The sequence below is a fragment of the Rhineura floridana genome, chromosome 2 (genome assembly GCF_030035675.1).
Source record: "Rhineura floridana isolate rRhiFlo1 chromosome 2, rRhiFlo1.hap2, whole genome shotgun sequence".
NCBI classification, from domain to species: Eukaryota; Metazoa; Chordata; class Lepidosauria; order Squamata; family Rhineuridae; genus Rhineura; species Rhineura floridana.
The window spans coordinates 9,507,890-9,796,247 of record NC_084481.1 but is presented as its reverse complement, the minus strand read 5'-3'; the positions used below and the strand labels follow the sequence as shown (position 1 = coordinate 9,796,247).

At 42.3% G+C, this 288,358-nt stretch overlaps 3 protein-coding genes and 1 non-coding gene across 13 annotated transcripts; 2 read left to right on the top strand and 2 right to left on the bottom strand.

The window, feature by feature from the left end:
- The first annotated feature begins 134,582 nt into the window (after positions 1 to 134,582).
- FN1 (fibronectin 1) lies at positions 134,583 to 222,480 on the top strand. 8 transcript variants are annotated; one of them, XM_061607704.1, is made up of 46 exons: positions 134,583 to 134,943; positions 137,477 to 137,605; positions 139,903 to 140,040; positions 141,067 to 141,198; positions 142,464 to 142,601; positions 147,285 to 147,443; positions 149,272 to 149,463; positions 150,023 to 150,202; positions 154,207 to 154,383; positions 155,199 to 155,351; positions 158,424 to 158,552; positions 163,289 to 163,432; positions 168,109 to 168,230; positions 171,310 to 171,487; positions 172,794 to 172,970; positions 174,042 to 174,170; positions 174,291 to 174,380; positions 174,756 to 174,950; positions 175,271 to 175,543; positions 177,850 to 178,113; positions 181,038 to 181,132; positions 182,357 to 182,525; positions 184,980 to 185,066; positions 186,145 to 186,336; positions 189,644 to 189,916; positions 191,232 to 191,414; positions 193,849 to 193,938; positions 194,748 to 195,017; positions 196,063 to 196,179; positions 197,663 to 197,827; positions 198,419 to 198,574; positions 199,851 to 199,964; positions 202,394 to 202,663; positions 204,324 to 204,511; positions 205,656 to 205,743; positions 206,262 to 206,438; positions 207,086 to 207,175; positions 207,426 to 207,605; positions 211,584 to 211,673; positions 213,842 to 214,299; positions 216,545 to 216,683; positions 217,194 to 217,346; positions 218,135 to 218,260; positions 218,895 to 219,001; positions 220,969 to 221,079; positions 221,726 to 222,480. In XM_061607704.1, exons 1-46 carry the CDS (start codon positions 134,793 to 134,795, stop codon positions 221,798 to 221,800), a joined length of 7,413 nt encoding a protein of 2,470 aa, XP_061463688.1. In that variant the 5' UTR covers positions 134,583 to 134,792; the 3' UTR covers positions 221,801 to 222,480. The 8 variants fall into 8 exon arrangements, with proteins under 8 accessions (XP_061463688.1, XP_061463689.1, XP_061463691.1 ...); XM_061607705.1 differs by having other exon boundaries at positions 134,584 to 134,943; positions 221,729 to 222,480; XM_061607707.1 differs by lacking the exon at positions 189,644 to 189,916 and having other exon boundaries at positions 134,586 to 134,943.
- A 3,449-nt stretch (positions 222,481 to 225,929) lies between these two features.
- ATIC (5-aminoimidazole-4-carboxamide ribonucleotide formyltransferase/IMP cyclohydrolase) lies at positions 225,930 to 276,989 on the bottom strand. 3 transcript variants are annotated; one of them, XM_061607712.1, is made up of 16 exons: positions 276,968 to 276,989; positions 274,501 to 274,627; positions 261,517 to 261,593; positions 258,745 to 258,811; positions 256,621 to 256,709; positions 253,549 to 253,700; positions 253,300 to 253,456; positions 251,792 to 251,917; positions 249,648 to 249,755; positions 248,827 to 248,912; positions 243,846 to 243,935; positions 241,055 to 241,183; positions 239,743 to 239,835; positions 228,632 to 228,814; positions 226,753 to 226,908; positions 225,930 to 226,272 (listed from the first exon to the last, which is right to left on the bottom strand). In XM_061607712.1, exons 1-16 carry the CDS (start codon positions 276,972 to 276,974, stop codon positions 226,153 to 226,155), a joined length of 1,767 nt encoding a protein of 588 aa, XP_061463696.1. In that variant the 5' UTR covers positions 276,975 to 276,989; the 3' UTR covers positions 225,930 to 226,152. The 3 variants fall into 3 exon arrangements, with proteins under 3 accessions (XP_061463696.1, XP_061463697.1, XP_061463698.1); XM_061607713.1 differs by lacking the exon at positions 276,968 to 276,989 and adding an exon at positions 276,364 to 276,471; XM_061607714.1 differs by lacking the exon at positions 276,968 to 276,989 and adding an exon at positions 276,065 to 276,084.
- Positions 233,796 to 234,182, top strand: LOC133376174 (cytochrome c oxidase assembly protein COX19-like). The gene has a single exon (XM_061607715.1). The coding sequence runs from the start codon at positions 233,796 to 233,798 to the stop codon at positions 234,075 to 234,077; it is 282 nt and encodes a 93-aa protein (XP_061463699.1). The 3' UTR covers positions 234,078 to 234,182.
- Positions 276,990 to 282,150: 5,161 nt separating the features above from the next.
- Positions 282,151 to 282,225, bottom strand: TRNAE-UUC (transfer RNA glutamic acid (anticodon UUC)). Its single transcript has one exon. It is a non-coding gene; the product is annotated as a tRNA-Glu (tRNA).
- Between the last annotated feature and the right edge of the window lie 6,133 nt (positions 282,226 to 288,358).

Here is a 288,358-nt window from a genome sequence, read left to right as displayed (position 1 = left end):
ATAAGGCCAGCTGGTTGCCTTGGATACTTGTCCTTGAGATCTGCACGGACTCTGTGCTTCTTGGCCTTGTAACTCTGCTGTGGAAAAATACATTCAGGCACTCTTTCTTTGCCAACACCCCCCACCTATTTTTCCATAGCATAAACCTTTATCATTTACATTACATCTTTCATGTTTCTTCTAACTTTTGTTATCACAATTACAGTTACATTTCTTGCAGTCACTTAAATTACATTTCTCCACATGATACATTTCTTTTCTTCAGTTTACATCAGCAACATTTGTAATACAGTTACTCCATTGCAATCTCAGCATCATTTTCATTATATTTCTTTCAGCAATTATTTTTCATGATTCCCATCATCCCACTTTTTCCAGTTACTGAAGTCTATATGCTTAATGGAATTTATTTTAAATCTAACAGGTGGAATACCTTTGGTTGTTCTCTTTGATCTGCGTGGTTGTATTTCTGCCTTAGTATCTGTGTCTGTGTCAGGCGATTCCTCAGTTTCTCTCTCAGAGCTAGAACTTGATTCACTACTGCTGCCTGTTTCTTCTTGTTTTATTGGTACTGTATCTGCCTGTTCTTGTTCATTACTAACTTCAGTGTTTCCCAACTCCACATATGTTTTCTCTTCCCAATCCTGCTCTATTGCTTGCACGCTTCTGCTTAACACCACAGACCTTTGTTTTGGCATCCAAATTCTGTAATACATGTTTTCAAATCCCAGCATGTACCCTTTGTCTGCTCTCCTTTGCAGCTTCCCTGTCCTTTTATTTTTGGGAACATGTACCCAGCATTCTGCTCCAAACCTAATCAAATGTTTTAATCTGGGTTTTCTGTCATACAATTTCTGATAAGGAGACATTCCAGTGGCCTTATGGAATATTCTGTTTTGAATGTAAGCTGAATACAGAACACACTCTCCCCAGAAACCTTGTGTTAAAGAGGAGTCACATAGCATTGATCTTATTGAGTCCTGAAGCAACCTGTTCCAGCGTTCAGCTAACCCGTTCTGATGAGGACTATAAGGGGCTGTTAACTCCTGTTTTATTCCTCTTTTATCCAAGTATTCAGTAAAAGAGTGTCCTAAGAACTCTCCTCCTTGATCTGATCTTATTCTCTGTATTTTGACACCAAACTGCACTTCAATTTTTGTAATAAATCTTTTCAGTTTCTCTGCAGCTTCACTTTTAGCTTTTAGTAAATAAACAGTGCAGAATTTTGAAAAATCATCAACTATTGTCAGGAAATATCTTGCACCCCCCTGAGTAGGTTGAAATGGCCCCACTAAGTCCACGTGTATTAATTGATAAGGTGCATTTGTACTGGGCATGGCTTCTTTGTTCTTTGCAGCCACAACTGCCCTAGTTTGTTTACACACGTGGCAGTCTACATATTTTTCACAGTTTCTCAATGTCACATCATTACTGTTCTCTGTTGTTTTCACCACATTTTCATATCCTATATGGCCTAGTTTTCTGTGCCATAAATGAACACAATTATTATGGGGTTTCTTATTAGCACACATGAATACATGATTTGTTTGTTTCACGTGTAAGAAGAACAATGAGTTCCTCACTATTCCTTTCATGAATATTTTTCCTCCTCTCATTACATGCACTGAACCCCTTTTGAACATTACATTGAACCCCATTTCATTGAGTTTCGACACAGCCATAATGTTGCATTCAATATCAGGAACAAACAGCACATCAGTCATAATGGTATTGAAACCTGCTAATTTCACTGTTCCCCTACTTTTGATCTGTTTCTTAGATCTATCAGCCATTATTACATGATCCTCTACGTCACAAAATGTATGAAACATGGATTTATCTTTGATTATACTATTTGTTGCCCCATTGTCAATTGCCCATAAATCTTTACAGTTATTTCCCTGCTCATTGTTAATACATTGCTTATTCTTACTAGCATAGATCACCTGTACACATGGTTTTCTTCCTCTTTCTCTTCTTCTTGCTTCACAATTCCTTTGAAGATGTTGCTTGGAACCACAAAAATAACATGCCTTTTGTCCATACAGTCTCTCTTGCGCTGCTTTGTTGTTCTGCTTTTCCACGTGTTTAGACTCAGTCCTTTCTTGCTTTGCCATTTCTTGCCTTCTTTGAAATTCTTGTAAAAGTTTTCCTTCTATGTAATCCATATTGAGATTTGCATCGTCCATTGCTTCCAAAGAGCTCACCAGACTATCATAACATGAATCTAGTGAAGATAATGTGATATACACTTTTTGCGTTTGAGAATGTTCAATTTCACGTTCTGACAACTCAGTAAACAGTCTGTTTATTTCCAACAAATGCTCTGACATGGTTGTATCTCCAGATAAGCGCATCTGATACAATCTTCTGGCAAGATATATTTTAGAACTGGCAGTCTTTTTCACATGAATATTTCTTAAAGTTTCCCAGGTTTCCTTAGCCGTTGTTGCATCACGCACGTGCAGTAATTGAGAATCATCAATAGCAAGAACAATTAACACCTTTGCCCTCTCATCCAGCCTTCTCCAATCTGCTGGAATAGGCACCCCGGCGGGTGGGTCTTCTGCGATAGCTTTCCACAGGTCTTCTTTCACTAGAAAAGCCTGCATTCTCTGTTTCCAAGTGCCATAATTTTTCCCTGTCAGCCTTTCCAAGGGAATCCCGGCCGATAACGTAATAGACATACTTTCACTTTTCACAGTTCACCGCCTTTGTAATTAGAGCTTCTCACCTCTGTCCTTCAGTCAGTTATTCCCACGGCTCTCTCACAGCTTTCAGCTCAGCTTTCGGTTTCTCCGTCTTTCTGCTGTTTTACTCGCTGGTCTGCAGTTCTGGCTTTTCTCTGCCGCTTTTCTGCAATCCTCAGCACCAGGTAACCATCAGCACCAGGTAACCATCCTCTGCTACCACTTGTTGGATGTTGTATCTGGCGCAAGCAGATGCCCAGGATGCAGAACAGTATAGTGACAGGCTAGATGCCAGTTGAAGCAATGAGCCAGACAAGTAATAAGTTTTAAGAGTCACTTTACTGACAATAGAATATATCACAAGCTCTCTCTCTGTACAAACTCCTCGACCCCCACACCGACTGGCCAGATCTGCTAAGTCTTATAGATAAGGCCAGCTGGTTGCCTTGGATACTTGTCCTTGAGATCTGCACGGACTCTGTGCTTCTTGGCCTTGTAACTCTGCTGTGGAAAAATACATTCAGGCACTCTTTCTTTGCCAACAATTTAGTGGCTGTGCCCAAATATCTCCATAAGGCTGCTGAAAATCCTTTGTTACAAGATCTCTACCCACTCACAGAATTGTAGCGGCAGGTGCCATGGCAGTTAAACAAGTATGACATGCCATTAAAGTACTTTCATCTTTTGAAAGAAGGAAAAAATGTGTTAGACCATGTCAAGCAGATCTAGGCTATCACTTAAAACAGTGAGCGCTAGTATTCATGCATCACTTCCCAACTGTCCTGGGATACTTTGGAGACATTTATTTTAGATCTTATCTCCTCACATCCCAGGGCAAACATTATTCTCGGGGATTTTAACCCGAGAATTGATCCAAATAACAATGCCCTTTTAAGCTCGCCCCTATGGGGCGTTCTTGACTCTTATAATTATACACCCAGCTATCAAAGGTCCTCTAAAGATCTTAGAGTAAATTATGCCGGAATTGTTTGACTCAGTTTGTTGCTAGACTTAATCTCCTGATTTTAAACGGTCATGTAGAATTAGGTAGTGCAGAATTCACATTCACCTCCCCCCTTGGCTGCAATGTGATTGATTATATTCTAATTTCTTACCCCCTGATTTCTTGGACCTCTGATTTTACAATAGCAGATAAATTTGATAGTGATCATTTTCCCTTAAACTTTACATTGTCATTGGCCGAACCCGGCCATTTTGCTGCCTACCCGCATTTTGCAACTAAGGCCCTTTGCCCCAGGTACAAGAAGACACACTGGTCTATTGCTTCCTCACATAAGGTAGCCTGCTTCCTTACGTCCCCCATTGCCGCTGTTTTTAGATCTCAAATTTTGAATGTTACCTTCGGTGCTTCCTTTGATGCCTCCACTGTTTTAGCCGATTACTCATCATTATCTTCTGCCTTATATGAGGTTCTAATGTCTAACTCTAACCTTTCTAATGCTGATGTTAGACCTGCTACTTTCCATTGGTTTGACAAGGATTGTTTTGAGGCAAAAAACCAACTCAGATTGATCTATAAGTACTATAGATTAGAGAATCTTCCCACACTTCCACCTCAATATTTTACTACTAAAAGGAAATACAAGCAATTACTTGCCTCTAAGAAGAGATTAGCTCTCTATAACAGCTGGAAATCCCTAATTAGTGCTTCCCTCAATAATAATACCCAACTATTTTGGTCTTTAGTGACCGATGCTCTCGGTTCCCATTCATTTTCTCACTGCAATATTCCCCCTGCTATTTGGGAACGGCACTTTTCTGCCTTGTTCTCTGACGATGATGGTCCCCTAATGTGTCCCTTGTCATCTGCGGACTTCGCCTCTTTTCCCTCTTGGCCTCCTGTGTCATGGTCGGAGATTATCTCCTTGATTAACAACCTTAAGACAGGTAAAGCGCCGGGGATTGATGCCTTCCCTTCTGAAATGTTAAAAACGCACATTGATTGGTGGGCTCTCCTATTAGCCAACTTATTTTCTCACATTAACCACTCCGGCTGAATTCCCTCCAAGTAGCTTAAGGCTGTAATTATCCCTGTCTATAAGAAAGGCGACAGGAGCGAACCCACTAATTATAGGCCTATTAGTCTTTTATCTATTGTGGGTAAATTATATGCTAGCTTTCTTAATCTCAGGCTCCTAGCATGGATTGAGGAAGAAAACATATTGGGCAATGAGCAGGCTGGGTTTAGAAAGGGTAAATCTCCGACTGATCACTGTTTAATATTATCACATGTAGCTGAGAAGTATTCTTCCTCTTTCGGCAACGGTTTATCAGTCGCCTTTATGGACCTTAAAGCGGCCTTTGATTCTGTTCTGAGAACAAAACTTTGGTCCAAATTATATCATTCCACCAGATTGCTCTTTCTTATCAGTTGCCTATATCATCGTACCTCTGTCCGCATTCGTTGAGGCGCTGACGGAAGTCTGACTAACCCCATTCTGGCCTCCAGGGGGGTACGTCAGGGATGTATCCTGGCTCCAACACTTTTTAACCTCTTTCTTAATGATTTGAGTAGTTTGTCTGATAATTTTCACCCTCCCAAATTAACCGGAATTTTATGTCCCTTGCTACTATATGCCGACAATGCCATTTTAATGTCTTTATCGAATATCGGCTTAAAACGGCTTCTACGTGCTTTCATGAGCTATTGCTCCGAAAATTCTTTAACTATCAATTTTCTTAAATCTAAGATCATGGTATTTTCTGGCCAGACCTCTATACACCCTTGGATTATTAAGGGCCATTCTATTGATCAAGTCAGGCAGTTTAAATATGTGGGAGTTATATTTCAGGCAACACTTTCTTGGACTGCCCATATTTCCTCTGCGGTTCAAATTGCCTTGAACATCTCCAAGGCTATACTCCGTTTTTTTTTACCACTGGTGGGCAATACATCCCTGCTGCAATTCAAGTTTTTAAATATAAAATCTTTTCTCAAATTTATACGGAGTTCCGATCTGTGCCCCGGGCTTTAATCCCATGGTGGAATCAGTTTTATCTCGCTTTCTGAGATCTATTTTTGGTATGCCCCACTGTGCATCTGTTGCTGCTCTCCGTCTTGAGGCTGGGCTCCACTCCACTGAATGCACAGCGTGGCTTATGGCCTTTAGGTATTGGATTAAAGTAATTTATGCTGATCCCTCAAAGGGTTATTTACATCTTCTATGGAAAGACCCTTTTACCAGTTCTTGGTCAAAGAACTTTCAGAATAAATTAAAGATGCTTGGCCTTTCAATAGACTTTCTATCTGTTATGGATCCGTCCTTAGCCAAGCACACCATAGAACAGTGTATCAAAGATATTGATCTCCAATACTCTAGATCGAGGGCCAACACCACTTGTTCTCCTTTGTTGTTAGGCTTGAATTTCGCTTTTCCCAACCATGCTGCCTATTTGGCAAACTTAACTACCTCCACATATCGTCTGGGATTCTCTAGAGCAAGATTTAATTGTTTCCCGTCTGCTATCCTTGAAGGTCGCTTTCAAGGTATTCCATTGGCGAAGCGCCTTTGTCCTTGTACTTTTACTGAGATTTAATCCCTTGCCCACACTTTGCTCCGTTGTAACTTGTATGACGCAGAACGATCTAGACTTATCTTTCCTATTATTAACCGCTTCCCCGGTAGGTCCTCCAACTGGTATTTGCATTACCTCATGTCAGACGTTGATAAGATATTGACACAATCTGTTGCCAAGTTTTTTAATCTAGTGCAGAGGCTAAGAAAATCTTCCCCGTTTTAAAGTGTATATGTGTACTAATAACTTATGATGTTTTTATAGTTGCTGTATTACTGGTGAACTTTTATATTTCTTGGGTCTTTGACCGCAATAAACCAATACAATACAATACTTCCCAATGAGATGTGGTGTAATATTAACAGGATTTATAATGTTGAAGGAACACGTGCGACATTCTGCCCTTTGCACATTAAGACCCTTTAGTGCTGCTAAGACATTGCTCTTCCACTATCAGGTGAAAATGGAATTATAATTGTGGTCCTACGTGGCACCTAATGCAGAGCCATACTCTTCACTGCAATCATCACCAAGCAGAAGATCGTAAAATGTTTGTTCAGAAGAACATTCTATATGTTCTTTACATATATCTACCTGTGTGAGTTTCTGCAAGACCTGCTCCCTGCATTTCTGGCTGATTTCCACCTGGCCTGGAAGGGCGGGGCCCTGTCTCTCTCCAGCTACAAAAGCAGCAACTGCTGAAGGGGTCAGAGACCATCTACCTGTGTGAGTTTCTGCAAGACCTGCTCCCTGCATTTCTGGCTGATTTCCACCTGGCCTGGAAGGGTGGGGCCCTGTCTCTCTCCAGCTACAAAAGCAGCAACTGCTGAAGGGGCCAGAGACCATCTACCTGTGTGAGTTTCTGCAAGACCTGCTCCCTGCATTTCTGGCTGATTTCCACCTGGCCTGGAAGGGTGGGGCCCTGTCTCTCTCCAGCTACAAAAGCAGCAACTGCTGAAGGGGCCAGAGACCATCTACCTGTGTGAGTTTCTGCAAGACCTGCTCCCTGCATTTCTGGCTGATTTCCACCTGGCCTGGAAGGGTGGGGCCCTGTCTCTCTCCAGCTACAAAAGCAGCAACTGCTGAAGGGGCCAGAGACCGTGTGTGTGTATGTGTGCGTGAACCTGCTGCTCGGGATGTCTATAGACTACTGGGGTTTTGTTTAGTATTATGTTATATTTTACTCTATGTTATATTTTAGTCTATGTACGCCGCCTAGAGTGGCCGTTAATTCGGCCAGATAGGCAGCCTAGAAATAAAATTTTATTATTATTATTATTATTAACATTCTATATGGTACAGTGGGATTTACTTTCTTGAAAGTCTTTAGCATTGCAGCTTTCAATCAGCAAAGATCTCCCTATTTTCTATGGTCTACAGCAGCTCCTGATTCTCCTGCCCTTATTGTAGTTGCCCTTCCTGAACTGTTTTCTTCCCAGCCATCAGCACACAGTCCTCTAACTGCTCATCTCCTCAACTCAGATTCCACCAATTCTTCCTTTTTAATTTTTGGGGGGCTTTATTATTGTATTTATGCAAACCCAGAATGAATTATAATCATCATCATTATAATAAACATCATTATCAATATGATTTGGATTCCTGCATTGAGTAGGGGGTTGGACTTGATGGCCTTATAGGCCCCTTCCAACTCTACTATTCTATGATCAATATTAAAACCAAGCCTTCACAAGTAGAAGCCTAAGCGACAGAAGGGTCAAAAACTTCAAAGCCCTGGAATGGAAGCCCAAAAGCCTCTGAGGAAGGGGAGGAGGAAATGCTGGAAGGAAGTAGAAGAGTGACCTTTCCAGTCCTGGCTGCTGATGGTCCAGTATTTCCCCAACTCGTATTGCACACATGGCTGTCCTAAAGAACCTGGGTGGGGCATGGGTGTGTAAACAGCTTCAGTGTCTAAAGCAGGGGTCACCAACCTTTTTGGACCAGTGGGCACATTTCAGATTTTGAGAAAGTGCTGTGGGCCCTAATCACAAAATGACTGTCATGGGGGCATGGCATGTTAAAAACCGAGACAGTACAGTAATTGTTGCTCCACTCCCCGCTGTAAAACTAAAACAGCTATGTTTTTCTGGTCTTGATTGTGTTAAAGGCATAAGAACCCTGTTTCCCCCAATGCCAATCCCAAACCAAAGCCTAGGCTGACATCCTGTACCCACTTACCAGGAGTTATGCCCCATTAAACACAAAGAGACTTCCTTCTAGTTCTAAAGCAGACTTGTATACCATTGTACTATGAGTTAAATATACAGTGAATTCTTAATAAGTGCATGGACTGGAGATATGCCAAAGTCTTTTTGCAAAATTTTCATATTTTGCAATTTTTTTCCATTTTGGGAGTCAAGTTTTAACATCCACCCATACTTACTGTGTAGTAGTATTTGCAAACCACCACCACCACCTTATGGGGGTACCTGATCTCAGACAAACCCACCACAGGAACGATGCATAGAATCATAGAATTCATAGAGTTGGGCCTATAAGGCCATCAAGTCCAACCCCCTGCTCAATGCAGGAATCCAAATCAACTCATTCTTGACAGATGGCTGTCCAGCTGCCTCTTGAATGCCTTCAGCATTGGAGAGCCCACTACCTCTCTAGGTAATTGATTCCATTGTTATATGGCTCTAACAGTTACAAAGTTTTTCCTGATGTTCAGTAAGAAATCTTGCTTCCTGCAACTTGAGCCCATTATTCAGTGTCCTGCACTCTGGAACGATCGAGAAGAGATCCCAGCCCTCCTCTATGTGACAACCTTTCATGTACTTGAAGAGTGCTATCATATCTCCCCTTAGTCTTCTCTTCTCCAGGCTAAACATGCCCAGTTCTTTCAGTCTCTCCTCACAGGGCTTTGTTTCCAGTCCCCTGATCATCCTTGTTGCCCTCCTCTGAACCTGTTCCAGTTTGTCTGCATCCTTCTTGAAGTGTGGAGACCAGAACTGGAAGCAGTACTCAAGATGAGGCCTAACCAGTGCTGAATAGAGGGGAACTAATACTTCACATGATTTGGAAACTATACTTCTGTTAATGCAGCCTGATATAGCATTTGCCCAGAGCTTGGAAGTAACTAGTTACAAGTAAAGAATTACTTGTAATTCGTTACTTTTTTGAGTAACGAATGGGTAATTCCTTTACATTTTGATTGTAATAGAACTAGGAGTAATTTTACTACTGTTGTGGAGTAATTGTGACATTTCCAGAATTACTTTTGGGCATTACTTGGGGAGGAGCAGGGGAAGTCTTCTGCTCCTCTGATTTGTGGATGAAAATCATGCCCCTCAAACTGGGTTTCTGTGCAGTGTCGCTCTTTCCTCATGCTCTGTGGATGGGTAAGAGGCGACGAGGGAGGAGGCGGAGAGTGAGACGGGGTGGAGTGGAGAAAACAATTATTTTAAAAAATGGATAGTGGTGGTGAAGAATGGAGTGGAGGGGGAAAGGATCCGGAGGTCAAGAACATGGATAAAGGAGGAGAAGGAGGCAGCAGCAGAATGGAGATAAAGAACTGTGGAGGTGAAAGATGATAACGTGTGTGTGTGTGTGTGTGTGTGTATACTGTGTTTGCACTTGGCACACAAAGTGGCCTCCACCACCCTCTCTGGCTACTGTGCTGCATTTGCAGTGTTTTAACTTTTTTGCATCTCAGGGGGAAATGTTTGCTTGAGTGAGTGTCCCTTAGTTGGTGGCAGGGCAGGGTCTCGGAGGTAGTTAAGTGAGAGAGATTATGTTGGCTGGCTGAGTGGGGAGGATTGCACTTGGTTTGACGTGCAAAGATCTGAGCAGTGGCCTCAGCCCCTCCCCACCACCCTTACCAGCGGAGAGACTACCATTGCTCTCTTATGAATAAAAATAATTATTCTACTACCTCTGTATGTGTTTGTTTATTTTTAATGTTGTTTTAGGCTACTTAGATGTGCAGCAGCCAAGGCCAGCACCTTGTAGGTGTTTTTTTAAAGTAACTGAAATGTAATTGTAGCGATTACTTTGGAGGAAAAGTGAAGTAATCAGTTACTTTCAGAGCAATTGTAATTGTAATGGCAATTACTACTTTTTTGGGGGCCATGTAACTGTAACTGTAATTTATTACTCTTTAAACGTAATCTTCCAAGCTCTGCATTTGCCTTTTTTGCAGCCACATCACACTGTTGGCTCATATTCAGCTTGTGATCAATGACAATTCCAAGATCCTTCTCACATGTCGTACTGCTGAGCCAAGTATCCCCCATCTTATAACTGTGCATTTGGTTTCTTTTTCCTAAGTGTAGAACTTTACATTTATCCCTGTTGAATTTCATTCTGTTGTTTTCAGCCCAATGCTCCAGCCTATCAAGGTCCCGTTGAATCTTGTTTCTGTCTTCCACAGTATTAGCTATGCCCCCCAATTTTTGTATCATCTGCAAATTTGATAAGCATGCTCTGTACCTCCTCATCCAAGTCGTTAATAAAAATGTTAAAGAGCACTGGGCCCAGGACCGAGCCCTGCGGTACCCCACTCGTTACTTCTGCCCAGTTTGAGAAAGAACTATTGATAAGCACTCTTTGAGTATGATTCTGGAGCCAACTGTGGATCCACCTGATAGTTTTTCCATCCAGCCCACATTTAGCTCTCTTGCTAATGAGAATATCATGGGGCATCCTGGTTACTAGGAAAAAGGAAGGGTAAACTATGGAGATTCTGAGGACTACTAGAAAATAAGACAGAAGCAGGAAAAGTTCACTAAAGGAGAGAGGGAAACAGCAGCTGTTTAAGACCCCAAGGATTCCTATGGCCTGGTGTGAAACAACTCACTTATTAGTCACAGCTTTGACATCGCTCATTGACTAAAAACACTGGAAAATGAAAGCTCAGAGTCTGAGGGCCCTGCCTGCGGGCACTAATGAAAGCCTCAGCAGGAGCCATGGCACCTGAAGGTGCCGGGCTGGTGATCCCTGGTTTAAAACCACATAGAGGGGGAGGGAGGGAGGACCAATATGGCACACAGTGATCTGGTCCCTAGCCACCAGCATTTCAGCCATGCCATCCATCAGCAGCATTTCAGGAGTCAGCTGACTTAATGGTGGGGAGATGGGGTTGCTGCTGCAGGTGGACAGTGAGGTCAAGACACCCAGGTGACTGAAACATGCCCTTTGCTGCAGCCAGGTTTAGAACCCTATTGAAGGTCCCAAGTCCTCTTGCCTTCCTCCTTCATTCGCACTCCCTATCTCCATTCCTGGGAATCAATAGTGCTTTGCCAGCTCACTCTGTACAAGATGGCACTGCAATTGTGTTTCAAGTTAGTGGGTGGGAAATGCCACAAACCAGATCTTGAAAAAATATTGAAGGATGACATGAAAAACACTGTAATGCAATCATTTAAAAGCAGCATTGTCTGGATTCTCCATAGTAACTTAGGGAACAAATAATGTCAGTTCCAGAGAAAACAGCCAATGTGGAAGCAACCTCAGCCTCAAGCAGCTAGATGATGATGAAGGCATATTTATTTCTTTGGTATCCCTGGATTGGCTGATGGGTTAATTCTGATTTTGGATCGTGCTGAATCTCCTAAAAATTGCTTTTAAAAATAGGACTGTGAGGTGGTTTGATGGGATCAATGAGCAGAATTTATTTGGCAGTTGGTTTTTATTTTTATAGCAAGGAAACTGCGTCATTATGGAGAAAAGTTTGAAAACTTCATAGTCAGAATATTCTTATCACCCCATCACCTAATACCATCTGTGCTTCTTGAACACAGCATGTTCCACAAAACTGTGCACGTCTTTGTCTGTTCCTTTTTACCACAGTATCTGATGGGGAAATAAAATAAAACTTGGACAAAGGTATTTCCACAATAGCAGTAAGCAGAGCCTATAAAAATTATGTCACTGATTATGTTAGTGTGCTTTGCATTATGCTGGCCGTATGATTTGTTGCCCATGGTACTTTAGAGTCTTACTGCCTTGTGCATTCTTCCACCAATAATGTGAAATAATGTTCACCAATAATGTGAACACACAATCTTGACAGAAAAAGGCTTTGATCCAATGGCATGGATACCACGACAATTGGAAGTCTTTTATCTGCTGCAGCCTTCATCCGCCTTCACAGCCGTTGTAACATACACATTGTTATCCTCTGCCTGTTCTGCCGTTATTATTTATACAACCAACAAAGATATTTATAGTGCAACCTATGCATGTTTACTTAGAAGCAAGTCCCAATGTATTCAGTAGGGCTTACTCAAACAGGGAAGCGTGCACAGAACTGCAACCTTCAGTGATAAGGAACTTCACCCAGCCCAAAATTCAGAATCATGCCACTTTAAGCTGTTTTGCAACTGGTTTATACGTGTTTTTATTGGATTCTAAATGGCTTTATTTCTTGTTGTGAGCTGCCTTGGTTTCCAGTCGGCAATTCTACCTCACAGGGTTGTTGGAAAGACACCATATACGCACACACTAGTGATGTAAAAATATATACACCCTGTATAATAGTTTGTTGTCAACATCAGTTGGTCATTGCAGAACATTTAAAAAAAATTAAAATAAAATCAGTATTAGTTTCCTTCTAAATAAAAGCAGTGACATCTAAGTAAACCCTGCCTCATTGCTTTAAAAATAGGAGTGGAGGGAAATAGAAAGATTTAAAACACAAAGACAATCCTTTGCTATGTTCACATAAAAGTCCTATTGAGTTACAGCACAATCCTAACTATGACTACTCAAAAGTAAATCTATTGAATTCAGTGTGGTTTACTCCCAGGTATGTGGGATTAGATTGCAGTTTTACTCCCAGAAAACTGAGTATGGAATGAAAGCTTCATATTGAGAAGGTTTTCAAAACAGGCTATGGATTACACAAGTAAATTGCCCTCTTCAACAGCCCAGAAAATGTAAACTTGTTTGACTCCTTATAATTAGAGAAGTATAACATTGTAGTGGCATCATAAGCTGCATGTATACTCTTATTTCTGTTCAAAAATTATTTGAAAGATAAAATGTATATTTTTGGCGTGTACATTATTAAAAAAAATACACATAACACAGGGTTTCACATACAATCTGAGTTTCAAAAGCCAGTCAAAAATCCATATATAGGGATCATAAAGGGGGCTAGTTAAAGATTGTACAGAAAATCAAGAAAGGATAATAAAATAAATATAAGACTACATTTTCATTTTCAAATCAGTATTTTGGAAGATGATCAGACCTAAAAGGCATGTGGATATTTTGAGGTCTACTAGTACAGTCAGGACGAGTAAGATAAATCAAGAAGGATCACCAAGTGATTTCAAATGAAGCAGACTTGATTAAGTGTCTACTACAGGGGTTCCCAAACTGTGGTGTATGGACCACCAGTGGTCCTTGAGATTCGTTCAGGTGGTCCATGGCTTTTCTGTAAAAATAATTTTAAAATTATGCAGCACCTAGCCTAGCACATTAGAATTGCTACAAGCAGAAAAATCAAGTGATTTATGGAAAAAAGGTTTGGGGACCACCGGTCTAAGTCTGCTTTGTTGGGTCAATTTTTCTTGCAGTGCAAGTATCCAAACTTTACTCCACCAGCCATCAAACTGTGATTGCAGTGCTGGGTTATTTCCATTTTGGCTGCTGCTGGAAGGAACAGAATCAAATACTTATAGGATATCTAGCTTATGTCCTCTGGGAAGATAGAAAATACGACTAGACAGGGACTCAATTGAATTATTTGGCATACTTTTGAAGACGGTTCATGAAAAAAATATATCCAGAAGGACTGTATTACTGGACAAGACCACCACGTGTGGTAATAAGTGCCTACCGCCTGACAACACCTCCAACATGTATTAGAAAAATCAGCATTCATTCTAGTAAGTTTGACAGGGATAAAATACCAGCGTAACTCTACTTTCATCACAGATCCTTAACTCTGACAGCAGTATTGTAGTGGGAAATTCAGAAGTGCAGGGTCCTTTCATGATAGTCATAGCCATGCCCCTCCCTCTTTTTTGCTGCTGGTTGAGAATGAGATCCTCGTTAATACCTTCTCACACAACAACAGATGTCGCTAGGAGCCAATAAGCATGAAAGAGGAGAGTGTTAGCTACTGAAAAGAATCTTCTCAGTGGCTGACTCATCTCCTATCATTCTTATTGGTTCCAATCAGCAGGAAAGGACAAGGAAGCATGCAAGAAGACTCTTCTCAGTGGCTAACACCCTTTTCATGATGATTGGCTCATAGGATGCTGGAGACATAGGGACCCTGCTGGGACCCTGCTCCCCAAAAAAGAAAGTGGTCTAAGACTTCCTGAGACCCTGGACGACTACACCACTGTCTGACAGATATAACTCTAATTGGAGGCTTTCGCTACAGAGCTTGCCAAGTTTTGTCTTTTATTGTTAAACCAATATCAGCGTCCCACAACGCTTTCATTACACAGAATAAAAGGCCACTGTAAATAATAGAGACACAGCCTTTTAAGTTACCTACAGAAGCTTTGCGAGAAGCTTTCATAGAAAGTTAGGGGGCTCAATTGGCCGTTAGTCCTGAGAATGAATATAGCAAAAGTTTGTATTTCCAATAGCTGGAACCAGTGTGTTTTAACATCTCCTAGTTTCTCTTTTAGTTGAGCCCTATTCAAAGGTACGTAATTATTAAACAAGTCATGTAATCTGTAATAGATCTTTGGATTTCCATTACTCATATTGAATGTATTTGGTAGGGTCCACAAAGTGGGGATGCTCTAAGAATGGCAACAAAGGAGACAATGGAGGAGCAAGGACTGATCCTTAAAAGGAGTTATCTAGGCCTGTAACCACTGGAGGAATGGGAGAGTGATCTGCTTTCATCTGTCTATGTGTGTTTATATATATATATATATATTACTATTTTACTTTTACAGGTAAAATAGTAAAGAAAAGATTTTAGTCAGTATTTTTCCTAAATTGCTCAATAAAACAAGTAAAACCTGCCCCCACTTTCCAATGTTCTTCCTCAATGGTAAAACAAATGAGATAACTAACAGGATTTTAATATGTTATATCATGTTTTGTTTTATTAATAATTTAATTGTTAAAATTATTATTTGCTTTTATATACCTCTTTTATAAAATAACTTTAAACATAGAGGGATGTCTGTATTAAAATTCTGTGTAGTAGTATCTGCACAAAATAACTTCTAGGTCAGGTGTGCGGGATCTGTCTGTCTTTCTTTCTGCTTGCTCTGTAAAGCCCTATGTTCAATGAAATAATTACAACACAGGAACATAATAGCTTTAGGACAGGGTTAGGGAACCTTTGGCCCTCCAGATGTTGCTGAACTAAAACTCCCATAAATCCCTGGCCATTGGCCATATTTGCAGGGACCGATGGGAGTTGAAAGCTCAGAGTCTGGGCTCCCTGGTGGCATGGGCCCTGGTGTAATTGCTCCAAATGCACCATTATAATCTGGCCATGGCTGTGACGACATTTGTACACCGATCTTCTGCATCCAAATCTAATAATCTGTTTACAGGATGGCATTGTGCTTTATTTAAGTAATGAAAATGAGGCAGTCGCTCCCCTAGAAATAGTTTCACAGAGTTGCTGCTCTCTGTACAAGAGGCTTTCTATTACTTTCTTAGCTTACATTTGGCTATACATCTGACAAGCCTCACTAGCATAAATTGTCCCAGCTGAGTCCAACCATAAGCTTGCATTCAGCAAATTGGCTCCATATTTGTTTCCAATGACAACACAAGCAAAGAATGTATGAATCTTGATAAACCCACCCATATGGATACGGACCGAACACCCCTTTTGGGAAAGAGCCATTCCTGGAGAGCTGAACTCTAGTAAAAAGTCTACATTATGCTGGAGCAGCATTCAAGCTTGAAAAGTGGCTAGTTAATAGGCCTCTGCTCTGATGACTGGAAAGCTATTTATTTTGCAGTTTTAAAAGAATAGCTTTGGTAAGCAAGGTTCATTTCCTTTGCATTAGTGCTGGCCTTCAATATTTCTTGCCTAACTGGTGGGAAGCCACAATGGAGCCCAGTGAATGATTTGAGGCTGCCTGCTCCTGTAGCATTCTTGAAGTGCGTGTGGAGGACCTGATTTGTGTCTGGATGGGAGATCATTGGGACTCCTATGTCTTTGAGCTGTTATGGTAATCAGGAGTCCATGTCTCGCTCTGGTCTTTAAGAAGGAGTCACATAGCAGTTTATAAGAAAAATATAAAAATATTTATTAAAAAATACACTCACACAAACGGCAAGCAGCGTGGGTGGGTCGACCACAACTAACTTCGTTCCCTGATTTTTATACCCTTCAGTGAACGTACAGGAAGCTTACAGTAGGAACTCCAAATAAGGTAACAGTGCAAACTCCAAATGAGGTAATACTACAGTGTGTTACATTTAAACTGGCTCTCCCAGAGTATTCCCTGAGTCATGCTTCCGGCCACAGTGCATGATCAGCTTATATTTCTAAGATGGCGGATGCAGGACATCCATTATGGAATGGAGGTGCTAAGTCATAACAGAACAGATGCCACCCTGGAGGCGGTACTATATAACAGAAGAAAATTAACCCTTAACATAGCTTTCTATTTTTTTAAAAAAAAGGGAAGGACAGGATATATGATGAATTGAATAAATATTCAGTTCTGTAGAGTCTGATAAAGCAGAGGGTCTGATCATGCAGAACATTCTGCAAAACCAAAAAGAAAAGAAAGAAAAGAAAATCAGTTCCCTTCATATGAACACAAACATGCAGTATTAGCCATTTTTGCAGAAGTTATTTAGGAGAAGATTTACTGTGTGCATACTCTATATTTATTTACCACTTTTCCCTTTGGGAGAATCATATTCAGTAAAGTCACACTCACATGAGGATATGCCTTTATGTGCAGGCAGGCAGCATCTGCAGGCAGGAGCCACAAGCCTACCATTGCAGATGTTGCTACCCCATGGGCTCTCTTCTCTGGCAGTCTTTTCTGGGGAGCTTGCTGGCATGAGCTATCGCTGTTTATGTGACTTGTACTCTTTAGAAAGCAGCCCTCCCTTCTCTTTTTAAATCCTTTGGTGTACAGTTAAATTGACATACCATTTCCTGTGCTGTGGACATAACCTAAATGAAGAAGCATTATTGTAAGCAGTTACAATCATAAACCGAAAGTCTGGCTTAGTTTGTGTTGGTGAAAGGAGCTAAATACATCCTATTTGTAAGTAGCAACCAGATGCCTCCACGAAGCCCACAAGCATGGTATGAAAGCAACCCTCCTCCTTTGCTACTTGCCCTTCAGCAACTGGTCTTCAGAGATACACTATTTATGAACATGAAGTTTCCATTTAGCTATCATGGCTAATAGTGGTTCATAGAATCTGTGAGTTGGAAAGGGAAGTAGTTAGGGCTGGAGAGACCCCTGCCTGAAACCATGGAGAGCCACTGCTAGTCAATGTAGACAATACTGAGCTAGACAGACCAATGGCCTGACTTCATACTAACACAGCTTCCTATTTTCCTATGAGTTTGTCTAAGATAGTGGCCATCACCACATCCTGTGACTTTGAAATGACATGCTTTAAATCTTGAATACTGTACTCACAGCCAGTACATGACTCTGCCAGATATTGGGTTCAAGTGGTTCAGCAACAGAATGTCTCACCAGCAAGTTGGGTTGATCTGAGATTATATGTGTTGGCCCAAGCTGACAGGTTAGGTAGGCAAACTTAACATCTCCCAACCTTGGTTCTCCATATGGAGCATGAAGATAGGAATGTACAGATTGTAATGCAGTAAAATGCTATTGAAATAATTAACAACTGAATATTAGTGTTAGGGGGTTGTGTCAGATTTGGACAAATCCCAACTCCCAAACGAGCAGCTTTGGAAAGATTTGGCACTTCTTCGAACTCAAGCAGGATCCCTTCAAACCATCCTGAACTGAAACGGACCTCTGAAGGGATTCAGAGCGCTTTGGAGATTTGGATACTGAAGAAGCACTGCAGACAGTGTGCCTGCCCAAAGTGAACCTTTTCTTCCCAACCTTGTCATATAAGGAAAACGCCAGGGTGGGGAGAGGGTGAGCATTTTTTGTGATTGGCATGTCTCCCTTCTAATCAGAGGGAATTGTTTTACCATTCATAGTATTGTGGGGGAGGGATGTTGAAGTAATATATACCCTTGCTCTTCTTTGCTTTTTCTTTGCTAAGCAGCTTATGTTCCAGACCCCTGCCTAAAAGCAAAACCCGCCAAAAAGCAGAACTCAGTCAATAAAATGGCACCCGACGCCCAAAAAACACTGTAAAAGTGGAACAAGCACCGTATGAGTGGGGCCTTACTCTAATTGAAAACCGCCATATTAGCGGAACGCTGAAAAGTGAGCTGCCGAAAAGCGGGGCCCTACTGTAGTTACTCTTCCAAGCTACTACATTCATTTTGCTTTCTCCATGTCACTGTCAGGACTGTATGCAGCCATTCTTTGAAGCTTTTTGCCATTAAACTGAGAATGGCCATTTTGGCAGGTCACCATGTATATTGCATGACAAAGTGTTTGCAAAATGTTATACTTTTGCCAAGAACATCTCACCAAATCAGAGCTAAGGCTCCTGGCCAAACTCTTTCAATTCCTTCAAAATTTATGCTATAAAATGTTCCTTTTTTTTCTTTTGAAGGTTACATGACTCGGCTATAAAAAAATGCATTCAGGTGAAAGGAGCACAGAGATGTCCACCAAATTTGGTACTTTTGCCTTGGTACTTTAAAAAACTCCAACCCAGATAATTTCCAGGCCCATTGGAGGAAATGAGAAGTTTCCATGACTTTTAGATACTGATAGATCTTGATTTATTTTATTATTTATTTTATATCCCACCCTTCCTCCAAGGGACTCAGAATGGCATACAAGGCATTACCCTATTTTATCCTCATGATAATCCTCAACATAGGCTTGGCTGAGAAAATGTGACTGGCCAAGGATCACCAAATGCACTTCATGGTGAACAGGGATTCAGTCCTAGGTCTCCATGATCCCAGTCCAACATGTGGGCTACTGTGCTACACTGACTCAGCCTAGTTGCATGCCTTTGTGTAAGATTCGATTCAGGACAACTGTGGTCTTCAATATGACTTCCTAAACTTGTCCCCAAAATGCATCTGGAAATATGGCTTTCTTTCAGTCACTACCAATGTGTTGCTTCCTGTATCTCATCAACTTGTTGGAGCGAAAAGATACTAACATATGGCCAGTAGGCTAAAATGCTTTACATTTTAGTGCCCTTCAGAGTCTGCTGCCTGTTTGCTTTCCAGACCATGGCCCCTTTAACATACACATACAGCATTGTGTGCATAGTAGGTTTGATGTTTTCTTCAAAAGGCAGCACAAACAGCAATAATGAGTAAAGAGCTTAGAGAGCAGAGCTGTGCATAAAGAACAGTAAGCACCCCATTCCCCAAACTTGGAACTGCTGTATCCCAGAGACACTAAAGCCCTCTTCAGGCATTACAAATGTGTGTGTCGGGGGAGGTAGTGGGGACAAGCATGCCACCCTCCTCTGTTGCCATTCACATTGCCTTCCAACTCATGGAAGGAGGCTGTGTGTAGTGAGGAACTTTTCATATCCATGGAGGTTTCCTTGTGTTTTGGAATCCAGGAAAATCAGGGTTCCAAAATGTGTGAAGAGCTTCCACAAATAGGAAAAGCTCCTTTTTTCACACAGTGACAAAAATGGTGATGGGGGAGGGATGGAACTAGCATGGTCACCATTCATTACTCTCACTTGTAACGTCTGAAGAGCGCTCAGCTCTTGTTGGTCCCAGGAGCCAATAGGGAGCCAGCAGTAGTACTTTCATTGAAGATGTGATGGAAACTATGACCATGTAATGTGATATAATGTAATGTATGCAGTATAATGATTCTCTGGGAATTCTGCAGCTTAGATCTCTGAGCTCTTACTCATTCTCTGCTACATCAGCCCATAATTTAATACTAGGCACTGAGCCAAATGGTGTCCAGCATATATAGAATGTTGTGAGTGTAACGTTTCCCAAAAGAACCATCTTTGGAAGATCATGCTTCATTTATTTATTTATTTAGGATGTTTATAAACCACCCTTCCTCTAAAGGAGTTCAGAACAATGTACAAAAATATACTGTATATAAGCAAAGAAATGCTGGCAACAATAAAAATATTACACTAAAAGAAAAATATTAACAGATCATTAAAACACTAATTCAAATATCCTGCTGAGGATAAAAATCATACTGCTTCAAAGGCATGGGTGATGAAAAATATATTCCGTTAACATCTGAAGACCAACAATGAGGGTGACAGGTGCATCTCTAGGGGTAGATTATTCTAGAGTCAGAGGCCTCACAATGGAGAAAGCCCTTTGACATGTTCCCTACCCCTAGATCCCAATAAGGACCTCAAACAGGAACCAATCATAAGGATTGAGTTGTTTCATGGTGGAGGAGGCACTCCTGCAAATATTTGGGTCCTGAGCTGTTTAGGGCTATGTAAAATATCAGTAAGAGGGTTGTGTTCAATGTAGGGAATGCGGATCCCATAAAATTTATTATACAGCCACAAGAGTGGCTGTATACTATAGTCAACATGGATTTTTTGCATTCCGCAATGTTAAATTGAAAATGCCCCCATGCCATTCTGATGCTTCCCATAAGCTTATTTCAAAACAAAACCTTACAAAACTTATAGTCCTGAACTCAGAAATGCTTGCTTAACAACCCTCTCAATTTTCATGGCAATACACAAAACAGTCAGAGAGAATCGAGAGTTCAAAGTGTAAAAAGAGAGAGAGAAAAAACAAACCCCTTTTGGACTTTTTTCTGTCAGAGTTCTCATAATTTGTTGAAATTCATTAAAAATCAGGCATGTTCACAAAGTACCTGTAATCCTATTACTTGCCCCATACTCTGACCTTCTGCAGTTTAAACGTTTAAAAAATGCCTGGCTGATTTTCAATTAATTTAAGAAATTTAACATGGAACTCAATGATAAGACCAGGCATGTTCAGTAAGAACCAACAGTCAGTGTTCTAAAAGCCAGACTCACAGCTGCTGGGGTTGCCTAATCAGGGGGTCACATCCACACCAGACCTTTATTTCACTTGAGATAGCCATGACTTCCTGCAAAGAAACCTGGGAAGTGTAGTTTGTGAAGGGTGTTGAGAGAAGACTCCTATTCCCCTGACAGAGCTCCAGTGGCCAGAGTACACTTCCCAGCATTCTTTGAGACAAGCCATGACTTTCTAAAGTGAAATAAAGGTCTGGTGTGGATGTGGCTAGGGACAGCTTTGGTTTAAATTTGGGTGGGAGGCTACATGTGCCTGCTGTAGAATAAAAAGGTGGGGCAAATGCTGAAAAGCAATGATACTGTTCATGATGTTTTCCTTTTGGCAAGGAAAGGGGATGCCCACCCATCCAATTTCCTTCCCCCCCTCTCCTTCCTGTCCTCCTCCTCCCCTCTCTGCCCTTCTCCCAGGTCAGTTTCACTTCTCCTAAGCATGAATGCACAGGAGTAAATCCCACTGAACTCAAAAAGCACGTAAATGGATCAAACCTGCCCTCCCTCCCTCCTCCCTCCTGTCCCTTCCCTCTTGCCCCTTTCCTCCCCTTCCTTCACTCCTCCCTTCCTCTCCCCCATCCCCTTCCAATCCCCTCCTCCTCCATCCCATCTCCTCTGCCCTGCCCTTCCTCCTCCCCCATGGTCAGTTTTATTGTAGTGAATGCACCAGGGGAGCAGGAGACCTGACCTCTCTGAGATATTGTACTGCCCTACAAATTTGTCAAATTTGGGTTGGTCTTTCACAATCCAGTCCACTTCCTGTGTAGCTTGGAAGAATTTGGTAACATGTGCCTCTGAGCATATGGTGAGTGATGGCAACACTGGCTATCAGCCCAAAGAACAGAAACAAGACATGTGCTGTGTTGATCTTGTTTTAGCAGTTTTGATGTTGATCTTGTTTTAGCAGGAAGCAACAATATTAAAACAGTTGATATAGTCCAGATAGTCACTTTAAATATGTTTGATTTACTCTGCAATTTTAGTGAAGTTTCCTATAGGAAATCATTCTCTTTTGCTTCTGTTTCTGTGAATATATGAAGTACAGCAACACTTTGCAACACTAAAAAAAAGCTCCAGAAACAATTGTGGAATAATGGCACTGACTGTTCTGCAGAATAGTTTCCATGAGGAGTGTTTCAGTTTGCACAAGATAAAACAGTGGGAGGTGAAAAATATTCTAGCAAAATTCTAGATGGGCGCTATGTTTTTAATTCACCATGCCCACCTTTCCTTAAGTGGAGTAGTTTAAACATAGCAGGCTCAAAACATACATCTTGGGCAGGCCACATGTGTTTTTTCCAACAGCTAGAGTCATTCCTGAAGCAGCAACATATTATAATCCGTCTGATTTTACATCAAACTGCAGTTTCAGATTCAACTGTTAATGCGCCCAAAATAGCAATAGAGCATTGCCTCCAGTTTGAAACACAAAAGGATGTCTTCATATTCATATGACATTGAGCAATAAAAAGGCTTTGAAATTAATAAAAATAAATTTGACACAGATTTCTAGGATGAATAATGAGAGAAATATAATTGTCTAGGTTAGATTCTCTGTAGAAACAGTAGTAACATAAAAAAATAAGCAAAGTAAGAAGAACACCAACAAACATACAAAAATGTAATTCTCCATCTTTGGAAATGGCAGGTGTTGCCACCACTCACCATATGCTCAGAGGCACATGTTACCAAATTCTTCCAAGCTACATAGGAAGTGGACTGGATTGTGAAAGACCAACCCAAATTGTGTTTGCATTTTGACCAATTTGTAGGGCAGTCCAATATCTCAGAGAGGAGGTCAGGTCTCCTGCTCCCCTGGTGCATTCACTATAGCTGCCCAATGTCCCTGCTTTTTAAAGTTTAATAGAAATATCTGTGGGCTATAGGTACATTCTTAAATCGCAAGTTTTTTTGCCTATTAGTGAATATCATCAGTACATGCATAGAGCTCCACCAGATAAGTGAGGTCCTGGCCCAGTCAAGATTGCCCTCAGGACCTCTACATGAGTACTAATATATGCACCTAGAGACTCTTCATTACAGATGGGGGAGAAATTCATTTGGTTTGTATTTTAATATGAAACTACCTAATTCACCCTTTCTGACACAGTCAAAACAGAGCTATCCTACAAAACGTGCGCTTCTCTGAATTTTGCAGTGTTGTTCTCTAACCAAATAATGTGTACAAAAATGTGTATATATGGGGAAAGTATGTATGAAAATGTACATTTTGTGAAGATAGCATACAAAAATGCATTATACTAGGAAAAATTGCTCACAGAAATGTGTATATTAGGCAAAATGGCATGAAAGGGGAGAAATAAAGAGAAATGCACACTAAAATGATGACAAATTCTCATGAGGATTTTTTGAAAAGAAATCACAAACTGAGGTAGAATTGTGGAGAACTCGACTTTTGAGAAGAGAAATTGAGAGAAACCAAAACTGACAACTTTGTCCCTCACAACTCATCACATACCAGCTGAATGTGCAGAAGATGGCAGGGTGTGGCTATGGCAAAGGTTGCTGGTGGGGGGGCAAGCCTTTGTGCCCTGAGACCCCTCTCCTGGGTCTTTTACTATCTGGGGAGGGTCCTGTGAAAACCCCTTTATAACAAAGAAAAGATTTTCAAATTCAATCTTCTTTGTGAAAACTTCTTTAATCACTGATTGGACAGACTAAAATTATTACCAATTGAGATCTGACAAACTGGCCCAATGGGGAGAGAATATGAAATCCCCAATCACAGTTATGAAAACATACACCTTACCACCCCCAGTACATGACCTAACCTGTAGACATGACCTGTGAATCCACTGTGCACACATCCACATAAATAGGCAGAGAGAACATGTCACTATCCATTCCTTAGATATGTGGAATTTGGCTAAGTTTGCTAGCCAAACCTGAAGAATCCAGACACTCACACACCCTCAAAGCTTATTTGTCCACTAATCTACAGCTGCTTGCAGCCCTAGTCCTCCATTTAGGGAGGCACTGTATGCCCTGAGGGCTTCTTTGGTCGCTGGCTGAACACATAGTAGCGGTGGTGGTGGGCATGGCTATCCATACATGAGGTGTTTTTGGAGTGGTTTCAAAATTATTTCACTTTTGTGGCTCCCAGCATTATAGTTCTATGAGGGGCAAGAGAGCTTGCAATAGGGTTTTCCAGCAGTTTACAGTTTTATAGCTGATTGGATCTGCAAAGAGGCTTAGAATGGAGTGTGGCCATCCAACAACAGGCCATCTAAATGGGGAAATTGTGCAACTGTTTTATTGTGTAAAGAAAAAAAGTCAGATTTTTCTGAGTTTGGGTGTAGGGACAGAAGCTGAGCAGGGAAGACATGAGAGGAGGCTCTTTTGATCATGCCATTAATTACTGTCTGGACCCATACAGTTAAACCTCCCTAGCTTTAAGCAGCCAAAATAGGCAAGGGTCAAGAGCTCATGTGGATGGATGCACACTAACAAGTATCTTGTCCATGTCCTTAGGCTGCATCAAATGAAACTGATCCCATAATACTCAGTAAGACTGAATATTGGACACCTCATCTGGATTTACTTAATAACAGTGAAAATGTCATTTTGAAGTTTGTTGAGTGATTTTACCGTCAGAATGCATTGCAAAAGGTTCAGAGCAGGCAATCGAAGGTTCTAGTCCTTCACTGACTAAGGCAGATGTCAAAAGACCTTGGACAAAAGCTCCACTGGATGGCTACTCAAGAATCTGATGGCTGCAGTGAAATATACCTTCTCTTCCCTTACCAGTACGGTGTAGGCTCAATTATGTGCTTGTACTTCCTCTTCGGATGCACACCTTAACGTGGTGAGGGGGTTTGAGTGTGTTGAAGAAGCTGAGAGCAATGCCGTCAGGAGTCTAGACCAAGAGGCTAAACTCCTAGCAGGGGCACCCAAGGCGGAATGCTCAAAGCTGAGACACCAGACTAAGATGCATCCAAACTCAGAGGAAGGCAATGGTAAACCACCTCTGAATATCTCTCACCACAAAAACCCTATGAACAGAGCATCCAAAATGCAACATGAGATAGTGCTGGAAGATGAGACCCCCAGGTCAAAAGGCACTCACCGAACTACTGGGGAAGAACAAAGGACAAGTACGAGTAGCGCTGTGACTAATGATGCAGCTGGGTCAAAGCCAAAAGGAAACCCAGAGGCTGATGCGCACAGATGTGAAAGGAGAGTCTGGAGTTGTACAGCACACACAATAGGAACATGGAATGTGAGAAGCATGAACCAGGGAAAGTTAGAAATTGTCAAGCAAGAAATGGAACGCATGAACATTACAATACTTGGTGTGAGCGAACTAAAATGGACAGGAATGGGCCATTTTCAATCAGGCAACTACAAAATATTTTATGCAGGAAATGAGAAATTAAGAAGAAATGGGGTTGCTTTAATAGTGAGAAGTGATGTAGCAAGAGCAATTAGGAGCTCCAATGCAAGGTCTGAGCGAGTGATATCAATAAAATTAAATGGGAAACCTATCAACATAACCATCATCCAAGTCTATGCTCCGACGGCAAATGCAGAAGAAGAGGAATTGGAGAGATTTTACGCAGAAGTACAGGAAGAAATTGATCACACACCAAAGCAAGATGTGCTGATAATCATGGGGGACTGGAATGCAAAAGTAGGGAACAGAGAAGAATTAGGAATTGTGGGGAAATGGGGCATAGGAGACAGAAACAAAGCAGGAGAAGGACTTACTGAATTCTGTGAAGCCAATAATTTGTTTCTTGCGAACACATTTTTTGAACAACCGAAAAGACAACTATACACGTGGACATCACCAAATGATCAATATAGGAATCAAATTGATTATATAATTGGTAGCAGAAGGTGGAGAAGTTCCATACTTTCTGCAAAAACAAGACCAGGAGCAGACTGCGGTACAGATGATAAAATGGTCGTATTGAAAACCAGAGTAAAGCTAAAGAAGACCAACAAAGCAATCATAACGCCAAAATACAATTTAAATAACATCCCAGAAGCATATAAAGATCAAATAAGGAACAGGTTTGAGGCTTTAAACGTAGTTGACAGTATAATGTGTTTTATTTTTATAATAAAAATATCTCGATTCTTTGACATAAGAATTGTATACTTTTTAATTACTATTCCACAGAGGACAGTCTTTTTCCATTTACATGCTATGCCCAACCCTTTTCAACTGACTCCACTCTAACCGCACTTAACTGACAATTCCAAGATCTTAAAGAGATATTACATCACATCTTCGTTTCATAACAATGAATTAATACAATAACATTTTTTTTAACATACATAATCCTTATATTTCAATGGAGGACTAATAGTCCTACCTCTAGATGTTACATATGCATTAGGTCTATCTAAACAAACACTGACATCTTTATTTGTTACATTATCCCCTACAACAGAATCATTATCATAGAATTGATTTATTTGTTCACCAGACATTGACTCATCTTGTCTTATATCATCTATCTTATCACTAATGTCAGATTATTGTTGTTGACACCTCAAATGGCGCCTATTCCGACGATACTTTTGACCATTTGATGCTATTACTTGGTATGAACGTGGCTGTGCACACTTTTCCATGACTGTGGCTGGAAACCAGCCTTCATTAGACTGGATAAATACTGAATCACCTTTATATAGATCACTTAGTGGCTTTGCTGTACGATCATAAAAATATTTTTGTTTCTTTTGTATTTCTTTCAGATCTCTATGCACACCAGTTGGTATCTTAGGACACAATAAAGCATTTGTTACTGGAAGTTTACTTCTAAGCATTCTGCCCATTAGCATTTGAGCAGGTGAATATAACATTCCCGTAACTGGGGTATTACGATATTCTAATAACGCTAAGTGTGCATCTACACATGAATTCTCAGCTTTTCTAATAAGTTGTTTAATTGACTGAATTGCTCTTTCAACCATTCCATTAGATTGTGGATATCCTGGACTGCTAAAACATTGCTCAAATCCCCAGTCATAAGCAAATTGCTGAAATTCTCTACTAGAAAAAGGCATGTTATCACTCACAACTATGCTCGGAATTCCATGACGAGCAAAAATATTTTTTAGTTTAACAATCACAGTACTAGCCGTTTTGTCAGATAAATTTAACACTTCTGGATACTTTGAAAAATAATCCACTACGAGAAGAAAAGAAGAAGAATTATACTCAAAAATATCCACACCCACTTTCTGCCATGGTAACTCAGGAATTTCATGTGGCCTCAGTGGCTCCTTTTGATTACATGGAGCATAACGAGCACACACTAAACAATTTCCAACCTCTTTTTCAATATCATTACACATACCAGGCCAATACATCAAAGATGTTGCTCTAGCTCTAGTCCTGTGAATACCTTGATGAGACACATGAAGCTGCGAAATAACACCTCGCCTTTGAGATATAGGAATGACCACTTTGTTCCCCAAGTAAATAATGCCATCATGACAGCGTAAAGAATCTTTTACATGCCAAAAAGACTTTGCAGCACTAGGAACATCCTTCAAATACTGAGGCCATCCTTTCTTTATAAAAACAGCTACTTCTTGAAGTTGAGAGTCATGCTTTGTAGCCTCTTTTATAGTAGCTGCCCCCTTTGGATGGATAACAAGTGTGCCCAATCCATGTACTACTCTCTCTCCCACCATAGAATCCTCAACATCTGTAGATATATCTACAGCAGCCCTAGATAGTGTATCAGCAATATACATATACTTACCTGGGATATACATCACATTAAGATCATACCTTTGAAGCTGTAACAACATACGCTGTAACCGAGCAGGAGCATTACCAATTGGTTTTTTAAAAATTATTTCTAAAGGTTTATGATCAGTATGAACTGAAATAACTTTACCAAACACATACTGATGAAACTTTCTCATTGCATATAGCACCGCCAGTAATTCTTTCTCTATTTGAGCATAATTTTGCTCTGCTGAAGTAAGTGACCTTGATGCATAGGATACAGGTTTATTTTCTTGAAGCAAACATGCTCCAAGACCATCTTTTGATGCATCTGCTTGCACAGTAACTGGTTTGGTAATATCAAAATATTGCAGTACAGGTGCCTGACATAGCTGCATTTTAAGCAACTCAAAAGCCTTTTGATGTTCAGGCAACCACTTAAACAAGATATCTTTTCTTAATAAATTACGTAAAGGTGCTGTCAGCTCTGCTTCACCCGGAATATATTTGGATAAATACTGCACAGACCCTAAAAATCTAAGAACACCTTGTTTATCTTGTGGACATTTCATTTCAAAAATAGCTTTCACTTTATCAGGATCCGGACATACTCTTTGGGCAGTAACTATTTGACCCATGTACTTTACAGAGTCAACCTTAAATTGAATCTTATCCATATTAAACTTGATATTTTTCATACGTGCAATATCCATAACTTGACACAGAATCTGATCATGTTGTTCCGATGTTGCTGCTGCAATAATCATATCATCAGCTATCATATAAACCCCTTTTATATGACCAAAAACTTCCTCATTTTTCTGCTGAAACACCTCACTAGAAGACTTAAGCCCAAATGGCAAACGATTAAAACAATATCGCCCCCAAGGTGTATTAAATGTACATAGCCGTGAAGAATGTGCATCTAACTTGACTTGCCAATAACCATCTTTTTCGTCTAAAATGGTAAAAAAATTCATTCCTGCTAGACGACTCAAAACATCCTATGGAATGGTCTCCCTGATGAGGTGCGCCTGGTGCCGACGCTGCTATCTTTTCGGCACCAGGTGAAAACCTTTTTATACTCCCAGGCATTTTAAAGTGTATTTTACAGTATTTTAGCATTATTTTGTATTTTGACGTTGTTTGGTTCTTGTATTGTTTGTCTGGTTTTGGTTTTTGATTTATTGTACTTATTGTATTTATATATTGTACTTGTTTTTATTTTATGTACACCGCCCAGAGAGCCTTCGGGCTTAGGGCGGTATATAAATTAAATAAAATAAATAAATAAATAAAAAATCCTCTGTCGTAGGAATTGTATAATGTTGTCGACGAACTGCTTTATTCAAATCACGAGGATCAAGACATATACGTAACTTTCCATTCTTCTTCTCTGTAATAACAAGACTGATGACCCACTCTGTAGGACCTATAACTCTGGATATCACTCCAGCACTTCTCATTTGTCCCAAAGCGTCCTTTAGTTTATTCAATATGGTAAACGGAATTTTCCGACATCCATGAATAACAGGAGCCACAGCAGGATCAATATGTATATGGTGCACACCCTCAAACTCACCAAGCCCTTCAAACACATCGGAATATTTATTAAGGAACTGTTCTTGCGTTAATGATTGAATCGCAGTCACATTATCAATTCGACGAACTAAATCCAAAGTCTCACAAGCTGCTCGTCCAAGCAACGGAAGAGAGGAGCCCTCTGTTACGTAAAACATCAATGTTGCCGCTCCTTTTGAAGTATGGCAATCAAGAACAATAGCTCCCACAGGCTTTATACGAGTTCCACCATAGGACACAAGACAAACATCAGTTTTGAACAACACCTTCTTGTCTGATAGTTCATGAAATATTTGCAGAGGCAACACATTTGCCTCAGCTCCTGTATCCAGTTTAAATCTTACTGACAGCCCTTGCACAAACATATCAACATACCACCCATTCACCAAATCTTCACCAGCTTCAGTTAATTCTCCTATAAACAGACTATTTAAATCCAGCTCATGCATCAAATAACCCTGTTGCCCCTTGTTGGCACCAACTACATTTACTTTGCATACTCTAGCAAAATGATTCTTCATTTGACATTTATAACAAGTTTTCCCAAATGCTGGACAATCTTGAGGTTTATGCACAATACCACAACAGGAGCACTTATTATATTTAATTTGCTCATATTTATTTTTGAACTTATCAGATCTAACAGCTTGTACTGGAACTCTTTCATGGGTTTTATCAATCACAGATACTGTATGCAACTCTTGACTTTCTTTTGAGGACGTTGACATAGCCTGCAGTTGAACTCTTGTTATTTCCTCTAAACGACATACTTCAATCGCTTTCTCCAAAGTAAGCTCGGGCTCCGCAAGCAATCTCTTCTTCAACTTTTCATCTTTGACACTGAACACAATCTTATCTCGTATCATACAATTAACTGTTGAACCAAATTCACAACTACTAGCCTTAAGTTTAAGCTCAGTCACAAATTGTTCACTGGTTTCTTGATATCTCTGAGAGTGATTCCAGAAAGCATGATGTTCAAATATCACATTCTTACGAGGAGTACAATATCTCCTAAATTGTTCAAGTACTTCTTCTATGTCTTGTGGCCCCACTTCCGACAAATCAAACGTATTGTAAACTGCCAACGCTTCCTCTCCAATACAATGTAACAAAATAGCAATTTGTCGGCTCTTAGCAACATTATCAACTCCAGCCACAGAAAGATATAAAATAAAAGCTTGTTCCCATCGTTTCCATGTCTCAGCCAGATTACCTCATAGCACTAGAGGAGGTGGAGGTGGAGGTCGAAATGAGTCCATTTTATTTTTCTTATTTTTAACTTCTGACACCATATAATGTGTTTTATTTTTATAATAAAAACATCTCGATTCTTTGACATAAGAATTGTATACTTTTTAATTACTATTCCACAGAGGACAGTCTTTTTCCATTTACATGCTATGCCCAACCCTTTTCAACTGACTCCACTCTAACCGCACTTAACTGACAATTCCAAGATCTTAAAGAGATATTACATCACAGACAGAGAACCAGAAGAACTATGGAATGAAGTCAGAGACGTTATCAGAGAAGAATGCAAAAAGACAATACCTCTAGTTAAAAAGAGAGAAAAGACCCCAATGGATGACTGAAGAAACTCTTCAAATGGTTAAAGAGAGAAGGAAACCAAAAGCAAAAGGAGATAGAAACACCGTCAGAACCCTAAATGCAACAATACAGTGACTAGTACGTAGGGACAAAGAGAACTATTACAATAGTTACTGTACAGAAATAGAAGAGGACAACAAAAAGGGTAGAACAAGAGCCCTGTTCCAAAAGATTAGAGAAATGAAAGGGAAATTTAAACCAAGAGTAGGGATGTTGAAAAATCAACAGGGGAACACACTGAATGACCGAGATGAAATAAAAGGAAGATGGAAGCAATACACTGAAGAACTCTATAAAAGAGATGCCAGGATGACAGATTCATTCACGGAGGAACCATATGATGAAGAACCAGAAATTTTAGAATGTGAGGTGAAAGCTGCTCTTAAAATACTTGGAAGAAACAAATCACCAGGAATAGATGGCATACCAACAGAGTTGCTACAAGCTACTGGGACTGAATTAGTCCAAATTTTGACAAAAATCTGTCAAGAAATATGGAAAACTAAACAATGGCCCACAGACTGGAAGCGTTCCATATAGATCCCAATTCCAAAGAAAGGGGATCCCAGGGAATGCAGTAATTATCAAACTATTCCCTTAATATCCCATGCAAGTAAAATAATGCTCAAGATTCTACAACAAAGGCTCTTGCCATATATGGAGCAAGAGATGCCAGACGTCCAAGCTGGATTTAGAAAGGGAAGAGGTACCAGAGATCATATCGCAAACATACGTTGGATAATGGAACGGACCAAGGAATTTCAGAAGAAAATCACGCTGTGCTTTATAGATTACAGCAAAGCCTTTGACTGTGTAGATCATGAAAAACGATGGAATGCTTTAAAAGAAATGGGGGTGCCACAGCATCTGATGCACAACCTATACTCTGGACAAGAGGCTACTGTAAGGACAGAATATGGAGAAACCGATTGGTTCCCCATCGGAAAGGGTGTGAGACAGGGGTGTATTTTATCACCCTATTTATTTAATCTGTACGCAGAACATATCATACGGAAAGCAGGATTGGATCACGATGAAGGTGTGAAAATTGGAGGAAGAAATATCAATAATTTAAGATATGCAGATGATACCATACTCTTAGCAGAAACCAGTGATGATTTGAAACGAATGCTGATGAAAGTTCAAGAGGAAAGCACAAAAGCAGGACTACAGCTGAACGTCAAGAAGACTAAAGTAATGAGAACAAAAGATTTATGTAACTTTAAAGTTGACAATGAGGACATTGAACTTGTCAAGGATTATCAATCATTAACCAAAATGGAGGGAATAGTCAAGAAATCAGAAGAAAGCTAGGACTGGGTAGGGCAGCTGTGAGAGAACTAGAAAAGGTCCTCAAATGTAAAGATGTATCACTGAACACTAAAGTCAGGATCATTCAGACCATGGTCTTTCCGATCTCTATGTATGGATAAGAGAACAAACAACGCATTTGAAATGTGGTGTTGGAGGAGAGCTTTGCGGATACCATGGACCGCAAAAAAGAGAAATAGTTGAGTGTCAGAACAAATTAAACCAGAACTGTCACTAGAAGCTAAAATGATGAAACTGAGGTTATCATACTTTGGACACATCATGAGAAGACATGATTCATTAGAAAAGATAATAATGCTTGGAAAAACAGAAGGAAGTAGAAAAAGAGGAAGACCAAACAAGAGATGGATTGCTTTCACAAAGGAAGCCACAGACCTGAACTTACAAGATCTGAACAGGGTGGTTCATGACAGATACTCTTGGAGGTCACTGATTCATAGGGTTGCCATAAGTCGTAGTCGACTTGGAGGCACATAACAACAACAAACCTTTGTTTAGTGAGCAGTTGTTTTCCGGGCCCAATTCAAGGTGTTGGTGTTAACCTTTAAATCCCTATACGGTCTCGGCCCAGTTTACCTAAAGGAGCACCTCCAGTACCACCAACTAAGCCACCTGACTAGATCAGCCACGCAGGGCCTTCTCTCAGTCCCACCGACGAAAACAGCTAGGTTGGTGGGGACTAGAGAGAGGGCCTTCTCAGTGGCAGCCCCCACTCTGTGGAACTCCCTCCCGTTCGATCTTCGCCATGCCCCTTCCCTGGATATATTTCGCCGAGCCTTAAAAACTTGGCTCTTTGGACAGGCCTTTGGGATCTCCGGGATGGGCTAAAATTGTTTAAAATTGTCTATTGATTGCCCTACATTGTTTTATACTGCTGCTATTTAAAATGGTTATTGTTGACTGCATTGTATTTTATGCTGTATTTATATTGTATTTTATTGTATTTTAACGTGTACGTCGCCTAGAGTGGCTTCGGCCAGATAGGCGACACAAAAATTAAATTTATTATTATTATTATTATTATTATTATTCACTCCAGCACTTCCTCCACTTGTACTCTAGCTGTCATCTAAACTGTTTCATAGCCTTGGAATACCTTGAACAGACTCCACAACGTTGGAGAAGGTGTTCATGAGTGATCATGTAAATAGCCCACCTCAACTCCCCGTTCCAGAATGAGATTAGAGTTTCAACAGGATCACCAGCAAGTTACCCAGAGCATTCAAGAATCCATCAGATTCCATCAGTCAATGATGAACCATCAAAATACGTTCTCCACCCCTGCAACAGTGTGTGTGTGTTAGAAACTGTTGTTCCAAACTTCACCAGGAAGTGATCAGACTATGACAATAGGATAGCATCCACCCCACCTCCATTTTCAGAACATCCTCCTCAGTTCTTGAGACAAAGACCAAATTGAGGGTATGCTCTGTTCTATGTGTTGGACAGATGACTACCTGAGTCAACTCCATGACTGCCGTGAAATCCAAAGCTGGTCCATCAGAGACAGCCTCAGCATGAATTTTGAAATCACCCAGGACTACAGTCCCAGGCTCTTCTAATGCCACTGCTGAGATTACCTTAGCCAGCTCATCACCACAGCAAGGTCCCAAGTCTGTCTCCATGTCCCAAACACTATATGCAGGTCCTCTAGGCTTATCCCAAGACAAGGGAGGTTTCCTGGTGGGTGGAATGGCCATCCTATGGACCACAACAACTCTGCCCTGCCCCCTCCCACTGCCTATGTTGATGCTACATACACTACCAATGCTCTATGCCCCTCTCACCGATTGGCTCATCCTTATTAAATACCACCTGGTACATATCAAGCATTATGTTATTACTTACATGCAGAGCACTTCCTTCCAAACAACAGTTGTTTCTTTTGATTGTATGTATTAAGTAAATAATTTCAGTGAGTTTCAATCATCAACTTAGCCATAAAGATAATTTGTAAGCATGAGAGGGGATCCAAGAGATGTCTCTTGGTTATCTCCATGAACATAATTGTGAACAAACCTCTTCCATACCTGATGTTCTATGGTTTGTGGAACGTCACGTGCTGTTTGTCTCAAACTTCCTTTGGCTCTTGAAATTTCAGTGGAATCTGCTTTCCAATAGTTGCACACCATATATTTTTTAAGTGAATCATTCCTCATGCATCCATGATCAGCTGTTTTCCATGGTTTTTAGCGGTGCTTTGAGAATCTATCCTCATATCCATATCCCCTTCCAAGCAAATTTTCCATACAAAGAGGCCAAGAGCAGAGAATCATGTTTTGGAAACTAAATTATAAAAAGATCAGTCCTTAAGTTTGCAAAAGAAAAGAAAGGAAGAGATACTTTCAGCACAGAATAAGCCCCAATGCAGGGCTTTATTTGTGTGTCAAAAGAACGGACGACAGAGACAAAATACACACACACGTATATGCTTCCTTACAGCCTTGCTAGGCAAATGGCTATCCCCCCCCCCTAAACAAATGTGGATGTCCTGGCCTGGGTGAAGTACTGTAGTGATGATGTCTGCTTTCCCAAATCATCACTTTACTAAACTAATAGAACTAGACATGTTCTTCTGCCAAGTTCTCCATCAGAAGAGTCCTTGTTTATCCTAGCAGAGCTTGGCAGTGGGAAATGACAGCATCTGAGTACTCATCATAACCATTTTTTATGTCTTTGAGTAGCCATGTCTTCAGTCACAAAATACCTCCAGATGGGATGCTCATTAAATGAAACAAGGCAGGAGAGTGCAATTCTCCCTTTTACAAGTTTGCCATCATAACCTGGACTCACCACGGAAAAATAAAACGTGTTGAAATCCAACTCCCATGCAGCCAGTAGAAATATTTCAATTAATGTCTATCTGATAGGAAATGGCTCAGATCTGGACTTCCGGGAAGGGTGACTTAGCCTGTGCCTGCTTTTGAGACGGGCTCCTGCCTCAAAAGAAGCTTATTCAGATATATCAGTCAGTTTTTTCTTTTTTTTTTGACTGATTAAACTTCTCCCGGGTAGGGAGAAACGAAGAGATTAACCTCAAAGCCTATTTTTGTTGGGACGACCAGATCTCATTAATTTATGGGACGAGGTCCAGCCGACGAAGGTGGGACGGATTTTTAACAGCAAGCTCTATCTGTTAAAGCGAACGTTCACCTTATCTTCTAAGAGAGAACGCACTAACAGGCAAGCACCCTTCTTTCTATATTTTTCTTTTACTTGACTTAAATTGTTGCTGTTTAAAAGAGATTTGCCAGATTGATCAGTTTTTGACATCTCACTGGGGAGCCATAACTTCTCTCTGCTACGCACTAATTAATAGCTTATCTCTGTTTTTGTTGCAAAAAGCTGTCCTGGATTTGCATTCTAAAGATATACACAGAAGAGGGATTTCTATTCCAGATTTTTATTTTGAAAAATATTATACTGTTTTGAGACTACTCTCTTTTTGGTCTATTTTATTTTGACGAATCTGTTTCTTGACGATTGCCATTAATTGTTTCGATCCTGGGAACTGCATTTTGTTTACTTAACTATTGGAGAGATAAGGCTGTCTGCTCTGTTTATACTGTGATGTCACCAAGTTTGGAGTATTAACCCAATTGTTGCTGAAATAAGAAGTGGTTTTCCTATATTTTTCTTTTAAAATGGCAATTAAGAAAGTGGCTGAAAATCTGGAAATAACTATGTTTCAGAAAATAATGGATGAGATTGAGATAATGAAAATTGAATTGAGTAAAATGAAGCAGGAGATTAAAGATATAAGGGTCCCTGTGAGAGAGGTGACCCTGGAAGGGGTCCCTGTGAGAGAGGAGACCCCGGAGATTGGAACAGGGGTCCCTGTGAGAGAGGTGACCCTGGAGACTGGAATAGGGGTCCCTGTGAGAGAGGAGATCCCGGAGATTGGAACCAACGTGGAACAGGAACAAGATTTGGAGTCTATGGACTTTAGAAATAAAATCTATTGTTTGGAACTCAATGTTATCTCTGAAGAAATGAATGAAGATTCTAGAGATAAAGTTATCAATGGCATGGATAATCTTCTGGACTGGAATGATGTGATGGAGCCCAATATAGAGAAAATCTATGGAATTAACTGCAGCCATGTGACAATGGAAAAACTTTTAAGAGATGACCCAGTGTATTTTGAAAAAAAGAACAGAGATATGATTTTACAGCAGTATTTCAGCAACCTATTCAGAATGGATGGCAAGAAAATATTTGGGATAGAGGTAATCCCCATCAGACTCTTACTATATGACTATGGCTTTGACAGCAAGATTATTATGGAATACTGATAATGGAAGATTGGATATTGAAATTACTGGACTTAACAAGACTACTGAAGATGGAAGATGGAAAATGGAACTAATAGAGATAATAGAACAATGGCTACTGAAATTATTGAACCTAACAGATTCTGATGTGATGGATTAATTGAAATGTTTATTTTGACTATGGTTATGACAATAAGATTATCATAATTAGTAATGAGATGGATTAATCGATATGCTTATCTGGAAAAAAAAATTGATAGATATATTTCTTAAAGAATTGAAACCTCTCTTTGACTTTTTGTGGAAAGAATAAAGTAATGTTTATGAGATTTGATGATTAAGTAAGATAACTACTGGAGGAAAGTGATTTTATAATATGACTTAAGAGACAGGATTGTTATATATTATAGACTTATAACTGATTTGATCTTTGACAAATGGGAAGTCAATATTTTACTCTTTATTTTTTATTTTTGTTTTTTTTTTTCTTTTTTTCTTTTTGTTTAACTATTTTTGATTTTGTTTTTTGTCTTTGAATGTTTTATGATTTTGTCTTGTATGTTTTATGAAAATCTGAATAAAAATTATTGAAAAAAAAAAAAAAAAAAAGGAAATGGCTCAGATCTCATACTTTAATAGAAGCTTTCTTGTACTCTAATAAGCCTTACAAACATCTCTGTATAGAAATTTGCACTTCTCCATCCAAGCCCAGCTCTTTTAGCCCATTGCAAGGAGTGCCCCCAATTCAGTCCTAACTAATAAACATAAAGTCAGTGCAGGTTCTGTAGTTTCTTCATTGCATCAGTTGGATGGAGAGTTCACAACTCTAATGATACTTTGCCAGCATGTTACTATTTAACAGAAGCAACTTAATCCCGAAGCACCTCTAGCATATCTGCTTTATGCCATATGTTCACAAACGTTCCTTGCGTAGGTATTCCATGCAATCTATTGCATATCTCAGGAACCTGAATACCTCAGCTTTAAAATTAAAGGCAAGTTTCTAGGTCTCATTTTAAAAAGCAAAGGGCCAAAAACCAGAGATGGTATAGGTTGGGCTCCAGGGATCAAGGATGGAAAGTATATGTTCATGTTTTTGTAACTCCCTATTTTCAGTAATATATCTTAGGATCCATGCCTGATATAGTATCCAGAAATATTGTTGAAAATAACATTTTACTCACTTGGATGTCAGCCTGTCAGCATGTTGGGGAGCACTATATAACAGATGAAACTAAGCTCCAAGCTTCAGATGCAAAGCTGTCCTTGGACATGCTTCAAACTTTTTGTTCCATAGGATAACCTATGTACTTTGCCAGGAACATAACACATTCTGCCAGTGACATGAAAGACTAGTGTCACGTAGGCATCCAGTGTTGCATCTGGATGTGGGAAGCAGTTCAAATCCCCACTCAGCCATAAATCTCACTGGGTGGCCTAGGCAAGGCACCATATTTCCTTTTAACCCTACTCATTGGGTTGTTGTGGCAATAAATGAGGCCAGAGTTATAAAGCATTTTATACAATGAAAGCCTGTATAGAATTTATTATCACTCAAAAATATCATTTGGACTATAGGCATTTTATACTGTCCTCTCTCTGTATGAAACAGTATGCAAAGCCAGAAGTGATAAACTTGCTGATTAACTGTGGAGAGGGTGGGAAGACTAGATCTCTTTTCATGAAATGTCACTCCTTCTTGTCTGTCCAGGGAAAAAAGGACCCTACTCAGTTAAGACCTGGTGCATTTGACTGGTGATGAAGCAAATGAGTATCATGTGCAGCTACCTAGCTCAGAATCAGTGTTCATCATGACAAATTCATGAAGATGTGAATGACTTGCAAATCTAAAAAAAGACCTCAACTGGCCTATTATAGAGCAGAAGGTGACTTTTCTAAAGTGTGTTGACTACTCTAAAAGTGTTGTAAAAAATGTTGTCGTTATTCCTCCACAGAAGCACTCACACAAAAACACTTGGACAAAGGGAGGTTTTGGGCCCTTCTCTTCAACTGCAACTCTCTGTATGTTCCCCAAAACCTCTTTCTTGTTGGGGGACCCTCATGAAAGGCCTTGGATACAGAGCACATGGCTGCAGGGAAAGAGGAAAATCCAAGAAGCTTTTCTGTGGGCAGGGCACTGCCACGAGCTCTTAGTCTCCTCTGGCAGGGCTCTCCTTTTATGTTCTTATGGCTAACTGCTTACTACTTGGGCTTTGGATTGTAACCCTAAAGGAATCCAATGTGGGATGCAAGCTAAGCACATTACTGAGCTGGTACTTACTCTGTTGACCCAAATATAGGCAGCAGCATCCCCAACTGGCTTGTATAAAACCTGAGTACAGCCTGTATTCAAGGGGCAGCCTATATTCAGGTCAATATGGTAACTTTCTCATGATGCAGTTCCTAGCATGGCCCAGTGCCTACATGTGCCTGCCCTGAACCTAATGGTTAATCTAGGCATGGGTTTCACAAAGGGCTTGGTGAAAGCACAAGATAATTGTAGAACTGTCTAATGGCTGTAGATACTAATAGATTTAAGTATTTGACAGCAGCATCCTACGCTACACTTATTTTTCATTAGTTCTTCCATATAGCAGTGTTCCTAAATCCATAAAATAAACTGTTTAGAAAATGTAGCAGGCAATTGGTAGGTAAAGCGGAAATATTTTCCGCCAATAGTTGCTGTTCTTCCTTGACTACTGACATCTGTTTGCTAAAGCCTGAAACCTTCCTCCAAGCTTTGAGGTTTGTAAACATGACTTAATGATGAGGTACAAAAAATTACAAAAATGTGCCTGGCAATATCCACCCAAAGAAGAGCATTCCCTATTTTCAGACTTAGAGTCTTTTTTCCTCACTTTCATTCCCCCCCCCTTATACTGGTTTGAGGTCATGAAATGACAGCTGGCTAAGCCCTTTGATCAAATGCATTCATGCAGCACAGCCTGGAAGTGACCAAACAACCACAAACCCACAAGCCCTAAGTATAACTAGGTGATGAGGAGATGGGGTGGTGACGGTGGTAGAGTTTATTTCTGATGAAGCCCTACTGGGATTAAGATGTTTGAGAAGGGCTCTTTCAATTGCCTCAGTGTCCTGATTTATAATAGGCATTTCTATTACATATTAGGGAGGTGAAGTCTAATGAGGAAGCAACCACACAGACCATACAGCTATGGGCAGAGCTTGGAAAAGTTACTTTTTTGAACTACAACTCCCATCAGCCCAATCCAGTAGCCATGCTGGCTGGGGCTGATGGGAGTTGTAGTTTAAAAGAGTAACTTTTCCAAGCTCTGGCTACAGGACACTATTAAAGAAAACATCTTCTGACTGTTTAAGCTTTCTCTGCACTGAGGTCCTCAATACGAAAGGGGCTCAGTGCCTCAAGTCTAATCACCCAAGGCTTCCACTCTGGGAAAACAGCTCCCTGTTGGTCATGTACAGACACATCTTCATTAAGGATGGAGAGAGCAGATGGAAAAGCACCCATGGAGCTGAGGAAGGTGAAAAAGCTGTGGGTTGTCGGAAGGTTCAGCACTCCCTCCCACACACACCCTTCCAGTCCTAAAATCACTTCCCCCAACCTCTGCTTCACATATAGATATGGCAGACCTATGTTTAAAGATTCAGGTCTGTCATTATGTGTAGTTTGAGCCTTATGTTCTTAAGCAAGAATACACATTCAGGATCCCTTAACACAGAGGAGTTATATCAAGAGTTACAAGGTCCTGAGTAAGCATTCTTCCTTTGTGAACTTGAAACACCTTGGTGGGACCATGGAAATATAAACCAAACCAAACCAAACCAGGACATGACATGAGACTGAAGTCAGCCCATTCCATGCTATGGTACTGAAGGAGACACTCATCAGGAGACCCAGGTTGTAAACACACTAGTTGACAGATCAAAGCATTTCCATTAACCACACCTGGAGGGGGAACAGGTTGATATGCCGATCAGTTGCAAAATCTCTTTGAAGCTGAAATTAAAAAAATTACACTCAAGCTGCTCCCACCAGGTTTTATAGTAAAAAGGGGCGGGGTTTTACTAGCATTGTGTGCCCTTATTTTTGGAAGAGAGAGGTGGAGATACACTGGAACTGACAGAACAGTGAGTGTGTTTATACCCCCTGTATAACTGTCCCAGAGGAGTTGCATATTGAAAAATGGAAATGGACTGCCTTCAAGTTGATCCCAACTTATGGCGACCCTATGAATAGGGATTTCATGGTAAGCAGTATTCAGAGAGGGTTTACCATTGCCTCCCTCTGAAGCTAGTCCTCCCCAGCTGGCTAGGGCCTGCTCAGGTTGCCACAGCTGCACAAGCCCGCCCCTCCCTCGTTCGCAACTGCCAGCTGGGGGGCAACTGGGCTCCTTGGGACTGTGCAGCTTGCCCACGGCTGCACAGGTGGCAGGGCACGTAACCCCTGAGCCACTCCCTGTGGGGGTGATCTTTAGCTGGCCCTTGACACCCAGGAGACACGAGCAGGGATTTGAACTTGCAGACTCTGGACTCCCAGCCAGGCTCTCCTCCCCACTGTGCTATACCAGCTAGTACACTCTATATTAGCCAGAGCTAAAAATAAGCAACAGAGTTCCTGCTGTTTCTCAGGCTGCTGCTGCCACCATCTTTAGGCTACTGTGGTTCCACCTGCTACTCATGCTACTGTAGTAGGTCAAGTTGATCCATGGAATCAGGGTGCAAGAAACTTCTTGGAATACATTGAAAATATTTATATTTTGGAATAAATACCAACTGGAGAATAAAAAGCCAGCCCAAGACTAAAAAAAAAAAAAAGTTCCATCCAGGGCACTTTCATCCAACTGACCAATGGTCAAGAATGAGGGATTCTGTTCTTCAAATTGTCTGCAGTGGCAATTGTTTTAATTACAGTATAAAGTTGGATAGCTTTCTAAAGAAATATGCAAGATGAATGGATTTTCTTAGCAATGAGCCAGCTGTGCAGATTTACAACAGCTGGAGTCTGGGATACTAATGAACCTAATTCCATTAAATTGGTTGCACAACCCCATATTTTGGTGCCAGCCACTCCCACAATATTAACTAGCCATGAAAGAGTTCTTGAGTATTGGAAGCTTACTGTACAATTACAAAACAGGAAAAGACTATTAAATGTAAATGCATCTGACCCCAAAGCTGTGTTTCACATTCAACTCAAATGTATAGACTTTCACCAGAGTTAGTTGTTGTGATATATTTCAGTGTTACTAAAATCAGAATCATGAATATCTGCCTGACTTTAATGTTGCCTACGGCCCATATTTTTAATAATTTGCATAGCACTTTTACTGTACAATATGTTTTACAGTCTTCACATTTGCCCTTGCAAAGTCCCTTTTAAGATTGTTTTCCAATTATTTTTCCTATTTTTCTGGTAAGGTTACCCAGTACATTTTTTTGCTTGGGATGGAATTAACATTCTATCTACTTTGTCACACTGGTTTATTGATCTTATTAAGCTATTACCTTGATTTAAATCCTGACTTCACTATAGATTCTTTGGAGGCTTACAGAAATCTGTTTTGCATGAGGTCATCAATCTAATTCACAGAGAGCTGAGGAGCCATTATCTCAGGGCTTGAATAATGGTAGCATACTTCTGCAGTGCAAACGAGCCATATTGCCCTTAATTTTGGTCCAACCACAACAGATCCCATTATAGACATACCTCACTGATGTGCAGTAGAAGACCTGCCTGAATGATATTCCAGCTTTTAATAGAAGTAGCAGGTTATATTTTGGTCTGCTTATACCAGGCAGAAAATGGTGTTTGAATGCATCCTTTCTTTTCTCATCCTCTCCTTGCCTAAACACTTGATCTGCAGAAACAGAAATTATTTATGATGTATCTACAGTCACTTGACTTTTGGACACGATTATTGATGACTGCTGCTGAATGAGTTGAATGATGTATGATGTTGAAAAACACTGTCACGTCAGGGTGCTGTGAGGCACATGTTACCAAATTCTTCCAAGCTACACAGGAAGTGGATCGGACTGTGAAGACCAACCCAAGTGGTGTTTGCATTTTGACCAATTTGTAGGGCAGTACAATATCTCAGAGAGGAGTTCAGGTCTCCTGCTCCCCTGGTGCATTCACTATAGCTGCCCAATTTCCCTGCTTTTTAAAGTTTGATAGAATAGCTGTGGGCTATAGGTGTGTTCTTAAACCACAAGGTTTTTTGCCTCTTAGTGAATTTCCCTGCTTTTTAATCCGGGAGGTAAGAAATGGGATCCTGTCCAAGTTTGCTGAGAATGGATGGATCATTTGCATGCTTTTTGAGTTCAATGGGATTTACTCCCCTGCAATCATGCTTAGGATAGGTGAAACTGACCACAGAGGATGGGGAGGGGAGGAGGAGGAGGAGGGAGGGGAGGAAATGCAGAGGGGAGGAAATGCAGAGAGGAGGACTGGGAGGGGAGCTGCCAGGGGAGGGGAGGAGAAGGACAGGTTTGATCATTTGCATGTTTATTAAATTCAGTGCGATTTACTCCCATGCAATCATGCTTAGGATAGGTAAAACTGACCGGGGGGGAGGGAGGGAGGGCTGGAGTGGGCAGGGGAGGAGGAAGGGAAAGGAGACGAGAGGGGAAAAGCAGGTCTGATCATTCACATGCTTATTTTCAATGGGATTTACTCCTATGCAATCTTGGTTAGGATAGGAAACACTGACCATGGGGGAGAGGGGGAGTGGGAAGAGGGAGGGAAGGGGCAAGAGGGGGGATAGGAGGAAGGAGAAGGGAGGGTGGGTTTGATCATTTGCATATTTTTTGAGTTCAATGGGATTTATTTCTATGCAACCATGTTTGAAAATGGACTGCCTTCAAGTCAATCCTCACCTTTTGCGACCCTTTGAATAGGGTTTTCATGGTAAACGGTATTCAGAGGTGATTTCACCATTGTCTTCCTCAGGCTAAGAGGCAGTGACTGGCCCAAGGTCACCCAGTCAGCTTCGTCCTACACTGGTGCCTGGAGGCTGTGAAGGGCTGGATGTGGGTGAACAAATTGAAACTTAATCCAGACAAGACGGAAGTGTTGCTGGCCAAGGGAAAAACTGCCCCAGGGATAGGATTGCAACCTGTTCTGGATGGGGTTGCACTCTCCTTGAAAGAGCAGGTCCGCAGTCTGGGAGTTCTTCTGGATCCTGCCCTGCTGCTGGAATATCAGGTGGCTGCAGTAGTCAGGGGTGCTTTTGGCCATCTCAAAATGGTCTACCAGCTGCGTCCATTCCTGGAAGCAGCGGACTTGACCATGGTGACACATGCATGGGTGACATTGAGGCTTGATTACTGTAACACACTCTACTTGGGGCTGCCTTTGAAAATGATTCGGAAACTACAGTTGGTCCAAAATGCAGCAGCCAGAATGTTAACTGGAGCATGACGCAGGGAGCATATCACCCCTGTGCTTTATCGACTCCACTGGCTCCCAATTTGTTTCTGAGCCCAATTCAAAGTGCTGGTTTTGACCTTTAAAGCCCTAAATAGCCTTGGACCAGTGTACTTAAGGGACCGCTTACGCCCATATTTTCCTAGCCTGGATTTAAGATCATCTACCTCTTGTCTCCTCTGTGTGCCTGGAATGAAAGAAGTTAGATTGTCAGGCACGTGGGAGAGAGCCTTTTCAATTGTGGCTCCCAGACTTTGGAATTCCCTGCCCCAAGAAGCCTGCTTTGCTCCCTCCCTGATGGTCTTCCGGAAACTTGTAAAAACTATTTTGTTCCGGAGAGCCTTTTGTTGGGACTGACGGGTCAGCCTGACACTGTTTTAAGCTTTTTATCTTTTATTTGGATCTTTTAAGTTCTTTTATTCTCACCTTCTTATATGTGTATGCACATATATACATGTTTTATGTTTGTATGTGTATGCATAATGCATCTTATGTATGTATGTATGTGCATAATGCATTTTATGTATTTTAATAGTATTTTATGCATTTTAATTTACTGTAATGTTTTGTGTTTTTATTGTGTATTTTATTATATATGTGTGCGATTTTATTGTAGCCACCCTGAGTGCTCTATTGTAGGGTAGAAGGGCGGGATGGAAATAATTTAAATAAATAAATAAACTTCCTGGTCCACAGCACTAAGGCTGCTTCCATACCAGGCATTTACTGTTGAACAGCCACACTTAGTTCACTCACTTTTTATCGGGCATCTGCATGATGCCATGATTAAAAGAGCCACATTTCCCCTCTTCAGCTTATGTCCCCTCTCCCCCCCCAAAACTCAGAAAATCTGACTTTTTTCTTTACACAATAGAACAGCTGCACTATTTAGCTGGCCTGCTCTTCTAGCCAGTTATGGCTTGTGTAGATAGTGCTAGCCATTTTCTAGGTCGCTGTAGGCATTTCCTTCTCTATCGTCTGTCCATATTTCCTCTGTAGGAATCAACCAACCTTTCATTTTCAAATAGTGTTTTCTTTTTATCTGTTTACGCCCCCTCCCCCCGATTTGCAGGGGAGATCATGATTAGACGTGCAGTGAGGTGGTGATGGAGTATTTAAATGCTTCTCTCACACATGCACACACAAACATGCACATACACACACACACAGAGAGGTCCAAATAAAAAACGTCATTTCTCCCTCCTCCTAACATTTGGGGTTGGAAAAAGGGAGACTGATCACTTGACTATAGGATATTGTTTGGATTGCAGAAGCCTGGAAGCCTAGTTGTTATTCCACTTGCAGCTTAAAGCAGAACAGCAATCACTGGGTGCTGCTAAGTTTCCACATCTAGGAAAACCCTAAGAAACAAAACGTCTGGATCACGAACCATTTTTTACTCAATATATGTTATTATTCATAAATCATATTTAAAATACAAATCTTTCAACACAATAAAGAAATAAAACACTTTGTTATGAAACAGAGAGAACTATGATTCTTCTCCTGCTGTCTTTGTATGACAAAATAGGACAACCCATACTCATTCCTAGCATTTCCTAAAGATGCACATATGTAAAATAACCCTTCAGTGTCTTGCCTTGAATATGCTGAGTATGCGCACCTTAATTGAAAGCTGCATTGTAATGGCTTAGCATTTAATTAGAGAGTCCAGATCAGACCATAAAATGTGTGTGGCAGGGGATATAAGGTGCCAGACTTTTACACATGTGTATGGTGGTGTATACACACCAGTTACTTTTGCTTCAGTTGCTTAAAAAAATTCAAAGAACTTTCTGAGAGCTATGATATTTTTGTACACAGCTGGAGGAAAGTATTCCATTTTCAGACTGGTAGTGACAAGAAAAAACTTTACCAAGCATCACGGTTTAGAAATCTAACACAAAAGGTGATAAATACGCACCCTTCACAAATTCTGCAGCACTGAGTCCGTCTAGACAGGAAGGAATGAGTAATTAAGTAGACCATTCCAATTGCACTGGTTTTAAAGGATGTTTCATTTCCCATCAGTTTACTCTTCTTAGGGATCTTTCATTCTAATACCCCAGTATTTCTCTTTTGCATACCCCCCAATCTTTTAAGGAGTAAGGTCCCCTCAGAGTCACAATCCCATTTGCTTCATTTTGCTTCTTTTCTATTTCAGAACATGCACAGCCCAATCCATAGGTCCACAGCTGGAAGTCCTACAGTGATCTATCTGATTAGCTTCTGTCTTTCAATGTTTGGTTTGAACATTGCACCAAATTGTCAGGAGAGGGTTCCCCAGTCAGCGAGTAGAAAGCAGAAGAAGCAGGAGAGATATGTCTGCAGAAACATGGAAGGAGCCTTGGTGGATCAAGCCAAAGCACAATCAAGTATGTTCCAATATCCCTGTTTCCCACAGTTTGTTGTTATGTGCCTTGAGGTCGATTACCACTTATGGCGACCCTATGAATCAGCGACCTCCAAGAGCATCTGTCGTGAACTACCCTGTTCAGATCTTGTAAGTTCAGGTCTGTGGCTTCCTTTATGGAATCAATCCATCTCTTGTTTGGCCTTCCTCTTTTGCTACTCTCTTCTGTTTTTCCCAGCATTATGGTCTTTTCTAGTGAATCCTGTCTTCTCATTATGTATCCAAAATATGATAACCTCAGTTTCATCATTTTAGCTTCTAGTGATAGCTCTGGTTTAATTTGTTCTAACACCCAGTTATTTGTCTTTTTCGCAGTACATGGTATGCCCAAAGCTCTCCTTCAGCACCACATTTCAAATGAGTTGATTTTTCTCTTATCTGCTTTTTTCACTGTCCAACTTTCACATCCATACATAGAGATCGGGAATACCAAGGTGTGAACGATCTTGAATTTAGTATTCAGTACTACAGTTTCGCATTGGAGGACTTTTTCTAGTTCTGTCATAGCTGCCCTCACCACTCCTAGCCTTCTTCTGATTTCTTAACTGTTGTCTCCATTTTCGTTAATGACTGTGCCAAGGTATTGATAATCCTTGACAAGTTCAATGTCATCATTGCCAACTTTAAAGTGACATAACTCTTCTGTTGTCATTACTTTAGTTTTCTTGATGTTCAACTGTAGTCCTGCTTTTGTGCTTTCCTCTTTAACTTTTATCAGCATTTGTTTCTGCTAAGAGTATAGTATTGTCTTCATATCTTAAATTATTGATATTTCTCCCTCCAATTTTCACTCCTTCTTCATCTTACTCCAATCCTGCTTTCCATATGATATGTTCTGCATACAGATACAATCAGATGCTGTGGAACCCCCATTTCTTTTAAAGCATTCCATAGTTTTTCATGATCTACACAATCAAAGGCTTTGCTGTAATCTATAAAGCACAGGGTGATTTCCTTCTGAAATTCCTTGGTCCATTCCATTATCCAACGTATGTTTGCGATATGATCTCTGGTGCCTCTTCCCTTTCTAAATCCAGCATGGGTGTCTGGAATTTCTCGCTCCAAATATAGTAAGAGCCTTTGTTGTAGGATCTTGAGCATTACTTTATTTGTATGGGATATTAAGGCAATAGTTCAATAATTATTGCATTCCCTGGGATCCCCTTTCTCTGGAATTGGGATCTATATGGAACGCTTCCAGTCTGTGGGCCATTGTTTAGTTTTCCATATTTGTTGACAATTTTTTGTCAAAATTTGGACTAATTCAGTCTCAGTAGCTTGTAACAACTCTATGGTATGCCATCTGTTCCTGGTGATTTGTTTCTTCCAAGTATTTTAAGAGCATCTTTCATCTCACATTCTAAAATTTCTGGTTCTTCATCATACGGTTCTTCCATGAATCTGTCATCCTGGCATCTCTTTTATAGAGTTCTTCAGTGCATTGCTTCCATCTTCCTTTAATTTAATCTCAGTCAGTGTGTTCCCGTTGATTATTCAACATCCCTACTCTTGGTTTAAATTTCCCTTTAATTCCTCTAATCTTTTGGAACAGGGCTCTTGTTCTACCCTTTTTGTTGTCCTCTTCTATTTCTATACAATAACCATTGTAATAGTTCTCTTTGTCCTTACTTACTAGTCGCTGTATTGTTGCATTTAGAGTTCTGACTGTGTTTCTATCTCCTTTTGCTTTTGGTTTCCTTCTCTCTTTAACCATTTGAAGAGTTTCTTCAGTCATCCACTGAGGCCTTTCTCTCTTTTTAACTAGATGTATTGTCTTTTTGCATTCTTCCCTGAGAGCCAAGCAGATACTTAAGGGAAGCCCTCAAGCAGTAAAGACAATTTATTGTTTCCCAGCATCTCATATTCAGCATACTGAATCACTGGAGACACCTTATAGCCATCATGACTCATCTTGTTTCAAATGTTTTTAGATGCTCTAAAATGTCTTGATTTTTTTAAGATGGTTTTTAAATTGTTTCAAAATGTTTTAAATAGTATTGTTTAAACTTTTTGATGTTTGCCACCCTGGGCACCCTGGGGAGAAGGATGGGATACAAATTTAACAAACAAACAAATGGGCATTGATAGAACAGCCATCCACAAGGTGGACTGTCTCCTTTCTAACGCCTTCTAGGCCAGTTGCCATCATCTGGGCTTGCGGCAGTGTACTCCACAAACCAACTGTGCACTGGGTAAAGAAGTACTTCCTTTTGCCTCTCCTTAATCTACTGTCAATTAGTTCCATTGGTTGACCCCACGTTCTAGTATTTTGAGAGATGGAATGGGAGGCAAAAAAACCTCATCCATTTTATCTGTGGCATGTATCATAATTATAAACCTCAATCATCACATCGCCTTTATTCTGGACTAAAAAGCTCCAAACAAAGGCTCATGAAATAGCTTTTTCTCAAGGAGAAGGTGCTCCAGAAACCAGAACTGTACAAAGTTTTCTATGTGGCCACACCATAGATTTGTATTAGGAGCATTATGAAACTGACAGTTTTATTTTCAGTACTTTTTCTTAATAATACCTAGCTTGGAATTTTTCACATGTAACAGCTGCACACACTGGGTCAATGTTTTTGTTGAGCTATTCCTCACAACCCCAAGATCTTTCCTCATTAGTCATCATTATCAGTGTGCATGTGAACATTGAATTCTATTTTTATTTTTGCCTTAATGTGTATCACTTTCCACTTACTTAAATCAAACCGTGTCTCCTATTCGCTGGGAATCACAAATTGGGGAGAATGCTGTTAAGCACAGATCCTTCCCATTGGCATCTGGTTGGCCACTGTGAGAACAGGATGCTGGACTAGATGGGCCATTGGTCTGATCCAGCAGCCTCTTCTTATGTTCTTATGCTTATATTGAGTCAGTCCGTTCATCTAGCTCAGTATTGTGGATGCTGACTGGCAGTGGCTGCAGGGTTTCAGGAGAGACATCTTTCCCAGCCCTACTTGGAGATGCTGGGCATTGAACCTGGGATCTGCTGCAAGCAAAGCAGATGCTGTACTACTGAGCTATGCCCCTTCCCTTTGCATGACTAAGCAGCCAAACTCTGTCATATTTGCATGAGCTCAGATGTTGCTTACTTGACCCTTTTAGTTGTTTTGTGGAATATTTTTAAAAAGACTGAAACTTTGGAATATTGCTCTATAGGGAAAAAAAAGACTGGCCTACCAATCTGCACTCCTGCCACTGCATCCAGACTGCCCCGACCTCACCCCCACCCCATCCCAATAATTGGCAGTGATGCTGACAGGATGGGGCCATGGCACCACCATACCATGTTGGCCACTCCTGCACCTTGAGAGCTTACCATCTCATGTTGCTAAATGGGTCAACCACACCCTTGAACCTAATTTTAAAAAAGAATGAATCTTTATTGCTGTCATATCACACTTTCAAAAGCCAACCGCAGCAAGGAAGCTGAAGCTTTTAACTTAAGAACAACTTTTTTGAGATGCTTATCTGCCGGCTCTTCTCTGACTCTTATCTTATCTTGTTTACATTTTAAAGAACTGCTCAGACAGGGCTTTGGTTCTGCTCTTTCCAGGAAAGCTGAGTAGTGGGGAGAGAGAGAGAAGTCCCGTGCAACTTCTCCTGTTGTGTGTGTCCATGCACATAGAATTATTTGAAGGGAGAAGGAAAAAAATGATTAGAGCATTAATTCTGAGGAACAGTACATTTCTGATTTGCTGTACATAAACAGCACTCATAAGATTCAATTAGGCAGGATATATATTTAAAGACTCAGCAAATAACTGCTCTTGGACATGATTTCCAAACACACAAATAAGACAGTTTTATCAAAGACTTTTTTAACATAGATGATTTTTTAAAAAATTCAGTGACCCATTTCCACTCTGCTGGGTGTTTAATGTTAAATATTTTAGTGCTTTGCGGTCAAATATTCTGCTGCCTTACAATTGTGGGCAAGGGTGCTGGAATACAGCTATTGCATTGAGAATCAAAGCAAAATCTGGTAGCACTTGTGAAATCTTGATGCTTTGAAATTTATCTTTTAAACTCATGTTTCTAGTTCTCAGGTTCACTGAGGAAATCTGGGAGGGTGAGTTTTACAACAGAAAGTTAGAATAGGTTTTCTAATATTCGGTAGTTGTGAACTCTCCCCTGGTTCCCCCTCCTTTTCCTGCTGCCTTTGCACAATTATCCCCAGTTTAAACATTCTTAGCGGCTGCAGATGTTTTGTCTGGCTGGGAAAACAGATGTCCTCTTCCATGATACTGAGGTAACATCTGCTGAGGATATTTCCTCATAGTAGCCTGGTTCAAACTTTCTTATATTTCACAGAGATAATGTCTAGGTGGAAAGCCGATTTTGAAGCTGAGCTTATATACCAAATGTAGTCATATCTTTTTCTAAGAGTTATCTATTTAAGGATTAGTTGTTTAATCTGCTTGGATTTTGAGCATGTTTATCTCCAAGAGTTCAAGGCAGTTGTACTTATCATTAAATTAAAGTGAATTTGACTCAACCACGACAGTCATGGTAAACATAGAAACAAGTAAGTAATCAAGAAAAAACTTTTTTTAAAAAAATACCATCCTCTGATATACTGTAGCTTTCTTCTCATCCCTAATAGATCCAGCTTCTGTTTTAAGGGTGGGGCAAGGCATGATAAAGCAAAGATAGAGTGGAAGTTAGGCAAAGGCGGACTGTAGTCTGCCCAGAGTTAGCAAAAGGAGAGTCACCCAATTATTCAAGCCGGTAAGCAAGCCTAACCTGGAAACCTTTCAGGAATAGCATCCAATTATTTCTTGCTGATGGATCTGGTTTCCTTGCAGTTCCCTTCTTTGGCCACAGTGGGATGGTGGCACATAGGCTGAATATCCACCTGACAACCATCATGTAGCCATTTCAAGAAAGACTCTGAACTCATAGAAAGCTGGTATGAAAAAGTCATAAATCTCTTCTAGAATATCCTGAAGTAGGACTTTCTTGGACCTTGGAAGAAGGAAAATACTGTGGGGGGAAAATGCATCTGAGTATCAATCGAGCTTAGTTGATGGAGGCTACAGCCATAGAGTTTGTTATAGGACTCAGGACAGAGAAGTCTCAAATGTTCTTTAGGGCTTTATCAGTAATATTGTCCTTCAAAAAAGTGTCAGAAGCCTGGTTCCAGTCAGGAACATTCTGCACTAGCTGAAGCTCCTGAACAGTATTCAACATCAAATTCACACTGAGCAGTAATCTTGTCTCAAGATTACATGAATGATGGCTTTAGATTATGGTATGCCTATGTCCAGAATGAGGACTATTATTCTGGCAAAAATGCCCTATAAGAGCAGGTCGTAATTTCACATTCTGATAGTACTTTGCCAGTAGAGATAGGCCAAATTCCCTGAAGATTAGATGAATGAATTGGGGCTTGCAGTTCCAGCCTTTCCAGAGCCCTTCAAGACTTTGACTTAATTCCCATCTTTTACTCTTGCATTTGACCTGAAAGCCAGTTGAAGTTGTCAGCATACAAGGGCACCATCATTTTGGGTGGATGTCATACATACAGTATGATGAGTACAATACAATACAATAGCATTCACACTACCAGTGAGCACCACTACTTTGGATCATATTGCTTGCGTGTGGTATGGCTGGTGTTGGTATTGGGCTTCTGCTGGGAGGAAGGGCGGAATATAAATGTAATAAATAAAAATAATAATAAATAAATATTATGGTCCAGATGTTGTTTTGGAAGACCCCATATATTTTCACCTTCAGAACACAGGCGAACCAGATTTCACTCATCCCCAGCAATTGTCATCATCCAATGTCTTATACCACCCAGGTTTTCTGATTTTCTGTAAAAGGCTAGGAGTTAACATGGCACTAAGCACCTCTTTGTTATTTAATTTACAAGACTTTCTAATCTACAGCCTTCATCTGACATATCAAACACAGAGTGTTTTGAGAACTGGGACAGAGCCTTTGTTTTATACTTGAAAACATAACACAATTTTACGTATGTTAAAACAACAACATTTTAGCTAATTGTTACTCCAGTTCCCTCTAGATGATTAACAAGTCACTGATGTTCCTATCCTAAATGCTACATAACCATAATTATCTGAATCATGCTTTGAGAGCCAGAGGAAGCCTTCTACCCAGTTTGTGAGAGTTTGTTGGAAGCGTTGTATGCATGGATAAATTTGGTCAGTTAAGATGATAGCAGTGACCATCTGTCAACTCAGAATTGGAGAAGAGTTCCTATGAAAATCACAACACCTTGTATCTTCATTCTTATGAAATTCTACCAACCAATGGACATTTAAACGATCTAAACACTGAGGAAAAGGAAATTACATTTTAGGAACCTATTATAATTCATATGTGTTGGCTACACAGATAGGTCTGCAAGGGAGGCTCGGATCTTTAAGAGAAGGAAAAGTAAAGTGAGATTGGCAAGCTTGTGTCATGTGTAAAATCCATGATAATTCCTTCTCACCCTTTATTTGACCCAAGGATACCCAACAGCCTCTTCCATGACAACATTGCTTAATTGTGGACCCAAAACTAAAGTTTTGACCATTCTTATCACAATGCCCCCTGAGAGGGGGAAATGGCATTTACAGGTGATGGAGAGTAAGTAAACCATGAGAGCTGTAGTTAATGGTAGAACACATGTTTGTCTGAAGAAGGCCCCAGGTTCAATCCTTGGCATCTCCAGGTAGGGCTGGGAAAGACCTCTGCTTCAGATCCTGGAGAGCGGCTGCCAGTCAGCACAGATAATTTCAAGCTAGATGGACCAGTAGTGGTCTGGTTCAACATTAGACAGATTCCCGTTCCGTGCCCGGTACTTCCGGGCAAAGGGGCATGTTTGCGGCCACAGCCGAAGCCCTGGCCGCCATTGGGTGGGCGTGTGTGCACGCGGCGCGCCGGCGCGCCATCGTGACACACAGGAAGGAGGCAGGGCGGCTGAAGGCCATTTAAGGCCACTCCACCAGCCTCCCGCCCTCCTTTGAATTTTGGCGGCTGAGGCTTTGTGGCGGCGGCTGCTGCGTGGCGCGGGGAGCCTCCCGGTGTGGGCGAGGGCTTCCGGCCGTGGCGGGGCCTTTGGTAAGCCGGCCTTGCGGGGGCAGCGGCGGCGGCGGGACGCGGGGGGCCTTCTGGCCGCGATGGGCCGGCCTTGCGGCTGCGACGAAACACATGAGGACTTCCAGTGGCGAGGCGCGGGAGGACTTTCAGCCGCGGCGAGGTGGTGTAAGTAAGGTTTATGGTTGCATTCCTAAGCACACTTAGAGAATAAATAAGGCCCACTGAATACAGGGAGAATTACTTCTAAGTAGCATAGAAAGGATCAGCCTGCTTATGCTATTCTTCTCAGTTGCCATCAAGAGGTCTTTTTCAGCCCTTGCACTCGGTAGAATAAGATCTAAACTAGTGCTTTGTTGTTTGATTGTTAATCATGCAATGAGTGCCAGCCAGGGACCTTTACCAGCTTCTTTTTAATTACTTGGTTGGCTTCTTGGTTTATCTTCCCAGTTGCCATCAAGAGGTCTTTTTCAGCCCTTGCACTCAGTAAAATAAGATCTAAACTAGTGCTTTGTTGTTTGATTGTTAATCATGCAATGAGTGCCAGCCAGAGACATTTACCAGCTTCTTTTTAATTACTTGGTTGGCTTCTTGGTTTATCTTGAAAGCACCATCCTGTGCATCAGTGAGAATTTCAAGCTTGGCAATGAGGTTAATAAAGATTTTGGCCCCCAAACTACTTGATTAGTCCTGTTGATTCTCTGTGGCTGTTCATAAAAAGGCAGCTGCTTCATTATCCCGATCTACCCATGGAACTATAAAGAGCAAGCTAGCATTTAATCCATGTTTTTCAAAATATCCTAGCAGGAGGATATGTTAATATGCAGTGGAGATGGAAAATGCATCTGAAGTTTAAATGAGTCAGAACTGCAGATCTCTGGATAGTGGGAATTCAGGTGGTTGATTTTTTGTTTGAACATCAAAACCATTCAGTACAATTTAGTTGAGTGTTTTTGTTTTTGTTTAAAAAACAGCTGCTTATTTTTGTTGTCAATCATTTAATTCCTATTTAATTCACTGCACAGAATGGTGAATCAATGTGATACAATGGGTGACAATACTGTTTAAAAAGGGATTCAGCTGAAGAACCAAACTGAGGTATCACAACAGTTTATGAAAATGAAAAGCTAGGTGATCTTATGATTATAAGTCAGCCTTCCCTAACCTGGTTTCCTCCAGAGCTTAGCAGCCATGGGTTAAGAACATAAGAAGAACCTGCTGGATCAGGCCAGTGGCCCATCTAGTCCAGCATCCTGTTCTCACAGTGGCCAACCAGGTTCCTGGGGGAAGCCCGCAAGCAGGACCCGAGTGCAGGAACACTCTCCTCTCCTGAGGCTTCCGGCAGCTGGTTTTCAGAAGCATACTGCGTCTGACTAGGGTGGCAGAGCACAGCCATCATGGCTAGTAGCCATTGATAGCCCTGTCCTCCATGAATTTGTCTAATCCTCTTTTAAATTTAATTCTCCTTTAAATTTCAGCCTCCTGCTGCCTGTGGCCGCCACTTCTTTTGCAGAATAACCTAGAAAGATGCTCTGTCATAACGTAGCGGCCATTTGGATTGGAGCAATGCAATGTAATTACAAAGAGCAGAGGCTTTTTGAGGAGGGTGGGGGGCAGCTGGAGACAGAAGGAAGGCGGCAGGAGCCAGTAGGGACCCCAGTTAGTGCTGCAACCTCACCTCCAAAACTACCTCAACTCCAAAATGCAAAGGGAACTCATCCCCCCTTTTTTCAGTGTTAAGCTTCTCCCCCCCCCCAAATACGTTCTTCAAAACCCAGGTAAAAATATATGAACCTTTCCATCAGTTAAGTCCCATAAACCTCTGTCCTAAAACCCATTTAATCTGTGATATTCTGAGTAAACACACATAGGATTCTGCTGTATGTGTGCAATCACATGCACCCTTCCAGGGGAAGAAGTAACGAGACACTTGGGGATTTTCTCATAAGTAAGTATGCATAGAATTGGTCCAATTCATATTTCTCTGAGTAAATTATTTAAACATAATGGAATTAATCACGTGCAGGCTGCACATTTGCTTGCATCTTCTCTTTAGCTAGTTTACAAACTGGTCTGTAGATAAGGTGCCCACCTTTTTACAGGCCTCTAGTCCTGTGCTTTTAAGGGTCATTTGATCTGCAGACATTAGAAGATGACATTGCTTAACTCCATGCCATCTAATAACTGCTGAATACGAACCTGCTATTAAAGGCACAACAACAAGCCAGAAGGATATGTGGGGCCAGGGCCCCTCAAAAGAGTGGGAAGCAGCCCCCAGCAGAGGCTGCTCGGAAAAAGTGTCCCTTCCCAGCTACGCTCGAGGGCTATGGACCTTGCTTGCAGACTGCCCAGTTATGGGGGGACTCATTTTATGATCTGGTTTTTCTTTATTATGCGGTTTTCCGGATCCTATGGACGCACTGGTCCAGGGGACAATTGATGAAGACATACAGTTGGGCAGGGTTATTGGCCCCTTCCCATCATCCCCTACCTCTGCTCTCTCAGCGCCCCCCCCATAGTGCCCAAAGTGGCAGTGGGCAAAGTCTACCTGATTCACCATCCGTCATACAAGTAGGGTCACTCAGTGATGCCTTATGGGCAAGTGTGGCAACTAATCTGCCTGCATTGCCGGCCGTTACACATGGTGGATTTTGAGCTGCTGAGTTTTGCCTGTTAAGTCAACTATGCAGCAGAGCATTACCTAGGGGCTGCTGTATTCTTGCATGGAGCACTTCAGCCCCTTCTTGGAGACGAGAGGGCTCAGAAGCAGTGGGGCACTACTTTCATGATTTACAGTTTACGGGTAGGGCAGACTTTGGGTGCATATTAGCACCTGATGGCACAGTTTATAGCGTAGCTATGAGCTGGGGGGTTTCTTTGGCAGCTGGGGAAAGGGAAGATCCTGCCCCAGTGTTCACCTTCCAGGGTATGAAGACTGACTTTTGGACCCAGGGCTGCAGGCTCCCCTGGAAAAGCTTGAACTGTTGCAGATCAAGATCCTGCAGTTTTCAGGGGCTGGGGAAGGTGTTTGCTTCCTCCCCTTCAGGTGTTGGGGGCCTTCTACGGTGGGGGTGATGGTGCCATAACAGGGATTTCACAGCCTTACCACAAGTTCAAAGTTTTTGGCTGCCTTGTGCGCCAACCTGTGGTGGCCCCCTCCTTTCCTGCAGCGCGTCAATGGTGTTTCAGTTAGAGGAAGGACCGACTCAGCTAGTCCCATACCGCATACTGGGAGATGGGGGAAGGGAGTCAGAGATGGCCATATGCCTATCTGCTGCCCCAGCATGCTCACCAGCTATCAGAGGGCAGGAGGGGATTCCTGGGAGTTAGGGGCTGGCAGGGGCTATGCAAAGTGTGGCCTATTGCTATGAATCACGTGCTGGAATTCATCACAGATGGTAGGAGTGTAGCTTGTCTGTCAGTGTGTCGCAAGGTAGGCTGGCAGGGGGCCTTTAGGACCATTCAGATGTCTTGGGATATGTCATGTGCTGGCCAGCTGGCCCATGCACACCCCCATACCCCTTATCCTCATCCTCCATGTTCACCTGACCCGCCAGGGATGGTTGATCAGGGAGGTGCCCTGAGACCATCATGCTTCAAAGCTCAGCAGTTGCATGTAGCGGCCCTCACACTTAATTTGGAGCCTTCCGGATGGGGGGCGAGGGTGTTTGGGGGCCAGGTCAGACTTCCAGGCAGACCAGGGGTGCAAGAGTTAGTCCACATTATTTTACCCTCCTCCTGGACTGGACATTTCCCCATGACGGCGTCATAGTGTTTTTGGCCTGAAGCTACAGGCCTGGTTGCCTGATATTCAGGGGGAGGGATCTTCCCTTATAAAGTTTCAGTCTAGTGTCGCAGTGCCTGGGAGCAGACCCATGGGGGTTTGAGGGACATGCTCCTCCAGAATGGGGGTTGCCTACCCGGCAGTGGAATTGCCTACCTGGGACGGTCCATTTGGTTTTGGTATATGCAGGTGCACGCCATCAGGAGGTGGAAGTAGGGGACACATGGAATACATTCACCCTGGGGGTGAGTCTGAAGGTCCGCGACACAACTGTTCACGATTGTTTCTGTTTTGGCAGGTTGCTGGATGGGGATGGAGCAGACGCGCAGCCTACTCTGCAGCCATGGCATGATCTCATAGGCTGGCCTTGGGGCCGCAAACGCACATTGGTTCACAGCTGGGCCTCAGATGGTGGGCCACAGTTTGGTGGCTGGGTCGACAGAGTATGCACTGGAATGGTCTCCTACCCATGTTGTTCCAGCAGGGTTCAGGGCGGAAGGTTCTGCAGGTGGTGGTCATTCCCCTGGGTGGGAATTACCTTGGTTACTGAAGGGCAAGACATGTGAGGACATGCAGTTGAGGCCACAATAGCATCTGTTCGTCTGCTGTGGTCAGACAGGAAGGGCAAGGCCCTCAGTGGCAGGCATGTGAGGACATGCAGTTGAGGCCTCGGTAGCCTTGGGTCGTCTGCTGTGGTCAGACATGGAGGGCAAGGCCCTCAGTAGCAGGCATGCGTGGACATGCAGTTCGTGGGGCAACGATGGCATCTTCCAGATGGACCTGCAGAGGGGTCTGCACGAGATTCTTATCAGGTGTGGGGTAAAGGGAGACTAAGCAGAGGCTTGTCCCCCTTTTGTGGCAAAGAAGTGCGGGAAAGGGTTTAAAGGGAAAGGGCAGCTGGGTGACACCTTTAGGCACCTTTGGGGGTGATTGGCGGTCCGGGGGCCTGCAGCTCAGGGCTATACGGCCCAGGGGGCAGAACACGGGCCGCCTTTGGGGCCAACGTGCCTCATCCGCTCGGAGTTTCACGGCTCCGGGGGGCGGTGATGCGGGTTGGACCCCCTACACATCTTCAGGGTGTGGCTTGAGCTGGGGTCTGGCACAGGGCAGCCCCGGGCTCAGGCAAGGTTTAGTCGCCCTATGGCTGCAAGCAGGCTTTGCCTGGATCATCAGAATGCTCCCGCACTTGATTTCCCCTCTGCAGGTTCATTATTCTAATTGATTCCGTTTAATAAAGTGGCCCATGATTTAACCCAATGAATGGTGTTTGTGTTTTATTTTGGCAATAGGCCGCAATCCTATGTTCTTACAGATGGACATGATGAGTTTTGGGAGATGGTCTTCTTCCCAAAGAATTTGCTCCTGAGGCTACTCAAGTTTCTGAATATTCTTTAGAGAACTCTTGAAGTTTTCTGTGTATTATGGCTGGTTTTAATATATCTTTGACCTTTCAAGTCTGTCAAGTGTCAAGTCCTACAATGAGCAAAGTAGTGGACAATGGGAAATAGCAAGAAGAAAGTGGATCCCACGAGGCTGGTGCTCAGATTAGCTATTTCTCCCATGATCTTTTCTCACGCCGGTTCAGACTTCTTGAGTTAAATATATTATCATTAGTGACTCATTGCATGGCTGATTTTAAGCAAGGCTGTGGCCTTTTGTACAGAGCTGCAATTCATGTTGAGTCTTCTACACCACAGGGGAGGAAGATCCCATGGCAACTGCAATATATCAACTAACCAAAGAGATACAGCCACTAAAATGTGTTAACAAAACCTCATTTAAAATGTGCCTTTTAAAAAGCCAGATCACTCAGCTGTTTCCCTCAGGAAGAAGCACGATGGAATAGAATATAATATTTGCAGGGAACATAACACCATACAGTACTTACCTTGCTCTAAGGCTTGTTATCATATGCAGCTCAAATTAATTTCATCAGGCAATTGCTGGGTAGTTCACAACATGTCATGGTGAACGATGACTACAGAAGATTATTTGGCACTTGGATCTCTAGATTTTGCAGATCTCCTAAATGATACAAGGCCAATGAAGCAATAATGCTCCTTTGCAAAATCTGAGGATTTTGAAGGTAGTATATAATCATCTATATATCTCAATCTGGGTTCAGGGCCAGGCATGGGTCCAGCATGGAAACAGCCTTAGTTATCCTGATGGATGCTCTGTGTCAGGAGAGGGACAGTGGGAATGCATCCCTCTTGATTCTACTTGTCTCTCAGTGGCTTTTGATACCATTGACCATGGTATTTTGCTGGATTGGTTCTATGGATTAGCTCTGAGTTTAGATATTGCCTTGTATCTGTTGCACAGCTGCACACAGTTAATTTTTTTAATATGGGGTTCACTGGATCAGGAACATGACTAGTCATGGTCTGTTTTGTTGATTTTTCCATTTTCATTTTTTTTAAATCTTCATACTATTTTAAATTCTCTTTCTATCATTGCTTTCAGCAATTTGATTTTATTGTACTGTATCGTGATTATTGTGAGTATTGTAAAGCATATTGAGTACCAACATCTGGGTAATATTTGATGCCTGATTTGGAATTTCTCATGAACATTTGAAAGCTGTGATTCAAAATTCTTGGAATTTAAATTCTAATGATGTTAATTTATTTATTTATTTGCTTGCTTGCTTGCTCACATAATGTATATGCCACACGTTCAACCACCATTCATTATCAAAGTGTTTTAGAAATCAAATTAATCTCTTAAAATGTAAAGCTTATAATGAATACCCCCTTTAGGATGCACACCTTAACGTGGTGAGGGGGTTTGATAATGTTGAAGAAGCTAAGAGCAATGCTGTTAGGAGTCTAGACCAAGAGGCTAAACTCCTAGCAGGGGCACCCAAGGCAGAATGCTCAAAGCTGAGACACCAGACTAAGATGCATCCAAACTCAGAGGAAGGCAATTGTAAACCACTTCTGAATATCTCTCACCACGAAAACCTTAGGAACAGAGTATCCAAAATGCAACACGAGATAGTGCTGGAAGATGAGACCCCCAGGTCAGAAGGCACTCAACGAGCTACTGGGGAAGAACAAAGGACAAGTATGAGTAGCGCTGTGACTAATGGCGCAGCTGGGTCAAAGCCGAAAGGAAGCCCAGAGGCTGATGCGCACAGATGCGAAAGGAGAGTCCGGAGTTGTACAATGCACACAATAGAAACATGGAATGTGAGAAACATGAACCAGGGAAAGTTAGACATTGTCAACCAAGAAATGGAGCGTATCAACATTACAATACTTGGCGTGAGTGAATTAAAATGGACGGGAATGGGACATTTTCAATCAGGCAACTACAAAATATTTTATGCAGGAAATGAGAAATTAAGAAGAAATGGGGTTGCTTTAATAGTGATGTAGTAAAAGCAATTAGGAGCTACAATGCAAGGTCTGAGCAAGTGATATCAATGAGATTAAACAGGAAACCTATTAATATAACCATCATCCAAGTCTATGCTCCAACGGCAACTGCAGAAGAAGAGGAATGGGAGAGATTTTACGCAGAAGTACAGGAGGAAATTGATTACACACCCAAACAAGATGCACTCATAATCATGGGGGACTGGAATGCAAAAGTAGGGAACAGAAAAACTAGGAATTGTGGGGAAATGGGGCTTAGGAGACAGAAATGAAGCAGGAGAAAGACTTATTGAATTTTGTGAAGCCAATGATTTGTTTCTTGCGAAAACATTTTTTGAACAACCGAAAAGAAGACTGTAGACGTGGACATCACCAAATGGTCAATATAGGAATCAAATTGATTATATAATTGGTAGCAGAAGATAGAGAAGTTCCATACTTTCTGCGAAAACAAGACCAGGAGCAGACGTCCTTTGTTGAAAATATGGAATAAATACAAAACAAGGTTTTTTTCGAAAATACCACTATGTGTTTCAAGTCAAGAAGCATTTTATAGAAGAGAAATGGCTGGAAAAGAGAAATGGTTAACTTACCAAGAATTATTAGAAAATGTGCATGGAGAATATATAATGAAAGAGAGAGAACAATTAACAAAGGAAGGATATAGTTCTCAATGGTTTGCCTATTTACAATTGTTAGAAAGATACAAAATGGATAAGAAAATGTATGGGTTTGAAATAAATAAATCTGATTTTGAAATAGGTTTGTGTACAAATGATGAATGTATAATTGCAAAAATGTATAATTTTTATTGAAAATGGACATGGAAGAAGAACAAGTAAAAGAGTGTATGGTCAAGTGGGCAAAAAATTTTGGTTATAATATACAAATGGATCAATGGGAAAATATGTGGAAAAAAGGTTTGAAATTTACATTATGCTATAATCTTAAAGAAAATTTTTATAAAATGATGTATCGTTGGTACATGACTCCAGAAAAGTTGTCAAAAATGTATAGTAATGTTTCTAATGTATGTTGGAAATGTAAACAACAAGAAGGATCTTTTTATCATATGTGGTGGTCGTGTAAACAGGCAAAATTATTTTGGGCACAGATAGGTAGGATGATGCAAAAAATCTTAAAGATAAATATTCAGTCAAAGCCAGAATTTTTTTTATTGGGTTTTATGGATAAACAAAAGGAAAAGAAATATGGAAGAATAATATTATATATGATTACAGCAGCAAGATTATTATATGCACAAAAGTGGAAAATGGAATTAATACCAACAACGGAAGAATGGCTATTGAAATTAATGGACTTAGTAGAGATGGACAAATTGACATGCCTTCTCAGAGAAAAAACGACAGATACATTTCTTAAGGAATGGAAGCCTCTTTTGGACTTTTTGTTGAAAGAAAAAAATGAAATGATGATAATGGGATTTGACGATTAATTAAGATAGACCATGGAAAAAAGTGAATTTCGTATGTTTTAGGGGACAGGTTTGATATATATTATATACTTATAGCTGATCTGTGACAAATCGGAAGTCAAGTTTTTATTTTTATTTTTGTTGTATTGTTTTTGTTGTTTGATTTTGTTGTGTTTGTTTTATGAAAATTTGAATAATAAAAATTATTATTAAAAAAAAAGAAAACAAGACCAGGAGCAGACTGCAGTACAGATCATGAACTGGTCGTATTGAAAATCAGAGTAAACTAAAGAAGAACAACAAAGCACTCATAATGCCAAAATACAATTTAAATAACATCCCAAAAGAATATAAAGATCAAATAAGGAACAGATTTGAGGCTTTAAACTTAGTTGACAGAGAACCAGAAGAACCGTGGAGGCTTTAAACATTTGAAAGCTGTGATTCAAAATTCTTGGAATTTAAATTCTAATGATGTTATTTTATTTATTTATTTATTTACTTACTTATTTGCTTGCTTGCTTACATAATGTATATTCCACACCTTCAACCAAATCTGGACAAGAGGCTACTGTAAGGACAGAATATGGAGAAACTGATTGGTTCCCAATCAGAAAGAGTGTGAGAGAGGGGTGTATTTTATTACCCTATTAGTTTAATCTATACGCAGAACATATATGAAAAGCAGGATTGGACCAAGATGAAGGAGGTGTGAAAATTGGAGGGAGAAATATCAATAATTTAAGATATGCAGAGGATACCATACTCTTAGCAGAAGCCAGTAATGATTTGAAACAAATGCTGATGAAAGTTAAAGAAGAAAGAGCAAAAGGAGGACTACAGCTGAACTTCAAAAAGACTAAAGTAATGACAACAGAAGATTACTTCTGTTAAACTTTAAAATTACATAAAAGTTGACAATGAGGACTTTGAACTTTTCAAGGATTACCAATACCTTGGCACAGTCATTAACCAAAATGGAGACAATAATCAAGAAATCAGTAGAAGGCTAGGATTGGGGAGGGCAGCTATGAGAGAACTAGAAAAGGTCCTCAAATGCAAAGATGTATCACTGAACACTAAAGTCAGGATCATTCAGACCATGGTATTTCTGTTCTCTGTGTATGGATGTGAAAGTTGGACAGTGAAAAAAGTGGATAAGAGAAAAACCAACTCATTTGAAATGTGGTGTTGGAGGAGAGCTTTGCGCATACCATGGACTGCAAAAAAGACAAATAATTGGATGTTAGAACTGTCACTAGAAGCTAAAATGATGGAACTGAGGTTATCGTACTTTGGACACATAATGAGAAGACCTGATTCACTAGAAAAGACAATCATGCTGGGGAAAACAGAAGGGAGTATAAAAAGAGGAAGGCCAAACAAGAGATGGGTTGATTCCATAAAAGAAGCCACAGACCTGAACTTACAAGATCTGAACAGGGTGGTCCATGACAGATGCTATTGGAGGTCGCTGATTCATAGGGTCGCCAGAAGTCGTAATTGACTTGAAGGCACATAACAACAACAACAATCATGAATAAGAAGAATTTCTTAAGAGATTTTTGTGAGTGATTGTTTTGCCTATAGGAGAGGCAAACACAATGAGACAGGCTAAGCTTGGTTGCTTGTTATCTTAACATTTATCCAAAAGAAAGTGTGCACCCTAGGGCAGTGTATCAGGATGTGTTTAAACTAGCAACTGTTTCTGTAAACACTTCCGGAAATCACATCTGCCATCTAGTATGGTCTTTGCAGGCATAGTATTAGATTTACTAAGGCATCCAAGACTATGATGTTAACCAATGTCCTTGTGGCTGTAATCATCCTGAGATCTGAAGAATCCTGTTTGAAGAGTGAGAGTCATGGAAAAAGCTCTTCAGAAGAAATTTTAGTCCATTTCAAAGGAGAGGATGGGTTTATGATTTACAAACAGGTTGGAGCATAGACATTGCTACAAAATAGGAAATCTCAGATCATTGTAAGGTGCTTTAGTGGTCCAGTCAATTGTGGACAGCTTTAATCAAAACCTATTGCATTATGTATGTCAGATGTAATGAAGGGTGTTATTTGATGCTACCCCTACTCAGAGTAGATCCACTGAAATTACTAACTTAGATTCATTAATTTCCATGGGTCTACTACAAGCCTTTTAAGTAGAAACCTTATCCCAGTCTGCATCTGTGTTTAGGGTTGCCAGGTCAGAAGCATCCCAAACCCTGAGATTTTGGGGGTGGGCCCTAGTGATGTCATAGGGACATGTCAAAGTTATGTCATGGGGCGGGCCCAAGTTATGTCATGGGGTGGGCCCAAGTGATGTCATTAAGCATGACACATTAAGCATCAACCACAGTTGCTTGGAGTATATAATTCAAATAAAAACATTTCTCTGATTGGAAATTAAGATAGAAATCTTAGCTAAAAGATGGAGCCTGGGTAGGGAACATTTAATCTAGCCAACTTGCTTCTTGCAAAAAGGGTTTAAGTGACCTCAGGCCAGGCCAGTCACCAGAAGGCCATTGTAGGAAGAAAGGAGCCTAGTGTTGTGGAGATGTTAGATGGAACAGTCGGGAGTAAAGATGGATGTCCCCGAAAGCTGCAATTCTAAACACACTTACTAGGGGACTAAGCCCTGTAGAAATCAAAAGGACTTACTTGTGAGTAGAAATGGTTTGGATTGTGTTGTTGTGTTGGTAAAGCTTGACCAGAGATCCTCTGCAAAGATATCCATATCCAAGCAGAGTTGGCAACCCCCCTGTCTGGAGTGCCTTACCCTTACATTTTAACATGGCTGCTCCAAATTTCTTTACAGATTTGACTCTTCAGAAAGAGGTCTGAGAAATGAGTAAGAGTAAGAAGATTCTATATTCTTTTCTGTCTCCCCTGTGGGCTGCTATAAACTCACTTTGACAGCCAACCCAATTCCACTGAATAATAATTGACAGAGAGAAAACACACATGGTTTGGTCTACCTTCATAGGCAGCAGCTTAAGAACAACAACAGTGACAGCCATGCTGCCCAGTATGTGAATTCTCTTTATCACTATTGGGCAAGAAACAAATCATCATGCAAACAACAAGGTGCATCACCAGTGGGTTTAAGGTGGTTGAGCGGAGCACATGGAGCCACTGTTGTTGCTTCTATGGATGAAAGCGAGTGAGGATAAAGGTAAATGAAATGCAAACAGAAAAACAAAAACAAAAGACAGTGATGATTTCCTAAATGCAGTACCATACCAACCACAACAAGATTCCTGTGAGTAAGGAAGAAAACTCAGCATCCCACAAGTAATCAGGATTCCTCACCAAAACTGAAAAAATTCTGGCAGCCAGTTAGTCAAGATCACAGAAATCCCCATGCAGAACCACCTGACCCAGGGGCTGCAGTTAGTACAGAATGCTGTGGTATGATTGCTGACATGAGTGAGACCCAATCAGCACATAATACCTCTGCTCTGAAATCTGCACTGGTTGCTGATTTGCTACCAAGTCAAGTTCAAGGTGTGCTTTCCATGTTAAGGGTGCCACATAGTATTTGTTCTGCTCTTGAAAGAAATCAGTCCTTTAGTGTGGCAGCACCTACTTTTTGGAACTCCCTGCCTATTGACATTAGCAGGTGCCTTCATTATACTCTTTTTGCACCTGCAAAACATTTTTGATTAGGCAAGCCTACCCAGGCATGTAGAAGCTATTATGTTTTTATCTATTTTAATTCATTGTTGGTTTTATTATTTTGAATATTTTTAAATACCTGTTTTTGCCAATAATTATATTGTTTTAATTCTAATTTAATTTTACAGTAAAGTGGTATATAAATGTTGTAATTAAAATACATAAATAAAGTTTAGAGTGACTGTGGCCCTTGGGTCTCTTTCCATGTTTAGGAACAAAGGAATCTGACTTATACTGATTCAGGCCATTTGGTGCCATCTAGCTGAGTACTGATGACATGGACTAGCATTGGCTCTCCAGGATTCCAGGCAATAGTCTTTTCCAGAAATTGAATTTTGGACCTTTGCATGCGAAGCATATGCCCTATCACTGAGCTACTACCCTTCCCCTGTTTAAAAAATATATCTTTTAGAATTGTTCTTTTTAATTCACTAATGAATGCAAATCATACCTAGTGCTGATCCACACCATTCATTTAAAGCACATTCAACACATATTTGAAGCACATGACTCAGTGGGGCTTACTCAAACAGGGAAGTGTGCAGAGAAAGAGGAATGCCCAGTAAGGCTACTGGGAAAAACACAGTCCATTCACCTTACCAGCACTAAAACTGCCAGGTAAAAAATGATGCAATTTCATATTTTGCATACATCACTGAAACATCGCAACAGTTGCACTCTGAAGGAGAAAAACGTTTTTAAGAGAGCAAAAACACTAATCAGTCATGTTTTTAACAATTTAATTGCTTGTTTCCAGCGTAAACCCGAAGTTTTTAGCAAAGAACTGATCTGATCTTCCCATCTAGATGCCCAATCATGATTCATATAAATTCTCTATTTAGATTCTAGATCTATGATTTTATTTTATTTTTTCAGACAGAAGATGCAAGTAAATTGCCAATGAGGAATTTCTCAATAGGTACCACATATGCTCATTCTTTTTAAAAAAACTGGATAAATATAGTTTGCATGAAGACTGTGGAGAACAAACTAAGTAGGTATCGCGAACAGCACACTGATATTCTTATTCACCAAATGTGTTCTTTGATCAGAGCCAGATGCAGACAAAACCAGCTTGGGGCTTGTCAAAAAGTTGTGTTTAAACAGAAAGGTGAACCCAATGCGAATTAAAACTCCCATTAACCATTGCTGCACTTCAGTATTTTCTTCATATTCATTTCATTGATCCACTGTGAATACCGTCTCAATCCCTACATAGGCAATTCTGTGCTGGATCTCAGCTGCATTAATTCACATAACTGTTTTTGATATACAGAAGCCATTGAAAGATACATTTTCCATGCAATGGCCCATCAAAAGTTTATTCCACAATACAGTAGTAGCACTTCCCTATGCATATGAAAGTCACTTTGAGTTCAGTGGGAATTCCTTCTAGACTAATACTGCAATGCTATCCATATCTAGTCAGAAAAAAGTCCTATTGAATTCAATGGGGAATTCAAGCGAGGACAGGATTGCAGCCTTAGTATGCCGCAAGAATCTCTTGTTTTTGCAGCCAACTTGGGCTACCCCTCTGGAATCTGTCACCATCTGGCACAGAGGATCCAACACAATAGTTACAGAGCAAACTGAAGAGAACAGTTTTAGCTTACAGAGACCGCATGTCATGTCAACACAGCATTTAGCACTCAGAGGAGGACAAATGGGCAAAATCAACTCCCCACTGAGGGTGACCTTTATTTCAGAGTTATCATCAAACAGTACATTGCATGAGGGTTTTTTTCCTACATACAGATTGTGACAATCATTATCTCCTGATGAAATTCAATCTCTTATTTTCCATGCATTCCCTACCCACACAGGTACAAGAAAAATCATTGTTATAAAATGTCTTTACTTAATATGCTATTTTTTATTATTATCTGTTTCTGTGCAAAAAAAAAAAGGACTATAGGATAGGGTGCTTCAGCGACTGGTTCAGTATAACATTTGTTTTGGTTTTTTAAAAAAACCTACACTGTGTGTGCCACAACTTTTAAACTTATCTGAATTATTTTTATAGAAAAGCCACATGAGATCTGTATTACTGTTAACATATTTCAGCTTTATAGGAGAAATTTAGTGTTCAGGCAATGACATTTTAAAGGTGTCTTGTGAATACATCCACATGGAAGATGCATCAGTAGAATTTGCCCTTTGTGTATTTCCTGGGGTGATAAGAGGAGAAGAATATAATTGGTATGCTTGCATAGGAATCATACAAATTCTGTTGGAAATAATCTCAGATTATTGTTAATTTGGCAGTGAGCAGACATATAAATTATGGCAAGAAATGGATTGCAGTTACAAACCATGTAAGTATGTATGGAGTAACTATGACTCCGTTCAGGGTCAAACTTGGAGGAACAATCTATCCCCACTCAGGCACTGCCATCCGTGTGCAGAGAGACGGCTAGCACCCTGCTGAAGCTAAGCAGGGTCAGGTCTGGTCAGTGCCTGGATGGGAGACTGCCTGGGAACCATATGTAAGCCACCTTGGGTTTCTATCATGAAAAGAAAGGTGGGGTATAAATGAAATAAATAAATAAATAACATTTATACTAAAAACTATGGCAGATTCCGTTGATGCCTCATCCCTCAGCACCACCTCCTGGGCATTTGCCAGGAATGGGAGACCTGTGTGCACCTCCCATATCTCCAACCTAGTGCAAGTCAGATGAGATCCGGGCTCAAGAACCTTAAAGTTACTCTTTGTGCAATTTGCAGCAGACAAGAGGGAGGGCAGGATGGGACAGTATATGAAATGTAAGCATGTACCTCCTGTGGCGTGCTGTAGTTCACACGTAACAACGGGGCTCTCTCCATTCAGCAACATGCCAATCCAAGATGTGTGGATGGCTGCATCCAAATGGGCATGGGCTGTGTCCTTCATTTGTATTAAACCTTTTGAGAGATGCATCCAATGTGGATATAAATTCTGTTTAATATCAGCTTCATTATATCTACACAAAGTTCTCTTTCAGAAATGTGTTTTTGGGATGCAGCCAAACTGAAGATATAACTCATTGTTTATTATTTTGCCCGTTATATACTAATCCGGGGTGGGAGGATCTAGTTACATATTCTGTCTCCCTATTTAGATAAAATACCACAAGATACTGTGACTGAACTCTGAGTGGATAATCAGTTTTGTATTACTTATGCAGGGGGTTTCATTGGCTCTGCACGTATACACCAAGTTACGAGGCGAATTGGGATAACTCAGACAAGGTTCTCACGCTTCTGAGTTGGCTGTGTGGGGATTTGAATCCCGGACTCCCAGGCCCTAGTCCAACACTGTAACCACTACACCACACTGGCTCTCCCCTCTGAACTTCGCATGTTCACCTGCTACCCCATCCCACTCATTCAAGTGAACTGGGGAAGGAATGCTCAGGCAACATATAGTTTACAAACCTTCCCCTGAAAATTGAATTCATAGCTAAAGAGAAAAATATTTTGTTTCAGTGCTCCATTTCAACCCTAAACCAGTTCTTGTCTCACAATATAAGAAGAAAAAATCTTCCCATGGCATCCTGCAGTGTTGCTGTTTTCTTTACTTTCGGCTAAATATTTTGCAAACAGATGTTATTATGAGAATTAGATCTATGGAAGCCAAAGGAGTTTATCAAATCTCATTGCTGCACTAGAGCTGTCATCTTCTTCCTGTTCCTGTTCCTCTTCTTCCTTCTCCTTCTTTTTCTTCTCAGATTCTTCCAAATATGGGAGGATAGAATTAAAAGGTAGAAAGAGCTATCTGAGAGCTGTCTTTGAATATAGTTTTGTGTGCAGATATCTACAAAACTTTGAGCAGCTGACAGTTTAGGACATTCAGCCCTTGCTGGTAGATGACTGCCATCAATGGCCGGTGTCCAAAAACATTATTTTCTACTGATGGGATGATCCCACAGGGAATCGTATTCACTCAACCTGGGTAGCGTTCCACAAGGATCCACTGGCAGAGGTGAACTAAAACTGGTCACCTGTTTTCATCGCCTTGAACATTGTTGTGGCTTCTGTTGGGAGTTTCAACATTTTTGTCTCTGCTTCTTTGAAATGAATTTGTGACTCAGCAGTAAAATAATGTGCTAGCTATAAGAACATAATATTATATCTGCATTTTCCTGATTCACACTCTTGGCCCATTTCACCATGGTATTTCAAGTAATTCCACGATGGGATTTTTGGACCGCATGAAATTAGTTATGCTTGTCACTGGCAGCCATGGAGACCTTAGAGGTGACAGCAAATTGTGGTAGCTCCTCCTCCTCAGTGTGTAATCTCACACAGTTTCACCACAATGGCACAAAACAGGTGACAAAATACCTTTGCACAATTTGCTTGCAAGTACTTGTTGAGAAAATTCAACTGGAAATACAAAAAGGTAACATAAGAAGTGTCTGGCAGTGACATCTGTTCACCCATACATTGTCTTGTACACACACACACTGACTTCCTGGTTGTCCTATACAATGTAGGCCACAACAAAGAACAGGTTACTGGGGGAAAAAAGCTGTAGGCAAGTCAAACAAGCTAGCCAAGCCAACACTTCAGGAGCAAAAAATGGAAGTCATTATCAATCTGATCTGAGAGATTCTCTCCTGACATGCTAAAACTCATCCACCAGGTCACACTAAGATAAATTTAAATGGATGTGTCCTCAGAACTAATCTCCACGAGTACATGCCCATTTTCCCATATAGCTACCTACCTACCCCATTAGTACACAAGTAAACCCTAAATGTGAAGCACTAATCTTACTTTAGGAATACAATTTTCATTTTAATAAACTGCATGCCTAATAAAAATTTCAAAGCAAAGTTTACTTTTCATTGTAATTCTTTTGCTTTGCTAAACTGTAGATGTTGTTTATACTGTATAGAGTTTGATTTATAAATGTCTTAGACTTATGGAAAGCAGCAGACTAAGGAATGACTGGCACTCATCCAAGCTTAAAAAACAATTACGCTTCTTGAATCACTTGGGTCTTGTTTCCTCCACTTTGGTTTCAAACTATTTATTAAATATGGCTGGTTCCTAGAAGCCAAAGTGTGCTCATAAGGTGTTTGGGTAAGAATGGTATTGATATTGTGATCATACCACTGCATAGTCCCAAGGAACACACTTGCCCCCCAGCTGGCAGTTGCGAACAAGGGAGGGGCTGGCTTGTGCAGCTGTGGCAAGCTGAGCAGGCCCTAGCCAGCTGGGGAGGACTAGCCTCAGAGGGAGGCAATGGTAAACCCCCTCTGAATACCGCTTACCATGAAAACCCTATTCATAGGGTAGCCATAAGTCGGGATTGACTTGAAGGCAGTCCATTTCCATTTTACCACTAGTGGATTAACCAATTTGAAATGAGAGCCTTTACCATTATTATTTGAGGAAAATAATGCTACCCATGTTTGTGGAAAACACATCTCCAAGAAGCCTCTTTACTCCAGTGCAAAGCGTTCCCAAAGAGACCTTCCTGCTTCAGCCATAGCAGAGCCAGAGTCCTCTGGGAGAAATCTGGAACCCCAGCTTCTGAGGCTGAAATTCCATCCTGGATTCTGAGGAGAATAAATGTTCTCAGCATTTATTAATTTTAGTAGGTGTGGACAAAATCTGCAGTTTTGTGCAATTCCAAGACCCAGAAACTAACATTTGCACGTGTGTCCCAGAAAATTATTTCTGATCCCAAACTATTCAGCTCCTAAGTTTTAGAACATGGATATACTGGTCTGCAGCAAATACTGTCAAGAGTTTAACTGGAGACACAGAGTTGTCTTCAGAATGCTAGGCTAGCCATGAAACATCTGATATAATAACAAATGAGAAACACCTCTAAACCTGTATGGAATGCATTCAGTCACACTACAATGCTAGTCATTGCACAGCTGAGATAAAGCAACATCCTGAGCTCTGCCAACGTTATCCATTTATAATTCCCCCCAATCACATATTTGATGAGGTTTGGGACTGTATTAAGGTTTTTTCCCCTAAGAACTATGCCAAGACCATACCATGACTCTTGGCCTCCATTCAAGCCTAATTAACATACTGCTAGACAGCACCACTTCAGACTCTAAGTAGGGGCTCATGTGATTAAATACTCATCCATACCGCCAAAATAAATCAATTACTCTCCGCTTAGAAAACTGGCATGTCAAAGACTAGCCTAGTTCTCTTGCTGACATGCCAGTTTTCTATATGCAAGGAATGTACTTCTGTTGCTTTTGATGTGGAAGTGTATTTACCCGGGTCATCTCCTCCAATTGTAGTGTGAAGTGGCACCTCCCACACAAAAGTTTATCATCTTATTGAGAACTAGGCCACAATTAATATTCAGGGTGAATTCAGAAAACTTTTCAAACACTATAGGGAATTTTAACAAATGCAGGTGGTGAGGGAGCAGCATGTCAGCTCTACACTGCATCATCAGTGTCAGGGGGGGCTGGAAATTCCTGGGTCTTTGGCAGGGAAGGAAAGTCCTTAGCCAGCAGTCGGGTTGTAAATCTGCCAGGCCTATCCAAAGCGTACTTGCCGAGTCAGAAGTCCAGAAGCGAGGTCAGTGGAGGTCCGGGATCAATTGCCAAGGAGGTCAGTCAAAGAGATGCTGCAGGGAAACTAGGTCTCCACAAGCCACACCTGACATTGCAGTCAGCAACAAGCTGCAGCCAAGGTGTGCCTTATAAAGAGCAAGGTTGACAGCAGGTGTGAGTCCTCAGCGTTTGGGCCTTAAGGAGACAGGCCTGCCTCTCTTCTGCCTGACCTTCTGCTGTCTACGTTCTGCAGGTGAGGGGGGAGTATCCTGTTCACTGTCTGTGTCTGGCTGCAGGGCCTCTGCTGTCCCTGGGGTGCTCTGCAGCTGAGGGGGAGAAGGAGCTGGATTCTCAGGAGGCTCCTCCGTGTCTCCTGCTGCTCCTGGGTCTGCTGCTGTTACTCCCGAGTCGTCCTCATCTGAGGAGTCCTCTGACGGGGCCATGACACAGCATTACATATATTACATATAGTGAGCCTTCTTTGTGTGCAGTGGTATGTTGTTCATTTTATGCATGTTCATTTTAATTCTTAATGGTCAGCAGATTTTAGAGCTATTTACCACTAATAATTCTATGAAGAGAGAAGTGAAGACGAAGAGAGGGTTATCATCAATATTTATATATAAATAATGAATAATTAAATATTATAATAATTAAGTATTAAATATTAAATAATAATTATTATTCATTTATACCCGGCCTTTTGGCCAAAGGCCCTCAAGGCGGCTTACAAAGAGAAATAAACACAAGTATAACAATACAACAATGAAAGCAATACAATTTACAAAAATTAAGCTAAGTAACAAATAACATTATTAAGAAAAAAAAATGTCCAGGAAAGAAACTCAGAATTGAAGAGCTTGTCTTAAAAATGCATCCATCCTTTTTCCTGCAGTGTTTTGCATCTCAGTGTTTTGCATCTCAATGTCACAATTCCCTGAAGCCAAATATTGTTATATATTACATTATGCATACAGTTGCAGGGAGGTTGTGTAGTATGCACAAGTGTTTGTCCCTAGATGTGGAGGAAGAAGTGAAACCAGACCAATCAGTTGGGTTGAACTGTGCCACAACTTTATTGGTAACCGGACGTATGCGGGGTTGGCATGGCACAGGGCAGGGATTCATATTTGAACAACCCGTTTGTTGTTTAAAATAATGCCCAGCGTAACAGTCCCCACTGTGTCACAGGCCAAGTATATGGGAACCAGCTGACAACCTGAGACAGGTGACATCAGCCTGGGCCCCCCAAGCTAGGACTGTGGTCATTTGTGCCATGTCCTGCAAAACCCCATATGTGGACTGCCCTTAAGTAGATGATCCCACCCAATGCCATTTTCCACCATAGTTATTCACAAAATATGTAATGCCTAACAATAACATTTTTTTCTTTTTCTGAGGGAAAGATGAAAACCTTTCAGCCAAGAGCCAATTGAGATTAGGAGTAAAATTCCTTCCTGGTCTCATCAACCAGCAGCCAACAAAGTCCACACTAAGGATCTAATACTGAAGGAGGGAGAGTGACAAGAGGCTTTGCTTGCTGGGTGGCCAGTGCTTTTAAGCACGCTGCCCCCCTGCCCCCTCCAGAGACCACGGTTGCTCCTGCTGGGTCCCATGAGACCCCTGGAAACTCCCAAGGGCTCCCAGAAAGTCCTGGGGTGAGATTATTATTATAATTATTATTAAATTTATTTATACCCCGCTTTTGGCCAAAGGGCCTCAAGGCGGCTTACAAAGAAAAATAAACACAAGTATAAAAATACATCAATAAAAGCAATACAATTTACAAAAATTAAACTAAATAACAACATTATTAAGAAAAACATGTCTTTTTTGTTCTGTGCAAGCCTCACAAGGGCCTGTCCTATCCTTTTGACCCTCCAGCAAGAGCTTGTTGCCACATTCCAAAGTGGGTGAAGTTGACTTGGCATTTGGACTTCTTGGTCATGGAGCACCCACTTGCCCAAGATGTACTCCATGTTGTTGTGCACTGTGTTGTCATCACGCCCCTGGTATGGCTGGATATGAAACACGACCTTGATAGCATATCTCTTTGCTCTGGGCTCGCTCCTTGGCAGCGGCTGTGGCAGCTGCTGCGGCTTCCCCTCTGGCTCCTGCTCCTCCCGCCCCAGTGGTGGCGGCTTCAGCAGGCCTGGTGTGGGCCTTGAGGGCCTCGTAGAACTGCTCAAGGCTGGTGTTGTGCTCTCCGCGGCCCAGGCGGGCCTCCAGCCAGTGCACCAGGGCAGTGTGGTGCCAGGAGAGGAGCAGCTCAGCTGGGGGCACTTCGTGCAGATGGGCCACCACCTCCTTCCGCCACCTGGCCTGGCCCAGTAGCACCGGCGCCGGAGATGACACTGCCTCCACCACAAGACAGTCCTGCCACAGAGAAAAAGGTGGCAAAGAAACTAGGAGTTTTATCCTTCTAGGTACAAGTCTCTCTTTGCCCTTCCTTTCATTAATAGATCCTTTAAAAAGAAAATGTACCATTGCACTTGTGCATGTGCACTCATTTACCCTAAATATCTTGTTAATGTACCTTGCTATTGTCTGTGAGGAGAAACAAAATCTGTCTATAGTTCCATCTCATAATTTCTCCCTTGTAATTTTTAACAAACTCACAAAGATTAGCACGATGGCAGTGAAGAACAAACTGAAATACAATGAAGACTGCTGGTCTGGTCACACTTTTGTTTTGAGCTGCTAGGGTGCCTTAGTGTGGCTAAAGATCTAATTTAATAATTGGATGTTTCCTATTGGAGATCATGATTCAAACACTCAGATTTTACATGTCAGGAACCTCATAAGTAAAGTGAACTAGAAAGGCAGCAATAACTTGAGATTCCCTTATGCTAGAGCTCAAGGAATTGGTAAAACTCTCCATTCTTTAGCAACTGGGACCTAGAGGCACATTAAGCAGCTGATCTCTTTAGCAGCAGGATATTTTAAAAAACAGCATATATTTTAGACAGCAGAAATTAAGTAGGCATGACAATTCCAGGGGTAGTATCCAGCTAAGTCATGGTAGAGCAATGCATGGCCACAGTAGAGCAATACTCAAGAGTAGAAATAACTCCTTTGTTTTGAGTGATTTCCCTCAGACATAACGTTCAATATCACCCCATTAAAAGACTTTTTTAAAAAAATGCTTATAGGAAAAATGATGAGATTATGAGTTTCTAGAAAGGCTGGGTTTCAGTCTACGTACAAAAAGTGTGGCAGGAATATTTCCAAACTTTGCAGTTTGGAGCTCCATCTTCTAAAAAACAAACCAAAAACATTTTTTACATGTTTTTGCACATTATTCCAATACGGATTATCCAAATGAGGCCTGCACCACTCTTTTCTGGATGTTGAAAGGATCAGCTTCACTGTCAGTGCTCAAAGGATCTGTAGAAAACACGGAGGCTCCTTCTGTTTGCAGTATGCATGGGCTTGATAACCAAACAGCTACCAGGGACCTCTTTGCCTGACACATTTTATATTTAGGTACAGATGCCTGAGTATAAGACACATATATATTAATTATCAGCCACTTTCCACATTGTCCAGTAGCAAATGGATGGTGTAATTGTGTTTCTAACTTGACTGCAAACGGTTGAGTTCTCCGCAGTGCCAAAGGATGCTAGCACAGGAAGAGGTTGGCACAGTGTACATGCAGTAGTGAGCAGAAGCCAATCCCCGTGGCTCCCGGCTCCCTGGCATGTGTAAGTCTTTAGAACATACAGCTGGGAACACACATTTATTTATTAAATTTATTAGTCGCCCATCTGGCTGGCTGTCCAGCCACTCTGGTCAACGTGCAAAATAAAAACATACAAATACATTAAAACATTAAAAATCTCAACAATAATAATAAAACCTAACCCACCCCAAAAGCCTGCCTGAAGAGCCAGGTCTTCAAGGCCCGGCGGAAGCTCATCATAGAGGGGGCATGGCAGAGATCATTTGGGAGGCAATTCCACCAAGTGGGGGCCACAATTGAAAAAGCCCTCTCCCTAGTCCTCACCAGTCTAGCTGTTTTAACTGGTGGGATAGAGAGAAGGCCTTTTGAGGCTGATCTTGTTGAGCGGCATCCCTGATGATGTTGGAGGCGCTCCTTCAGATAGACTGGGCCGAAACCGTACAGGGTTGTAAAGGTCAGAATCAACACCTTGAATTGGGCCCGGAAAACAACCGGTAACCAGTGCAACTCCTTCAGCATTGGAGTGATGTGATCTTGCCGGTGGCTGCCTTTAATCAGGCGAGCTGTGGCATTCTGTACCAGTTGCAGCTTCCAGACCGTTTTCAAGGGTAACCCCACATACAACACATTACAGTAGTCTAGGCAAGAGGAGACCAGGGCATGTACCACGGATGGGAGGAGATGGTTGGGAAGGTAGGGGCACAGCCTCCGTATCAGATGGAGTTGATACAGCGCTGCCCAGCTCACAGCCGAGGCCTGAGCCTCCATGGACAGCTGGGAGTCAAGAATGACCCCCAGGCCGCGGACCTGGTCTTTCAGGGCAATTGTACCCCATTGAGCACCAGGTCAACATCCCCCAACCTTCCCTTGTCTCCCACGAGCAGTACCTCGGTTTTGTCAGGGTTCAGCTTCAGCTTATTCCTTCCCATCCAGCCACTCACCGACTCCAGGCACTTGGACAGGGTTTCTACAGCCAACCTCGGTGAAGATTTGAATGAGAGATAGAGCGGCGTGTCATCCGCATACTGGTGACACTGCAGCCCAAATCTTCTGATGATAGCCCCCAGCGGCTTTATATAGATGTTGAACAGCATCAGGGAGAGGATGGAGCCCTGTGGCACCCCACAAGTGAGAGGCCAAGGATCCGAAACCTCATCCCCCAATGCCACTCTCTTGTACCTATCAGAGAGGAAGGAACGGAACCACTGCAATACAGTGCCCCCTATGCCTAACCTCTTCAGGCGGTCCAGAAGGATACCGTGATCAACGGTATCAAAAGCCGCTGAGAGATCCAGGAGGACGAGGAAGGTGCATTCGCCCCTATCCAACGCCCTCCTCATATCATCCACCAAGGCGACCAAGGACGTTTCAGTCCCATGTCCAGGCCTGAAGCCTGATTGAAATGGATCCAGATAATCCGCTTCCTGCAAATGCACTTGCAACTGCTTCACCACCACCCGCTCAACCGCCTTGCCCAGGAATGGCAAATTTGAGACTGGGCGAAAGTTGTTCAGATCTTGGGGATCCAAGGAGGGCTTCTTTAGAATTGGTTTTATTACTGCCTCCTTGAGAACTGATGGCATTACTCCCTCTTCCAGGGACGTATTTACCACCATCTTGATCCCCTCGCTCAGTCTATCCTTACAGCTCATAATGAGCCATGACGGGCAATGGTCAAGTAAGCAAGTGGTTGGCTTTAAGGTTGAAAGCACCTTGTCCACTTCATCAGAGGGAAGAAGCTGGAACCGATCCCACACCACCGGAGCACCACTGGCCACCTCTGGCTCGCTCACTGTGTCCACAGCGCACGGAATAGCACTCTTAATACGATCGATTTTCTCCATAAAATCACTGACTGCACATTTTACAGTTTAACAAGGGTGGGTATAGACTTCTATGTGCCTGTAAGCAATGTAATGGTGAAGTAGCCTTATGAAGGGCACTTGCGTGTTTTAAATTAAAGATGATTTCCCTCCTCCTTAGAATACATGAAAGTGAGGCTTGGTTCCTTTCTGATTGCTGCTTTTATGTATTTTCAAGGGGAAAGTTTCACTAGAGATGTGAATATGACTTTCACATTTAACACCTCTGTATGTGTGTTTTTTGTTTCTAGGTAGTCATAAAATACACAAAGAATCTAAGTTTTTTTTAAAAAAATGGGAAAATGCAGTCAAGCAAAGGAAGGAAGAAGGTAGAGGTTTGGGAAATGGGCATACGTTATGTTTCATTACTAAGAAACCCCTAAGGGTCACATACAGATATAATAATCTATCTTTAAACCATTAAATATGGAACTGCTCAGATGGTGGATGTTCATCCTGTTCTTGATGGGGTTACACTCCCCTTGAAGGAACAGGTTCGTAGCTTGGGAGTTCTTTTCGATCCTTCCTTGTCTCTTGAGGCCCAGGTGGCCTCGGTGGCACGGAATGCTTTCTACCATCTTCGATTGGTAGCCCAGCTACGTCCCTATCTGGACAGTGACGACCTCGCCTCAGTTGTTCATGCTCTGGTAACTTCTAGATTGGACTACTGCAACGCGCTCTACGTTGGGCTGCCCTTGAAGACTGTTCGGAAACTACAGCTAGTCCAGAATGCAGCGGCCAGATTGTTGACGCGGACCAGAAGGTCCGCTCATATAACACCTGTTCTGGCCCGTCTGCACTGGCTTCCTATTTGTTTCCGGGCTAGATTCAAAGTGCTGGTTTTGACCTATAAAGCCCTACACGGCATGGGACTGCAATACCTGGTGGAACGCCTCTCCCAATATGAACCTACCCGTACACTGCGCTCAACATCTAAGGCCCTCCTCCGAGTACCATCCCATCGAGAAGCTCGGAGGGTGGTGACTAGAGCTAGGGCCTTTTCAGTGGTGGCCCCCGAACTGTGGAACAGTCTTCCCGATGAGGTGCGCCTGGCGCCGACGCTACTATCTTTTCGGCGCCAGGTGAAAACCTTTTTATACTCCCAGGCATTTTAAAGTGTATTTTAACAGCATTTCTGTATTTTGGACGTTGTTTGGTTCTTTTGTTGTTTGTTTGTTTTGTTTCTTGATTTATTGTATTTATTGTATTGATATATTGTGCTTGTTTTTATCTTTTTGTACACCGCCCAGAGAGCCTTCGGGCTTAGGGCGGTATATAAATTAAATAAAATAAATAAATAAATAAACCTGTTCCAAAAAAGGCAGTGCAGCAAATAAGGCACTTAATTTGCAGAGTTCCCGCACCTGCCAGAACCCAAATCAAATCACATTGTCCTCATTAAGCACAAAAGACAGAATACCCAAAAGTAGGATGTGGGCAGAGAAGCTCAAACCCCAACAGAGACCATTGGAGTAACAGGTTCCTTCCTGGGGGTGTGATCCCCCCCCAGCTGTTTCTACAGGTGCACCATTTTGTCTTCTCTTCCCACCTCATACAAGTTAACATGAGAATGCTCTCTTCATTAACTTGTACAGGGGAGAAAATAGACTGAATTCCAAAAAATGGCTGAGGGAGGGAGAGAGTCCACCACCAGACCATAGCTTGGAAGATTACTTTTAAAAAGTAATAAATTACAGTTACAGTTACATGGCCCCAAAAAAGTAGTAATTACCGTTACAACTGCAACTGCTCTGAAAGTAACTGATTACTTTACTTTTCCTCCAAAGTAATCACTACAATTAGATTTCAGTTACTTTTTAAAAAATGTCTACAAGGTGCTGGCCTTGACTGCTGCACCTCTAAGTAGCCTAAAACAACATTAAAAATAAACAGGTAGTAGAATAATTATTTTTATTCATAAGATAGCAATGGTGGTCTCTCCGCTGGTAAGGGTGGTGGGGAGGGAGGCAGAGGCCACTACTCAGATCTTGGCACGTCAAACCAAGTGCAACCGCCCCCCACTCAGCCAGCCAGCATAATCTCTCTCACTTAACCACCTCCCAGACCCTGCCCTGCCCTGCCCCCAACTAAGGGACACTCACTCAAGCAAACATTTTTCCCTGAGATGCAAAAAAGTTAAAATACTACAAATGCAGCACAGTAGCCAGAGAGGGTGGTGGAGGCCACTTTGTGTACCAAGTGCAAACACAGTATTCTCTCTCTCTCTCTCTCTCTCTCTCTCATGCACTCACACATGCATGCACGTCATCTTTCACCTCCACAGTTCTTTCTCTCCATTCTGCTGCTGCCTCCTTCTCCTTTATCCATGTTCTTGACCTCCAGATCCTTTTCCGCTCCACTCCATTCTTCACCACCACTATCCATTTTTTTAAATAATTGTTTTCTCCACTCCACCCCGTCTCACTCTCCGCCTCCTCCCTCGTTGCCTCCTGCCCATCCACAGAGCATGAGGAAAGAGCGACGCTGCACAGAAGCCCAGTTTGAGGCACATGATTTTCATCCACAAATCAGAGGAGCAGAAGACTTCCCCTGCTCCCCCCCAAGTAATGCCCAAAAGTAATTCTGGAAATGTTACAGTTATTCCACAAAAGTAGTAAAATCATTCCTAGTTCTATTACAATCAAAATGTAAAGGAATTACCAGCTCATTACTTTAAAAAGTAATGAATTACAAGTAATTCATTACTTGTAACTAGTTACTTCCAAGCTCTGCACCAGACACCCTTGGGGTAACAGGCAGCGGAGGCCGGCCCATTGGGGCTACTGGGGCACAGCCCTCCCAATGAGAATGTCAAGCAATTTTTAAAATCCCCCCCACCAAAATCTCAAAGCCACACACACTTTCTTATTCAACACACATTTTAGACTTCTGTTTGAACTCCAAGAAGCTCTACAAACATTTCTGTCAATCTACAGTTCTCTGGCCAATTGGCTTCTTGTTCTTTGGCCAATCAGCTCTCTTACCACTCAGCCAATCCTAATACAAGAGCGTACCTATGGCAAAGAGGTCCCTCCCCATGGCCTGCCTGCTTGTCAGCCCTCTTAGAAGGCTACTCCATCAGTTGTTAAGAGGCCCATCTAACACAGACACTACAGCAAATTAGGGAGGAGTCTGGACTCTTCAAGAGCAGCCCACTTGGTAGTCCTAGCAGCCTATGTCAGAATCATACATTGGTTCTGGGCATGCTGAGATATATCTAGGCGTATCAGTGAGTGGTAGGGTTGCCAGGTTCTTGGCCTGAGACTGATCCTGTATCTTTAAGAGAAGAGAAAGTCAGCCAAGTGCAGGTGTTCTTGCAACTCTGTAATGGGAAAAACTGCAAGGTGGAATTCTCCCTTTCCCCAGCACAACTTTTAAAGATACAGAAGACCTCGTGGAGGCCGGGCCCGACAACCAAGAGGTCTTCTGTATCTTTAAAAGTTGTGCAGAGGGAAGGGAGAATTCCACCTTGTGGTTTTTCCCATTACAGAGTTGGCAAGAACACCTGCACTTGGCTGACTTTCTCTTCTCCTAAAGATACAGGATCAGTCTCAGGCCAAGAACCTGGCAACCCTAGTGAGCGGAGTGGTGGTAAGCAACTCTAAAACTAAGCTTGATTTCTTCATAGGCCACACTGAGCCTTATTTATTGTACAGGATTGGGAATGGAGAGGAGATTGTTCTTGGTAGCAAACTGACCCTAAAAATGTTTGACTGGCATCATAAGGAGGTGGGGGGGGGAAATCTGGTTTCTTCATGCACCAAATAACATTTTTATTGTCAGGGTGGAGGGAAGAGGAGATTCTTGGTGGCAAACTACCCCCCCCCATGTGTGCCTGGCATCATAAGTGTGTGCTGTGTTTTTTTACGGACATTTTTATTGTCAGGGTGGGAGGGAAAAGAGATTCTTGGTAGCAAACTGCCCCAAGAATGTACTGTATTGAGCTGGACTAGACCTTTATTATTATTATTATTATTATTTTATTTTATTTTATTTTATTTTATTTTATTTAAAGTATCTGAAAATTTGGTATGGGTTTATACAAGCTAATTAATCCTCATAGGGATATAATAACTTACTATGATGAATTAAAACAAAAAACTTAGGAGTACTTTGAAGAAGACCAGATGTTTCTTTTCTTTCTGAATCCTGGACTGTGTCGTTCATGATGGGGGCTGGGGGAAAAGACAGCAGGAGAGTAGTTGATAACACAGATATCCTGGCATTGGTAATCCAATTAGCAGGGCATGTGTGGGGTTGTTGCACACTTCCAGCCCCAAGGTCACCTTGAGTGGGGAGGTGGAACCTGTGTAAATGTGGTTGATCAAAGGGAGAAGGAATGTTAAGTTAGCAAATCCCAGCTTTTAAGAAAACCAAAAGACAAATATACTTTGTGTGAATGTCTGAGTCCCCACACCAGTGGAATATTGGAGGAACTTGTGGAATGTCCTGCTACAGTATTCCTATGGTGAATATCATATGGTGTGAAAGACTCCTTTTTCTAACATTTTGGCTTCTTGTTTTTCCCCACCTGTCGTATCTTTTTCTCTGAGCAATAGGAACTTAACAGTTTACAGGATTGGTTTTATTTTTAAAAAAAGAAACTCTGGAGATCTTTAGGCAATAACTGTTATCCATTATACTGCTGTGACAGCAGCCAGAATCCTTTCTGAACCAAAGCAAGACATTTTACAGTTTAGTTAGGTGCTACATGTAAAACTGGAATGTTTAACTATCCACAGCATGTTTGGAAGGGAGGAGGGTGGGAAGAAAACCAAAACTTGACCACTCCCCCATGTCCTCATCGGCCACACTCCCATAGTGGCCCTACCAGGTCTAGTGGGCACCAGCTGCCACTGCATAATAGGATCCTTGCTGGGTGGTAAGATCACCCCTCCGCTGTTTATGGGGATCCAGAGTAATCTTTTCCTATATGTAAGTTAATAAGAGATCACACTCTCCCTTAGCTTGCATTAACTAAGTAGGTGCAGAAGTGTACATGCCTGTATGTGATTTTTAAAAAGATTCTTTTTCAAGCACCAGCCACTTTCCATATGACTTAACCCTCCCACTTTTATTGCATTTTGCAGTGGCATGTAGCACTGAATGGCAGCTGCAGCATTGTAGTCCATACAGTGATGCCCCATGAGCGGCAATTGCATTAGCAAAAAATACCACTGCAACAATGCCTCGCAAATGAAAGGGGCTTGAATGTGGATTGGAACCTGGTGATCCCTGACCTGGTGCTGGGCTTGGCAGGTAACATTTTTATTTCTCACAATGCCCCTGATGTAGCACTGATACGGACCATTTAAATGGGGGTAGCCATTTGAATTTCCCACAATGCCCAGAGCAATGCTAGGAGCCATGAAGCTTGCTGGGTGACTTTGAGCTAGTCACATTCTCTCAGCCTAAACTGCCTCACAGGGTTGTTGTGAGGATAAAATGGAGAGGGAGGAGAACCATGTACGCCACTTTGAGCTCCTTGAAGGAAAGGTGGGAGATAAATGTAATAATAAAATAAATAAAATGGTGGGAAATCAGAATGGTCACTTGCTGCTATCAAGCCTGGGGCCAGGCAGACAGGTCAGGAGTCAGCACCAGTGAACCCTACAGGGCTCCAAGAACGGTCGAGGGTGTCATGCTTGGCTTGGTAACAAAATATCATGCTACTACTTAATTAAAGAGCAGCTTGGCATACAAAAATTAAGCTGGTGATCTTTATTTTTCTAGCCCAGAGAAAAAGTGATTGGAAAAGCTTCATCTCCTTAATTTCTGACTATATGCTCCTGGTTGAGTAACAGTAGTAGGGCCAGTTAAAAAGAAGTTGTTCTGGGAATTGTAGCTCTGTAAGGAGTAAACTACAGTTCCCAGGAATCTTTGAGCAAGAAAATGTGCTTTGAATGTGCTTTAGTGACTGTGCACAAAAAGGATCCTTTTCTTCTCTCTTAAGAATGACGGCATTTTGATTTCTGTGATATCTAGAACCTGTACTTTCCAAGGGACACAGAATAAAAAACAGAAAAGGACATGCTGGCTGTCAGGTCAGGGGAGCCTCCAGCTTTCTTGTTTGATAGTAAGAAAAAAATGTAGCTATTCTCCTTGCCCATTCTTGCAAATCCCCCCCACCTCCATTGCATATCTTCTGTCTGAGCAGCAGGGAGCGGCAGCTGATATAACAAATGTTCTGCCAATTCCACACACCTTGTGCAAGTGGAGAATTTCTTTACATCTGGGGAATAGTCTAGTTTTCAGCTTCATATGGAATCTATCCACTTTGTTTCACCTGGGCATCATTGCACTGTGGATGGATGGTATGAACCACAGTATCCAACGCCAGAACCTTTATACTGTGAAGAAGGGTCTTGTTAGTACCTCAAACTGAACAAATGTTAATATATCACATTCATTTATTTAATTTTGTCATCCTGGCAGATTTGTTTTCACTCTCATAGGTTTAACAGCTCATTTGCTGATTATGCCATTAAAATATTCACGCCTTTCTGCCTCCACAGGGTCGTTACTCTTGCAAAAGCATCATAAATTTAATTCATTGGAAGATTACCAACACAATTAAATTCATATTTAAGGCTTTATGCAAGCATCCACTGGTTGAGAGATGGCTCTTTGAAAGAAGTGTGAGTCTCTCTGTCCGTCCTTTAGTAAGTGCATAGCTTAGGGGCAAATATTTTATCCCATGGTAATTTCATCATTGGCTACTTCACTTGCATATGCTATTCAATAAGTTGTTGCTACTAGTGTTTTTGTCTGGTTTTGTCTCTAATGTACAGCTCATGTGGTACAAAACTGTGGCTATCCCACATTTCCTTACCTGTATCTTCCTGATGCATCTATACTTCCCTTCATGTTTAGCTCCTAACGCTTACCTGAGAGACTACATGCTTCCAAAATCTCAATGCGACCAGAGATTATCTACCGCCTCCCTGGATCGTCTGCTTTCCTAGGGCCTGAAGGCTAAATGGCTGTAGTACTGAAAACAACAGATGCTAATTGATCCACAGTCAAAAAGGATGGCATGGTAATAGATTCTGGCTCTGCTCTGACCTTGTAGGTAAGGGGAGAGAGAGGGAGGGAGGTACTAGCAGAAAGGTTGAAGGCAAGCCAGCGGATGCAAATCCGTTCTCAAGCTATGGGATGTCTGCTCTCAGTGCTCTGGCAAGTCACATAAATACTTAAGGCAGTCTGGAATTACTACAGATGTTTCTGTGTTCATGTAATGTAGATTTAGAATGATGGGATATTGTGGCAGAGACAGTTTCTCTGGGTTAAGTCCAATAGAAGTAAACAGCCAATGCAAATGTACTCTTTTGTTTTACTGACTGCTAAATTCAGCTGTTTACATTTATGATATCTTTACAATGACACCCAAGACAATGCCTGCTAGTGATTTCAACTGATCCTTCTGGAGATGAAAGAAATGCAAGCATGCATTTGTATTGTAGATCCCTGAGGGAGTGTTTACCCTGGTATGCTAAGTGACATGGTAGCAAAACATACACTTTAACAAAGGTGTCACATGTGGGATGAAAAGGCTTCTGCATTCACTAGTGTAAAATGCAGTCAAAGAAGATAGCAAAGGATGCTGCTTTTCCTCTTTGTGGAAAACATCTCACTTCTCTGCATTTTTATAAGCACCTATTTTATAATCTTATATTCTTGAACATGGTGGGCATTTAGCATGCACTGTGATCACTTCAGGTTCAGAAGCATCTCGGGGTTCAGAATTATGCTAGGAAGAAGCTAGTAAGAAATGAAAGGTTTGTATCTGTGTCAATGAGGGACAGTAGGAGCAGAGTGGGGGCAAGATGGGCCACGAAGGAATCCTCTGACACTTAAGTGTTAGCAGCTGTTTGCATCCAGCCAGAGAGGCTTTGTAAACAGGATGTGCTTTGTTCTGCATCCAGAGAACAAAACTGCTGAACTGACCTGGGACAGATACCTCTTCTGGAAAAAAAAAATGTCCTAGGACGTAGGTCATCCAGTCTTTACATTGCTGCGTGCGGATGTAACTATAAACCACCAACCCTGCTGGAGGATTAGGCGTTTTCTCACTGGCCCTCAGCACAGCATGAAAAGATGAAGAGCAAACAGCTCATGAAGACTCAAACTTACTAGAGTAGATGTTACACATCAGATATGTGAACAGTCTACCAGGTTTGTTTGTTTGACTGAAAAGTAGCCTTAGAGGCTGTGATCTGGAGTGCAAGAGCAGCAGTTGCACAGACAGTGCCCCTCCTGCTCTTTCACTGTTCAAAATCACCCTTCCAAACGGTAACAACCACACAATACTGCAGTGGAGGGAACATAGGGACCTCCCCTAGGATCTTGCCTTCCTTCTTAAGGCACAGCTCTCTGTCCTGTGGGCAGAAGCATCAGCTGCCTTCTCATCTCCCAGCAGGAATGAGGGGGAAATGTAAAGCCTGCAGTATGTTGATGGTTCTTGTTGCCATCCTTTTCTTCTTCCCAACAGTATGCAATGGGTAGCTTCATATGCTCATAAGTATGCATTGTATGGATGCCCTATTCCTAGTGATTCATTTGTATGGCAGGGCTAGGGTTAGTTCATTTCCAAAGAACTGCATGAACTACAAGGGAAAATATGAATTGTTACGAGCGTCAGATGTTTAGGTTAGTGTCTCTGGACAGTGAATCACATTCAGAGGTGCCAAGGTTTGCTTTGATGGACTAGTGTACATGTTCTTTTTTGGCTCCCGCTTAGTCTCTCCTTCCCAGGAGCCTGTGCTGCTGCTGTTGCCTCAGATTCCCTTTCTTGGGTCCTTCAGCTAGCCTTCCCTCAGCTTCTCATTCCTTTGGCCTTTCTCCCCTTCCCCCACCTTTCCTTCAGCCCCTTTGTTTCTGTCTGCACTGCTGCCACCTCTCCTATGACCCTCCCCATTTACCATCTTCTCTTCAGCACCATGAAGTCATATAGTCCACCCTTATGTCCGTGTTCTTCATTGGAATGTGCATATGCAGCATAAGGACAAGGGGGCGTTTACATATTAAGCAGATTTCTTTTTTGGTGAAGCTCCAGTAGAACACATTGCTCTTTCTTAAAGGTATCCAATGTCACTGAGTTGCATGGTCAAGGTTTGGGTTTTGCTTGCATTTGTTCGGCCACAATGGTTCCAGACCTTTACTCCTGTGTCTATTTATCATAGCGGCCCCCCAGCTCAGTGATTTATTTCCTGTTCAAAATATTGATAATAGCTGCTTCTTCCTTCAGCACATGTGAGTAGGCCTTGTTGGTTGCTAGGCAACCTTTCCATTCATTGGCCCTGGAATGTGTATCACTACTGGGATATGCCTGGAAAGGTGCGAATAGCTGTATTTGTTCATTATTTGGAAGATGTATACCATACCTTTCAATCAAATTATCCTCCTAGCAGCATAGAACAGACTACAATAATACAAAAACAGTTGTGAGAAGTACAGTGTATTATCTAATGCCTGAATACCTGGCTAAGTAGACTCCTCCAGAGACTTGCAGCTTCTAAGTGGCACAGACATTTGGAGGGTGGGATTCTCTGAAGTAGAAGGGATGACAATCCAGTCAGTCACCATCCTCTTTCTCTGAGTATCCCAATGGTACTTCTCCCACCTGGGGTGAGCAAGCTGTTCTGGATGAGAAGATGGCAGTGAAGGCTGGTCCATAGGGCAAATTGGGCATTTCCCACTAACCTTAGTCTGCCCTCAGCCAGCCCCCACTTTTCTGCATCCTTCCTTACAATTCATCCAAGGGGTGGCACTGCCTACCATCTTCCTCCTCCTTAGAACTCAGCAGGTGAGAGGATGAGGGCAAAACGAGAATGGGTTGGCTCTACCTGCTATTGGCTCTGGCTCCACCTACAGTTGGCCTTCTGCCCTACCAGTCTTGATGGGCACCATTCACCACTAGACGATGACCATTTATGCATATTCCATCCGTGAGTACGCATTATATGAGTACATCGCTAAATGATTATAGCAAAACTAACTTCTGAAGTAAGACAGGATTATATTATAGTGTTGCCAGCTCCACCTGGTCCAGAAAGCTATGGTCTAGGCCTCAAAAAGCTGTAAGGTCTCTTTCCACATTTTTTCAATCAATAGATTTAGTTGTCTTGTACTGACGTTTATAGTGCAAAAGAGAGGCATGGCTCCCAGGTGCTCAGTGGACTCAAGAAACAGGAGCTGGAAGAATAACATCAAATCACAAGAGCAAGCTCCAACTGAATAAACCTGCCAGTTGAAATAGGAAACTAGGACAAACAAAATGGTGTAGTTGGCTTGCCAGATCAATTGGTTTGCTTTTTGCACCTGAGAATTTCACACTAAAGAAATTCTCTCAAGTGTTTGTCTGCTTTTCAGTGTTAACAATAATCAGGGAGAATGAAGTGTTATATATTTTATCACAGAATAAAGAGAATTCCATATAGTGAGATGACTATGTGGCTTACACTTAAGGCTCCTATCTCTTGACCCAGCAGACAAAAGATCTTGTAAGTCTGCATGGCTGTTCTTTCTTCAAAAGACACCTTATCTGACTATCTACAATAATGTAAGAAAATAATAGAAACAAGGAAAAAAAGAAAACCAAAGTCTTCTCCAGAGAAAGAGCTGAAATTCAAAGCGTGACCTCAGGGGTTGTTAACTCTAGTTATTTGACCTCACTGTAACTGAAATTAAATGGGTTTTTCAAGAGATCATTTCTCATGTGTCTCCAACTTTCATGCTGTTCCTTATTTGGTATTGTTTCAGTCAAACGCTACAAAGCAGATTAGAAGTTTATCTTAGGGAAAGTCAGAGGTGTACCACATTTAACTGCCATTTGTTATAATTTACAAATCCCCAGCCCTGACAATAGACAGACATTCTGGAGCCCTTGACTCTTTGCACCAGAGCTTTAGTAGTCCATCATATCTTTCTTATCCGTTACTCAATTGCTAGCTTTATTAACATTCAGATCTGGCATTTTTTCTGGATTTTGATTTAGTTTTAAGTTACAAGTAACAAGTACTTCAGGAAGTAATCAGGTATGTGGCCATCCCCAACTGAGTGCCCTCGATTTTTGGACTACAACCCCTATCAGCCCTTGCCAGCACAGAGGGCACCAGGCTATGCAAGAGGCTGCATTACAGCAGTGGTTTCCAAACAGTGTACCAGGATCCTTGGAAGCTTATCAGTAATGACACAAAAGCTTCCCTGAAAGGCAGCTTGCCCCACGGCCCTACCCATCATCTGTACCCCTGCAGTCTTTACCCCAAGGAAAGGCTTTAGCATATTCTTGTATGCATTTTGGGGGTGCAACTAGGTGAAGCACAGGAGAGCTGTGCCCTTGTGTACTTTTTAGAAAGTTAAAAGCAGCTGTGAGGTGGATTGAATTTAGGCCAGGATGCTGTGGGAAGAGGTTTAATCCTTTTCCACCTTCCCCATCTTACCCTCTCACTGGAACAGCTGTTTGCTGTATGAGGGAAAACAAATGTATACCCACATGGTAAAGACCACCTTTGAGAGATGGTTTAGACTGGGGGGAAAAGATTGGCGGGGGCAGGGGGGTGATTAAACTTCACTTCCCCAGCACCATGGCCCTGATCTGATCTCCCACGCTTATACATATTTGCTTTTAATGTAAAAAAGAAAAATAGGCAAGATTCTGATCAAGAATTTCCTGCATCTCATCTAAGTTTGACCCTCAGTTCTCAGAGTATTGGTGATGCCCAAGAGACTGGGCAAGTGAAGTACCTCATGTGAACAGTGTGTACCATGCCAAATTGGAATCCACGACCAGCTTTGACATTGGCCCCATTTCAGACATTCATGTTGTGCTAAACTGTAGCATAGTATGACATCAAAACACAGCTATTGTGGCCCCGTGTCTCCTGAGAATGTCTAGCTCCCTACAGAAAATAATTGCTCCCCCCACCCCATGACCTGCTTTTCTTTTTTCTTTTTGGTAAAACTATTGATTTAGCGATGCCTATTTGTCACCAGTTGATATTCATTAGGCATGGGTCTTACCCATGTTGGCTAGATCTTGCATTCATTTCTGGATTTGATACTCATTTGTGCTCAGAATATGCATCTGTGACAATCCTATTGCTGTCTGTTTATTGCCTGACCTATAGGGCTCACTTTGTGAAACAGCAATTTAAAATAGGGAATACAAAACAGAACAAAAACCTCCCACGCATGGAGAACAATTCATAGGGAGGGAAACTGCAACAGTCTGTTGCAAATCTTTGTTTTTGCTCCAGCAGACTAACTTAGGGTAGAGACATGCTTACTGTTCTGCTGGTTCCAGTGGATCTCTGCCTCTCTTTACTGAAAACTGGGGCACATGATGCTAGTCAGAACCTGCTCTTTCCTACTGTAAAACCTGGTGGGATCAGCTCAAGCGCATTTTTAAAAATTCAGCTTCAAAGAGATTTTCAGCTGATCAGCAGATCAACCCATTGAGCCTCCAGGTGTGCTCATGGAAACACTTTGCTGTAGGTGACTAGTGTGCTCACAGCCTTGGCCTTAGAAGCATGTCCAGAGCAAAGAGTGCTTTGGAGTAATTAAACTGAGGGTCAAACTACATTAACACATGTAGTTCCATAATATATTTTACCTGGGTTAAGTTCAGGTGAGCAGAAGATTGGTAGATGAGGGCTGGAAGTGGATGTTTCACCCTTTCCTTGCTAGCCATTTGTCCACTCATTTGCTCCCTTCCTCCAAGCAACTTTCCCACCTGAGAAAAAAGCAGCTTGAGGGGAAGTGATTCTGAGTGGACAAATGGCTGGCAAGATGAATGTTAAATAGTGCCTTCCTCACCCACCGTTCAATCTGAAGCCACCTGCAACAGTTTTGCTTTTTTTAAAAAGAAGTTTGGAAAAACAATAATGGAACTGCACATAAGTTATAATCAGGGCCCAAGTCTGCATGGTGTATTTTGGGTAACAAATATTACAGTAGGATTTTGGGTCCATTCAGAATGACTTCCCATTTCATCCCCCTCCTATTACCCACCAAAAGCCCCAAATGTTGTAACCTTTCCTTGTAGGTAGGGTCAGGTGAGAAATCCAATTCAGTTTGCATTTCAAGCCAAATCTATCAAATTCGCACTTTCTGAAACAATATGAGACCCGAAACACAGCCCTCCTTCACAATTCACACTTATTTGCAATTTTCCAATGCAGTTCTTTAATCAAACAATGTTTACAGAAATGCATCTGTAAGGGGCAAGTGTGCATAAAAATGAATATATCAGTGAAAACAACATATAAAAATGCACTATATGATTAGAAATTTCTTGCAAAAATGTATACATTAATCAAAACTGCCTACAAAAATGTGTTTTATTAGGAGAAATTCACTTAGAAAGGTGGAGAATTTTCATGAGAATTTAAAAAAAATAAAATTTATTTATTTATTGCATTTATATACCACCCCATAGCCTAAGCTCTCTGGGCGGTTTACAACAAAAAAACATTAAAAACAAATACACAAATTTAAAAACACATTTTTTAAAAGCAATTTAAAAATACATGCTAAAATGGTTGGGAGAAGAGGAAAGACTTGACCTGGCGCCAAAAATTAGCAGATTGTTGTAGAAATGCAGAGAACTCAATTTAAGACTGGAAAAATGAGAAACTAACAGATCTTTCCATCCCTTCTGGTAAGGTAGTTGCTCCAGTCGATCATTTTCATCACCCTTTTCCAGCTCTACAATATCGTTTTTGAGATGTGGCAAGCAGACTTGTCCATAACATTCTAAGCATGGCTGCCCTAGGGATGAGGGAGGAATCTGATTCAGTTTGCAATTGAATCTGAATTTATCTAATTTGCACTTTCTGAAACAATATGAGAACTGAACCATCGTCATCCTTTGAAATTGACACTTATCTGAATTTTGGGATGCAGTTCTCCAAACAATGTTTACAAAAATGCATATATTAGGGAAAAGTGTGCATAATAATGAATATTTTAGTGAAAATAACATATAAAATGCATTATTTTAGGATAAATTGCTTGCAAAAATGTGTAACTAGTCAAAACTACATACAAAAATGTGTTTATTAGGAGAAATTTGCACTAAAATGCTAAAGAAATCATGAGGATTTTTTAAAAAAAAAATGCAGATTGCTACAGAAATGTAAACTGATTGGAAAAATGAGGATCCGAGAGACCCGAAACTGACAGACTTTTCATCCCTAGGCCTCCTAATAGACTCGTATAACAGCATTATGATATTGCAGTTTTATTTTCATTCCCTTTCCTAAAGAACTGTAACACGGATTGTGCCCTTTTTCACAGGTACCACACTGGGTTGACAGTTTTATTGAGTTATCCACCACAACCCCACAACCTCTTCACTGGTCAGTCACTGTCAGTTCAGACACCATTTGCGTCCATGTGGATTGTTTTGCCCCAGGACGCGTCATTTTACAATTGCTTACATTAAACTATGTGTGCCATTTCAAGTGCAGTTTATTTATTTTATTTTTATTTATTTATATAATATTTATACCCCGCCCTACTTCCGGAGAACTCAGGGCGGCTTACAATTAAGAACCATAAACAATTAAAACAGTAATCATACAAATTAAGACGTTTAAAATGATTAAAAATCAAGAGAAAATAAAAATATTTGTCAATTTCAGTTAAAAGCTTGTCTAAATAAAACAGTCTTCACCTGGGCACGAAAAGACAAAAGCGAAGGGGCCAATTGAACCTCACTGGGGAGGGAGTTCCACAATCTGTGTTTTAGCAAGAAGAACTTGCGGAAAAGATGGAATAGTGAGTAAGGTCTCATCAGATGATCTTAAAGTCCAGATAGGTTCATAGAGAGTTGTAGATATGTGGGCTGGGTTCCTGTTCCTATGGTCAAGGCAGTGGTGTACCTAGCGTATTTGACACCCGGAGCGGATCATTTTTTAACACCCCCCTCCTCTATACGACCTTGCGTGGGGCCCTGGTGAGGTGGGACCAACTGCTTCCTATAGACATCTTTTGCCTCCATGTCTTCTCGCGTGGCAGTTGCTGTGTCAATGGGGGGAAATGGGGACTTGTCTCTGGCGGGCGGGGGAAGCCAAAAACGCAAAAACGAAACACTGTGCATTGTATGATCCCCTCACAGTCGCAACAGTCTGATCTACCACCGCCGTCACCTCGACTAAGAAGATGGACGGTGGAGAGAAAGAGCCTCAGTGGATGAGTAGCATCCGCTGCTCGACCTTCTTTCTTGCCGCGAGTGAGGGAAGCAGCGAGGGGAAGGAGGGGGAAAGGAGCTGCTGAGGGAGCTTGGCCACTCTCACCATGGGCTCCGCACTGTGCACTCTCAGGCTGAGAGGGAACCAGGCAGAGTCACCTTATGCCAACGGCACAGCCCGCCAAGTCAGTGGGGCTTGGGGGTTTCTTTAAATTAAGGTGGGGGAGGGGACATAGAGGTAAAATGGAATTGGGCAAATAGGTGTGGAGAGAAAAGAGGCTGAGGGAGAAAAGTGAGGGGAGACGCAAAATGGGAGGAGATGAGGCGAAGCTGAGATAAAAAGTGGAGGAGGAGGCAAGCAAGGGTGTATAAATGGGTGGAGGCTGAGGTAAAAAAAGTGGAGGAGAGTAGTTTAGTGGGGGAGAGGCTGAAAAGTGGAGGAGAGAGTGGCTTAATGGAGGGAGAGGCTGAACCAATACAAACAATAAGAATCCTATTAAGAATCCAGGCACTACTGACAGAACTTACTTTTTCAGTAAACCTGGTTGGGATTGGATTGCTAGGATGTAATCCTAAACATATTGCCTTGGAAATAAATAAGATTCACTTCCACTGGTCTTGGTTGGGATCCGGCTGTAGAAGATTTTTTACTTTTGTAAGGGAGTTGCAGTTCTAAAACAGCCATTTCAGGAACATTCAGAAACACACTCCCTGTTCTGCCAGTTCCAGTGTGTCTCCACCTCTCTTTTCTGAAAATGGGGGTCACGATGTGAGTCAAACGCTGCCCCTTTTTACTGTTAAACCTCCTGGGAGCAGCTTGAGCATGTTTTTTTTTTTAAAAAAAAATAGCTTCAAAGAGATTTTGCAGCTGATCGGCAGATCAATCTGTTCCCCTTCAGGTGTGGTGAATGGAAACGTTTTGATCTGGCGACTAGTGTGTTTACAACCACATGGCAGATCTATATTCCAATTAGGGTTGCCAGGTTCAGAGCCTGAGACTGATCCTGTATCTTTAGGAGAAGAGAAAGCCAGCCAAGTGCAGGTGTTCTTGCAACTCTGTAATGGGAAAAACCACAAGGTAGAATTCTCCCTTCCCCTTGCACAACTTTTAAAGATACAGAAGACCTCTTGGAGTCTGGGCCTGGCAACCAAGAGGTCTTCTGTATCTTTAAAAGTTGTGCAGGGGGAAGGGAGAATTCCACCTTGTGGTTTTTCTCATTACACTGTTGCAAGAAGACTTGCACTCGGCTAACTTTCTCTTCTCCTAAAGATACAGGCTTCAGGCTCAGGCCCTGAACCTGGCAACCCTAGTTCCGATCCCCAGTCAGTTGTAAATCTGGCTGAGTGGCCTTGGGCCTCACTATCTCTCAGTCTAATTTACCGCCGCCGGTAGGCTAAAATACTACTTTGGATTCTGTAGAAAAAGAATGGCATTAAAAGGTGATGAATAAATTTAAAACTCTGTGGTTAGCAGATTACACTTAGCAGACTGCCAGGAAAGGGGTAAATCACTCTGCCAGAGGTCTGAACCCATCACTTGCATACAGCTTTTCCCCCCCTTCTCCTTCCATCACTCCATCCACTCAGCTTTACCCCCTCCAGCTCTTACTCTCTCTCCCTCTCCAAGCTTTCCCCACCTGCAATAAATAATAAGTCCCACATGCTGCCCAACCCTGCTCTAAAAGCACTATGGCAGGCAAGAATGAAGCTCTTTTTCCAACATCTGTGATGGGGAAAGCATTGCCTGTGTTTAAAAAGAAGGCAGCAGCACTATAAAGCAGGAATGGCTAACCTGTGGCCCTACAGGTGCTGCTGGACTACAGCTCCCATCATTCCTGACCATTGGCTATGTTGACTGGGAATAATGGGAGTTGGCGTCCAACAGCGTCTAGAGGATGGCATGGCCCCTATCCCTGTTATAGAGAATTCCTTGTTGCAGAGTCCACTGCTGGAAGTACTCTTCCCTTTCTCTAAGGCAGGGCTGGGGAATCTTTTTCAGCCCAAGGGACTCATTCTCCCTGGGGACCACTTTATTTATTTATTATATTCTACCCCACATTTTCTCTAACAAGCTCAAGGAGGCAAACAAACGTGGTTCTCCCCCCCCCAATTTTATCCTTGCAACACCCCTGTGAGGTAGGTTAGGATGAGAAACAGCGGATGGTTCAAGATCAAGTGAGCTTTATGGCCAAGTGGGGATTCAACCCTGGTCTCCTAGGTCGAAGTCCAACACTCTAATCACTACACTATTATTATTATTATTATTATTATTAATTTCAAACAGTAGTGTAGTGGCAAATTTAGAAGTGCAGGGTCCCTTCATCAGTCATGTCATGCCCCCTTACAGCTTCTTTCTCTCTCTCTGTGTGTGTGTCTCTCTCTCTCTCTCTCACACACACACTACTTGAGCAACCCCCCCTTCAGTGAGTAAGCACACCTGCACACATACCTCTCCCCCCCTCTACTTGAGCACACACACCCTTCAGCAAAGTTCCTCCCTGGGGCAAGGGAGCACCTGCCACCAGCTCCACCTTGCTAGCAACGAACAGCATTCTGAGCATGCCGGGACCCACCCATTGCTCCATCCCTCCATAACTTTTTTCAAAAGCAAGCCCCCATCTCACCAAAAGTTTGCTGCTGGCTGGTAGCCTGAGCTTGCAGTGATATCCCTTCCCACCCTCCCAGCTAGCCCCAGCCAGCCCCAGCCCCCAGTACAGTTTTTTTTAAAAGTAATTCCAAGCCACAGGGCAAAGGAGGCGAAGACCACCGTTTGAGAACCTCTGCCTAAAGAATTAAAGTAAATACCTGGCCTTAACTGTCCACCCTCCTTGCCTCTCTTTAAACCTCTTACTCTCAACTCCTCCTGACTGTCTCCTTCCTGACTGTCTCCTTCCCGCAACAGATGGTGGGAGCCACTCAGCATGCAAGGGGATTGTAGGGATGAGATTGGCAGCCACTATGGATTTGCCACCAATCTGCTACCACAGAGAAGGAGGAGGCAGGAGAGAAGCCCCCCCCCCAACCAAACAACAGAGTGGAAGCCTTGGCAATAACTTCCCCAACAGGGCCATACTGTGGAGGAGAAAGAGAAACAGGAAGAGGAGGCGTCACACAGTGGGGCAAGACACAGGCTACCTGCTTGGGTGGGGAAATACCCACTGAATTCCACCCCTCCCCAATTTTTTCGCACATCCCAGCCTTCCCCTCAGTATGGTCCTCCTCTTCCTCTTCTGTGATCTGGCCCTGCTTGGTGAGGCTGTTGCTGAGGCCTCTGCTCCAGTCGTTTAGCCCAGGGGACCCACCTCTCCTGCATTCTGGCGGCTACCGCAGGCAAGGGGTGACAACATGGCAGACTGAGCAGCGGCTGTAGCGGCACCCCCTTATTGCCTGCACCTGGGTCGGATCGCTCTCCCGCCCTTGGTACGCCACTGGGTCAGAGAATATGGACTTGAAAATCTTCAAGAAGCCTCTTCTGTCCCTAGGTTGCATGTTTCTACCAGGACATGAGCATCAATCACATTCGATTAATACAGTCTAAGCAATGTGGTCTAATTTATTTTCTTTTAGTGAACTAATACAGGTGTGACTTACTTTTCCCCCTCTTGCAACAGAGCATAAACCTACTGACTCACATTAGAAAAAGAGCACTGGGAATATGTCAGCGCATAGAAGCCCAAATTGCATTGCTTGAGCTAGCTGTTACACTAATACAACTGATTAGAAATAAAAACTGCATATTTTTTATTGTATGCAATCTGTATAATTGAGCGGGAAGGAGAAACAATCACAAAAAGGAGGGAACTACCCTGTGGCTTCATCTTCATCAAAGAAGGTGGGGGGGGTGCCTTTGCCACCTGACCTTTCCTTTCTTCCTACTAGGCCTCTCCTTCTTTCTGCCCCCTGAAGCAGCATGCAGGACTGAATCCTCCTGCTTGCCAGCTGGTATGTGGGAGGAGTCCATCCTGCGCAAAGCCGGTTGCTGCTCCTTTACAAGCAGCTTTCCTGCGTGCAGAGAAGCCACTTGCAAAGCAGCAGCACCCTCCAGGATCAAATCCACCTGCTCTTGCTTGCAGCTTCTCCTCCTTCCCCTACCCTTCCTGATCGTATGTTAAACATAGGGTTTAAAAAAAAACCCTTAGCCCCATCTCCCCAAATTGCTTTGGAGATGGATCCAAGGCGTGATGGATGGTCCCTGGGTTGGCTCGGGGCATGTTGGTGTTTTTGGAGAGCCACAGGGTGGATTGAGGAGGCTGTACACGGCCCTGATTATTTTATTAGGGCTTCCGCAATAAGAACAACTCAAAGACAGCTACTCCAACCCTACTGCTCTTCCTCTGCAAATTGCAGCGACAGGACAAGCTTGAACGTATTCAAGAGTACCATCTCAATTCACAGTGGATAATGCTGCAGCCTAAGAGTGCAGGAGTTTACTGAGTGTGCATCCTGCCACTGCAAATAAGACTCATGGGATTCAGTTGATACCATCACCTCCAAAGCAGATGGTATTCCTGACATAGATCCAATAAGCCATTATGTAGCACTTGCTGTGACTGTCAGAGTAGTAAACGCCAGCGTTGGTGCTCTCTCCTGCTTTTCAACCTGTCCCTGAAAGAGGAGAAACTTTTTAATTCTGGAAGGCTGCAAACAGCACCCCGCTCCTGCCATCCAGAGTTTTCCTTTTGATGAACACAGTAATCTCAAATTGATGCAGCCACTGCAGGGAAGGCTGGCCTCTACTGCCAGCAGTAGCAGTGGCTGAAAGGCAGCAGTTTTGCTTGTTTTTGAGGCCGAGGTCAGTAAATATTGTTACCTGAGTCCATCATGGTGGTGGAGCCAGCTTTGAAATGGCTGCAAATGCACATAATTTCTCCTCACTAGAATCCAGTCAATTTATATAAGTTCTATTGGCTTGACCAAAACTTTGATCTATTCATAGATTAAGTCCCTCACCTTGGAGGCAACTGATATCTTAATGGTTGTAGATCCAGACAGTGGTTATTAATAATGAGAGCAGCTCACCAATCACACCCAGAGTCTATATACTAACACCAGCCATTTCCAAGAATGTGCAGTGCTAGCATGGACATTTCTCCATATGATCATTACGATCCACATCTGGATCTACAACCATTCATAGCATTTTCAGTGCTGTATCATGTGGTGAGTGTAATGATTTCCACGTAATATGCTTAGATTCAAGTATTTCCCATAGTGTATGAACCAGTATAAGAAAACAATTTGAAAAGTAAACCAAAAGAAATAGCTATTTGCAGAACTATGTCACTGTTGTAAGCTATGACCAGTTTAAAGGATAGCAATGTAATGTTTTTTTAGTCAAAATTGAAAAGAGCTAAGAGATGGGAGAAATTCCCCAGGAGGAGACAAAACACTTCATAGCTGCTCTGTCACTAGACATAGATGAAATATAAGTTTGACCCAGAATGGTGGGCCATGTTTTACATTCTCAGAATCTAGCATAACTCAAAATAGCTTCAAGTCTGGCAGAAGAATTCAGATGCAGTCACAGTATAACTATAGCTGCAAACTTATGCTGTGATTCAGAACATTAACAATCCAGTCCATCACAATATGGTAGGAAATCTGGAAAACAGGTGAGAGAGAAAGTAACTTACATCTGGTGAGAACATCTGCTAAGTGCCATACAAATTTCATGTGTATGTTCCCTATTCCCACAGAATAAACATTCCTTGTTTCATTGGCTGTAAAGGACCTTCCATTGCTGTCAAAGCTGCATTTGTTATCCCTAGCCTTGTTTACATGACCAGTGACAATCAATCCGCTTGTAATGCGGATTCAGGATTGCTACAGTAAACCAAATACCCTTGTTTATGCTTCCAGGGAATCTCCCAGGTATTTTAGCCACAAGCTTTCCATGTCGTCTTAGCTCAGTATATGATTGCAACAGATTCTGACCCAAAACAATATAACCATGCCATTTACACATAAACTTACTTAAAAAGTGAAGTAGATATGAATCAGTTTCCCCCATTTACCTGAGAACTCTTTTCTTCAACTGACTTTGGCTTCTGATTAGCTAAACAATAGTGAAAATTGAAAAGGAACTGCAGCATTGTGTAGAGAAAGTGGTTTTTTTTCACTCTCTCATACTACTAGAACTTGTGGACATCCACTGAAGCTAAATGTTGGAAGATTCAGGGCAGACGGAAGGCAGTGCTTCTTCACACAGTGCATAGTTCAGTTATACAGTTTGCTACCGCAGGATGAAGTGATGGCCACCAACTTGGATATCTTTAAAAGATTATTATTCGTGGAGGATAAGACTACCAATGGCTACTGGTCTTGATGGTTATGTTCTGCCTCCACTGTTGGAGGCACCATGCCTCAGAATGCCAGTTGCTGGGAATCACAAGTGGGGAAGGTGCCGCTTGCAGTCTTTCCGTAAGCATCTGGCTGGCCTCTGTGAGAACCGAATCCTGGACTCAATGGGCCTTTAGCCTAACCCAGTATGTCTCTTTGTATGTTCTTAAATGACTTCTTCTTGCAGTTTTGGTTTTCAAATTATGTAGTATTGGAACCTTCATAACATATGCTCATTTATCCTTCTACTTGTCCATTGTGATGAAATCTCCAGGATTTTGTATTGATAATTTTAACGTTTCTTGTAAATCACTTAAGAGGTTTTTCACAATCAAGTGCTATATACATTTTGTGGGGAAAAACCAAATTAATATTTTTTTCTTTTCCTAATGTTTTCCTCTTTGGAACCATGTGCATCTCTGAATATAATAATAATAATAATAATAATAATAATAATTTAATTTGTGGGTCGCCTATCTGGCCAATGGCCACTCTAGGCGACGTACAATTTAACAACAATACATTACATCATAATAAAATACATCATAAAATACAATATAACAATAAAACAGTTCCAGTACAGAGTAGTAGGCTATTGGTTGTAAAAATTTAACCCTCCCCGTAAGTCCCAAAGGCCTGTCTGAAGAGCCAGGTCTTCAAAGCTTGGCGGAATACATTCAGGGAAGGGGCATGTCGAAGGTCATACGGGAGGGAGTTCCAGAGAGTGGGGGCCGCCACTGAAAATGCCCTCTCTCTTGTCCCCGCCAACCTAGCTGTTTTAGTTGGCGGGATTGAGAGAAGGTCCTGTGTGGCTGATCTTGTTGGGCGGCATGGTTGGTGGCGCTGGAGGCGCTCCATCAGATAAACTGGGCCGAGACCGTATAGGGATTTAAAAGTTAATACCAACACCTTGAATTGGGCCCGGAAAATAACTGGAAGCCAGTGTAGGTCGAACAACACTGGGGTGATGTGTTCCCGGCGGCGACAGTTTGTAAGTAGTCGAGCCGCAGCATTTTGTATAAGTTGTAATTTCCGGACCGTTTTCAAGGGTAACCCCACGTACAGCGCATTACAGTAATCCAACCGAGAGGTGACCAGGGCATGTACCACCAGTGGGAGCTGATGAGCAGGAAGGTAGGGCTGCAGTCTACGAATGAGGTGTAATTGATACCAAGCTGCCCGGCTCACTGCTGAAATCTGAGCCTCCATGGACAGCTTGGAATCAAGAACAACCCCAAGGCTGCGGACCTGGTCATTCAGGGGCAATTTCACCCCGTCGAACACCAGGTCAACATCTCCCAGCCTTCCCTTGTCTCCCACGAGTAGCACCTCAGTCTTATCAGGATTCAGCTTCAGCCTGTTCCTTCCCATCCATCCACTCACAGATTCCAGGCACTTGGACATGGTCTCCACAGCCGACTCTGGTGAAGATTTAAACGAGAGATAGAGCTGAGTGTCATCCGCATATTGGTGACACTGCAGCCCAAATCTCCTGATGATTATCCCCAGCGGCTTCATATAGATATTAAATAGCATGGGAGAGAGGATAGAGCCCTGTGGCACACCACAATTGAGAGGCCAAGGGTCTGAAACCTCCTCCCCCAATGCTACCTGTTGATGCCTGTCGGAACGAAAGGAATGGAACCACCGTAGTACAGTGCCTCCTATTCCCGATTCCTCCAGGCAATGTAAAAGGATACTGTGGTCGACAGTATCAAAAGCCGCTGAGAGATCGAGGAGGACAAGAAAGGTGAATTCTCCCCTATCTAATGCCCTCCTCATATCATCAACTAGAGCGACCAATGCTGTTTCAGTTCCATGTCCAGTCCTGAAACCCGATTGGTATGGATCCAAATAATCCGTTTCATCCAAGTGTGTCGACAACTGATTAGCCACCACTCGCTCAATGATCTTGCCCAGGAATGGTAGGTTCGAAATTGGGCGAAAGTTATTCAAAAGTTGGGGATCCAAGGAGGACTTCTTTAAGATGGGCTTTACAATTGCCTCCTTGAGTGCTAATGGCATTACACCCTCCTCCAAGGATGCATTGACCACTGCCTTAATCCCCTCGCCCAATTTCTCTTTGCAGCTCACAAGGAGCCACGATGGGCAAGGATCAGTTAGACAGGTGGTAGGCTTCACAGTCGAGAGCACCTTGTCCACATCCTCAGAAGGAAGAGGTCGAAACCTATCCCATTTGACCGGATTGCAACTGGCCAACTCTGTTTCATTTACTGTGTCCACGGCGTACGGAATTGAGCTCCGTAAATGTTCGATTTTGTCGGCAAAGTGCTTTGCTAATTTGTCACAGGAGGCCTTAGACTGTTCCAAGGGTTCCTGAGCAACTGGACCGACCAGGCTTCGGACCACTTGGAACAACCTCCTGGGACATCACTCTGCGGACGCAATAGAGGCAGCAAAGAACCTCTTCTTTTCTGCCTTTATTGCCACTTGGTAGGCAGTTACTGCTGCTCTAACCTGTGTCCGGACATCTTCGGAACGGGATTTCCGCCACCGGCGTTCTAGTCGTCTCACCTCCTGTCTCAGATTTCGCAACCATGGAGTATACCAAGGTGCTAACTGAGTTCTGTTCAGGGGGAGAGGACGTTTCGGCGCCACGCGGTCCAGAGCCCTGGTGATCCCCTCATTCCACTCCATCACCAGGGTATCGACCGTGCGGCCTTCAGCAGGTTCCAATTCCCCAAGCGCAGTCAGGAATCCTTCTGGATCCATTAGGCGTCTGGGGCGGACCATTCTAATAGGTCCTTTTCCCCTACGGAGGGTGTGTGGTATTACCAGATAGTGGTCTGACCATGACACAGGGGTGGAAGAAGCCACCCCCAACTTCAGAACATTTCCCTCCCCTCCCAGGACATATATAAGGTCGAGAGCATGACCGGCTACATGGGTGGGCCCAATATTACTAAGGTGCAGTTCCCAGGAAGCCATGGTTTCCAGGAAATCCCGAGGGGCTCCTACGAGAGTGGCCTCAGCATGTACATTGAAGTCCCCGAGAATTAACAGCTCTGGGGACAACGCACGTACAGCCGAGACCATCTCTAGCACCTCGGCCAGGGAGTCTGCTGTGCAGCGGGGTGGGCGGTACACAAGCAGGATCCCCAAACTGCCCTTCGGGCCCAACCTCCAGTACATGCAGTCAACAAACTTAGTCCTATGAAGAGGAGGTCTGGTAAAAACTAGAGACTCCCGATAGATGACTGCCACACCCCCTCCCCGCCTTCCCACCCTCGGTTGTTGTGCATAACGGAAACCCGGCGGACACATGGCCTCAAGAATGGGAGCTGAGGCCTCATCCAGCCAGGTCTTCGTAATACATGCCAGGTCTGCTTGCCCATCCAAGATTATATCATGGATATGCGATGTTTTTTGTACTACAGACCTGGCATTACACAACAACAATCGATAATGTGTCCTATCCTGGCTATTCTGTAAACCCAGAAGACCCCAGAGAGATTGCCCTGTGGCATGAGCCCAGCATCAAGGAGCAGGTATCAATGCTACAGGTAAAGAAGCTTGGATCAGGCTGGGTCAGAGAGGGCAGGACTTGGGACAGCTCCCGGTGTGAACTTCTAGAAGTAAGAGAAGATGCTTCAACAAAGCTCTGAGAGCAAACGAACACTATCCTAAGCAGTGCAGCAATCCTATTGCGTCAGTGGTCACATCACCCCTGGTTGCAAGTCTGTAAGAAGGGTTGGGATCTGGGATGGCACTTGTCATTCTGGTGTCACACTGTGGCCTCCCATTGCACCCTCTCTTCTCTGCCAGGAGATTACAGAGGGTTGCCCTTCCTTCTTATTTTAAAAAAGCCATTTATAGCCAAGGAGTTGCCAGCCACATTATAGATACTCTACTACACTTTTTACTTTAAAAACTTATATTATCCTTTTCTATAAAATATGATAAATGTGTTTAGCAAATTCTCCAATTTATTCCAATAGTCATGGTGGTGTGATGATTTAAGTGAACTTAAAATGCAAAACTACACATGTTCAGAGTATTTTTTTTATTTTTATTAGGATTGGCAAAGAGTTTTTTGTTTGTTTGCTCTAACATAATTAGGAATGAAGAAGCAGTTGTAAAGCAGAAATGGAATGTTAACTGTGTGTTTCCAAACAGTTATAGGCAGAGTTTGGAAAAGTTACTTTTTTGAACTACAACTCCCATTAGTTCAATCCAGTGGCCATGCTGGCTGGGGCTGATGGGAGTTGTAGTTCAAAAAAGTAACTTTTCCAAGCTCTGGTTATAGGATCCAAATAGATAATAGATATGGTGTCTAGAGGTACCCCCCCCAATTAAGACCATTATGTCTGTGATCTAAATTATCTAGCTGATTTACACTTTCAGGGAAAGCACATGGTACAGTGTTCCTGGACTATGCTATTTCAGAAAGGAAGTGGAGGGATTGTATGTTTGAATGCTCCAACATATTTTTTAAAACATACCTATAGAAACCTACATATCAGGCAGAATAACTCTAGTGTAGCCATCTTTCTGGCATAAGTGCAGAGTGGTTTTTTTTCCACACAGGGAAATATTTTTTTATTTACTTATTTAAAATATTTCTGTCCCCCCCCCCACCCTAAAATAGGGCAGTCAGGGAGGCTCACAATAAAGTCATACACAATGAAAAACATTAAAATAGATAAATATACATATTTAAACATGCCATCCCCACTTGCATGCCCAATTCTGTAGTTTCTGAATATAAGCACATCCCACCTCACACAGAAGTCTAGGAAAAATTCTTGCACACCAGGTGGAGTAGGCAGGGAATAAAAGTTCTAAATGCTCCTTACTCATTTGGATTTTCCCAATAAATCCATGTCAGTTGGTCACATCAACCTATTCTATAATCATATTTCCTATTTTTATGTGTGGCAGCTATAGACAGGCCATTATAGAGAGTAAATGGCCTTTACTGATAAGACTGAGCCACAGTTTTTGCTGCTGTGCATTCCATGCATGTTTAAACGGCATTTATTTGCTGTTGCAGAGGATTTAGGCAAGGGATATGGGCCATGTGGTCCTCCAGATATTGTTGGACTACACTCCCATTGTCCCTAATTATTGGCCATGCTGGCAGGGGCTGTTGGGAGTTGGAGTCCGTAGGGGTCCCATCCCTGATGTACTCCTCTATGCAGTTGGCTTTGGAGGAAAGTGGGAGGATGAAAAAGATATTGGCACCCACTTACGGTGTGGTTAGGGAAAAGGCTCACTCAGAACCTCTTCATGTCTTCATATAATAATCGCAGCCAAAACAGCATTATGTCAACAGATGACTCAGACAGATGAGGAAAGGGGAAATAGCCCAAAAAAAGAAGGCAGCACCACTGGAAACAGACCAAACAAAAAACAGCAGCCAAAATAAACCAGCCATGGCTCTGCAGCAAACATGCAGCCACAGTCAGGAAAAGGTTGCAAGTGAGTTAAAATAAAGTACAATTAGCTATGCACTTTTCCCAGAACACAGCTATATTTCTTAGTTAGAAAGAAGAGCATTCTGTACCTTATGATGGCTGAGATAAAACTGAAGATTGGTTTAAATTTTAAAGGTGAATTAGTTATTCTAGGTGCTTTATCATTTTGGAAGCCATCAACTGGTCTTTTATGAGAGCCCAAGCTTAAAGGTGATTCATTTATAAATACCCACCCTGAGATTATTTGTGATGAAGGGTGGGATATAAATTCTATAAACAAATACCAAAAAACCCTGTTGGTCTTTAAGGTGCTAGTACTCTTCTTTTTATTATTTTGTTAAAATTACACTATGATCTACCTTACAGGGTTGTTGTGAGGATTAAAAGATGATAAACCACTTTGGCAAATTTTAAATGTTACTACAAAAAGTAGGATGGTACAGAGGATGGTTCAGAGGAGAACTCAGGCTGAGAGGTCACATAGCAGGTTTCATGGCTGAGTGGTGATTATAACTGTAGTCTCCAAGGTCCTAGTCCATTTAATTTCCTGTCATTTTATTCCACATTCTGGGAAAAAGACGTGGAAATGAATAAACTGTGGGAGGGGGGAGATAATATTTTCCCATAGATCTGGAAATGTATGGGATCCCTTGTTAACAGTCTTGCGTGGCACCTTTAAGACTAACCAATTCGGGCTGCAATCCTGTTACTTACAGGTAGCAATCCCTATGGAATTCAGTGGGGGCTTACTTCTGAGTAGTGTATAGTTATTCTGGCATAAATCCAAGCTAGAAATTGTGACAGTGCTCAATGTAAATAAAATTTCAGTGTTTAAGTTCCACTGTTTCTTTGCAAAGGAGAAGGACAGGAAGAGAACTGGAAAGGTTCTGTCAGTGTTCTCATAATCTGTTGAAATTACAGAGTACCTGTATCCTATGACTGTATCACAGAGTACCTGTATCCTATTACTGACTTTGCCCCATACTCTGACCTTCACCTTCTGCAGTTTAAAAGTTAAAAAAATGCCTACCTGATTTTTAATTAATTTAAGAAATTTAACATTTCTTAAATTTAACAGGGGCTTTCGATACCATTGACCATGGTATCCTTCTGGGAAGACTGGCTGAGTTAGGAGTGGGAGGGACTGCATGGTGGTGGTTCCGCTCCTACTTGGTGGGTCAGCCCCAGAAGGTGGTGCTTGGGGAACATTGCTCGGCACCCTGGACTCTCCAGTATGGGGTTCTTCAGGGGTCAGTTCTGTCCCCCATGCTGTTCAACATCTACATGAAACCATTGGGTGTGGTCATCCAGAGCTTTGGAGTGTGTTGCCATCAGTATGCTGATGACACGCAGCTCTATTTCTCCTTTTCATCTTCTTCAGGTGAGGCTGTCAATGTGCTGAACCAGTGCCTGGCTGCGACAATGGACTGGATGAGGGCTAATAAACTGAGGCTCAATCCAGACAAGAGTGAGATGCTGCTAGTGGGTGGTTCTTCTGACCAGATGGTGGATGACCAACCTGTCCTGGATGGGGTCGCACTCCCCCTGAAGGAGCAGGTTCGTAGCTTGGGGTTCTCCTAGAACCATCTCTGTCACTTGAGGCTCAGGTAGCCTCAGTGGCATGGAGTGCCTTCTACCAACTCCGGTTGGTGGCCCAGCTACGCCCCTATCTGGACAGGGATAACCTGGCTTCAGTTGTCCATGCTCTGGTAACCTCCAAGTTAGATTACTGCAATGCGCTCTATGTGGGGCTGCCTTTGAAGACGGTTTGGAAGCTGTAGGTTGTGCAAAATGCAGCGGCCAGATTGGTAACAGGGACCAGACAGTTCGAACATATAAAACCGATTCTGAGCCGCTTACATTGGCTGCCTGCATGTTTCCAAGCTCGATTTAAGGTGCTGGTTTTAACTTATAAAGCCTTACACAGCTTAGGCCCACAATACCTGATGAAACACCTCTGCTGACACGAACCTAACCCGTACACTACGCTCAACATCAAAGGCCCTCCTCTGGGAGCTTAGCTTACTCTGAGGGAAGCTCGGAGGGTGGCAACAAGGGGGAGGGCCTTCTCAGTGGTGGCCCCCAAATTATGGAATGATCTCCCTGACGATGTGTGCCTGGCGCCAACACTGTTATCTTTTTGGCTCCAGGTCAAGACTTTCCTCTTCTCCCAGGCATTTTAGCATGTGTTTTAAATTGCTTTTTTAAAAAATGTGTTTTTAAATGTGTATATTTGTTTTTAATGTTTTTAATTGTTGTAAACCGCCCAGAGAGCTTTAGCTATGGGGTGGTATACAAATGCAATAAATAAATAAATAAATAAATAAATTAAAGTCAATGATAATGTCAGGCATGCTCAGTAAGAACCAACTGTGTTCTAAAAGCCAGACTCACAGCTGCTTGGCTTGGCTAATCAGGGGGCCACACCCACACCAGACCTTTATTTCACTTTAGACAATCATGGCTTCCCCCAAAGAATTCTGGAAACTGTAGTTTGTGAAGGGTGCTGAGAGACAGTCCTATTTCCATGACAGAGGTCCAGTGGCCAGAGTGGTTTAAGAGTCAGTCACTCTGACTAAAGTTCTGTGAGCGGAACAGGGTGCCTCCTAGCAACTCCCAGCACCCTTCACTAACTACACTTCCCAGGATCCTCTGGGAGAAGCCATTACTGTCTAAAGTGAAATAAAGGTCTGGTATGGATGTGCGCAGTGACAACTTTGGTTTAAATTTGGGTGGGAGACATGTGCCTGCTGTAGAAAAAAAAGGTGGGAGAAACCCTGAAAAAGAATGATACTGTTCACAATGTTTTCCTTTTGGAAAGGAAAGGGGCATCCCCCCACTGCCATCTGCCCACCCACCCAATCTCCTTCCTCTGTCCCTTCCTCCCCCCTCCCCTTTCTGCTGTCCTCCTCGCCTCCCTTCCTCTTCTCCCCTCCCTGCCCCTCCCCCAGGTCAGCTTCACCTATCCTAAGCATGATTGCACAGGAGTAAATCCCATTGAACTCAAAAAGCATGCAAATGATCGAACCTACCCTACTCTCCTTCTCCCTCCTATCCCCTCCCTCTTGCCCCTTCCCACCCCCTTCCTTTGCCCCCCTCCCCTTCCAATTCCCTCCTTCCACCTTCTCCTCCTTCCCCTCCCCTCTCCTCTCTCCTTCCTCTCCTCCTCCCCCATGGTCAGTTTTACCTACCCTAACCATGATTGCATGGGAGTCAATTCCATTGAACTCAATAAGCATGCGAATGATCAGAACTGCCTTTCCCCTCCTCTTCCTCCTCCCTTCTTCCTCCCCTCCCCACTCCAGCCCTCCCTCCCTTTTCTCCCCCTCCCCCCAGTCAGTTTTACTCAATGAACTCAATAAACATGCAAATTATCAAAGCTTCCCTCCTCCTACCTCCTCCTCCTGCCTGCTCCCATCCCCCTTCTCCCCTCTGCACTTCCTCCCCTCCCTCCTTCCCCTACTGCTGTCCTTCCTCCTCTCCTCCCCATCCCCTGTGGTCAGTTTCACCTATCCTAAGCATGATTGCAGGAGAGTAAATCCCACTGAGCTCAATAAGCATGCAAATGATGAATAATCCATTCTCAGCAAACTTGCACAGGATCCCATTTCTTACCTCCCAGATTAAAAAACAGAGAAATTCACTTAGGCAGAAAAACAATGTGCGGTTTAAGAACATACCTATACCCCACAGATATTTCTATCAAACTTTAAAAAGCAGGGAAATTGGGCAGCTATAGTGAATGCACCAGGGTAGCAGGAGACCTGAACTCCTCTCTGAGATATTGTACTGCCCTACAATTGTCAAAATGCAAACACCATTTGGGTTGGTCTTTCACAGTCCAATCCACTTCCTGTAGCTTGGAAGAATTTGGTAACATGTCTCTGAGCATATGGAGAGTGGTTCTTAAACCGCAAGGGTTTTTTTTGCCTATTAGTGAATTATTATTTATTACCTGCCCTTCACCCAGAGGTCCCAGGGCAGGTTACAAAAATTTTAAACCACATAATTAAAACAGCCAAAGACAACCTCAACAACATCTTAGCAGCCTAACCATGTCTGGTAGGCAGCAGCCAACACTGCCATCTTCTATCCATACAGGGTGTATGCCTGCAAGAACAGCTTCATTCTGTGATTCATTGACGGCAAATCTAAGAGATTCATTTTCAAAATAAGAAAACAAGTCTAGCTTTGCTTTGGAGGGGGGTGCTTAAAAAATTCTCTTTTCACTGACTAGCAGTGGGGTTTTTTCCATGAGACTGTTAGTTTGGAATAGGTTGTAATAGCATGGGACTGTGAAGCCTTTGCTATGTGCTCTGTTTTTTCAAAACAAACAGACTTAAAATGAATGCTGCTGAAGCATGTATATGCAATTCATTTTTAGGGCAGAACAGCTATTTTTATGTGATTCTATGAAGCAGAAAGAATGTTATGTTGATTTGCTAGTTCTTTTGCAGGGAAGGAGAGTTTCTAAGGAGACTTGCAACCTAGTCTTATGTATAATTACTGCGAAGTAATCCCTACTGAGTTCAGCGGGATGTCTACCCAAGTAAGGGAGATTGCTGGGATCCAAAGGAGTGTGAACCCTAGGGGGGCTTATTTTCGTTTCTTTCAAATGCCAGCCTTCCTTTCCATGCCATCTAAACAGCCTGATATAGCATGGAGGAGAGATTAGCAGTTCAAAGACACAAAGCTAAGAGTCCCACAGGCTTAGCACAAACCTAGCATGAGCCTAAGCAGCTCTCTGGGTCCTGGACTGAATGGGTGTGTGTGTGTGTGTGTGTGTGTGTTGTGGAAATGGACATGTGCAGGAGGCTCAAATGGGATTGCACTTGGTGATCTCTCCCTCAGCCTTCATGCGTTGATTAGAACGTCTGCTCAGGGACCCAGGCATTTCTCCTCTAATGCGCATAAGTTCTAAATGCACTATCAAAATGCGCTACCCTGCAAGAATGAAGGAGACAGTCAGCATGTTCTCAGAGCCTAGGCACATTTGAAGTGTATGTACATAGGCCCAAGACAGAACTTCCAGCTTCCAGTGTATGGAGGTCGGGGCAGAGAGAGTAAGTACAATCCCATTTTTCCTCTCTACTCATTCATCCCTACATTGTTTGACCATCTGTACAGGGAGGGGATATTTGCAATAAGTTTCTATATCAGCATCTTTACTGATATTCAGTAGAATTGCAATCTGATAAAAACTCTGAATGTCAGCAGGTAGAATGGGCCACATCAGACCAACAGAAACTTTACAAGTGGCTCCTTTGCTCTTTCTCCTTCTCCTGTTATCAGTCTGCTTCCACCTTTTCCTCCCGTTTTATAAGAAGGGCCAATACTTTATACCCTTCACATAAATATACCCATGTACATTAGACAGCACCATAACTTGAACTAGGTTCTGGGTGCCAGTGAAGGGGCAGGAGCGGTCTAACATATAATTCAGTTCAGCACTTGCTTCAAAGAACCAAGAAAAGATACATTTAATTGTGACTTATTAACATACGAATTCTTTTTCTGAAGATAGAAATCAAGGTGTGTGTGTGTGTGTGTGTGTACATGCATGTACACACACACTCATCTTTCAATGAGCCTTTTAAGTAAAGACCTTATCCCAGTCTGCACCTGTTTTGGAATTGCTTTTTAAGATGCTTTTAAAGCTTTTTTGAAAATATGTTTTTAAAGATGTTTTGTTTTAATATGTTTTAAAGTCTGTTTTTAAGATGTTTTAGAGTGTTTTTAGTGTTTTGTTTGCTGCCCTGGGCTCCTACTGGGAGAAAGGGCGGGATAATAATAATAATAATAATAATAATAATAATAATAATAATAATAATAATAATAATAATAATACAGATTTGAAATGGGAAGAGTCAGTTTTAATAATGGTGTTTATAATTTTAATATATAAATAGAGTGGACACAATCCAATCAAAAGCAAAGTTTCGTTAATTAATTTATGAATGTAAAGAATTTCAGGTTTTCTCTTTACTTTTTTAAGGAGAAACATGAATCAAGCACTGAGGTTGTTCTGTGCTTACAGAAGGAGGAGAGTGCATGCGTATGCTGCTGTTGAACCCTGAGTATCATGAACTTGACATCCCTTCTAACTCAGTCCACTCTGCAGCACCTTTTCCAGTCAATGATTGCCACTGACACGTAGTGCCATTAATGCTGGAGAAGAGCAACATTCCAGGACCAGAGAATGAAGGTCTGTCCACCTCCTTGGACAAAATCCCACAGACACCCTCATCAGCACACCTGGACTGAGCTCTGCTTGCCATCCCACCCCGCTTTGCAGAACCTTTTTAACAAATTAGGCACTTAGCAGGTTGCTGCTTATAGAAACCACTGCCTTTTTAAAATCACTACTGGGACTGGTTGTGTATGATACGAAGTTTGTAGTTTTCTGAGTAAAAACAGTAGATATTCATGTCTTCAAAATGTTATTTTTATTTCATTTGACTTTTATCCCCCAAATTATTTAAGTACTTAGAAGAATGTGAGCCCCTTGGAGACAGAAGTGCATGTGTTTGGAAAAACAGTTGTAAGCCACTCGCTGAGAGTCCAATGGATAGAGCAGGGTGTAATAAAAATGATTCAAATCATGGTAACAAAGTAAATCTAATTTATTTTAATTTTGTGTCACTTTCTTTTCTGTATTTATAGCCTTTGCCAAAACTTTTGAACATGGATATCAACCAAATCTGATCTTCTCTACTCCTTTTGTACAACACATCCAAGATCGTTGAATGCAGGGAGGGAAGAAGCAGGATCCCAGCTACTGCCCTCTCACTCAGCCTCTCCATATTCAGCTGAAGATGTGAACAGAGCCTACTCGCACACAAGCTGTGCATGCATGTGTCTTCTCTGACTCATGGATAAGGAACCTGTGGCCCCCCAGATGTTGCCAGAGCCAAACTGTCATCATCCCCAACTATTGGCCATGCTGGCTGGGGCTGATGCGAGATGGAGTCCAACCAACATCTGGAGGACTACAGGCTCCTCATCCCTGTTCTGTGTGATCAGGACCTCTGTAAGAGGCAGGTTCCTGATTAGTTGTACAGAGCTCACCTATGTGTAGTTGTCTGCAAATAGATTCTGTTTTGACCTTTGGGGCAAGGTCCACTGACCTGATCCTGCTCTCTCCTCCATACAAATGCAGATTGGCCATCTGAAAAGAGCTTTAGTCCTTCATTTATTATAGCTTGTTTTATGACTGGAAGAGACCTTTGAATTTTTGACTAGTAAGTATAGTATAATCTATACCCGGGGTAACTAATGTGGAGTCCAGATGTTTTTGGATTCCTTATCCCAGCCTTTCCCAACTAGTGGGCCACCAGATGTTGTTGGATCACAATTCCCATATTTCCTGACCATTGGCAATGCTGGCTGAGGCTGATGGGAATTGTGGTCCAACAACATCTGGTAGCCCATTAGTTGGAAAAGGCTGCCTTATCCTGTCATCCCCAGCCAGCATGGCCAATAGTTGTAAATGGGAGTTGTAGTCCAACAAAACCTGGAGGACACCATGTTGGCTACCCCTATCCTATACAGAAAAAAACTCTGAGTGCTCTCTACTTGAATGTGCTTCATTCGCCACAGTTCTCATTAAAGAGATGTACCTGCAGTTAATAACAAATAAGCAGAGGAAGCAAACAATCTGTTTCCTTTAAAAAAATTTTTTTCTGAAACCTGTATACATATAAGAGAAAAGTGGCTATAAATAAATAAAGCAACAACAAAGGCTGTCTACAATTTAAACACTATATAACATTTAAGATAAACATAAATCAAACTGTCCTCTTTGGAATGTTTTGTGTTGCAGCAGGTATCTGCAATTAGCATGGGCACTCTAATGAGTTTATTCTGCTTATGCATTCACTGTTGGAGCTGTTGGACAGAGTGCACGATCTCTTTGCTCGGTGTGAAAGTCTACAGATATTTGCAGTGTAGCAAGAGTTCCATAGCTACATGTTTCAAACAGTGGGCACAAGACAGCTGTTGCTCCCACATGGAGAACTGAGAACAGAGGCCTCCACATATGCAAATGGATCCTGGGGTTCGGGCATGTAGTGCTGTTGGCAACCCACCTCCAGTGACGTAGTGGCAAATTCAGAAGTTCAGGGTCCCTTCATGATAGCTTCATTATATCCCCTCAGAGCTAAATGGCAGGCTCTCTGCCCCTCCCAACAGGGCACCCAGCAGGCTGACCTCAAACTATATAAAGGGTGTGGACAGAGCCAGGGTGTCATGTGAGGTGGGGGACCAGGACATTTTTAAGGGGCAACTCTGGGTCTTTTGCACCAGGCCTTAGTTCTCCTGCCCATAATAGTTGTTGCTATTATGTGCCTTCAAGTCAATCACGACTTATGGCGACTCCAGGGCCAACTTATCCATTAGGCACAGTGCCTAGGGCCCACTATACTTTTAGGGGCCCATGAAAATGTTTTAATTTCTTTTAAAATCAGAAGAAAAAAAATGAACTTTTAGGGTCGAAGAAAATCTTTTAATTTTTTTCTCACATCAGAAAAAAATGAAATTTTTAGGGGCCACGAAAATCTATTAAATTTTGCCTCAAACAGAAAAAAAAATGTTGAAGTATTTAAAATTATATCAAAAATAATTTTTAATATTGATATTATTATGGTGGGAGGGGCCCAATAAGGCAAAGGTGCCTAGGGCCCACGAAAGTCATCATGTGGCCCTGGGCGACCCTATGAATCAGCGACCTCCAAGAGCATCTGTGATAAACCACCCTGTTCAGATCTTGTAAGTTCAGGTCTGTGGCTTCCTTTATGGAATCAATCCGTCTCTTGTTTGGCCTTCCTCTTTTTCTACTCCCTGCTGTTTTCCAGAGCATGATTGTCTTTTCTAGGGAATCATGTCTTCTCATTATGTGTTCAAAGTATGATAACCTCAATTTCATCATTTCAGCTTCTTGTGATAGTTCTGGTTTAATTTGTTCTAACACCCAGTTATTTGTCTTTTTTGCGGTCCATGGTATGCGCAAAGCTCTGCTCTAACACCACATTTCAAATAAGTTGATTTTTCTCTTATCTGCTTTTTTCACTGTCCAACTTTCATATCCATACATAGAGATCGGGAATACCATGGTCTGAATGATCATGACTTTGGTGTTCAGTGATACATCTTTGCATTTGAGGACCTTTTCTAGTTCTCTCATAGCTGCCCTCACCAGTCCTAGCCTTCTTCTGATTTCTTGACTATTGTCTCCATTTTGGTTAATGACTGTGCCAAGCAATGTCCCTGGGGGACACTCCAGTGTGTGGAGTTTTTCAGTCATTTTTAAGTGTTGCCAGTTTGCCTGGCTATATTTTCTGGATTGGCAAACAGACTGAAAAGTTTGGAGAGGTTGGCTACCTTGAACAAGGGTTTATTGCGTCACTCACTGACTATTCACATTGTCAGATAGATCTCCACTATAGCGAATATTAGAAACTTGCATTTTAAAAAGCTGAGATTCTTAGGCATCACCCAATTATTGAATGGCAATATGCAGATAGGACATTCAGAATGAATGCATGTATAAAACAAGAGAGGCACAATCTAGTTAAGCACTTTCAAGTCCCATTGGCCTGAATGGAAGAGTGTGATATAAGCTAAAATCTCTGAATTGTTTAAATGTAGCTGGGTGATGCTGTAGCTGTTTATGTTTGCTGACTGTTATCCATCAATGCCTGTAGTCCAGCATCAGTCAGGATGAGCTATCATCACAAGAAAACAACCACACTGTGTGTGGAAATGCATCTGACAGATGCTCACAAGAATACAGATGGCTTCTTCTTGCAGCCTGGATGTTGATTCCAGGTTCTTCAAAGGAGATGAGGAATTCAGGAAGCTGAGGAGGAATTTCACAATACTTTTGGGAAGTAGCAAAACTTTGCATTTCAGACCAACATTTGAAATCAGTAAATTTCACAATCCCTCAGAATTATATTTCTAGGCCAATAGTAGAAGAGGGCACTATTGATTATGTCAATGCAAGAATCCAATGAACTGACTTTGAAATCTTGGAAGTAAAATGGCAGACAGGAGAATTTGGCTAAATTCATATGGTGTGGCAATGCAGTTAAACACGCTTTTCCCACTGTGAGAGTGAGACATTCAGTGCTATCACCATGCAATTTTAAAAATGTTGCTTATGGCACAGAAATTTCCTTTTCAGTATGTTAAATTATATTGTGTAACATTATGCTACTTTATACAAAAAACAAAATCTGCCATAAAATAATTCAATACCCATTTCCAACTCTTGGCATAACAGGGCAGCCCGTGCTGTTGTCAACATTCCGCCAGCTTCAAACACCAATTCATGCAGTAACTACTTATGTGTAGGAGTCCTAAGCTTGAAATCTAACAGTATTGAAAGCTACTATGCTACATTTGATGAGGCATCCAAGAATAATTGAATTTGAGTTTATCCTCAAAATTAATGACTCAAAGATGTATTTTTTTCTTGTCCATGAAATTGATGGGAAGATTCTGTGCTTAATATTTTTTAGAAAGTTTACAACATACAATGGGGTTGAGCCTTCTAGTATCTAATAGTTAATTGAGACAGTAGATATTTATGTGAGAGGCGAGTGTGTATTTCTAAAGTAGGCACTGGAAATTGAAGCCAGCAATCTACATGCTTCAGATAAGAATCTAGAACTTCTCTTCTATCTTAATAAGAGACCTGAGTTCCATTTAATGGTAATCCAATAAAGATTTTCTCAAACAAAGAGATAAATGTGAATGTAATTAAGACAGTCATTACAGCTTTTGATAATCCTAAAGTCACAATGAATTATTAACCATGCAATTCTACGCATGTTTCCTTGAAAGCAAGTCCCACAATATTCAGTGAGGCTTACTCCCAGGTAAGTGGCTAGAATTCTAGCCTGTTCTATAAGATCACACAGTGGGAGTCCCTGGTCATATCCACACCAAACATTTAAAGCACATTGCTTCCCACAAAGAATCCTGGGGACACTGTGAATGAGCTATATTACCATATTACAGATGGTGCAAAACAGACCCATGGGTTTATTTATTTATTTATTTATTTATAGAATTTATTAGTCGCCCATCTGGCAGGCTGTCCAGCCACTCTGGGCGACATACAACATAGGCATATAATACCTAGACATTGAAAATCTAAAAACAATGAAGATAAAATCTAGACCACCCCAAAAGCCTGCCTGAAGAGCCAGGTCTTCAAGGCCCGGCGGAAACTCATCATAGAAGGGGCATGGCGGAGATCACTTGGGAGGGAGTTCCACGGGGGGGGCACAATTGAAAAAGCCCTCTCTCTAGTCCTCACCCGTTTGGCTGTTTTGACTGATGGGATGGAGGGAAGGTCTTTTGAGGCTGATATTATTGGGCGGCATAGCTGATGATACTGGAGGCGCTCCTTTAGATAGACTGGGCCGAAACCGTATAGGGTTTTAAAGGTCAAAACCAACACCTTGAATTGGGTCTGGTAAGCAACTGGTAACCAGTGCAGCTCTTTTAGCACTGGAGTGATATGACCTTGCCAGCGGCTGCCTTTAATCAGGCGTGCCGCCACGTTCTGTACCAGTTGCAGCTTCTGGACCGTTTTCAAGGGTAGCCCCACATACAGCGCATTACAGTAGTCTAGGCGAGAGGAGACCAGGGCATGTACCACCGATGGGAGCAGATGATTGGGAAGGTAGGGGCGTAGCCTCCATATCAGATGGAGTTGATACAGTGCTGCCCGGCTCACAGCCGAAACTTGAGCTTCTATGGACAGTTGGGAGTCAAGAATGACCCCGAGGCTACAGACCTGGTCTTTTAGGGGCAATTGTACCCCATTGAGCACCAGGTCCAAATCCCCTAACCTTCCCTTGTCTCCCACGAACAGTACCTCGGTTTTGTCAGGGTTCAGCTTCAGCTTATTCCTTCCCATCTAGCCACTCACCGATTCCAGGCACTTGGATAGGGTTTCTACAGCCAACCTCGGTGAAGATTTGAATGAGAGATAGAGCTGCGTGTCATCCGCATATTGGTGACACTGCAGCCCAAATCTCCTGATCATAGTCCCCAGCGGCTTTATATAGATGTTAAATAGCATCGGGGAGAGGATAGAGCCCTGTGGCACCCCACAAGTGAGAGGCCAAGGGTCCAAAACCTCATCCCCTAATGCTACTCTTTGGTGCCTATCAGAGAGGAAGGAATGGAACCACTGCAATACAGTGCCCCCTATGCCTAACCTCTTCAGGCGATCCAGAAGGATACAGTGTTCAACGGTATCAAAAGCTGCTGAGAGGTCCAAGAGGACGAGGAAGGTGCACTCACCCCTATCCAACGCTCTCCTCATATCATCCACCAAGGCAACCAAGGCTGTTTCAGTCCCATATCCAGGCCTGAAGCCCGACTGAAATGGATCCAGATAATCCTCTTCCAAATGCACTTGCAACTTGCAACAATTTCTCTATCATAGCTTTTGAGTTCCTTCTGAAGTCTTCCAATATAGAGATTAAGCATTTCCACACAATGTGACTCATCTATATTTTGTTTTGATCGGTACAATGCTCCTGCATGTTCAGTTCCAGTGTCACTAGCAAAACATTGCTCCATCCAAGAGCAATCGAGTGGGGTGTGTGTGTTGCTTTGCTGTAGGGAATAGGCATAACACTGTCCCCCTTTGAAGAAATCTGACTAGATATATGCTAAATAGGTCATACACAACTTCCAGAGCATTAAAAAAACCTAGCACAATGTTGGAAAGATGCTACCACATGCAAGGGCAAGAATTGTCTTGTTTGTATAGTGTTATAGGATTGGGGGGTTGGTCTGGATAATGTCTGTGAGTCCCCTTTCCAGCCTCTAATTTTGAATCTGTGTAGATGGGGTTAGCAGAGAAACCTGCTCAACTAATTAAGTCAGTTTCTTTATTCACTTGATGGGCTGCTCTGCATGCCAAAGGATGTGGCTAAGAGAAGATCTGTTGCCATAGTAATAATGGCATCCCTCCCCCTCATCTGGCTGGAGGCCTCCCTCATCCTGGAGCCAGGAAGTGGCCTAAATGTTTCTTTATTTTGAGGAACTGGAAAGACACACAGAGAGGCCTTGCTCTCCATGCTGAATCCCAAGCCATAGCTTTGGGGTGTTTCTTTGGGTCTGATGGGAAAGGTAGATCTGTTGAACTGTCAATGCTGTACTGTCATATTGTGCTCAGGTTGTATATATGTGTAAATAAACTATATATCATAAAGACAACCACAATCTCCGCTGACTTTCATTCCAAGGAAACCAAACCCTGGTAAGCACAGGAATCACTGCAACAATAAGAATGCTTGGAAAAGTTTTACAGTAGTGAAACACAAATCTTCCAATAATCATCAACATCATCTGAAACTAAAGATGCACAAATCAAGATGCAAACAGTATCCAGTAGCGGCTTGTGTAGCCACATTCCACTCAGCCTTTGCAAAGTGAGTAAGTGGAAAATAACCCATTTTCCAGATACAAAACATTGTGATTGGAATATCTCAAAACTGCAATAAACCTGCAACAGGAGCACACTCTCAAGGAATTAGAACACTTCACCGCCAAATCATAAGCAATTCTGCCTGTACTGAACAACAAAACAACAAATACAAAACAATAACAACCCTATAGAGACTCAATTCTGAGAGCTTTCCTTGTACAGATCAAGAAGATCAACCCAAGGGAACTGGGAAGGAATAAAGAAAACCAGTCAGATTGGTAAGCATATCTGCTATGCTTCTGCTTCTGGTTATGAAGATGTAAGTCCCATTGTCCTGCTGGCTTCAAACATGTGCTGAGAACATCATATTTTTTTTGTGAACGTTGTCAGCACAGGTTAGCAACTGGAAGGTAGTCAGTTTTCAATTTAATGTACATTCTAGTCCATGCAAGTTTTACATTTGAATTACGTATGTGGTAAATTGCGACATTATTCCAGCTAGGGGAATAATGTTGTTTAGTTATTTTTATTCATTGCATTTATTACTTAGATATTTATCCAACCCTTTGTCCAAAGAGCTCAAGGCAGCTATCATTCATCCTTGGACTAGGCAAAAGAGACACTGACTGTCCCAAGGTAATCTTTGTGGCTGGGTGAAAATAGGTGCTGGCTGGGGCTGATGGGAGCCAGCGTGGTGTAGCAGTTAGAGTGCTGAACTGGGATCTGGGCTACTAGGGTTCAAATCCCCGGTCCGCCATGAAGCTCACTGGGTGACCTTGGGCCAGTTACTGTCTCTCAAGCTAACCTAGAGTTGTTGTGAGGATAAAATTGGGAGGGGGAGAACCATGTGCATATGCCACCTTGAGCTCTTTGGAGGACAGGTGGGGTATAAATGTAATAACTACATAAATTGTAGACTAAGACATCTGGAGGATAACCAGGTAGATGAGGGCTGGTTTAAAAGAAACAGCTGCTGAGGTTTTATTAGGTATGTTGCTATGTAACATAAAATTTAGCACTATAAGTTTGGATTTTTTAAATATCATGATAACTGTACAATAATTACTGGATTAAAATTTTGAACTCAGGACATATGGGTTGCCATTGTGTCCACAATTAGGCTGCTAAAATTCCATCCAAATGAATGGGATTTAAACCTCTTAATTGTGTGTAGGATTACAGCTATGACCTGAAAGTATTCATGGGGTTGGTAAATTCTCTTTGGTCTCATTGCAACACCCCCAAAGAGATTCAATGTTTCTCTGCCGGAATATAAATAAGACCTAAATATTACACTCACATATATTACCAATCTATTTTTCATACATAGCAGGCTACCTTTTAATACACACAGGCAGAGAGACATGTAAGATACACTGCAACTTTTTTTTACATAGCATGTCCATGATATTACTGTACAGTAACAGACTTGATGGAAAATATGAGTCTGGACTGGAGAGTATAATTTTTTGCTGTCTTTCCAAATTGTGTATTTTCAAAGCTTAATTCAAAGCAGAAGTACTGTATGTATTCAGGCTCCAAAGCTCTTACCCCGTTCTACAAATTTTTCAAACATGTAACAGACAGCAAAAAGGGATTAAACTAATCTAGCCAGATGAATTGCCAAATGCATCTGACAAGTTGTATTTGGTAAGTCTTATTTTCCTGTTGCCTTATTGGGCCACATAAAACGATGTGCTACAATAAATAGTGTTAACTCAGGAGTTCTCTTGAAAGCAGAACAACAGATTAATCACTGGGGGAATGTTGTCTTTAACATAATGAGATTGGGGTTGGACTAAATAGGTTTTTGGGGTCCCCCAACCCTGTAATTCTGGCCATAAAAAAGAGAGTGCTAAAGAGATCAGACAGGATAGACAAGCTTAATCTTATAAATTCCCTTTAGTTTGCATAACTAAAGAGATGGCCAAGTACAGGTAATGTGTTGCCACAGAATCCAAATAGCTGGCAATCCTTCTAGACGGTTCTCCTCCTTTCCACTGGCGGGAGGTGATGATATGAAGGTGTCTGTTTTTGAAAGGGAACAATAGACTGTCAGTCCTGCTACTGGAGTATGAGAGACACAGAGGTCTGATTTGCTTTCTGTGATTAATCTTATGCTATGGTGTTTGGAGTTCCCCTAGCCGAACATGCCAAGCTATTGATAGTACCTACTTCTGGCATGCCAAACTGCCAAGACATTTAGTTTAGTGAACACAGAAATGAGTTATGAGTTGATATGTTCTGCAGAACAGTCCAAAAGAGTGCTGCAATGATTATAACAGAGCACATGTAAGCAATTATCAGCCTTCAATGCCAACAAAAGAAAACTCTCCATAAGGAATATCTGGAAGTACAGGACTATTTCAATGCACATATCACAGAGCAGGCTGGGGTTACTGTTAAAAAGCCTTCTTACGGGAAGATGTAGCTAGAAATAGACTTTATTTTGACTACATTGTGAATCCAGCCCAGGTAGAATTGTGTAGTGGCATGGGTGAGGGGTGTGCCCTATTAGCTCTGCCCTCAGCCTCTCCATGTTCAAGGAGTTATTTGCACAGAATCCTATAACAGTACCAACCCTGGAATGGGTGTAGGCTCTCTGTGCATGATCTGTACCCTGCAAAAATGAACAAATCACATGCCTGTAGGAAGCTTCTGCATGTCCAGTTGTATACAGGACCTTGAACACATGAAGGTCAGGTGCGGTGGCAGTGGGTTTCATCACTCCACGCTGCATGTAGATGAATGTTTGCTCAGGACTTATGTCTCTTAAGACATTGTTTTCTCTATTATTTTTGGGGAACCGAACGAGAGAGATAATGGTTCATACGGATGCACTTCTGCAAACTCCTTCAGCTGGCTTGAACCACAAGGTGTCTAAACAAGATAGCATTCAAAAACTGCTACTCAAAATGAAGATTGTTTTCTCTCCCTATTCCAGGAAGCAGGATTCATAACGGTGAAATGGGCATGATCTTTGCCTAACTCAGAGGGTCAAGTTGCTTGTCATGCTGATTTTTGAAATTTGTATGAATTTCATGAGTGGTTTGTGATGCAACTGGAAGAGCAGCTGCAGCTAGACAAAAAGACAGTCCACAGCTACGGCTCTTATTAAAAGGTTTGAGCTTTGTGACCTGTATCCCTGCCTACAGAAAGACCACCTTCGCTCGGTGTTCCCTAGGTCACAGGTCCCCCAATTTGTTCTCCTACAGAGCATATGGAAAGTGCTGGGGGTCTTGGCACATCATTTTATGATTTTTCAACCTCTTGTTGCCATTGGAGTGTGCTGTGCTAGGTGCTGTATGATTTTTAATTGTTATTTTACAATAAAAGCCATAAATAGAATAGAATAGTAACAATAAAATACAACTAAAAATAGAATAGAAATAGAAAAACAGAATGAAAATGAAAAATGGAAATGGGCTGCCTTCAAGTCAATTCCGACTTATGGCGACCCTATGAAGAGGGTTTTCATGGTAAGCGGTATTCAGAGGGGGCTTACCATAGCCTTCCTCTGAGGCTGAGAGGCAGCGACTGCCCCAAGGGCACCCAGTCAGCTTCGTGGCTATGTGGGGATTCGAGCCCTGGTCTCCCAGGTCATAGTCCAACACTCTAACCCAGCCTTTCCCAACCAGTGTGCCTCCAGATCAGAGCTTGGACAAGTTACTTCTTTGAACTACAACTCCCATCAGCCCAATCCAGTGGCCATGCAGGCTGGGGCTGATGGGAGCTGTAGTTCAAAAAAGTAACTTTTCCAAGCTCTGCTCCAGATGTTGTTGGACCACAACCCCCATCTTTCCTGGCCATTGGCAATGCTGGCTGAGGCTGATGGGAGTTGTGGTCCAACAACATCTGGAGGCACACTGGTTGAGAAAGGCTGCTCTAACCACTACAAATAGAAGCAATAAAATACAATTGAAAATCAATGTTAATATTCATTGTGACAGATGTGCCTTCTTCTGATTTCAATCACAAATCCAAACAGACATGCTGTGGACCACCTGAATGAAGTTCACAGACCACAGTTTGGGAACCTCTTCCCTGTGTAATCAACAAGCAACAAATATGAGTAAAGGTGCATAGAAGACTCCAGTCATGGTTCTTACACTGTAAGCTACAAGTGGAATTGCAACAGATCAGCTACACGTCAAGGGTATCTTGCTATGTTTCATCTTCATGGGGGGCATGGCGTAACAGGGTGGGCAGAGTTGTCCCCTCCTCTTTTCCACCATTGGTTGCCAATCACATAGACCTTTCTCCAGACATTGTGGTGCTGCTCCATGTATGCTTGTGTGTCTGTTTCTAAATTTTTGAAGCAATGCAATTGCATTTTTAAAATTTGTTTTTTAAACGAGTGCCTGCAGAACAGGGTAACAGTTAGGATTGCAGTTAAGCTTACTTCCAAATAAACTTGGTTACAAATTGGGCTGTAAATCCCATAAGTTTCACTTGAGAATGTCCAAACTTATTTATTTCATTTATGAATCACTTCCCATGAGGTATCCTGAAGGGCAATTTACGATGTAATAAAAGCATTTATAAAACAGTTACACATATAAAAACAGTCAAAACATTTACACACACACACACACCCAACAGATACATACAATCAATTCAAATCCAGTACATGGGATAAATATTTCCATTTCAAAGTCTTGTTGAAAAGGGGAGTCTTTAGCTGGGGCCAAAAAGGCAGCAGAGAAGGTGCCTGGCTGATATATAATGAGAGGAAATTCCAAAGGGTATGTAGCCACACTGGTTGTCAGATTCTGACATTCTTGTATTAGCTGGTCAATGGTACAACTAGAACTAATCAGATCTAGTCAGTTTCACAACCCAGCTAGAAAACTTGACAGCTTTATTTTTCTGTTGTTGTTAAATGTGCTGTTCTACCATAGCACAACTGTGTGTGGGGAAAGGGGGATAAAAATGAAAAATAACATCTTCAGCCCAGAGTTACTGAATTGTAGCCATACAGGATTACACAGAGAACGTACACAAATCTACTCAGAAGGAAGCAGCACAGGGCTATCTAAAAGATACAACTTACAGAGTTAACAGCCAGATTCTACCTGTAAGTAAAAGGTAAAGGTGTCCCCGCACTCATAGTGCGAGTCATTTCCAACTCTTAGGGTGACATCTTGCGACGTTTACTAGGCAGACCGTATATATGGGGTGGGATTGCCAGTTCCTTCCCCGGCCTTTCTTTACCCCCCAGCATATGCCGGGTACTCATTTTACCGACCACGGATGGATGGAAGGCTGAGTGGACCTCGACCCCTTTTACCGGAGATTCGACTTCCTCCTTCCGTTGGAATCGAACTCCGGCCATCGGCAGAGCTTTGGCTGCATTACCGCTGCTTACCACTCTGCGCCACGGAGTAAGTGTTGCTATTTTCAATGCAATCAACTAATTAAATAGCTAATTGAAACATGGGGGCTGAAGAAACCTAATTTCAGGAAGCAATTGATTAAGACAGAGAGTTAGCACACAAGGGGGAAGGACTTGTGTGGTAGCAGCATGTTGCGCCCCCTTTAGCAATGGGAATAACACAGCCAGACACAGGTTTATGGGTGAAGTAAGGCCACAACTTTATTGATAAGAGCAAGTAAAGTGGGGTCGGCATGGCAGTAGGGTAAGGATCCGCTTCATTCCGGCAGCCCATGCTGGAGGAATGCTGAATCAACCAACAATCAGTTGGGAACTACCCTTGGGAGTTGGCCCGCTTTAGACCCAAGTGGGGTGTGAACCCAAGGCACTTGTGGTCCTGCTGACCAACCAGTGGGAGGGGTTGTGAGCTGGATGAGGCGGCGCCCCTCCTGAGCTAGGAGCGTGGCCATCGTGTACCCCCACTGGACTCCTTATGGGAGTCCCCCTTATGACTGATCCTGCCCAATGCCATTTCCACCTAAAGTTGCGACAGAAGTGAGTGAACGCCTAACAACTGCACAGCGAACCACTGAGGGATAGGCAAAAAAACCTGCTCAACCATGGGGCCTGATTCATTGAGAGGAAAAATTCCTATCCAGCCCTGTCAACCAGTGACCCAGTTAAACACAGCTCAGTGACGCCCTAAGACCGAGGGAGGGTAGGTGGGTGGGAAAGCTGGCACATGAAGAAAGAGGCCAACTCACAGGAGACTGTGGCCTTTAAAGGCCAGGGTCTGTCTCTACCCTTTGGCTGCTCTCGCAAGACTGCCCAGGATTGTGGGTAATCTAGCAAGAGCCGGCTCATAGATGGAAGGATTCCAACTCCTCCCTCCCGTCGCTGCCTTGGGTTGCTCTCCACCCTACAATTAGGGCCCCATGCGGAGCATCGAGGCTTGTCTTGCAGTGCAAGACATGATATGGCTCTGAAACCAGGAATGCATGCCTAGCAAGTAACAGAGAAAGGGGGGCATCTGCAACATGTCATCCACCTTGCCTAGAGACAGCTCCTCCCACTGTGCCTCCACTGGGCCTTTTCCTATCCACACCTGCAAAGAGAATGCACAGCTGTTCTGCTGTATCCCTGTTTAACAGATTTTCTCTGAGAAGAAAAAAAGATGGAAGAGGTTGTGGAAAAACATGGAAGGATTACAACTGGCTTACAATGTCATCTGGGCCTCTGGTAAAATTGCATGTAGGAGGCATGGCAAGTGCACATTAAAAGTATCATCTGGAAACAGTCTTGGAAAATAATTCTTGGTGGTTGTCCCACACTTTTGGATCTCTCCAATGGAGGGCTGTTAACTCTAAATCTGAGCATTGTTTATACATTTGTATGCAATCATCTATGTTTTGGTGGCCAAGGATCTATTTTTTGCCATACATCTTTATAGGGTTTTATTTTTTGGTGAGCATATTTACTTACATGTAATTTCCACTGTGCTCAATAGGACTGCAGCTTCCGTACATATAACTGTGTGTGATCTTTCTTTAAAAGTACATGAAGCACCCTAGAAATAAGGCGAAGTAGACATATTTTCAAAAGGAGCTAAGATATTACACAAATGGAGACTTAGGCTAGCCCCAGATATAGTGGTACAAGTTAAAAAAGATGAAATGTTTGGCAACTAATGTCTGGGCTGCAGCTGACTCAAGATTACCAGGCAGCAGAACTGAGAAAACATCCTGAACCATTTGAACTCCCAGAATGTTTAAGTGCTACAGAAAAAGCCAACACTTTGTATATTAATCATTTCGTTCAAGTGGAACTGCCAAGATTTAACTCAACAGTAGCACTGCAATAGCTGGGTTTCAAACATCACCAGTACTGACATCTAACAGGGTCACTTGTGATTCTGGGTAAGCTGCTTTTTAAAACAACAACAACACAGACCTTGCTTATTGGTTGGCACTGAACAAGCAAAACTCTGCTGCATTGCACTTCTGTTAAGTACACAGTAACAGATAATTTCCTTTAATTGTCCTTAACCTAAGTTTTAGGGAACAATCCAGCTCCTGTTGAAATTGACTGGAGAAATCCAATTTATTTTAAAGGTACAAGACTGCAGCACTAGCTGAGTTTTACTTCCACGCAGTTCACCAATGTACAAATAAGTGAGCGCATACTTGGGAGATGGAATGGGCTGTTACAATAACTAAATATGTTTATGTATGTTTGTATTTATTTATTAAAATAATTACCTGCCCTTCACCAGCAGGTTCCAGGATGGCTTAACAAGAGTTTAAAATTCAATATTAAAAACAATTAAATTACAACTGCAGGAATAAGGTGGGTACTGAAAACATACATTTCAGGTGTGAAAGGCCAGGGTAAAGAGGTGGGCCTTTAGCATTTGCCAAAAACTGTATAGTGAAGGTGCCAGACAAACCTCTGTGAGGAGGGAATTCCACAACTTAGGGGCTGCCACAGAGAATGCCCTCTCCCAGCCCACCATCCCCCTAACTCCCACGGGTGGCAGAACTACCAAGGAGGCCCCTTCTGCTGATCTTAACACCCGAGAGGGTCTCTAGGGAAAGAAGCAGTCTCTCAGCTATTTGGGGCCTAACGCGTGTTACTTCTTGCAACCTATTGTTAACTCAAAAGTCAGTTGTTGTTTTTAAAGGCATTTTGGATGTCACATAGAAAATCAGATTTTACCACAGTGATCTTGATGAATAATTCAAAATGCTCAAATGTAACTAGCATTTGGTCCTTAAAAGTTATGAGGAAGTAAGACCCATTGTAACTAACAAGACTTGCTTTCAAATAATGTGCCTAGGACTGTTGTCTCGCACTGTTCCAATTCATGTCAACAGGCTTGCAGGGGAGAACTTGACCTGAGGGTTTCAGATCAATGTGTAAAACTTTAGATAATTGCAGTTGCATTTTTAGATAAAAGGAAAGTTTAGTAACTAATGTTTGTTGTCTTGGCATGAGGTCCCACTGGGGGGGGGGATATCCCCAGAGAATGCTGTACAAAAAGGAGAACAGCCCAATTAATCAAGCTTATGTATATCCCAAAGAGGCATCAGCAATGTGCTGGTTGTGAGTGCTGGGAAGTCAGAATTCTTCTAGGCTCAATCAAGACACAACACAGAAATATGATCATCAGAGGTCAAGCTCTAGAGAGGTAGTGTAATGTAGTAGATAATAGACCAAGATATGTATCGGGAAGTCTCTGCTTCAAATCTCATCCCTGCCATGATGAACTTACTAACTGGTCTTAAGCAGCAAGCCTCTCTTTCTGCTTCAACCCCTCAGTTTTAATATTATGATAATTATTCTTACTTAAATAGCAGGATTGCAGGATGTTAACAGGATCGTGTATGTGAAACACTCTGAATAAGGTGAAGATGTTACTATAAATGCTTATTTTTCCCTTCTCTCAGGAACAAATATTACATTGTTCCAAATATTACATAGTACATAAAAACATTTAATACTAACTGCAAAACAAATGTCGCAAGGAACACACAAGGCTTGGATGGAGTTAAAAGAAGATTAGACCAATTCATGGAGGAAAAGGGTATCAATGTCTGCTAGCCAGGAGGGCTGTACTCTGCCACCATAGTCAGATGCAGTATGTTTCTGAAAACCGGTTGCCGAAAGCTGCAGAAGGGGAGAGTGCTCTTGCACTCAGGCCCTGCTTGCTGGCTTCCCATGGGCATCAGGTTGACCACTGTGAGAACAGGATGCTGGACTAGATGGGCCATTGGCTTCATCTAGCAGGCTTCTTATCTTCTTATAAGGTTACTTCCAAAACATGTCCTAAGGTCAATCCACTGTGCATTGCCATGCCTCTGCTCAGCTTAATTGGCTGTCACTGGTGGCATACACTGGAACGATGTCAGGGCATGGGGTATTAGATATTCTAGAATGGGAGGTGGGAACTTAACATGAGGCTGGTGTTTTGGGCAACAGGCCTGTCTTCCTTGTAACATTTAGTTTGGTCTTGAGTTTAGAGTTCTGGTATAGTAGAACCAGAAAAACATATGATCTACTTACCTTACTGAGTACAATAAATCTTAGATTCAACATAGCCTACTAGTGAAATTAATTGGAGAGAGGTTTTAACTTATAACTCCAAGGGTTATAAATTCTGCATGCAGAAAGTCCAGTATCCAGTCCTTGGCATCTTCCATTGGAGGATCTTGGACAGGAAGGTTGGGAGAGACTTCTGCACAAGATCGTAGAGGGCTGTTGCTCATCAGAGATGGATGGTCTAGATGGATCAAGGGTCTGACTTGGCAGAAGGCAGCTGCATATGTTGAATTAGCCTGGGCCAGGTGCCAGAAAATGCAGCGACTTTAACTACTGGCCTGACGGAGTTTCACTTCCAGCTCACAACAGGGGCTCTTGCAAAACATCTGATAACTCCAGGCATCATTGCTGGGTCATGGGAAGAAATCCTGTTTTAGTGAGATTTGTATATGGAGGGGAGAAGAAAGAGATGCCAGATAAACTGGCAATTGCACAATCATTGCATGTTGCAAAATGATTTCCTGTGGCTTTTTCAGTTCAGACATAAGTTGCCCCCAGTCTCAGGTTTAAATTTGTCATTTGCCTAGTGTTGAGGATGAACAGCAAAGAAAGATCATGCAACCTTAAAACTTGCCTGGCTAGCAATGCAAGGCTTCTGTTGTCTTAAGGTATGGCCATGGTGCTCCAGGCAGAGCTTGGAAAAGTTACTTTTTTGAACTACAACTCCCATCAGCCCAATCCAGTGGCCATGCTGGCTGGGGCTGATGGGAGTTGTAGTTTAAAAAAAGTAACTTTTCCAAGCTCTGGCTCCAGGTGTAGAATCTCAAGTCTTGGGGGAGGGGCTCTTATCTCCAGGATCTACAACTTATTTATTTGAGCAACATAAACAAAAAATGATTCGTGCTAGAATCATAACTATCCAGCCATTCCCAGGCTGTAATGTATATACCACGGTTCTATCAAAACTTTTCCGTTAAAAGTGTTATTTTTATTATTTTTATTCTGTCACCAGAGAATGATTCGGCATCAGTTCCAAGCAGTTTAGGAGAATCAGCGCTATGGCAATCATCACCAGGTTCACTCACTATGAGAGAGCCAATTCCCTGCATCAAGAGGAGGGCTGCCAATGGGGAGTGACTGAAGAGATGCTTGATGAAACGGAAGCAAAGTAGATTCCCTGAGGGTATAAAGAGATATTATCTCTGAAGGAAACCATAAGTGGGAGTTCACTCATACTCGGTTGGTCCAAAATATCGGAATGCCTGGAACTGATGCAAGCCTGAGTAGCTTAATCAATGGAACAAATTGTGCTACCAGTCACCCACACATGGAATCCCAAGTAAATAAGACTGTCCACTGTGAGTAAGAGAGAAGAATTTCTCTCACTGTGTGTGAGTTTTATTGGCAGACAATCCTATTCGGTAAGGCAAGTCAGGAGAATATCTTACGCATGCCTGGAGTGGCCTCTAGAATAAACACAGAATCTTAAAGGACAAGGAGAATGTTTTTAAGAGTGTATCTGTCCATCCATCTAAAGCCTGAGAATTCTAACCGAATTACGAGGGCATTTTTGACCCCATTAAGGGTCAGGAAATATCACTAAAAGTAGTTAAATATTTAGGTTAAACATTACCATCAAGTAAAGATACAGGTGGTTACTTATTTTGGATCTCCATAGGCTCAAGAAAAAGATTGGTCATATTAAAATCCCAAGAGAAAACCAAAGCAGACACCATTAACTTCCTGAAACAGGAAGGAGAGAAAGCTGATGTTTAACACCACACAGTATTCTTCCAATTACAGCTGTTGGTGTGGTGTAATGATTAATGTGGTCAATTTCCTTTGGGAGAGGCAGCTGTAAAATCGGCAGGCTAAGCTACTGCCTTGATTGAGTAGTGCAGAGCCAAAATGGTTGTTTGTGAATGTTTAAATATGGCATTAGCTTTAAACCTAATTACAGCAACCCTGCAGTCCTAAGCTTGCTAGGTCCCACTGAACTCAGAAGCATTACTTCTGAGCACTGCATTGCATGCAGCTAATTTTACAGTATCTGTAAAATAATGCAACAGCCAGGTTATTGATATGATTTTTAAAGGGCAAAGATGCATTATTTCTAGCTGAACCCATATCTATGTGAAAAAGTAATGTAAGAGTCAGAATGCTATTAATAATCTCTACAATACGTTTGTCTGTGCAAGGGCTTTCCAACTCCAGTTTCATTCATTTATTTCTCCATTCAGTTTTTGCTAGACATTTGCCAAAGCTCACCCACTGAGCATCATTGCTGAGCAGGGATATGAACTTGTTACCACTGTGGGTGGACCCATTTTTTATTCATTGCATCATATCTGTCTTACACAAGATGATCAAAATGTTCAGTGGCATTCACAGAGCAGGCTAGGAACCATGGCTCATCTCTCAAATTAGCCACAAACTCACACAGTGGCTATAGGCAACCCACTGTCTCTCAGCTACACACCTCTCACAACATGAATAATATTGACTTGCCTTGCAAGGTCAGTCCTTGGGTGGGCCTGTAAAATATGATTTATGTGCTAAGTATTGTACCCAATCTGGATGCAGATACGTATGAAATGTGAGGACCACTGCATTGTTTCCTTTCAAATTTACCTTTGCGCCTTTCAGATCTAACTTTTAATTTGAGGTCCCTGCCTTCTTGGTAATGGGTTGGATCCCAAGATTCCCTTCCTCTGGTAGAAGGACTCTTTCTTTGATGGAAGAAGTCCATCCACTGAAGAAAGATGCCTGTTGGAGAAAGTGGACTGTTTGATCCAACCCAATTTAACAATGGCAGTGAAATAGGGTAAATGCTACTTTTCGTGTTGCTTGGGGAAAAACCCAAGCTATTACTGTGCCCTTCCCACTCAGTTGGGAATTATTTTATCGTGTGTGTGTGTGTGTGTGTGTGTGTTTAAATAATGTATCTGTCATTGTGGCAAGGACTTCTTTACACGCCTGTTGCAAGTATCTGTTTTTGAGTATGAATGACACCCCCCCTTAACACCTGACAGCGTATATTTCACTTCATTTCAGCTACATAGTGAGAAGACACGGTATACTTGAGAAATGCAGAACTCACATTTGGAAATAGCTGAAAATACCAACAGAAGCCAACAAAAGCACAAGTTACATTGGGAAGCAAATCCAGTGAATTTGGAAAGGGGAATCTGCTTTTATGTGAGGAATGCAATACCCCCATTGTTTTCTGAGATCCTTAATTGATGTATAGCTGGGCATTTTGAAAACGGAGGCCCCTTAACATCTTTCAAATTCAGCCAATGATATGAATTTATCAGCATTCATGAATGCTGCTTAAAGACTCCTATTTACTGGACACTGAAATTTAATTATTTGGCTGTTTCAATATTTAGATTAGGAATGAAATTGTGTTACTGTTACTGAGTAGTTTGCAGGAAAAGTCTTCAGAGTGGTAAGCCCCCAATGAAATCAATAGGACTTACTTCTAAGTAGACATTGTTAGAATTGCACTGTTAGACTCACAAGCTACACATGAAGTATTAAGCCAGTTCATATCAGAAATCTCTCTGAATCAAATGGGCTTGCATATTATGAGACATGTGTGGAAAACCAAGACAAATCCAGATTCTTAGACAGCTGAGAGTCCAGCTCCAGGGGCTCTTTTCCTTTGATATTTTTTTAATTCATTTCAGTATGCTTCCATTACTTTAAAAACTTCTAAACTTCAAGCACGTGACTTTCCTCTGAGTGTCATTGGTTCTTTAAAAAATATTTCAATATTGCTAATCTCTATGCTTCCTTTTGGGGTAATTCATGGGTTCTAAATCTCCTTAGCCATCTGAGATCCCAGTATATAGTCTGATATATACACGAGCCAATCAGTCTGCTGTTTACTGTGTTTATGAATGGAGCACCATTGTCTGCTGGCCAATCCACCAGAACATTTTTTCAAGAGCAGTCCTGAGGGGAAAGTGGCTGCATGAGCAGACTGTAACATCACCTCTTCCTTTAGGGCTATGATTCACATATTCAGGTGTGTCGTCTGCTAGCCTTCCCACATGCCATAGACAAATAAGGCAGGTGATGTTTTTATTTGGAATTTGTAGATGCCACTAACCACATGTCTTAAATAAGTTGTATAAGCAGCATTTCCTTACACGAGCAGATCTTCACAAACAAAGATTTCACTTTGCAAATGAACATTTCATTCTGAATGTGAAGATGTGAGTATTTTCAGTTTATGATTATTTTGCATGTGTTTTTGCAGATATTTTGAATTAGAGCATATTTGGCAAAAAGAACTGTAATTTTTTTTGTTAGAATAAAATATTGGAAAGGATTCTCCGATTCTGACAATTATTTTATAACCAGATATTGAGATTCAGCTCTTACTTAGTCATTCACACTGACATGAGCTGGGACAAATAAAATTTGCAGTTCTCTGATGCATTATATGAAAATAAAAATGACCTGAGGGTTGTATTGATTGACAATCAGAGAAGGCTCATGTCAAACTGAATGACATCCTAGAAAATACATCTAAATGTGTATTAGGCAGGCGTCCTGCTATCTTTTTGGCGCCTTTTGAAGACTTTCCTCTTTCAACGAGCCTTTTAAGTTGAGACCTATCCCAGTCTGCATCTGTGTCAGAATTGCTTAATATGTTTTTTAATAATGTTTTTAACCCTTTTTTAAGGTTGTTTTTAAAAAAATGTTTTTAATGCTGTTTTGTTTTAATGTATTTTAAGATCTGTTTTTATGATGTTTTAAAGTGTTTTAGTGCTTTGTTTGCTGCCCTGGGCTCCTGCTGGGAGGAAGGGCGGGATATAAATTAAATATATAAATAAATAAACAATGAATTAATTACTACCTAAAGCAATTAATTATGAATGTGTCGTAGGTATTACCTGGGTGGTAGCTTTTTCAACAATCTTTTTCAAAGTACTCAATGAAGTTTTGAAGTTGATCTGGATTTGAGTTTATTATGGGAATGCCAGTAATGCAGAAATGCTTGTTGGTTTGTAGCACAATCAGGGTATTCTACCTGATAAAGACTTCTGTACAACTCATAAGCTTGTATTACTTTTAAAGCCATTTGGGTCAGTAAAAGCTGCCTTACATATTTCATGCTTATCCATTAGCAGCAATGCGATAAGGATTTTCATAAAAGTGCATTATGATGGCATTTTGTCAGAAATTATCACTGGGGCTTCCAGTCACATTTATTCCAAACCAGTTAGGACCTAATATGCATGGCCATGTTTTTCTATTACATTGATTGATCAAACCAATTAACTTATTTGAAGTTTAAGCTTAAATCTCATGTTCGAAGATAAAATTAAACAGAGTGAAGAGGTGTAATAATATTACTGCAAACAGAATTTTTTACATTGCCTGCAGTAATGTAACCAATATTTTATCAGGAATAGTATTTTCTTATTATCTGCTCAAGAAGGAAAAAGATTCGAGATTCTTCAAAGAAGTTAGAAAACCTTTTCTTGATTCATAACATTCGACCTAGGTGCAAAATAATACAAGATGCTTTACTTTCGATTGTGTAATTGATTTCAACAAAGTTTAGTCCTAAATACGACTGCAAAGGATTATATCCTAAGTAAAGTTTTCTGGTTTTGGAGCCTAGTTTTATTGTTTGGCAAATATGATTTGATTTTGAAAAACTCTCCTTTTATTTTATTTTATGTAAAAAAAGTTCTTGGATGAGCCATGAGACATAAAACAGGCATGGTTAAACTCTTGTCAGAGCCTTTTCAAATGTATAATTTATGGATTTTTGTGCAAACAATAAAAAAAGTTGTTTGAAATATTTTCATATGGATGGTTTTTAAAATCCCTATTTTAATCCCCAACTTTCCCTTTAACATTGCCCTGACCATTTTTCTCTTCCTTAAACATTTTGGATCTTGTGGGCCTTTTATTCCCCCGCACCCTCACAGCCATTCAGAACTCTATATCCACAACAGAAGACAAAATCAAGAGAGATGAAGGCTCTGTGTGTGTGTGTGTGTGTGTGAGAGAGAGAGAGAGAGAGAGAGAAGCAGATGGTCATCGACTGAGCTTTGAGTGAATAAATTCCGTAACGGGGACGGGGAGGGGATCACTTCAGGCGCTATCCAGCCAAGATTCAGCACGTTTAATCCTATACAGACACTTCCTTGGCAGTAAATTCTGGAAGCCGCCGTGAGTTCCAGTTTTGGAAAAAGGGCGGGGTAAAAATAATGATAATAATAAATAATAATAATAAATTCCAGAGAATTCACTAGATGTGTATAGGGTCGAGTTGCATGTCCCACGGACTTCAGGAAGAAACAAACCATGCCGTATTTAACCCCCTCGCCACCGAAACAGCTCGGACTTGGGACTGTGCACGTCAGGTTTGGTTCTTAGGAGCTGTAAGGAAACGATTAAGTTTTCGCTGCCCCCCATGACTCCAAGCCTCGGAGGCTTTTCTTGACATTCCTCCGCCTTTCCTGGGTGAAGGGGCGGTTGGCGGGCGCTCACTGGGGCTTTCCTCTTCCTCGCGCCCTCCCCCCGCTCACCTCCTCTCGAAGTTTGCCCCGGGTAAACTCCGCGCGATCAGCATCTTTTGTTTGCCGCGGAATGCAACTCCCCATGACGTCACCAGCCGCCCGGGCCAATCGGAGAGCGGCTGCCCGTTCCAAAGGGGTGTCCCCGGCGAGTCCCTCCTCCTCTTCGCTGTCCTCCCCCTCGATTAGCATTGGCCTCCGCGGGGGGTCTCTGGCGCCAGGACCTCGATATAAGCCCACTTTGACCCAGCGAGCTGCCCTTCTCGCAGGCTGGAAGGCTGGGTGCGCATTCGGGAGAGCGCGAAGGGGGGAATCCACGCGTTGGGCTGTATCCCGCTTTGCAAGAGATCAGCCCCTGCGCAACTGACGCGCCTCGAACCGCATCCTTTTAAGCCCCGTTTGTTTCCCTCGCCGCTTTCGAAGATGCCCGCCAGCCCGGCCAGGCGGCCGCTGCTCTTGCTGCTGACCCTTTGCGTGGGAGCGGGAGTGCGGGGCGCCCCACCCCAGGCGGAGAACAGTCGAAGGCAAGCCCAACATATCGTCCAGCCCGCCCTGCCAGCCAGCCAGAGCAAATGTGGGTAGCCCTGGGCGACGCGATGGAGGGGGGAGGCGGAGGGAAGCCGCGATCGACGTGGGCTCTGTGGTGACACAGCCGAGTCGAACTTTAAGCAAGAGGGACAAAAGCTGCAGCAGTGATGGGTTCTCCCACATGAATCTGCTAGCGGATCCCAGCAGGTCTAGACAGGGAATCCCGGGACTTCTTGCATTTTTTTTCCTAGGGAAGGGGGAGTGAAAAAAAGAAGCGCTTCCAAGGGTCTAGCTGTTTCTTCCTAAAGGGTTAAGCCATTCAGGAGCGCATCTTAAGCAAGTTTGCCTGTGCCTGTTGCATTCCAAAGGCGTGCCCAATGTTCCTTCAACGGATCCTCCTGTTTAGTGCTGGTAGACTGCAATCCTGTGCCCATTTGCCTGGGAGTAAGCTCCGTTGAACTCAGCGGGGCTGACTTCCGAGTAGGTAGGCATAGAACTACGCTATAAGTGTTCGTACTAATTAAATCCTGATGCTTTAAGTAAGGCGCAGCCATTATTCTGCGTGGAGCTCTGATAATCTTTTATATTAGTCGTGACCGAGATGTTCCTAAGAGGTTCTCTCAGAGAAGAGAGATCTGGCGATCCTATTGCTTTTTGGGCTGAGGTGTGAATTGATCTGGAAGCAGTTCTCCTCGCCCTTTTCCAACCTGGTGCTCTCCAGATGTTTTGGCCTTAAGTTCCATCAGCCGCAGCAAGTCTGCTGTGGGTGATGTGAATTGTAGTCTCAAACTTCTGGAGGGCACCAGCAGGTTGGGAATGGCTGCTCCACTATCTGTTTTCTTAAGAACTTAAAAAGAACTGTGCAGTGGATCTGTTGTTGTTGTTGATCTGTCCTATTGCTGTTTAACACATGGGGAGTTCTGGGCTCTTATCACAGATGAAACGAATGCTTCCCGTTTACTTGATGTGGGGGAGAGAGAGAAAAATCAATCATTAACTTAGGTTTATAAAAGGAAGCACCCGCCCCCCGAAATACTTGCTTCTATCTAAAGAATGTGTGGAAATATTTGCTAAGGCACTTGTACTTAAACCATTCAAAGTTAGAGGGAAAAACTTTTGATGAGGTGGATGTGAGGAGAACCTTTCCTGGTACCCAAACTGATCTGTTAAATGTGAAAAATCTTTCTAAGGGAAGTTGTGGTGTGAACTGGTTTTACTCATAATTTCTTGATTGGGGCAGGAGAAACCCATTTATGTATGTATGAATTTATTATATCTACATTTCACCTTTCTGCGAAGGAACTCAAGGTGGTATAAACAGGGTTTGCAGGCAGTGTTCCATCAGAGGCACTGACCAGACCCAGACCCACTTAAGGCTGAAATCTAGAGTGTAAATCTCATTGAACTCAACAGGACTTGCCCCTGAGTAAACATGCTTAGAATTGCACTGTACTGATTTCACTCGAGTTTCCCGTTGTGTAATTCACACACTTCCTGAACACAGAGTGCATGCTAATTGTTTGCAACGGCAATTAAACGTGGCAGTTGATGACTAAACAAAGGCTTTATGCTATCCAGGGTTTTGCACTGCATAAGCCTTTTGTGCTACATAGTTAGATCTGCTTACAGAGAAGAGAGGCAACTGTTGTCTCATGGAAGGACAGTAGGCAAGTTCACTTACTTAAACAAGAGCCCGCTGCAGAGTTAGATGTATTGGTCTGTGGGCCAAGTGCCCAGAACCTTCGAGAAGCAAAGGTAGCAATTGCTCAGCCAAACTGTGTTTCTCCATAAAGTGGGAAGCAATTGTCCATGTTGTTTGGTTGATCATCATAAATACCCATAATTTGCCACAATTATAAATTCATAGCCTACTGTTCTCATATTTAGAATGTTTCTCTCAAATGCCAAATAAGTCTCTCTTATGGTTTTATTCCTTTTTGCATGGAAAAGCTTCTGTTAATTCAGTGTGTTTGATAGAACAATGAATTAAGTTTTGAGGGTTAAGTTCAGAATATAATATTTGTATTTCATTTTAATCCAAGTTATTTGAGGGGGAAAGTGACACTCCACCCTTGGAAGTGGCAGCACTTTGCATGTAAAGCTAAAAATGAAGAAATGCTTGGAAATCAAAACCGGAGAGCTCTGCTGTGTCTTGGCAAGGATAGGCCCACCTGGCAGAGAGTGCCAAAGTTTCTCTCAGATCCACTGGGGTCTGGCCCTTGACTTGCACTAACCTTTGGATCAGGCCTCCAGCTGAGCAATAAACCCGTTGCTTCAGAATTAGAAACTTTCTGTGGTTCAATTCCTGTTCATTTCAAACATGGTGGGAAAGAGACGGACAGAACTATTTTGAAGTCAAGCCCGGTGCTGATTTTCATGCACCTAAAAACCTCCATTCTCTCGCTGTGGTTTTGGGATGCCAAAGGAATGCAGACTCTGGAGCTAATGTATATTCCATGCATTCCTAAGTTAACATCTCCTCCCCTCTCCTACCCCCCCCCAATCCCTCTCCTTTGCTTGGAGAACCGTTTATGGTCCAGACAAATGAATGTAATTCAAGACTCCTGTTTCTTTCTCAGCCGGCTGCTATGATAATGGGCAACACTATCAGATAAACCAGCAGTGGGAGCGCATTTACCTGGGGAACACTCTGATCTGTACCTGCTATGGAGGGAGCAGAGGGTTTAACTGTGAAAGCAAGCCTGAAGGTAAGCTGAAGACAACATCAGCATCACTTTCCTTTCTGGAGAAACCAGACTCTTTTTTTTATGCCTTATTAGACACTGAGATGTATAGAACTACTATACACGGCGAAGGGCTGGAGCTCTGTGGGAGAGCATCTGCCTTGCATGCGGAAAGCCCCAGGTTCGATCCCCAATGGCATCTCCAGGTAGGGTTGGGAGAGACTTCCTGCCTGAAAGCCTGGAGAGCCGCTGTCAGTCAGCGTAGGCAGCACTGAGCTAGATGGACCAATGGTCTGACTCTGTACAAGGCAGCTTCCTATGTGCCTATTTGGTGCATAAGTCTCAGTAAGGGGAGCCTTCTTGCCTTAGTTCATTTGTACTGCTTTCTGCACTTGTACAGTTGTCCTCCCCACAGCCTCGCGTTCCTTTGTTAGCCTCTGACCTTTTTATTTATTTATTATTTAATTTGTATCCCGCCCTTCCTCCCAGCAGGAGCCCAGGGTGGCAAACAAAGCTCCAAAAACACTTTAAAAACAGATCTTAAAATACATTAAACAAAACAGCATTAAAAACATTTAAATAAAAAAAACTTTTTAAAAGGGTTAAAACATTATTAGAAACATATTAAGCAATTCTGACACAGACGCAGACTGGGATAGGTCTCAACCTAAACGGCTTGTTGAAAGAGGAAAGTCTTCAAAAGGTGCCGAAAAGATATCAGAGATGGCGCCTGCCTAATATTCAAAGCCTTTTCTTTCCTTTTCCCGTCTCTTGTAGAATGGAATGTTTTGTGCTCTGCGCTACCCCTAATGAAATGGTTTTCAAAGTAACCACAGTCAACAAACCCTGTCCTTTAATGTCTGGGGGCCCGCTATGTGTCTGATAGGGATCCTCCCCCAGCAAGTGCACACAGACAGTTCACATGGAGTGTTTTGGGGCCGTGTTGTCTGATGAGAACTGGGAGGGTACCCTGGAAATGCTTGACAACTCCCCTTGTCCATTGAGAGTTCTGTAGCGACAGGCAAACTCTCTCAGGGAAACTTTGTCCTCCGACTCTCTAAGGTGTTGCCGCTGAATGTGTGGATTGGCTTAGATGGCTTTAAAAGGGAATGGGAGGATAGGTCTGTCAATGGCTATTAGCTGTGATCACTAAATCAAGCCTCCAGGTTCAGAAGCACTTTACCTCTGCAGACCAAGTGCTGGGGCAGGCAATGGGAATGGGGCTTAGTGGGCCTTTGTGCCTTTGTGCCTTTCTTTGGGGCTCCTTGGAAGCTTCTCTGGTCACCGACAGAAACAGGGTTTTGGACCAGACAAACCCTTGGGCTTCCTCTTATGACAGCAGGAACCAGATGCTTTGACTATATTATGTGTAAAATGATGAAAGTAAACTAGAAGGAATTTGGGGGACAGGGGAAGTATATGGAATGTATGGCAAAAGAGCAAAAGCTAACAGAGTGAAGCTTGTTTATTATGGAGAAAAGATTAGAAAGAAGGGGTATAAGAATAAGATTTGCAAAAAGCCAGTTGAGAAGGAGAATGCCTACTAGTACCACTGAAGGAAGCTGAGCACCACTGGATATGAGCTACAGCCAGAAAGCAGGATTTAACTGGATATCAGTTAAATATCCTAGCAGTAGAATTGGCAGGAAAATGACACAAAGAAATACAAGAAAGTTATAAAAAAAAAGAAACTGGTGTGCACTTTTTAAAGAGCAAACAGGACAGTACAAACCAGGGCTTTAAAGAATGAACGACTGCTCTTGCAAGATAACCTAGGAAACGTTACTAATAAAGCAGGAGTAGTGGCCCCTGTGTGCCGTTCTAATGCCACGAGGGGCCTGAGGCTAAAAGGAATTGGGTGATTCAGTCAGATCAAGACATGAACTTCCCTCACCTCCACATCTGGATGTACCTGACATCTATCTGCCCATTCTCTCCCCATTTTCCTCCCCTTTCAAGGCTCTACCCTCTTCCTTTTGCTTCTCGATGCAATTCCAACCCTTCCCCTGCCACCCCCCTTTCTGTTTTGCCTAGGATCGCCTCTGCTTCCCTCAGCCGCCTGTGTTCTTCTCAGACCCCTGGCTCCTGCTTTTCTCAGACCCATACTTCTTCTGTTTATGTCCTAGGCCCTCTAGGAGCTAAGAAGCTAAGCCAAGGGCAGCCCAGAGACCTTTCTGTCCACCCCACCTTCTAGTTCAGCCTGTTGCTGCCCCAGGCACCCAATCCTTTTGTGCATGACAGTATGAATGATTGAGGAAGGGGGTTAGGATCTGCACGCCGCATATTCTGCTGTGGTGATGTACTCTTTCCTCCCCACCCAGAGGAAGAAACCTGCTTTGACAAATACACTGGAGCTACTTACAGTGTTGGGAAAACCTATGAGCGATCGAAGGACTCCATGATCTGGGACTGTACCTGCATCGGGGCTGGCCGTGGTAGAATCAGCTGCACGATTGCAAGTATGTATTGGAGACGGGCTGTAGAGAGATGCTTAGATGATGTGATGAAAGGCAAACGTTGATATCCATGCTCAGACATTTGCCTACATGGCTGGAGAATTACACAGGTCAATCATTTCCTATCACCAAATTGCAGCACTAGTAAATAATGCCGCAAGATTGTAAGGCATTTGTCAGTGGCAAAGTTCACTTTGTGGATAACAGTTTTTCTTTCTGTTAGAATATCTGAATAAGCCACATTATTCATGATTATAACTACTGTGTAAAGAGTAGTGAAAGGAGTATCTCATGATGTTACCAAAGTTGATTCATTCTTTTTATTGAATGCTTATAAGCAGTCCTTCTATCAAATTATTGATAGAATAATAATTTCCATACATTTCCTATATTTCCATACAGTGAAAAGAATTTGAACTATAAACTTCACTGCAAAGCAACTTGCTTATAAAAACAAGGGCAGAGAGGCCAATCATTATGGTGATCTCTACCACAAATGTAATGTGGGCCAGATTAACCGAGTTGGCAGAGGATCTATACAAAGGACGCTTCGGATGTTACCGGAATTTGCTCTGTTGTAGCCATTAGACACATCTCTGATTCAAGTGATGCTTATTTCTATTGTCCATTATGGAAAAGGCTCAGACTGGTTCTGGGAAGGGACCCTTTCATAGGACTTTAGGAAAATGTCTGCTTTACATAGCCACTTAGCACTGTGAAGAAGTATCTCTTCTTGACAGCAGCTGTATCGGATAAGGGAATCTAGGAAGTTGTGGATGTGTATAATCTTCATTGGGGAGGAGCCATAGTTCATTGGTAGGGCATGCGTTTTGCATGCCAAAGGTTCCAGATTTAGTCTCTAGTTAGAAAGATCTCAGGTAGCAGGACTGGGGAATACCTTTGCCTAAAACCTTGGAGAGCTGCTGCCAGTCAGAGTAGGCAATACTGGGACAATAACTGGGCTGGATGGACCAATGGTGTCTCTCTGTATAAAGGAGTTTCCTATGATCATATGCGCTATTTTTACAGATCGCTGTCATGAAGGAGGCCAATCCTACAAGATTGGTGATACCTGGAGAAGACCTCATGAGACCGGTGGCTACATGTTAGAATGTGTGTGTCTTGGCAATGGAAAGGGTGAATGGACTTGCAAACCAGTTGGTATGTATTTGTTTTGGTTTATGTATCTGAGAGATCAAACTTGAAGTGCAAGATTCTTTAGATTGAGTTCTTTATGATAATTGTTTGGACCAGCCTTTCTCAACCTTTGAGTCCCCAGATGTTGCTGGACTACAATTCCCATCATTCCTGACCATTGGCCATGCTGACTGGGGCTGATGGGAGTTGTAGTCCAAAACCTCTGAGTTCTCTCACATATGATTATTTGCTATCTGAAATATAACTGTGTATATGTGTGTATATGTCCTTACTCACTCACACCACTATACAGTAATACCTTAATTAAAGTAGATACGTTCCTGGACATTATTTCTTTAACAAAAACTTTGGTACCAGAGGTAGGGATAACATGGAAAGAATAGGGATAGGTTCCTACGCCCACTCATAGATGGTTGGGCAGCTTCAACAGGGGCTTTAAAGGGTGTCTACCCGGCACCCACCTACTCGTCCTCCCTCCCTTCTCTTCTGAATGATATTGTATCCTTCCCTCCCCAGCTCTGGGAGAAAGCAAGAGATCTCTTTAATGCAAAGCAAACAAACGGGCTTGTCAGTTGCACCCTAGCAAAGCAAAGGGGCAAGTTTATCAGTTTGTTGATAGCAAAGGCACAGGCTTGAAAGTTTATCCATAGCAAAGCAAAGCTGGTCAGTTTCACCATTAAAAAAGCCTTCCTGGAAAGAAGCTTGGTTCCTGGAGGATTCATTAGCTGAGTTATTACTGTATTTATTCTTCTTTTCTTTGAGTCTGCTCTAATGTTCTTAGACTGTTATATACGGGAACAATCTGGTGTGTAGCTTGTATGACAGTTATGCCTATTTCTCACTGAGGTGGTCAACCTGTGTCTGGTTGGGTGACTGAATGCTTCCCCATGCAAAAACAATTCCCTCCACACAGAAAACTAATATGACAGGGAGAAGTATACTGGCTAAACCTCCCTGCTATCTAGTTTTTTTGCTTTTACATGGTGATCATCTTTTTTTATATGATTCATGTGATTCTTACACCTGCAGTCTGAAGTGGTACCTCTTCTATAGAGGTTGACCATCTCAGTGAGATCTAGGTTTTTTACTTAGTGTACTCACTAGATTGTCACATGCTGCATTTTGACTCATCCTGTCGTTTACTACAGTTTGGAAGTGGTTTATGGAAGCAATTTCTCTTTCCCTTCCCTGATGAAGAAATATCTTTTTTCATCTTTCTTTAATGAACCCTTAGAAATAAAGCATCTTTCAAAATTAATTTTCTGTAGCTGAGCGGTGCTATGATAATACTGCTGGGACTTCCTATGTTGTTGGAGAGATCTGGGAGAAACCCTATCAGGGCTGGATGATGGTGGACTGTACTTGCTTAGGAGAAGGCAGCGGGCGCATCACCTGCACCTCCAGAAGTAAGTATCAGCTGAAAGCAGAGCAGTAGTCTTGCACCAGCATGAATTGCGTGTTTTGTTCTTGTCAGTGGTGGAGAACTTGTGGCCTTCCTGATGTTGTTGGACTCCCAACACCCATCAGTCCTGGCCAGCATGGCCAGTAGCTAGCGATTATGGGAGCTATAGTCCAGCAACATCTGTAGGTGTGGAGGTTCCCTACTCCTGCCATAAAATATAAAGTGGAACACAAAGGCTGTGGTTAGAGTGTTGGACTACAACCTGGAAGACCAGGGTTCGAATCCCCACCCAGCCACGAAGCTCACTGGGTGACCTTGGGCCAGTCACTGCCTCTCAGCCTCAGAGGAAGGCCATGGTAAACCCCCTCTGAATACCCCTTACCATGAAAACCCTATTCATAGGGTCGCCATAAGTCGGAATTGATTGGGATCGGAGTCCATTCCCATTTTTTCAAAGGCTGCAATACTATGCACACACTCAGGTGGGAGGAAGCCATATTGAACATATTGGGAATTGCTTCTAAGTAAATATGTGTAGGATTGTGCTATCCCAACCCAATCCTATGCATGTTTTCTTGGAAGTGTGAACTGCTGTGTCCTGTGGATCTAAGTGTACATAGGACTGCAGGTTAAGTGACATTTATGCTTCTTCTTTGGATGTAATATCCAAATGCCGCCCTGGGCTCCTGCTGGGAGGAAGGGCGGGATATAAATCACATAATTAAATAAATAAATATATTTTATCCCACTCCTGCAATAACTGTTTTGATTCTATGATGGGGCAGCCGTCCTGAGTGTAATGGCTCTCTCCATTTGTCCTGCTTGTTTCATTCTTGGTCTTTATTTTGGGAACAGTTATTCCCATTCTCTCTTGCAGCCCGTCGAGGGATATAAAAAAGGTTGCATGTGATCAAGGAGGCTGTTAGCAGCCTCTGCCCTTTTTGAAAAGATGGAAACGCACCTGTGAATTTCAGAAGCGACTAGAGTTCTTTTCTATGCTGGTTCCCAGATACACTCAGGTCTAGTGCCGCATCAAATAGTTGTACAATCAATCTAAAACAAAGTGCCTACAGGAAACCAGTGGAAGGAGATTGTGATTTTGATACCATTGGGATTTATTTAATTAATTTACTGAAGGAAGTTCACAGGAGGAAAGTTTCCTGACCTTTTCCCTTCTGTGACTACACCCCAAATTGCTCCATGTAGTTGGAAGGAGGAAGGAACAGGAACATTTCCTTCTGTGGACTTCCTTAAATTAATTTAGGACAGATTGTGATTAAGACTGGGATTTAAAAGATTACTGAAACCAAAACAGTCTATTTGAAATGTTCATTGTTGCTTGCTACCCAGTATGTAGCTATGCAATTCTCAGTTTGTATGAACTATTCTGCAGTGAAGTAGCGACTACGGGAGGAATCCGAGAAATAGATAATGGAGTCATTGGCATACATAGAAATCATTTTATTCTGAAGTTTGAATCAATGAAATATTACAGGAAAGGCTTCCTTTCTTAAAAAAAAGCCACTTAAAAATGGGATCACTGAATAAATATAAAACTTGTATAATCTTACTTGGGAAACATCTGGTCTCTTAAACCAGGTTGTTAGGTAGGTTTTGAGATCATGTCCTTGATGGTGTTGCCTTCAGATACAAAGCCAGTGGCTTTTTACTAACATCAACAATAGGTTTGTGTAGACTAAATCCTCAAAGTAGATTTGAGATTAAACTTTAAAACCTTAGACAACCATTTGTTTATAATTTCAGTCTGACTTGAAAAAACTGTAGTGGAAACATATATGTCAAATGGGAAAGATTAAGCGGTGTGATGTTTACAGTGCCAGGGAAAAGATATGATCAGATGTTGACAAAATGTCCAGGACTCTATAGTAGGACAGAGCAGAAAATTCCACTAGCTTTCTAAATGTTAATGAAGCATATTTGGTGAATCCAAAATGAAATGATAGGCCTAATACAAATGGTAGATAAATCCTTGCTAACAATCAGTGATACACTGAGTGCGCAGGTTTTACAGTGTTATCCCATACATCATCTCAGTAGCCCTGTGAATTAGGCAATTACTGTTCCCCTTACATAGGCCAATGCTTACGCAGCAGGGATGGCGGACCTCAGCCCCAGAGGCCAAATGTGGCCCATAGGACTCTCCCAAACGCCACACCCCTCAGTGGCCTGACTTTCTGTTCTCCTTGAGTGCTTTTGCCTGACTGGAATGTATCCCTGAACTGTGATAAAATGCCTCTTGCTTGTCTGGAGGGAGCCTGGAAATAGGTGTGTTTGTGGAGGAAGTGTAGAAACCATTGGCTTCATGTGACTGGCAGGTAGCCTATTGTACAAAGGTGAGGAGTCACATTTGTTGTTCTGCCCATTTTTGCCTCTTGGTCCTCCCACGTCTTGCCTCTTGCCCAACCCACCACTGGAATATAGGCCCCAGAAGGCTGCTGATGAGGGAATGTGGCCCTCAGACTGGAAAAGGTTATCCACTCTACTTATACAGCATGTGAGAGAACCACTTGCTGATGGCATTTGTAGCTGCTTTAATTCACTCTGGATACAAATTGGTCTGAACTGACCTAATTTGGTTTGTGATTTGTACAAATCCGGTGCACAGGCCTAGTGGACGGATTGGTATTTTGATTCCTCATCTATGTCAGTAGCCATATCTGTGGACTGTATTTTATTATGGAGTTGATCCACCACCCAAGTGCCTTAACATAATTCTGACTGCTCTAGGGGCAGGCTGACATAACAGCTTCTGTCGTCATTTTCCCACATGTAATAGTAATATTTTTTGGGGGGGGCCCTCCAAATTCAGGCTGCAATCCCAGGGAGTGAGCCCCATTGAACTCAGTGTAACATACTTCTGATTGAATGTGCTTATGATTGCACTGTTAGAAAGTTTACAGTTTTATCAAAAGTTTCCTGACCTGTCTACCAAGTATACAGTTGCTGGCCGCACAAGGATGATCATCTTGTGAATATGAGCAAGTCTTTTAACCCGCCAGAAGAACAAGCCATATTAGGTTTTATTCCCACACAGGCCTTCCTGGTTTCTCATCTCTGAATATTTTGAAAAGTGTTTTCCCAGCATGCTCATTCACACATATGGACTTAGTGTATAAAGCCACAGACCAGCTTCCTGGCCAACCCATGGTATACCATCCATTTGATCTCTTGGCTTTCTCAAGCATTTCCCACATGTTAGTTTTTGTGGCTAAAGTGCAACCACTGAGTAACCATTTGGAGTGATTCAGAGGTTTCCTTCTCCTCAGGTCCAGTGTCTCCTGGGGGTGCTGCCCTCCCCATGAGCCTGTATTTCTCAGGATGGGTTTCAGCTGTTAGGCACAGGAAGGGATTTCCTCATGCCACTTCCTTTCAGGGAAGGCTGTTTGAATGGCAATGTGTGGAGATGAATTGTGATGTGTGGTTGCATGAAGAGCTGCCATAAGGATGATAATGTTTGCGTGAGAAAGTCTTGGGGCTCCCACCTGGGGGAGAGAATAGAGGCCTGTGTGTAAAGTATTCATCAAAAATCCTAATTTCTCTCAGTAGACCTCCTAGCTGCATCATGTTGAACAGCAGTAGGTGAAACCACCTTGAGCTGGTGGTTGTACTTACGCCAAGGCCAAGTTTCCATCCAGTTGTTGCTGTATAATGCAATTTATAATATAATTTCTGCTATTTTGTTCACCGCCCAGAGAGCTATTCGCTATGGGCGGTTTAAAAATGAAATAAATAAATAAATAAATAAATAAATAAATAAATAAATAAAATAACAGAAGAATCAACAAAAGCCTGTCTCTGTGCATGCTTCCTCTGAAAAATGTTCCACTGATCGTCCTGGAGTGTAGTCTCAGGTTTACATGCATAAGATTACAGTCTTATCTAGTTGATCCTGAATTTAGTTAGATGTTATGATTATTCTGCCTCCGTGCCTAATTAATCCATTTATTAATTAGATTATGATTATTTACTTCTAAGGTTCCTAAAACTTTAAGCTGTACATAGAAAGCAAGCACTGGAGAAGAGTGTTCCTTCTCTTGGCAATGGATGGGGCCAGCTTGGTCCCCTCCTTGCCACGATGGTGTTTTTTCCTGGGTGGCAGGGGGTACACCCTCCCAGGGACCCTTTGTATCTGGTTGGTGGTAGAGTATGCCTCCCTTTGATCCTACCACAATATTTTTAATAGCCGTGTTTATACATGTTGCCATTTCTGGTAGTGTTGCCCGAATATCTAGAAGGAAAGATCTCTCCCCCTAGTATTGTTTATACTGCAGCAGGGTATTGAAGTAGCTCACGTGTAAGATTTCAGCTGGGAGGTCTGTGATCACAGTTTCATTTCTGCCATTGGACAACTGACTCATCTCTCAGATTTAATTCTCTAAGTGCAAAATCAGAATAGAAAAGTATCTCACTCAGCTGTTGTGACGGCAAGTATGTGAAGATTTTAAAACACTACCCTATGTGTTGAAAAATAAATTCAGTGTGATTTTTTGAAACTAAAATTATCCCTGGTATTTTATAAGACTACATTGTATGAGAGATCGATGGCTGTATAAAAGATCAAGTGCTTTTACCAGCCCAAGTAGATCAAGGTATCTATAGCACACAAGCTGCTGAGATGACAAGGGCTTGATTCCCCTCTGGTGTGGTTTTTTTCCTTCCTCTACAGACAGGTGCAATGATCAGGACACGAAGACATCCTACAGAATTGGAGATACCTGGAGTAAGAAAGACAACAGAGGAAATCTGCTTCAGTGCATCTGCACAGGGAATGGCAGAGGGGAATGGAAATGTGAGAGGCATTCATCTCTCCAAACCACAGGCATAGGTAGGTAATACACCTGGATATGATCATGAAATCTTAATGCATCACTTTGATGCTGTAGCTGGTTAGCTTGTTCCTGCCTCCTCCCTACCCCCTTTCCTCAGAGTTCCACCCCTGGAATTATGGGAGCTTGCCACATGGAATTATCATCATTGAACAACTGCAAATTATCTAATGGTAGGGTGCTGAATATAATACTTTGTGCTTAATGCTTTCCATTTTAAGCATAACCTTTATTTGACTTAATAAAATTTCATGTCCATTGATTTTTGTATGCAACTCATAGAGGCAGTGTAGGGAAATTCCTATGAAATCTCCAGTTTTAAGAAGCCATTTTAAAATACTCACTAGTCTCATTGCTTTCAGTGATACTAGCAGTGCAATCCTGTGCTTGTCTACTCATCTGAGTTCAGTTGCAGTCTTACAGTGCAGTCCTATCCCTGCTCATCTTTACTGCTAGAGTGGGCTAGGAATGATCTACACTGTAGAGGCCCCTGCTATGCCTAGCTGGGCAGGCAACTACCACTGTCAGTTTTCATGCTGACAGTAACTCTCAGAAAGCCTCCACATGGATCCCTTGAGGGACTCCTCAGTTGCACCAACCTGAAGCAAGTGTATTAAAAAAAAAGAGCACCCTCCCCTCTTCTGTCCTGGCCAGTGCAAGCCAGCAGGGCTTTGGATGTGGTGGTTGCTCTGCCACTGTCCTCCGCCCTGCTGGTGATTAGGATTGCTCTTACTATCCTGGCTAATTTCAGCTGGATTGGGGTCACAGTCTTGAGTTATTCCAGTGTCTAGGCCAGCCTTTCCCAACCAGTGTGCCTCCAGATGTTGTTGGACCACAATTCCCATCTTTCCTGACCATTGGCAATGCTGAGGCTGATGGGAGTTGTGGTCCAACAACATCAGGAGGCACACTGGTTGGGAAAGGCTGGTCTAGGCAATAAGCATGTAATGGGTGGGAAGAATGCCTGAAACTGCGGCAGTAGAATTTCACTAAGTGATGTATAACTTGGGTGTGATTAATGGATGAATAAGTCACTCTTTCTACCTTCTCTTTCTTTCTTTTTTCTTTTTTTCCCCTCATGGAAAGAAATAAAGCAACTGTTTAAAAATCTGCTAGACATATGTTAGGCTATTATTATTATTATTGCACCCTATTGGGGGGAGCCAAGGGGGCACCTTTTAACTTTGAAAATCAAGGATGGAAATGATGCCGCAGGATTCACTAAAAATATTGCTATGGACATCCACGGAGTCCTGGTTCTGCTCATGGAAAAGAATCTGTTCGGAATGGGCTGTGCATAGAAGGGAGGCGGCAGCGGCACCTGTGCATTTAGCTGGGAGCGGTGATGGCTGCAGCTCTGCTCCTTCAGTGCCAGAGAAATGATGTTTCTCGCTCCCCTCCCCAACCTGGCAATCTTAAGGGGAAATACTTGTAGGCTGCATATAGAAGGTGAATACCCATTGCATTTCAAGGAAGCTTCTCAGAAGCAATGGCTGGCCACTGTTAGGCCATATATAAACTATATGAACCCTTGGTCTGTTCCAGCAAGGCAGCTCCTAGAGATGACACAGGAACTGAAACAAATATGCCTCCTGCTGGGGAGAAGAATCGCCTTCTTTTTCTTTAATATCATGTTCTAAAAACAAAACAGACTACACAGTTATTTCCGCACTTGAAATCTTGCAGATTGAATGCAAGTTTAATTGGTTGATTAAATGATCCAAAGGAGGCGATGAATTGGCTGAGATTTTATTTTATTCAAACAAAGCTCTAGTATTATTTAATGTTGACTGCAGGGTTTAATTGCTGTCCTGCTTTCCTCTGTAGGAACTGGATCTGCTACCATCACAGATGTACAAACTGCACTCTACCAACCTCAGCCCCAGCCTGCTCCATATGGGCACTGTGTGACCGACAATGGCATGGTATATTCTTTGGGGATGCAGTGGCTTAAGACACAGGGCAGCCAGCATATGCTGTGTACCTGTTTAGGCAATGGAGTCAGCTGCCAGGAAACAGGTATGGGTCATTTTGAATGTTCATTGGTACATAAACGATCCTTACTTAGCAAGAGACATTATAATGGAGGATACTTAAGACTACTCGAAGGGTCTACGATTGCCTAAGAAGAAATGGATCACATTTCTACCATGGCAGAACTCATTGCTACCATGGCAGAACTCAACTGGCTAGTATAAAGGTACTGAAGTACATGGCCTATTTCTGTGATCAAACTGGCCTCCTCTGACTACTGTGCCTGAGTCACTATGTATGTCACCATATATCTAAAGTGGCTCCGTTTGCCACTTGTATGATCCAATGTGACTGGAGGATGGAGAAGCCAAGGTATCTTTTGTAAGTCCCTCTACCCTAGCGCCTCTTTCATTGAGAAAGGTAATCCCAAGGAGGCAGCACTCTAATAGTAAATATCATTGTTAGATGATGCTCTAGAGGAAGTTATGATGGTTCAAAGCTGTAGTTAGGAACAAAAAAAGAGCTCCTTCATAAGGAATAAGTTGTCTTGCAGTCATGATTAGATGACAGAATCACACTACAATGTTTTATCTTGTCTTCAAAGCTGTGACACAAACCTACGGTGGCAATTCCAACGGGGAGCCCTGTGTCTTCCCGTTCACCTATAATGGGAGGACTTTCTACTCATGCACTGCTGAAGGCCGTAATGATGGGACTCTCTGGTGCAGCACAACCTCAAACTTTGATCAAGAAAAGAGATACTCTTTCTGCACAGAACAAAATGGTAATCTTTTTTTAAAAGAAATGCACATTTTTGGAGAAATAGGGTGCAACTTTTGGCAGGGTGGGGGAACTATCAAAGGAGACACAGATCTATTAACCGTAGTTTGCCATTGCTCCACTGAATAGAGTAGCTGACATTTCTATAAATATATATGCATGAGATGTGAGGATTGGGGAGAAGAAGCTGCAAGAAATAAAAGAATGAGAAGTCTGCCAGGTTTGGGATGGGCAAAAGGATGAAGAGTGGGTTTTGGAGACCCAGTTCAATGCAACAGAGCAAATATTTTTCAACATAAGAAACCTAGGCTCATATCTCTTGTCCTTGCTGGACAGCTATAGGCAAGTTATTTGTTCCACATTTTAAAATTAGGAGAGCAGTAACCAGTGAGGTGTGGGTGTTTTGGGATAAAAAATGAGTTGCTGGTACTTATACCTTGATAAAAGTGCTATGGGTGGCAGCAAAAAGTAGTTGCTATGGGCAGCCCAAAAAGAGGTGCTGGTACTTCATGACAGTCATGTGACACAACAGTTTACTGGCACTCAGACCATGAATTGAGTAGGATCAAGGTAAATGAATACCCTGCCTCTTTCAAGTTCACAAATGGTTTCTCTTTGGCTTCTTCCTGTCCTATATTGGTGCAAAGCCCTTCCAGGGATCAGTTTTGAAAATGCTTCTACTAAAGGCATCCCTTGTTGGCTAAGGAATAGTAGGATATTACTCTTCAGTTCCACTCGTGTGTTTCGGCACTGTGTCTCATCAGCTGGTTCCAGGAAATGCACATGGAAAAAGTAGTATAAGTTTAATATGTATCTATAAGTGCAATTATTTAAATGTAGTGCACACCTCCTACTGTTGTGGTGGAAGGGGACTAGTTAAAAGTGGAGTTGGTAGCTAGGACAAAGCTCTGCATCTTTGATCCAGAGCACTTTCTCTGTATGTGTCTGACTGTTTTCTTTTTCTTTCTAAAGTCCTGTAAGGCCTAAGTCCATATTAGGCCTGGGGGAAAGATGCCTCCCGAGTATGATCAGCACAATGTTCTGATGTCACTCCCTGAATCCCCAGCCAGGTTGCCATATATAGCAGCAATCAGAACCTGTTTCTGAGAATGGTCTTGTGTGGCCTTCCCCACCAAAGCATTTTGCCTCAGTTAGAAGTGGGGAGAGAGATTTGCATTTGAACAGGGATCTGCCTGTGTAGTTAAATAGCCCAGCGGGGAATGCAGCGCCTGGCTTATTATATCTTATCAAGGCAGATGTTGCCTATGCAAATCATGTAAATGCTTTTTGTTCATTATATGAAAGAAACACATCCAGTGCTGCAGTGGCTCAGATAAAGGATGCTTGCAAAATTCTCCTTGTCTGAACCTCTCCCTGTATTTTAGAATGCTGAATTATCTTGATTCTGGAGCAGCATTTGCTGCTGCTTACTTTTGTTGACCTGAGATGTTGATATTGGGGAATGATTGGCATTTATTTATTTAAAATATTTCAACACCGCCTTATATCCTGAAAAAATGTCTGGATGATTTACAAAAATTAAAACCACAGAACAAACGTGTCACAAAGAGGTAGGAATACTCAAAATCAAGCTTTTGGATTGACACGGTCTGTGCAAAACATGGTTTTCAGGATATTATCTGAGATCTGCTTTGGATCTCTAAAAATCTGCCTTCTTCCTACTTCTCATGAGTATGTTCCTAGCTCTTTTAGTTTCAGGCCACAGGCTAGGAGCATTTGGGTACTTTTTGCAAACTGATGAGAAACTAGACAAGGTTCTGATGATGCCTCTTCTAGGAGTGAGGGTTGCAGTAGTGGAGGGTGAGGTCAGCCGGTGATACTCACTGGACCCCCAGACAATTATGTTGCTGCTATTTACCGGGAGATATAGGGGAAGTGGTGAGGTTGGCACAGTGAAAATGCACTGGTGGAGCCAATCTGGTGTTTGCACCTTGCTGGCCTCCCCGCCACCTTGCCTCTCTACCTCCTGGAAAGCAGCAGCGACACAACCGTCCAGAGGTCAGGTGAATGCTGCCACCCCAATGCACCATCTGCTACTGGAGGGTTGATGGTACTTCACTCAGCACAGTAGAGGCTGTCATCCTTTCCCATGGTCCCTATTTCTTTCTCTCCTGTCTCTGCTTCATTTCGGAGTTCTTCTTTTAATGTTGGTTCCCCACTTTTACTACCAAAAGAAAAATCCAGAGCAGCTAACAACATACCACAACCAATATAATTGAATTCTATGCTCCAAATGTGCCTACCTAGTCTGTGGCCAGAAATCTGAGCATTTCTTTTATGCTGCACCTGCTTTTATCCCACTTTGATCTTTTTAAAGAATGTGCTTCCTTTAGCAACTGGGAGTGGCATTGATTATATTGTTGCAGTGTGAAGGGCCTCATGGAAGAGGGGGGAAATCCTTAAAATAGCATCTGCCTCATTCTTACTGACTATTTAGAACCATTAGGTTGTAATTAGGGATGTAAGTTAAGGTCTTATTTAAAGTCTTAGAGAGTTCTTCTGCTCTCAGGCAATCTGCCCACCACCCCACTGATTTTCCAGACTTTGAGTAAATTTGTTTCTACCCTGCCCTTGACTAGCAACTACTTTGCCCTAGGGTGAAGAAGCTGTAAAGCCAGTGAGCAAGACCTTCCAGGTCTCCCCTTAAATGGGTCATGTGGAACAAGTTAGCTATTGCCTCCAACCTAAAACAGATCAATCTCTCTGTTACTTTAAGTGATCAGGAACAGAGAGATGTGTCATAGCGCACATCTGCTGCTTTGGTTTTGCAGTGGTGCAGCCGTCCCTATATCGTTCTCATCCACTGTCCAGATTAGAGCACAGAAGGGGGGTTTCTCCCTGTTGAAAGCATGAATGAGGATAAGCTGCATTTCTGAGGCATCAGAGAAGGAAAAGAACTGCTGTGGTTTTGCAATGGTCCAACTGTTCTCTGTCTTTCTCAGAGAGTTTTACTTTTAGGGCTTTTACTTTGTGAAAAGCAGAAATGAGGATGAGCTGCATTTTTGAAGCATCAGAAAATGAAAAGAATGACTTGGAATCCTTGAATGTGCAGGAGCCACCTCTGGCTTAAACTTTTGAGCAGAGTTTGTTTTTTCACATTTGCCAATGAACTTTTTTTGTAATGCCTTTAATGTACAAATGAAGAGCTGCTTTTGTTTTTGCAAGTAATATGTGAATAGTGGACCATATTTGTTAGATATATAAAAAGCTTTTCAATCTTATTCCATTCACCCTTACAACAACGCTGTGTGATAGATTGTTATGAAGCTGTGGGCCATTCTGCATAGGTCCAAGTGCTCCTATGTGATGCATCTCAGCCACCCCTGGGGATGTGGCAGCACTGAGAACAGAATGTGCCCTGTCCTTATAGTCAACTTTCAGCAGTAATTTCCATGAATGCAGCACGTTGGAAAAAAGATCGTAGAAATGACTGCAGGAAGATAAGGTTGTGTCTAGAGATTCACCATGTCTCCATGCAATTTATTTTTAATTTTTTATTTACTTTATTCAGAAAGATTTATGGACTGCTTAATCACAAAACTCTCTAAGCAGTGTACATAATAATTGGAGGTGTGAACTTGGTTGAAGATGGCTTAATCTATGCAGGTGCTTTGAACTGTGTGTGAACTTGCCCTGAGATTAGGATTGTGGAGGGGGTACATTGCTAAAATGGAATTCAAAACAAGGGATTGTATTCAGCTAAATCCTACTCTGAGAAGATCCATTGAAATTAAGGTAGTCATGTCTATTAACATAAATGGGTCTTCTCTGAATAGGACTAGCATGATAGACCACCCAAGATTCCTTAAATTCTAGACGAGCCATCTATATTGTACTGGACTACATGCTCTGAAGATATTTATCAAACATGTCATTGTCTTGGATGTTATGATGGATATTACGGAAATGGGACTGTGATTGGCAGCTTTTATAAGAATCCAGGCCTAGTGATGTCCCCTTCTTTGAATGACTATTGCTTTCTTGCAGTCTTAGTTCAAACACGTGGTGGTAACTCCAATGGTGCCCTGTGCCACTTCCCTTTCCTCTTCAACAACCGGAATTACACTGACTGTACTTCTGAGGGGCGAAGAGATAATATGAAGTGGTGTGGCACCACCTCAAACTATGATGCTGATCAAAAATTTGGATTTTGTCCCATGGCAGGTATGTTGAACATATGGTTAGTGAGAGTCGAGTGCTCAGACATTTGACTGGGTTGTTGCTCTATGATTCTTTAGGGATTATGAAGTTATATTTTGTCTGTGTGATGTGGTATGAACATTAATTGAGCTTCAAAAAAAGGTAAAGGTGTCCCCGCACTTGTAGTGCGAGTCGTTTCCGACTCTTAGGGTGACGTCTTGCGACGTTTACTAGGCAGACCGTATATATGGGGTGGGATTGCCAGTTCCTTCCCCGGCCTTTCTTTACCCCCCAGCATATGCCGGGTACTCATTTTACCGACCACAGATGGATGGAAGGCTGAGTGGACCTCAACCCCTTTTACCGGAGATTCGACTTCCTCCTTTCATTGGAATCAAACTCCGGCCATGAGCAGAGCTTCGGCTGCATTACCGCCGCTTACCACTCTGCGCCACGGAGGAGCTTCAAAAGCCGTCTGTAAAGTTAGACACTTATAAAGATTAACCTCAATCGTATTCAGCCACGATCTCATTCTGGAATCAAACCTTCCAGGAGTTCATCTTTTCCTTACTTCAAAATAAGAATGCAAGGTTCAACAGTAGCGGCAAATTCCAAATTGAATTTTCTCCCGAAATAAATGGAAATTCATCTCATTCAATACGCTCTGGTGAAATAGCTTTTCATTACAACTGTAGCAAATGCATTGCTATCAAAACTCTTGTGGAATCAGTCATGCAGAATGAAAAATGTTCAAAATTGCCTTATTACATTGCCTAATACAAAACACACACACACACACACCGCAAAATAAACCTCACTGTTAATTATTCCTTGAACAGCTCATGAGGAAATCTGCACAACCAATGAAGGAGTCATGTACCGTGTGGGAGACCAGTGGGACAAGCAGCATGAGATGGGCCATATGATGAAGTGCACTTGTGTGGGAAATGGGCGTGGAGAGTGGACCTGCATTGCTTATTCCCAGCTCAGAGGTATTTGTTTGTTTCTGCTTCTGTCCTCAATTTGATTAAATTTGTAGAGTGGTCAGGGTATGCTGTGGGTGCAAGCTAGTACATGGCAAAAGGGGTTATAGTAGACCATCTTCAGAAAAAGCCCTTTTAATTAGTAATCTCCTGATTGAGTTATTACTTTGGGTTTATTGGGAATTGAGGGACGTCCCTGCAAAAATTAGGAAATTTAGTACAGCTGTGAGTAATAATGGCCAAGGTTCCTGTGATCTTCTACAGGTTCTGTGATCTTCTACAGGTGGAATTCATGAGGAACATAGTTTTAGGTGGAAAATTCCTGTTCCTGAAAACCTCAGAGAATCATAGAGTCTCTGAGGCAAAATGTCACACACACACCCCTCTTGAATCCTTCACTTTTGTGTATTGACCATTTTGGTCTCCACATGGGTGCATGACGCTGGGCTGCCAGTAGCTTGGAATCCAATTGTGATCACAAGGTGGTGCCAAACTGGCTCCACTGAAGGTGTGGGAACGTAGGCATTGCGATTTGAGTGATGGTGATGGTTCTTTTCCAGTCTGTCATGATGGTGTCCATGGCAGGAGCTCCCCATCCAGAGGATGGTCAATGCAGTTGGTGCCTCTCTGGCAGGGCATCAAGCCCACAGGCAGTGACGTGAGCATGTGAACCAAGCCTGAAACTTCCAATATTCCCATATTACAAAGGCAATGGGTTTGCCCGAATTTCTTGTCTGCTTCCCTGTACACATTTTCAAAACACTGTAAGCTATTCAAGATCTCAGGCTGATCTCCTGGCTCCTGACTTCTCTCAAACGTTGCTGTGCACCCTTTGGATGATGCCCAATGTCAGCATTCAGCTCTCCCTGCTGCCACTTATGATCTTGAAGAAAAAAGGAACTGCTGAGTTCTTGGTGCCTGACGCCTAGAAAATAAATAGAATACTTTCCCTTTGAAATAGAAGAAAGTGTGTGCAAATGAAGAAAATGCACACTAATTGGTGCAGGCAGAGTCTTTTGTATGGGGTACTAAAGTACCCCGTAGTAGATGCTTTAGTACGGGGTCCCTTGTTTTATTCTTTGGGTAACATGTAAACAAAGCCTCCACATTAGTTTGTGCTGAAGAGCAAGTGTGGTAGAGCCTTATATGGCTAGTTTGCTCTTCTTTAGTGATATCTTAAAGTCTACAGAAGGAGGAATAACTAATCTGCAGGAAAACTAGGTAGGAGGTTGTATTCCTGGGAGTATGAATAGAGAAGCGCTTTGACAGCACGAAAGAAAAAATAAAACTTCAAAGGAAAGAGTACAGGCATTTGATCATCCTGCATCTGGCTTACACCAGTGGATTCATGTTTGGATGAAATAGGGGGTGGAGAAAACACTCCACAGCAGCTGCTGAAACTGAACATAATTTATGAGGGCAGTCTGCCCCTAGTTTTCCTCAGGCACGTTATGTAGCTCAGTGACTGCCCAAGTCCTTGCTTTAGTGTTGCCAAAGTGTAGGTAGCCTTAGAGTGATCTCTAGTTGTGTTTGCTCTGCTATATCACTGCCAGCTTACCACTGGGACCTTCACTGTTACAATTACAATTGCTCTGAAAGTGACTGATCACTTGGCTTTTATTCAAAAGTAATCACTACAGTTACATTTCAGTTCCTTTTTTAAAAAAACTGCCTACAAGGTGCTGGCCTTGGCTTGCTGCACATCTAAGTAGCCTAAAACAACATTAAAAATAAGCATGCACACACACATGGTAATGTTTATCCTGGATGAAATTTCAGGAGTAGTTCATTATACTTTTTGAAATAAAAAAATAGGAACACAATCAAAAGATTAAACCAAAAAAATATATTAAACATCAGAAAAGAAGCTGGGACTTTCTTCCACTGGGCTCTTCTCGGGAACACAGAAGGTTGCCTTGTAGTGAGACCATCTAGGTTTTGTCAACACTGATTGGCAGCAGCTCTCCTGGAAATGGGAGAGACACCCGGGGGATCAAACCTGTAGCCTTCTGCATTGCAAAGCACGTGGTTTACCACCAAGCTGCCTTCCATGGCCCCTCCTCGCCTCAATTTCCCTCATGTTCTGGGCAAAGTAAGGCAAGGTAAGGGCAAGAGGCTTGGCTGGCACGGCTTGAGACACATGCGCCCTGCGCAAGCCGGACCCCTTCTGAGCACATGCATGCTCACTCAAGGAGGACCCCCTTCCCTCTCTCTCCCTCCCTCATAGCTCAGGCACTCCTCTCCCCCACCTTGTTCTTTAAAGTGCCCAGGAGATGAGCACAGCAGCAGGAGGTGCCTCCCAGAAGGCAGTGGAGCCAAGGCAGTCAGTTGAAAGAGCCCTGGAAAGGGAAGAGAGACCTAGCGCCTGCTTTGCCACAGGGTCCAGGCCGGTGGGATTAGGAGCCGCAGGGGAGGAGCGCGCCGGCCTCTCCATCCTCCGCTTCTGCAGCCTGGGGCGAGAGGACATGCCAAGCGAGGCTCTTGTAAGCTGCCTGCCCCCGCCTTTTCCCGACAGCCTTTTGCAGCTCCCTGGCTTGCAGAGAGACCACACCAAAAAAGAAGCCCATGCTGATCCAGATGAACCCAGCGCCTGATGGCTCTGCCATCAATGGGACCACCTTGGCCGAGTGAGTCCGGCGTCGTAGGGGAGGGGAGAAGGATGTTGCAGCCCTGGGAGGGTGGCTGACCGGCCAGCTGGCTGACCCTAGATGTCCTCTAGGTCGGCCCGAGTTGCACCTTCATCTCCTTGGAGCACCTTGGAGGGTTTATTTACCTGGACTTTTGTGTTGTGGGAACTTGGAGCTGTACAAACCCGCACACCAAAGATCAAGATTTCCCCTGCTTCCCCCCCCAAGTAATGCCCAAAAGTAACACTGGAAACATTAAAGTTGCAGCTCAAAAGTAATGAAATGACTACTCGTTCTATTATCAACAAAATGTAACTAAGTTACCCACTTGTTACTCAAAAAAGTAATAAATTACAAGTAACTTGTTATTTGTAATGAGTTACTTCTAAGCTCTGAGCCTGTATTGGTTCAAAATAATCAATGGGACAAATATTGTGCTTGTTTCTTAAAACAGACCAGTGTATAGTTGACGGGATCACCTACGACGTAAACCAGACATTCCACAAACGCCATGAAGAAGGACACATGCTGAACTGTACGTGCTTCGGCCAAGGGCGGGGGAGATGGAAGTGTGACCCTATTGGTAAGTCCATTGCAAGCTAAAGTTCCTGAGATATATCACATATAAATATTGCCAAACTGTGGCAGGCATGATAATAAGTTAATGGAGCTATATTTGATGTTAGAAATGGGATTACTCCATCCTCTAAAGGCTGCCTTCTGTTAAGAGCCTGTTACAAAAGTCTGTTACCAAATATTGTATATTAGAGGCTCCACCCCGCTCACTTTGCTTGCCAACCCAGCCTACTGTCACCAGCGCTCCTCCCTCCCTCTCCCACCCATGGTTGCCAGTGCTCCCCCTCTCTCTCCCTGCACACAGGTCACCAGCTCTCCTTCCCCTATGGATCAGTAGAGCTCCCACCTCCCTCCCTGCACATGGATCACCAGCCCTCCTCCCCCTCTCTCCCCCATGTCACCAGCATTCCCCTCCCTTCCTCCATGGGTCACCAGCTCCCTCCCTTCCTCTATGGGTCACCAGCACTCCCCTTCCCTCTTCCCATGGGTCACCAGCCAGCCCTCTTTCTGCTCCGTCCCAGTAACCATCCCTCTCCCCTCCCTTCCCACAGGCCACCCCCAGCCATATGTCTTCCTCCTTCCTGAACCCTCCAATGGGTCTCCCTTCCTCCTGAACCTGCTGTCCGACCAACCAACTGAGGGCCAGGGCCAGCCAATACAACTATTGCAGCCACTGGGCACCATGCTTGCTGCTGCCACCACATCCACTCTTGCTCGTTCACCAATAGGCGCCTCCTTCACTGCTGCCACCATCAGGCAACTTGTGTGCTGCTTCTGCCGCCGCCACCGGGCAACTTGCACGCCATCTCCACCACTGCCCTGCCTCCTCTTGCCTAGCAGCACCCCACTACTCGTGAACGCTTCTGTGCAGGTGTGCACCTTAGAAAAATATTATATAGCAAGACATAGAGCTGTGCTAATGTAAGCACTATATGCCACCGCTTCACAGCATTTAAATGTAGATGTTACAAGTGCTGTGTATAGAGAACTCCCTGGTTGCCTGTGAATTGAGACCATAATATTTAATGGTGAAACATCCAAATTTGGATAATGTATTGCTAAACATGCTCCCATGAACTTTTGATGTGGCTTTGATCTCTGCTTGCCCCCACTCATCCCCTTACTTTCCTTTCTTTAAACTTAAAAGCCCCCAACGTTGTAACCTTTCCTGATAGTTGAGCTAAAACACAGTTTGGAACTTTTATCGTGAAGTTTTTTGTTCCCTTGAACTACAAGAGCTTCAAAGTCAGCTCTAACAAATATTACCTTACCTGAGGCTAAGCCTGTTTTATTTGCCTGGCTTTTACTGTGCTTTGCTAGGACTAATGGAGAAGATTTGAGCTATGTTAACAGCACTCTTGAACTTGGCCTTAACTAAGGCTAGTTCTTTCTAAGACTGAACAGATTACTCTTTTCTGACCAAAGAAGTTCTCATTCTGACTGAGTGATAAGGCCTACGTGCAGGGCTGTGGAGTCTGTACACCAGACCTCTGACTCCGACTCCTTTATTTTTCTACTGTCCGACTCCAACTCTGACTCCTTCATAAATGGCAAATGTATATTAACTAGTAATAACAAATTTACTGTAGTAAAATGGTAGCACAAGGCATTTCATCACCACCACGTGAATCCAGAGCTAGCCCAATCCCTGGGGCTGATAGTTTAAAAAAGTAACTTTTCCAAGCTCTGGATTCACGTGGTGGTGATGAAATGCCTTGTGCTACCATTTTACTACAGTAAATTTGTTATTACTAGTTAATATACATTTGCCATTTATGAAGGAGTCGGAATCGGAGTCGGTACATTTCTACCGACTCCGACTCCACCCAAAATTGCTACCGACTCCGACTCCACGACTCTGACTCCACAGCCCTGCCTACGTGTTTGATCTCTAATTGTTTAATTCCTGAGGAGCTTTAATGTGTTTTTCCTGGCAAGAATTCACAAGCTGAAGTGGTTAAGTTCTATATTTAAAATATATCTGCACAGGTTTACTGAAGTGTGTACTACAGATCGGTTTATGTGAGGAGGTTGCAAATGGCTCCTTAGGAGGGAGGGAGTTTTGTTTGAAAATAAATTAGAAAATTCTGTACAATGAGCTCTTTCCATTTTTGCCATATATTTTCCAGACTAAACAGGCTTCAGTTAGCTTCCAGTTAAATTGGTTAATAAAGCTCCCATGTGAAATGCACTAAGGCAAATTTGAAAGGCTCGTTCCACTATTCCTGAATTTGAGAATCTATTCTTTACTTGAAACTCTGCTCCTATTAGCATAGATTGGAATTACAGATGAATAAGAGAACCCAAAGATCTTAATAGTGAAATGGCGCGATTCACCAACACTAAAATAAATGAAAATTTTGCTGTTAATTGACATCAGTGGAAGAACTGAGATTTTTAAAAAGTGACTTTTGCCCATTGAGTGAGGTAGCAATGGAATTTTACCAACAGGGCTTAGCTTGAGGAAAATTCTGGACATCAAAATACTTAGATACAGATTTTTCCAAAACATGTTTCTCTGATGTTATTTTGCAGCTTACATTTTACACCATGCAAACAATAGGAAACAAAACCACAGCATGAATGTTATATCACTTTAATTAAATCTTAATCATGCACGTGCCATAGCTCAAGTCATTCTGGGTTGAAGTCCATTCTGTATATTTCTTTGAGAGCTACTCCTTTAGTATCGGATGAGACATTCCTCAGTGTGGACAGTACAGGAGCTAAAGAACATTAAGTCACAGCTTACGTGAGTCGTTGCGTGCAATCTGGTCAACATAGCTAGTGAGGGCAAGAGTTGATTCTCAGTATTAAACATAATCTTGGGTTGAATATAGCCATCGGTTCTTATGGCCCTTGCTCACATGTGTAAATCTGAAAGCTTGGAAAAGTTTCCAGTCTCCCTGCTCCCAAAACATTCTTATCTGCCAGGTATTTGTGCTATCAAGCTGTCCTTCCTAAGGTCTACAAATCCGCTACAACAGTATATATTCTTTTTTTAAAGCAAGGCTGAGATCTTTTTAGTTCAGGGGAGGAGGGCAGATTGCCAGATATAAATAGGCCACACCAAATAATGCATATGCATAGTGTTAATGCATACATTTTTTCTCTTGTCCATTCAGAGCTGATTGCATGTTCAGAAAAAGCACTTGATACCGTTAGTGAAGGCTCCTGCCACAGTTCATGGTTTTCCTGAATTCCTGCTCACAGCTCTGGCAGAAAAATTAAAAAAAGGAAATGATGCTTACAAAATATTCATTTTTCCTCATTGTACGTGTCTGTAAAAAGCTGCCTTCATATGTGGAAAGAAGTTATGTTCAGAAATCAAACTAGGATTAGCTTTCCAGAAAGGGGGCTAGTCACTTATGATTGATGCCCAGATATGAATGTGTGCAATCAGCACTGAGACCCATTGAGTGGTCGTTCACTGGGACCTCTATGGAACTCCCAGCAGCCCTTTCTTCCAGCTTCAAAGTCATTGATTTTTCTGACCTTAGTTTCCAAGGGCAGGCAGAGCTCTGAATATCCTATAGAACAGGAATAGGGAACCTGTAGATAAACAGATGTTGATTGTGATTACTTAGCAGTGAGGGAAGTAAGTTATCACATACCCAGAGGACACTCTTCTGTTTACTCATTTCCATAGTAGACTTCTAGAGTTAATAAAAGTAAATCCTCTCCCACCAAAACGATCATTTCTACACTACTATTTAAGGCACAGATGTCCCTTTTGACATTACATCAGACAGCCAGACTCATGGCCTTAGCTAAATCTTTTCCCCTCAGCTTGTACTTCCCAGAAAGGCATAGAATGACCGTGGTGAAGAATCTTCTGTGCCTTGGGCATGTGACTTTCCCTAAACCTCTGCTAAGGTGGGAAGGGTGTCAGGACGAGGCTCTTAAGAGGAATGAGGTACATGTAGGCTAGGAGTGAAGGTGTGGAGTGAATAAGGAAGGGCTGGGGTGGCGTTTTGAGCACTAATACCTTGGTGGGCACCAGTTATCCTTGGATATAATCCTCCTGGGGATGTATCTTTATAGATTGCAGGTGTGGAAAATGCCTGTTGGAATGTTTTCTGTCTCCGTGTGTGTTTAATATTGCAAAAAAGGTCAGGGCTAGGCTTTTCTCAGCTGAGTTGGCTTTAAACTGTCTGAACGGGCACAGATCCACTTTGCCATCATATGCAGGTAACAGTGGAATGAATTCCTTTCTCTTCTCACCAAGAGGGAGAAGCTGTGCAGAAGCACAGAGGGAGGAGGAGCCTCTTCAGCAGGAAAGTAAATTGCTTGCAGAAGCTCTAGCTGGTTCCCATGCAAGGCAAATGGAACAGCATTGCACTAATGAGGAAGGTTTTGAATGGAATTTGTTCCATTCAAGCTGCTGTGAGAGGCTCAGGAAACAGCTGGTGATAAGGTTGCAACCTTGGGCCAGTGCCTGTAGTGAGAAATGGGTATTGATTGGCTGCACCCCAACAGAAGTGGCATCCCAGCAGCCTTTGAGGCAAGATGTATAGCTAAGACTATGCTACTTGGAGTGGAGGGGGAAACTCCTTAAGCCCACTTAGAAACCCCATCCCTTGTGAAGATCAAAGGTAGGTTGGGGTCAAATTAGTATGGGAATGTCAAGGGGGCACATGGAAATATGAAGAGGGACTTGTTTAGACTGTAAGGCTGAAGGACCCCACACTTGAAATGACCTTGGAATAACCATGCCTTTCCTACTTGGTTTTCTGCTTTTAGACCAGTGCCAAGATTCTGAAAGCCAGACCTTTTACCAGATTGGGGATTCATGGGAGAAGCATGTTCATGGTGTCAGATATCAGTGCTATTGTTACGGTCGTGGTATTGGGGAATGGCACTGCCAGCCTTTGACTGCATACCCAGGTAAGAGAAATCTGGAATATAAACAGGCTATTTTACCAAAAAAATGACCAGTGCATATCTTTGAGCAGGTTTTCTTGTTTTCAGTGATTCTGTGTGAGCACAGTTCTGTGTGGACCCTTGTCTCTTGGCACAGAATCATGTTTCCCAAGAACCTTATCTTTTATGGCTTTGATCACATTTTTAACATAAGGGAGAGAAACTAGGAGGTAATCAAATCCAACACCCCCCCCATGACAGCCCTTACATGAAGCAACCTTCATGTAATTATTTCCATTGAATTGTGCTTTTGGGTCCCTATACCATGGTCATGATGATATTCCTTTACATGAGAGTCATTCCAGGTGGAGCTTAGCCGTATCAATTTTCAGGTGAATACTCAGCCCTTGCCTGAACACACTTTCTTTTAACTTCCCAGTCTAGATATTTTTATTTAATTGGTTTTTGAACCTCACTCCCAGAGTTGCTTTGCCCATGGCCACCTAATGAGCAGAGACAGAGGTGACATTCAAACTAGGGACTTCCTAATTTGTAGGTCAGTCTCTTAGCCACTGTGCTACAAAAGGTCTTGGTCTGCTTTAGCAGCTGATACAAATTTTGATCCCAGACCTTGTACCTAGAGCTATTGATAGTATTTAGTACCTGGCATGATCAGATCTCTGAACAAAATGTTTGAACTGTCCTGATCATCCAGTTCCAGGAATTTTCCATAGATGGGGTTGATATGAGCTTGTTTGTTCTGCTTCAGCTTTATGCATATACATTGATAAGGGAAGCTGTTGGGTTAACCTTTGGGCTTGAAAACTGCATTTGCAGCTGTGTTTTTACTAGCTGGTAAGCTTTACAAATGAGTATAACGGTGCCTAAAGGTAGCTGGTGGCCCAGTTGTCCCATAAAATAAATGACTTGTGAGTAAACAAGCGGCATTGTTTCAGGATAATGATTCTGGGATTACAACCCTGAAATAGCAAGTCCTATTTGGGAGGTGTGACTTTTTTCCTTACCAGCTTTTTGCTGATATAGGAATGTCCTGGGTTTGAGGTTAAAACTGAGCTGAAGAGTTGTGTGTAATTAAAATGTACTTGTCTATCCTATACCAATGAAGATACAGCAACAAAAGATCTCTGTTCCAGGCTGAATCAGCAATGAATATATAGTATTTTGTTAGGGGGAGATAGACAGTTTTACTTTCTTGCTCCAATTCGGATCAGTGAATCTGGATATAGGATTATAAGGCCAGAAAGTTCTGAAAGGCAGTTAAATCCACTTACTCCAAGGCCGGGTTATCCATTTATCAGCCTTTCATGTGCCAAATTATCCAGAACTAGAGTGAACTACAAGCAAAAAGGTGCCTGCTTAGCAGATGGCACCTGTCAAGAATAGCTAACTTTGGTCAAGCTAAAATGGTGCAACCACAGAGAATTCTGGGAGCCTTGTGGATCCCTGGGACACCCTGTTGAGAAAGATCCGTGGCTCAGTGCCAGACAGGCAATTTGCAAAAGTCAAGAAGATGCAGCTGGACCTTATTTGTTATCTCTTGTTTGCTTCCTGAGATCAAAAATCAGGAAAAGGGGGTATTGCACATCAGGACCCCTGGGGGGGACTGTCTAGCCCCCCTTATCTTCAAAGGAGGGGATCATGGAAGGGGCACCTAGGATGTCTAGCCCCCCTTATCTTCAAAGGAACATAAGAAGAGCCTGCTGGATCAGGCCAGTGGCCCATCTAGTCCGGCATCCTGTTCTCACAGTGGCCAACCAGGTGCCTGGGGCCCGGCTGGGGTGAATAACTTTGAGGAAACAAATGCTGCTCTCTTTTTATATATACCTTTCTTTTCTTTTAAATAAACTTCCCTTTTTTAACTGGTGTGTATTGCTTGAGAGCTAGTGATTCTAAATCCAGTCTTTGATTGCTGGACGCTACTGATTACTGTTGACTAGTGTGGGTTAAAGCCCTAGGAACTCAGTTAGTTCTCTGAGGTCCCCTTTTTCAGAGACAAGTGCTAAGGAAGAGGGGCAGTGGCAGTTTCTACCGGGAATGTAATTCTGAAGGAGGCAGGGTTTGCCTGGGAAGCAGAGACCCAAAGGAGTTGGGACTGTTCTCAGAAAGCAAAGAACCCCCTTGGGGTGCTGAGGGCAAGGGACCCCAGAGGGGCAATCTTTGACAGCGCCCTTCCTTGAGGGATATGGAATAAGTTACATACCTCAACAGAATGCAAAATCTGTTGAGCAAAGGGGGAAAATAACCTGAGTCACTAGCTAATCTGTCATGGACCAAAATTCCAAGCGTAAACGTGAAATGTAGCAACCTGACTCTGGTCCTGAAACAAACCCATGCTCTAAGTCTCCATGGAAGATCATATTATTGGGATACAAATCCACCCTAATCAGTATCATAACTTGAAACTGCGGCAGTTTCTCAAGTCCCTTGGATGCCACCAGGTCAGCACAGCGCATGGACTGGTTCTGGACTTTGCTTCTGCTGTGAATCTCCTGCCTCCAGTTTTATGGAAGCAGCTTTCCTAGCTCTGTAAAGTTGTTACCATCTTGCTTTCCTTCCTCAATAGTCCATTACAATTTGGGATTGTTTTATATTCATTCTTCTGGGATAATTGTCCTTGATCTCATTTCAGCTTCTCATTTGTTTACATATTTCAAGGGGATGAATATATTCCAAATAGAAGAAGAGAGCTATTTTGCTCTGTACGTTTTGTACTTGAGTATAGATAACTGAGTACACATATCTTGCATCAGCTGAGAATGGCATAATAACGTTGAAACGTATCAGGAAAGGATTGGTCCAGTCTTATGAATTGGGAGAAAAGTGGTGTGCATTTAAACATGCATGCACTATGCTTAAGTGATGCAATATGTGTGTGTTTTGTACTGAGATTATTTATTTGTTGTGTTAACATCCTGCTTTTTCATTGGCATGTTCAATGTGGTCACCAGCATTACCATTGCACAAAACGATTCCTACAACAGTTCAGTAGAAAATCATGGAAAGCACAAACATCATTGCATGGAAAATGGTTCTCGAGAGGAAGTTGGAAAGCTGGATTTGGCTCTTCCAATGACTGCTGTCAGTTAATGCTCTTCCAGTGGTGGCAATAGTGATGGAAAATGAAGGACTTGCTTTCTTAGATGAGGCCTGCATTGTGATAACATTAGCAAAGTTGTTTTCTTTGGTGTGTGGGGTTCACAGTTCAGCAGAGGAACGACACTGATGACTCCAGAGAGTTAGCAAGCATGTAGGACTGAAACCCATTGGGATTCTTTGCGTCTCTAGGCAAGGGTTTATTACCTCAGGATAACTATTCTGAGAGAGCAAGCCTGAAAGAGCAAATCTTATTTTGGGATGGCAATGAGATTCAGTACATGGACTATGAGGTTGAGTGTGGCCTGCATGAATTCCATTACTCCAGAGTATAATATTACGCTGATAGAAACAGCACATCTTGGGGCATGTGGAAGGAAAAGAGTGTGAGCCGCACTCTTGGATTTCTTTGGTTAGCTTTTGAAACGATTCGTTTTGAGTCACAGTGGCTCTTGTCCAACTGTTATGTGTATCCCCAGTAGCCAAGCCTTTTCTTAGATACAAGACTGATGGAAAATGTGTAGGTAAATCAAATAAATGTGTTCCTGAATGTCTCTTTGGGAGTTAGGCTAGCTTTGAAATGGTCTCAGCATGGGGAGGGGGTTGTTTTTCTGGAAGTTTTTAAAAGTTTCCACAGGTATATATATTATACAGTTGTCCAAACAAGTTTGTAAAGGGAAACTTTTTTAAAAGAAAGAATTTAATTGCTGAAATAACAGAGGTGTCCATAGAGGCAGACAGTTCATTGCTGATGTGCTGTGCAAATTTCAGTCTTGCTCTCAAATCACGATAAGCTCATTCAGTAGATGGACTGAATCAGCATTTAAGTGGAAATTTTATGCCAGTGGTTAAAATAAAATGATGGTCAAAATGAACAGAGCATCAATAAAATGAAAAACGGGCTGTTAATTTAGTGACTCCTGATGTTCATGGATGACCTCAGCCAGTCGCTAACTCTCAGTTTAGCTTACCTCACCTAGTTATTGTGAGCATAAAAAATTCTGATGGTGAGAGGGGAACCATGTACATTTCCCCAAGATCCTTGGAGATGGGGTGGTGGTGGAAGGAGAGAACACAAAAAAGTTACAAAAAATTAGGGGAACACACTTGAGTAGTTAGTTCTGACCACCAGCTGGAAAGCTCTTGCATGCAAATTTATGTGGCAGCCATATTGCACTCCTGTTTAAAGTACAAGTGTCACAAGAATTTATTTATTTATTTATTGCATTTGTATACCGCCCCATAGCTGAAGCTCTGGGCGGTTTGCAGCAATCAAAAACATTAAAACAAATATACAATTTAAAACACATATTTTAAAAACAATTTAAAACACAATTTTAAAATTTAAAACAATATAAAAACAATGCTTCAACATTCCATTTGTTTGTAGATGTGGTCACAGCAATAACTGTGAGGATAATTTTGTGTTTTGTGGAAAATATTACATTAACACAGTTCTCGTATTTTTGTAAGATGTTGGTGGATTAAGTTTATTGGAGCAGTAGGGGATTATAAAAGCAATTTTGCTTGGGAAAAAAGTATAGGTAAATCCCTAAGTAAACTAATGGAGAAAATTTATATTTTAGGTTCCACTGGTCCTGTGCAAGTTATTATTACAGATGTCCCAATTCATCCTGATTCTCATCCTGTCCAGTGGGTTGCACCTGAATCCTCTCACATTTCCAAGTACATTCTCCGATGGAGACCAGTAAGCACTTTTGTCATTTATGGATCAACTTTTTGTTATGGCATCACATTTGAATAATTGGCCTGGGTCATGAAGTGAAGAGAGATGGTGGCTTTAATGGGGGGGGCACACTTGGGGGGGGGAATCTTGTACAGAATCCTGCCTGCCTCCTTAATAGACAGTCAGTGTCAATCTGCCTTGTTAACCCAACAGCACTGCAGGCAAGCAAGTCCCTCCCTATAAAAACATAGGCAGAGGGCCTTTCTCTCCTTAAGCCAGGCCTATCTACATCAGTAGTACACTAGTTCCTTGACTGGGAGCTGTCCTTATGTGTGTGTTTTTTCCTGCACCTGCCCAATTTCCCAGTTCAATCAGAACTTCAGGAGGAGGCAGCAGCCATTTTATTTTGGTAAGAGGGGGAAGCAGAACAGAATCACAATTTCACAGTTACGTTTTGTAATGAAATATCAGCAGAAAGGAGAAAATATTGTCCTTCAGCATTTTCTGCTGGCTCTGACTAGCAGCTGAAGAAGAAGGGGAAGGTGACACTGGAAGCTAACTCAGTTGTTGAACAGCACTTTACATTATTCTCACTGTATCGGTGACTGTTGTGTCTGGTTAGAGGTCATTTTCAAAGTTGAAATTGATGAAAAATTGCCTGTGCTCTTCTGTGTTGCAATAATGTCTAGTAGGATTAGCATTTACTTCAGTTGAACATAAAATTGGGAGAGATTTGATAAAGGACTTTGTTTCCAAGAAGACTTGAAAAAGTTCATTTAGTTGAATAGGGTACTAGAGAATTGATTCTTAAATGATTAATTGCTATACCTTTAGCTACCAGAGAACTGGCTGTCACCAATTCAGCATATTTCCCTCCTATGGTGGTATCATAAAATATACTTTTTTAGGGTTTTGTTGTTGTTGGCTGTGTCTGTTTATGTAAGAGCATCACATATGGAGGTAACGGCTTGTTTTTTTAATTATCACTTGTATTTATGCGTTTCCAGTGTAGTGTTGAGATAATGTATTGGGTAATATCCTCCACTCCAGTTAAAAATTCACCACAGTGAAGATATATATTTATCCATACCTTTATAAACACGTTTGTGATGAGTGGCTCAGATGAGGGAGCTAGGCCAGACCTAGCAGCTTTACAGGGCCAGAAAGTGGGTGAGTTGTTCCCTTTGAGTGCAAGCTGCCCTGGTAGTGCAAGAAATAAGGTGGCTGAGCCCTGCTGCCAGAGTGAGGCCTTGCTTGCCTTGCATACTGGCAGTTCAAAAGAGCCAGCCTTCTATTCTATTCTCAACTGAGTTTTACTGTTCAGTGTGCTGCTTGGGGACCAGGTGCAAAAGACAGTAAGACTCCTACCCTTTTAACAGTTTCAGCAGGTATTGCTTGTCACATAAGCTAAGGCTCCTGAAATGCCCTCTTCTGCACCCAACCGTTAAAGGTGCAGGCGCCTTGTCCTCTTTTGCATTTGGCCAATCTGGGGACTGAAAATGCACCGTACAAATCAAACACCTCAGAGAAAAATATGTCATACATGATCTGCCATTTCCAGATGTTCTGTCTGGGCCATGTTCTAGGTTTTGTTTCGTCTTTGCTTAGTAGATTTATATTCTGCCTTTTGATTGAGGTCCTCAGAGCAACTCACATGATATTTATGAGCTACAATGGATACATCACAAACCATGCATTGAAACAAAACAAAGCTAGAGTAGGTGCCAGGTGACATCTTCATCTCCCTCCCTCCCCCTTTGAATTGTGGATTGGTCTATGAGACAGAAGTGCTAAGAGAGTACAGTAGGGCCCCACTCATACAACGGGTTAGGTTCCAGACCCCTGCCGAAAAGCAAAAATCACAGAAAAGTGGAACATAGCATTAATGCATATAAAAGCCTCCACTGCCTCCCTCGCTCGTCCTCCACCTCGCTCGCTCACCCTCTCCTCCCAGCCCCCTGCTCACTCGCTCACTCGCCCCCGTTATGGTGGGGGAGTAGTGCTCCCCTTCTGTGGCAGGCTCCCTGCTGTGGATTGCAGGGAGGGAGCTGCCTGCTTACAGGCCCTCCTGCACCCACGTGCTCGTCCTCTGCTAGCTCCCTCGCCCACTCGCCCTCTCTCACTTGCCTTCCCCCCTCCCCCTCCACTCACTTGCTCACTCACCCTTGTTATGGTGGGGGAGTAGTGCTCCAGAGGCTGTCAGAAGTGCCGCAAGCCCCGCCTGGACCGTAGGAAGGAAGAGAGCGGACAGCCACCTTCCCCCCACAGTCAAATGTAGCCGCAGTTACAAGCTCCAGTAAGGATCCTAAGGCCGCAGTAGCAAGCCCCAAGGGCAGCTGGATAAGGACAAAGCCTCCCCCCCCCCAGCCAACCGGAGCCGCAGCTGCGAGCTCCGGTAAAGGACTTCAGGCTGCAGATGCGAGCCTCAAGACAGGAGAGGAAGGGCAAAGGCAGTCGCCTCCACGGACTCCCGACACCCACCAAAACAAGTGCTGCCACCCACAGTTCCACACACACACCGCATCGGCAAGAAGAGCCACCTCAGCAAGCTCCCGGCAGCTGCGACAGCCTGCCCGCCCACACCTACTCGCTCTCCCCCTGCTCGATCGCTCGTTCACACCCCCCCGCAATCTCACCCCCCCACCTGCCTGGTAGGTAGGCAGATAGGTGGGGTGTGCGTGTGGGTGCCAGGGCCCAGGCAGGCTGGTGTACACACATTGCTTACCTTTAAATTGCTTACCTCCATGAGTGAGGAGGGAGTCATTCTTTCCGGAAACAAGTGCACCCTTTGCGTTGGCCCGTCCACCCGGTGGCTGTCCCTCCCTCAGTCCACACGCATGCCGGCGGCCCCCCTTCCCCTGACGAAAATGGCCGTATTAGCGGAATGCCAAGAAGCGGAACGCCAAAATGCAGGGCCCTACTTTAATTTGTTCTGCTTTCCTTTAGGCAATCTCTGTTGCTTCCAAAACATTGTCCCATAAGAGAAAGATGCCCATTTGCTTCTGTTTCTACATATTCTCTATCTCCCTCAAAGGATACACAGAGGCTCTGTCTATTGTGGCACTCTTGTCCTGATATCTATTGTGGTTTTTTCTTTCAGAAAAACTCAAAGGTGAAGTGGAAAGAGGCCACAATCCCAGGCTATTTGAATTCCTACACTATCTCAGGCCTGAAACCTGGTGTTCTTTATGAGGGTCAACTTATTAGTGTTCAGCATTATGGCCAGAAAGAAGTCACCCGTTTTGAATTTACCACCTCTAGTACCACAGCTATTTCAAGTAAGTGTTGTTCTGAAAGAAGAATTTGTCCTGCAGTGCCTCCTTTTCTGTTGCTTCTTTGTGTCTTTCGATAGGCCGTATAACATGAGCCCAGTGTGTTCTGAAGAGATTTAGGGTTTTTGTTTGTTTGCTAAAAGCAGAGACAAGTAGGCTTTTAAAATGAAACTCTTAACTTTTTTTTTGGAAAAAAATCCTCCACTGCTATGCTTTAACAAACAACAACAACACAATCCAGAGCTCTTCAGTGTTCCATGTACAACATCTTGGACAACTTCACTTCTTGCAAAACCCATTAACCTAGAGAAAAATACAAGAAAACCTCCCTGAGTTGTGGGGGCCCATATCCAACTCAGAGGGGCTTATTGACATCACACTTTGATTTGGGAGAAAAGACCCTCCCAAATCCCCCCACTTTACCTCATTATTCAGCCCTCACACAGAGCTGATGCACATCCCTAGTCTTAACTGTTAACAGTACAAATGATAAATACAAATATAATTTAGCTCCTTATCCAGGAACAATATTATTCATCTGAATCTTTTGAAAATTGGAGTGCAGTCCTAACTCCCTCGGTCAACAGGGCTTTGTGAAGCAACAGGACTGCTTCCGCATCTGCAGCCCTGCCGCTCATGGTGGCCATTGGCTGTGGATGCAGGAAATGGGCTTGATGCTCTCATGTGACACCAACTAGGGATCCAGTTGATCCTGGGCTGGCTCAGCCCTGCTCCCTCCCCTTCCTCAGGATGCCTCCGTCCCGTCCATTCGTTAGCCAGCGGGAGGCCAGCTGAGCCAGCAGAGCTGGGCAGAGGGACACCTCCACCTAATCCCCCTGCTTGGATTGCTCTGCTTGAGTTCTGTCTTAATGCATTTGCACAACCAGTAATAAATTTCCATCATGATTCTCTGCGTATCTACTCAGAAGTGAGTCCCATTGAGTTCAGGGAGGTTTAAGTGGCTGCAGATTGCACACTTAATGTTTCTAATGCATCTGCCTCCAAACATACAGATTTTAATTACTGTTGTGTGCCTTTGAGTTGCCTCCCCAAACATTGCTACTATTTATCTTTCTTCCTTCCATTTTAGATATTTATTGTATTCCCCTCTGAGTAATTTGGTTTGTTGAATGTGCTGTGTTCTTTTTTGGCTATCAATTTTAACTGTATAATTTTAACTTACAAAATATGAGAAGTCTGTACTAAAATGAACTTTTGCATAAACTCAAAACTTGGCTGAGGAAATATCTCTTGATATCTTGTAGCTTTCCTTCAGTGAAAATATTACTTATACCTTGCGCTTGCTTTGCAGATACTCGTGTGACAGGAGAAACAACAGCACTTCCTTCTGTGGTTTCTATCTCGGAATCCATCACAGAAATTACAGCCAATAGTTTTGTGGTCTCCTGGGTTTCTGCTTCTGACACTGTCTCAGGATTCCGTGTGGAGTATGAACTGAGTGAAGATGGTGATGAGCCCAAGTATTTGGGTAAGATAGCTGCCTGATCTAATGAGCAACAGTCTCCGATGGCATAAATAGGGTTAATTCCATTTTAATCTCTAAAGCTTATCTAGTATGATTAAGACTACAATCCTAACCATGTGAATTCAAAAGCAAGTAACTTCTTTTCTGCTAAATCAAAGTCTCATAATTATAGATAGTGGATTATTCAGAATTTTCTGAAATTACATATAATTGTGTATGAGGGCTGCATGCAGGCAAACTATGCCTCTAGTTTCTTGCCAAGCATGTTTTACTCAGAGTGTCTAGAGAGTTGTCAGAAGCGCTTTGTCCTATTCAATTTGATACATGTCTACTTCAAAATAATTCTCACTATTGGGATTTACACACAAGTACGTGTGCATAGGATTGGAGCTTTAGAAATCCGGGTTACTTGGTTGTTTGCATCTTGGATTTATTTGGAATATGTTGGTTTTGTGCACCAGATTTTCAAACAAACCTGAGCTAGTACAGTAGGGCCCCACTTAAACGGCAGGTTAGGTTCCAGACCCCCGCTGGAAAGCAAAAACCGCCGAAAAGCGGATCAGCTGTAGTGCAGGGGTCTGGAACCTAACCCGCTGATCGCACCAGAGGAGGAGAAGATCAGATCTTCCCCTCATCCGGCTCGATCAGCTCAAGAGGGGGAGTCTGATTGTGCCAGAAGAGAAAAAGATCAGCTGAAGCACGCTACAGCTGATCTCCTCCTCCGGCACGATCAGCTGGCATCACATAAGCGGGGCACCAAAAAGCGGGGCCCTACTGTGGTATAAATCCAGGCACCATGTCAGAAGAGATGTGACAGGGCCTTGTCACAAACTGACCAGGTAGGCTGTCAAATTCAGGCAAAAATATCTGCCCCAAATTATACATGCTGAAGCCATTGTTTGACACAAAATGGGTTGGATTTTATTTGGTTAAAGTAAACAGGATGATCTCCAATGACATACCAGATTCTTCACTATTGTAATCACTTCATGAAGTGAATGAGATTCGTGTCTTTGAAGAACTTTTAAGAACACATAACAAGCCTTCCGTATTTTTCATTTCCTCTTTTTAAAGATCTTCCAAGCACAGTCAATTCAGTTAGTATCTCCAACTTGCTTCCGGGTCGCAATTACATTGTCAAAGTCTATGAGGTTTCAGAAGAAGGAGAGCATGATCTGATTTTGTCAACTACACAGACAACAGGTATGTTTCATCACACTCTTTGGTAAGGAAAGACATAATGCTGCCATTTTTTTCTCTTTTAATCTCATCATTTCCTTGTGTGTGATTTGACTTTCATCTATTTTCTCTTTTCTTAAACAGCACCTGATGCCCCTCCTGAGCACGTTGTACAAAAGGTTGATGACACTTCAATCATCGTGAGTTGGAGCAGACCAGAAGCTCCCATCACAGGTTTGGCTCATTTTACCTGCGTTGTTCTTCAAACCTTGGTGGGTTTTGTTTTTCTTCATTTGTAAGAGAGGCAAACATGGTGGTATAGCTGAGGACAAAACTGTTTGTATTCAGGTTCTGGGCAAACAGGAGGTAAAGAGTGATCTTGCTGCCTGCCTCATAAAGGCAGGACTATGCAGTATTTGGTTTATGATGTTATATTCCTCCTAAGTTGTACTTTATGCAAGCTAACCAGTCCTCCATTCCTAAAATGTGTAGGACCAAATAAAGACTTGGAAAATAACAGTGGTCAGTTCAGCATGGGGATGAGCAGGTGTCTCCCACTCTGTTTTATTACTGTGCCATGGGTTGATCAAGCATTTTTGGCTGCACTAGGTTACCGAATTGTTTATACTCCATCCATGGAAGGCAGCAGTACAGAACTCAACCTACCAGAATCTGCTACCTCTGTGACACTCAGTGATTTGTTGCCTGGTGTTCAGTACAATATTAGCATATATGCTGTGGAAGAGAACCAGGAGAGCACTCCCATCTTCATTCAGAAGACAACCACAGGCGTGCTACAGGCAGGTAATGCCTGATACGTTTCCTCCATTCTTCTCTATCCCTCCAAATCAACCACTTGGGTCACACAATGAACAGGGCCTGCTCCAGAGTTTCCAGGGACATTGAAAAAGGGAATATAATATAGTGGGGTGTAACATGCATTCTGTTTAATTATCATAATTTCACTTACATTTTAACAATTCCTACCAGGAAGTTAATTTTGAAATGTGGCAGTATAAAGACGGCAGTTGTGATAATATGGTGCCAGGATTTCCCTCTTCCTTGTCCTTCCACCCACTTTTGCAATTCAGTAAGGGATGTCCCTTGCACATCTTTTTGGTCAGGTGAGATTCCTTCTCCAAAGGATCTGCAATTTGTGGAAGTCACTGATGTCAAAATCACCATCATGTGGAAACCCCCTGACAGTGCAGTGACTGGCTATCGTGTAGAAGTGATCCCAGTGAACCGCCCTGGTGAACATGGGCAGAGGTTGCCTGTTACTAAGTATTCCTTTGCTGAGGTCACAGAGCTTTTGCCTGGAACAACCTATCTTTTCAAGATCTATGCCTTAGGACAAGGCACAGAAAGCGAGCCATTGACTGGAGAACAGATAACCAGTAAGTAAATTTTCTTTCACTCTGTTTATACCTTCGATGCAACTTCATTTGCCAGAAATTTCACCATTTCACATTTTTTTAATTTATAATTGGAAATGTGGAAGTTAGTGTCTTGGATATTCCAGCAAGAGAATCAGTATATCTTTGTGTAAGGCATATGCAACTGCTTTTCTGGTTCAGAAGTTTCTCCTATTGAACTTCAAACTTGGTTTTTGAGATCATGGCCCCATCTACACTATACATTTAAGAATCCTGGAATCTGTAATTTGTTAGGGTGCTGAGAGTTGTTAGGAGACCCCTATTCCTCTCATAGAGCTACAGTTCTCAGTTTTGTGGGAAGAGAGATTGATTGTTAAACCACTCTGGAAATTGAGTTCTCTCAGGAGAACAGGGGTCTCCTAACACAGCCTTTCCCAACCAGTGTGCCTTCGGATGTTGTTGGACCACAATTCCCATCTTTCCTAACCATTGGCAATGCTGGCTGAGGCTGATGGGAGTTGTGGTCCAACAACATCTGGAGGCACACTGGTTGGGAAAGGCTATCCTAACAACTCTCGGCACGCTTAATAAACTACAGTTCTCAGGATACTTTGGGGGAAGCCATGGTGTTTAAAGTAGTATGCGTGTGTTATGTGCCTTCAAGTCGATTACTATTTATGGTGGCCCTATCAATCAGCGACCTCCGTTAGCATTTGTTATAAACCATCCTGTTCAGATCTTGTAAGTTCAGGTCTGTGGCTTCCTTTGTGAAATCCATCTCTTGTTTGGCCTTCCTCTTTATCTGCTCCTTTCTGTTTTTCCCAGCATTATTGTCATTTCTAGTGAATCATATCTTCTCATTATGTGTCCAAAGTATGATAACCTCCGTTTCTGGTTTAATTTGTTCTAATAGCTAATTATTTGCCTTTCTCGCTGTCCATGGTATCCACAAAGCTCTCCTCCAACACCACACTTCAAATGAGTTGATTTTTCTCTTATCCACTTTTTTCATTATCCAACTTTCACATCCATACATAGAGATCAGGTACTGCATTAAATATATAGTGCAGATGAGGGAAGAGTTTAAAATAGTTCGGTGGAGGGGGCTGTTGAATCAAAGCTTGTGTGTATGTGCGTAGGCACTCGCACAGACCTCTTTTGTGAAGGATTCTTCACTACTATAAAACTGCAAAATGCTTATTAATACAGAATGTCAACATGATCTCATAAGGGTAAAGCAAAATAGCAGTCTACTGTGTTATTGTGTGGTACTATTTTAAAATTGTATATTTGATGGCAAAATGCACCAGGCAGTGATGAATCAGATCCCAAATGTTACTTTTAAAAGAATGTAGTGCTGACTATAGCTATTCTTAATATGCTTGGCTAGAGCTGGTAACAGATGTCTGCAACTGTGTTTTCCATGCGTTATGATCATGACCATAATTGCTTCGTCTAAACCACAATTTGAAAAACATTCACATAAATCCTGTGCTGTAATTGAAATATCTGGGAAAAGAGAACAGACAAGATTTCTCAAGGAGCGATCCTCCTCCAGTAATTTTCTTCCCACGATTCTAGTCTTTGTCTCAGGTTTTGGTCCTTCAGCTTATGAAATCTACAACTTATTCTAAAGGTCTTGGAAACAAGGAAGGAGTGTGTCTGCTTGTTGTGCAATGCAGGAATTGATCCACAAGTTTTATGAGCATTATTATTATTTGTGGTAACTAAAGACATTGTGCATAAGGGAACAGTATAATAGTTAGTATGTGTTTATGTAAGAAACAAGCGTAAGGAAGAAAAAAACTCTTGGGAGATAAGTAAGAATGATTTTGTATCTCACCTGCTCCCCTTTAAAGTCTTCTCAGTCTGCAGGGCCAGTACAGGGCACTGTTGCCATCTTGGAGATCAATGGGGAGCTTTTGGTTTAATTTACGTGTAAGGTGCCACATCTCACTATAAGTCTTAGGCAAGGCCTGTGGTTTGTGCCCTGTATTGGATCTATCGAGCGCCTGATACTAAATAAACACTTAAGTAGTGGCATCAGCAGCAGGAGCAATAATCACGTGAAGTTCCTGCTCCATATATTCTGAAAGAATGATGGTTTCCTATGAAGATAATTATTATTATATTATGATGATGGTGATTTATTACATTTATACCCAGCCTTTCTCTTTATGGTAGAAACCCAAGGCGGCTTACATATGGTTCCTATGCGGTCTCCCATTCAAGCACTGACCTGACCTGACCCTGGTCCTTGCCTCATGTGCCTTCAGACCATAGCCTGGGACCAAGATGTAAAAGGATTGTTTGGCTTTTCCTTCTAGGACTTGATGGCCCAACCAACCTGCGCCTTGTCAATGAGACGGACTCTACTGTGCTGGTGACATGGAGGCCCCCTCGTGCCCGTATTACAGGATATCTACTTACTGTGGGCCTCACAACAGGAGAACCAAAGCAGTACACTGTGGTGCCATCATCCACTCGATACCTGGTGAGGAACTTGCAGCCTGGCTCTGAGTACACTGTGTCCCTAGTGGCTGTCAAGGATAACCAGCAGAGTAACCCAGAAACAGGAATCTTCACAACTTGTAAGTAAGAGGCAGCTCTGAATATTGTTTTGGTGATCCTGATATTTCCCAGACTTGTGATGAAGTCATACCTTCTTTTTAAAAAAAGGGGAAAAAATCAGAATAGAACACGAAGCTTTGGCTAGAGAGGTTTATAGATTACATACTAAGTCACATGCTGTCATCAGTGAAGTTTAAAAAAAAACTTTAGGAAATTTCTGCCAGTTAAATCCTGTGTCCTAAAAGCCCCTTTTTGTCTAATGCTGCCAAACCACCTTCAGCTGGCAGTCAAATGCAGAAATTGTTACCTACGTCTGACTCCTCCCCAGTGTTCCAGTTACTGGGGGGGGAGAGGGTTAGTCGGGGTTCCCTTACTGAAATTGACATACTTCACCCCACTTTCCTTCATTTTTGCCCCCCTCAGTAGCCTTCTAAAGAACAGCAGCTAAGGGGGGGCAGTACAAAAGGGGGGCAGGGTCCCTCTGCCATCTCCCGCCTCCTTTATTAGAGCACTGCTTCTGCCTTTTGGATATTACTGACCTATCAGTTAAAGAGAGAGTTATGGTTTCATAACATACCCTGTAGTAATCTGATGACTGCATGCTCAGCAAAATCAAACTTGCTGGATACATATGGCCAGCTTGCATGATGAAATGCAGATTTCTACTACAAGACAGCTATCCAAATGCCATCTTAAAGTAGAAAAATGGTTCTGCTAATTGGCTGTGATGCCTTTGTGAACGATAGAATTAGTGCTGCATTTCTTTAAGGGAAATTGTGCCTCACTGAAACTGTCACTCAGTACTTATACTTCTGTTGCCTGATGAGCAAGGGGAGATTGTATTTCCCCCCCTCAAAGAATCCATGCATTTTTGCAGAGAAGTCATTATTTTTAATGTGGTGCGGTGTGAACTATTTGATAGTACAACTTCAGGTGACACTTAATGCCCAGTCCTAATGTTTGTAGTGACTTTGTAGGCCTGCACAACGTGTGACTCACCAAGATGAACAATGTACACTACTCATGCACAGCAGCCCACTAGGGGCTCAGTAAGTGTTCTGGTTTTGTTGCCTTCCTGCCACTGCAAAAACAAGGTGTGGGAGTGGGTTTTTTTCAGTAGCTGGGGCATAGCAGCACTGCCATCCTCTCAGCACCAGCATTGTTGCAGCTTACATGGATCAGGGTGCTGTGGGTAGGTCAGTGTGGTGGGGATGCATTGGTGGAGCCAATCCAGCATGCCACAATATGTGGCTGGGGGGCTGCATTCTTCTTGGTGGGTCACAAGTCATGTAGACCTAAGTAGACACCAGTAGTCAGCTGTAGACTGTTGATCTGCAGTGCAGACAACCCGTTTGTTTTGTGCATGTTTTGGAATGAGACTAAAACTGCAGTCTGCTTCTAAAGCTCAATAGACCAGTGACTGAGTGCTTATATAAAAGAGCCATATTTGGTTCACAGACTTTTAGAATATTTGGTTTACAAACTTTCTGATTTTAAAACTGCTGGCTCATATCAAGATTGCCTTGGCTTTTTATTAGCTGTCTCCTGGCTTGTATCTGTTCCAAGTTAAATGTGCCTGGTGACTAGGATCCAAGTTACATACCTATTAATATTCCAGGATTCCTTCCAGCTTTTTTTCAATAGAGTCATTCTGGTCTGGCACTGGTGGAAGTGATAGCAGGCTGTGACTCAGATGCTGTGTGGAACTTTCACCAGAAGGAACCAGGAACACATGAAATCTCTATTGTAAAAGTTGTCACCCTGTCATCTCTGTGAGAGGGACAGACATACTTAACATCTAGGTGTTTTTTAATGTAGCTTTTAATTCCTAAATGGATAATTGCATTTTTCCACTACCTCAGCTGTAGTGCAGCTATATCATCAGCATATTTAATTAGGTACATTTGGGTGTATATTTAAAGCTGCTGCTGCACAATAGGTGGGGTGTTTTACAAACATTCCTTCAGAAGCAATTAATTAAGGATTTTTTATCCCATTTTGGCAACATTTAACTTATTTACAGAAGCAGGAACCCTTTGTTCTGGTAGTTCTGTCATGTTGTTTGCCGTGTTGGGTAGTACTTTCACTTCAACTTCAAAGTGAGTTCAATGATGAGATCTCTCTACTTTGCAAATGAAAAGTAATGGACAGTGTTATGGCCTTATTGCAGTGAGAATTGGAAGGCCACTTTCAATTTTGCATCCAGGAGCTGGCTTGGGGTTCTCATGGATTCATAGTTGTAAACGTGTTTTGTTGGAATGAACTGCTGTGGTTCACCTGTGACCTCAAGACCAGGAGGCAAAAATAAGGGTAGCCCAGTTGCCATGGCAATGGCTGAACCTGCTCTGACAGGCAAGAGTTGGGGTGAAATTGGCCGATCATCAGCATCTGTACCCTAGGAATAAATAGCTGTGCCTGACCTGTTGAGGAGGCTCAACTGCCGTGGTAACTGCCTTCCTGCCCTGCCACAAGAACACTCATTCTCATGGGAAGGAAAGACAGCAAGCATGGTAATAATGCCACCAAAACAAAGCGGAATGCCTCTGCCACGGAGAAGACATCTCAGGGCTCTCGGAGAAGCTTGGCGAAGAGCCAAGGACTATCGGAGCAGGACTTTGGAGCAGAAGGATAGGCCCCACTCAGCAAAACGTGAAGGAGGAGAGCTCCTAAATGTAACAGGCCTGGCTTCCCGTGTTTTGCAATAAGTGAAGCAGTACACATTTGCATCTAAAGAGCTGACTCCATGAGACCATTAAACCCAGAGTCTTGGATTACCTGACTGAACCAGCATGAAAGGGCTTGCGGAGGAGCGTGAGGGAGAGCTACACTTCACTGAACCTTCATGATATGAGTCAAGATATAAAACACAGTCTATGATAAGTTGGTATATTTAAGTGTCTTGATATTGTTAAATGAGAGCCCTGTTTGTGGTTTCATTTCACAGTGCAGCCCACAGGCACAGTTCCTCACTATACCACTGAAGTGACAGGAACATCCATTGTTATTACCTGGACACCTGCGCCAAGAATTGGTTTTAAGGTAGGAAAACAGTCACCGGTTCCATGTCCACCACCCTACTAACACTTCATATATCATTAAATCACAACAGCCATGAAAGCCAAACTACCTCAGCAGGGGGAGAGATCCCTGGCCCCATAGAGGTTATGACAACTAATAGCAACTGAATGCCATGTGTGTGAAGCCTGATTAGAAGTTAAGGGAGGTAGTTTTCACAAAGAGACCACTGAATTCAAAGCAAACTCTGGTGGTGTCTTACTAATTTAAGATTTGTTAAATTTATTTTTTAATTTTTTTTTATCCTGTTTCTCAGTTTAAAAGGTTCCTGAAACAGCTTCAGTATCTATTAACTTTATTTATAAAAGATAAAATCCACAGTTAAAACTGGAAGTTTAACTACAGTTTCCTAAATGACAACACTCTCTCTCTCTCTCTCTCTCTCAGCACCCTTTGAAATGCTGTTGTGAAAATGTTGTCCTGTTCACGTGGCCTTGTAGCAAGAGGGGAACTTTGCTTCAGCATGCATAAGATTACCCTCTTGTTGTTAATCATTTGTAGATCTGGCAGTGCTTGTGCCAGACAAGAAAAAAAGTCCAGACTCTGTTCTAAGAAACATTCCAAATGAAACATTCCAAAATTTGGTATTTCATAGGCTTTGGAATATTCTGGTTGGAGTTAGAGTGGTTAAGAAGGCAAGGGAGAGAGATGGGATGAAAAGCAACAGAGGCAATACCTTAGGAACTGAGAGCTGAGCAGCGGACCATGAACCTAGGCAGAGGATAGAGAAAGCCCATCTAATTGCTGTGGTTTCCAAGCCTTTATCACATATTCCATGCAAGGACTTCCAACCTTCCAGCTTAACCAAAAGGAACATCAGTATTCTTCATACATGTCAGGATGGTGTCCTGATGGAGCAGTTCTTAATATTTCAGTGCTGCAATTTTAGGAGAAGTTGAATTTATGTAATTCATCCCATATGTACTACTGTTAAAGCCACAATATTCTTTCCCCCTTTCCTCTGCGTCACTGGCAAATTTAATTGCCTGCAAATTTCAAAATGTTTTCTACATTAATGAGGACTAGATACCTGTTTTTGTAAAACGCAAGATGCTTTCAGTTTCATCATGCATGTCCCTGTGCAGAATACAACTCTTACTAGTTAGAACTGGCCAACAAACCTATGCTGGCGTTCATCAAAGGAGGATATACTATATTGAATCATTATTCATTTTTTTCTTACTATAGCTGGGTGTGAGACCAAGCCAAGGTGGAGAAGCTCCAAGGGAAGTCATCTCTGAGTCTGGGAGCATTGTTATATCGGGTCTGACTCCTGGTGTGGAATACATCTACAGCATCACAGTCCTCACTGACGGCCAAGAGAGGGACTCTCCTATCATCAGAACAGTAGTTACACGTATGACTTGTTTAACTATTGCATAATGGTCAATAATATTTTCAGGCCAAAGCTCTCAAAGTCATAATCCCCACAGAAGTTGATGGAATTATTTTGAAGTACAGAGGCTTCTTAGTGAAATAAATCAAGCAGATTTGATCCAGGAGATGTGGAAGTGGGAGTAGGGCAGGTATATTCCTATCACTGGTAAGACATGTTCTCTGTTAGAATGGGCCTGGCGCATTCTGACACTCCAGGGGACCAGTCCATAAGGACCAGACTACTATGAGGTGGTGCTGGGTTTTGGCAGCCCAAAGGACACAGAAGTCAATATGCATAGACAACAGGGTTTAGTTAACTCTCAGTGACCCAGAGAGACATTGCAAGTTGGAAGAGCAACTCTTGAAGAACCTTTCCAAGTTCAGCTTTTATATTTTTAAAAGACAGTATAGATATAGATCTGTATCATGTTGCCAAATTCTTCCAAGCTCCACAAGAAGTGAATTGGACTGTGAAAGACGAACCCAAATTGTGTTTGCATTTTGCCAAATTTGTGGGGCAGTACAATATCTCAGAGAGAAGGTCAGGTCTCCTGCTCCCCTGGTGCATTCACTATAGCTGCCCAATTTCTCTGCTTTTTAAAGTTTGATAGAACTATCTGTTGGCTGTAGGTGCGTTCTTAAACCACAAGGTTTTTTGACTATTAGTGAATTCTCTGCTTTTTAGTCTGGGAGGTAAAAAATGGGATCCTGTGCAAGCTTGCTGAGAATGGATTGATCATTTACATGCTTATTGAGTTCAGTGGGATTTACTCCCCTGCAATCATGCTTAGGATAGGTGAAACTGACCATAGGGGAGGGGGAGGGGGAGGGGAGGAGGGGGAGGGAGGGTGGAGGGGAGAGGAGGAGGGGGAGGGGAGCAGGCAGGAGGGGGAGTGGAAGAGAAGGACAGGTTTGATCATTTGCATGTTTGTTGAGTTCAGTGAGATTTACTCCCATGCAATCATGGTTAGGATAGGTAAAACTGACCGGAGGGGAGGGAGGGACGGATGGCTGGAGTGGGCAGGGAAGGAAGAAGGAGGAAGAGGGGAAGGGAGGATGAATGGAGAGGAGAGGGGAAGGAGGAGAAAGCCTGGTCTGATCATTGTCATGCTTATTGAGTTCAATGGGATTTACTCCTATGTAATCATGGTTAGAATAGGTAAACCTGACCATGGGGAGGAGCGGGAGCAGCGGAAAGGAGAGAGAAGGAGAAAGGGAGGGGAGAGGGGAGCAGAAGGAGGGGATGGGAAGGGGAGGGGCAAAGGAAGGGGCAGGGGAGGGCAGGTTTGATCATTTGCATGCTTATTGAGTTCTGTGGTATTTACTCCTGTGCAATCATGCTTAAGATAGGTAAAACTGACCATGGGGAGGGGGAGGGGATTGGAGAGGGAGGGAAGGGGCAAGAGGGAGGGGATAGGAGGGAGGAGAAGGGAGGGTGGGTTTGATCAGTTGGATACTTTTTGAGTTCAGTGGGATTTATTTCTATGCAGTCATGTTTGAAAATGGAAATGGACTGCCTTCAAGTTGATCCCGACTTATGGCGACCCTATGGATAGGGTTTTCATGGTAAACGGTATTCAGAGGTGGTTTTACCATTGCCTTCCTCTGAGGCTGAGAGGCAGTGACTGGCCCAAGGTTGCCCAATGAGCTTCATGGCTGTGTGGGGATTCAAACCCTGGTCTCCCAGGTCATAGTCCAAGGTTGCTAGGAGATGCCCTGTTCCCCTCACAGAGCTTCAATCACAACGACTGACTGTTAAACCACTCTTGCCACTGGAGCACTGTCAGGGAAATAGGAGTCTCCTCTCAGTACCCTTCACAAACTACACTTCCCAGGATTCTCTGGGGGTAGCCATGACTGTCTCACGTGAAATCAAAGTCTGGTGTGGGTGTGGCCCCAATTAGGCAAGCCCAGCAGCTGTGAGTCTGGCTTTTAGAACATTGACAGTTGGTTCTTACTGAGCATGCCCAACATTATCATCCAATTCAATGCAAAATTTCTTAAATTAATTAAAAATCAGCCAGGCATTTTTTAAACTTTTAAACTGCAGAAGATGAAGGTCAAAGTATTGTACAAGGTCAGTATCAGGATTACAGGTCTCTGTGAACATGGCTGATTTTTAATGAATTTCAACAGATTAAGAGAACTCTGACAAAAAAGTCCAAAAGGGGTCTGGGTTTTTTCTCTCTTTTTAGACTGAACTCTCAATTCTTTCTGACTCTTTTGTTTATTGCCATGAAAATTTACAGGGTTGTTAAGGAAGTGTTTCCAAGTTCAGGACTATAAGTTTTGTAAGGTTTTGTTTTGAAATGAGCTTATGGGAAGCATCAGGATGGCATTGTGGAATGTGAAAAATCCACGCTGGCTGTATAATATATAGATACCTTTTTCATTTTCTACAGAAATCTCAAGACAATGATTTTATTTCTTACAGCACTGTCACCGCCAACCAACTTGCAACTTGATTCCAACCCTGACACAGGAATCCTCACAGTTTCTTGGGAAAGAAGCACCTCTCCAGGTATTTTCCATTTGGACCCCACCACTGAATCACATCCATTTTAAGAAGACAAAGAGAAAAATGTTTTGGTATCTCTTATGCATGTGATTGGAGCTTTTTAATTTCTTACTTCCTACAAACAAAGACTTCAAATACCTATAAACATTGTCTTTCACAAGATTTTTAATTTTTTATTTCTTATGCAAGTCAATGGAAATTAATTAACATTAACATAGATCCGTGTCTTAGTATGTTTATGAAAACCATTGTGTACATCTTTTAGATTATAGCAAAAATACATTTTCCTACAATTTCTATAATTCTAGAAGATACAGAAATATGCTTAATGCTCACTCTGCATTCCATGAAAACAATGTCTCACAGGAAATCAGAGGTGACCTTCAGCCCACCTGAAATGTCCCATTGCGTTTTAGGCATTTATAGCAAAATCACTTAAATGAAAACATTAGACGAGATTGCGGCAGGATAAAAATAAAGTGGTCTTTGACAGTGAGAGTAATTGTCTTACTCAAAGCCAAAAATAACCTAACAAACAGTGGTACGCTAACGGTGCAATCCTATACGTTTCTTCTCAGAAATAAGCTACATTGGGTTCAGTGGAGCCTACTCTCAGGCAAGAGGGTATAGATCGCAACTTTAGTCTCATGTCTTCAACACTAACCAGAACAGGGAGGCTCAAAATGAGCATTGTAAGAAATATGAACAGTTATGGACTATTGGAATTAACCCCCTTGCTTTATCTCCAGGTCCTCACAGCTGAACATGTAGGAACATAGACATGGGCGTGCCCATGTGCATGCACACACATGGAATTAAAGGTTGCATTTCAAGCTACCTTGACTAATAACTCACAGTGGGATGTGTGTTTTTCAATGAATTGGTCTAAATTAATCTTTGATTCATTTACATTGTCTGCATTTGCAACCTTCTGTGCTATCTTTGGTAGAGATAATTCTTGCTGTCAGATTTCCATTATTAGTATTAAAATCATTTAATATCTCTAAATGTTTGTGTTCGTGTGTAGCTTTAACAGAGTACAGTATATATGCCAACTTAACCCTTTATTGTTGTGGTTTAGATATCACTGGGTACAGAATTACTACTGTCCCTACAAATGGCCAGCAAGGCTACACCCTTGAGGAACAAGTCGAAGCTGAGCACACAACCTGCATCTTTGAAAATCTGAGTCCTGGAGTGGAGTACAATGTCAGTGTTTACACAGTCAAAGATGACCAGGAGAGCTTTCCCATCTCTGAAACCATCACCCAAGGTAAAATTTTAAAACTGAGCAGCAGATCTGACAAATTTCACAGGGAGTAGTCCTACAAACTCCTATGTATGTTTAATAATAGATCCTCTTTATTTCAGTGAGATTTACTTCCAAGTAATTATACTTAGGATCACAGCCCTGTGCATGAATTATTTATTACATATATATACCACCCCATATCCGAAGCTCTCTGAGCTGTTTACAGCAATTAAAAACATTAAAAACAAATACACAAATTTTAGAACACAAAAAACAATTTGAAAACACAGTTTAAAAAGACAAACATACTTGCTCATTCTTTATACTTTCTGTATTATTGCCTTACTTTGCTTAGGTATACAACGGCGGTGATCAGATCAGCCTCTGATTCAGTGGAAATGAATTGCTAATCATTATTGCTTGTTAATAAGTCATATTTTATGTGGGTTTCAGTCTACCTGTATCAAATCTAGACAAACCAGATCAGGCAGCAGTTAATCGTGGTCAGAGGCGGGAAGAATATCCAGAAAATAAGAGTTTTAGCTGTCACTGCTCATTGCTATTGAAAATCAACAGTGGTTGATGTTTAGTGGCAGCCTGTGTGTTAGACCAATGTTCTCTGCTGCTGAAGAAACTCACTGAAGAATCATCAGGTGTACTATCTGTCCACTGAGCCATTTTGATCCCAGAGGTGATGAAATACAAAATGAGCAAATTGATCCCTAGTAAAGCATTCAACCTTAACTTATCTATGTTTACTCAGAAGTCCTGTTGTATTAACAGTGAGCCTTGATCCTAAGTAAATGTGCATATGATTGCAGGTATAATCCAAACAAGGTATCTCCTTGCTCTTATTGTATGCCCAGAGGGATATGTTGGAGCCAAAGAGCCGCTCCATGCCGTTCTTGTGTTGTAGAAGAAGATGGTCTGGGATGTCTCAGTCTAGCCCTGTATTTGTAGTGCTGTAAAACCCCAAACCTATCATTATGGGATTTTGTCTTATTTTTGCTAAACCACAAAATGGCTTCCACCCTCCTGCATTTGACGTAGGCTTGCTGTAACACTGCTTGACATTTCTGTGTGCTCACTGAGCCTCTCTTCGCTCCCACGGGCAACTAACACACTGGTTTGAGTTAATTCAAACAATCCAGGCCTTAACCCAATGCCACTTACTAAAGCAAAGAAGTACTGCCATCTTTTTGTATGTCTTTTAGTGCTTTCTTACAGGTGATATGGTAAACACATCCCACAGAGATAAGTGGTTATTTGGTGGATGCTTTCTCCTTCAGTTCTGCTTCGGTGGCTTTTCATAACAGAATGAAAAGGATTCTTTATTATTAAAACAGTGTTTTGCACTAGATTTAGACCATATTTGATATGTTGAGAATGGTGTTTTGCACCCACTCAGAGCAACATAAAATACACACTTTTCTTGCAGCCCTAAAATGGTCTGTGCCCCTTTCCCCAATGCTTTCTACCCATCTGCAGTGTAGGCCCACATAACATATTTTCCCCGAGTGCCTAAAAGTTGGTGCCTGCTTGCAAGAGACAAGGAGAAGGAAGATTGTATTCCCAGAGTGATTTACCCAATTGGTTTTGTAGCCTTTAATTGTTATTTGGTCTTAGAAATTTCCTGTTGAATATCACTGGTCTGTAAGGTTTGAAATATGCATCAATATTTGAGCCTATATGTACAAAATGTGTATCCTGCTTCAGGATGATTAGTCTATGAAAAGAAAATGATGTCATGGACCTTTGCCATTTATTACATAGACTACAATCCCATGGCATCCTTAAATTCAGAATTAAACCTTGCAAATTATAGCAGGGACATAAAGTCAAATTTACAAAAGATGAATTTGTAGGGATGGCCTGTTCTGTGTTTAACACAGCAGTCCTGTACATACCTTCCTGGGTGTAAGCCTCATTGGACTCAGTGGGACTTACTTCTAAGTAGACAAGTATAGGGTTACTCAGTAAGGCTTAGGAAAGTTTACACTTGAGAAAGAATGGTTTTGTTAAATACTGAAGTTAATAGGAATGAATGTCTATAGTGTAGGTCAAAGAAGCAGACATTTGAAAGAAGCAGTATTAGTCTGTTACATTAATTTATTTAAAACAGAGGCTAAGGATGGTGATCAAGTAGCACAGACACTTTTTTGTGGGTTTACATTAGGGTTGCCAGGTTCATGGCCTGTGACTGATCCTGTATCTTTAGGAGAAGAGAAAGTCAGCCAAGTGCAGGTGTTTTTGCAATGCTGTAATGAGAAAAACCACAAGGTGGAATTCTCCCTTCCCCCTGCACAACCTTTAAAGATACAGAAGACCTCTTGGTTGCCAGGCCCAGCCTCCAAGAGGTCTTCTGTATCTTTAAAAGTTGTGCAGGGGGAAGGGAGAATTCCACCTTGTGGTTTTTCCCATTACACTGTTGCAAGAACATCTGCATTTGGCTGACTTTCTCTTCTCCTAAAGATACAGGATCAGTCTCAGGCCATGAACCTGGCAACCCTGGTTTACATCCTTACTTGGTTGTGTTCTGGATGGCCACCTCCCCTGCCTATATGCAGACCAGCCATATCACTTTCTTGTGCTCTGTAGCCCATAGAAACTGCTTTTTCCTTTCTAGTGTGATGAGCCAGAAACTACTGCAGGATACGTGAGGTGCTATTAGAATATTCTGAATTCAAAGACTTGAATATAGCAGAATATTTCAGCAAGACAGTTGCTTTGAGTAATAGTAGTGCTGTATCTGGCAAAACATGTTGAACCTGATGATCCTGTGTGTTCCATATGGAAAATGAAAAACCCAAGGCAAGCTGTCTTTAACCACTAATGACTTGTACAAGGAAACTTTGGTACTGGCAAGCACATGTGCTGCAGCTGAAGAAGTAGGCTTTTAAGAATATGGGGCCTAAGGGTTAGTTGACTGGGACTCAAGTGCTTTTGCTGTGGTGTTGTCTCATGTACACTGGGGTAGTTGCCATTTTTACTCTACCCTAAATACTTACTTGTTGGCAGATTGTTTCATACGATTGGACTTTAAATCCTGAAAAACATCCCTAATGATATTTAAAGAGAAGTTTTTGCAGAGACAGTGTTGTAAGAGAGGATGGATATGTAACCAGCTGCTGTGACTTATAAATGGTGGACTTGATTTTCATAGGGAAATATATCACATATCACCATAATTACTTTAGTAGTGCCTACACTTTCAATTCATATAGCCTGATAATCACTGCTTTTTCTCTCTCCCCCTTTCTGTTCCTTCTTGTTATTGTGTTTCGCCTCTGTTTGTCTTTGCCTTCCTGTTTTGCTGTGTAACTCATAGAGGTGCCCCCCCTCACTGACTTAAGCTTTGTTGACGTAACTGATACAAGCATCGGCCTGAGGTGGACCCCACTAAATGCCTCCACTATTATTGGCTACCGCATCACAGTAGTTGCAGCTGGAGAAAGTGTCCCCATTTTTGAAGATTTTGTGGACTCTTCAGAGGGACATTATACAGTCAGAGGCCTGGAGCCGGGCATTGATTATGAGATCAGCGTAATCACACTCATTAATGGCGGAGAGAGTGCCCCTACTACGCTGACTCAGCAAACTGGTGATTGTTAGACCTACTGTATTAAGAGTGCTGTTTCATCCTGTCACTAGCTGCTTGGATGACTCTGTGATTTTCTCAGTGAAGAAATGGGCCACTTGCTATGTTTAGGGAGAAGTGGCTGGGAGATGGTTTTATGTTGCAAGTTCAAATGGAATATATATGCAGCTGTATACACATAGTTTTCTTTTAGTATTTCCAACAATCGGCAGTTGGATTATTTAGCTTGCATCTCCATTGCCAGTCTAAGCTTCTCATCTAATTTTCGGCAGATCCTAATTTATTTGGCTTTTGCAGTTCTATCCCAAATGTAGAAACATTTCCTTTATCTATTGTTCTCACAGCATCCTTGTGAGGTTAGGCCACTGTTATTATCACTATTACTATTATCACTATTATTACTGTTATTATACAGCTGGACTTGAACTCGCATCTCAAAAAGTTTCAGATCCTATAGGATGTACCCATTCGGCCCACACTGGCTCTCTCAGCTGTATCACAACTGAGATAAATGAAATAATTCAAGTATGAATGCCAGCTCTTGGTCTATTATCCTGATCCTCATTTAGTGTTCCGTTACTGCAGTGGCTCAAGTGATTCCCCAGTATGGTGAGGGGAAGAAAATAGCCTCCAAAATCACGCTAGTGACAGGCATGGCAGTCCATGAAGATTCTCTCTAGTGCATGTACAGAAAATGACCTTATAGTTTGTTCTGCATGGAACGATTAGATGGGTAAGGCTTTATAACCTTTTACTATATAAGTAGTTGTAGAGTCCTGGAGACTTCACAACTACTGATCATCCTCTATCTGTGTGCATGTCAATGTTATAGAAGAGGTTACTTTTTCATCTTTGAGCTACTGTAGAGTGCTTTGAGCCTCTTATTTCAGACAGATTGCAAAATGCAAAATACAACAATACAGGAACTTACTGCTTATCTTTTTTATATGATATCTATGGGTGGAATTCAGTGCTAGTCCTACTTAGAACAGACCCCTTAAAGTTAATAAACTTGACTAACTTAGGTTCATTAATTTCAGTGGGTCTACTCTGTGTAGGACTTAGCTGAATATAACCCCATGCTGATTGAGCTGAGAGGTTAAAGGTACTTTACAACAGCTTTAACTGTGAAATGAAAGATTGCCGCAGGTTACTTTAGTGGAATGAAACATAGTTTAGTAGTATGTTTGCATGGGTCTGACTTGGTAATGGATTCTTCTTTTTTTTCATTTGCATGGGATTGTTTTATGTGTCTATTTTTGAACCACTATTGAGTCAAACTCTAAAATTACTAAAAAGTATTATCCTTCAATCTCAGCTGTCCCTCCCCCCACTGATCTGCGTTTTACCAATGTGGGACCTGACACTATAAGAGTAACTTGGACTCCACCTACATCTATTGAGCTGACCAGCTTTCTTGTTCGTTTCTCACCTGTGAAGAAAGAAGAGGATGTTGCAGAGCTGACCATCTCACCATCTGACAATGTGGTGGTTTTAACAAGTAAGAGTCTGACTGTTTAATACAACTGTGCATGAGATTTTTCTCTAGTCATCAAACTGAAGTGATTTGATCTTGGAAGTGGTGGACTTTTGGGAAGTGTGTGGGAAGATGGTTGGCTAGGCTTCTATTTTGGACTCCATCTCTTAACCTTTTACGCAATTTCCCGTGGCCATTTTTTGTTTGCCGACATTCTTCTTTCTGTCCTGGAACAAATGGATGGATTTCTCCATAATTCACCAAGTGTCATTTTGATATTGATGGTCTATTTTATTCTTCCTGTAGCTAGCATCAGAATTACTGCTTTAAACTCTGTACAAAAGCATTCCTTAAGGAAACGTGTAACTCTGTGACCCTGAAAAATTATGTTTCTATTAGTTGACAGAGTTTGTCATCTCATGCCAGAACATGAGGTCTATCATAAATACCTTACAAGTTTCACTTCTCCTGATAGGCAACAGTGGATGGCACATATGCTGCAGCTTCAACCCTTTGAGATTCTCTTTGAGATCTCATCTAACTTAAACACTTTTCATTAACAGCATTTCTCATCTCCAGACAGTGCTAGAGATTCCTCAGCCACTGCAATCCCTATTACAGTGGTACATGAATCTTGGGTCTGTCATTCTGTCTCTTGACATAGAAAAGAGTGGTAGATGAGATTTTGTAGTTGAGAGGAAAAATAATTTCAGAACTGAAACTGGCAGGATTTGTTGACCATTTTTCACTTTCTGTAAGAAATGGGAAAAAAAATAATTTCCTATTTAAGAATATATTAATTCTAGTAAAGTCATAGTCTGGTGCTCTTAAAACACAGTCATACAATGTAAAATGTTTCACAGATTTCACTGTGTGGAAGGCAGAATCAGGGTGGGGGTAGGCAATTGCACTGGGTGGAAAACAGGGAGCATCATCTAAGAGAGGCCATTTCATAGGCCAGGAAACAAAGAACAACATGACTAGCTTCATGAGTCCCAGGAGGTTTTGGAGTTATGTCTCTGGAACAGCACAGGCATCTGCCACCTATGCCACATGTCAAATCACTTTGGAAACTTGAAGGCAATTCAAAAACAGTTTGTCATGGCAATAGGTTGGGTGACCAGGTCTTTACTGTTCCTCCCCCGCCAATCAAAAAAGTAAACCTTCCCATTGGGTAAGCCTAAAGTAGCTCTTTGGTTCATAGTCATAGTTTAGTTTAACATGTTAAGTATTAGGAGAAAGTACTGGATTGTCATGTCTGTTTTAACAGTGAGCCACAGTGCATACATAATTCAAAATGAAGGTCAAAATTAAACCACTGTAGAAGGTTTGGAAAAACAATTGTACCTGTTCCAGTTTAGCTGTTATATGCATTTTTAACAAGTTTTGACACAATTAGTCTAGGCCTTGGTAGAAAAAATTGTTGCTAGAGGTCAATACAGAAAAAGTACAAGTATTAACACAGTTTCTCAATAAAGAATATGGAATTTCTAGCTAGAAACACTTATTGGAGAATAAATGACAAAACCCTGAGAGACAGAGAAACATGTTTTGCAGCTTGAAAGAGCCTCTTAAAAAGAGAGAGAGAGCCATTTCTGCAGCATATAACTCTAGGGCTGCTTTCACACTGCACTTTATTCCGTTATTCTGACAATATCTTAGCTGGCAATCTCCACATTTTGTTTGATATTTCACACGATGTAAAAGCTACTTCTGGAAATCTAGTGGAAGTTTAGCATTCACTTCCATGACAAATTATTCCAGAAATAATCCTTTTGCAAGCTTGGGAACCTGGAAAATTGTGGGAGTTTTGCACTAGCTGCAGCTGTTCATGTGATAGGCATCCTGGGATGCAATGTGTTCCCATCCTTTATGTGCATGTCTTTTTTTCTCTCTTTTTTTGCCAGATGAAAATTGTACCAGTATTCTGGCATAGACATGGGCAGCGGCTTCTCCTTCTGCCTCCCCCCCCCCAATGTTCAGACACTCCAGAAAATTAACTTCAGGTGCTATAAAGGGACAGGGGGTCTCATGGTGACAGGATGAGATCTTAGACCTCCTACCCAGTGGAGAACTGCAGTGCGCATGTAGTGAGGGACAAAAACAAGACATTGTTCGTTGCAGCAGTGTGAAAGACATTTGCGCAAACTGCTAGTATATCAGCCGAAAAAGCCACTGTTTCTTAATGCAACAGGTACTGCAGTGTGAAAGGAATTTTAGAAATCAGGACAGAAGTGCTACCATTTTAATCTGCAAAACTGATGCAGTAAGCCCCATGTGTGAAAGCAGCCTAGATGTTCAGCTGGAATAACATTTGGAACTCTGTAGGCAAACATATATTTGCTAAACAAAAATGGCAAATTCCAGCTAAGAAACTCTACCAGGGAAAAATCTGAGATTTGCAGTTTGTAGAATCCTGTAACTGAAAGATCCTAAATCATTTGTTTTAAACCTTCAGATCTTCTCCCTGGTACTGTGTATTTGATCAGGGTCTACAGTGTATATGAACAACATGAGAGTAAACCTCTGACTGGAGAGCAGAAAACAGGTAAGTAGAATGGCAAATACTGAAAATATTTTCACTTCCCTTCTACTAGTTTTAAGACCCTCCGTGGCGCAGAGTGGTAAGCGGCGGTAACGCAGCCGAAGCTCTGCTCACGGCCGGAGTTTGATTCCAACAGAAGGAGGAAGTCGAATCTCCGGTAAAAGGGCTTGAGGTCCACTCAGCCTTCCATCCATCCATGGTCGGTAAAATGAGTACCCGGCATACGCTGGGGGGTAAAGAAAGGCCAGGGAAGGAACTGGCAATCCCACCCCATATATACGGTCTGCCTAGTAAACGTTGCAAGACGTCACCCTAAAAGTCGGAAACGACTCGCACTACAAGTGCGGGGACACCTTTACCTTTTCCACTAGTTTTACACTGAAAAAAGAGAGTTTTGCATGGGATGTTTGTATATCTTTTCTGAGTGTTCTTTCTTTTCAATTGTTGAAAAATATTAAATAACATTTTACCTTCTGTATATATTTTACTTTACAAATATTCTTGCCATCTTAGTGCCAAGATGGCTATGTTGATTCTGTTCCAATGCAATTTCTTAACTTCATAGCCCTCTTTTTTCACTGTAAAAAGTACAGTACAGACATTATTCTTCCCCCATCCCCAAATGGAGGAAGGGTTTGATGTTTGGACAAGCTTGTATGGCCCGTATCCTTAACAGCTGTGGCTGATGGGACTTTGGCTTGTCCTAATGACTTCTAACTGTTGTAATGTCTATGCATGCTTTTCTTGTGCAAAAAAGACATTGACTAATTGTTCAACTGGTTTAAATCCACTTTATTTTCTTACACAAATAGACCTTGATTCCCCAACTGGATTTGACGTCTCAGAAATAACAGCCCACTCTTTCACTGTCTATTGGATTGCTCCTCGCGCCCCCATCACTGGCTATAAAATACGCCATTACCTTGAGCAAGGTGGAAGAGGACCCAAAGAAGTCCGCATTGCACCATCTCGCAATTCCTTTACTCTCACTGACCTGGTTCCAGGGTCAGAGTACATAGTTAGCATTTCTGCATTCAATGGCAAAGAGGAGAGCTTGCCTTTGATTGGACAGCAAAGTACAGGTAAGAGCTGGACAAGTAAAATAAAATACAGTGATAAGTTCTTGCCTTTCTTGAAACCAATTGGATATGGCCAACTCCTGTAACGACTAAAAGAAAGGAACTGAGTCAAGAAATTTCACAGAGCATTGGAGTGAGTCATTGGCCATATACCAGTCAGAACCTTTAGGTTCATTTGATAGTTTTGAATGATAGCTTGAAAGGAGAGGTTTTACTCTCAGTTTTATTCTATTTCTGCTCTTCATGGAAGAGCGCTAGGAGTGGTACAAGGAATTACAGCCAGCCACTAGGAATCCTGTTGAACTCTGTTTTCATCCTTTCTGAAATTTCATCAGGCATTGGCTGCCCATATTCAAGCCTATCAGCATACCCTCAAGAACGAGGAAGTTTGTTTGCTTTTTAAGAACAGAAACCAAGAGTAAACAATATGGAGACTTTGCACCTGGTAACTGAAAACAGCAGCCCCGTGTCTCTTCCTCCACCCAGTAACATTTAATAAGGCAAAAGATGTGGCATTATTGTATTGTGAGTTTCCCCATCCCTGCAAGCGTGGACAGGGAAACTTGCAACATAGCGGTGTCTGTGTGAGCAGCACTTCGAGGAAGCACTAAGCAGTAGTAAGCGGGCAGCCAAGTATTCCCTTTATATTTTCTGCTTCGGGCCATAGATTTTCCGGGTGCTGAATACTGTGCCCAGGACCAAATTCCATGGAAGCTTGGTAATCGTAGAATCAAAACATATACAGAGATTTGGGTATGGGTTTAAATGACAGTTTTCTAGTAGGCTTGCTGGATAGACCTAGGCTATAGCTCAGAACTGTTTCCTCACCAGGAAGATGATGTCTCTCAGAGGGATCTTGTGAGGGTGAATACAATGAGGAAACATCGCCTGTCCTAGTACAGGATATAGTTCTAAAATACTATTTTGGCTATAAGGATGCCTGCAAAAGTGGTCTAAAGGCTTTGCACTGCAGAGCATGGCAGGTGAAGTGTGACCTGAGTGGATGTGGAATATTCCTAATATTTTGTTTATAAACCCCTCTGTCTAGTTTCTGATGTTCCAAGAGATCTACACGTCACTGCCACTAGCCCCACCAGCCTGGTCATCTCCTGGGATGCTCCTGCCGTGACAGTTAGATACTACAGGATCACATATGGCGAGACAGGTTAGCACTATGTGATGCATTAGAAGTTAAAGCGAGAAATACAGAGAAACTCAAGTCATTGACATCAGGATGCTGCATCAGTTTGAATGATTACTGTGGCTCTGATATACACAGGATACTTACCAGTGGAGTACGAGTTAGAAGGACAATGAAGGGAACTGCATGTTCAAGAGTTAGTGTGAAAGGAATTCCTGATGACATGGAGGTCCCTATGTGCACAGAGCTCATTTCACACTAATGCTAAACCTATGAATGTCAGTAGTGGGGCCACTAGGTGCCATTCTGCTCTGTACATTCAATATATGTGTGGGGAGAACATCTGTGCACTCCTTAATTTGTTCAAATATCCAAAACAATTTTTCCTAGTTGTGCAGAAAGAAGAAATGCTTGTCTTCCCCTCTTTGGGCCACTTCACACATTATGTGTTAAAGTTATACCTGAAATGCTAAATATATTGCAAAAACAATAGTGTGTGGGATGCAACAAATGCATGTTTGCAAACTCATATGCCATACACCTACCATCATCAGGGACTGAGTTCTGTTCCCTGTTGAATGTATGCTCAGTGGCAAAACTAGATTTCTCTCTGAAATGTGTGAAAGGCCCTTGGTGTCAGAAAATGGAGGGAAACAATTATTCACCCCATCCAGTGAGGCTAGTACAAGAATAATGGGTTTTAATGACTGGAAGGTAGATTATTTCAAATATCGGGGTGAATAGGCTAGCAATAGAGTGAGGTTGCATGGGGGAACTGTGTATTCGTTATCCTTGGGATTTTAAGAGAAGCTTAAAAGTAGGTATCCAGCTTATCTGCTTATCTGCTATAAGCCATCATATGAGAGATGATGAACCTTGATATATCCTCAAGGGCATTAAAGGTAAAAAAGAACCCTTTAAATTAGATCCGGAAACCAACTGGAAGCCAATGAAGATATTATTATTTCTATTTATATCTCACCCTCCCAGTAGGCGCCCAGAGCAGCAAAGTAAGTTATTAAACACAGACTGAACCAATTAATCTCATACGTTTTTCAAAAGTAGCCTCACGTAAAGTGCATCACAGTGACATGTCTAAAAAGAAATGTAAATGCACAGCCTTCAAGTCGATTCCGACTTATGGTGACCCTATGAAGAGGGTTTTCATGAGGCTGAGAGGCAGTGACTGGCCCAAGGTCACCCAGTGAGCTTCATGGATATGTGGGGATTCGAGCCCTGGTCTCCCAGGTCGTAGTCCAACTCCTTAACCACTACGCCACACTCGCTCTCATGTCTAAAACATAACACTATTTTCTATGTTTTTATAAATGAAAATAGTAAGCTATCATTACTTTTTCTGTAAACTGCCTTTGACCTCCTTTTTCGGGTGAAAGGCAGTTTACAAATTTAGTTAATAATAATAATAAATATCAATATATTATTATTATTAATAATAATAATAATAATAAACTCTGATATTTTGACTGTCTTGTCTTATTGCTTGTAGGTGGCAGTGGGCCTGTTCAAGAGTTCACTGTACCTGGACATGTGTCTACGGCAACTATCCCTGGCCTTAAGCCTGGAGTAGACTACACCATCACTGTCTATGCAGTCACTGGACGTGGAGACAGTCCTGCCAGCAGCAAGCCAGTCACTGTCAACTACAGAATAGGTAAGACCAAGACAAATGGACTTTTAAAAATTACTTATTCTATCTGTTCACTTTTTTTTTAAGAGGTGAGGAAACATATCTAATAAGTCACCCCACTGGATTCATTCAATCATTCTGCCCATCATGCAAGAGGACTTCCTGATCTTCTACTGCTTCTGGCTTATTTAAAACATTTATACCTGGCTGCTTCATGAGCTCAAGGTTGCTAGCAACAAGAAGCAAAAATATGGTCTTGGTCTCTACAACTCTTTGACTTCCATTGGAACAGTAGCACACCAGTATTTTTAATTCGTTTGAATACAAATATGTTGCCAGTGATGCAGGCAGGAAATGATGGCACTCACATATTCATCTAGTACAGCACTTGGTTCCAATAATGACCAGCCAAATGCATCTGGAACACCTGTAATCAGAGCATAAAGGCAACACTATTCCCTTCTGGTCTCTTCCCAGACTTACATGGGATGGGGGGTGGGTGGGTGGAGCCAAAGGAAAATGTGCTGAGAGTGACTTGGCAGGGTGAACAAAAAAACGGCACCAGTGACTTCAGAGGTAAATTTTTTTCATTCTTTTTTTCTTTTTTTGGTGCAGAGATCGATACACCCTCCCAGCTGCAAGTGACTGGTGTCCAGGACAGCAGCATCACTGTCCGGTGGCAGCCTTCTTCTTCCCCAGTTACTGGTTACAGAGTGACAGCTGCTCCCAAAGATGGTCATGGCCCCACGAAGACTAGAGTTCTCTCTGCAGGTAAGTATACATAAAACAGACAGAGGGACAGTATCCCAAGGGTTTTAATTGAAGGAAAGGTGTCTATGATTTCAGTCTGTCTTACTAAGCCAAAAGTTTCTCTGTCCTGTGCAGAATGCACTAGCGTAAATGGAAATAAAAAAGCCCTCGGATCGTAGTAAACTGCCCTTGACACTTTGTACGGTTTCAGAAGCAATTTGTGTTGCAGATTGAGGAGCCACTATCCATATAAAAAGGTCAAAAATCCCTTAGGGTAGCAACATAATAATGTAACGTTGAATTAAGGCTTAACAGTATATGCACAAGATGAAATAAGCCTCAGGCTTGCTTGCATGCTTCTCCTCCCTTCCCATGTGCAGACAGATTTTGCCAGTGCTTGGTTTCACTTTCTCTTGATCTTGGGATATTGATGTGAGTGAATCAGGGATCATGGTTTATCACAAACTTTGAAGTTGAAGGACTTTTTGTTTAAAAGTCTGTGATAAACCATGATCTCTCATTCATATGCAGTGACAGGTTCTTCACCCACGTGGGAGAAGGAGAAGGGACAGCACATGCCTGAAGCTTTGCTCAGACTCATCCTGGCTTATGCATGTAGCACTGGTGCAGCCTCTTCTGACCTGGTGCCCTCCAGCATGCTGGCTGAAGTTGATGGGAATTATTGTCTAAAACGATGGAGAGCACTAGATTAGAGAAGGCTCCATTAGAGCACGGTTTTATATTAACGTGTGAACGTAGCCAGTATGTAAAGCCACAGTTACCATCCACCTAATGGTCACAAGATTAGGTATTGCATATAAAGATAACATCTGCTAGACCAACCGTGGTGTTGGTAGACCTGTTCTGGAATCGCAGAACAACTTCTCTACAACATTAGACAAGCATCGTGGTCTTGATATGTCATTAAGTCAATGCTGCAAATGTTATTATTGACCTTTAATTGGACATCTGATTCCCTCCTTGCAAATGTATGCTAAAAAGCCCCCGGTGTACAGTATATTCCAGTGGAAGTGGCTATGAATCAAATAATTTCTGCATTTTGCACTCTGAAGAAATTTGTGGGTGTGGAATCCATTAATAAGGCATCTTTTGATCTGGAACTATTTGTATGCGTAAATAAATAATCCTATCGTATCACCTTAGTCTAGAGCAAGTTGTCTTTCCACGTGGAGCACAATTGAACGTTTACATGGGTCTAAACTCAGTTGTGTCACAATGAGGCCATCCATAAATAACCTTCATTCTTGATTAATGTTTTATTGGCCTTTTGCTGCAGATCAAACTGAAGTTACAATTGATGGACTGCAACCTACAGTCGAATATGTAGTTAGTGTCTACGCCCAGGGTCAAAATGGAGAAAGCCAACCTCTGGTTAAGACAGCTGTTACAAGTATGTATTTTTGCATTTTCTGAGTTTCACTGCAGGAATATGGTGATTCTGAAGACTAGAAGCCACCAGACATGTTTACTTCCAGAACTTTGTGGAAATCACAGAAAATGACATCATTCCCACTGATACTACCTGGAGAGGCTGCTAAAATTCAATCCCCCAGCTTCAAAAGACATGCTTTTGGTATAACTAAAAATGGTTGATGCAAAAACACCAACAACGCAACAACCCCTAATTTGCCTTTAAATTAGAGGGAAATGTTTGATTTTTCTATGGCAAGATAGTAAAGGTGATTTGACTGGAGAATATGAACTCTCTTTACATACTACCTGATGAGGATACTGATGCTGAAGCATGCTTATCTCCCTTCTTTCTTCCCCTCAACAACCGGTGGAAAGGCATATAAGCAAAAATTGTGAAATTAAGTTACTTGAAGATTGAAATCTGAATATCAAATGTTGGTGAAAAACAAAAGGAAGGGAAGTGTGCCTCTGTGTGCGCACAGCATAATTGCACCAGTGTTTGCAACCCTGAAGCAAACATATATGCAATGCACATTGATGCACAAAGCCTTTCTGGAGCAAACTTCATCAGCTGATGAAGTTTACTCAGCCTTATGCTCTGCGCTGTGCCAGTTGGGAGAGACTTGCCCACAGTAATAAAACAAAGTACGGACATGATCTTTCCCTACTCATATGTAGCAGTTGCATGGGATCAGCAGAGCTCCACTTGTCCTCTCCCCCTCCTTGCCCCCTGCGGTACATTCATAGGAGAATTGGGAAGTCGGTTTGCACCTTCCATATCCCCATCCAGTCTTCTCCTTTGCTTTTATAACTTAAATAAACAGAGTGGGAAGGGCTGGATGATGAGAGCACCCCTGGATCAAGGTCCATCTGGTCCAGCACGTGCAGAGGTGGTCTGCAAAATGCCCCTGGGAGGTTCACAAGCTAGGCATGGGTGGTGGGCACAGACCTTCCATTTCCTGCTTAGGAAGGAAGGGGAGAAAACAGGGCTGTGTTGGACCCTAGGGGGTTCATCCATGCACATGTGCTGTACCCACGCAGGGAAGAATCAGAGCTTAAAAAGCTTAGGAAAGAACTCTGGAATTGAAAGAGAAACAAAGCAAAATGCTGAAACCCCGAACAAATCACCTTTTCTACCTGGAATGCATAGAAAACACCCAACTAACTTCCTTTTGCAATCAATGATGGCAGAAACACACAATCATTTAAATCTTGTTTTGAAAATGAAGAGGCAGCTCCTTGGCTTGTGGAAGCTGGCTTAAGAGCCCACTCCTATGTGCACTTACATGCTCATGTACAGTGGGGCTTACTCCCAAGTAAGTGCATAGAATTGCAGTGCTAGCTTTACTGACATCTTGGAAATAGATCCCTGTTGCTTTCTGCTGCCTAAGAATGGCTTCTGATGTTACTGTTTAGGTACATGGAAGCACTCCCAGAAGTCACTTCTGTGTTTGCAAACATCTTGAGGAAATAGAAGTAAATGCATGAACACTAGAGCTTTGGAGCAGTCGGTGTCTGTCCCAGAGCTGATATTAAGCCTCCCAATAGGCTGTTTTCAGTCATGGGATCGACTCACTAATATGCTGAGATTTTAACACAAAAGTGATGTTCTGTTCTGCCAAATACTGTCTTTAATTTGAGCTTGCATCTGTGATACCCTTTTAAAGATAAGCATATTATGCATACTGTCTATGCCTAAGGCAATAGTTTGCAAAAGTGATTTTTTTTACAAACTGATATGTGAATTTTAATTTTTCAAAAGGAAATAGCTGTCTTGATGCCTTTTGCAGTTACTTACAGCAGCACAAGCCAGTATTCAGCTTGATTCTCTGATTTTGCTGGTGCAGGGCACTCTTTGGGAAGCACAGTTCCTCCATTGGACAAGGGGTTCTGGGCAGTTGCAGGCCCATGAAAATAGTATTTGAGAAGGATAGACCTGTAGCATTTTTAGAAAGCCTGCATACCTATCAGTTTTAGCCTAGGCTCTTTTCTGATGAAGGAGTGAGTATACCGGATTCCAAGTTCCTTACTTCCTCCTGCCTGTCCAACATTCTGGGCTGTAGCAGAAGCATGAATGCAGTGGGCAGACCTACTGAAATCATCAGAGATGTGCTTCTGTGACTATCAGTCATTCCATTCTCAGGAAGAGTGTGCATTACCAGATTGCTCTCTGCAACACCATAATAAATTATACAAATTTAACTGTAGTACACCTTCATTGTGCTGCTGTAAATGCCTAGATGAGGCTCGACAGGCAGCTAAATAAATAAATAAATCCTTTCTGTTTCTGACTGTGCAGAAATAGAAGATTGCTTTGCATGCCTATAACAAAGAGCTTTGTGCTACCCCAAATCCGCTTCCCCCAATCCCCTCCACTTAATCTTTCACCATTAATTTGCCTAACAGACATTGACCGCCCTAAAGGACTGACATTCACTGAGGTGGATGTCGATTCCATCAAAATTGCTTGGGAAAGCCCACAGGGGCAAGTCACCAGATACAGGGTGACCTACTCAACCCCTGAGGATGGAATCCGCGAGCTATTCCCTGCTCCAGATGGTGAAGACGACACTGCGGAGCTGCATGGCCTCAGGCCTGGTTCTGAGTACACTGTCCACATCGTTGCCTTGCACGATGACTTGGAAAGCCTGCCTCTGATTGGGACCCAGTCCACAGGTACACGCTTAGAAATGCCACCTGGGGGCCATGGCAGCTGCCCTTTCCTTGCCAGGCTGGCCAAAATGGTTTCTGGATGCTGCTGGTTTCCCATCTATGAGGAACCCTGTTCAGGGGAATGTCTTTGGTGTGGTGACATAGAAATAAGGGTTTCTTCTGTATGCAAAAATGAATGGTATCAAAAATGGGGGTGTTGATGACACATGGGGCTGCAGGGAAGAGTGAATAAGAAAAACCCCTTGACCCCAAGCTATTATATTTATTATTTATGATATCCAATCCCCAAAATGCTGGCTAGAAATAAGTCATTTATTATTTCATAAGAATACAAAGTTAAAAAAAGTCATTCAAAACTTTATCTCCCAGATATAAGTCCCTGCTTTATCTGTTGGGGTGTGCTGACTGTCTGATTACAAGCTGGGCCCAGTCTTGGGAATTTCATTTTTGGCCATATCTACATCCTGCTAGCTTGATCTCCTTCATGTTTTCAAGAGGTCTAATCTTTCTTTTTTTAAAAAAAGGGTTTTGTCTGGCTCACGCTTGACCAGAGTGACCCTCTTAAATTGAGGTGGTTCTTGTTCCTTGAGCGCACAGTACACACCAAGGGACTTGTGTAATGTTTTCTTCCCTTTAAAAAAACACCACCTTTTGATTAAAAAGGAAAAGTGTTTAGTTATCTCATATATTGGCTTTTAAAAAAAACTTGAACAGGACTTCTGGTCCCTTACGATACTTCCATTTGCCCCTTTCACACTACCTTAATTGCCATACCACCAGATGCCCGCAGTCCTTCCTTGCAGGTCCTTTTAATCTCACTAGTACTTGGAGCATAGAATGTTTGGGCCCAGAATCTATATTTCATTGTGTGCACTCCACATTGCTAATAAACCTTGGTAATTTTCTGTAATATGTTACTGTCATATATATATTGTTAATTGATTATTGTTAACTCTAGGTATTATTATTATTATTATTATTAATAATAATAATAATAGAATATTTATATCCCTCTCCTCTTCCCAGAAGGAGTCCAGGGCAGCAAACAAAACCATGAAAAACTTCTTTAAAAACATATTTAAAAATAAATCTTTAAAACAACTTTAAAAAGAAAAAAAAATCCTAAAACTGATTCCAACACAGATGCTGACTGTAAATAAAGTAATACATTCTTCATTGTGATATTTTAAAAATTACTTCGTTGCCTTTGTTCTGGGGCATGTATGTTGTATGCCTGTAGCCACTTTTTCAAATCCTTACTCTGAATCTGTAACCAGAGACATCAGAGGACAGCACCAATCGCCTTCACAGGTGTTTTTGTAGTGCGTGTGTGTAGCTCAACTAAATTGTGGCATATAAGAAGTGGACAGCAATATTGAAAGCTGATCTTGTGGCTCAGTTGTTATTCCCCAACCTCCCAGCTACAATCTTTTATGCTCCCAGTACTGACAATCCACATATAAAAATCTTTCAGTACATTTTGGCTTGTTCAGGGCACTGGATTTTAAAGCTTTTCTTAACTCTATACAAGATGTCTGATATTGTCATCAAAATTGCGCTAACTGCAATGATACCTGTAATAAAATGGTGACCTGATAGCAGTGCTAACTACATCTGTACTTCTTACTGCTTCCAAAGTAATTCTAAATCCTAAATTCAACAGCAATCCCACCTCCTACAAATCTGGAGTTTGTTCAGGTTGCTCCAACCACCTTGAAAGCTACCTGGACTGCACCTAATGTTCGGCTCACTGGATACAGAGTCAGAGTGAATCCCAAGGAAAAGAATGGACCAATGAAAGAAATTAATCTCTCTCCAGACAGTACATCTGCAGTTGTCTCAGGACTAATGGTAATTCTTTCTTCTTAATGAATTAGATTATAGTTGTTTGGAAGCCACAAAATTATTTGGAGACAGTAGTTCAACCTATATTGAACTTTATTGAGTATTTAGAAACCCAATTGGACCAAAAGATGAATATTTAGATGACACAAAGTAAAGAGTATTTTTCAGTGGCTTGTATTTCCTGGTAATTAGGATTTATCTGCTTCTTCTGAGAATTGCACATTCCATATGCGCCTTTTAATGATATATAAAATGGAAGTTACACACGGAGTGACTGCAGTCCCAGGGCCTATGTCAGCAGACATCTCTATAGTTCTGTGTTCAATGGAGCAAATTTTTTTGGAGGAATGGGAGGTGGTTTACACACACCACTGTCTTGGCAGTTTGTTGCTTAGATGAGCCATCAGAGGGAGTGTTCACGGGGCCCCTCTCTTCAGGGAAGTCGAGGGCAATTTTTTTGCAAACCAGAATCTTGGGGCATACAAGAAGTTACTGGATAAGGGAGATTGTCTACAAAATGCTGTATTGTGTAAAGGTAGAGTTTTGATGCCTTGCTTGACTACATATCCTACCCTGACATTTGAGTTCTTTACTATAATGTATTTATTATTTGCTTCGTCCAAGGAGCTTAGAATGGCACTTTAACTTCACAACAATCCTGTTAGGTGAGCTAATATAGAGTCCCTTGCTCAAGACCACCGACCAAGTGAACTTCATAGCTGAGCAGCAATTTGAACTTTTTTAATATACAAATCATGTGTAGTTCTTTCTTTCATTCATATTTTTTCCTACCACCTTACCTATCCTCTACAAAAACTCAAAACTATAATTTAAGAATGAAAATAAGGAATGAAAAGTTTTGAGTATATTCTCTCCAGGTTTGCATAATTAATTTAGCACACAAGCCTTGGTATTGGTCTGGATTGTTGGGGTGATAATCTGGAGTACTTTTTATTGAAAAAATATGACACTCCCTCCCCAGATAAGTGAAGAGCAAAAGTGGCTGTCCCTATCATGTCGAATTAGGCCATAAGCTCCTGATACTTCACATTGCATTGGCATACAACATATAAACAATGAGCAGGCATATTGGAGGGGCTTGTGTGTCAGCTTTTGTGACCTTAACAGTGCATGATTTTGTTATTTCAAGGTGGCAACCAAATATGAAGTCAGCATCTATGCTCTGAAGGATTCTCTGACCAGCAGGCCTGCCCAAGGGGTAGTCAGTACCCTAGAAAGTAAGTTACATTTCAGATATTCCAAAACAGTGATAGATTCACTGAGCCAATAGGCAGAATGATTATGACATTTGGGGCTTTTTAGTTTACAAAAAAAAGGCAAGTAAGGAACGGGGAAGGAGAGAGAGAGAGAAGAGATGATAGAATTGTATAATATTATGCATGGTATGGAGAAAGTAGATGGTTTTTTCTCCTCTCACATATTTCTGAATAGAAGTCACTGGGAAACAGCAATGGGCTGTTGCCCTTGATGTCCTGCTTCTGGTTTTCCCACATGTATGTAGTTGGCCCCAGGTGGAAAAGAGGATGGTGGACTAGATGGACTTCTGTCATATCCTGCAGGGATTTTTTCATATTCTTCTGGGACTGCTGGAAAAAGTGGGCCAAATGAGTGAGAACCATGCAATTTGAGTTTTGGGGCAGATCTGAAATCTGAAAGGATATGTGACTCAGTGCATGTCTTCCAAATAGTTGCATGTATAATAATAGTGGACATTGCCTGATGTGTGTGTGCGCAGATGTCAGCCCTCCTCGTAGGGCACGTGTCACAGATGTCACAGAGACGACCATCACAATTACCTGGCGTACCAAAACTGAGACGATTACTGGTTTCCAAATTGATGCTATCCCAGCAAGTGGTCAAAATCCAGTTCAAAGAATGATTGGCCCTGATGCTAGAACCTACACCATCACTGGTATGTGAACTTCTCGACCCAATCTCTGTATCTGCTTCTGTAATAATAAAATTTTATTTCTAGGCCGCCTATCTGGCCGAATTAACGGCCACTCTAGGCGGCGTACATAGACTAAAATATAACATAGAGTAAAATATAACATATAATACAAAACAACAATAAGTATACTCAATCCAAACCTACCCCCATCATACAAAAATTTAAACTAAATTAGACAGAGGTCTCGAATGCCTGCCTAAAAAACCATGTTTTCAGTTCTCTGTAGGGCAGCTACAACTCACAACCACTTCCGGCCCTTCTCTCTGTGTGAGAGTTTTCCCTCACTGTCTTCATGGCTCTTCTTTTCTTCATTTCCATGCCTACTACTCAATATTTCCTCATGTCTCTGCTTTTCCGTATGATTTCAGAATACTGCAGGGATTTTGATGCAAATGTCTGCTAGAGCATTTCTACACATCTCCAATACGAAGCAGCATAGTACACCTCCCCCGCCCACTAATGGTGATACCCGCCCTCAGGGCTCATGGGCTGAATTCCTTGAAGTCTTGCTAAAAGATTTCTACTGACTTCTAGGATGCAGTGCTCTTCAGAATAGGACTTTGTATGAGCAAGGTTAATGTTTTTTAATATTTCACATTGAATTACAGGCTTGCAACCTGGCACTGACTACAAGATTTACATCTACACCCTGAATGACAATGCTCGCAGTTCCCCGGTCATGATTGATGCTTCCACTGGTAATGGCACTTTATAAAAACTCATATTAACTAAAATGATGGTTTCCTTTCCTTTGATCGTGTAAATCATTGGTGGCATGTTACAGCAATGATTCTCTCTCCCTCCAACTCCCCCTGGGCCTGGTCTTTTGGAAAGAAGCAGAACGTTGTGAGACCCGTGGCTGAAATTTATGGAAACTATATTTTCCCTCTAGGGATTTGAAGTCCTATTAAATATGTATTCATTCAAGTGGTTTTATTTGCTCCTCAGCCATTGACGCCCCTTCCAATCTCCGGTTCCTCACAACAACCAGCAACTCCGTGTTGCTCACTTGGCAGCCACCCCGTGCCAAGATCACAGGGTACATCATCAGATATGAGGCTGCTGGGGGGCAGCCTAAGGAACTGCTTCCTCGTCCTCATCCTGGCACTACTGAGGCCACTATCACAGGTATGTACCCCTGCCACAGAAGCCAATGTGCTCTGTGGAAAAAACAATTACGATTGTGTCTCAAAGTCTAATAGATTTATTGCAGTAATCCTATATAGTTCTTTCAAAGGCTCTGATAGCTAAATGGAATCTCTATGTTTAGGGGCAATATTTGTTTAGGAACAAATACCAGAGGAGAGCTGTTGGCTTCATTCCCTATTTGTGGACTTTTCAGAAGCATCTGCCCAGCCAGTGTTGGATATAGGATGTGGGATTAGATGTGGAGTCAACAACACATCTCCCACAGGTGCAATGCCAAGACTTCCTCTGGTTGCCTGCAAAGCCTCTGAGCTGCACCCCACCACCACTCACTGGCTTCTTCACCTTGAGGTGGTACAGATGGTTATTCCCCCTCCATTCAGAAGAGTGATGCTGTTTCCCACTTTTCATTTAGCCGCTCAGGTTCTGATCAGAGCCTTGAGAAGTACATAGAGCTGAAAGAGAAAGTGGACTAACTCAAGAGGATAGGAGGGAAAGAGGAGAGATGTTGGGAGACTTGTGGTGCCACAGGCGTTGGGAGAGATAACAGAGTGCCACAGAGAGGAGAAAGGGAAGATCTGCACATGCACACACACATATACGTCAGATTCAGTAAAATGGATCATTTTTTCACAGTCCCTTCCCACCCTTTAACCACCATCAAATCATTGATCATTGACTGAACTGCAAAAATCGTGGATCTGGTGCTTTTCAGCACTGCCATGTCACAAAAACATGGATTCACCTAATTTTTACAAAACAGCTTTCAAACCATAGGTCACCTCTCTGTCCACAGGTGCATTCTTGTGGTTTTTTTTGGTAGCTTTGATGTCATCCTTTGTAAAAATCTTGAAGATCCACAAGGATTTGCATCTTGGATCAATATGTCTGTGGTGATGGCAAGCACCAAATCTGTGATATTTCTACTGTATGGTCTAGCAGTGTAAGTTTTAGTTTGATGGTGGTTTTTGGGGAAACCCCATGTAAAATAAAAAAAAACCATTTTAATTCTCCTGTATCTGTCTTTTGCCATACCCAATGGAAAGTCAAATGCACACATGCACTTTCTGTCTCTCTGGGGGAAGAAGTGACCCAGAAGTCGGAAGGCTAAGCATGTGCTTTGCCACTGAACTATGGCCCCTCCCTTAAGTGCATCTTCATATGCATTAACAATAACTCCTAACCACACAAACCCTAGGAATTAAATTAATTTTTACTGCAAAGCTTTCTAGAGAATTATCTGAAGAACATTCAAATGGCAGGGATGTATAGTCACTGTTCACTGATTGGGGAAAAGTGAAGAGTTGCTGTGAGAGGTGAGGTATGCCTGTTATTTGCTGCTTGGTAATCTGATGTATTTTTTGGGGGGAAGACATTTGACCTTGCCCCAATAAATGCCAGTTGTAGCCAGTCCCATATACTTGAATAGGGTCACTTGAGATCTGAGCCTGCACCTACACGCACAGCCACAGTCTGGGGCTATAATGTAGTAGGTCCAAGGAACTCGCAGATAGATTGAGCAATTTGGATCAGTTGTTCCAGAATGTTGGCCTTATTAGTATATCAGAATTAAAAAGCCTCATGTATTTATTTTAAAAAAATTATAATCCCAGCTTTCCACTGTGGCTACACTTACAACATCTGAAATAATACAACAAATGATCAATATTAAATAACAGAGATAAGGGTAGTACAACAATACAAACAGAGAAACCATCTTAAAAATACAAGGAGTCCAACTACAAAACCTGATCTTGGTTGGAGAAATACCTGTCTCAATATAACAACTAGACAGTGTGAAATAGGGGAGTAGAGGGAAACAGAGAACAAAACTACAATTCTATATTATACAGTCATGAGAGTTTGCATCTGTGTTGGAATTGCTTTTTAATATGTTCTTCAACTTTCTTTTTTAAAATGTTTTTAATCTTAGAAGATATTTTCATAGTTTTTTTAAGTAACATTTTTGAAGATGTTTTGTTTTAATGTGTTTTAAAGTTTGTTTTTATGATGTTTTAATGTTTTTAGTGCTTTTGTTTGCCGCCCTGGGCTCCTGCTGGGAGGAGGGGTGGGATATAATAATAATAATAATAATAATAATAATAAATGGTCAGCAAGGATTTTTTGCATTCTCCAATGTTAAATTGAAAATACACCCCATGCCATTCTGATGCTTCCCATAAGCTCATTTCAAAACAAAACCTTTCAAAACATATAGTCCTGAACTCAGAAACGCTTGCTTAACAACCCTTTAAATTTTCATGGCGGTACACAAAACAGTCAGAGAGAATCGAGAGTCTAAAGAGAGAGGGGGAAAAAATCTCAGACCCCTTTTGGACTTTTTTCTGTCAGAGTTCTCATAATTTGTTGAAATTAATTAAAAATCAGCCATGTTCACAGAGAACCTGTAAACCTATTATTGACCTTGCCCCATACTCTGAACTTCATTTTCTGCAGTTTAAAAGTAAAAAAAAAAAAAACCTGGCCAATTTTTAATTAATTTAAGAAATTTAGCATTGAAATCTATTATAACATCAGGCATGCTCAGTAAGGACCAACTGTCAGTGTTCTAAAAGCCAGACTCACAGCTGCTGGGCTTGCCTGATTGGGGGCCACACTCACGCCAGACCTTTATTTCACTTTAAACAGTCATGGCTTCCCACAAAGAATCCTAGGAAGTGTAGTTTGTGAAGGGTTCTGAGAGGAGACTCCTATTCCCCTGACAGAGCTTCAGTGGCCAGATGGGTTTAACAGTCAGCCACTCTGACTAAAGCTCTGTAAGGGGAACAGGGCATCTCTTAGCAACTCTCAGAACCCTTCACTTACACTTCCCAGGATTCTTTGGGAGAAGCCATGACTGTCTAAAGTGAAATAAAGGTCTGGTGTGGATGTGGCCAGGAACAGCTTTGGTTTAAATTTGGGTGGGAGGCTACATGTGCCTGCTGTAGAATAAAAAGGTGGGGGAAATGCTGAGAAGCAATGATACTGTTCACAATGTTTTCCTTTTGGAAAGGAAAGGGGCTTCCCCTCTGCCCAGTGCCCACCCACCCACCCAGTCTCCTCTCCTCCCCCTCCCATTCCTGCCCTCCTCCCTCCCTCCCTCTCCCAGGTCAGTTTCACCTATCCTAAGCATGAGAAGACATGATTCACTAGAAAAGACAATAATGCTGGGAAAAACAGAAGGGAATAGAAAAAGAGGAAGACCAAACAAGAGATGGATTAATTCCATAAAGGAAGCCATAGATCTGAACTTACAAGATCTGAACAGGGTGGTTTACAGCAGATGCTATTGGAGGTCACTGATTCATAGAATCGCCATAAGTCATAATCGTCTTGAAAGCATGTAACAATAACAAAAGCATGATTGCACAGGAGTAAATCCCACTGAACTCAAAAAGCATGCAAATGATCAAACCTGCCCTTCCCTCCTCCATCCCCTTCTCCATCCCCTTCCAGTCTTCTCCTTACCCCTCCTCCTCCTCCTCCCCCTCCCTGCTATATATTGTTGCTTCCTCCCTGCTAAAACAAGATCAGCACAGCACATGTCTTGTTTCTGTTATTTGGGCTGATTGTAGGTGTTGCCACCACTCACCATAGAGGCACATGTTACCAAATTCTTCCAAGCTACACAGGAAGTGGATTGGACTGTGAAGACCAACCCAAATGGTGTTTGCATTTTGACAAATTATAGGGCAGTACAGTATCTCAGAGAGGAGGTCAGGTCTCCTGCTCCCCTGGTGCATTCACTATAGCTGCCCAATTTCTCTGCTTTTTAAATTTTTTTAGAAATATCTGTGGGCTATAGGTACGTTCTTAAACAGCAAGGGTTTTGCCTGTTAGTGATTATACTTACAGTGAAACTTACTTTTGAGTAGACATTATAAGATTGCACTGCAAGCTGTTGTGCTTATCTTAAATATGCTTCCTTTTAAAAATGCGTTTCTTCCAATCTTTCGTCAGGTCTAGAGCCGGGAACAGAATATATCTTCCGCATAATTGCTGTGAAGAATAATCAGAAGAGTGAACCATTGACTGGAAGGACAAGAACAGGTAACACAACTTTTACCTATTTTGTTTTGACTTTCTATCAATGCTGTTGCCAGGCAACTGTAGCCACACCACTGCTTAATATTTCCTTTGTCTTTATCAATTGCATATTTGGGCACCATTGGATACACTCATCAATCTCTGTATGTGTGTATATATATATTAGTACAATAATAGTAAAAATAATAGTGACTTGCAAAACACTGATATGATTTAAAGTATTAGGCTGGGGTTGACACAAGCTTCCTTTCAATTTTGGTGTCATTCATTTCCTGCGTTGAAAATCATTGAATTAAGGTAATTGCTCACTTCTAAATCCATGAGAAGGTAAGGATACAATCCAGCCTAAATTAAACATTCGTAACCTATATATGTATACATGTCTAGTCAGAAGGAAATCTTATTGCATTCAGCAGTAATTACTCCCAGGTATACAGGATTGTAGCCCTAGTGTTTAATTAGATTTTAGAGAGAGTTAAGCATGTGTTGTTTCGTTGCCATCTGTGAAACCTACAAATGCTTGATTTGGCCTGGATCGTACCCCTTTTAGCTTTTGATAGATACAACTCCTCTTTTTGAGTCTATATTGACTAGTAGATATCAGTTGATGCATGCTGGTGTAAGTGGCTTGTTTATACATTATTAGGATTCAAAGTTGTTTTTCTGAGACTGTGTCTAACTTGGGAGAGTTATTGGTTTCTCTTAGAAACTCAGTTCATCCATCAAAGAAAACAACTCTTTTTTTGTTGGGTGTGATTGTCAGACTCCTACTCTAGGTCTGGTCTCATAATGGATCTCTCACACTGGCCCCACCACAGGTCTCTCACGATCCAACTACTAGGCACCACCACCCGACACTCTGTAACGCCATACTGCCCTGAGACTGTGTGTTTTAGTCTCCTCCACAGATTGCTATGTAGTGTCTGGGTGCACTTACCAGCCACAACCCCCCTGTATCTTTCTGCCTTTAAAGATTACAGCCCTGGGTTGCTTTTGGATACCTGCTGCTGTTACACTATCCCTTCACCGCTGCCACCATTGATACTGTTCGCAGCTTTGGTATTTGCTCTGCCCACCCTTCTGCTCTGTAATAACCCAGCCAAGGATCAGGCGTGTTGTTAAACCAAAACTATTTATTTAATAACACAAGGAATAAACAAGATTACTTTAAGTACAGTTAACATGCGTATGGTTACATATAATAGTTTTCTCTTTATAGATCTTAGTCCTAAAACCTGCCTCATTACCTGCCTAAACAGAAATTCATCCCTCCAAACCCCAGAACCAACAACCAACCCTCTCTCCAGCTGTCAATCTCTCATTTATACCTTCAACCACCCAGCCGCTCAGCCAATCACAACTCAGCATTCCTCAACATTCCAACCCATGTACTCCCCCCTTTCGCTCACTCTATTTACCCTACAAAACCGACACTTACCATAATTACTGTACAACATTTACAGGGGCATCACAGTGATCATTTAACCAAAGAGGACAGAGTGAGTCATGGACGACTGGCTAACTCTCAGTGAGCTTCAAACTAGATTCACTCTTGAAGTGTATAAGCACTTGTACAGCAGAGGGGAATTCAGGGGTTATCATTCTAGGATAAATGATCTTCTAAATAGGCCCAAGGATAATATTTTGTCCAGAATAGAGCAGTCCCAGGACATGATTTGAGGGCACAAATTCAGCCACCTTGGTAAAGCTAAGCAGTTTTGGGTCTGGTTCCTGTCTGAATAAGTGACAGCCTGTGTACCCTGCCTTCCATGATGGAAGTATGGCAAGATAGAAATGTGCTACTGTTTATTAATGAATGAATGAATGGAATTGATGGAAGATGGGCATTTGAGGCAAGGTTTCTTGGATTCATGAGAGATTTTAAAAGTGTGTCAAAGGCCCCCGAATTGCCATCATTTTGGCTCAGCTTTAGTTCTCCAGGCACGTGTTTTTACCTTCCAATTTTAGTGCTTCAAGCAGCCCCTGTAGAAAAATTGCAATAAGGCTTTTCAGGAGCATGTAGCTCCCTTGAGAATGCTGCTAACATTTAATTGCTTGAATTAAGCAATGTTTATGGTGCAGCTGCCTAGTTTCCTCCATAATGAATGCAGCGCTTGCTGGTGGGGGGCTTGAGAGCCTGGCTTCATTGCTTCTAACCTCTCATTGGCTAGACGAGCTTCCCCGGCTGGTAACGCTTCCGCACCCCGGCCAAGGCGGACAAGAGATCCTGGATGTGCCTTCTGGTGTAGAGAACACACCCTACTTCAACAACAACCCATATGACAATGGAAATGGTATCCAACTTCCAGGCACATCTGGTCAGCACCCTACACTGAGCAACCCAGGCCAAGTCATTGTGGAAGTATATGGGTCTCGGACCCCTACAACTGCAGCAACTCCAGTAAGGCGTAGACCAAGTGTGGATGAAGAGGCTGGAGTGGTGAGTCGTCATCCAATACGAGTACCAGAAGTGGATGGACCTTCTTATCCTCATAACTTTCTGCCCAATAATAACACAAGGCTCCAGGAAGCAGTTTCTCAGACAACCATTTCTTGGACACCCTATTCAGAGAGCTCTGAATATATTATCTCTTGCCAACCTGTTGGCACTGAAGGAGAGCCTACAGAGGTAATTTTTTTGTGTTCATTTCTAAAAAGCGCTGAGAATTCTGGAACAGTGTTGTTGTTCTTGTTGTGTTGGTTTATATAATGCTGTCAGTGGCACTTTACAGAGTTTCATAGTCAATCAGAGAGAGGACCCTGTCCTCAAGGAATTTACAATCTAACACAGACAATGAGGAAAACAGGTGTTGGGTGGTGGGTACTAAATATAATGGTTAAATGTAACCATTTCAGTTGCATATACTTTAATCTTAGCTACAGTTGGGAAAGAGAAGGAAGGTTCTGAGGATGATTGTGAAGGGAGGGAAACAAGTGGCACCACTGCACATTTAGGGAGGATGTTCCAGGCTTAAGGAGCAATAATTGAGAATGGGTCATTTAAGGGAGCAGGAGGCTGATGGTAGAGCTGGAGGACCAGAGGCAAAGAAAGGTATGTAAGAAATGAAGGCTAAGACATGGGCCAAAATGTAGAATAGGACAAGAAATGCTTTGAAAAATATCACCTTTTTGCAAATACGGGGTTCACTCCAACTTAGTTTGACTCAGAGTAGGCCCATTGAAGTTAATAGATCCTAAGTTAGTCATGTCTATTAATATCAGTGAGTCTACTCCGAGTATGACTATCATGGGATACAAGCCATAGATGGGAACCCCTGGAAAGGACATGAAGAGGTGTGTTGCATGGTCTTAGGCAGGGATGGGGAAGCTGTGGCCCTCTGGAAGATGCTGGGTTGCAACCCCTGTCATCACTGGCCAGAGCTGATGAGAGTTGGAGTCCAGCAATAACTGGAGGGGGGCCCTTCTCTGTCCTAAGGGGTGGGAAATTTTGTTATCAAGAACGGGATGGGATTACCACTCCTCTCACAAACGCTGATGTGGGAAAGGCTTATTGTGACCTCCTCCTCAAATGGCCTAGATCTTTCAACATTACCAGGCAGCATGGCATGAAGACACATTGTGGCAGCTCCTCACCACTAAAGTGGCATCAAAAGGTGACAAAGGTGACTGGCTGCCCTAATCCTATCCTATTCTTGACAAATGAAGTAGATCTTGTCAAAGATCCATCCCCCTGGGGTTCCTTACCAAGGGGGTTCTTTGCTTCTGAGAACAGTCCCCACCCCACTGGGTTCCCACTTCTCAGGCACACTTCTCCCTTTCCACAGAAATAATTATCGCTGGTATTCACTGCCACCACCCTTCTTTCTAAATTCTCCCCGAGTGAAGGGACCTCAGAGAACGATGTGATTTTAGAGGGATTTACCCTCATTAATCAATCCGTAGCATTCAGCCTTCCAGCACTAGATTTAGAATCCTTAGTTCCAAGCCAATACACACCTTTTATACAAAGATTGTTTATTTAAGAGTAGATACATTGGGTATATACAAAAGGAGAAATAGTAGTCCGATTCCTTAAAGCTAATCACCCTCAGGCGGGCTGCACACGGTCATTGGCATAACAAAAGGAGAGATGTTCAATACAGACACGAAACAAAATAAAGACTTATCTTGACTAAGATCCTATACTTACATCCAAGTAACTCTATTCCTTCGTGGAGCAGCCAGGTTCCCAAACGGCTGTCCCTGTTACACGTCAGCAAGTCGAGGTCGATGGAACAAGGGGGAACTCCGTTTTGAAAGAACCTTCTTCATATTTATGGGTTTCTTTTCCTCAACAAGGAGGGGGGAAAGTAAATAGCCATATCCCGCCACTGCTGGGGATCCCCTCCTTTGAAGTCTTTGAAGATTGAGAGAGCTAGACACCATCATCCAGGTGTTCCGATCTATAACATCCCCTCTTCCTGACTTTGAATCCCAGGAAGCTGATAAGGGGCAACACCTAAGAATCAGTTGCATTTCCTTGCAAGGTTGTAAATTGTCTGTCTGACACTGAGCTTCGGATCTTCCCCAGTAGGGAATCTTAAGGAAGCCACAGGCTCCCAGAATTCTCTCTGGTTTCCTCGCTTCAGCTTGACCAAAGTTAGCTATTCTTGACAGATCTAGCTATTCATACTTTTGCCCTTGTAAAGGAAGGGGAAAATATGTTGCATTTGCAAGAATGGAATAAGGGAACCCATGCGTACAAAACAAGTCTCTGCTTCATTTGAATAAAGAGAAGCCACATCTGAATTGGACTGGACAAAAAGATAACCCTGCTCTGGAGAATCTGCTTGCTACAAAGTCGTTTCAGAGCCAGTGTTTCATTCTTTTAGAAAGCAAAACATAACATGTTTATATGTCTTCTTAAATTGTAGCTAAGAGTTCCTGGCACATCCTCAAGTGCTACTCTTACTGGTCTTACTAGAGGTGCCACTTACAACATCATAGTGGAGGCAATTAAAAATCGGAGAAGGCATAAAGTTCTTGAAGAGGTAGTAACTGTGGGCAATGCTGGTAAGTGGAAAGGAACTTCTTTTGTGTATTAACCTTGAGAAATATTTTATAATTTGTACACTTATACCTCGCTATTGCTTCACAATATTGGTATACATGGATCTCCCCATGCCACTAGTTTATCCACCCAGGTAGGTTAGGCTGAGAGAAAGTGATTGGTCCATCTTAATGGCTGACTAGGGATCTGAACCCTGGTGTCCCCCGTCCTATACCCTGACCACTGCACCATACTAATTCTTCTTTCGACAGTGCATTTATCAGCATACGCTTTGCCTGTTCTTTTGCTCCATCTGTTAAATATTCAAAGCATCTGGATGGCAGAGAAAGCCTGTTTAAATGGAGAATTCCAGACCATAATTTCATCATAGATTGTGATAACAGAAAAATCTATTTATTGGTGTACAGAGACTTCATTATTACTGGCAATATTTAGAGGGGGTGGAATTGTTCTCTGAATAGTGCTGCATGTTGTCATACAATTTTTTCTTTTTCCTTTCGTTTCTGGAACAGTAAGCCAACCAACAGATGACTCGTGTTATGATACTTTCAGTGGCTCTTTCTATTCTGTTGGGGAGGAATGGGAACGGATGTCTGAAACTGGATTTAAACTCTGGTGCCAGTGTTTAGGCCTTGGCAGTGGACACTTCAGATGTGACTCTTCAAGTGAGTAGCTTCTTGTGTTTGACTCAATTTCTAAAATTTCAGGCATGCTGTTCTCTGTTGGTATTTAGGCTGTGCCTAACATACACTCTATGCCAAGCCTAAGCCAAATAGAGTAATGCCCTCACATTAACTCCATTAACTGATGCCACCCACTTGCATTCTCATATTTTTGTCAGATTAAATAAGACAGTACACTTCTTCTGTGTGTGCGTTTTTCACACTGACAGATATTGACTGCCAAATCTGCAACTAAATAAAGCCTGATAACCTTTATATAATATAAAAGTCAATTTTATAAAATCTAAATACTTTATCTTGATCATATTGTAAATTATAGTCCACATTTCTTTGCCCATATATACATATTCTAGCAGCACTCTCACCATCTATTAGTGCTTGCTAAAATAATGTTAATAACCCTCTTAAAAGTCATTTCACCTTTTACATTTGCTCATAATGGGTTCCAGTGGTGAAGGAGAGGTCTTGTTTGTATTGGCAGTGACTGTTATCAGAATGATAACTAAGCAGTCATACCTTATGGATGCTGAATGTGTTAGGCCCTTTTTTCATCTCTAAACTGTATCTAGCTGCCACTTGACTTTAGTGGTAACTGAAGAGAAGCTCTTGTTTTGTTCTGTGTAAGAGCTCTGTCTGCAAATCAGAGGGTTCTCTGGGTGACCCTAAGCCCCAGTAGACATCCAGTGATCAACATCTTGACAAACAGTGCTCAGGACTTGCTGCAGATTCGGCTTCCCTTTATCGATCTGTCATTCCTTTGTTTCATTCAGAATGGTGTCATGACAATAGTGTGAACTATAAGATTGGTGAGAAATGGGACAGGCAAGGAGAGAATGGACAGATGATGAGCTGCACTTGCCTTGGAAACGGAAAAGGAGAATTCAAGTGTGAACCTCGTATGTATGCATAGTACCTTTCCTGATGTATAAAAATAGCATTCTTGCACTCTTTCATTACTTGTTTATGTGATTGCCATGAAAAGAGCCTAGATGAGAAATCCAGCCTGAGGGCTGTCAGATTTATTTTTTCTGAATTCAAAATAGTCAAAATGTCTTTTATGAAAAGTTGGGATCAGATTCCTGTACATTAGGACAATTTGTTTCCCCTTTCCTACCATAGGAGTGCTTAAGTGATAATGGGGGCATTCCAGATAGGGTTCCACATTCTTTGTACCACACAAGGTAAGAAAATTTTGTTGCTCCCACCAGGATAGAGTTCCTGCCCAGTCTAGGTGCTCCCACTAACAGGATAGCACTGTCAGCAGTGCTCAGACTTAGGTTATCTCTTCTTGCTCACAGGCTGGCAGGTAGGAGAAGACCTCAACCAAATCCTGCCAACCGATTGGTGAATACCTTACTGGAGATACCTCCTGAATTGTTTCCAGAATCTGTATGGCACTGTTAAGGTGGCTCTAATATTGGAGTAGTTTGGCAGTGTTTTAAGGTCGAACTAAGTCTGGAGATGTTTTCTCCCAACTGTGACAAAGCATATGCAATTTTTTTAAAAAATGCTTATTCCTGTTTTTTTTAGATGAAGCAACTTGCTATGATGAGGGCAAAATGTACCATGTAGGAGAACAGTGGCAGAAAGAATACCTAGGGGCCATTTGCTCCTGCACTTGCTACGGAGGACAGCAGGTAAGCATTTTAATACCTATGCTGTGACCTGCAATAGGTAGTGTTTACCCACAGTAACTACTATTTTCAGAACAAGTACTTGCAGCATTGTGGATGAGCTATTAAGAGCTGTCTAGGTGACATAGTACTGTTTCTGTCTGCTAAAATTCAAGTCTCTGTACATCTTTCATTTAGATAACTTTTGTAGGTGTTGAAATGATATTGTGTCCCAAATGATTATATTGTTCATGCATCTCATTGAAACCATACTGAAAACAGTAAAAATGATCTTGACCCTAAATTGCTGTTAATGCCTCTGCCTACTAAGACTGTAATCCTGCACAGACTTGGTGCTTCTTAATTTCCACTGACTTACAATCAGACGAAAATTTGCCTGTACACATGAATCTAGTCCAAATCAAAAGGAATAAGGAAAGGGCAGCAAACACATGCAGAGCAGCTTACTGTAAAGTAATACCAAGTGAATCAGCCCCTCCTTCTACCTTAGGATACCAATTGGCTGTACTGTGCATGCTATTTTAAAAATAGCGCTTTTAGTAGGGACGAACCTGTTGATATAGAATTGAAGAATAGTAGAGTTGGAAGGGGCCTATAAAACCATTGAGTCCAACCCCTTGCTCAATGCAAGAATCCAAGTTAAAGCATACCTGATCAGTGGCTGTCCAACTGACTCTTGAAGGCCTCGTTTTGGAGATCCACCCACCTCCCTAGGTAATTGGTTCCATTGTCATACTGCTCTAACAGTTAAGAAGTTCTTCCTGATGTTCAGCTGAAATCTGGCTTCCTATGACTTGAGCCCATTATTCCGTGTCCTGTATTCTGGGATTATCGAGAAGAGATCCTGGTCCTCCTCTCTGTGACAACCTTTTAAGTACTTGTCTCCCTTCAGTCCTCTCTTCTTAAGGCTAAACATGCCCAGTTCTTTCAGTCTCTGCTCATCCTTGTTGCCCTCCTCTGAGCCTGTTCCAGTTTGCCTGCATCCTTCTTAAAGTGCAATGTCCGGAACTGGATGCAGTATTCAAGATGAGGCCTAACCAGTGCCGAATAGAGGAGAACTAGTACTTCACACAATTTGGAAACTATACATCTTTTAAGGCAGCCTAAATAACATTTGCCTTTTTTGCACTGTTGGCTCATCTTTAGCTTGTAATCAACAATTCTAAGATCCTTCTTGCATGTAGTATTGCTGAGCCAAATATGCCCCATCTTATAACTGCACTTGATTTCTTTTTCCTAGGTGTAGAACTTTGTATTATCCCTGTTAAAATTTCATTCTGTTGTTTTCATCCCAGTGCTCCAGCCTATCATGCTGAATTTTTTTCTGCCCTCTAGGGCATTAGCTATCCCTCCCAATTTTGTATCATCATCTGCAAATCTGATAAGCATTCCCTGCACCTCCTCATCCAAGTCATTAATAAAAATATTGAAGTGTATTGAGCCCAGGACCAAGCCCTGCGGTACTCCACTCATTACCTCCCCCCAGTTTGAGAAGGAACTATTGATAAGCACTCTTTGAGTACGATTCTATAGCCAACTGTGGATCCACTTGATAGTTGTTCCATCCAGCCCACATTCAGCTAACTTGCCAATCAGAAAATCATGAGGCACTTTGTCAAAAGCTTTGCTGTCCATAGCATTCCCACAGTCTCCCAGGGAGGTCACCCAATAAAAAAAAATGAGATAAAATTAGTCTGGCAGGTTATCATAGAATAGTAGAGTTGGAAGGGGCCTGTAAGGCCATCAAGTCCAACCCCTGCTCAATGCAGGAATCCAGATCAAAGCATTCCCGACAGATGGCTGTCCAGCTGCCTCTTGAATGCCTCCAGTGTCGGAATGCCCACTACCTCTCTAGGTAATTGGTTCCATTGTCGTATGGCTCTAATAGTTAAGAAGTTTTTCCTGATCTCCAGTTCTTGGCATCTTCATATTTGAAAGCTCATGTTGATATGTAGTGGGTTTTTTTAAAGGGCTGGCGTTGTGACAATTGTCGTAGACCTGGTGCTGCAACCTCACCTGAAGGTTCTCCTGGTCACACCCATTTGCAGTACCCACAGAGACAGCCACAAACTGCAAATACTGTAAGTATAGAATCCCCATTCATCTGACAACAGTGATTGTTAAGCACTGCTCAATAGTTTAACCAAGAATGCAAATTCTTTGTAGCCTTCCACTAGATTAGCAGCTTATTCTGACTTCACGAGGCTTCCAGCAGTCTCCCATCTAAGAGACTGGTCAGATCCACAGCTTCAGCATTAAGTGCTTCTAGCCCATTCAAGGCATCCATGCCAAACCATTAAAAAAAAAGCAAAATACTGAAGCGTATATGCTATCCAACTGCACTGCCAACCTGAAACAGTTCTAAATCACTGCCGTAACATCATGCAATAACTTCTGGGAACTGTAGGCTGATAATTGATCAGGCATTCTTAGTTTAACTACCACAGATTGGTAACTCCCACAAGATCCTGGGGTGCAATATGGGAGATGGACACTAGAGTGCAAGTTGTGTTGAGTGTCTTCCAAGTTAGTGGGATAAGGCATGCCTTTAAGCATGAAGGTAAGCTAACTGAACCCTTCAGCGGAACTGCACTGATGTACATCCCTCCACAGTTGCCCTGTTAAGGCTTCAACAAATGCAAATTATCTGGTTTTTTGGCTGAGCAAGATACTTTCTATCTTCTAAAACTGTTGAGCACTAATTTTCTTCTACTGCATTTCTTCCAGCAGAATGTCCATTGCCCAATTGAGTGCTTCTACCCTTTACATCTACAGTCAGACACGCAAAACCGACGAGATTAACATCTGCCGACGAAAGTCTTACTTGCCAAGACCATCCACTCTAGAATGCTGCTAGAGGAAAGCAGATCTGTCTTAGGGTGGCCAGAGTCCCTTTCTCAGCTTTTGCTCAACTCACAGTTTCTCCAAGGGAGGCCACTCTTGGAGCGCCTCAAGACTTCTTTTCACAATGGATAGCTGTATATTGCCTTTTTTTTGCTCAAGGTGTTTCAATACCAGTCAGTATTTCCCCCCCAAAAGACAATTTATAGTAATTCATAAATTGCTCAGTATACATCCTGGCACCCATTAAGAGATTGGGGGAGAGGCTCCCCTACTATAGAGAATGAATGAAAGCAAATCCAAAGTTCTATGTTCACTTAATTGTGCAGCTGTCAATAGGGACTCCAAACCCCATCACTGTGATATTTAAAAATATGCACAGTCCTAATCTTTCTAAATCACCCTAATTTCTTTCCCTAGCGGTATGTTTGTATTTCGTACTGTTATTTATCAACATTGATCTCTTTCCTTCCCCTGCCCCCTCCGTTTTTTTCTACAGAAAAATATATTAAAGACACTTAAGTACACCGTTGACAGAGGAATCTGGTATCATTATGATCAGTGATTATTTTTTATACTGTAAGTGCCAAAGCTTTTACTACTGTGGGAGACAACTCTTAATAAAAAGATTTACAAACCAAGTGGATGTCTAGCTAGTTGTCTATTCCTTCTTCAGTTAGTGTAGTTCATCCCTAGAATAGGGGCACTGAACTTTACCTGCACTTTCAATGACTACTCAGCCATTGAGTGAGTTTGATAACGTCTAAAGCCCCCTTTCCATTATATTTGAACTTTTTTGTTACTTTTCAAAACACAATACAACAACAGAAAACAAAACATACGTATGTTGCTCCTGGGTCACAACAACCCTTACAAGGTGGTAACTGGCCCAAAATCACCTCATGAACTCCATGGCCAAGTGGAAATTTAAACCCAGATCGTTCTGTGGGATTGTTGATAAAACAAGAAATCTTCCTCAGAATATACAACAAATCTGTTTTAGGAAACTGAAGTGGAGAAAGGCTGCCCTAAATATATCATAATGAGGGTGGGATACAGTCCATATGCAAGAGGCAGGCATGTACTCTGTTAGAAGTCTACCTTGGTGCGCTAGTCTTCGGTCTTACACTCTTGGCCTATTCTGATCTAGTGCAGCAAAGGTGGATGGCATCTGGTTCGTCAGAGGATAAAAAAAGGGGGGACCCCCAAGATGCCAAAAGTGTATTTATGAAAATAATTCCAAAGCAGTTTATTAAAAAGACAAGCCCAATGCGTTTCGGCCACCTTATATTTTGGCCTTCATCAGGGGCTGAAAGTTGAAACATAGAAACATACAAGTTTATCTTTTTAATAAACTGCTTTGGAATTATTTTCATAAATACACTTTTTGGCATCTTGGGGATTCCCCCACCCCTTTTCCCCCCCCTTTCTTTTCTGATCTAGACCATTTGAACTTATCTGGGGAGAAACTGATTGCCCAGAGAAGAGTTTGCTTTATGACAACAAGAGGGACTGGAGTTGGTGAACTGAAGCTCCAAGGCCAATGATTCTAACTCTGTTTTTAAAGCATTTGGCAATGGTACTCCTGAGAACTTACCAGGGAGCATATATTCTCACCCATCATGAAACACAAGTTCAGTGGCTAAAAAACTCAGCCAAAAACTAATGAGTACAGCAAAAAAATCTAATATAGTAATTCACGGATTGCTACTTACTATTTACAGTCTGGCTCAAAATACTGTTAACACCGCTATCACAAATAATGTGTTTACGGTCTTTATAGGAATATTTGAAACTGTGCTCTAAAAGGCAAAGTAGTCTTGGCACAGCATAGACACCTTTTTATGTAAAGCTGTTTATTTTTTTCTATCAATCCAGTCCACCAGTTCTTCTAATCCAATTAACATTTAGAAGTTGGGACAAACAGGATTTCCCCCTCCTTAGCAACTGCAAGTTTTCTACCTTTGTCTGCCATGTAAAAGCCAATTTGTACAACAGCACTATTGCAGGAGCCCAAATAGCATCGATATATCCCTTGATTAGCTGAAGTATTCCTTTCATGGGTTAAGGCATGTTGAACCCTGTAAGTGAAAAAATGGTTTCCACAGAGATTCACTCAAGTTCCACCTCGTCAATGAAACTTCAGCCCTAGTTGTGTATTGTAGCAATACAGCAGTCTTGTTTTAGTTGTGTGCTTCCAAACAAGTGGCTGACTAGGCAGCACTTTACCCTTTGCTAACCGCAGTAGCAGAACAACTTGGAATAAGCCAAGAGGCACAAAGGTGGAGTGGTAGTAAAGGAGCTCTTGCATTCCAAAATTATGTTCTGCCTCACTTGAATCCAATCAACATGGGTTGGTGCTATTGATTATGGCATACATGTCTAAAAAGAGCCTGTGACAATTTTTTTTCAAGCTGCTGCATTCCATTTCTGTCTACCACTGCATAAAACCAGAGTGTTTTAGATGAGCTGAACAGTACTATCCCTTCCACATTTGACTTGGAGGTTCTTAAGAGGTCTTTACCTTCTACATGCCAGTTACTGACATTATTTTTGGCATAGATAGTAAAGGGAAAACTCTTGCTTAATGTGTTGCAAATCAGCTGGCTTCACATTAAAAAAAGTAACTGATGGAGTAGTCTATTTAGATTAAAGGTTATGCACAGGTCAACAAACCCACACTGAACATATAGGGAAAAATCTTCTACCTAGACAAAGGCTTTCTTGCAGGAAACAGATGTTCCTTAAGCTGAACTCCACACACCCCCAAAACACTCTTTGGGGGAAAATCTTTTACAAATTGAGTCAATTCTGCTGCTTGGTCACTTTCAACCCTACAATGAACAACATCTGACAGCGGGAAGTCTGCTTTTCCTTTTTAACTGCACATCTGATTGTGGCAAGCTGATTGGAGAAAAGCACAGCAAAGCATGCTTCGGAGTATTTCGCAGTAGAGATATTTTCTAAAAACCACCCAAACTCCAGAAACCATGCTGCCAGTTTCCTTTCCCTTGGCAGTGATAATTACCTACTCTTGCCCCATATTCTGCTGTCAACATGGCAGAAGTTATTTCCATCACTTTAAAATACATCTCTCCAAAGACATTTCACGATTCCAACTAAGCACAACACATGTCTTCCTAAAGCAGGAAGGGACCCATCTTGTTGCTGTTTTATGATGAGTTCACTCTTTCAGAAGTTGACACACTTTTAGAAGGATGAGGCTTCAGATTGCTAAGTCTTTATCACTCCTGTCAGTATACAACCACCAAATGGAGAATAAAAATGCAGGACCTTCATGAAATTTAAGGTCCCTTTCAGCCACTCACAAGAGCAGTTGCAGATTCTGCCACAGTTGCCCCTCCTATGTTAGCAAAAGAATGTCAAAAGATCTCCATTGTGATTGCTTATGGCTGGCATCTACAAAAGTTATTCTGTAATCTCCATGCGCGTTACCTGTGTTGGAGCCCCTTGAAAGAATCACTTATCAGTATGATTCCAGCTTCTCCCACACTGGAAGGAAGTCTATAAACCCACCCAAGAGTATTGCTTTTAACAAGGTGCTTTGGCAGCGGTGCAGGTAATGTGTGTTGAAGGTGCAACATCAATGTAAGTAACCACTATGGGGGCAGCTGCAGGAGAAGTTGCAATTGCACTGATTAGGGGTCATCAGCCTGCATTTAGAAAGCTCTCCCCTCACAAATGTGAGCAGTGCCAATTAAAAACTTATTTACCAACCCTGGTTTTTGGGCAATTCACTGCCCTCTGTATTCTGCTATGAACTTTTGTTATTTATTTATTTATTGCATTTGTATACCGCCCCATAGCCGAAGCTCTCTGTTAGAGTTCGTTGATAATGTTACATGTGTTTTATTGTCGATTATATATTTTATTAGCAGTTGTAAGCTGCTCTGTGATGAAAATATTTTAAATAAATAAAAAGTGCAAACATTCTCCACTTCCCATACATACAATGCCCAGCTGATTATTGACATTTTTGTTCAGACGTTATTGATTTATGTATTGGAAAGGCAGTTAAACCAATGTCCACTCCTTGAATGCATGAAGAATTTGACTTCAGACACAATACTAACAAGCACTTTCATGCATTTATTTTTCAAGAGAGCCACCAGAGGTTAATTACTTTGCTTTAGTATTCTCAAAGCAATGGGAGGTATAAGCAGATTATAAAGGGAAATGTGCACCTGTCAACTGGCTTTTAAACAACAACCACCGTTAATGCTTTCACTGCTTGAGACAAACAGACGGGCAAATGAGCAAAAAGGAATGTCTGCAATAGTGGCAAGGGAACCTCAGTGGTGGAACAGACGGAGGTTGGTATGAATAAGAGTTATTCCCAGCTCGTCACATGCGTCAATCACAACTTGGTCAGCAGTTGAACCAGAAGGGGCAGCAATGAACTGGACTCCACTCTAATGAAAAAAACAATGAAGAAGCCAAAAAAAGCTTTATTAGATGTGCAATGGCATTAGATGTTGCACAATTCACCACAAAGCATACAGTGGAATGCATGCGGGTCCCCACAAGCTACCTATCAATCACTCTCTTTCAGGGCAGAGATTGTGCCAAATGGGTGCAAGAGAGGGTGTTAAAGGTGGTGAATCTGTATTAGAAGGCCAAGACTTTCCTTTTGGGAAGGTGCTGGAAGATAAGAATTGTAACCCATCTGGGTTTAGTAGATACAAACTGCTTTCTCCTGCAATGTATGGCTAAAGGCAATCCTTGCTTACAACCACTACCAGTTTGATACATCACACTTGCAATCCTAACTATTATCATGGCAATTTTAGCGAGCCAATGTGTAGTAATTGAAGTAAGACTCTCTGATTGGACAAGTCCTTCTCCTCCTGTTATTAAGAGTCACAGACACCCCCCCAGTCCCACAGCCTTACCCGTTTTGCTCTATCCACATTATCCCTAAAAGGGAAGAAAGCATCAGAGCTGAGTGAGACTCCATTCAGTATCCCAATCCATGCCTTTTTTTCTGCCTCGGTTAGGAAAGCTGGGACTTCCTCAAACAGTGCCTTCCACTTGACAAGATCTTCATCCTGCAAAAGGATATTTTTTTAAAAAAAATCCATCACCTGCTATATTGATGGAATCTAATTCAACAATGCATGGCAAATGCAGCAGCAGGCACACCTTCTGAGCATTTCTCCTAGCGCCCCATTGAGAGCAACTGCACTACTTTAATATTAGAAGGTCACAGTTGCATATCATTTTGCTAGCAAGTTTATAGTCAGGAATGTATTATATTCTAAGCTACAGGATTCCTTAGTTGAAACAAAACAAGCAAACTAAACCCCTACAGATTCCTACAACTCCCTCCAGCTCATTCCAAAGTCATATGCTTTCCTTGGCCTCTTCTGTGCTACTCCAGTCAGTGAGCAAACTTCAGAGCACCCAAACACACCAAGAAGCCCAAAACTTCATTTAACAAGCAGTATCTTGGCTCTCTGTTCTCCCTCTTGAACGCCACTGACCCAGCTCCCATTTACCCTAAGGAAGCAGTCAGACTCACTGACATGACTTGCAGAGTGCCTGTTTTATACACATCCCCCGTTTGGCTTATTGGATTCATACTTTTCAAAGGGGCGTATTGTTTACCAAGCTATTCAATGTTTGCAGCAGCAGTCAACTTGCTTCTAGCAATCTGAGTAAGCAGCCAAAAGAACGAACAACTGAATGGGGGGGGGGGCAGGGTTCAAATATAGTATGTTTTAACCCTTTCAACAAGAGCTCTTCAAGCAGAGAGTTTAATTGCCACTCACAGTCCTTTTATTTCCTTAGAATCTCTGAAGAGAACTATGGCAGCTCTGAATTAATTGATTCTGGTACTTCAGACTGAAGTCTTCAGGCACCTTTCCTCTTGAAATGAAAACACGAGGCCTACATGCGGAAGCGGATATAAAGGGGTACTTGATTGGCCCTGCTGAAATTTCAGTTGATAAAAGGGAAGCATGCTTGCTTTTCATTAAAAACCCGGATTTGGAAAGAAGACACTTGACCCCAATACGTGTGTTACTTGCTTCTGACTTCGCTTTTCAAATGTCATATAATGGTGGGAGTATTGTCTGACGGTGAGAAGTACAAAGACATGTCGCTTTTACAGATGTTTCCAGAAATTCTCTGATGGGGAGAAACCCGAGAAGTGCACTATACCGAGAACAAGTGTGCTGATATTTAGCTCGGTTTTTTGTTTACATTGTTTTTGTTATTGCATTAATATTTAACTGCAGCTTTGTAAAATAAAAGCACAAAAAGATCCACATATATCTAGCCATGCCAATCTCACCAAGAATTTCCATTCCTGCATTGTGAATACACAATTATTCACATACTCTTTGACTGTCCTGTGGAATATCCAGAGCTTGGAAAAGTTACTTTTTGGAACTACAACTCCCATCAGCCCCAGACAGCATGGCCACTGGATAGGGCTGATGGGAGTTGTAGTTCAAAAAAAGTAACTTTTCCAAGCTCTGGGAATATCTGACTTGCACAGCCCATTGGCTCAGGGATTTTGTAGGGTTTTGAACCAACTTGAAGGCAGTCCATTTCATTATTAAATAGTGCAGAGAGCCCCCATGAATAAAGGAGGTTTCCCACTTCAGACTTCAAGCTACAATTCATCAAGAGCAATGGACATGACAATGTGGAAGGTGGGCCCCATAGTGCAGCTGATCCCAGCTGCATGTATCCTTTACAAGCAAGTGGCACTCACATGGGTAGGGCTATAATATAAGATCTTTAACTGTGCGCCCCAAGGTTTACCTCGCCAATGGTCCCAGTGACATACTGATCAATAGCATTGGAGATTTCAGCTCTTTTCACTCCAGCTTTGAATTTCATGGACAGCACTCGTGGATGATGCCTGAGCCACCAGTGGTTTGCCTTGTCTCCAGCCAGTCGGGTGCAATGTATCCGGGACTGCTGCCCTGCCCCAATGCCAACCACCTTAAACACAGACAGCATTATAATTAAAAGGCATATACAAAAATGTGTACCGCTTCCACAGCATTTCCCTCAAGGCCTCCTCACCAGCAAAATCAAACATTAAACAAATCATGTCACCCAATATGTACCAGCTCAGAAACAAGTTTCCTGCAAATCATCCAATAACAAGCAAACACTCTTGCAAAATAAAAAAAGGGGGGGAATATTGGCCGCTTTCTGTAAATGTTGTTAAGTTAGCAAACAAGATGACTCTATACTTTTTCTGTAGTAATAACCCCTAGAATAAGCCAAGGAAAAGAGAGCACTCAAGTGATGAGTTTCTAGGCATCTAGCCTGCTCTTGGAAAGCAGTTACACTGCAGTCTGGGGTAGGTTTTCCTCCAAAGTGGGGTTCCCAACTCCTATGGGAAAAGCATACAATGTAGTAGAGGATATTTTGTGCACTTAACACAGAGTTTAAAGGTCGTCAAACAGAGTCAATTCTGGGTGAGTGATTAGATGTCATTAGCCTACAGGAGGCTCACTGCAGCCCTGAACGTCTGGAAGAGAGTCCTGATCCCCATCCAAAGGGGGACTATAAAGCCCCATGCATATTTTCTTGGAAGTAAGTCTCACCAAGGTCAAGAGGATTTACTTCGCAGTGAGCTGAAGACTACAGCCTTAGGCTGCTTACCTTCGCTTAATGTTGGACAATGCTGTTATCTTGGAACTTGTCCATGTAAGCAAAGCAACATACATAGAAATAGTCAAAGATTAGATTTGCAGTCATTCTGCAGAAAACAGATCAGTAGCAATACCTATATTTCTAGGTGAAAATGCTGCAACGTAGCTGATACAATAGAAATAAAAACTGGACCCGCAGACTACCAGCATTAAGAGTGAGAGTGGAGACTGCTGCATGGAGAGATACAGAATACCAAAGTTACCTCACTTTAAGTGAGTCCAATTCACTCTCCCATCCCTGCTGACTTTTAACTGTACATAAATTTAACGGAACAAAGATTTTACAACATTAGCTGACCAGAAACCTTGTCTACATTTAAATGAAAAGGGAGATAGTATCAACAGAATATACAATCTGGCTAGTACAAAACAGGAAGGCTGGCTGCACAGTGCAACTGCACTCATCACAGATTTCTGCATTCTTAAACAATGCAATCTAGGTGTTCCACATCAAGACTGCTTACTAGGTTCATTTGTTATTAGCTTATAGTAACTCCCTTGAGCCAGAGCTCAAGGAAGGGATGGGGGGAGGCAGTGGTGGCTTGGTCAGGGGGAGCTCCAGGTTAGCAGCAGCTACCCCACAGATGCTCGTAGTGGCGCTACGACACCGTTGCCCCTCCTTCTCTCCCACCATACAAGCTGCTGCTGCCCCTTGAAGCATCTATACTGGGTATTACCAAAGCCAATAAGAATTAACTGCCGCAGAAAGGCTTCTTCTACTTTACAAATGACTTTGGATAGTTCAGGTCTAATGAAAGATTCTCCACTGCTTCTTATCCAAGTTCCACCTGCCTACATGTAAGAAATCTGAAGGAGAAATAGTGGCAATCAGAAAATCCATTGCCACTGTTGCATATGAAAACAAGTTCTGAAGGAATTAGTGCGGTATGTAAAACCACGCCTTGAAATGGCTGCACTGTAAATCTGCTAATAAACCCAGAAAACAAAAAGGGGGATGACTACCCTCACATGTGAAGTCTGGTTGCAAGCCTATTTTAGCATCCAGAAAGAGTTTTTCTGCTCTCAAACCTTCTAATATGCTGTTATGTATATCCAAAAAGGCCCAGAAAAAGTGATTACATAGGATATGGGCAGCCGGTGCAGATGTTTTCACAGAGGTGTCACATGCTGTCGGCTGTCTGCCCCCATCATAACATAAAATTCTTCACCAGCTGGAGCTTCTGGACCAGGCCTAAGGGCAGCCCCACATAGAGCTTACACTAAAACAGTTAAAAACCCAACCACCTAAAACAAGTACACAATAAAAAAGCTAAAAAACAGCAATTCTGTAAAAGTAATGTTAAAATATATAAGGCAGACTAAAAGCAGAGCATCAAGAGTTAAAAGCCTGAGTAAATAACAAGGTGGTGTTAGAATGACAACCAAGTGAGCCAGTTAAGCCACTCTGGGGGAGAGCATTCCAAAGTCAGGGTGCCACCACTGAAAAAGACCCTTTCCCTCATTGTCCCACCCTCCCATACCCCTTGGAGAACAGTTTGGCAAATGCGGAGAGAGGTGGCCCTTCCCTTGCTCACGGCACACTCTGGTTGCGAATTCTTCTTTGAGCTAAGCTGTTCCTGTTTTGCAGCCTGAATTACAAAGCTAACCCCTCTCCTTTAAGGTCTCTCCCTCCCTCACAAGGAGTTTAATAAATAAAATAAAATAAATTGACATAGTTATGCTTCCATAGTAGGTTTCCATGACTGTGCTGCTTCACTTGCCAACATCATGGTGACTTCTGCCACAATAAAAACAGGGAAGGGGAAGAAGTTGCTTTCTGCTTTTTACTCTCCCCCTCCCCCTCCCCCAATGTTTTGGATTATTTTCTGCTTCCGTCCAAGGCTGGACTCCCTAAGAAAATAGCAGCTAGGGAACGGCAAATTACTTGCTAGGCCAACAGGCCTGTCCACCACCTCAAACTTCCCAGCTTGGTTAGGCTGCATTTAACAGATGTTAAAGCCGTAAGTCAAAGGCTGAATTGAAATAATCATTTGCGGTCTTACTTCTGGAGTGACTTCACATCAGCCAGAACCATAAAAAAAAAGGACCCGTCCCCCACTGATGGCAAAAGAGTGAAAAACCCAGACTTGTGTCCTTTCTTTAGCAGCCAACTAATAATCAGCTCCTAGCTAACAAGTCAGCCATTGGCATTAAATAAGATTATACTTGTTTAATATTCTTCCAAGGCTTCACACTGAATGGATTTGCAAAGTCGCAGATGCAATGTTCTGCTTGTTCAATAAAAAAGCCCCTCCCCCAATACAGCAGGGCCCCACTCATACGGCGGGTTATGTTCCAGGCCCCCGCCTAAAAGTGAAACCTGCCAAAAAGCAGAACTCCGTCAATAAAATGTTGCCCGACGCCCAAAAAACACCGTAAAAGCAAAACAAGTGCCGTATGAGTGGGGCCTTACTCTAATTGAAAGCCGCCGTATTAGCGGAATGTTGAAAAGTGGGGCCCTACTGGACTGTTTCTCCATTGGCTTCAGTATCACACTGAACCTCAAAACAAGCTGATTTTAGAAAACAGACAAAGCCACCACCATCCTCACAACAGATACAAACCACAAGTACACCTCATCCTCACCCTTGTCTGGTGAGTTCCACACCTATGTAGCAAATTGCTCTCAAAGATGTGGCAAGTGTCAGATCTTGCCTCACGATCAGATACACAAGCACAAGCAGCAACAATTACTTTGGTGCTATATCAAAAACTGAGAATCTGGCCTTAGTAATACTTGAGGAAGAGTGGATGTTCCTTTCTTGGCACAGGGAACAGTCATATATCCTTTATGACGATCAAGCAAAATTAGAACTCTCACTCTCTCTCTTGGGAACTTCCAGCTACTATATGGCTTGCAGTACCACTCTAGAACTAAACATTTCCTGAGCATGCCAATTTAGATGTTCCCCTGAGATATAAAGCCCATTTGGACATGCACAATCACCCATTAAGACAACAGTCAATGATTCCTAACTAAATATTTGAATTGCTCATATTGGGAAGTGCTGCATTACTGGGCAGTATAAATGCTTTGTCTAAACGCTTTGATCTGTTAATAGCTGCTCGTTCATGGTTTGTAGTTACTGAGTGACGAACAATGATATATGTAGATGCTTCACATCCAAGCAAAGTGCATTTAGAATTCCATGTGAACCTATATACTTAATGATCCCACTATGCTCTCAATACAAAAAATGCAAATTACAACACAACATTCCCTTAAACCTGGAGAAAGGTATAGCATGTAGTGGGGTAATCCTAAATATATCACCCAAATGGTGTTTATTGTAAAATCCAATTGACCCTTTTTTTACAATCCAACAATGGGAACGTAATTCTTTAAAAATAAATAAATGGAGCCAAAATATACAGTTAGGGGTTTACTGCAGTGGCAATCTCCTTAATCTGGTGTGATTAAATAGAAGAACTTGATTGCAGCTGAGGTAAAGAATAACTGTTGGCCTTTTATTTGAGAGTGAAGGCAGATTTGAGAGTTTCTGGAAGTTGTCAAAATGTGTGACTTAAGAGACGTGTATTTGTAAGGCTATAAGGGCTGTTTATTCTTTGCAGTAAAGGAAGCCCACATTCTCTGCCAATCAGTCAAGCTCAGAATAAATGGTGCAAAGTACTTCCCCTGATTGGGGAAGAAGGGAAATATTTTAGCAAGAACTATGGAGAGGGAGAGAGGTGTGTGCACGTACGCACGTGCCACAGCAGAAGACAAAGGCCTACACCACTTCATGTGAACTCCCACTTAGAAGCCTGATGAAATGCTTCCACACACAGAAAAATCCACAATACACAGAAAGCTAGCAGTTCAAGGAGAAAAGCTGTAGCCTGGATCACATTCACAGTCCGGCCAAGAAGAGGGAGACTGTCAATGCGCCAAACCAGCAAAGAGCAGAGAGTAGAGAATATGAGCAATTTTTATTACAGCCCAATGCATTTCAGGTGGTGGCACAACCCTTTGTCAAGTGCAATCTTGCACAAATAAGTGGAAAGAACTTCAAAACTAAAGGACACCTTTATCAGCATCAAGCAAGCCACACAGGGGAGAAACCATTTAAATGCATGGAGTGTGGAACTAACTTCAGGACTAGAAGAAGCCTTTATAAACATGATGGTTTATATCACAGTGAGAAGAAACCACACCAATCTCCATTCTCCAGTGAAACACCCATGAATTGCACTCTAGTAGAGCAACATGCATGGTTTGCTAAGAGGCACAGCGGCTACCAGGGGAGAGGATCTTCGCCATGTCTACGGCTATGAACTTCGGGACTAAAAGCTTCAAGCCGAGGCCACCAGACAAAGGCTCTTTCCCTTTGGATCATTTCGGTGAATGTACAGCATTCAAAGAAAAATTCATGAAGTGTCTGAAGGAAAATAGGTTTGAGAATGCTTTGTGCAGACAGGAATCAAAAGAATATTTAGAATGCAGAATGGAGAGGCAACTTATGTCCAAAGAACCGCTGGAAAAGTTGGGATTTAAAGACCTAACAGAAGAGAAATCAGAAACCCAACCTAAGACATTGTAATGAAGAGAAAGGAAAAGGGAGAAAATCCTGACCATCTCTTATGGAAAGCAGCAAATCTTCAGTAGTACATATTGTGCATTGTATATTTCAAATGTGATTGCAACATGAAGTGCGCCTTCAAAGAAGATGCTGTAACTGTTGGCCAAATAGAAGAGTTACAGTGCAAACCTATATGCTGTCTACTCAACAATAAGTCTCATTGAGTTTAATGGGGCTTACTCTCAAATAAGGGGATAGGATTACTGCAATCCTATCACCAATTTATTGGGAGTAGGCCCCAGTGAACTCAGTGAGAAGTACTTCTGAGTAGACATGTGCTGATACAAAACAAGCCTCCCCTCTGAATAATGAAGTTTTGTAGGAGATACAGTAAATGGTTTTCTTTAGGGGTTTGGGGTGTTAATGGTTACTTTTTTGTTTTTAAATAATTGTTTTATTATGTTCATAATGTTGAAAAGTTGTTTTTGGTTATTATATTTATGTCACTGTTTTATTATTTTTTGTTATTAGGAAATTGTTTTTGCAATTGTTTTTGACATGTATTTTTGTTCACCTTGTTGTAAGCCGCCTTGAGCACAATTTTATGTGGAAAGGCGGCATACAAATAAAATGAAAAAAAAAAAAAAAAAAAAAGCTGGTTTCTCATCAATATAACAAAACTATGGATGGAATAGAAATTCCTCATATTCTCTACTCTCTGCTGTTTGCTGGCTTTGCACCTTGAGAATCTTCCTCTTCTTGGCTGAACTGGATCACATTCACCCATACATTTATTCCACTATTATTCCACTTCAGACAGTCAGGGTTTCCCACACAGAATCCTGGGAAGTGTAGTTTGTGCAGGGTGCTGTAAGGTGTTAGGAGACCCCTATTCCCCTCATATAGGCACAATTCCCAGAGTTCTGAAAATTCCCTTCTGCCAGTGGGAGGAGCCTCCAGCAAAAAATGCTCCCCCCGCCTCCTATGGCAGCTTCCACTAGATCAAAGGCTTTCCTGTGAATGACACATTTTGGGGTGTGTTTTTTGCTTTAACTTATTAAATGTCTCTATTCCAAGTAACTAAATTTGAGCATTCTCTCTTAGCAATTCCTAATTAAGGGGGAAAGTAGTAAATCCTGTCAGTCCTGAAGATAACAACCATGGAAGCCCTCAATATTCAGTGTTAGAACTTGCACAATACTGAAACGCATCACAAGGAGGGTGGTGGGGATCACAGCATATCCACTGCTATCACATAAACGTAGGCTGAGAACCAGCCACATAAAGGGACCTTTAACATTCACCGGAGATTTGTCATGGTTTTCAATGGCTTGTGAATGGTGCTAAAAGCTACTGAACGGAACATTTCTAACAGCCGATAGTATACTAACCAAGTACAGGGTATCTGAAGTAACCAACGGAGAGATGTTGTTGCAGATTTAAAGTACTTATTTATATCAAAAAGGATCTCAGTGTATTCTCGCTAACTCTCTTGGAACATTTTCAGAGACTGCAGAAGAATGCTCCCCTCATGAGCATAAACTGAAATGACTGTATAAACAGCTTCATCATTTAGCTGGAGAAGAAACAGATCAGAATACCAAATTATTCCACAGGCTCTTTTCCTTGTTTTTCAGCTCAACCTAGACACCGAATAGCACCCTGAGTACATAAACAAATCACAGGATGAAGTGAATTAAGAGACTCTGGACACACAGAAAAAGGCTCATGTTATAACAAGTTCTGAAAACTTCTAGCATTAAAAAAACGGGGGGAAAGAAATCCAACATCCAGGGAAATATGGGCACAGCTCAAACTTTACCATACACAAACAGAATAAAAATGTCTTTCGCCCCAATAACAAACTGGAGTCATGCTTTTACTTGAACCTGACTGGAGCCTCTGACTTTCACAGCATCCCAGATGGTACATTTATTACTACAATGCTCTACAACAGAAAATGCAACTCTCTCTGCAAACTCTGGAGGATGATCAGACAGCTGTTGTACAGGAAACATCAAGGAAAGAGAGAAAGTTAAGATGCTCAATACTTTTCTTGAACGTGAGAACAAAAATACTTTCTAAGTAGACCGGTCCTATTTTGTGACACTTGTGGGAAAAATACGGCCTTAGAATGAGCTACCAGATCAACAGCTGCACAGCTATACCCCCCAAGGCTTCTTTGAGTACTTTAAATGGAGAACCAATACGATCAACATTAAAAATCACGCCAATGGTACCAGACGCAGTTCACTGGGCAGGATGGATCCACTATGCCAGCTTCCCACATAGGATGCTGTTGCTTGCCAGGAGGCACAGGATGGTGGGGAAGTGAAGTGCACTTTGCACGGCCCCAACTTCCTCACTTCTCCCGGTATGCAAGAGTGCCCTGCCAGCCATGAAGCTAGTGTAGTGGCTTCACCACACCTGCTGAGCCACTTCTGAACATTACCGTCCCATACATGCCTGCTTAGAAATAAATTCCACTGAGCTCAATGGGTCTTACTCCCAGGTAAGTGGGTGTGGGATTATGGCCTTAGGCTTCCATTCTAGGCACACTTACTTGTGGGTAAGGCCCATTATATAAATGATATACATCATTGTTTCCAAGCAGATCTGCACAGGCTCAGGATCTGCATGGCTTGTCTCTCTTCACATCATTTTTGTATCATTCTAAACTTTTTCTGAATAGTTGTCAAAAAATGAGGCAAGTCCCCCATGTTGTATTTTTGACATATTGGTTGAAGTTGCTATTTGAGCAAATGAAATGGCAAGTATAGAAAAGAGAATTTTACCTCAGGAATGGGAGGCAAGATGTGCCAGGTTCACACATTAACACTAAAGCCATGATTACCACCAGCCAAGGTTTGAAGTCAACAACAAACCATGGCTTACTAAACAATGTTATGTGCAAGCAAGACCATGGAGAGGAGAGGAGGTAAACCATAAGCTATGTGAACTAACCCTTGGCAATGTTAGCAATGGTATCTGAGGAAGAAGAGGATCAGAAGAGCTTCACGGCAGTACAAGTTGGAGCCTGAAAAACCACATGAGGTTCCGGGTTGCAGCCTGTAGTGGCATTTGCTAGGCAAACTGGGAGTGTAAAAGAGCCCTGCTCCAGAGCGTGGCTTGGGACAAAACAGCTTTGAAGACAATATCACTAATGAAATGGGGGGCTCCGACCTCTCTGGTCAAAGGATTTCCCAAGATGCCTGCATAAGCAGGAAGAGCAAAGGCCTGGGGAAAAGCAATAATTAATGACTGCAGCAAGAACTCTCGATGAGAAATGCAGGAGACTTCAGAGTCCGTAGTGGTTTTAGGATCTAGCGTTTGGTTCTATCACTGCCACATTCTGACCAAAACAAAATACTCTTCAGTTCCTTATGGCAGAGAGACAGCCCTGTACCTTTGGAACAGCTAGCAACAACTTTAAGGGCAATTTCATGTGTGAGAAAAGATGCTTCTGCTTAACCAACAGATGGCTGGGAGTTTTTAAGATGTCTGTAAATGCCCCTCTCACTTTCAAAAGCAACAAGGATCTCAAGTTCCTAACAGGTGGTGCTGGTGGAGTTTACTAAATGTTTTCATTCTTCACACACAGGAGCAGACACTTGAGCTTTCCAACAAGACATCTAGCAGCCATACTCCAAATGCAAAACACCTCCCGAAGCAGGCTTCCCACATCTGGATCCATTTTACAAACAAGCTGTGGTAAGGGAGCCACTGAGGCTCTTGGGAGGAGAAAAGACAAGCTCAGGCTTGAGGGGAACACACATGGGTAAATTAGGTGTGCCCAAATGAGGAATGCCTGCCTTCCCTGGCCCTGCAATGTGGAGTAGGCAGAAAATGCCTCCCTGCATACAAGCAACAGCTCACTAATTCCCGCCTTTCCCCACTCTCAGAAGAGCCTGTGGGGTGTAGCAGATACTGGATGAGGGCAGAGAAGACCCATGTTCAAAACCCTTGCTCAGCCATGCCACTTACAATCTCTCATCTTAGAAGGTTATAGTGTTGATAAAACATGGGAATCACATGTGCCACTCTGGACTCCTTTGGACAGGGGGTTGTCAACCTGGCACTCGCAAAAACCTTCTTTGGTGCACCTTGAATGAACCATAATCCCCAGATTACGAGCTTTTTTTTTTTAAGTTTCAAACATTTTTAGAACCTGAAATATGAGACAAAACATACAGATGCCATTTTTGTGAGGAATTAGCCTGCACCACCCATGCGTAAGAGAAGATATACGCTTGGGAGAGAGGGGAAGAGATGTACACGGCATGTGTGTGTGAGGTATGAATATGTGGTCTGAGAGAGCGAGAGATGCGCTTCGGCAGAGAGAGAGAGAGATGTGTATGTGTAGTGTGAATGAGTGAATGAGCTGCATGTGTATCTGTGGTTTGAATGTGTGTGGTTGTGCCACCCTTTAAGTATTTTTTTCTGGTACTGGGGAATGCTCCCTCTTATTAAACAGCTTTGTTGTGCGTTTGTGTGAAATCAATACTGTGTGATTTCCACAATCAAGATCAACAGGACATAGCTGACTTCCCATGGCAAGTATGATTTTGCCTGGGGGGGTGGAGGGAAGCAACAGTGACTATACTCTCTCTAATTTGCCTCCAGAGCAGCCATGTTGTGTTATGCCATGCCCTTGTGGCAGCCATTTTCTGACTGGTGCCCACACCCTTTCACAAGATCCGAAATACGCCTTCTAGGCCAGAAAGGTAGCTGACCCCTGCTTCAGGAGAAAGGTGAAATAAAAGTAAGTTTTATTATCATTATTATTATTAGTCTCTGTCCTTGCAAAGCAACCTAAAGCGACTTGCAGCAATAAGACTGATCTAACACATCCACTGCCACACCTGCAGATGTAAAGGAGAAGTCCCCTGTTCGCTACAAGATTCCTCTTCACTTCCTCACTAGTAGCACTTTAAAGGTAGGCAGGGAAATATACTGACGTTCATGGCCTAGTGGTGGCTTGGCCATGCTGCACTACACAGTAGTCTTGTTGCAAATGCAGGAGAACTTTCAGTCAGAAGCTTGTTCCCAGCAAGCTCAACAGTCTTTAAAAAAACGAACAGCCATGCAACAGAAGTCAGGATCCCGAATACAGATGGTAGCTCAAATCGTCACTCAGAATTGAGGCTAAGTTCAGAATAGGAAAAGGTCTAGTGTGCACTCGAAAAGTACAGACACTCCAGCAAGATGTGTTTAACAGCGGAGGGAACTCTAACAAGGCATGTGTGTAGGTGGGAGCACTCTTAAGTCTGAAGAGAAGGTGGAGATGGCAATGCCGAGTGGGAAAGAGAGGCTGAAAAACTCTGCACACGCACAGAGATTCTGGATGAAGACATCCTAAGTGTGGTGTAAATGGTTTGAAAACACGTTCACTGCATTCCGAGGCAGAGAACATGCATTCAGCTACACTTTCAGTGGCTGCCCATCTTCACCCTCTGTGCTGCTGGCATCAGCATAGTGAACGTACAAGGGAAATCTTGGAGTCTATGAGTCAAGGAACACAGAAAGAGGTGGAAAGGGACCTGCAGGGGAAGCATTTCACATATCAATTGGAAATTAGCAAAACGTTGGGCTGCAGTGCACGGATGTCTCAAAGCAGCCCGTTATAAAAGCTGACACTGGCCAGAAAGTACAGAGGGATGTTCTCTTGAATATTCCCAAACATTACCTGTCCATTCTTGGCATAACAAACAGAATTAGACTGGGTATATTTGACAGCAATGCTGGCAACAATCAGATCTCGGATTGCTGGCTCGGGCAGCTGAAACAAGAAAGAGGTGAGCATGAAGGTGCCTCTTACAGTAACTGTGATTTCATAACATCTGCAAAGCCAAAAGAAAACAAAAAACCCTCCCTAAACAACATTTCCCAATATATAAAAGATTGGGCAATTTCCTTAATAGCTGTTGTAAGCCTTTACTCTAACCACTCCACAAACCAGTATCTTCTACAACATGAGAGGTTAGTCGACTGCTGAATTAAAATGAAATACAACAGTTTCTTGCTAGAAGTATCTCTGAAGCTTCCAAACAGCAGTCAGATACTTTTTAAAAAAGCTTACCAATATCTTATTATTTTGGGAGTGGAGGGAATTCATTTCAACTGTATGCTCCTCATTTTCAGGGAGTGTACACGCATTTAGCAAGGTCTTTAAATATAGTTTGGGATATGCAGGCAGCCGTGTTTAAATCCCAGGAAAGTTCTTTTACAGAGTATTTTCTCAGGCCAAGGAAGCTGTCTCCATTAGAGACCAAGGTATCTTCTTCAGCACTGCCTGTTTATCTCCTGATGGCACCAACTGTTTCCTGCAGCCTCTTTCCTCAGCCCAGTGATGGAGACTAATAGGTGCGCTGAAATGAGAGGACACCCCAAGGATCTACTTGACAGCAGGGTTTTCCCAGGCCACGTGGTTATAATAGCTCCACAAGTGACTTCAGATTTCTCTGGGGTAATTCCATCCTTAGGTAATAGCGAACATGGACATTTCAGCTACTGACACCACCGCATAAGCATAATGCTAACTAATTGCAAGCTTGACTTCACCATGCTTTTTTCCCCTCCCTAAAAGCTTCTTGGTGAATGTCCCTTGAGCAAGAAGTGTTCGATACAGCCATACACTGATCTGAAATGGTACTACGTCAGTGGGGCTTCATATATGCCTTTGGTGAAAATGGCAGGGGTTTCAATGGAATTCTGGACTTGCTCAATGGGGAGGGGTAATTGCCTTTGGAGAGGGCTGGTGTTTGGATGCAAGTGTTCAGTCTGATGCTTCGGATCCAGATCCTTTCATCTCAAGAAACAACAGTACTGAATACGAGACGTTTACATGCAAAGCATGAGCCCTGCTACTGAATTATAACCCTTCCCTCATTCCAATAAGGCTGGCTCATTAAATGGGTCTGTAAATAGCACTAATTTCCTTTCCTGACAGCAGCACCGCCAATCAGCTCTGTTATCAAAACATCCTTTTCTTCACTTACATTTTTACTTTTAGTAACAATGCTTTTGAACAGCGATCGGTCAATCATGCTATCATTCCTCTTCTGCATTAGATATAATCCAAAGAGAGTGCGGATTTCATTCTCATCTGGCTCATAAGCTGGGTCCATCTAAAAAGCAAGATGATGTTTTAATGCCATGCCAGCTAAGACCGTTTCTCTCATTGCTTTGGGTTAAAGTAGTATTCCCAACCCTCAAACACACACACACACACACACACTTTTAAAAGCAGAGGAGCGGGCAAAAGGTTTACCAGAGATGGGCAGCTTCCATGAATCCAAGTAAAATGTGGTCCAGAATTTGAACTGTAGCCCTTATAAATGCCAAACTAAACTTCAAAACATGCAATCAGCCCCTACTGAAAGCATATATACAGTGGCTTGCAAAAGTAATCAGACCACTGACCAATGCTTTCATATTACTGAATTACAAATACTACATTGTAATTTCGTTCCATATGATATTTTATTTTGCAACACTGAAATTCAAAATCAATTATTGTAAGGTGACACTGGTTTTATGTTGGGAAATGTTTGTAAGACACATAAAAAACTGAAACATATTGCTTGCATAAGTATGCAACCCCTGTGCTGTGGAAACTCCCAGTTTAAACAGACGAAAGAAATTGCCTTATTGAGGACACAATTACCTTACCATTGGCCTCCACCTCTGAACTATTAAAGTTGCTGTCAAGTTGTCAGGATAAAAACCCCACTGTTGAAGGATCATTGGTCAGGCTGTGAATCTGAAGAAAAATGAAGACCAAAGAGCATTCTACAGAAGTGAGAGATAATATAATTCAAATGCATAGATTAGGAAAAGAGTACAAAATAATATCCAAGAGTTTGGATATCCCAGCGAGCACAGTTGGATCAATAATCAGGAAGTGGAAGCGCATCACACCTCGTAGGCACTGCCAAGAAAAGGCCATCCCTCAAAACTCAGTGCTCAAACAAGGAGGAGATTTGTGAGAGAAGCCACAGAGAGGTCAACAACCACTGAAAGAACTACAGAGTTCAGTGGCTGGGAGTGGAGTAATGGTGCCCCAGTCAACCATATAAAGAGCCTGTATGGGAGGGTGGCAAGAAAGAAGCCATTACTCAAAAAGTACCATCTGAAAGCATGTCTGGAGTTCGCCAGAAACCATGAGAGTGCCCCAGCTGTGATGTGGGAAAAGGTTTTGAGATGAGACCAAGATAGAGCTTTTTAGCCAAAGCTCAAAGTGCTATGTGTGGCACAAACCTAACACTGCCCATGCCTCACCATCCCTACAATCAAGTATGGTGGTGGCAGCATCATGCTGTGGGGATGCTTCTCATCAGCAGAGACTGGGCATCTTGTTAAAATCGAAGGAAGAATGGATGAAGCAAAATACACAGAAATACTGCAAGAGTACCTGCTTCAGTCCATTCAAAAACTGAAGCTTGGGAGGAAATTAACTTTTCAGCAGGACAATGATCCCAAGCACAAGGCCAAAGCAACATTGGAGTGGCTCAAGAACAAAAAGGTGAATGTCCTATAGTGGCGCAGTGAATGTCCTGATCTCAATTCCATTGAGAACCTGTGGTACTCTTTGAAAATTGCAGTCCACAAGCGACATCCAACCAACTTGAATGACCTGGAGTAAATCTGCCAAGAAGAATGGGCCAAAATCCCTCCGTCCCCGTGTGCAAAGCTGGTACATACCTACCCCAAAAGACTTAAAGCAGTTATTGCAGCGAAAGATGGCTCTACCAAATATTAATGTGTGGGGTTGAATACTCATGCAAGCAACATGTTTTTGTTTTTTATGTTTCTTACCAACGTTTCCCAACATAAAACCAATGTCACCTTATAATAATTGATTTTGAGTTTCAGTGTTTCAAAATAAAATATCATACAGAACAAAATTACAACATAACATTTGTAATTCAGTAATATGAGAGCACTGGACAGGGGTCTGATTAATTTTGCAAGGCACTGTATATTGAGGCTGCTTGGAGTTTTATTCACCTTACATGATTACCAGCCTACGTCTCAAAAATCTTAATCTGACTAAGGCTGCAATCCTAAACACACTTTATTAGGGTGTAAGCCCCACTGAACAGACTGGGATTTTTACTTCTGAGTAAAGGAGTGTTGAGTTACTCTGCACAGCACACAAATTGAGAGGATTTGTACAAAATAGCAATATTAGCACTATTTTATTTCTTGCAGAAATTGAGTGCAAAATCTGACTCATTCTATGAACAACCAAAAATGAACAAACCAGTTTACGTATTACTTTCCCAAAATGTAAAACCATGGAAGTGGATCAAGGTGAGAGCACAAGCAAGATACAAGGAGTCAGCTGAAAGGACAATTAAGCAAGCAAGTGTTCTGGGACTCAATAGGTGTACAGAGACAGAGAAATATCGACTGGGAATAGGGGTGTGTAAAATGTCCATTTATTCCGGATACGTGATGCTCCCTCCCTCCAAGATCTTACAAGGTTTCTGGGAAATAACATGGTGATGAGGAATTGCTCACTGGAGGACGCAGTTGTTTAATCTTTGCCCAACTTGCAGGGCCCAGAACAGATTTAAGGGGTGGAGAAATCCTAGCGCTAACAGAACAACTGCCTTAGCACTACACTGAATACAAACCTAGGTCTCAAGATGTGGTGGTGCACATCTTTATTCACTGTTGCTTAAGTAAATTGAGGGAGAGAGCAGGGAAGCCAGGAAACGGTTGGAAAAAGTTGGGGAGAAGATCAATCATCCTCAAATACCTTGAAGCATTTCAAACTCTAACCTGCAATACACAGTAGCTTCCATTTTTCTTTTTGGATAGGATTTTGAGAGCTTCTTCATCATACCCTGGAGCCACAACTCCATCAGATACCTGCAAGCACAAGAAATATTACGCTACCCAAACATGTCAGTATCTTACATACTGACAGCAAGCTCAGTTCTGAGCACCAAACCTAATGCAACGAATATGGTTCCATCCACAAACAAGAGGGAGGAACCAACATGCTTGAGGGGACCTCAAAGCCTGTGGAAGTACCTAAAAAAACAATTGGGGGGAAAAACCCTTAAGGGAGGGACCCCCCCAAACCGCCCACCAGTGGCCTCCGAATCCTGGCTGACTGTTAGAGGGCAAAGGAACAGAAAACAGAACTCAATATCCTGGAAGAGGGCATGGCTGCTGACTGGCTGGCTCCCTGAAGAGGAGCCCTCCATAATGCAACTTTTTGTTGTACGTCCCACTGGCAATCACAGAAGCCCAAATCCAAGTAGAATACCTCCCCCTGCAGGAGGCACAGAAGCCTAGTTCTGTCTGAGGTAGGAAACCTACGCCTGAGCAGAGCAAGAATCATGGATTTGCTCAACTGCCCCCCTTAGAAAAAGGAAACAAAAATGTAAAACGAAAGCTCAGCCGGAGTGAGAGAAAACCCTTTGGGATTTCCAGCCTATATAGCAACCTGTCAAATAGTCTTGTTGTTGTTATGTGCCTTCAAGTCGATTACAACTTATGGCGACCCTATGAATCAGCGACCTCCAGTAGCACCTGTCATGAACTACCCTGCTCAGATCTTATAAGTTCAGGTCTGTGGCTTCCTTTATGGAATCAGTCCATCTCTTGTTTGGCCTTCCTCTTCTTCTACTCCCTGCAATTTTCCCAGCATTATTGTCTTTTCTAGTGAATCACGTCTTCTCATTATGTGTCCAAAGTATGATAACCTCAGTTTCATCATTTTAGCTTCTAGTGACAATTCTGGTTTAATTTGTTCTAACACCCAATTATTTGTCTTCGCAGTCCATGGTATGCACAAAGCTCTCCTCCAGCACCACATTTCAAATGAGTTGATTTTTCTCTTATCCGCCTTTTTCACTGTCCAACTTTCACATTCATGCATAGAGATCGGGAATACCATGGTCTGAATGATCCTGACTTTAGTGTTCAGTGATACATCTTTGCATTTGAGGACCTTTTCTAGTTCTCTCACAGCTGCCCTTCCAGTCCTAGCCGCCTACTGATTTCTTGACTATTGTCTCCAGTTTGGTTAATGACTGTGCCGAGGTATTGATAATCCTTGACAAGTTCAATGTCCTCATTGTCAACTTTAAAGTTACATAAATCTTCTGTTCTCATTACTTTAGTCTTTTTGACGTTCAGCTGTAGTCCTGCTTTTGTGCTTTCCTCTTTAACTTTCATCAGCATTCGTTTCAAATCATTACTGGTTTCTGCTAGTAGTATGGTATCATTTGCATAAATTATTGATATTTCTCCCTCCGGTTTTCCCACCTCCTTCATCTTGGTCCAATCCTGCTTTCCATATGATATGTTCTGCATATAGATTAAACAAATAGGGTGATAAAATACACCCCTGTCTCACACCCTTTCCGACGGGGAACCAATCGGTTTCTCCATATTCTGTCCTTACAGTAGCCTCTTGTCCAGAGTATAGGTTGCGCATCGGGACAATCAGATGCTGTGGCACCCCCACTTCTTTTAAAGCATTCCATAGTTTTTCATGATCTACACAGTCAAAGGCTTTGCTGTAATCTATAAAGCACAGGGTGATTTTCTTCTGAAATTCCTTGGTCCGTTCCATTATCCAACGTATGTTTGCGATACGATCTCTGGTGCCTCTTCTCTTTCTAAATCCAGCTTGGACGTCTGGCATTTCTCGCTCCATATATGGCAAGAGCCTTTGTTGCAGAATCTTGAGCATTACTTTACTTGCATTATTAAGGCAATAGTTCGATAATTGCTCCATTCTCTGGGATCCCCTTTCTTTGGAAGTGGGATATATATTGAACGCTTCCAGTCTGTGGGCCATTGTTTAGTTTTCCATATTTCTTGACAAATTCTTGTCAAAATTTGGACAGATTCGGTCTCAGTAGCTTGTAGCAACTCTGTTGGTATGCCATATATTCCTGGTGATTTGTTTCTTCCAAGTATTTTAAGAGCAGCTTTCACCTCACATTCTAAAATTTCTGGTTCTTCATCATATGGTTCCTCCGTGAATGAATCTGTCATCCTGGCATCTCTTTTATAGAGTTCTTCAGTGTATTGCTTCCATCTTCCTTTTATTTCATCTCGCTCAGTCAGTGTGTTCCCCTGTTGATTATTCAACATCCCTACTCGTGGTTTAAATTTCCCTTTCATTTCTCTAATCTTTCGGAATAGGGCTCTTGTTCTTCCCTTTTTGTTGTCCTTTTCTATTTCTATACAATAACTATTGTAATAGTTTTCTTTGTCCCTACGTACTAGTCGTTCTATAGTTGCATTTAGGGTACTGACTGTGTTTCTATCTCCTTTTCCTTTTGCTTTCTTTCTCTCTTAAACCATTTTAAGAGTTTCTTCAGTCATCCATTGAGGTCTTTCTCTCTTTTTAACATGAGGTATTGTCTTTTTGCATTCTTCCCTGATAAGGTCCCTGACTTCAGTCCATAGTTCTTCTGGTTCTCTGTCAACTAAGTGTAAAGCCTCAAACCTGTTCCTTATTTGATCTTTATATTCTTCTGGGATGTTATTTAAATTGTATTTTGGCATTATGAGTACTTTGTTCTTCTTCTTTATTTTATTTCTTTATTTATTGTTCTTCTTCTTTATTTTATTTATTTATTTATTTCGTTCAATTTATATACCGCCCATAGCAAAATAGCTCTCAGGGCGGTGAACAAACAAGGATAAAATACAGTACATCATAATGGTAAAAACGAAAACATATACAAGACACAAACTAAAAACAAAATACATTTTAAAAGATTGAAAATTAAAAATTGAAATAGTTAAAATGCCTGGGAGCATAAAAAGGTCTTTACCTGGCGCCGAAAAGATAGTAATGTAGGCTCCAGGCGTACCTCTTCAGGGAGGCTATTCCACAGCTTTACTCTGATTTTCGATACGATCAGTTCATGATCTGTACCGCAGTCTGCTCCTGGTCTTGTTTTTGCAGAAAGTATGGAACTTCTCCATCTTGTTTCCAATTATATAATCAATTTGATTCCTATATTGACCATCTGGTGATGTCCACGTGTACAGTCGTCTTTTTGGTTGCTCAAAAAATGTGTTGGCAAGAAACAAATCATTGGCTTCACAGAATTCAATAAGTCTTTCTCCTGCTTCATTTCTGTCTCCTAAGCCCCATTTCCATTTGCCCACAATTCCTAGTTCTTCTCTGTTCCCTACTTTTGCATTCCAGTCCCCCATGATTATCATCATATCTTGTTTTGGTGTGTGATCAATTTCCTCCTGTACTTCTGCGTAAAATCTCTCCAATTCTTCTTCATCTGCGTTTGATGTTGGAGCGTAGACTTGGATGATGGTTACATTAATAGGTTTCCCGTTTAATCTCATTGATATCACTCGCTCAGACCTTGCGTTGTAGCTCCTAATTGCTTTTGCTACCCCGTTTCTTCTTGATTTTTCATTTCCTGCATAAAATATTTTGTAGTTGCCCGATTGAAAATGTCCCATTCCCGTCCATTTTAATTCACTCACACCAAGTATTGTAATGTTGATACGCTCCATTTCTTGCTTGATAATTTCTAACTTTCCCTGGTTCATGCTTCTCACATTCCATGTTCCTATTGTGTGCGTCGTACAACTCCGGACTCTCCTTTCGCATCTGTGCGCATCAGCCTCTGGGCTTCCTTTCGGCTTTGACCCAGCTGCATCATTAGTCACAGTGCTACTTGTACTTGTCCTTTGTTCTTCCCCAGTAGGTCGGTGAGTGCCTTCTGACCTGGGGGTCTCATCTTCCAGCACTATCTCGTGTTGCATTTTGGATACTCTGTTCATAGGGTTTTCGTGGTAAGAGGTATTCAGAGGTGGTTTATCATTGCCTTCCTCTGAGTTTGGATGCATCTTAGTCTGGTGTCTCAGCTTTGACCATTCTGCCTTGGGTGCCCCTGCTAGGAGTCTAGCCTCTTGGTCTAGTCTCCTGACGGCATTGCTCTCAGCTTCTTCAACACTCTCAAACCCCCTCACCATGTTAAGGTGTGCATCCTAAAGGGGGAAATAGTCTTGGATGTCTCCAATTATATATAAAACAAAATCAATCAGAAATAGACAGAAAAGTTAGTCAACCCTACGTTTGAAGGCTGAGTAGTACCAATTTAAGAAAAAGGTGAAAAAGATCAATACAACAGTATGCTCTTTTCCCCCTCAAAGAAGTGCATAGTTAGGCATAACAACTGGTACAGACTCCCTACTGTTCCATCTCAGATACCGGGTTATAAAAATCAGAGGTCACAGACTGAAAACGTATCGAGACATTTTAGTTGAGGGGTGTCATTATGCTCGCAGTGGCTTCAAGTCTGAGAATTGACCACCATGAGCTATTTTTTAATCCGTATTTCAGAACTGTAAAGAGGGGAAAAGATTTATTTTATTTCCTTACAGTGAATGGCAGGAGGGAGGGGAGGAGTGGCATTCAATACCCAGCATGGTTAGGTTCTGATCTATATCTTCCCAGTCATTCCCTCCAACTTGCTTGTGTCCTTCATTGCAACACTGGCAAGCTCCTGGCTTAAGGTCAGGCCCTCTACACTCTCCTATAGTTTCTAAATCTGGACAAGTTCCAAAGGTAGTACGGGGGGGGGACGGGAACAACACTCTTTGTATGAAAACTGCATACCTCTCCTGCAGCAGCAAAATTACAGTTCACAAGAAGAAAGTGTCTTACCCCTACTCACTCCCTAAACTATGGCCATTACATTAGGCAAGGCCAACTCCAACTGTAGTTACCATTGTGGTACAGAATGCCACCATTACTGACCTCTCTGGAAATAATTTTCGCTGTGGGGACGTCACAGATATCAGAGAGAGCAATGAAGTCACCAAAAGACGACATCCTATCAGCACCTGGGGACGGGAGGAACATTATGCACCAGATTGCTCACGTACCAGAGTCAGAGTTCCCAGAGTTTAGCTTCTTATACAGCCCAGTCCCAGGCACATTTTCTCATATACAAGTCCCGCTGGATTCAGTGCGGCATAGTTCCATAAAAATGACTGAAGCCTTTGGGACTTGTGATAGGTTTCTTAACTAAGGCCCAAGTCGCCTGGGCAGCAAGTCCGTTTTATGCAGCACCTTGTCATGTGGCTTTGGTCGTTTTCAGCGTAATTGTAAAAAAAAACAAAAAGGAAAAAAAAAGCTGTTTGCTGCAGCACAGTGAATAAATAGTCACCAGATCTGTCTGGGGAGTGGCAGCATAAAACAGATTACATCCTTGGGCAGCATGTGATTACCCGGCAATCACATTTGCATGAATCAGAAGCACGATTTTTTTGTTTTGTTTTAAGTGTAGTCATGAAAGATGGATCAGGTAAAATCCATATACATGCATTTTCTCTATTTGCTACTTAAAGAAACTGCTTAACGAGAATAATTTATTTGGCTTTTTCATGGGGTTCTCCAGTCTGCCACCACAGTCAGAATTTTTTTTGGGGGGGGGAGTTCTTGGCAAATTTCTGACAAACAGGGCACCACTGCCCTATAGTGGCACTATAGAAACAGGGAAGGACAGCAGCTCTACTGGGCTGGGGATCAATAAGATCCAAGAAATGGATGCAGCTCTGTTTTGAAAACCCACTCACCTCTTGCCCGCGCATATGCAGCTGCCAAGGGTGTCAGGGTGTGGTGTAAGTCATGCACCATACAGACTTGAGCTTCTTCTTCAGTGAGGGGTACGCCAACAGCTGCACCTGGTAGGCAAAATACGTGAAGGCAGTCAGAAGAGGGCTGAAAATCCCAGTCTCTCAAGAGTGGCCTAAAGCAGGGGTGGGGAACTGGGGTGGCTCTCCCTAACCCACTGGCCACTCAGGCTGCAGCTGATGGGAGTTTTGTAGTCCAGCAACATCTGAGAGGGCCACAGGTCTAAAGGCAGCTTCTGGTATTAAAAGCAATATGGCGTTATTTCTATATGTCCGTCACATACCTGCAAAGTTTTGAATCTGAACCAGTTACAAAAAAGGAAAAGGAAAAAATAAAAGGACTTAGGAAGAGCCTCCCAAGGGGCATGAGCTGGATGGAAAAAAACTGCCTTGGAAGGTGATGGATTCTCCTTTGTCAGAGGTTTTCCTGCAGAGTCTGGATGGCTATAATAATGCTTTTCCTGCATGGGGAAGGGATTGGACCAGCCTACCTTTCAAGTCACTTTCCAACTGTATGAATACACACCACTTGCTCTCCAACAAAGAGAGGAGCAGAACAGGGCTGCAGTTGTTGTTGTTGTTGTTATTATTATTATATTATTATTATTTAAATCCCACCTTCCTCCAAGGGCAGCAAACAAAAACACTCAAAACACTATAAAACATCGTAAAAACAGACTTTAAAATATATTAAAGCAAAACATCTTTTTTAAAAAAAGCTTTAAAAACATCCTAAAAATCAGTTCCAACAGAGATGAAGACTGGGATAAGGGCTCTACTTAAAAGGCTTGTTGAAAGAGGAAGGTCTTCAGTAGGCACCAAAAAGATAACAGAGATGGCTCCTGTCTAAATATTTAAGGGGAGGGAATTCCAAAAGGTATTCCAAAGGTCAGCTTCCAGTGTTGTGCAGAATGGACCTTCTGATAAGATGATATCTGCAGGAGGCCCTCATCTGCAGAGCATATTGACTGACTGGGTATATATAAGGGGTAAGACGGCCTTTCAGGTATCCTGGTCCAAAGCTGTATAGGGCTTTGAACACCAAAACCAGAACCTTGAACTTAACCCGATAGCTAATAGGTAGCCAGCGGGGTACATGGTGGTGATACCCCGCCTCACTGAGCAGTCACGCTGCTGCATTTTGCACCAGCTGCAGCTTCTGGACCAACCTCAAGGGTAGCCCCACATAGAGCGCATTACAGCAATCTAGCCTGGAGGTTACCAGTGCGTGGACCACAGTGGTCAGGCTATCCCAGTCCAGAAACAGCTGCAGCTGTCTCACCAGCCGAAGCTGGTAAAAGGCACTCCTAGCTACTGAGGTCACCTGGGCCTCTAGCGACAAAGATGGATCCAGGAGCACCCGCAGACCACCGACCTGCTCTTTCAGAGGGAGTACAACCCCATCCAAAGCAGGCAACTGACCAGTTATCCAATTCCAGGAACCACCAAGCACCTCTGTCTTGCTACAATTCAGACTCAGTTTATTGGCCCTCATCCAGCCCACCACTGAGTCCAAGCAGCGGTCCAGGGCTTGCATGTCCTCTCCCGATTCAGATGTTACAGAAAAATAGAGCTGGGTATCATCAGCGTACTGCTGACACCTCACCCCAAATCTCCTGATGACCACTCTCAAGGGCTTCATATAGAAGTTAAACAGCATGGGGGACAAGATGGTACCCTGCGGCACCCCACAGCACAACTGCCAGGGGGCAGAAAGACAATCATCCAATGCTATTCTTTGAAAACGACCTTTGAGATAGGATCGGAACCACTGAAAAACAGTGCCTCCAATACCCATCTCACCAAATCAGTTCAGAAGGATGCCATGGTCAATAGTATTAAAAGCCGCTGAGAGAGCAAGTAAGAATAAAAGGCTAGCACTCTCCCTGTCCTTCTCCTGATAAAGGTCATCCATCAGGGCAAGTTCACAGCTTGGTTGGAGAGTCGGTCCTTTTAAATAAGACATTAGAACGCCTTTGCAGACATAACACAAGGGATATGGTCTCTTTTTAATGCATTAATGCAAGATGCAGCTGGAGAAAGCCAAACGACTGAACACGGGCCAAAGCTGGAAGCTACAGTCTTACCTGCTGGACTGACGTGTTTGAAGGAGGCTGCAGCCGGAATGCCCACAGCCTGTTTGAGCTCCTTGACCAGCTGCCAGGCATTCAGAGCATCACACAGGTTTATAAACCCTGGAGAGCCATTAAGAACTGCAGACAGATCATAAAAGTGAATTCAGTTATAAAGGCCACTCTGCAGGGAGCATCAACAGCCAAAGTGTAAGTTACATTGACCATTTAGTTCACTTGTGTTCGGTTCTGGAACTCAGCTTTATGAACAGTCTTTCCTTCCTTTTAAGCCTACCAGTGGTAAGCACACAGGGACAGAATGAATGAAGAGAGATGGCCTTCCGTTCCCCCCTCATTCCCCTTTTAAGTAACAAGAGAGTGCACGCATGTGAGAGAGAGAGAGAGAGAGAGAGAGAGAGAGAGAAGATAGACTTGTACCAAGGTTAGAGAGCAGTTATGACAAGGTGGCATGCCTACATTACACACTTAGTTCAAATTCTGCACCAAAAGTAAATTCTGTGATCACATTGAGGTTTGTAAATCAGACGCAAATAAATTGATTTTGAATTTTCCAGCTCAAAGCCTGAACAAAACATCTGAGGGCTTGAAGAACATGTCCCATTCTGCTTGGCAACAGCTTGATGGAAGCTTAAAAAGATTCAAAGTTAGGAGGGAAAGTATGGGCAGAAGAACATAATTGGATGCCCAAAAGGTGTACAGGTAGTTATGTACAGAACAAAGATATTTTGCCCTAGGAAGCTGTAAGTAATGTGCAAACACGATTCCTCATCCCTGCTCTCTTTAAAACAGGGATGAGGAATCTATGGCCCTCCAGTTGTTGTTCAACTCCCATCAGCCTCAGCCAGCGTGGCAAATGGTCAGGGATGATGGGAGTCATAGCTCAACAATACCTGGAGGGTCACAAGCTCCCCATCTGTCTTAAAAGAACGAAAACCTGATATTTGAGAGCTACAGCCATCTACAGATATGTGAAATCACAGAACAGGAGAGAATAACCCAAGGGAAATCAAAGAGCTAGCTAACCAATTTTTAATCCACCCTTTCTCCAAGGAGCTCAGGACAATTTACAAAACTTTTCCCACTTAATTTTTACAAGATCCATGTGAGGTAGGTTAGGCTGAGACATAATGCGTCACGCTGTCATTTTAATTGCTGAGTGGGGATTTGAACTTGGGTCTCCCCAGTTGAAGGCCAAAATTCTAACTACTACACACCACCTTGACTTACTGAGAGATGGTGAAATGCAGTGTCAACAGTCACTGAGGTATGAATCAGGAAGTCCTCATTGCTAATCTCGCCTCTGTTATGAATGCACTGGATAGCGTTCCTCTCTCTCCCTTCGGGTACCCCCATCTGTGATTATGAGAAGATCAATACTGACCTATCTAAAAGAGTTCTTGTTAAATATTCCAAAATAATATGCTTTGAATATTCAAAAGTATTGTTGCCAAGTATTGTTACGGTACTCGTATAATGTTATTCAGTCTTTCAATGTATCCTACCTGAAAGAGGAAGCTTAGGCCTCAAGGTGTAGAGTTGAGCAGGCGTCTGGTGTGGATTCATGCCATACCTCAGGGGAAGCTGAGACACTCCTTTGCTGTACTCTTTCCTGAAGTAATCAGAGATGGCCAAATCGTACTGAGCAGTGTGAGTGAAAGCCTGAGGAAAAGGTGGTTGAGTCCCATTAGTCACCAGGATACTTGAAAAGTGGTGAAAAAGCACAGCTCATGGTAGGAGAGCATACAGAATACCTTCAGTGCCAACTGACGGCGAGTTTCCAAGGTAGTATCTTTATTGCTGGATGCCTGCATTTCCTTCGCTATGGTGGTATAGTCCCCAGGATCACACACAACAGACACACGAGCATGGTTCTTTGCAGCAGCCCTCAGTAAAGCTACACCTCCTACGATTACAAGGAAGCCAGGAAAACCATCACCATTATGCTACACAACAGGGTGGGTGGCTCTCCAGATGTTGCTGGACTACAAATCCTGCCATTCCTGACCATTGGCCATGATGGCAGAGGCTGATGGGAGCTGGAGACTGACAACATCTGGTGGGCCACAGGTTCCCCAGTCCTGCTGTACAACTTCCCAGACACACCAAATCTACCTCTCACACACAGCTCATTTTCTATCATGCACAGGATCTGCACAATTCATAGTACAAGTACTACAGCTAGCCTTCCAACAGCTCAACAGAATTTATAACTAACATTGACTTCCGGGAAGGGTGACTTCACTTGTGCCTGCTTTTGAGACGGGCTCCCGCCTCAGAAGAAGCTTTTTCAGATATAAATCAGTCAGAACATTTTTTTTTTTGACTGATGAAATTTCTCCCGGGCAGGGAGAAACGTAGAGATCAACCTCAAAAGCCTGTTTTTGTTGGGAGGACTGGATTTCATTAATTTATGAGAAAAGGTCCAGCCAGCAATGCCGGACGGACTTCCAAACAAGCTCTATCTGATTAATGCAACACGTTTATCTTTTCTTCAAAGAGAAAACGGACTAACAGGCAAGCACCCTTCTTTCTATCTTTTTTTTTTACTTGGTTTAAATTGTTGCAGCAAAAAGAGATTTGTCAAATGAATCAGCTTTAAAGAACTTCTGGGTGAGCTATAACTCTTCTCTGTTATTCATGAAATAAACAGCTTATCTCTGCTTCTATTGCAAAAAGCTGTCCTGGAAGTGCATTCTAAAGATATAAACAGAAGAGGGATTTCTATTCCGAGGAGAAAAAAATAAAAAATATGAACTTTGGAACATTATATTGTCTGGGACCATTCTCGTTTTGGTCTATTTTATTTTGACGAATCTGCTTCTTCACGACGCCACTAACTGTTTTGATGCTGGGAACTAAATTTGTTTTGTATTCTTGAACATAGAGAGATAAGGCAGGTTGCTCTGTTTATACTGTGATGTCATCAAGCCTGGAATATTAACCCAATTGTTGCTGAAATAAGAAGTGGTTCTTTATTTTTGTTTTGTTTTGTTTTCGTGGTTTTAAAAATGGCAATCAAGAAAGTGGCTGAGAATCTGGAAGTAACTATGTTTCAGAAAATAATGGATGAGATTGAGATAACGAAACAAACCCTGCGACAGGGCAGTAAGGAGCTGAAAATTGAACTGAGCAAAATGACGCAGGAGCTTAAAGAAATAGGGGATCCTGTGAGAGAGGAGAATGAGATCAGAGATGAGAAAAGAAAAAATAAAGGGAAGATACAAGCCCTGGAGATTGGAACAAATGTGGAATTGGAAAAAGATCTGGAGTTTATGGATATTAGAAATAAAATCTACTGTTTGGAATTTAACGTTATCTCTGAAGAAATTAATGAAGATATTAGAGATAAAGTCATCAATGGCTTGGATAATTTTCTGGACTGGAATGATGTGATGGAGCTTGATATAGAGAAAATCTATGGAATTAACTGCAGCCATGTGACAATGGAAAAACTCTCAAGAGATGAGCCAGTGCATTTTGTAAAAAAGAAGGACAGAGATATGACTTTACAACAATATTTCAGCAACTTATTCAGAATCGATGGCAAGAAAATATTTGGGATAGAGGAAATTCCCATCAGACTCTTATTATATGACTATGGCTATGACAGCAAGATTATTATGGAATACAGATAATGGAAGATTGGACACTGAAATTACTGGACTTAACAGGACTATTGAAGATGGAAGATGGAATTAATAGGGATAATGGAATAATGGCTATTGAAATTATTGGACCTAACAGATTTTGATGAGATGGATTAATCGATATGTTTATTTGGACTATGGTTATGACAATAAGATTATTATTATTATTAACGAGATGGATTAATTGACATGTTTATTTGGAGAAAAATTGATAGATATATTTCTTAAAGAATTGAAACCTCTCTTTGACTTTTTGTGGAAGGAATAAAGTAATGTTTATGAGATTTGATGATTAATTAAGATAACTACTGGAGGAAAGTGATTTTATAATATAATTTAAGAGACAGGATTGTTATATATTGTAGACCTATAACTGATCTGCGACAAATGGGAAGTCAACATTTTATTTTTTTGTTTAATCATTTTTGTTTTGTTTTGTTTTTTGTCTTTGAATGTTTTATGATTTTGTTTTGTTTGTTTTATGAAAATTTGAATAAAAATTATTGTAAAAAAAAAAAAAAGAATTTATAACTAACATTGAGTTGTAGCCAAGGCTCCGGGTGCACAGTTCCCCTCATGCAACGGGACTTCTGTTTACTCTCCTCCTCCCATCAGCCCCTGCATCTGCTCGGGGGGGGGGTCCCCCAACCCACCAGAGTGGATTTTGAGGGTGTGGGGGGAGAGGGACTGGAGGGGGATACAATCCAAGTCCATTGTGACACCGAAACTGCAGCTCATAATCTGCTGAGCTAAAATGATTCTGCAACAGGTTGCTGCACTGGCTTCTCAAAATAATTTCGTAACAACTGGAAAATAAGAGAACCCTCAGAAACGTTTGGAGATTTTTTTGTACTTGCCTGAGGAATTGTTTACACGCGTCACAATTTCATTCGTGGTTGTCCAGGTCATCACTCCTGATCATACAATGTTACAAATCAACATATCTATTATCACCTCCCAAAGCGTTCACAGAAAAGCTACAATGCAGCCAAAAAAGCAGCAAGATCGCTATGGGTCCAAAACTGGGATATCCCAGGCAGAGTTGCCAAGTGCACGCACACACACACCCTGAAGGCTGCCTTTAAGTAAGAGACCAATGAACTACAGCCCCAAAGTTGTGGGCACACATTGATTTACAATGCGCAATCTCTTTGAACAAATGTTTCTTTGACTTACCTATGTCAATCTGTTCGACTGCTTCTTGGACAGTCACATTTGGAGACGCTACAGTCTTGACAAAGGGGTAGAGGTTGCAAACTACAACTCTAGAAAGAGAAGGATTGAATTGCTTTAAATTATTCAATTAAGACAGGGACTGAGAACTGGTGGGCTGTGGGCGAGATGCAGCCTATGGTGCCTTTGAATCCAGCTCATGTGTCCCCAACATGGCTCTAGCCACCCACATAGCAATTATGCTTAAGAAGGGAAACTTCTTATTTATGTGCATGAGAGGGGTTTTTTCTCCCGTAAGCCTAACTGCTGTGTGTGTGTGTGGGGGGGGGGCAGATTTACAGGGGGATGGCAGCTGGGGAGGGAAGGTTAACCCTCCTCTCCTTACATGATACCACTCCCTGAGAATCAAACTCCTCCCCAACCTTTCTCCGCCCCCGCCCAATACTTTTCAGGAGAGATTAAAAAAACAGGGAATAAGGGAGTGGCAGAAAGAATGGGGTGACCTGCCTCCACCTCTTGACTCCACCCACTTTTGGCTCCACCCTACACATCACTGGCATGCAGTTACCAAGCCGTTTTCCTTTAAGAGCAATGTGGTCCTCAGTACTGTTGGACTCCCCTCTCTCTTCAACCTCAGCCAACATGCCCAATGGTCAGCAGGGATGATGGCAGCTGTAATCCAGCAACAACTGCCGGGCCACCCCTGCCCTAATGCAACGCAATAGCTTAACTGATGCTTGCTGCAGCTAAACAAAAACGAAATCTTGGATGGGGCACTCATTCAGCAGTACCACGGGCAGCACTAGGGAGTGAGCCAGTTTGGAACATAGCACGGGAAAAGCCCTGGCAACAGCATCCATTCTCTTATGCCAGTGACAAGTCATAAGTCATGGACTTATCCGAGGAGCTTATAGAATGAGATCATCGACTAGAAATTGCTTTCAGGTAGTTCAACAAATAAGGGAAGCAGCTATTCATTTGTACAGACCACAGTTGAAAAGAAGAAGGGGGAAAAACAGCAGATGATCTACACTGCTGAGATGATAACAGCATGTGGACTATGGGCCAATCCAGCCAAATGGGTGGACTTTTTGGTCCTAGGTTTCAAGAGGGGAGGGAAAGAGACGGTTAAGCCCGTGGTTAATTCTCCTACTGAAATGAATAAGATGGATCAAGTACTTTGGCTGGAACATGGTCATATTCTCCTTCATTTGGTTGAAAAAACCCACCATCATTCAGGTGGCTCACAATGCTGAAGCGCTAAAGACCATCTGCCCAAGTTATTGGGAGAGGGGAGGGAGGGAAATTAGATGACCCATTGCCAGAGACTAACCCACTTCATTTTAAAAAAATGTTTTTCAAGATGTTTTGTTTTAATGTGTTTTAAAGTCTGTTTTTATAATGTTTTACCGTGTTTTTACTGCTTTTGTTTGCTGCCCTGGGCTCCTGCTGGGAGGAAGGGCGGGATATATGTTCCCTCTGTGTTTCAAGCCCATGAGTCAAAGAATGGTTTTTATTTAGTTCTGATGCTTAAGTGCTTCTGGCACACATTTGTGAACCCACATGGGTTTAATGAGTAATTTCTATTTGGCATCCAAACTCACACTTCCCATCACACCCACATCACATCAACCAATAGAAGGGTTGAGGCTGAAGAATGAGGCTGAAGAATGATTGTGCTGCCGCTAAGTTAAGGGATGGGACAAGAGGTACAATATTGGCAGGGGAGGGACAAAAGCTCCACCCCAGGGGTCTTCAACCATCTGGGACTGGCCCTGAATCATTGCACTCTTATGTTTGAAGTTGGCTTGCGTGTTGAAATCCAAACAGTACTGTGTAAATCTCAAAAGGGTATGTTTGCCAGTGTTTCAAAATAAAAAATTAGGAGTATGAAGCTTGCAAGTCTCTTGCACTATTGAGTTTCTCTCTCTCAAAAAGAACACACCACCCTATCACAAAATTCATGCATCTTGAATCATTCCAATCCATGTTTTAATCTAAGACACAGATGAAGGTTTGTATATGGAAGAGAAGCCCTAGTCTCTACTGCAGAGGAGCACTTGATTGGTATCAGAGGTTTATCTCACAATTATTTACTAACTCATGATGACGCTTTAAACATTTTACCTTACAAGACTGAAATCCAATTTATCCAGGTCAGCTTTATCTTGTGGAATGTCACGAGCCAGAATACCTAATTGAGGGGACAAAAGGGAGGGATCCAGGAAAACAGGTTTATGATTAGCTAATGCTTCAGGTGCCAGATTCTCCTGCAGACATGTAATTCCTAATGTAAGTGCCAACTCTTTCTTATGATACAAATAAACAGTTTCGCAAGCTACTCAAATATTAGTCATGAGCATCCTAGTAAGTGCTGGCATATGGCTACTAAGTTAGACAGTACGATCCTAAGCATTTTTACTCCCAGCTCACCCCCACTGTGTTCATTAGGCTTATTCCTATGCGTGTAATAAAACTGAAGCCTTAATCTCAAGGGAGGCTCAGACCTTGAATAATTTTTCCAGCACAATCCTATGCGTGCTAACTCACAGCTACATCCCACCAATTTCAACTGGACACTCCCTAGTAACTGTACAGAGGATTGCAGCTTTAGAAAGAGTTGTCTCCACATTATTTATTTATTATTTATTCATGATATTTATTAGTCGCTTTTTCCCCAAAATGAAACTCAAAGCAACTTACAAAAAAAGTCTCAAAAACGTAAGCAGAATAAAGACAACAGTACAAAAGCATACTAAGCAAAACTCAATACAATATATAGAATACGATAAAAATCGCAACACACAATATAACTCAAATATAGGTTTTCTGCTACCCCGCTCCTGTCCCCAAAACTCAGAACCGACTAGTTCAGCCATCGTAGCCAAGAATCCCTCCCCCAGGCTTAGTCTACAGGAAGTCCCACTTCACGTATGTTTGGTGGCAGAAGCCACCTTGGAAACAAACAGGACGCTACCACGTTGGAAATGGAGGCAAGGCGACTCCGCGTGCCAAGCAGGGGGTCTCCGCAGATGTAGGAATGCCACAGGGCAACCCAGCGGGCAGCCCCCACCTGTGTGGGTCCAGAGGTGCGGCTTCAGGTGGGAGCTCTTGATGTAGATCTTCTCGCAGCTGGCGTAAGAGCAGGTGTAGATGGCCATCCATTTGGGAGGCCAGAAGCAGCATCACTCTTGGGCTTGCCTTCCAACAGCTCTGGCGAGGAGGAGGGGTGGTGAACAGGCCCCCCGGAGCAGAGGCCTGGGAGGGGAGGCTCTCCTTGAAAAAGCCGGAGGCGCTCAGGTGCGGATAGGACTAGTACTGGAGTACGTGGGTGAAGGCCAGGTGGTGAGGCAGCTGCGGCGGGTGCAGGGGCGCTCCTTGGTCCTCAGAGGCCGCCAGGAGGTCGTTGGGGCTGAGCGGCAGCATCTCCGCGCCAGGGTTCTGCAGGGAGCTGGCAGCCAGCATGCAGGGCATGGGGCTGCCCTCTTGTTTGATCCCAGGGCAGGGCTGCGGTGCATTTAAGGCATCCAAATTATGACTGGCCTACATTTCTGGTAATATTTGATGTGCCATGGTTTTTTTAGGATTTCTAAACCAAGGTATTTTCACATTGCTTAGTCTTTTAAAGCTGCACTTAATGTATCTCAAGAAGAAGAAAAAAGCATTTGTTTAGGAAGGCTCATGTCATAAAGCAGCTGGACTCTTGGGGTACTGCCCTGCAGAGACTATGCAACTTTAGGATGCAGATGGGAATCACAGAAATGAAAACTCACATATGCTGCTGTTTTTTAAACTCCCTGCACATAGAAAACTTGGCATACTGGGGAGAAGGCTAGGCTACCTTATAGCATTTTTACTTTGCACAGGAAGGGAGTTTGCCTGCATTTTGTATCTTGAGATGGCTGCACCACCTGATCCCTTTAAACCCTTAACACGGCTCCAAGAAACCACCGCTGTTTGCCTTTATGTTGCTAATACGAATGCTCGATCTGGGTAAGGAGTTGTAAGTAAGGAACCACAAACATATAACCACTGTGAAAAACCTGTGTTGTTGGGATCACGGGCTGCAATAAGGCCCAGAGTCTATCCTACAGAGAGATGGTAACCATAAGGTAATTAGGCCAGTTCCAGTTTTTACAATGAATACAACCAATAAAAGGGCCGAATCTATTCTCCCCAATATGTTAGTTTTCTATGTGGAGGGAATTCCTTGATATAGAGGAGTGTTCAGTGATGTGAGCCTTCATCTACAGCTTGAAGTGATACAGCCCAGACACTAAGTATACCATGTCAGTGAAGGACCATATTCCCTCTAGGGTAATCTGTCACGATTGCATGCTGACAGTGGACACAGGCAGAGACGATGGTGCCAGAAAGAAAACTGTTAACTGATCTGGAACAAAGTCTGCCCTGCTTCCATTTTAACCATGGCTGCTTCAGATTAGATTTCCCAAACCAGAGGAACTCTAAACAAATGGAAGAACTGAGCAACTTCCAAGTGTTGTCAGGAGCCGCACAAAGTGAGGTTAGCAGTCACATATTCCCCGTCTATGCTTTAGATCAGTGGTTCTTAACCTTTTCCACTGCCAGCAGCCCTTGGATTTCCAAAATATGCTCTTGCACCCCCTGAAAAAATACCGTTCATTTTATTTTATTTTATTGTGTGTTTTAGCCTAACTTAGCTAAGATTAAATGAATTTTTAAAATCTCTTGAACAATGCCTCGCACCTCTAGAAAAAGTGTCTCGCACTCCCGGGGGGGGTGCACCCCAGGTTAAGAACCACTGCTTTAGATGATCTGCAACTTCAGCAGATCCACCTTTCCCCAGATGTCATGCAACTCCAAAAAACACAGCCACGATCCATTCTGCACAGCGGAATCGTGTCAGCAGCAACCTACCTGCGTGTACTGCAGGATGAAGAGTCTTCACTCGCCCTCCCAACATTTCCGGAAAGCCAGTAAGATCAGAAACATCTCTGCGCAAATGGGAGGAGAGGGACAGAGACAGAAAGAGAAAAAAGTAAGAAGGTAGCTCAGTTTCTGTAATACTCATTTGGCATAATAATGTGCTGACTGAGGCAGCAATCCAATAAATGTCTACTCAGAAGTATGCTTTATTGGGTTCAATGGGGCTTACTCCTAGGTAAGTGTATATTGGAGCCTAAAAGACTAATCTGCCATTTCAAAAAATAGCCATTTAAGAGCTAACCCAAAACATTACTTAGGACCTACAAAACAACCAGGATAAATCATAATGTAATAAAACAAGGAACTGTTTTTGTTAGAATGCAAGGTATCTTTCTTCACCATCATGGTGCCAGATGCCTCTAAGGCTGCTTTCACACTGTACTTTATTTCGTTAGTCTGATTATTTCTTACCTGGTAATCTGTACATTATATTTGATCTTTCACATGACGAACAAGCTAGTTATGGAATTCTAGTGGAATACCGTGCAAGTTTAGTGCTCGCTTTCATGATAAATAATACCAGAAATAATCTGTTTGCAACCTTGGGAACCCGGAAAATTGCAGGAGATTTTTGCTAGCTGCAGCTGCTCACCTGACAGGCATCCCAGCATGCAGTGTGTCCCCACCCTTTAGGCATTCTTGGGGGGGCATTTTGCCTGACTAAAATTGTTCCAACATTCTGGTGTAGTTGCGGATAGCAGCTGCGTTTCCCACACACACCTCTGTGTCTATACAACTAAACATTTTAAAAATATCAGATGCTAAAAGGAAAAGGGTTGCATGGTGACAAGATCTGAGACCTCCTACACAGTGGAGAAACACAGTATGCATGTGTATAACGAGTGAGGGACGAAAACAAGACATCGTTTATTGCAGCTGTGTGAAAGACATTTGTGTGAAATGCCGCTATATTGGCTGAAAAAACTGCTGTTCCTTAATGCAACAGATACTGCAGTGTGAAAGGAATTTTAGAAATTGGAACCAAAGCACAACCATTTAAATCCGTTAAGCTAACACAATCATCCCCATGTCTGAAAGCAGCTTAAACTCAGTACGTTTCAACATTATATAGCACTTTTAACATTCATGAACATTAACATTCTCTCATGAAGGTTGACAATTCCAAATGAATCCTGTGAATGTCTGAAAATGCAGATATACTAGCAACCGTTTACCATTAATTAATTGCGTAAACAAATGTCAAAAAGTCAGGAAATTTATATGCTTATTTTAGGGCACTCACAAAATGTATCTGGGATTGTCAGCACTTACACACTGACAATCACTGAATTCTGGACAGTCACTGTAATACATACATGAAGTGTCTTTTCAAGCCTTCTTGTTCATTCTGTCAATGATGCTGTGAGAAGCCGCTACGTTCACTTTACACATAAAATATACGGTGGTTGGAAGAAAATGATTAACTTAGTGTCAACCCAATGTTTCCAAGCTAGAATTTGAACCTAGCCTTCCGAAGACAAGCCCAACACCTCCTTTACTACAGATTCTCTGTACAGTCATTAAAATGGCTTAGATATAAATGTCTGAACTCCTAGAAATATAACCACTCCTAAGCTGAAGAATGTATGATTTTCCAAGGTAAATGCATTATTTAATATTTTTATACCCAGGATTCTTTGGGAGCTAATCACACACACACCTAGTTTGCATTTTAGATCTGGAAAGCTTAGTTATTAGTGGCAACTCATCATCTTCATCACCCATCTGTAAAATACTGACCTACATACCTACATCATAAGGCGAGTGGGAGGACGAATGTCTCTACTGGGAATTAATAAAAATCCATTTCAAGACAACTTGTTAAGGAATTGAGCCATGCCACACAGAACATTATGGTGACAGAGTTTCTGAACTCCCCAGAACATTATGGTGACAGAGTTTCCTTTTTGTTTTAGAAATGCTACAGGCATTATATGACACCACAGGATTACAACATCATTTATTAGAGCCTGGAGTTGGAAAATAAAAAATTTTCAGTGCAAATGTCCGTGGGAGGCACACGTTGCCTACTCTTGGACTAATCCTTTATCATGGTCTTCAATGAGTATTTTGTTTAATGCTTGTCTAGCTGAATGGATTTTCTCTCTTAATGGCACACAGGCTCAACCAGATGATCAATTACATCAAAAAGGACAGAAAAGCTTTCAGCAGCTCCTTTCTGAAAGAGAGGTCTCAGCCTCTCCCGACATCTAACAAGAATTAGATGCCTTTCACATGACTGCAACCAAATAATGCGTTCTCTCCCTCTAATTAAGCTAAAATTCACCAGAAAAGGCATTCAACAAAGAACTTAAAAGGACTCTAGGCCCAAGACAACATAGCACTTGGGGGGGGGGGGGAGGAAGTGTATTTTCAGAAAAGAATCTTGGGACTGTATTTCAAAGCAGCCATTATCTGAAATATAACACACAAATATGTGAATAACCCACATTCATTTTATGTGGAGAGAAACCACACCTTTAGAAGTCTAGGTGAGGGTGACATTGTCAGTGGTAGAGCATATATCTGCATGCAGAAGGTCCCAGGGTCAGTTCCTCCTATCTTCAGAAAAGGCTGAGAAAGGCCTGGTAGAGAGCTGCTAGAGACTCACTGCCAGACAGTGGATAGACAACACTGAGCTAGAGGTACCAAAAGTCTGACCATTTGTTAAATTTAATCTGGTGCTCCAATCAAGAAAACAATGGATTTTATCTTAATCCTCTTAGTCACTTTTATCTAACTCTGACCCCATATCAGCTTGAATGGTATGAGGACAATCGTACTTTATGTATTTTTATCTATTTTAATATTTTTTGAGTTTTTTATTGTGCATGATTTTATTGTGAGCTGTCCTGTAGGCCCTATTGTAGGGTGGAAGGGCAGGATAAAAATATTTTAAATAAATAAATAAACAAACAGAAGACTAAAACCTAGATCTACAACATACCAAGACACGAAGGCTAGAATTCCCCTTCCCAGATTAAAGATGCCAAAATAGAACCTGCCAATACCAGCATAAATTCAACAGCTCAACATATTTTGAAGACATCCTTTCTCAGCAACACTTAAATGTATACCACCCCACCAGGAGGTTTCAGAAGAATGCCCCCTCTGCACTCAAGGAACACTTGAAGAAGATCACACGACCACATGCACCAGTACCACTCTCACATGCAATGTCCCCAGCTTGTTGCCTGCTTAGAAGAAAGGCCTCTATGGGCATACTGACATATGTGCATAGGGAGCTTCAATGCAAGGAATGGGAATCGTTGCTCAATCAGGATCATTCTGATCCACACAGAACAACTACTCGTGAACATCCGATGGAGAGATGACAAGGAGCTATGGCTGCTGGACAGTGGTGGGACTAACACATACTCTCCCCACACTCCCCATTCCTTGAACTCCCTGCCATGCCCTCATCCATGCTCTGTAAACAAATTAATATATTTTTTTCCATTCTGGAATTTGTGTTGCCCTCCTGCCTCCTTTTTGTTCCCAGTTACTAGGAGCCACCACCAAGGGGACCATTTAGTTGGGTGCAGCTGCAGAAGGAACCGCCCTTGAGAAAGATGTTTTTCACTTTATCATGCAGACTTGATGAGTAGAGAAAGATCCCATCACTTGACCTCACAGACTGCTACTAATATAGAGACATGGGTTTTGTTAAACAGCACACAAGCCATTTACAAGCCAGGTCTCAAAATTTATATTATCTGCATTGCTTAAGAGTTTTCCAATTAAGTGGTCTAAAAATCTTTCTATATAAATAACTAACCTGAAGTTTCAAGGTTGTATTTTTTTTTCTCATTTAAATATTCATCCCCACAATTCTTCATAAAATTCAAAGGGGCTTACAAAACAAAAATTCAAACAAAACATAAAACAGGCTCCTTCTCCAGGAGACTTTGAGAAAGAATTAATCTTAGGGTGAAACAGCTGATAGGCTCTCAGCTGGTTGGCCAGATAGTTTGATAACAGCTGTGTGGTCTATAACCATCAGACTCTGTCTCTTCAACAGCATATAAAGCTGGCCTCTGATCCACCAAGTGATGCCCCCAGTCCCCCCCCCCATTTTCTCCTAGATTCATCTTTTGAGTCTCTCTCTCTCAGGATCCAGAGACTTAGCAGCCCTGGTTTAAAGCGATTCTACTCAGAGAGTGCACTTCAGATTGTAGGGCAAGTTTCTCTTCTGGTGGTATTTATTGTCAGTGTATGTGGGAAAGTAGCTCAGCTATGTCTGACACTGGGGTTTTAGGTGCAAAATTTATAAACAAACAATAAAAAGATTCGATGCTCAGTTGGTTTACAGTCGTGCTGCGCTGAATCCTCACCTCCCCCCCCCATTTCACCAAATTATTTCCCCCTGCAAAAGTGGTGGTGTTTTTTTTTTGCCACTTTCTCAGAGGAGACTTTGGAAGAAATGGTTGGGGAGGGTAAGTTGCTCCTATCATAAAATTCTTGTGAAGTGGTTGTGTGGTGTTTTATTCTTGCTTTTCATCTTTAAAACAAAACAACAGTAACTTTGAGATGGCTACTTTGTCTCTGGGTTCCTAAAATGCCTGCTCAGAGAAAGCTAAAGCAAGACCATTTCCGGGGGGGGGGGGGTCCAAGAAGTGTGGCTAGCCAAGAAGCTGCCTGCAGAGCACAGTAAAGCTCTAGAGGGTATTATAATTATCATTGAGGAGCAGTGAAAAGGTAGGATCAAATGGCAAACCCCATTGAGAGCCAGGGTGGGGTAGTAACTAGCCGGGTTAAAGTCCCCACTCAGCCATGAAATTTACTGGGTGACCTTTGGCAAGTCACTGCTCTTACCCAGCCTACCTCACAAGGTTGTTGTGAGGATAAAAAAGGGAAGGGGGGAGAACCATGTGTGCCACTTTCAGCTCCATGGAGGAAAGGGGGGTATAAATGTAATAAATAAATAAGTACAAACAAAACATGAACATTTCTTCAAATTTCTCACACTTGCCTCCTTTTTTCACACATCCCAAAATGAATTTGGGGAGGGAAGTAGAAACCCAGGCAAAAATATTGGCACAAAGCTGATTTACAGATGTTTGGAGTCTTTACATGCTTCAGTCTTATCCTCAATAAAACAACAATACATATTTTTAGCTCAAGGCAGCATACAAATGTCTATCTTTGATTTTATCCTCATAATAATCCTGTGAAGTAGGTTAGGCCAAAAGTGTAGTTATGCACGTTGGAGCAAAATAAGTTAATTTTGCCACTTTAGATTGTTTTTAATTCTTTTTAATGTTGTATTTTAGTTTTTGTGACCCGTCCTTCGGCCTTTGGATGAAGGGTGGGTAATGTTAATAATTATAACAATTTCACATATACGCTCATGAGGTCTGAACTGGTGGTGACTGACCAAAAGAGAGACCTTAGGGTCAAAGTGGATAGCTCAATGCAGATGTTGATCCAATGTGCGGCAGCTGTGAAAAAGGCAAATCCCATGATAGGGATCGTTAGGAAAGGTACTGAAAATAAAGCTGCTGATATCGTAATGCTGTTACACAAATCTATGATGCGGCTACATTTGGAATATTATGTACAGTTCTGGTCGCCTCACCTCAAAAAGGATATTGTAGAGTTGGAAAAGGTTCAGGAAGGGGCAACCAAAATGATCAAGGGGATGGAGCAATTCCCGTATGAGCATTTAGAGAACCCGTATGAGCATTTAGAGAAAAGGCAAGCAAGAAATGACATGATAGAAGTGTATAAAATTATGCGTGGCATGGAGAAAGTGGATAGAGAAAAGCTTTCCTCCTTCTCTAGAAACTCATGGGCATCCAATGATGCGGAATGTTGGGAGATTCAGGACAGACAACAGAAAGGACTTCTTCACAAAGTGCATAGTAAAACTATGGAATTTGCTCCCACCAGAGGCAGTGATGGCCACCAGCTTGGATGGCTTTAAAAGAGGACTGGGCAAATTTGTGGAGGATAAGGCTATCAATGGCTTCTAGCCATGATGGATATGCTCCACCTCCATCATCTGAGGCAATATGCTTCCATAACGCAATTGCTAGAAACTGTAGGAGGGGAGAGTGCTCCTGCGCTCAGGTCCTGCTTGCACGCTTCCCATTGGCATCTGGTTGACCACTGAGAACAGGATGCTGGACTAGATGGGCCACTAGATGGGCCACCAGCAAGCTCTTCTTATGTTCTTAAAGATAGCAACTAGCCCAAAGTTACCCAGTAAGCTTCGTGGTCCTAGTCTGTCACTACACCTTACTGGTTTGATCCACAAGATCCAATATTCTACTTTATGTCCTATTGTTCTAGGCAAAGTATCTATATAGATTCCAGTGAATAACATTTTTAATCAATTTAAGCCCTTGTGGTCAGGAACAGTCTTGAAAAATACAATGGCTCACCTGTGCTAAAAGTTTAGTGCATTTTTTCTTTTCTTTTCTTTTAAAGATGCTCACATCTCCTGATTTCTAAATCATGATTTAAGGAGGCTTGCTCAAGTCCTCCACATTTGGTCAGGACTGCATCAGAATAGTGATGTCAGAGAACGTATAGCAGGTTGCTTGACAATCATCTCGCGCAGGTGAGTATCAGGAATGTGCAGATCACATACAAACCTTGCATCTCTCCCCCCAGTCCCCATTTCTATCTTCTTTATTCTGCATGACAAATAAATGTTCATCGAGCTATTCTGAGAATAAAAGCGTAAGAAATACAGTAACAGAAGGAGAGGGAAGATCACAGCCAAGCAAGCCACAAATCAGGCTAAAACCAAAAAGAAACATCTCTAGTTAAAGATGTAACAAAAATCTGATGAGATAAAAGTCCCAGAGAACAAGGATAGGGCACAGCAAAAGAAAACGAAGTTGCCATCTAGGATTTATCAACTTTGAGTGAAGAGAATTATTGAACCCTTCCACAATAGTAGCACTGCTGAACTGTGAACACTCAAGGTCAGCTTGTCACTTTTAAGGCAAGGAACAACTGGACTTACGAAAAAAGAACTGATAACTGAACTTATGAAAAGGTTTGCGTTCTCAGAATGTCAGAGGAAACAGGGACATAACTTTAGAAGTTTGAAGAAGGGCCTATACCTCTGTGGCATCTCCAGGTAAGAATGCAGAAGATGCCTGCCTGAAATTCTAGAGAGCTATTACCAGTCATTAGACAACTAGAGGGTTTTTTTTAACAATATACTTAAAAAATGTTTTGAAAGATGTTTTGTTTTAATGTATTTTAAAGTCTGTTTTTATGATGTTTTAAAGTGTTTTTAGTACTTTCGTTTGCCGCCCAAGGGCTCCTGCTGGGAGGAAGGGTGGGATATAAATCAAATAAATAAACTGGATAGGCCAGTGGTCTGACTTGGTATAAAGTAGCTTCCTATGATCCTAACAGCAGACAGAGCCATTACTTGGCCTTGTAGGCTGGCGGATGCTTTTCATTTGTCAATCCAAAGGAAGCAAAAGTAAGACCTCAAAATGGTACTAAAAACTCTTTAGCATATGAAAATAACCCTAGTAATGGGGGGATGGAGACTTTGCTTGGCACCAGCCAAGATGGAAGCATAATCTCTTCCTGTTCCTGTCCAAAGGCTTTATATCCTATGGGGAAAACGCTAAATTCACCTTTCTTCATTTCTAAATGATTGTCATTAAAAGAGGATGCAACAAAGTCTGTAGGAAGAAAAATCGTAAATTTCACCCCTACCATAGGGACAGCCTGTTTGACAGTGCGGAAGAAACTGACGTATACTGCAACTACCTATGTTCTGAAGACTACCATTACTGTTACTAGCAGTGTGTGGCATTGTCTCATATAAGCAAAAGAGACAGGTCCCTGCCTTCAGAAACTTCCACTGTTAAGTTTGACAGTGAGGAGGGGGAAAAGTAACTACGAATGAACATGAAGAAAAGTAGCTGTACTTAGGCTTCAAAATGTCTTAGGCTGGAATCCTATGCATAATTATCAGGAAGTCCTCCCACTGAACTCAACTGGAAGCAAAATTTAGGTTGCTAGGTAGGATGCTGAAAGCCAGGACCTCCAAGGTGGCTTTCTCTGAAAATACTACCAGCTCCACGTGCAGGACCAGCCAGACAGGCACAGCTTTACAGTCTCAATGCATGGATGAGACGATGGTGTCGGGTGGAAGGGTTTGGATTTGTTAGGCGCTGGGGAAAATTTTGGGACAAGCCGGGCCTGTACAAAAGGGACAGGCTCCACTTGAACCAGAATGGAACCAGACTGCTGGCACTTAAAATTAAAAAGGTGGCAGAGCAGCTTTTAAACTGACTGAGGGGGGGAAACCCGACAGGAGCTGAGGAAGGTCTGGTTCGGAGTAAACATCTCCCCTGGGATAAAGACCAAAGAAATGATGAAATTTTAAAAGGGGTAGGCCTAGAAGTAGGCATTGTGAGAGCAGGAGCACAGGAGATAAATTCAGAAGGGCAAAACTGCCACAGGCCAAACCACAAGTGCCAAAGACACTTGAAGAGAGACACTGCTTACAAGTGCCTGTACGCTAATGCTAGGAGCCTCCGAACCAAGATGGGAGAACTGGAGTGCTTGGTCTTAGAGAAGAACATTGATATAGTGAGCATAACAGAGACCTGGTGGAATGGAGAAAACCAGTGGGATACGGTTATCCCTGGATATAAACTATATCGGAAGGACAGGGAAGGACGTATTGGTGGCGGAGTCGCTCTATACGTGAAAGAAGGCATTGAATCCAGCAAGCTCGAAACCCCAAAAGAGGCGGACTCCTCCACAGAATCGTTGTGGGTGGTGATACCATGCCCCAGGAGGGATTTAATACTGGGAATGATCTATCGTCCCCCTGATCAAAATGCTCAGAGAGACCTTGAGATGAGATATGAAATTGAGGAAGCATCCAAACTAGGAAATGTGGTAGTAATGGGTGACTTCAACTACCCAGACATAGACTGGCCACATATGTGTTCCAGTCATGACAAAGAAGCAAAATTTCTAGATATTCTAAATGACTATGCCCTAGACCAGTTGGTCATGGAACCGACCAGAGGGACGGCAACCCTGGACTTAATCCTCAGTGGGGACCGGGACCTGGTGCGAGATGTAAGTGTTGTTGAACCGATTGGGAGCAGTGACCATAGTGCTATTAAATTAAACATACATGTAAATGGCCAATTGCCTAGAAAATCCAACACGGTCATATTTGACTTCAAAAGAGGAAACTTCACAAAAATGAGGAGATTGGTAAAAAGAAAGCTGAAAAACAAAGTCCAGAGGGTCACATCACTCGAAAATGCTTGGAAATTGTTTAAAAACACTATATTAGAAGCTCAACTGGAGTGCATACCGCAGAACAGAAAAGGTACCGCCAGGGCCAAGAAGATGCCAGCATGGTTAACGAGCAAAGTCAAGGAAGCTCTTAGAGGCAAAAAGTCTTCCTTCAGAAAATGGAAGTCTTGTCCGAATGAAGAAAATAAAAAAGAACACAAACTCTGGCAAAAGAAATGCAAGAAGACAATAAGGGATGTTAAAAAAGAATTTGAGGAGCACATTGCTAAGAACATAAAAACCAACAACAAAAAAATCTATAAATACATTCAAAGCGGGAGACCATCTAGGGAGGCGATTGGACCCTTGGATGATAAGGGAGTCAAAGGTGTACTAAAGAACGATAAGGAGATTGCAGAGAAGCTAAATGAATTCTTTGCATCTGTCTTCACAGTGGAAGATATAGGGCAGATCCCTGAACCTGAACTAACATTTGCAGGAAGGGATTCTGAGGAACTGAGACAAATAGTGGTAACGAGAGAAGAAGTTCTAGGCTTAATGGACAATATAAAAACTAACAAATCACCAGGCCCGGATGGCATCCACCCGAGAGTTCTCAAAGAACTCAAATGTGAAATTGCTGATCTGCTAACTAAAATACGTAACCTGTCCCTCTGGTCCTCCTCTGTGCCTGAGGACTGGAAAGTGGCAAATGTAACGCCAATATTCAAAAAGGGATCCAGGGGGGATCCCGGAAATTACAGGCCAATTAGCTTAACTTCTGTCCCTGGAAAACTGGTAGAAAGTATTATTAAAGCTAGATTAACTAAGCACATAGAAGAACAAGCTTTGCTGAAGCAGAGCCAGCATGGCTTCTGCAAGGAAAAGTCCTGTCTCAGTAACCTATTAGAATTCTTTGAGAGTGTCAACAAGCATATAGATAGAGGTGATCCAGTGGACATAGTGTACTTAGACTTTTAAAAAGCGTTTGACATGGTACCTCACCAAAGACTTCTGAGGAAGCTTAGCAGTCATGGAATAACAGGAGAGGTCCTCTTGTGGATAAGGAATTGGTTAAGAAGCAGAAAGCAGAGAGTAGGAATAAACGGACAGTTCTCCCAATGGAGGGCTGTAGAAAGTGGAGTCCCTCAAGGATCGGTATTGGAACCTGTACTTTTCAACTTGTTCATTAATGACCTAGAATTAGGAGTGAGCAGTGAAGTGGCCAAGTTTGCTGACGACACTAAATTGTTCAGGGTTGTTAAAACAAAAAGGGATTGCGAAGAGCTCCAAAAAGACCTCTCCAAACTGAGTGAATGGGCGGAAAAATGGCAAATGCAATTCAATATAAACAAGTGTAAAATTATGCATATTGGAGCAAAAAATCTGAATTTCACATATACGCTCATAGGGTCTGAACTGGCGGTGACCGACCAGGAGAGAGACCTCGGGGTTGTAGTGGACAGCACGATGAAAATGTCGACCCAGTGTGCAGCAGCTGTGAAAAAGGCAAATTCCATGCTAGCGATAATTAGGAAAGGTATTGAAAATAAAACAGCCGATATCATAATGCCGTTGTATAAATCTATGGTGCGGCTGCATTTGGAATACTGTGTACAGTTCTGGTCGCCTCATCTCAAAAAGGATATTATAGAGTTGGAAAAGGTTCAGAAGAGGGCAACCAGAATGATCAAGGGGATGGAGCGACACCCTTACGAGGAAAGGTTGCAGCATTTGGGGCTTTTTAGTTTAGAGAAAATGCGGGTCAGATGAGACATGATAGAAGTGTATAAAATTATGCATGGCATTGAGAAAGTGGATAGAGAAAAGTTCTTCTCCCTCTCTCATAATACTAGAACTCGTGGACATTCAAAGAAGCTGAATGTTGGAAGATTCAGGACAGACAAAAGGAAGTACTTCTTTACTCAGCACATAGTTAAACTATGGAATTTGCTCCCACAAGATGCAGTAATGGCCACCAGCTTGGATAGCTTTAAAAGAAGATTAGACAAATTCATGGAGTACAGGGCTATCAATGGCTACTAGCCATGATGGCTGTGCTGTGCCACCCTAGTCAGAGGCAGCATGCTTCTGAAAACCAGTTGCCGGAAGCCTCAGGAGGGGAGAGTGTTCTTGCACTCGGGTCCTGCTTGCAGGCTTCCCCCAGGCACCTGGTTGGCCACTGTGAGAACAGGATGCTGAACTAGATGGGCCACTGGCCTGATCCAGCAGGCTCTTCTTATGTTCTTAACTGCTTTAGCAGAATTAATACTAAACATGTAAAATAAGCACCTGTAAATAGCAATGTAGGGCTTCAGCACACACAGAGTTCCATAAGAGTAGCAGTCTATTGTCAAAGCCTACTAATTTGGAAATCAAGAAATCAGAAGAAGGCTAGGACTGGGTAGGGCAGCTGCGAGAGAACTAGAAAAGGTCCTCAAATGCAAAGATGTATCACTGAACACCAAAGTCAGGATCATTCAGACCATGGTATTTCCAATCTCTACGTATGGATGTGAAAGTAGGACACTGAAAAAAGTGGATAAGAGAAAAATCAACTCATTTGAAATGTGGTGCCGGAGGAGAGCTTTGCACGTACCATGGACTACGAAAAAGACAAATAATTGGGTGTTAGAACAAATTAAACCAGAACTGTCACTAGAAGCTAAAATGATGAAACTGAGGTTATCATACTTTGGACACATCATGAGAAGGCATGATTCACATGCTGGGGAAAACAGAAGGGAGTAGAAAAAGAGGAAGGCCAAACAAGAGATGGATTGATTCCAGAAAGGAAGCCAAAGACCTGAACTTACAAGATCTGAACAGGGTGGTTCATGACAGATGCTCTTGGAGGTCACTGATTCATAGGGTCGCCATAAGTCATAATCAACTTGAAGGCACATAACAACAACTACAACAAAGTAATTTCGATACTCTCTCAAAATAATACTTCCGTTTGTTTATGCTGAAATATTTGCAAAATCTTGTTCATCACTATACCAACTGAAGCTTGAAACATAACTTTAAAAAAATGTCTTCTCACTTTTGAATATGACTTATTAGTCTTGTAGTCCAATGATGTGCTTATTTACTCAAGAGGTTATATTTCAGTATGTACAATGGTGATTTCACTCTCAAGTAAATGTGCACTGAATTACAAACCTATTTCTACAACCCACAAAGACTTGCATTTAACCCATTACACACAACCAAATTATTTTTTCCCCAAACTACTCTTTCAATATATGACCAGGTCAACTCACAGGTACTGCCAAACTATCATTTAGTCCTATGGAAACAAACAAGTGCTTGCATGCTCTCCTCCACCCCACTCCACCCTGTGCACTCTACTTAGTTAGCTAGTCTCTGGTTTGAACTGACCATAGTTTGCCAACTCATCCAAACTAGCAAACTATGTTTTGAACTTGCTGTGCAAACCAAGAACAAACCCGGTTTAGAACCAACAGCAAACTATCGTTTTCTGCAAACCAGGAAGTAACTAACAAATGTTTGTGGCACAGAACACAAAAGCACAGGGCTTTGTTCCCATAAGACCAATCTACAGGTTTGGCATTAACATGCGAAGCCGCCATCCCAATCTCAGTTTGCGATATAGAACCAGGGGATGCCAATTACTATGAATTACGTCATCTGGTGTGTGATCTTGTGATTTACCTGACATTCAGGCCTGCATCCCGAAGAGCTTTTGCCGTTCCTCCAGAGGCAACCAAACCCAAACCCATAGAACTGAGGCATTTTGCAAATTCCACCAAGCCGGTCTTGTCTGAGACACTGAACAAAGCTAAAAGGAAGTGAAAGATCATACTTTAAGGAGAACATTAACATGCAGTAGAATGCCCAACAGCACAAATATCCATCTTGTACGACAGAGAAAATTAAGCATTTATAAGGCTGCAGTCCTGTGCATTCTTAACATGGAAGTATTCACTGGAAGTTTTCTAAGCAGATATGTTTAGGGTCAAGGTGTAATACCAGCTTCATTAAAGCTGCAATCCTTCAACACATTTTCAGGAAATAAGTTGCATTCACAAAAATGGACCTGGCATCCAAATAAACATCTTTAGGATCATGATAAACAACACAGTTCAGATGTATTTTCCCTCCCCACCTCCAAAGCACAAGATTCAGACTGGAGAAATTGCAGATGAAGGAAAGTGCTAAAATACCACTCCCTCAGAACCATGTCCTATCATGTTCAGAAATCCTCTTCACTTTTTAAAAGGGAACAACAGAATTTGGGAGATCTGAACACAGATCTCATACCTTGTGTAAAGTCTGGTCCCATGGGGACGGGGACAGAATGTTGAAGGGGGTGCCCATACTCCCACTAGTTATCCAAGGTTTCAAAAACCTCTCTATTAAGTTAATGCACAAGAGGGCACATTAAAATACAATGCACTGAGTCCATTTGGTTTTGACCACAAATACATAGTCTGTTTTGTTGCCATCTTCTTGTAATGTCCATCCAGAGCCACAGTTGCCATATGTTCAGAAGCAAAATGTTCAGAAACCAGAAACTCCAATTTATTTTTTATTTGATTTATACTTTTCCTTCAACAGGATTCTAGGGTGGCAATTTTGATGTTGTGCACATTTGCATCTTACGCTCCCAAGCATGAAATTCTCTTAAATCCAATTTATTACACATTCGCTAGAGTCAAAGTGGTAAAGAATTCCCTGAACTTCAAGACACACATGGGGGCAGCAAGTTTGAATGTTTTTTCCATGGAGGAAAAAAAATGTATCTCTACCAACAGAAACCAGTAAGTCAAGATTGTCTCAGGTAGACTTCCCTAGACATTTCACTTTCTAGGGAAACGTTCAAAAGCACAACCTTTAACCTAAGCTTGATAGTACAGTCCAGGAACAGCTTCATTGCTTGATTCTGCTGAAGGGATTAAAACTTTTAATTCTTCTATCAAAACTGATTAACCACTCAATTAATCCTTCTATCAAATGCAGTTAATTCTATCAAATGCAGTTAATTCTTCTATTAAAACTGATTACCTGGGCTCCTACAGGGAGGAAGGGTGGGATAGCACCTAATAAATAAATACATTCAAATTTCGTTTTAAAAGCACAGATTTCCACTTTTTGCTTTGGCTCTTCTCAGAAGCAAGTCCCACCCAGTCCAATGGCACTTACTCCTATATGAACGACTACAGAATTGCAGCCTGAGAGTGCCAGTCACTTGGGAAGAAGCCTCCTTACTCCCTACCTTCACTTCTGAAGGCCTACTACAGAATAAAACACGCACGGATCGGGCTGGAAGAGAGGACTGCAATACAAAGTCCCGCCAACCAAAGCCTCCTAGTAATTCTTGTCCTGCATAATGCACAGGGCCCCGCTGCACACTTCCTCCCGCACAAGGACAACAAAGGGTTAGTTTTGCGTTCACCCCCTGGAGATGGGCGGAGCCTGCTGCAGTAGCAGCGACACTTCGGAAACGGGATTGTTTTCTTAATAGCAAAGAAAGTGCAACGCAAAGATTCCGGCCACGACACTCGAGTGCATTACCCAGCTGCTGCCTTGTAGCCATGTTTGCTGTACTACGACGCGACTAGCACTTGGTCCGGAGGGGGAGAGAGAGAGGAATTGAGTCCCACAGGAGTGGAAGTTAAAGGGGGGTGGGGTTAGGGTTGCATGCCGGGAATTGGAGGAAGGTAGATCCCTGCCAGTTTTTACCGACACACCCCCTACGACCAAAGGGGCTGAGGGGAGGCTGAGAAAAATGCAAGAAACAGCCGGTTCTGAACGTAGCGGCAGAGCTTGGAAAAGTTGCTTTTTTTGAACTACAGCTCCCATCAGCCGAATCCAGTGGCCATGCTGGCTGGGGCTGATGGGCGCTGTAGTTCAAAAAAGTAACTTTTCCAAGCTCTGTGGCGGCATTCGAAAGTCGGAGGGTGACTGTAAGATAAGATTTCCCACCCGCCCCTCTGAATGTGCCCGTGCTACCCGTGCTGTCTTGTAATTGCTTAAACTGCCTCATTATGAGCTGTCCTGAGGACTTCGTTCTAAGGCTGCCGAGAAATAGAGAAAATAAGTTAAACGCGGAGCCAAATTAAAAGCACTGGTTGTTCTAAAGGGCGAAAAAGGGCTCTTATGTTCAAAATATACTCACAGGGCATCGGTTTTGTAATAAAATAAACCATCGCTGTTCAGACGGCTTCGCCTGGCCACTCACGTGTTCAGAGCGTGCGTGTAATGGCTCCTCCACCACCCTTGGTATCCAACAGAGCTGCCACTCGCAACATGTGGAGAAATGGTTGTTGATCTGTGCTCAATTGGTGCTTTTCAATTTTTGGTTGAACATGGCTCCGCAAATCAACTTTTTCTGTGGTAAAAATGGTAAAAATCAAAATATAAGTCACGGCTGTTGGATGAAAATGTGGAGGCGGAGTTGAGATGTAGTCTACCTGATTTTATGCCTGATAATACTTAATGAAAATGTCAGATTTCTCACTAATTCTATCTGTAAATAATTCAAAACATTATTATGTATTTTTCTACCCTTAAAACAGTTAATTTTCATGTAGCAAAAATATTAACACATTTGCCACAAGTTTGGCAAATATGAAATAACTGTTGGACACTGCTGCCCTTGCAGATCATCCGTGTGAGGTGGGAGATTCTGAGCGGATGAGGATCCGCCAGGGTGGAGGATCTCTGCATGAGTTGTTGTAACGCCTTGCTGACTTTAAATAAGGAATCAAAGCTTAGAGTGCAGTAACAGTGGCTACGTCTAAACTCCCGCCTCCTTTTGGCTTCAGCCCAGCTATAATCCTTTCTCCACCAAAGGGAGAATTGTGTCTGAATGCTACCCGAAATTAGTACGCCATTAATACTGTGTTAAAGGTCCGATTTCTTGTTGCCTCAGAACTCATCTCCATTTGTGCCTTGATCTGCTGCTGGTTCTCGTGATCCTGCAAAGGACAGGGCATGCATGCAGCACTGAGTGGACTGGAGCCATCTCGCCACAGCTCTGTGGAGCAAGGATGGGGAACCTGTGGCCATCCAGATGTTCTTGGTCTCTCAGCTCCCATCTGCCCTAGCCAGGGTGGCCAGTGGTCAGGTATGATGGGAGTTATAGTCCAAACAACATCTACAGATGTCCATGTATACAGATGTTTCTGATGGTCGGTTTTTTGTTTTGCTGTTATTGGGATTATGCTTCTGTATTTTATTGTTGGCTTTTATTAGGAATTATAAGGATGTATCAATTTATTGTATGTTTTTTATGATGTTTTTGTTTCCTTATTGACCATTTGAATTTATTTCCTACAGTGAGTTGTGTAACTTTTTTCTGTTCATGTTGTGAGCCGCCTTGTGCATAAATTGTTATGGAAAGGCGGCATGCAAATACACAGTGATGATGAGGATGATGTATAGAGCCAGTGTAGTGTAGTAGTAAGAGCATCACACTAGGAGCTGGGAGTCCAGGGTTCAAATCCCCACTTAGCCATGAAGCTCACAGGGTGAGCTTGGGCCAGTCACTATCTCTCAGCTTAACCTGCCTCACAGGGTTGTTGTGAGGATAAAATGGAGAGGGGGAGAACCATGTACACTACCTTGAGCTCCTTGGAGGAAAGATGGATGTAAATGTAGTGTAATAATAGTGTAATAATAATCTGGAGGGCTGCAGGTTTCCACCTGACACAGAAAGCTACTAAGCAGCCTAAACTTGGAGGAAAAAATGCTGTTGCAATGGCATTGCTCCAGCTCTTGGTATTTCTGTGACTAAAATGCATTAGAAATGTAATTGGAAAACCAATACATCATTAGAGTGGAAGTGCCAGCAAAGGCTGCACTGTGACTGGACAACATCTTCCAGACATTCTGCACTAGAATTAAACAGCATTTACCTCCAGCGCTGCATCTTTTAGAGCACAAGGTGTTCTCTGGCATGTACTCTCTAGCCTGCCTGGGAAATAGAGGCATTCACCAAAGTACTCTGCGTCCAAGCTGTTTAGGGCTTAGCCAAGCACAAACAGCACTTTGATTTGTACCCAGGAACAAAGTGATCTTTCAGCATAGGTGTGTGTATGCTCCCTCCAGCCAATTCTCACTTGCAGATGGGTGACCTGCCACATTTGGAAGCAGCTGCCGTTTCCAGTCAGCTCTGCTGTTACTGTGTCATTTCACACAGGAGAAACTGAGCTGCCAAAGTCACTTACGCAAGATACAGAATCTGCACCCGAGTGCCTAGCGGCACCCAGGTAAACCCAGTGGAACATCCTCTTATCCCAGCTCATGTGAGCTTTGGCCATGGAGACGACTGGAGCTGCAGGGTCATTGCTCAGCAACAGCGGCGTCACTAGCAGGAGTGCGGGGGGGGTGCGGACCTCCGCCGCATGCCCTCCCAGGGGCATCAACAGGAGTGGCTGGTCACTTGCGCGCACGCTCCAGGCTGACGATCTCTCCCAGTGATTAAATCCTGGAGTCTGGACCCTGAGGCCCCGACCCGCGGGAGATCATCCAGGCCGCTGGCGCCCTTACCTCATGCGGCGCCTCCGATGACGTCTAAGCGCACGTGCCGTGCCGCACAGGCCGGGCAGGCAGCTCAGCTCTCCACCGGCCCTCAGCGGCTTCTGCCTGTCCCGCTTCTTCCTGGACCTGGTGCCGTCCGCAGCCTAGGGGCGGGGCCGGGCAGCTCTGGTGTCACCCCCCTCCATGGTGTCACCCGGGTGCGGCCCACACCTGCCGCACCCGGCTGGTGACGTCCCTGTTCAGCAAGGGCACTTTGCTCTTAGATGCTTGAGAGTGGCTGAGCTGTGGGGTGATCACACACTTCTGCTGGGGAGTCAAAGCTTCAAAACAGAACTCTGATAAATTCACCACACCTGCATTTTGCTACTCAGGCTGCAATCCTAATTGGACTTCACTAGAAAGTAATACACAATGCGAGAGGTGGGTGGGGTGCATGGGTGGGCTTATTAGCCCGCGTTGCCTGTATGGGAGGGGTGTTGGGCTACAGCGCTGCAGGCCCCAGGCAGGCTGGTGCCCAAGGCCCCAGGCAGGCTGGTGCCCAAGGCCCCAGTCATTCTTGGCACCAGCCCTAATTATGTTAACCACTGAGAAGGGTCTTCTAATTTGCTTCCTCGGCATTTCCTACTCACTGGAGCCAATGAGAGTGAAAGGAGGTCCTATTGTTCCCACTTCAAAAAGCCAAGTCACAGAGATAGAGAATTCAGTAATTGCAGAAAAAGAGACAATGAATCCCGAGGGTAGCATCCCATCAACATAATCAAGCAGTAGTGTATGTGTGTGTACTGCCTTCAAGTCGATTCTGACTTATGGCAACCGTATGAATAGGGTTTTTCATGAGGCTGAGAGGCAGTGACTGGCCCAAGGTCACCCAGTGAGCTTCATGGTTATGTGGGGATTCGAACCCTGGTCTTCCAGGTCGTAGTCCAACACCTTAACCACTACACCACACTGCCTCTAGCAGGAGATAAACATGTTAGACACTGAATTCAGTCATTCAAGCAATATCTCTGACAGCAAAAAAGGGCTGTCAAATGGTGACAGTGACAAAGAAGCAGAAAACAGTATTCAAGCCTGGCCAGATCATTCTATAAACTTCAAAGGTTGCATAATCTTAGAAGGGAGCATGGCTGTGAGAGGGTGTGGCTATGACTATTATGAAGGGACCCTGTGCTTCTGAATTTGCCACTACACTATTATTTATTTATTTAATTATTTGATTTATATCCTGCCCTTCCAGCAGGAGGCCAGGGTGGCAACTACTGAGCGAGGCATGCACTCCTAGTTCCAGATTTCAGGAAAATACCAACAGACATCCCCTCCCTACCCCCTTAAACCTCAGGCAATAGTTGCTGTTACGCAATAGCCTCAGTAGTGGGAGTGGTCAATTAGGAAATGGCTTAGTTGGGAGAGGCTAACACTCCCCAGCTTCAAATCTGGCTGCTATATTTAGTTCAATTCAAGCCAAAACATACAATTTATGAACATTGCCCTTCTCCAAATAATTGGATAGATTAGAAAGAAAAAGGTCAGGGACAATTGGAGAAACCCATAATCCAAGAGGTGGTAGGACTGTGTGTGTGTTATGTGCCTTCAAGTCGATTACGACTTATGGCGACCCTATGAATCAGTGGCCTCCAATAGCATCTGTCATGAACCACCCTGTTCAGATTTTGTAAGTTCAGGTCTGTGGCTTCCTTTATGAAATCAATACATCTCTGTTTAGTCTTACTCTTTTCCTACTCCCTTCTGTTTTTCCCAGCATTATTGTTGTTTCTAGTGAATCATGTCTTCTCATTATGTGTCCAAAGTATGATAACCTCAGTTTCATCATTTTAGCTTCTAGTGATAATTCTGGTTTAATTTGTTCTAACACCCAATTATTTGTCTTTTTCAGGCCATGGTATGCGCAAAGCTCTCCTTCAACACCACATTTCAGATGAGTTGATTTTTCCCTTCTCCACTTTTTTCACTGTCCAGCTTTCACATCCATAGGCAGTAGGATTATATACATATTATTATAGTAGTAGTATATAGTAGAATTATAAATTTGTATTTAATTATTTTATTAGATTTCTTTCCCACCCTTCACCACAAGGTCCTAGGGCAGGTTTCAACAATAAAATATGCAGTTATAACACAAACAATACAATTTAAAACATTAAACAAATGTAAAAGCAATTAAAAATAGTACATAAACAATTCCCGAGCACAGTGCTCAGTTGGGTATATAAGACAATCTTTTAGGTATCACTGTCCCAATCTGCATAGGCCTTTGTACACCAGTACCAGCACATTGAACTATCTAGAAAACATTACCATAGTTATATACACCTATGGCAGCAAACCAAGAATCTTTGGATAGCAATACCCTGTCTAAGAGCTGTGACATGGAATATATTTCCTTCCCCCCCACACACACTATGTGCACAGGTCCCTAAATTGATTAATATGTTTGCCTCATTAGTGAAAGACCTTGGGAAGGACCACAGTTCCGTGACAAAGCACAGAATTGGTATGCCAAAGATCCTGGCTTAACTTGTCTCTCTTATATGATGATCCGATGGCTTCTCATGATATGGAAGGCTGTCGTCGTCGTCACCCCCACCAATTTGCACTTCTCAGTTCATTTCTGTTGGTCAACTCTCTTGCCATGTTGCTTAGTACTGCCCTGTAACTGACACTTGAAGCAACCGAGTTTTCACCAATTTTGGTAATTCCCATAATAAAATTGGTGATATGTAGGAATGTAGGACGATGCCCTATACTGAGTAAAGCAGCTCTCCAGGGTTTCAGACAGAGGACATTCACAGTTCTAACTGGAGATGCCAGGGATTGAACCTGGGACCTTTTGCATGAAAAGCAGATGCTCTACCATTGAGCCACAGTCCTTCCCCTAAGTACACTCCCCTGGCAGACTGGGAACCTTACCCCTGCAGGCAATATTCTAGAAATAATTGCTTCAAAGAGATCCAATCTGGCATAAGTAATTATGATGATCATAATAATGACATCATGAACATTCCAATCAACTAAGATTAATAACAGGCTGAAAAACTTTATTTATATCAGGAGTGGGGCACATGTGGCTTTTGGCCTAATTCTTTCCCATCCCCCTGCAACTTGAAGAGAGCGAGAGAGATGGGGGGGGAGGGGGAAGACAGCGGCAGAGAGAGAAGGAGAAGGAGATAGCTTGCACACCACTAGGGATGTAAGAAGACATTGACTTCCGTTCCTTCCCATAATTGCTGCATGCAGTGCTGTTTCCATTCTGCTGCAGTATGTCTCCCAACAAAAATATTATTGATCTCACTGTCTGCTGTGGTGGAATTTTACATAATTAATTATGTAATTAATTACATTAAGCTATTCTACACTATTCATTTCAGTGCAAAGGCCATTTATTTCAATGCAATGAAACACAAAACCCTTGTTAATTATGTTTCATTTGCAGACTGACAACAACAACAATGAATACTTATACGTATTCACTAGATTGATGTCCATTTTGGATGTGAGACAAATAAGCAAATGTTGGTTCCCATTTCTGTCGGAGTTCTCTGACATCCCTACCCACCACTGGCATATGGACTCCGACAGAATATCACTGATGGAATGTGGCCCTTGAAAGAAAATAAGGCTTCCTCACCCCTGCTTTAAAGGGTAGTAAACACGTAGTTAATGTATGAACATAAGAGGGCAGTCACAGAGCTGATGCTAGCGAATGATTAACATAAATTAAGGAATTTGCTTCTTCCTTTATGCCAGCAGTTTGTTCTTTTCAAGGATGTGTGGGAAGATCTCTGTTTGTTCAAGCCTTATTTGATGGGGAGGAGGGTCAAGGGAAGTTATTCACTGACTGGTTAACCTAGTGTAGAAATTTTGTTAGACATTTTCTGCTGGAAACTATGAGTTGCCTGGCTCCCAAATGGTTCCTGCTTCTTTATCATCATTGGTGCAGAGGCATGTTTTCAGCAATCCAAGTATTGCTCCCCTTGTGTTCCCTCCCTGAATTGTGCAGGGGGTGGGGTGGGGGTTACTTCTGTAGGAAATCCTCATGTTCAAAAGGTCTTAAAGAAAAAGGTGCCGTTTCCAGAATAGGAGGGGATGACTCTGTTTTGGTAGCAGTTTTATGGTAGAAAACTGTTAACACTTACAACATGCAAGCAGTCATCCCTTGCTAAGAATGAATGTGCACAACAGGACTACCATTCATACAGCTGTAGTATCTTCAGCTAGCATAAGGAAGAAATGACACCTCAACTGAGCGGATGGGAACTGGCATGATGGGAACAGCAATCCTATCTTCACATTATGCTGGGACCAGAAATATAGCAAATCAGAGACTTCGTGCCTGTTTACATGCCAGAAAAATATGCATCTGGTGTTTTTTGCAGATTGTTTTAATTTGGACTGTTTACTTGACGTTTTAGCCAATGCGCATGCATTCTACTGCTTTTGCCTTTAACTCCGGATTAAATGGATGTGACAAAAACCTGAATTTGCTTTTAAAATCCGCACCTGCTTCTACTGTGTATTACCTGTTAAGCGCCTTTTTTTGGCTGCGCAGTTTCTTCGCCATTAGATCCTCCCTTTTCTCCGCCCCTTTAATTGTCTCTGGGCGTCATTTTGTTTCCTGTGGTTGACGAAGCAACTTCCGGTTGCTCTCGCCTTCCTCTCTCCCACTTTCTCCCGTTTCCTCCCCAATGCATTTCCTCCCCTGCTCCTTTAAATAAAATCACATTCCCTACCCCTTCATTCTCTCTCTTCTGCAGTGACACCAACAACTCCCAGAGGTAGCAGGACTGGAGCTTGTAAAATTCCTTCCTCAGAGCTATGGTTTTGGTGCTGTTGTTTACATTTAGCACAGCCTTGCCCCAACCAGTGTGCCTCCAGATGTTGTTGGACCACAATTCCCATCTTTCCTGACTATTGGCAATGCTGGCTGAGGCTGATGGGAGTTGTGGTCCAACAACATCTGGAGGCACACTGGTTGGAAAAGGCTGGTCTAGCATGTGTGTGTGCGAGAGTGTGAGAAAGTGTGTCTGTGGAGGACTTCTTCTGCCTCATAGCATCCCTCCACTGCCCCCCAAAGCTGGATCTCTCCCCCCCTTGGGCTGATGCATGTACTCTTTTTGCAGCCACAGCGAGAGGAGGCTGGCGAAGGCACCGCTGGGGTAATTTATAAGCACCCAAAAGCACCGGGGAAAGGGGAGCTGCCTTGGTGTCTCATCCCAACATCTGCTCCACTCAAGGAGAGCAATAATATTAAACAGTCAATGCTTCCTTTAGTAGCTGCTTTTAATGTCTCTTTAAAGATAATTGTTTGGGGTTTTCTTATGTTTCCCAGAACGCATGCTGAGGCTTGTCCCGGGGTGCCAAAGGCACACCAATCTCGTGCTGGGACAGCTTAATGGCAACGGGTGGGAGCGATTCCTTTTCTTTCAAGTGCCTATTCCTTCATTTAGGGAAACACTGCCCCTTCCCTGCCTCTGCAGTTAACATGCTAATGTGTGGGTGCGGCAACAAGGAAACACTGATAGCAATAAACGCACACACGTGTGAATGCTACAAAGAAAAACAGCCAATTTATTCGTAGCGAGGGCAGACGTATGTGAACTGTCAAAATCAATCGTGATGGAAAAAGCAGCATTTTTATTGTGGATCTTGGGTCCCTTGTAAACAAGCCTTCCAGATCCATAGTTTGCTTTCTACTTTGCTGTTATGCTATATCAGTTCTCATCTGAGTGGGTAAATATAAATGATTCCTCTTGTTGCTATTTTGTGTGGCCATTCCAACAACATCTGATAGCATCATTAACTAGTTATTAGAGTTTTAAGTACTTACAGCACAATCCTATAATTTCTGCTCAGAAGTAAGTCCAAAAGTGCCCAATGGCACTCACTCCCTGGTAAATGGATATAGGATTGAATAAATGAATGAATGAATCTTTATTTTTACCCCGCCCTTTTTCCAAAACTGGACCTCAGGGCGGCTTCCAAATAAAAACTACGCATAGGTAAAAAAAATACAAAAATATACAATTAAAATAGAATTAAACTATTCGTGACATTATAACCAGGAAACATACACTTAAGATACTAAGACAATTGCAGCCTTAAATACCTTGTATTCCTTTCCTCTTCCTCTTTTCATTCTTTTTTTTTTTTTTTTAAATAGGAAAATCCAGTTTAAGTTGCTATTCATAGTGAAGGTACAGGACACAGGGTAAAAAAGTATGTATGTGTGTCCAAGGGAATGAGACTTCACACTCCACTGGGGAACTTAAAACTATTTTTTAAAGCTCATTTTTTAAAAAATGCTAGCAAGTTGGCAAGTTCATGGTTCACATTACTTAGAGGTAGGTCTCAGTGAAATCAGTGGGATGTGATTCCAAGCAGTGTGTGTTTAAGATTGGATTGGTAGTCATCATACGCATTTTCTTTAAAGGAAGCAGCCAGGTGGTTTCATTTTAAAACTGTGCAGTAATAAGGGCTCAACACAAGAGTGTGCCAGCAGGTTTGAAAGCTAATCACTTTTTCATTCTCAGGTTTCACCCAGAAATCCAGGCAACATTAAAGCACCAGAGATCCATGCCCTACTATGTTATGCAGATGAAAATAGAGACATGCTTGCAAAACTCCTGCTGGGAGGAAGGGCAGGATATAAATAAAATAATTAATAAATAAAGAAAACTCCTATTTTTATAAGAAGGATTGCTGTCTATGACCCCTGCACCCTCCTATTTCTACACATTGATACTACTCCATTGTATTCATTTTCTCTGCGATAGCCTGTCCTATTCTGATTTAAAAGTCAAGAGGGTGATAGTTCCTTTTGCTAAAGATGTACTAGAAAAAAAATAATAGGCTTACAACGTGTTATTAACAATTGCAAAATATGCCTTTGTGTGTGAAATGACAGACTGTATGCTGCATGATGCTTTTAGGGTTGATGTACATGCATTTATATGCATATGCACTAGACACAATGCAGAAAGAGAGAGAGAGAATCTGGGGAGGAATTCAGACCCTGAATAATGACAACTCAATCATCTCATGCTAACAGTCTTTTTAAAAGGCACAAATAGGAACAAAAATAAGGGAAGAGGTTTTCCAGGGACAGGTTCTAGAAAATAAGGTCTATCCCTGGGCATTACGGGCAGTTGGAGCCATATGGAGATGCCTATAATAGAAAGAATATGTCTGTTGCTTATTGGAGAATGTATTTCTCTCCTTCCATTACTCTTTGCACCTAACAATAATCAGTGCAAAATGTTTTCCCTCATTATACGAAGAGCTGCTTTTAAATGATGCTACTGTTTTCACTCAGGATCGCAGATCACTTGGCTTGGAAAATATGGTTAACAACAGAATGACTTAAAACCCGTGTTACCTGAGAATCAGGCATAGTTCTAACACACAGGTAGGTAAGTCCTTCTCATATTATAATCTGCTGCTCAGAAATAGGAGCATTACTGTAAGCAAAAACAGTGGCATCCCATGGAGTCCTCTGTGTGGCTGCCATGGTCTAAGCCTGGGGTACCTAATGCAGTCCTCCAGGCCTCTCCATTTGCCCTTCTAGACTCCCCCAAGGCCATGCCCCATCCACAGGCCACATAGCCTTGCTTAGTTCAGACAAGATCAGCCACACAGGGCCTTCTCTCAATCCTGCCGACAAAAACAGCTAGATTGGCGGGAACTAGAGAGAGGGCATTCTCAGTGGCGGCCCCCACCCTCTGGAACTCCCTCCCACAAGATCTATGGCACGCCTCTTCCCTAAATGTATTTCGTAAAGCCTTAAAGACCTGGCTCTTTCAACAGGCCTTTGGGATTTCCGGGGAGGGTTAACTTCTATGACTGAAATGTCTCTTACCCTGCACTAGTATTGTTGTTGCTGCTGTATTGTTTATATATTGTATTAATGTATTTTATCCCATTGTGTTTTAACTGTTTACATGTACGTCGCCTAGAGTGGCCATCGGCCAGATAGGCGACACATAAATTAAATTTTATTATTATTATTATTATTATTATTATTATTATTATTATAACCTTCACAGTCCCTGCTGCGTGCCTTTCTTGAGTCCTTTGGACTAGCTGGAAAGTCTTTGAACTGTGAAGATGCCTTTTGCTTTGCCCGGATGGAGGATGGAGAGATGGGTATTGGTATGCAGAAAATGTAGGCTTTTGAATGGCTAGAATGTACATACTGCACAAAGGTAAGAGTTGCATCTGTCGCTCTGCTGCATTTGCCTCTGCCCACCCTGGTGTAAGCCCTGAGCAACAGGCATATACCCTAAGCACAGCAAAAGTGGCTTGAACACACATTTGCTGAATCCCAAGGCATTTGCTTTCAGGGCAGAGAAGCTGTTTTGCAGCAATGCCTGCGAAACTTAGATTGTACATCTGTCTTCATTCTAAACTCCAGTTGGCTGATTATACTTCTCAATTTTTATTTTACACATGGCACATTCTGATAGCAGGTTTCCTCATACCCAAATGGGCACCACAGCCCATAGCTGGGAGAGGGGTGCTGCTGCAAATCTCCTAGCATGTAGCTTACCAAGAAAACCAGGCATGCAGATGTAGTACAGTTAATTTGATGATCCACAGTATTTTCATCAGTCCCTTACATATCAACCGACCTATCATGTTTCTTCTTATTTCTTTTAATATTTCCGTCCCGCCCTTCTACCCTACAATAGGGCACTCAGGGCGGCTACAATAAAATCGCACACATGTATAATAAAATACACAATAAAACATTAAAATTACAGTAAATTAAAATGCATAAAATACTATTAAAATACATAAAATGCATTGTGCATACACATACAAACATAAAACATGTATATATGTGCATACACATATAAGAAGGTGAGAATAAAAGAACTTAAAAGATCCAAATAAAAGATAAAAAGCTTAAAACAGTGTCAGGCTGACCCGTCAGTCCCAACCAAAGGCTCTCCAGAACAAATAGTTTTTACAAGTTTCCGGAAGACCATCAGGGAGGGAGCAAAGCAGG

Excerpts from the sequence above, each read along its gene's own strand:
- FN1 (XM_061607704.1), top strand. The coding sequence starts at position 134,793 with ATGCCCGCCAGCCCGGCCAGGCGGCCGCTGCTCTTGCTGCTGACCCTT. Across the intron at positions 186,337-189,643 it reads CTCTGAAACCATCACCCAAG|AGGTGCCCCCCCTCACTGAC; the intron begins GTAAAATTTTAA and ends TGTAACTCATAG. Across the intron at positions 217,347-218,134 it reads CTTCAGATGTGACTCTTCAA|AATGGTGTCATGACAATAGT; the intron begins GTGAGTAGCTTC and ends TGTTTCATTCAG.
- LOC133376174 (XM_061607715.1), top strand. The coding sequence starts at position 233,796 with ATGTCTACGGCTATGAACTTCGGGACTAAAAGCTTCAAGCCGAGGCCA.
- ATIC (XM_061607713.1), bottom strand. The coding sequence starts at position 276,385 with ATGGCTACAAGGCAGCAGCTGG. Across the intron at positions 253,457-253,548 it reads GCCGTCAGTTGGCACTGAAG|GCTTTCACTCACACTGCTCA; the intron begins GTATTCTGTATG and ends CCTTTTCCTCAG. Across the intron at positions 228,815-239,742 it reads GTTATGCCAAGAATGGACAG|GTGGTTGGCATTGGGGCAGG; the intron begins GTAATGTTTGGG and ends TCTGTGTTTAAG.